At 31.2% G+C, this 288,358-nt stretch overlaps 12 protein-coding genes across 22 annotated transcripts in view; 3 read left to right on the top strand and 9 right to left on the bottom strand.

The window, feature by feature from the left end:
* The window catches only part of LOC131846740 (uncharacterized), a 12,296-nt gene extending 8,274 nt beyond the window's left edge, over positions 1-4,022 (bottom strand). Inside the window, exon 1 of one of the 2 annotated variants that reach the window (XM_059196123.1) lies at positions 3,790-4,022. The gene's annotated coding sequence lies outside the window, so the exon portion shown is untranslated. The remainder of the gene's footprint in view (positions 1-3,789) is intronic. The other variant, XM_059196122.1, reaches the window with a different exon arrangement.
* Positions 4,023-9,544: 5,522 nt separating this feature from the next.
* Positions 9,545-13,057, bottom strand: LOC131846808 (CUE domain-containing protein 1). The gene is made up of 3 exons (XM_059196215.1): positions 12,437-13,057; positions 10,578-10,873; positions 9,545-10,021 (listed from the first exon to the last, which is right to left on the bottom strand). The coding sequence occupies exons 1-3, from the start codon at positions 12,715-12,717 to the stop codon at positions 9,855-9,857; spliced, it is 744 nt and encodes a 247-aa protein (XP_059052198.1). The 5' UTR covers positions 12,718-13,057; the 3' UTR covers positions 9,545-9,854.
* A 4,214-nt stretch (positions 13,058-17,271) lies between these two features.
* LOC131846705 (lysosomal-associated transmembrane protein 4A) lies at positions 17,272-23,720 on the bottom strand. Of its 2 annotated transcripts, none has more exons than XM_059196077.1 (7): positions 23,566-23,720; positions 22,494-22,604; positions 21,566-21,779; positions 20,947-21,085; positions 20,116-20,272; positions 19,069-19,320; positions 17,272-18,220 (listed from the first exon to the last, which is right to left on the bottom strand). In XM_059196077.1, the coding sequence occupies exons 2-7, from the start codon at positions 22,596-22,598 to the stop codon at positions 18,119-18,121; spliced, it is 969 nt and encodes a 322-aa protein (XP_059052060.1). In that variant the 5' UTR covers positions 22,599-22,604; positions 23,566-23,720; the 3' UTR covers positions 17,272-18,118. The 2 variants fall into 2 exon arrangements, with proteins under 2 accessions (XP_059052060.1, XP_059052061.1); XM_059196078.1 differs by having other exon boundaries at positions 20,947-21,055.
* A 797-nt stretch (positions 23,721-24,517) lies between these two features.
* Positions 24,518-30,419, bottom strand: LOC131846892 (vacuolar fusion protein CCZ1 homolog). 2 transcript variants are annotated; one of them, XM_059196323.1, is made up of 11 exons: positions 30,083-30,419; positions 29,909-30,006; positions 29,597-29,687; positions 28,761-28,823; positions 28,122-28,247; positions 27,412-27,584; positions 26,392-26,666; positions 26,129-26,310; positions 25,333-25,418; positions 24,932-25,059; positions 24,518-24,645 (listed from the first exon to the last, which is right to left on the bottom strand). In XM_059196323.1, exons 1-11 carry the CDS (start codon positions 30,152-30,154, stop codon positions 24,587-24,589), a joined length of 1,353 nt encoding a protein of 450 aa, XP_059052306.1. In that variant the 5' UTR covers positions 30,155-30,419; the 3' UTR covers positions 24,518-24,586. The 2 variants fall into 2 exon arrangements, with proteins under 2 accessions (XP_059052306.1, XP_059052307.1); XM_059196324.1 differs by lacking the exon at positions 28,761-28,823.
* A 67-nt stretch (positions 30,420-30,486) lies between these two features.
* Positions 30,487-38,287, top strand: LOC131846891 (EF-hand domain-containing family member C2-like). 2 transcript variants are annotated; one of them, XM_059196321.1, is made up of 16 exons: positions 30,487-30,686; positions 31,918-32,073; positions 32,202-32,352; positions 32,428-32,540; positions 32,779-32,868; positions 33,205-33,281; positions 33,364-33,529; positions 33,622-33,784; positions 33,930-34,113; positions 34,705-34,855; positions 35,026-35,208; positions 35,524-35,669; positions 35,824-35,940; positions 36,222-36,401; positions 36,773-36,914; positions 37,267-38,287. In XM_059196321.1, exons 2-16 carry the CDS (start codon positions 31,975-31,977, stop codon positions 37,372-37,374), a joined length of 2,070 nt encoding a protein of 689 aa, XP_059052304.1. In that variant the 5' UTR covers positions 30,487-30,686; positions 31,918-31,974; the 3' UTR covers positions 37,375-38,287. The 2 variants fall into 2 exon arrangements, with proteins under 2 accessions (XP_059052304.1, XP_059052303.1); XM_059196320.1 differs by lacking the exon at positions 30,487-30,686 and adding an exon at positions 31,380-31,547.
* A 20-nt stretch (positions 38,288-38,307) lies between these two features.
* Positions 38,308-98,301, bottom strand: LOC131846889 (dual oxidase maturation factor 2). Of its 2 annotated transcripts, XM_059196318.1 has the most exons (11): positions 98,128-98,301; positions 88,570-88,765; positions 46,436-46,612; positions 45,062-45,119; positions 43,147-43,284; positions 42,392-42,617; positions 41,417-41,628; positions 40,985-41,165; positions 40,246-40,395; positions 39,418-39,531; positions 38,308-38,929 (listed from the first exon to the last, which is right to left on the bottom strand). In XM_059196318.1, exons 3-11 carry the CDS (start codon positions 46,598-46,600, stop codon positions 38,881-38,883), a joined length of 1,293 nt encoding a protein of 430 aa, XP_059052301.1. In that variant the 5' UTR covers positions 46,601-46,612; positions 88,570-88,765; positions 98,128-98,301; the 3' UTR covers positions 38,308-38,880. The 2 variants fall into 2 exon arrangements, with proteins under 2 accessions (XP_059052301.1, XP_059052302.1); XM_059196319.1 differs by lacking the exons at positions 88,570-88,765; positions 98,128-98,301 and adding an exon at positions 70,621-70,868.
* Positions 98,302-103,860: 5,559 nt separating this feature from the next.
* On the bottom strand, positions 103,861-148,965 carry LOC131846828 (dual oxidase). 3 transcript variants are annotated; one of them, XM_059196244.1, is made up of 29 exons: positions 148,524-148,965; positions 140,145-140,241; positions 127,066-127,137; positions 122,926-123,087; positions 122,013-122,200; positions 119,681-119,764; positions 118,445-118,559; positions 117,869-118,035; positions 117,290-117,526; positions 116,819-117,015; positions 116,525-116,658; positions 116,329-116,443; positions 115,424-115,625; positions 114,512-114,665; positions 113,823-113,992; positions 113,138-113,293; positions 112,211-112,357; positions 111,931-112,062; positions 111,258-111,461; positions 110,634-110,821; positions 109,805-110,072; positions 109,068-109,296; positions 108,430-108,647; positions 107,807-107,921; positions 107,194-107,377; positions 106,637-106,796; positions 106,028-106,183; positions 105,635-105,763; positions 103,861-104,860 (listed from the first exon to the last, which is right to left on the bottom strand). In XM_059196244.1, the coding sequence occupies exons 2-29, from the start codon at positions 140,221-140,223 to the stop codon at positions 104,732-104,734; spliced, it is 4,491 nt and encodes a 1,496-aa protein (XP_059052227.1). In that variant the 5' UTR covers positions 140,224-140,241; positions 148,524-148,965; the 3' UTR covers positions 103,861-104,731. The 3 variants fall into 3 exon arrangements, with proteins under 3 accessions (XP_059052227.1, XP_059052228.1, XP_059052229.1); XM_059196245.1 differs by lacking the exons at positions 122,013-122,200; positions 122,926-123,087; positions 127,066-127,137; positions 140,145-140,241; positions 148,524-148,965 and having other exon boundaries at positions 119,691-119,748; XM_059196246.1 differs by lacking the exons at positions 119,681-119,764; positions 122,013-122,200; positions 122,926-123,087; ... (1 more) ...; positions 140,145-140,241; positions 148,524-148,965 and having other exon boundaries at positions 118,441-118,528.
* A 2,161-nt stretch (positions 148,966-151,126) lies between these two features.
* Positions 151,127-154,588, top strand: LOC131846830 (transcription factor 15-like). Of its 2 annotated transcripts, none has more exons than XM_059196248.1 (4): positions 151,127-151,357; positions 152,273-152,403; positions 153,246-153,337; positions 154,396-154,588. In XM_059196248.1, the coding sequence occupies exons 1-4, from the start codon at positions 151,212-151,214 to the stop codon at positions 154,435-154,437; spliced, it is 411 nt and encodes a 136-aa protein (XP_059052231.1). In that variant the 5' UTR covers positions 151,127-151,211; the 3' UTR covers positions 154,438-154,588. The 2 variants fall into 2 exon arrangements, with proteins under 2 accessions (XP_059052231.1, XP_059052230.1); XM_059196247.1 differs by having other exon boundaries at positions 152,270-152,403.
* Positions 154,589-157,800: 3,212 nt separating this feature from the next.
* Positions 157,801-237,719, bottom strand: LOC131846827 (integrin alpha-PS1). 3 transcript variants are annotated; one of them, XM_059196241.1, is made up of 17 exons: positions 237,386-237,719; positions 171,621-171,748; positions 170,708-170,731; positions 168,855-168,972; positions 168,558-168,671; positions 167,977-168,188; positions 167,307-167,535; positions 166,566-166,962; positions 165,789-166,166; positions 164,434-164,623; positions 163,871-164,019; positions 162,829-163,079; positions 162,138-162,240; positions 160,704-160,839; positions 159,946-160,226; positions 159,377-159,601; positions 157,801-158,813 (listed from the first exon to the last, which is right to left on the bottom strand). In XM_059196241.1, exons 1-17 carry the CDS (start codon positions 237,562-237,564, stop codon positions 158,589-158,591), a joined length of 3,339 nt encoding a protein of 1,112 aa, XP_059052224.1. In that variant the 5' UTR covers positions 237,565-237,719; the 3' UTR covers positions 157,801-158,588. The 3 variants fall into 3 exon arrangements, with proteins under 3 accessions (XP_059052224.1, XP_059052225.1, XP_059052226.1); XM_059196242.1 differs by lacking the exon at positions 170,708-170,731; XM_059196243.1 differs by lacking the exon at positions 237,386-237,719 and having other exon boundaries at positions 170,708-170,747; positions 171,621-171,732.
* Positions 237,720-239,848: 2,129 nt separating this feature from the next.
* Positions 239,849-251,444, bottom strand: LOC131846772 (uncharacterized). Its single transcript, XM_059196166.1, has 8 exons — positions 251,266-251,444; positions 247,624-247,797; positions 245,701-245,787; positions 244,275-244,475; positions 242,110-242,379; positions 241,487-241,829; positions 240,886-241,142; positions 239,849-240,629 (listed from the first exon to the last, which is right to left on the bottom strand). Exons 2-8 carry the CDS (start codon positions 247,780-247,782, stop codon positions 240,297-240,299), a joined length of 1,650 nt encoding a protein of 549 aa, XP_059052149.1. The 5' UTR covers positions 247,783-247,797; positions 251,266-251,444; the 3' UTR covers positions 239,849-240,296.
* Positions 251,445-261,052: 9,608 nt separating this feature from the next.
* Positions 261,053-273,939, bottom strand: LOC131846695 (HEAT repeat-containing protein 6). The gene is made up of 16 exons (XM_059196063.1): positions 273,723-273,939; positions 273,175-273,423; positions 272,487-272,750; positions 271,720-271,923; positions 271,180-271,464; positions 270,205-270,416; positions 269,535-269,764; positions 268,886-269,214; positions 268,131-268,338; positions 267,566-267,729; positions 266,751-266,873; positions 266,355-266,479; positions 264,549-264,636; positions 263,150-263,374; positions 261,770-261,985; positions 261,053-261,374 (listed from the first exon to the last, which is right to left on the bottom strand). Exons 1-16 carry the CDS (start codon positions 273,873-273,875, stop codon positions 261,117-261,119), a joined length of 3,333 nt encoding a protein of 1,110 aa, XP_059052046.1. The 5' UTR covers positions 273,876-273,939; the 3' UTR covers positions 261,053-261,116.
* Positions 273,940-274,638: 699 nt separating this feature from the next.
* On the top strand, positions 274,639-276,672 carry LOC131846834 (probable inactive peptidyl-prolyl cis-trans isomerase-like 6; the record flags this gene model as incomplete). Its single annotated transcript, XM_059196253.1, has 4 exons — positions 274,639-274,956; positions 275,398-275,624; positions 276,278-276,340; positions 276,458-276,672. Coding segments are annotated over exons 1-4 (788 nt in total), but the record flags the coding sequence as incomplete, so codon positions are not given.
* Positions 276,673-288,358: the final 11,686 nt, after the last annotated feature.

Here is a 288,358-nt window from a genome sequence, read left to right as displayed (position 1 = left end):
ATGTTTATTAAAATATTATGAAATTTGATAGAAAGAAATATGCTACTAAATCGCTGGGGATAACTTTATACCTTTATTGTTTATTAGTTGAAAATATACACAGGCATGTGTATAACAGTTAAATGACTCTATTTTAGATTTTGTTTAAGTATTGCCATATGCGGTTACTTGCAATAAATCTATAAACTATTTCCTGTATTATGTATCTAAATAAAAAATGTTATATTATAACAATTGTTTAAAAGAGCAACACGCAAGGTTCTTGCTCGTTCTTCATATGATAAACAACCAAATGAGCTATAGATTAAAAAAATAAGTATGACTATTCAAAAGTGCATAAATTTAAGTCTACTTGAATAAAGAATTTTATATTCTATAAATATATAACATATGTACTGATTTTAATAAGAGGCTACTTTAGCTAAATTAAATAGCATTCTTTCTAAATTGTTCATGTCATTACATAGATACATCCTCTTACTACATATATATGTACATACATGTTACCTTATATTATTATTTATGTTAATTTAAATAAAAATAAGAAAATCATGCTGATCTAAACTCCCATTTTCTCGGATGCATTTTAAGTTTATGTTAATTTGACGACTACATAACAAAGTTACGCAACCGCTCGTTTTACAGTAGGCTGTGGCTCTACAAAGCATAAACCATAGATTATAGATGCTGTATGTAACATGGTCCTCGGTCCATTTTGCTGTATATTATAGATAGTGCAAGAGCGTGATTTAAATTAGAATGATTTACTATAGGAAGGCCATTATTATGCTTTATTATGGAGTAGTATGGGGCGGTCGGTTCAAGCGAGCGCCATGTTGGGTTGTAAAGTCGAGTTAGTCGTAAAGATTTTGATATATTGAAGTGAAGCCATTTTGTGACTGCACCGCCATTTGACGTTTTATTGTCGGATTCAACGGCATTCAACGAACTATGGAACTTAAACGAATTGACCGTAAGTTAGCCAGTTTCGTGACTCTACCAAGTATTAGTAGGTGTACTAGGACTATTTGTAAATATAATAATAATATTAATAAATAATATAAACTATCTACTGATTCCACAGTCTCGACACTGATTGGTCGGTATTCGACCATAGTAATTAAAATTTAAAGTTTCAACAATATTAAGATTCTATTGTAAAATATTAAATATTTTTGTCTCAAACGCATAGTAGTGTGTGTATTTTTACTATTAATGTAATATATTTTTCATGTATCAATATTTACATGATATAATAATTATATTAGGTAATATTAATCGCACGTAATTATAAGCCAAAATAATAAGTGTAGTATAAGAATTTTAATTATCTAATATTAAGAGAAGCCAAGCCATATAGGTTGTTTCTAAAATGTAGTTCTGTGGTTAAAAGTGCATCCAGATTAAAATAGTACAACAATATGTATTTTAGAAAAGGACTTGGAGCAAACAAATCGTGAATATTTATATTTTTTAAAAATTATCAATAGGTGAAAAGAAATTATGGTGAAATTACATTAACAAGTCCAAATCTTTTCCCATCAGTTTATTGTGTCACTCTGTTTTTGGTAGTGTATTTGTTTAGAACATTAAATGATTATTTTAAGTTTAGTTATAAAAATATAACTACTAATAGTCTCATCTAATCCAACCAATCTAAGTTGGATTAGACTTAGATGAGATTATTAGTAGTTATATTTTTATATAATTACCAGCTGTTCCCGCGACTTCATCCGCGTGGAATTTCACTTTATTTTTCTAAAATAAAAGTAACTTAGGTAACTTAGACTCTTTATTACATCAGCTACCTGCGAATAAAAGTCCCGTCAAAATCGGTCATTTGAGAGATTAGCCGGAACAAACAGACAGACAAAAATTGTAAAAAATGTTATTTTGATGTAAGTACCGTATTTATATTCATATGCATGTAGTAAAAAACTGTTATTTCAATATTACAAACAGACACTCCAATTTTATTTATATGTACCTAGGTTACCTAGTACCTAGATTTGTTGCTTTGATGAATTTAATTTCTCATTATATTTATTAATAGATTCTTATACTAGTTTGAGTTGTCAATACTGTCAAGACAAAGTGCTACAATGTTTGCATATTTGTGCACGCGACTGCACTAGGCCTATATACCTACCCATGCGCGGATTACACAAAACTTGACCTCAATAACAATATTTCTTATGGAGTAGCTGCATATTGTTATATATGACCAGGGCACGCTAGTACCTACAAACATGAGTATATTAGATTGTAAACAAATTTTGTTTTTCGTTGGAATTTTTGGAACTTTCAATAAAAAAATATTTGTAGTTATATTAGAGTCACTGGTCAAAAGTTAATAGAACCTTCATAATTTATGGGAACAATATTTTATATTTCTTGCCAGGTCGGAATATGATCTCATAATGGAGTTGTTTTATAATTAATATTACTTATTAGTACAATAGCGTTAAGAGATAAATTTATATATTTTTTGCGACAGTTCAGCTGTGGATTATTTCGTTATTATACCGTTATCTAATAGAGTGTGTTCTCTCTTCATCACAAGTCCATTGTTAAATTAAAGGATACAGTCGAATAAAAACTCGTCTATTTAAAAATGGAAATAAAGTAAAAGTCTAAATTACAGTGCAGATCGTCAAGAAAACATTGTCTCATCGGTAAATTATTTATTTTTATTATTATAATAATATGTAGCGTATCGAGGAGCTGCTTTATGGATCGTGACTAACGTGCGTTGACGTAAAAGAGTAACGAGTCTCATTAAACGCTATTTACATATAGTCATTATTTATTATATTGATATCAAGTGTTTTAAATAATATTGCATGGTAAATATAAAAATTAATATTAACCGAAAGGAGTTTTCGGCGTTCTTATCCCTACGGCCTTATTCCAAAACGTTGGCAGAGACAGCTTGACACTTGTTTCTATCAATATTTTTTTATTTTATGCAATACAGTAATTTATCTTACGTTACATTGTTTTCGCATATACATAAGTATATATAGTATGGTGGTAGGTAAGAGTACATATTTTATTAATCTCTATTCTTTTATCTTACTAATATTGCAAGTGCAAACTATACAAGAGATTTGTATGCTTTTTTAATCCTTGTTGGCTCTATCACGCTTAAACGGCTGTAAGATGATGAATAAAAATTTTTAGACACAGAGATATTCTAATTTATTGGAACATGCATATATAACTGTGAAATCTTATATACAGCATATGCAATCATTATAGTTAGGTACGAATGATTAATATTTAATAAAATCTATTGTTTCATAAAATATTAAATTTATTTAACGAAAAATTTGACTGCCACTGGCTCCAATGCTATAAAACTGATTAAAATATGAGTTCTATTTAAGAATTTCAATTCAGTAGCGCTCGTTCATGCTATCTCGTAAGGGAACTGGCGTGAAATTAGATAGACACATTTCAGGTCTTACTCTGATTGTTATATTTTTATGTAAAAATGTATATGCATCAAGTAAAATCATTGAACAGTTAATAGTTTTTCTTATTGGTTTAATCTAAGTAGAGAATCTTGTCTAATTATAGCATAACTGAATTGAAAAAGTTCACAATATTGACTTAGTGTTCGTTTTACCAAGAGCCACAAGAAAAACCTGCAGATCATCCTAACAAAAGTTCGTCGATCTTAACAAACAAGGTGAACAACAGGTTCGCTTCAGATAGGCTCGGGTTATTCTTATTTAGCCTGAAGCTGGATCCGATGCGACTCGGTCAAAGCCCTAACATATATACTTACGAATTAATTACTCCAGTGGCGCTTATATATTTGCTGATGTCGTTCACACAGTCGAATGTCCCGATGCATGTATACCACCAATATAATTTTTCATAGTCACGAATCCGCGGGAAATATAGAATACGTCTGAGCGTGCGTATCACACGGGGTCCACATTGAAACTAAGCGACTATCCAGTTTTAGTGTCCGTGATGCGTGACGGGTGCACGTGCGTGATGTGCAGACGCATCTTGACTAGACAACTTTGGGTGGTGTTCAACGCTTGATCGAGAATCACGGATTACGACTGATGCCGCGACTTGGACTTGTTTTGATGATAAGCTTCTCAGTTATGTCACGAGTCGTGAGGCAATAGATCACTGTAATATTATTTTTATTCAATGATATTTAAATAGGTAGGTATCTCGAGAAGATAATTTATAGCAATAATTTGTTAATGTCGTTAACATGCATATACACTTAGACTCAGATTTTAGTAAGTAATATTTTATACTAATAACCCGTGGCTGTACGCGTGTATATTTGTAGATAGCTATTTATTAATGGTAATCAAACGACAATTATTATTAAACCTACAATGATGCCATTCATTATTTGATTAATAAAATTCTAAGTGACTTATTGCTAATTTTCACAACATTAATTATTACCTCACTTAGGAGAGTATTTTTTACTTAACTCTTAGCCTACATCTTAAACCATATTTAACAACATAAAGCAAATTTAATATTAACCGTAAATTTTAAGTAATTATTACGTGAATCTCTAAAAAAATAGACACACAGACAGTTATTGCCTCGACAGTATTTTATAATTTTGTTATTTGTAAAGAACTTATGTTCTATACACATAACAAAAATATAAAGAAGTTCAGTATTCTTTGATATAATTTATTTGTGTATTGAATATATATATTTGCTGACTACAATAACTAAAAAGGTTTTACAATATTGTACATACTTATATCTACTTTTTATTAATTTGTCTTCGTAAAATGATCCCAAATAGTATGTACTACTGTTTGATAAAAGCGATGCATTTCCATTGTTTGTTTTTAATTTTTAATTAAAAATAACTTTTGCTTATAGATAGGTAAATGTTGTTATTCGAATCAATCACTGATATAATAAAGTGCATGATACTGAACATATTCAGTTATATTAGCAAGTAGTATAAGTGTGGCTACTTTCCGTTCCATGCCGATGAGTCCATTGACGAGTATTTTCTTTGATGCGATAGTGTGGACGCGCCCGATTACTCTCATATGTAACCTCATTTACTCAAGCGTGCTATCGATTTACGCTGGAAAATATACATTTTCTATTTGTGATCAGTTTCATTTGATAGACATCGATTACTTGATTGGATTATAAAATTTATCTATTGAAGTACATAATGATAATTGTAAGTGTTTAACTACTCCATTAAGATACAGCATTATACTAGAGTTGCCAACCTTCCTGTTTTCCCAGGACATGTCCTAGTTTTTGTAGTTCCTGGTAGTAGACTGGTTATAAGTCAGAAAAATAATCAAGCAGCGTCTTAGATTTTAAAATTCGGGCGCCTTTAATTTCTGGTTTTCAACTCGTATAATTTTATTCACATAGTTTTTATTAAAAATAAGATTATTGGAAACTATTTTATATACCTTTTTATTGTCTATATTTTTTATAATATTATATTGTTTTTATATGACATAAGACAATTCAATACAAAAATATTCTTCAACTACAACGGTGCCGTTTTATTTTTGCTCGTCATCTTGGTCTCCTGAAGGAACATTTTGGTCTTCAAGCCGACCTTCATATTTTGGTCTTCGAGCCGACCTTTATATTTTGGTTCTCTATCGCCGTAGTATTTACGAGGACAACCATGCAAATGAGATTGAAGACACAGAAATATACGCAAGCAAGGGATACTAGCGAGGTATGTTCGGAGTCTGATATGCTCGTCGCGGGTGGGTTCGGTCGGTCACTAGAAATTGACCACGTTTTAGCCGAACCCACGTTGATGCCCGCGGCAGGCCACCCTGAACTTATTACGCCTATTCAGAGTCCCACGTTAAGCACTGAACGTAAGAAAATTGGCTCCAGTTCTAAATTGCGTTTGTCGGGGTCGCTACAGTCATCGTCCACAGTTAGGGCACGTAGGTTGGCTGCAGAGGCACAGTTAGCTCGATAATGCATGGAACGGGAACGTGAGCAGTTCGAACGTGAGCAAGATTTCGCCATGCAGCTCGCTCACCGAAGATTTGAGTACCAACGTAAGCTCATTCATCAAACAAGACCGGTAGAAGAGCTTGACATGAAAGCAAGCTTAGAGACACTGAAACCAGAACGGCGATTTAGTCGCTTGGTTAGTCCACCCCAATCTCGGACTGCGTCCTGTATAAATGACGCACTAAATAAATGTAGTTATCCGACTGTTGACAATAGTGAGCCTTTAACACCGAACCTCACACAAAAATATAGTGGTCATGATTTACCAATAGGTTCAATTGCGAAACCGGTGTATGTAGAATCCAACTACGAAGCTAATCCACGAACATGTCATCGTACAATGGAACATATTGACCGTGATTTTCACACTATAAAACCATCTGAAAGAGCATCGCATCATAGCCATATTGTGTTACATGCTAAAAATCAACGTTTTGATAACAAACCGTTTTTGACAAATCAAATTCCATCAAAACCGATTTATAACAGTTTACTTCGTTCAACGTCAAACAATGTTCCATTGTCTAGGCAACCAGCATTGAATGAAAATAAAGAGTTGTCAAATGTATTGCCTAAGAAGTCGGAAATTAAAATTAACGTTTCAAAGACAGTGTCACACAGAAAGTCACATAAATATATAAAGTCACATATTGGTTTATCCACGTACATGAAGACCCACGCAGCTTCTCTGAACATCGTAAATTCTTCAGCTGATTTAACAATTAACAGTTTACGATGCTTTGTAGTCCGCAGAAGCACACCAAAATTGAGACAGTTTATCAGTGAACACCGCAAGTTAGCCGTGTTCCACTACCAGGTCGTCCGAGACTTTGCTGATGATATGTACTACGACTGGAAATTTATACCACCCGATTTATCGCTAGAAATCGAGTAGCTGATGTGGCCTCCAAAGGGGGCACGCTGAGGAAACCCGTGCTGGACAAAAAGGCCCTACTCCATGAGAACATAATTGTGTAGCAAAATGCTACACGGGTGGTGGTACTATGTTGGAAACTATTTTATATACCTTTTTATTGTCTATATTTTTTATAATATTATATTGTTTTTATATGACATAAGTCAATTCAATACAAAAATATTCTTCAACTACAACGGTGCCGTTTTACTTTTGCTCGTCATCTTGGTCTCCATCCTTCACAATTATTTTAATTACTTGAATTTCACTTTGCCTATACTGCGTCATGTGTTTAAATTGAATCGTCTTGAATTTTTGACTTTCAATTCTGGTTTTTTAAATTTGGGCTTGGTTACCTTATATTATGTGGTACCTACATAAATACCAATTAAGTACTAAAAGTAATAATAACTCTAGACATTTTATACAGCGCTATCTAGTGCCTAGCTTGGCACTAGAGAGCTTGTGTTGTGGTTACTAGACAATTGTTGATAGATATACTTTGAAGCATTTTTTTATTAATCTATATATCTATACATATAAATAAATTGGAGTGTCTGTTTGTGATATTGAAATAACTCGTTTTTACTATATGCATGAATGTAAATACGGCAGATACACCAAAATAACATTTTTTACTATTTTTGCCTGTATGTTCCGGCTAATCTCTGAAATGGCTGGACTTCTATTGGCAGGTAGCTGATGTAATAAGGAGTAACTTAGGCTACTTTTATTTTAGAAAAAATCTTCTATTTTAGAAAAATAAACTCAAGTTCCACGCGGACGAAGTCGCGGGAACAGCTAGTACATAATATAGAAACCATTCTGACCAATATAATCGTACTTATAAATACAAATGTCTGTATCATGCGAGGAATTGACCGGCGACCGTCGCAAGTAAGACGGTGCGCTAATCCGCTAGATCACCGATGCCGTTAAGTGGAATCAGAATTAAGTATATTTTTATTTAAGCACAATTCACAAGTAGGAGAAGAAAATTCATGATTCGTGATCAGGCTAAGAGTAAAACAAAACGCACCTAAATGAATTTTTATTAACCACATCTTTACTTAATTGTGAGAACCAAAAAATAAAATAAATAGTACCTACATATATATTATTTAGGCATATTTAATTTAACACAACCTATGTAAAATAAAAAATATAATTTTTGTAGCGGACATTTTAAAGAATTTTTCGATAATATTTAATGTTCTTAGATACAATTACAAAACGACTAGAGTAGACAATAACAAGGTGTCTGAGATATTCATAAGATGAAAGTGATATAACTAAAATGTCCTAAAACATAAGAACACAGCGTCTATTTGCAAATGGAAATGTGTCGGATCTAAAAACAATATTTTTTTAGTTTGAGACAATGATACATTTAGTATTAGTTACAAAATTGAAACATCTTTGTTACGACGACCAGAGATTACAAGAATTGCAAATAAAATGAAATTTGTAATAAGCGAATCGCATAACAAATTCAACTATTATTGGTTATTTACATTATTTATAAATATAGTATAGAAAAATGTATTGTACAAATCTTTTCAGCCTTACTTTCCGATTCCCCGCTAACATTTAGTCGTAACGAAAGCATCGTTACGAAATCAGATACTTGGGTATTTATATCAATCGATTGATAATTAAAATACCTGTCCAATAATCGGACCCATTTCTAAATACAAACCCAGTCTTATCCCAAATCTTGTGACAGACATTTTCTCTAATCATAAGGCTCTTTGGCTTCTAGGGCTCTACATCTGGCCTAAGAGGGTAATTTCAATACCTATGTTTGCCTAATTATATCCAAGTATAGCAAAAACCTCTGGTCAAAAGTAGAATAATACGATATCCTTACCTCTAGATACCACTAGATGGCATCCAGTATCAACTTCTTTGATAAACTGACTAAATTATAATCTGATAGTAATGAAATGCCTACTTAAAGCATTTGATGGCATTGGTCGAAGAGTCATCCTAGAGAAGTTTTTGCGTTGTGTAACTAAAGTTTAATTTTAAAAGTATAGCAGTACTAGTTATGTCTAAGAAATATATCCAACCATTCCAAGAAAAATAATTAGCTAGGTCCCCCTATATTCATGATTGAAATTGGTCGCACAAATGGACACTAACACAGTGGATAAAAACCATTCGCCGAATTGGACTAAAAGAATCTGTATCTACTATAAAAATACCGTAGTGAATCAAACGCGAAAGTTGAAACTAAAATTGTTATTTGATGTTATTGTTGAAAATAAATTTTAGATGTAAAGCAGCCATATTTAAGGGAAGAAGTTTGGATAACTAAAAACAACATAAATAACATAATAAATAAGTTATGAGGTAAGGTATATCTGATGATAAAAAATTACATTTTCAATTTTCGAATTTGACAATTTCAAATGAGTGTCCAATAGATGTCGAAATATAAATATAAATATGTATTATCACTTTTAATGTATATGATAGAATGGGATTGACTTTATTTTTATTTCATTTCGAATTATTTTACAAAAAATCACAACATGATTCAATATATCTAGAAAATTTCTAACTAAAACCATTCCTTTAATTTTTGTGTATTTGTAGGTACATATCACTACCGTTCTATTATATCAGATTTTTTATCAATATTATTATTAATATTATTAGTTTCTAGTAAGTACCTACGGTGAAGAAGTGAGAATCCGTACTTTTACTTTAAAAATCCTCTTATTTTATTATTTTGTAACACGGTTCCAAATATTCAACGAACTCGCTTCATAAATTATCCATAGGCATTAATATGAATAGCAGCGTAATTTATGCCTACTTATAACAGGCTGGTAAGATAACATCGCATAGAATTAACAGCTTCATTATCTATTAGACTTTGTCTAATTTCGATAAGACCAAATGCGTATAAGAATGTTGGTTATATTTTGTTACTTCGATGTTGGGGTCGATCGTCATCATCACTGTGCTCTTCCTGTAACAGTAAGCTGTCTGGCGGACCTCGTGGTGGTGCTCGTACATTGCTGGACTTCCGTAAACCCCCTCGTGAAAACATACGTGACAACTGTGCGAATTTCTTGCGTGACACTGAAATGTTTGATGTTGTAGGTCATAATCTAGTACATAATGCAAACAATTCGAGTTTCATTATATTTAGTTATGCCTATGTCATTCATTACATTATTCCGTGTTTATGATAGATATAGTATTATTATGTAACTCGACTCATGCGAGATATTTTCTCTCGTAAACAGTTATATAGCTACTTAGAGTCAGTCACATATACATTTTTCACAAACTCGTGATTCATACAAAACTCTACCACTATTGATAATACCTAAGGACGGGTAAAAATATTTTTATGTCACTGGAATAGCTCATCTGATGGATACCCGGCGCCAATACATAAATACCACTGACATTGTGACAAAAAAACACACTGTGTCGCACGTATGCATTCCCATTCCTGAAATGCCTTGACTCCGTACCCTGAAATTTTAATGCCATCTATTTGCTATTCTATTCTATTCATTTTATAATCTGGATCAAAAATAGGTAAGACTGAAGTGTGTACTCGCGCAAATTATTGAGGAAATTTCTACAAAATCTATCTTTAGTAAATATATCTGCTAATATTTCTTACTTTTTCCCATATTTTTTAGTCTTTCCTTGAAAATAGCTTCATCATCGTGGCCCTTTGTCTTTTGTCCCTGTTCACTGTCTAACGCTGCCATAAACTCTTGATTCCACCTAAGTTCGGCCATAAATTCTTCGTTTTGTAAGAATGTGGCTATACGGTCGTCATCCATCTCCAGACTGAGATCTATTCTTGCGTCCGTGCATGGAGGAATTCGGAGAAACATGGGAGGTAGTGGGCCTAGCATATACGGCACCCATTTTTTTCGTATCGCAAGAGGAATCGAGTCATCCTCAACGTCTCTGTAAACAAATCATCTTATTTCATTAATATTTATTACAAATGTTAAATAGTATTTTTTCGTTCTAGTTACACAATGAATTGCAATGACTTTGCCTAGTAAGTAAGTAGAGCATTAGATTATTTAATTACAACTTAAGTGGAGTAAATTTGTTAAACTTTATTACCTACTCACTGAGATACATTCATATGTAAACAGTTAGATTCCTAGCTTCTGTGTAGAAATTAATTAGTGTATGATTATCTACAATACAAATGATCAATGAATACGTGTACCTACGATAAATATGTTGATTTCTCAAATTCCGCAGTTTAACGTTTTGATATTAATTACCACTGTCTTTGCTTTTATCCGTCATAAAAGTTTTATTTATCAAAAAAAAAAACAATTGGACTAGTACCTATATATTTTGTTTTGGGTGGAAAAGGGCACTTTACTATATTGTCTATATCATGATGTACTATGTTACCGTTAATTAGATGGTTTTATAAGTATCCTATATTCGTTTATTGTATGTTGATCATAGTGCGATGAGTGCGAATGCGGCACCTAGTCAGCATTTCATTGAACATAGGAACATAGGGGTAACACTCCTGTTACTGTATCTCTATGCATTTGATCCCCCCTGGCCTGTTACCACTGAAGCTTTGTATTATATTTGTAAGTGTGCTCAAAGATTATCAAAGTACGTTATTTTTTCATTGTAAAAGTACATAATTAGAAAACTGTTAGTTCCGTCCCGGCTACATCTAAGGTCTTTGATGATTCCAGATATTTTTTTTATGGAAGATAATGGAATGGCGCACACGCCAGGGCTTAAGGTTTACGCTGGCGGAGCACCAGTGGAAGATGATAAGATGAGCATGAGGTCAGGTCAATTAGCCCATTGTGACAAATTCACTAAGAATTTTATCACGATGGTTTCCAGGAGGAACCGCGTGGAGTTCAACCTGATATGGTATATTGATATTGAGGAGCAATAAGATGATCAATCCACATTGCTAACAATCCCCTTACTCTCGGTTCCAGGTATTAGACCTTATAAGAGAGCTTACGAATTTCTGTATGTTAGGTACTTTCATTAATTATAATTGGGGAGTTCGGGTTCGAGGGGGTGGGGAAAAGAATTGCTGGCCCCAACCTGATTAAATCTTGCATTTAATCAGGTTGGGGCCAGCAATTCTTTTTTTCACTACCCATCGCTGAAATTGAATCGAAATTGGAACAATAAAGAAAAAAAATATATGAAAATGTATATTTTTTAACTATTTACAAATTACGCTAATGCAATATGAAACCTCAGTGTCATTCAGCAAGTATCGAGACCTAATCAAGTAACTACATATTATAAGTAAATACATGAACCTAAACCTATTTAAAAGTTAAAGATTTGCTAATATGTATTGTGTTTGTTGTTATCTATTACTTATTTGCTCAGTTAACCTGTTGCTTCTTTCAATCTGGCCTTTTTTGTTTTTAGTTAAAAGAACGCCGGTATGCGTAGGTGACTGTTGTCATATCTACTAAATTACTTATGTCATTTGTAGGTTATGTACAAACTTACACAAGCGCCGTAGTATCACTGTCTTCGCCACTTTCGGCCTTAGAGTTCGTCCGTCGGTCTTTGCGACGTGTAGGTGTACAACTCTCTATTTTCTCCATTTCAAGACGTAAACGCTCATTTTGATTGTCTGTGCTCATAGCGAGCAGCTGATCGATGGTAGCGTCCACCGCGCCTTGATTTGCGCGAAGTACCGCCTCGATCACATCGTCATCCATATCCGGGAACATTGTTTTGAAGTCGGTCATCGCCTGTGTGAACTCGAGCTGCATTGTAGACGCCATCGTACCACCAGAACTGTAATCTGCGGCGTCACGATCGCGCTACTGAAGCCGGCGACACAGATGATATGTGACGCAAAATTACTGCAATGTCGAATAGCGTCGATATGCAGACATCGGCCATTCTGCGACGCACTAAACGCCGCCGGCCACAAAGTGTCCTAGCCACTAATTAGCGTAGTACTTCCTCTAATAGTACTAACTGAAACGTTGTAGACAGCGAAACCATGATGTACACTTTTCACTGTTGGTATTGTCAGATGTGCATAGCGCATGTGCGGGGCTGCGGGCAAGGGGAATGTCGTCGATATAAATAGAGAATGCAGGAACCAGTGCGCGTGTCGACCCCCGAACTTCGTCGACATTGTGAGACACATTGCGTAGGTACTGCAGAATTCAGAATCGCAATGCGCATGTTCTAGAATTTATTTCTAAACTGCTTCATAACTATGACCTTTCTTTTCTGCGTAGAAATATCTACGCAGAATTGGGTACCTACAAAATATATATAACATACCGAATGCAATAATTACTAAACCAATATCTATAGGTAGGTAAACAATACACTGAAATATTTAATAAGTAGTATCGTAACGTATCGTTTTAACGGCTTGATCAATCTCTATGAAATTGAGAAAGTAACAACACCTTCATCGCATGAGGTATCACGGAGGTCATAATGTGTATTTTGTGATGTCCATGTTGCTGTTCATTTTTGTAGGAGACAAATCTTTTCTTACGTGGTAGGGAAGTATCGTTTCCTTTCCAGTTACATAAAAAAAAATACTGAAAAGCGAAAATATGTTCTGGTGCACCTGAAGAAAATTGCACCATCACCGTTAAATATGCCGCGCTATACGTATATATAACAGTGTTTTAAATTGTTGCTAGAGTAAATATGGCTTGACCCAAAATATAAAAAAAAAATGAAACGGGAATGCACCTATCGTATTTTTTGTTAATACTTAAATAATATTAAAATATAAGTTATCGTTTTATTAACAAAAGCAATTTTTGTAAGAACTGATTAACAAATGAAACAGCCTCCCGCCAAATAAATAAAATATTGGTTGGTTTATATTATATATCACTCGAATACATGAACGCTATTTTTGTATATTACTGTCATATTTGCACATGATAAACTTTTTTTTTCACATGTACCTAGTGAAAAAAAAAGTGAATTTATAATAATAATATCAGAACAATTCAACATAATATTAAAATATACAAATACATTTTTCTTTCGTAAATACATAGAAAACACACAGACCGATACAAAACAAATACTCATGAATACAAATGTTTGTGCCGTGCGATGAATCGAACCCGCGACCATCGGAAGTAAGGCGGTGTGCTAAACCGTTAGACCACCGAGGCAAATGTGGCGCTATACACAACGAGGAACCTCTTACAGTATTTTAAATGAAAAAATAAGTCACCTAAAATATGTATATATTGTAATTTTAGTTTCATTAAGTAATACTTTTTCTACAATTTTTTTTTTATTATTTATTTTTAATACTAAATTTTTTGAACGGCAAAACAAGACATTCCATATACTTATTTTCGTTTGTGTCATTATGAAGCGTGTAGCACCGTTTTAATTATGTTATATAATAAATAAAAGTATGAGATAATATGTAGTATGATTTATTTTGGACATCATAACTAATTAATAATTTAAACATATATTTACTTATACACACCGATTTATCAATTTCATGATAGTATTACGTAAGCTACGATTTTAATTACTAGGTATAATAGCTATCATAAGTTATTCGGGAAATCCACGTGTTTTATATAATTTCAATAGTATTAGTTATTCGTCATTTAGTAGTTTGCTCTTTTACAATATATTTAATTTTAACACAACAATAGATGTAAATATAGATAGAATGTTTTTTTCAAACTTTACATTAAGAAGCGCAATCAGCACAAATCAGTAAAACCATAAAGTTCGTTAAAGACAAGAAGTCTTTAACGAACTTTATGGTTGTACACACAAATAGATATATATAAAAAACGTCCAAGGAACAGACAATTTCTATTAAAACTTTCTTTTTTATCTAATGAAAGCAAGAAAATTTTAATCACCTTAATCATTTCATAAACTTATGTCGAGCGCACAATAATTTACATATAGACATGTAAAATTACAATTTGTCAAGTTCCAAGAGTTGACTTTGCAACTTTACCAAATGATGTTCTCTTTGACCCAAAGGTATTTATTAATATAATTTTGTTTTTATTGTAATAATCATTTGTCATGCAAATGTGACTGTGCTTTGGTTCTTATGCAACGATGGGGGAAGGGGATTGTTAGTAATGTGGACAAATAACACCATTATTAGTAATTTGGTATGTCTGATTGATTTCGACGCGGTTCCCCCTGGAAACCATTGTGGTAAATTGCCATTTGCCAAGATGCGCTAACTGGCCTAAATTCATGGTCATTTTATGATCTTCCACTGGTGATCCGCTAGCGTAAACAGCACAGGCAGATGCATTATTCAATTATCATCCATTAAAAAATAATTTTATTCTAATTCTCAACTGTAACTGATTAAAATTTATGTGTTTTGGGATTTCCTATAAATAACCTGAGTGCAACACTCGAGCGAGATGAGCTAGATGCGAACTAAGTTTTACGGTTACTAATTGCAACTGTTAAATAAATTGTATACAAAGTTTCAAATCAAATAATTTATTCATGTGGGGACATTTTAGCCGCTTATGAACGTCAAAATTCAGATTGTAGATTTAATGCCCTTTCAAATGAGAACTGTAGTGCTTATAGACATATGAGCACTACAGTTCTCATTTGAAAGGTTCACTCTTACTCACTCTTAATTAGTAATGAGGAGTGACAACTCCTTATTACTAATTAAGACTCTGATAACAGATAGAATCTTGTTGTTTGGATAAATGACGACTGACAGCCGAGTAGTAATCAATTTAATTTGCATTTACATTAACAATAAATTTTATTTTAATTTCATGTGAGTTTCATATAGATTAGATTATTTTAAATAATCATATGGCTGCTACTGCTTTTCTGTTTCTTTATTTTTATGTGCTAAACACGCTTCAAATTATAAATATTGTACTTTTTTTTCTTTATTCCATACCTCATATTATTATGACATGACAGACATACGTACTGATATTTAGAGTTAACAGTTATAATTATTTATATTACTATTAAATCGTTAGGCCAATTTGAAACTACTTACGGGGTCTTACCGTGTTATATATGCCAACATTATCAAAGCGATGACTATAATATATATACTCTATACACTCAACTATATCTATACATATTTTACAAATTCTCAAGTAATGTATTACTATTTTAATGTAAATATATTTATCCACGTAAATAAGGTTACCAAGTAATACGCCACATGTAAGGCACCAAAACTTTGGCATTTTATTTGATATTCATAATTAAACAAATTCACTAATAAAAAAAATATTTCAGAACTTTTACTGATAATGTCTGATAGGTTTGTTAATAAAGCAGATTTTTAGGTAATTTGTAAAAAAAAACATTATTGAAAAAAGTAGTAAAATTATACTGTAACATAAATAAAAACTAACAAATCACACATATATAATATAATGACCGCAAATTTCACATATCATTAAATAATTTCATAAAGAGTAATCAGAATTTATAGATATTGTATAATTTAAAACAAAATAAAATGGACGGTGCGTATACTTACGAATTGGCATTCAAAATAATGCATCTAACATTAATTTCGAATTATATGGTAAGTATAATTACTTAAAAACCAATGGTCAGGTCAGCAAAGAGATGATTACTCTTAATGTCACTAGGATAAATAGAATTTTTATTGAAATACCACTAAATTTTGCAAGTAAAAATCACATTGTATTGTTGATTGGAATGAATAGCGTTTAATATCTTTTTTTATTCTTATTTATTTTATACTTATGTCATATTAAGAGCAAAGAAGCAAGATTTTTCTGAAGTGAATATACAGTTAATGATATAAAAATAAAATATAAAAACATAACATAATGGCACTACGAATATAAATATTATGTGTCGTATTTAGAAGTAATATAGACAAAAATGTTACAACACAGCAATTGCCACTCTATTTTAATTATTATAAAACTTAAATTAGAGCCTGGACCTATGTCAAGAAACTTCGGATATTTTTAGGCAAAATTAGTATTCAGTTTAGAATATTACAGATGTCATAGTAATAGTGAGATTACTAAGGATACTTTAGAAATATTGAAAGATTAAGTAACAATAACATTGAATGAGTAGTAAATTGACGCCATATCATTAAACTACCTATATGTAAAATATCATTATTTCGTAATTAGAATAATCTATATTTATAATGAAGTTTTCAATAGCCATTAATTCCCATTGGCGAATATATCAATTTTCAAATATAACAAGTTTTTTAATATAACAAAAATTAATAATATTCTTTCACTAGCATCATATTTTGATACAAACAGAGCACTAACAAATACCCAAAATGAGAAAGAAATAAAGACAAAATATATTATGACGAAGTTACAAGACTTTATTTATTCAGTTAATTTCAAAGTAACTATTAATAACTGAAAATTACTTATAAAAATTATTATGCCTATAAAACCAATCAGCCGCCGATAAAAATATAACACGAATCAGATAGAAATTGTTACACATATTAAACATTATGAAACTATGTGGTACTATAGTGTCTGGAATGTGGTATTAGACAAACTAAAATATAAACACGAAAAATTTGGTGTTTGTGTTTTTGTTATTTTTTTGTAAAGTTAGTGCTTCCGTAAACGCTTGACTATAATCACCGTATTCTGACTATAATGTTACTGTTCTTATTCACTAACTGCACTGCTGTAAAAGAGAGAGAGAGAGAGATATTACTAACATGTTCTTTTCTAATATTGAACTCACTCAGGCAACGCAGAAGCAAGATTTACAGCGTCTTGTGAATATACTATTGTATATAGCTATGCCACCAATTTTACAATTTGGTGACAGGACACTGATGACAAAAATGCATTTAAGATATTTTGTGTAAGTTTTAAAATATTGATTGTCTGGATTGTTATATATTTATCGGCGATAATATTACAATGTAATTAAACAGATAAAATAATTCATATGGTTTTACTGGAAATATCGATCATTTTTAATAATATCAATAATATTCAATAATTATATTATTAGACACAGTTGCAGAATAATACTTGCCTTGAATGAATTTATGTTCGAAAGCAAGTTGATACATCATTTCATATTATAACACAATAATTTGGCATAAAAAAGATAACTTAAATGAATATAATAACTGTGGTCTAACATTGCTACTAAAAGTATCCCTGATCCAGCTGTAATTCAGACGCGAGCTTGGGTCCCTTGTTGGGGTAGCATCACCACTGTGTTGCTGGTTGTCAGTGCAGGCTGTGATGATTGTTGATCTGCTGGTGGGGTCTCTGGCTACAAATAATAGAATATATTTTTTTCATTACTTTTCTATCAGCAAATAGCTCTTACAGCTATAACCAGATTTTCTGGAGTTATGTGCATTAGGAGATAAGGCAGATACAGTAAGGTGTTATTAATTTAATTGTTGCAGATGCAGGCTAGGCACCTAGTCTAGATGAACAATTATTTAAATGCAGTGGCTTCAGAGCTAGCTGGTTCTTATCACCGGCCAATCTATGTTTATACCTATTCTTTGAACTAACAGGATTTGATTATTAAGCTTTTTTTTGTTAAATTTATTAAGAAATTTCATACTCGCCCATCCGCGCAATTTACGTAAAAAGGGGTACAAAGTTTTTGCTTCATGTATTATTATAATGATTCTATCATTACTTATTAATATGTCATGAATTACATGTATATGGCTACAGAATGTTATAGAAGTTTATGTGATTTAATAAGTAATAATTTATTTAAAAGTTTAACCTGGAACTTTGGAGTCCAGTAACGTTTTCGTTATTGGTGAATTGAAAATTGAATTATTGTAAAGGAGTATATAGAAACTTCAATGATTATATTATTGATTGATCAAATTAAAAACTTAGAGTGCAGGAGCGTAGTCGTGATCGCGCTCCTGCGGGAAAATTGCGGGAGTACTTAAGCGCTCCCAAAATCAGTTGTGTCTATCGTTCCGCAGAGAAGACATGATAACAATCGGACAATTTTTTAAAGAGATCTCTTCATCAAATCGTTGACATCAAAATCATCAATCGTTCTTGGCATTCTTAGCCATGCATGAATAAAAACCCCACGGCACTCCAGCGGTTAAGTAAATGATTAGTGTTGAAGGATCGGCTTACAGCGGTGAGAGCGGGGTCTGCGGAGGCCATGAGTGTGGCGGCGCGGTAGGAGGGCGGCGGGGTCTGCTTGACGGCCTCCTCGTAGTCGGGCAGCAGGCTGGAGTAGGGCGCGGGCGCGGGCGGAGCCGCGCAGTACGGCGCCGCAGACAGCGCTCCCTCGCCCGAGATCACGAACGGCGTCAGGCTCTGCAGTGCATGCGCGCGCATCGTCAGGTACTTGTAGCACCGCCACACCACGTTGATGCAGTAGCCCTGATTGCGATCACAATTTAAATTAAATGTATTTTTTATTGTATCCATAATAAAAATTTACAGAGTAATACAAAAGGCGGCTTTATCGCTTATGCAATCTCTTTCAGGTAATGTTCGGGTAGAGGAAAGGGAAAAAAGGTTTAAATGGCGATAGAATGAAATAGTAAAGAGTTTATAATAATAGACTATATTCATACATACAAATTATATATACTAGCAACATTCAATATATAAATACACAACATAAAACAATGTGAGCATCACTTAACTGTGTCACAGGCATACAAATAATACAAGTAACGCAACAGTGATGACGACAGAAAGGAGACATTACAAGGAAAGATAAGGTGATTAAATCATGATAATGTTGTTCTATGAAGAAATTTCTAAGTTACATTATTGCGATAAACGAGTTACAGATGATATCATCCAAGACAAAAGATAAGTTGACTAGAGCAATAAAAGTATATTAAATCCATCTTAAAAATTTGGAGTATGTAAAGTAATAGAAATAAATTCATCAATCGGTTAAGTCCTTAAGGCGCCAAGAGTATAAGTAACATACATTTTATGAATTACCAATGCAGTTCTACATTATATTATATTTGGGAGAGGCCTTTGTTCCGTAGTGGACGTTTTTCGGGTTGAAACGATGAATATTATACTATTACTATTATAAATAAAAACTAAATAATTGATTGATTTGCCAGTTTGCGTGGACACGCAAGCGTAAAAGAAAGACAAAATATTTAATTGAGCAAGATCATGAATGCGACAGTAAATTAAAGTGCTCACCTTTAGCAGAACGGCAAAGAGGAAGGCGGAGAGTACAACGAGCGCGAGAGCAGGCGCGGGCAGCCGCAGCAGTTGGTCGCGCCACGGAACACGCCTCGTCTCCGCGACCAGCCGGTGGATGGAGCGCAGGTAGCATAGGTAGCCAGTTGCCGTTAAACTGTAATTCAAGATTTTAAGATCATAGGGATTTAGATTTAAGGAACAATTTATTTGCCTCTAAGGAGTAAATAACAAATTACTATATATATAAACATTCCTCTAGAATCACTCTACCTATTTAAAAAAACGCTTAATGCATTGCGTAGTTTTAAAGATTTAAGCATACATAGGGACAGACAGCGACAGTGACTTTATTTTAAACTATGTAATAGAGTAAATTGATGTCACACGAATTATATGATTCGTAAATCCTTTTTGCGTCCTTGTAACAGTTAGTCTCATATGAGACCTTGTGTGACAATACATATTTTGCAATTGCTATTTTCTGTATAATGTATTAGATTTTGATTTAACTTATATGTTATATAATGGTGTCATTATTTTATAAATAGAAAAATTACAATGAACATGATATGACGCAATTATAAATACACCAATTCTGCCTGTTTAGGCATTTATATTTATAAAGTCTCACTCTGATATGTCATAATATATGGGTTTATAATGTTATTCTTAATATTAATAAGCTCGTCACCACTATATTATGGGATAGAAAAAAATTACTACATTGTTTTATAACAAACATTATTAAAATAACAATCTATATAAATGTTTGTTACTAGATTTAGTACAAAATTTAATTTTCTTGTAATAAATAAATTCACTACTTACACTGTTATAGCGAAGTCGAAAATTTGTAAACAGAAGAACGGCAGAAGGTGCGCGGGCTTCCCGCGCGCAGCCCCATATATCAGCATAAGAGTGATGGTCAGGGTGCACACTGTAACCAGTGCACCCACATCCACATCGTCTATTGTACACACAGTCATTAATTAAAATATATGGTAGACATTGTCTTCAATATTGTTGTAAAATATTAATGTAACATTGTTGTAAAATATTACTGACTGTGTGACTATAGTTATTATATTTCTATGCATAATTCTTTGCAAGGAATACAAAGGGAAACATTACTAATTATAGATACACAGTTAATAAGATTCATTAACATTAAATTATGAGTAATGTGCAGGGCCAGAATAACAAATAGGCATAATACCCTGAGCCTAGTGGGCCCCGCGCGTACACAGTAGAAATTTTTCATAGAGAGAAAATTTATTAAAAAATTAGTTCCTCAATGACCATAGTATGTCATTGCTTTTATGGACAAAAATTTATAAATATAAAAAAAATTATACAGGGAGGGGCCTATGCAATGCATTGCTTAATGGTAACTCCAACCCTGGTCATACTACACATATACATGATAACTATATTGTATTATACTCACGATATATTAAGCTATGGTCTCGTGGTTGGTAGGTATGTTGAGGGAATGAACTCGGTGGTGGTTCCACATTAGATAATGGGGTGGGCAGGGCATTGTTTGGTTTACCAACATCACTCCAATCGGCAACAGGGGACGCATCACGTTCCAGTTCATCCAATAGTCTTGGATCCCGTACTATCGCTGCCAGGAATCCCAATGCCACCAAATGCAACATCTTCAAAAATAAATAAAAAATACACTATATAAACAAATATGGAAAACAATATGGACAAATTCCAATCAACCTCCAATTAACAAAGCATTGCTTTCAATCAATTTTCATGCAATCTTTGAAAGATGACATTCCGAATTTTGTATAAAAGAAGTTAGCTCTCACTGAAAAGTGTCTGTCAAAATCTGGGATACATACTGTATCCCAGGTACACTTTGATTGGACTTTGATTTGGACAAAGCCACAGTCATTCATAATAATCAGAGTATTTGCAAATTTTATTAATAATGTATACAAGTCATTCTATTTGTATTACAATCATACTCATGAATAATAATGATAATAATAATAATCTCAGGATAATTCACACAGCGCCATCAAGATCCAAGTTAAGCTAGCTAAAGCTTGTGTTATGAGTACTAGATAACTGATACAAATACATAGATATTTTTTTTCTAAATACATACATATTATACAGAGAAAACACCCAGACTGACACAAACAATCATACTCATGAATATAAATGTTTGTGCCGTGCGAGGAATCGAACCCGCGTCCATCGGAAGTAAGGCAGTGTATTAAATCACTAGACTACCGAGGCCATAAATAATGTTTGTATAGTATAATATACCATAGTTGAAATGATATTGTAACTTTTTAGAAAATTAGAAACAAAAATGTTTGGTTACATTTAATTTATTTTTTAAATAAACTTACCAAATGCCATGAGCCCAGTAGGATGGTGCCAGTGCGAACATGGAGACAGAAGCAGCATCGCCATTCGCTATTGCGGTCAGCTCCCAGTTTAGGAAACCTCAACATTGTAAACTGATGGCAAAAGTATAATCTGTTTAATTGCATTATGGAAAATATTGATGTGGTTCACCTGACGATAAGTTATTACTGCCAACAGTGATCACTTGCCAACAGTGATCACTTGCATATACCATACCAAGGATATTACAAATGTAATGCAAACCTTTAGGAAGGAAAATGTTTCCACTAATATTTTTGAATGTAATACTAGAATCTTGACTAATAGTTGTAATCTTTCTATAGTTAAAACACATACATACTTACATAAACCTAAGCAATTTATTTAAATATATATATCATAGAAGTTTAGTAAAATGGATATTAATACTGTATAGAAAGAATTCAAAATTGTTATTTATTTAATTATAAGTAGTCCTACATTAGTGAATTACTGTTCATCCCTGGTTGACTAGTAGACAATGCACAAGAACCACCTTTTGTAGCATTTATATTATTTGGTGACTAAATATTTAAGAAACAAATACATTTAGATACATAGTTTTCTGAATAAAAAAATTTCAATAAAAGGAACACCCATTGGAAAGGAAGACCTATGAATTGTTTTAGTATTTAGTTTAGTTATAGATACATGTTATAGAAATAAACTATGATGCAATAAAATTGATCAGTAATAGGTGTCATATTATTTTTATTCCTTAATTTGTGTCTAATATGTATATAAATTATGTGTAAACTACTTGTAATTAAAAATATACACTAGGGGCTTAGCTATTCCATCAAATTAATCCAAATAAGGTTTGTTTTTGTCAATAAAAATCAATATAAAATGGTAAGTAGATTGCTAAGAATTTAAGAAATCGTAAATGCTTTGTTGACTTCTTTTTACTTAGGATTATTTGTAACATTGTAAGCAAAACAAGTTGTACGGACGATGACGATAGCTGGTAAAAGATAGCTGAACCATGTATAAATATTGCGACTTATACTACTTTTAGACACATATTTTACTTACTGCTTTAGTTGTAATAATTTAAGGTCTTGTTGACGTAACTAAATACAAGGAATCAAGTCCTATTTAAGATTTTATTCCATTGTACGATCACAGTACAAATAAACGAATGAACGCAAAAAATGCAAATGCAATGGATGTACATATATTGTCATATATATATTTTTTTACAATTGTTTCACAACTCTGGATACAAGTTGTTCTGCCTGATGAATCGACCAGTGTTGCTAGAGCACTAGATTCATTAAACCCCATGCGTAGGTTATCTACATAGTTTGTGTCATACCCCCATAAATTTTGCCACAGGACCATAAATCTGGATCTCTTAGGATGATGCCCTGAGCCTAATTTCATCAATCACTCCCTGTTGATTGACGTCGAAAATATTTTTGATAAAAATTGGCATTGTAAATTTAAAGTTCGTTTCAGTTCTTATTTAGTAATTTTGTTTAAAAACGGGATGTTTACTGCTATTAGATGGCGTTATACAAAATAATACCATACATTTTTTAGAAGAAATATACTTTACGTATACATATTTTAGAAATATTTACAAGCATTTGTGAGGGTCCTGCTCCTTAACCCACAATAGGAACCGTAACTGACGTGCCTACGAAGCCTAGTGAGGCTTCATAATCATATCTCAGAAATTTTAGACCGTGGGAAATTGATCATTCCATCCTATTGCTGGTTCACGGATCGTTTCTGTAAAGCTAAAAATTGTTATGGTAATTATAATGTCATCTGTGAATATGGAACTGATATCGGAGACTTGAATTGTATTTTTTTTCTCCTGGCCTTTGTATGACCATTCTTTAGCAGCTTCAAAAGTTCCACTCTCGACTAATATTACATCAGACGACGAATCCCTAACCTGCACTCTCCTTGGTGCGGAATATTCTGTTTACAAGGGAAATAATATACACTTGTTAAGATAAATAATTTACAATTCTTTTATTTTGTTTCTTTATAATTTTACAATACAGTTTATTTATTATTATGTGTACACGAATATGTGACATTTTTAAATCGGATAAAAGAATACGCCTTTCATTTGTACTTCACAAATCCTTTTCACTTCATCTGTAATGGAATAGAAAGAATCTTCAGTAAGTACATTTATAATAATTAATAAATTACGTACAAAATAATTACATAAAGGAATCGGAAAGCATGTACAGTACAGATCAAATTTTTGGTGCAAGATGTCTCAAACTTTGAAACAAAGATAAAGATATGTTACAAGTTACGACATATGTAAGTGAAGTGTGATCTTATTCCGTCTTATACCGCTAGGAGGTACTATAAGGATGATCAGCGTTTTCATTATTTCATTTATTTTAATTTTAAAACTAAATCTATAGGTTACCTGATATTTCTTTCAATGTTGCATTTTTTTCTTGAATTATAACATAGAATTCTCTTTCATTAGATGTCTTGCCTGTAATCCAATACTCGTCGGGTATTTTTATAATTACCTCTCCATAATTACCTAAACTGTAATGTTTAATATTATAGAAGGAATATGTATTTATGACTAACTCTCATGTCATGGAAACACCAATAACAAATCAAATTAATTCGAGAGACCGTAGGCTCGTTGGATTGAAATAAATATACGCATCGAATTTGGCGATGACTAATAACACAAATCAAATTCCAATATAGTAAATAATGAATTTAAAAGTATAAGCAATGAAAAAAAGTGGGCATATTGTATATTTTAACAGCCGACTATTATTAGAATATATTATTTCGCTTTACACTTACCTTTTTTTATCTGAGTGCATGTTAGCAATAACACTTAGTACCTCAGGTTTTAAAGTTGTTGATGGGATTAATTTACTGATGGAATTCTGAAAATAAAGGAAATAAATGGTATTTGTCACTTTTTGGGCATATATTTCAGAACTTCTAAGCATAGAAGAAAAAATATTATTAATTTATATATTTATTCGATGGTATATATTGTTATATTATATTAAAAAGTTTATTTAGGTTTATTTTATTTTGTAAATTGAGCTATATTTATGTAAAGTAATAAAGTGTGCCACTTGTAACAGGTAAAGATAAATAATTTAACCTGCCCCTTGATATATATCTTATTATGTGGGTGACCACATTCAGTTAGATAATAGTGATATTATCTGACTGAATGTGGTCCCAGAACTACCTACTCTATTCCGAACAATTTGATACAGATATTGAGTATGACATGCAAATGCAATGCAGCAGGTGTTTCAGCATCCTTTATAGGTCTACTCTGGAATCTATTCTAAATATACATATTTATTTTAATTCAATTCATTTTTTTTTTTGCATTTTTGCAATGACGGTTTGAAATGTAATCAGCGGTAAACTGAATAAATCTAAAACAATATCAGTCAATTCTTTAATTGAGTATGAAACATGGAATTAATACTTTGCTCGTATACAGTTTAACAGTACAAAAAGGGCGCGTGATTACGTATTCCACTATCATGGAATTGTAATTAAATTCCAGAGTAGACCCGCAGGTCTCAACACAGCTAATTTTAAAGTTAATGCTATGTTAGCTTATACTTACTGAACTTTTGAATTCTAAATTAAGTCTGTTGAAGTAAACAAATTTGTTGTCACTTGCTATTTGAGGGTTTTGCAATGCGTATGTTGTACACTGCTCACTAATAGCAGAAGCTATAGTTGATAGTTGCGGGCCGATAAATGCATCTAATGATCTGAATGTTTCTATTTTTAGGTTCACATTTACTGAAAAAATAAAATGTTCCATTTTAAAAAAATAGAATGTCATTATGGATAAGTACTTAAGTACCTTAGTTACATACTAACCATCAATAGTAAAACATACAGTTGCACTTAAAGTTCTATACACAATCAGGTAATACTGTTTTGTTTCATTGTCATCCTCGTGCATAAGGTATACTTTTACCAATTTCTGTAGATCTTCTTTACTCCGTATACCGTCAGGCGGACTTATGAATCGACCATGTCTTTGAGCAGCGACCACTGGATCACCTTGTATCTCTTTTGCTACTTGTGTGGGTAGTAATTTTTGTACTAAGTATTGGTATAGGGTGAGCATATCATTTTTTGCCAATCCATTCCTGTGACAATAATATTTTTCAGAATAGAATATTACTTAGGCTTATAGGTTACTGATATTTAAGTAATTAAAAAAATGTACATAGTATAAGCCATATGGCGGATATTAGTCGACCCAAACAAAAGTGGTTATATACTGATGGATGTACATACCGTAAAATTATAACTTGTAAATTGAAAAAATATATAGCTAAAAATTTGTACAGACAGTAAAGTTACAGACTAACAATAGATACAGAGAGATAATTAAAATTTGGGCCCTATTCACGCAACACGCACCTGGAGTGTGTTTCTTCCAGTAATATTTTATATTTATTATATATATAACTAGCTGCTACATACAACCAGGGTTTCATCTAACCTTTTTTCTGTTAGGATCCTAAATGTTGCAGCCATATATTAAATAGCTTGTAACTTTCTTCACACATACATAGAACTATAATATATAAAATGTTTTTTTAATCCAACTGGTACTGTCAGAGATTAGCACATAATCTCTGACTTACAATGCTGAGGCATTGTAAGTAATGTATAAAAAAAAGGACAGAAGTCTATACCACTTGGTTATCTCTGTGTATACTGCGTAAAGTATTTGATATAAAGATAGATTTATTTGTTTTTGTAATATACAAATACTACAGTTGATTATATATTGGACTCTGCACTAGGCAAACCTATATTGCGGGAGTCTACAAAAGATATGTAGATAGAATATGTATAAACTTATATTATATTTAGATGACTTACCAAATTAGTTGATCATTGTAGACAAAAGAAATACACTTGAATTCGGGATATTTAATTTCCAGCAGGTCTATGAAAGAAATTACCTTGAAAAATGAATTCTTGTCCAGTGGCAAGTAATGTATACCTTGTATTATATCTGATATATCGTTTGTAATGTTTTTTGATAATATGTACTGCAAAGTAAAACATTTATTAAAAAATATACATAATGAAAAGTACACGGTATTTAATGAGTTTTTGAAAAATAGCTTTTCTGAGCAGATGACAAATAAGATAAAATATTTTCATTTTTTTATAATTAATAAAGCCAAGAGTCTGATTTAGATTTTTTTGAGAGATTTACTAATGATGAACTAAAAAAAATATCATTAATAGAATAGCCCAAAGCTTGAAATAAAGAATTCATTAAGGTTTTCTATAATTTGGTTGTAATATGACGATGAAGTCACAACGCCAGGTTGGCTGGAAGAGATCTCTTTCAGAGGTAAGCCCACCATAGAATTTAAATAAATATCATAGGAGCGAGAAAATACGAGCTGTTTCGCGTCAACATGATAATGTAGGCTGGATGGATCATTCGCTATCACATAATGTTCTACTACCCATGCTATTGGGTTGCTAATATCAATATCAATAACATTTCAATAAAAAATCGCCATTCTGTATACAATGTGTTAGACAAAGAATAATTCATTATGATGAGTACTTACAGGAGTAAAGAATTCTTCACATGTAGTATATATTTTGTCAATTGGTATATCCTGGAATTGACCCATAAACATTCTGAACATTTTATAAGCTGACACAAGCAAATCACACATTACAGTTGGCTCTATCTGAAAAATAGTGGAATAGGTATATTAGAAGACATATATTACCTGAAATAAATATGTTTATGATTAATTTGGAATATAGTTTGTTATTAAGTCTTTTTAAAATTTAAGCAATGGTATTATTTATTTTTTATTGTAATAGTTTATGAATAAAGAACGATTGATTAATAGCTCCACTGAGTCATTAACCATATTTGGATATTTATTATTACATTTTACTAGTTAATTGTACATTTATTTATTCTTGTTGAGAGGTGGTGTCTTAAAACATAGTATTAGATTTATTTTATAAACAGTAATAATATATACATATAATATAATAAGTATAAACTTCAAAGTAAGAAACTTATTTACGAATTCCTATGGCAACAAAATGCACTTAAATATCAACTCAATAAAATATATCTTCTAGTGTGTAAACCTTTAATAGATCATATTTTTACAACATACCATTTGTATTTATGTATTAATTTGCTGTTCATATTAAAAATAACTATAAAAAAAAATCAAACTCACCACTTCTCCTCTACTTTCGCCTATAGCTGCTAATGCCTTTGTTGTATATGGTATTCTGACAACCTGAACAACGAGTAATTAGTTAGGTATTTTATAGAAGTATTAAATACTTCTATAAAATAACTAGCTACACATTTATGGACACAGGTGAAATGCCACATAATCTAATATGAAGGGATATCCAGAGGAACAAATTAAACAATTAAAATTTTTGCTGTACCAAAGCACAGATGAAGTAGTAAAATCTATTAATATAATCATATACAATGAGAAATTAAACACAACAGTGAAGAGAGAAATAAATATAATCTATATATATATATTTATGAAGGGATATACAACAACAACATTTGTGAGGGTCTAGGAGTGCCAAAAGATAATAGAAGTAGCCCCTACTGATTTTGACATTCAGAAGGTCTAATAATTGACGATTTTTACATCAGAAATGGTGATTAATTCCAGTTCCAGACTGTATTCAGAATGACAGAAGATTGAATACTAACTGGAGAGATATGACTAAAACAACCTAATTTTGTATAATTCAGTAAGACTTAAACTAGACATAACACAGTGTATTTAGTTTTTTTTGCATGTTGCATTTCCATTTGAAGTAACAAATTATATCTACATAGTTGAACAATTTGCTTTATCAAACTGGTTAGTCTGTTAAAAAATAAAATTTTATATTTTATTTTAGTACAATATGACAAACATAAATAATAAATAGGAATAAGGAAGAGTTTTCCGGTACTGCAATTCACATTTCATTAAATAATATTTTACGATTATTCAATAAACATGCCACATACTTATATAGGAAACAGAATTTATATTACCAACACCATCCAGAAATTCTTCTCAGGCTGATAGAATATGTACCTCTTTGTTTGAGTCTGGAGAGCTTCACAGGGTTCTGATGAGAATGTACTGGAAAAAGGAACAATAAAGGAATGTTTACTTACTTGGCATTATACATATATAAGGTACTTGTGTCACATATAGTTTTCATAAGTACCTAAATATGGAATTTCTTTTGCAGTACTTTTGAGATGATTTTGTAAGTAGTTGCATATTAAGATATATTGTAAAATTAACATATAAGTGAGTAAAATTATATTTTTTTCTTAAGTGGTTATTTTATTTATTACCTCATAAACTTAACAACAGCTTCACATAATCCAACTTGCATTTTACGGGCATCAGCAGTGATTTGGCTTGGATGGTAAAACAAAATTCTTTTCAATTCCTGCAAAATATTATTTAGCTAATTTGATTTTCTTCTGTATTATTTAGAATAAAGGATAATCGTTGTTGTAACTTACCTCGCCTTCTTTTGGACCTAAATTAGAGTTAAATATAAAGAAAGAGCTAATTTTTGTTTTAATGTCAATCATATTGTATTAATATTGTACAGTTTTAGTTGTATTGAATCCAAATAAATGGGCTGAAAAATAAAAAGCTGTGTTGTCAAAGTAAGCAGCAAAATTGTATTTTAATTGTTTATAATTTGGTATGTGTTAGTAATAAATATTTTTTTATTAAATTTGTTGAAAATTATTCAGTTTCAGTCAAGCAAACAATAGAAATATTGGAATATCAACAACAACAACTTCAATATTTTCAATATTACACATTTTTGATTATTTGACTGATTCGACACTGATGACTGACCGTTGCAACTGTCAATCTTTTTTTTTTTTACCTATTGTTCCTTTTTTTTTCCTACTTCTGGCTTCCGACGATTTGTTCTTTTATTTTTCGTTCTACTAATTGGACTATTTCCTCTTCATTCGTTCATTTTAAAGTGCTGCGTTGCCAAGCCAATAAAAAGAAAAAAAATGCTCTTTTTCTTCTTAATCTTTCATTCGCTTTTTGCCTTTAGGACATTTCCTGCTCCGGTCTTGGCGCTTCAATTTTTATAACGAAGTAAGTGGACTCTGTCTCTGTACTATAAGAGAAACTGTTGAGTTTTTAGACGGTAGTACCTGGAACCGCTGAGGCGAGCGGGTCTCTTTAATGAATGTTCCTAATGTAAAAAAAGAATATAGGGACATAATATCATAATCCTCCGGAAAGGTAAAGGTACAAGCGTTACATGACATGATGTCCGTGGTGCTGTTCTTTTATATAGGACGGTAACTATTATTTCTCATCAGGTATTCTGTCCGATTGTTTGGCATTCTAACTACATAAAAAAATCATATCACTTACTAGCATCGTGTGGAGCATGCTAGTAATATGATAAATCTAGGTAAGCTCCAACTACACAAAAATCTGTAGTTGGAGCTTACTTGGATTTATTGTTAAACTGGATCCTATAATTACATTTCTTAAGTCAGAAAATAACGGTTAAATAGCTTCTTCAGAGGGGCGGGTAGGTTAAGGAATTCGTACCACTGTCCCCATTTAGGTCGTCCCCATTAACTTGTTAAATATACTTTCTAGTTATACAAGTCTTATTAGGCAATCAAAGGATATTATGCTTATTTAATTATTACAGTGTATATCGTATTGTGTATAACTAGTCTACTATTGGTATGTTTAAAAAATAATAACTAAGTGTAGACTACTTTTTAGGCTTTCCGTTGTTATGACAACATACATTTCGTTTATATCGAGCGCTGATTATATAGGAACTTTAAATGCATTGATTTATAAAATATTTATTACGAATCTATACTGTTGAATTATTTTGTAAACTGTAGGTATATATATGCATTGTTGATAATTATGTCGATTCGAAACCCACGATTACCTCTATTACCCGGATATGGGTCTAATCCATTGGTGAGTAGCTTCACATTAAGGTTTGAAATTATGTATTAATGTAAAGAAGTATAGATAAGAAATATTTAATAACTGGAAGAGAAGGGCTAAGGATCGTACCCAGTGGCGTGTCTTAGGACAGGCCTATGTCTAGGGGATTGCAGTGGGCTGATAATAATGATGACGATTTATGGTAGGTAAGCCATAGGTTCAATGACTTGAATCATAAGAATAAAGTAGATGGCTTTTGTTCTTTATGTACCATTTACCATAACATTTGAGAGGAGGACAATGCTTTTAAAATAATAATTACTTTATACTTGTTTGGAGTACTTAGAAGCATGTCAGATTTAATAATGGTAAAAATATATTTCTGTGCTATATTTGACAGATAGGGAAGAAAAATTTTGGGGTGCGTCCCCTATTTACATGTATCGACAAAGTGAACATGTTGGTAGATAAACAAGATAATTTGAACAGAGTACCATCTTTATATTGCCGCAAGCAAGCACCAGATCTCCCGACGTGGATAATGTATGATAAACACGTGAGTAACTTTTTAAAATATTCAATATTTTATCAAAGTGGTAGTCAGTTACCATCATATAGACCGTCAGCTACTTCTCCATCCTAGTTACATTAAAAATAAATTTATCTGTTTATTTTATTTTATAGATATTACGCTTTAAAGCATTTTTTCAACAAAGTCTTCATGAAATGCGATCTGCCGCTCACATATTACGCAAGGTGGATATTTATTTCTTTCTTGAAGATGGTACAATAAAAGTAATGGAACCAAGAACTGAAAATAGTGGCTTATCTCAAGGTGAGTGCTATGTTAAATCTTGTAAATAGTTATTGTGAGTGATCTATTAAAATTATATTATTCCAATGTTGTTAGGGATACTCATAAGTCGCCAAAGAATACGTCTACCATTCAGTTACGACTTGTATTACGATGTGCTCGATATAAATATTGGACGTGAAGTTACGTTTTTTGGTAAAGTATTCAAGGTGAGTTTCAATATTTAAAAAAGTGCCAATGATTGCAAAACTCTATATGCGTTTCTAAAAAAATTCTCTATAGTAGAATTTTTTTACTAACTCTAAACCATTTCGGCTTGACGTTGAGTTCTGGGACACTCTGTATAATGCACCTATAATGTAGAGAAGATTAATTATAACTGTTTCTATTTACGTTGTTTGATAAAATTAATCGCTTTATACATGGTTTTGAATATTTAATGAATAGATCGTGAACTGTGACAACTTCACCAGGGTATTCTTAAATCGCCTTGGGATTAACGTGCCTGATCCGATTCCCTGGCCGGATGCTATAGAGGTGAGCATTATTCATGATCAGATAATATATCTAGTAAGATAAGTGCCTGGGCAAGCGAGCTTTGATCGATGGATAATTTTATTTTATTTTGTCATCTTATATGTACATATTTCGAATCAAAATGTTATCAAAGCACAAATATTTGTTTAATTTTTTAGGTATTATATAATAATGGGCAACTGATTGTAAATATAACACCACATTTTATAAAATAATTGTAGGAGGTGTGGTAGATTTGCTACTTAGTTGCTTACCTACATGTACAATATTTAATACTTATGTCACTTACTTTTTTTTAAAGATGTACTAATAGTATCTACTTAATTTTACTTTTAGAGGATACATGACTCTGGTCGTCCGCCAAAGCATAGACCCTTTAGACAGTTTTTGGATTTTGACAGACAAGTCCTGAGGTATTTACAGATGAATATAATGATAATTTATCCTAATTATCAAAGATACTTTAATAAATTATTTGAGTCGATTCTTTTTTAGATTTTATGGATATTGGGACGATAGAGAATCGGAGTTTGGGGTAATGCACAATCTTGAGATTCACTACTTTTTAGCAGATGACACAATAGAAATAAAAGAAGTGTTTCCACCAAATTCTGGTACAGAAGCTGGTCCAATGTTTCTCAAAAGAATGCGACTACCCAGAGTGAGAATTTTCGTATTTTTCATACCTCTTAGTTATCGTTCTATTACTTATCTATATTATATTTTCATAAAAAGCATTTTTACGCATTGTAGAAAATTCCCGCACATGTTCAAATGACGGGTGGTCCAAAATCACCTTCGTATACACCTGGAGATTTAAGTATTGGAGCAGTGCTGAATGTCTTTGGCCGCAACGTCGTTCTAACGGACTGTGATCCTTATACTAAGGAATATTATCGGATTACGTATGGTTTTGGTATGTAGTAATTATTTATTAAATTAAAAGATTAAAATTGTTATGAACTGTGTAATAATGACTTTGAATGTGTCCAAAAGGCTGTCGTATAAAATAAAAGCTCGACATGTTCTGTTTTACGAAAATATTTTATTTTTCTTTATAGATGCATTTACACCTTTGCCTGCACCAAGTAATGTGGGTACTGAATGTATTGGTGCTAATATGGCCGAGCGCCAATTACCACCATGGAATGGGTATGGGTCATATGATGATTCGGCAGAAAATTGTCGCACTGTAGAGCCGAAGGCTCCTCATAAGGATTTTATGAAGTTTCTTCACAAAGACAGGTAAGAGTACAGAAGTGTTCAGTAGTTATAAGTTAGAAATCAATATTAGTAGTCTCAGTATCACTATAAGTTAGAAATAATTATGCCACGGCGGCGCGGCGTTATCATTATGTAAAGAGTTCACAGTTAAGTACGTCTTGTATGTAAATAAATTCTACAAATATTATTATTTGATGATTTCAATGATGTACAATATAGGTATCTATTGTAATATTAGGAACTATCAACAAACAAATTACAACTGTCTTTTACAAAATTGATTTATAGTTTGATATTTGTATTGCATTGAATATCTAGTAACACAACTATATGTAGATAATGTATTTTAACTTGACTCAGACATGACAGAGAGAATCGTTGTATATTTTAGATATATGCTTTAACTGACTGCGATAGATATTTTTCCAGGATTTCTTGGTTATTATTTTACTCTCCTACTAGCCCTTAATGCCATTAGGTAAAATATGCCTTTTGTGATATATGACTTCGTGCAAGTTATGCTTAGAAAGAAATCTAACGTAATATTGCAATAATTATTCGTTTTTTTTTTAAAAAAAAAAAAATAATAATTATTCGTTTACACTTTTTCAGGGTGGGATTTGATTCTCATACGCTAAGATTTGCGGCTCGCCTTATCAATGATAACCCTGAAGATGCACGAAGATATTTTATTATTAAATATTTTCTTTGTGACGACACTATTGGAGTTTTTGAACTTTGTGAACGTAATTCTGGGTTTAAGGTATGAAATGTTGCCTCTATTTTCTTATTAGTATTATTAAATAAAAAATACATATTTATTACATGTTTTATCTCTATGTGATACTAGATGATAAAAGAAACATAGAAACTTTATACCTGCTTAGTCGTTATGTTAAGTTTTAACTTATAGTAGTCAAATAAATATAACAGGGAGGCAAATTTTTCCGTCGTGATAAAATGTATTTGCCCGACGTGGAATTTTTCGTACCTAAAGAGCCGCCTGCTTACACCGATCATGATATGTGGGTTGGCAATGAGTTGGTCATCAATAAACATCGATTTCGTCTGATTGCTGCGGATGAGTATGCACTTCGATACATGGAGGTCAATGAGGTAAGTTTATATTTTATATATATAATTCTTCTCATAGATTATCAATAGAATTTCATTGACTCTCGAAAATATGCATATAACAATTATTAAATAGAAAAAAAAAATCGTGTATTTGTCACCTAACTCCTAAACGATTGGATCGATTTTGATGAAATTTTGTGTGTATGTTTCAATTGTATCTGGTCCGAAAATACAATTGGTCCCGGTGTTACTGTTTCCGTCAGAACGAAGTCTGCCGGGTACGTTAGTAGGTATGTATATATTTTAATTAATTAAATATAACGCAATAATGTAATATATTTATTATTAATGTAGTATCCAATGGCAAATGTACCGCTGATTATGGATAAGATTCGTAGGACGTTGGCATCACAAGAGAATGGTTACAAAAATTTTGTTGCGAAGTATATGGAAGCAGTGCTAGCAGGTCAAAAGGAACTTATGCCTGTGAGATGTTTCAAGTAAGTTTGTAAAAATACTTATAACAATGATATACTAAATTAAAAGAAATATGTGTGTTCACGAAAAATTCAAATTATGATAAATTAAATAATTTATTTTTTTCTTTAATGATATTTTATTGTTTCCTAATTGTGTGTATATTCCATTTACCAGGCAAGCTCTGAACGAAATTATGTGTGAAAAGATGACGGAACATGAATTCCTAACGATAATGCGGTATTTTCGCGGTGATCTTGGAAAAGAGCAGAGTCATCGACGGGAAATGGTCAGGTAGATCCAGTTGATGTGACGTGATTTTGTGTACTCATAGCAATATTTAAACTATTATCGATCTGTTAATTGGGCTTAAGGTGTTGTATGTTATATAAAAATACATTTATGTACTTTTATCAGTCATTTAGTATTCACCTATTAAAAGTCCTGCATAGCTTGGGCCTGAATGGCGCTGTGTCAATTGTCCTGGATATCCTTTAAGTTAAAAACCATGAAACATATGAACTTCTGTTAATTATGTGATTGTTTTTCTGTAGTATGTTCTGATGATTCTATAGATCTTTGGTGTTTACGGATATAACACGTGGATTGTGGGACGATCGCGAGCGCCTGCGTGAGGGTCTGAAGCACGCCGATGAAGCAGGCACTGGTGTGTTGCCAGTGCACCGCTTGAGGCAACTGTTACGTGCTCATCGCCTCCCGTTGCATCTCGATCTAATGAACTGCATGCTTCAAGTGTTAGTAATTATTGTAATAATAGCTTTTAGGCAAAATTTATATGTCGCCTATTGGTGTAGATATACCAATATATACTATTATACACCAATAGGGTACCTTTAGTAGGACACTATTGTCCAAAATGATTACAATCAGGAGCATATTATTTTTTTGAACTGACTTTGTAAGGGAGAAAGCTTAAATCTATTTCCTGTACGTTATATTTACTTTTTAGTTCAACCTTTCTCCCTTACAATGTCAGTTAAAAAAAGAATATATATATATATATATATATATATATATATTAATTTCTCCAGTTTGCTTTTTCGTAGATCAAAATTTCATTTCATAAAAAAAAAAATATTATATCGCTGACATTCTGTTGTTGCAGTCTACAAAAGGATGAGAATTGCAATATCTTATGCGATGATTTGATGTCATTTCTCGATTTTCAAACTCGCCCTATATTTAACTTGACTGAAGATGATTATCAGAAAGTAGTTAGACATGCTCCACCGGTTAAGGATACGGAGGTTTGTTAAAGTACCTAATGTACGTTCATCATCACTCACTCTATTTTTAAGGTCACGAATATAGTCTGATCTATAGATAATTTATAAAAATACAAAAGGATTCCACACATATTCTCCTTTTCAATAGTTCAAATATTAAAATGCAGTCGCGACATCGGCTACCAGTTCAAACTATGATTTTAATCCATCCTGGGTGGATTAAACATAAAATCTTAAACATAAAAAAAATATTAAATTCAGCTCAGCTCTTTATGAGGACGAACTAATAACGACATAAACACTAATAGGTAATTTTATATATCTAAACAAACATTTGTCTGAACTCCAATTACAAGCCACGTTTTTATTGCAGTGCAAGTTGTGGGCGGAAGCGGAGACCTTTATTCATGAGGGTTACGTCAACTGGAACGCATTCCTTTGTCAATTGAACCTTGAGCATCTTGTAAAGGATCAATCCTAGCTGATCTAGAATCTCATTCACTTAATTGTGTGATACAGAAATGTCTTAATTAATAATGCCAAAAATATAATCAATGTGTTCACTTTTGATGATATTAATATTTGATAATGATTCTGAAACTTTTACATGTGGAATAATATACAAAGAATTCAATTTATACTCGTATATTTTATAGCAATCACAATAAATACAATTGGAAATATCCGTCAATAGTCTCACTTTTATAATAAGCTAAATAAAATGTCAGAGGTACAATACACGTTCACTGTTGCAAACACATCTTCGCAACATTGAAAATGACCTGTGTTGTTATATTTTATTTACTTTCACTTAGGGGTACACAACGTATTGCGTGGTTGCAATTTGTGTAGTATGAATAATATTATTATCTGACAATAGGTTCGTTGTTATAAGTATATATGTTATTCTATTTTGTCACACGCGTTATCTGTTATTGCATACTCTAAGCAGGCGTACCCGCATTTTGTGTACTCCAGTTTTAAAGTGACATAGATCACAATACTACAGTTACGACATTTCAATAATATCACATTTCACTCGTACATGCAACAAGAGCATCGAAATATTACAAAATAAATAACTTAAAACTATTCCATACATTCTAAATGACTTCGTTCTAGTAGTTAATCTGTAGGTATTCGACAGTATCATAACTAAACAATATTTATACATTATTCTGTCACAACTTTTAAATTTGGAACTAGGCATTGAGCATTTTACGGTGTTCACATATATAACTAACCATAACAGCATAACCAGCAGGCAAATATACTGTTGGCGTTTCGTCAATCCATCGTTCCATGTAATCAATGGCGGAGCTGATATTAAAAAAAACTAAATTAAACACAAATGTCTTCTGAAAAAATTAACAAATCCATTAAGAAGGAGCGTATAAGATGCTTGATGATGCTTGATGTACTAATGGAAAAAAACTTTATTTTAGTCATAAAATAATATTTTCTTCATTAGTTACTAGTGTGTAGAAATGGCTAGCGTGTACTCATATGCGTTGCGATTCCTTAACAATACACATATAGTTTTTTTGTTCTGAATATATGTATATCACATGGCACAAAGTATTCACTTATGTGTCGATGTACGCTAGTGTCACCAATGATTTTATATATATATATTGGTTGCAATTTAATATTATTACAGACGAGGTACATAAAGTGATTCATATTATTTTCTAGAAATTATGATTTATGACACTGGATGCATTCGTATGAATATAACTTAGAAATTAACTACAAATTTACATATTTACAATTTGTTTAATTACATAGGTATTAAGTTATGAGAAACCAAAATAGTTGCTGCACTCTTTTTACTTGCATTTGGTTCTCGAGTCAATTCAATATCGAAACATTATGAAGAAATTTAGATAGTTCATCATGGAGATCAGTAATTTTATTGTTCTTTAACACCTGTCACTACTTCTGTCAATTGATTAAGTATAGACTAATATTAAATATCACTATCTCGTCACCACATATCTTTTACTCTCTCTGTAGCTGGTATTTGAGGACGGAATCTGCAATAGAAATTTTAAATGTCAGTAATTATAATGAAGCTTGTTAGTATAAGAAAATGCATTTACCCAAATACTACGCATATGAAATATTTTAATTGGTTGAGTTATTAAAGAGGTAAGAAACTAATGAGAAATTTAACATAAATTTTTCATCGTCACTACCTATTATGTTGTAGTAAATACAGAAAAACAAGATAAAATATACAGTAAAGTTAGTAACAGTTGCTTTATGTAGCTGGTAAAATTATTTTAAAACAACAACATGCAATTTAACAAATTTAAAATAGATATTTATCCAATTGGTTTTGGTTGTTTAAACCAAAACCAATTGGATAAAGAGAATGGCGAAACGACATTATAAGTGAAAGATTTTTTTAACACGATTCCATATTTTTGAGAGTCCAAGAGTATAGAATATTCTTTTATAACTTTAGGAATATAATATACTTCTATAATGCAGCGTGTAAAATAAAATTACTACAACTAACCTGTGGGGCGGAATATTGGCTGTTGACCCTGTAGGGCTGACTCCTAGTGGCGACATTTTAATGCCAGAGTTGTTTCCATTTATGCTCGAACCCAAGCTTGATGCAGAATCCACTCTGTAAATTAAGATAGTTGTCGTAAATTAGTATATGTTTACTTATCCTTCCAATTTTGTTAAACATTAAGATTTAACAGCAATTAAGTTTTTGTTGAATATATAGCAAATAGATTGTCATATTCTTTCAAGCTGTATTTTGGCTTTTAAGTAATTCCTTCCATTGGCATTTTGTGACACGTTTGCATACATTATCTTTGTATGTACCTACATACATAATTGTGGTGTATTGGTTCCATATTATGTAGTGCAATATGAAAATAAAAATATTGAAAATTTCTCAAATCAAACCATTATTAGTTTCAATTTGTAGATTCCGCGTAGTTAAAATGAGTAATCTTGATTAATTTATTGGCATTGTGTAAACTAAAAACTAGAATTTATATTTACTATTTTGTAGAATTATATATCATGCTATATAGGTTCACAATATTGTGAAGGATATGGTTACAATGCAAATCCTAACATAGTGGCAACGTGACACCTAAATGCTCAGAACGGTCAAAGTCGAGCTGACCACAATCTAATTATTGATTATTCAATATTTTAACTGACTGAATTGAAATACATTTTTTCGTATAAATAATTATGAAAAATTTATTATTTACTACCTGTTTCTACTAAATTTTCACACTATATATTTATAAAATTTAAAGAAGTAAGTAAAAGTTATTATTTATATATGTATATTGTATATATTCATATAGTTGCTTACCTATCTATTTGTCGCCTAAAAAGTGGATACCTCCAAGGTGAGTTTGGTTTCCGCTGTTCATGCTGAAAGGCGGGGTTATCTCGGCCACGTGGTTCGCTCGTTGCCGATGGAGATGCTGCCTCTGGATCTCGAGTTTTTGAAGACAACCTCCTGTAGATTATAGCGAAAGCAAAATATATTCTATCTAAAACAATCTACAAAAAAATATTACAATTACAATTATTTAGACAGAAATATTTGTAACGGTGTCGTGGATTAGTGGTTTACTACCGCAACTTACACCTACAGGTAGTTAGTTGGTGGTGGTTATATTTCCCTCTTGTCTGTAACATCACCGCAATTCGTATTGTTTTAAACATTGAAATCTCAAGAAATTTCCCTTATGCTTAAAAGGCAAAATGTGACATGCCATACACGCCATACAAGTAGATTGTAAAAAGTCTTTTGCGTGGGTACCGCACTCTTATCTACTGTATATCCGTCGACATGCAGCTTGCTTTGTAACTGTTTTTCGGTTGCAGAGTCAGTTTAGGCAGTCCAATTGTTCACGGATTTAATAATATCATAATTCACGAATGTCACAAGATAACGTTTTTTCATATATATAGGCAGCGGTTACCACATACCATAAGGTGAGGCCTGTTTGCCATTTCAAAAACATAAAAGAAATATACATACCTGTTACATGTACCTACATCTACATTGTAGAGAAAATGATTTTAATAAATATATATCTCACCTTAGTATTCTAGACGGAAGTGAATTTTGTGTTTGTGGTCGCGCCCTTTGTCGGCTGTCGACGATTAGAACATGTCTGTCATACGGGGTGTCATAATCCACCTCGAGGACCGTCGAAAATCGATGCGGCCACATTAAATCGAGCGCAGCGATTAACAGGCCTACTACTACGCAAATGCATCCTGAAAATATTTAAGTAGATAAAAATACTACATGTAATTTTACCATATAAAATATTTGGAGGAATACCATCTTTCACGATATAGTCTCTAATTTAGTTAAATACAGTGAACTTAGTAGTAAAAGTCCGGTTTCGGCATATGAGTTCAGGATGTGATCTTGAGTAGGGGATGTATTAGTAACTTTTATAACATCGAATCAAGCGTAAGAATGGGGAAAAGTATACATCAGTATATTATATAAATATTAGTACCTGCTATAAGTACTAGCCAGAAGCACCAGCCGAGGGAGAAGAATAGCATTGCCCCATCGAGTCTGACTATCAATGGAGCATTCGGAAGGGAGGCCCAATAACCGCCCGCGGCGGCACACAGCATGACACCGAGTGTCGCCATGGCATAGGCACCATAACGAGGCACCACCACCAGGAGAAGATTCATTAGAAGCCATAGCGCCAATGCTGCCCTGTAAGGTTAACATTTTTAGTAAAGTCTTATAATATACGATTTTATATATGGTTATATTCTGTATAGAACCCTTCATATTTTTTGTATATTTGATCGATTTGGATTTCTCCTTCCACTCTTTAACTAGTAATTCGAAATTGTTTTCGAATTACTAGTTAATAGTTAATAATCCCCATCTCGCACTTGTTATCTACATCAACGTAATTCCACTTAGATCTCGACGCGCATATTTCCTCTTTATTAAATTAACAATTCGCGACCACTTCATACTTCGACGATAAGCCTGAATAGGTACTTATGTATTATTTAAAAAGATAAAAAATATAGTGGAGATTTTGAAGCTGGTTATCATAATATATAGGTAAATATAACCCTACCTATATTCTATAGGATATTATGATTATCGTCATGGATAAATCGTTATGATACTACAACATGCATATCTACAATTATTTACAATAATAATTACTAAGACCTCTTTTGAGTTTTAGAAATAAGTATGTGCCCGTTACTAACCACACCCAAATAGGTTAAATGTTGCTAATATAAGCGTGCACAAACGCATAAATAAAACTCTAACAATCATTGTTCTAGGTTCTAGGTTGAAAAAGTCCCCCAATAATAATTTTTCTAATATTTACGCCATTTGAGTTGATAAGATGACAGTAATTTTAAAAATGTCTCAGTACACACATATAACACATTTCATATTACTTAAAGATGTTAAAACTATAATAGTTTAAAAAATAATCGGTACCTACCATAATAACGTGGATGTGGTGTAACCCGCGGCACGGTATTTTGCCCCCCACTCGAATCCCTCGTGCTGTACCGCAAAGTGTTCGGCAACAGACAGCACCGGATAAGGTAATCCTCGCACTAGGCCTGCTCTGTACCATTCTTGTATTGCTCCAGCCTCCTCCCAACGAAACTGTTCGTTGTAGTCCACGCCTGGGTCACCAACAGTTGTATTGCCCCACGACAGCGCTGGAAGGTAAATAATGCCCATATATATATCCTAATTTGTTATGACATTCATCTTAAAACATTATACTGGTGACAATAATAAATGAACGCTAACCAAATAATTACACGATTATATTTATGCAATTGTCTAGATAAAATTTCGTATTCGCTGAAAAATTAACAACCGCAAAAAGATTTAATATTTATTGTAACTAAGAATTAAACAAAGAATGAAAATACTTTTATGTTATAAATATACATTCAGTTGAGTTAGAAAAAAATATCAGAACTTATAAAGGTTTAATTAATTTATTGTGAATTAAGATTTATTGCAAATTAAATCCTCAGATACAAATTAATATCATACCCACTATTTCCTTTCATGTAACCGTTTTATATTAGTTCGGCACATCAACATTCACTATACTTTTGGACAAAATTATAAACAAAACTTTCGGAAGCGTGTTCTATACAAGGAATTGCCGGATTCATGATGAACACAAACTTATTGACGATAAAAAATACATTAGAATAAAAATAAGTTACTAACCAGTAAGGGTTACGTTGACATGCCCCAATCCCACATGTACGGCGAGCCAGCAATCGAGCCTTTCAGCTGAAAAGGCACGGTAAGCGGCCCGAGATACTCGCGAGCCAGTCACGTGCCACGACGACCCGTGCTTGCACACTGCACCATAAAAATAAAAACAACTACAAAATATATCACCGTTCTTCTAAGAAATCGTGAAAGCTTTACCATATCTTGATCTTTGACTGTTATACAGTAAGAGTGAGTAGAGATTCTTGGAAATATTACTATGTCAGCATGTAGGTTCAAATCTTGAAAGTTTAAAATAAATTAATGAGAAGAAACACAAAAGGTAATGTGATTTTTTTTAAATCGCGCAAATTACTATAAGTAATAAGGAAAAAATGTATTGTTTCGCAGTAATAATGTGACATTAAGAAGTCATTGAGCTGCAGACAATTGACAAAATTGTATGCTGTTTTTTGTAGTAAAACGAATACCTAAATCCGACAGACATCCATTAAACAGGGGTATTGACATTAAGAATTCATATGATAAATTCTTCTTATAAAATAGATTGTGATAGAATCTCCTTTGGTTTTCATATTAATATTGACGATATGCAGAACTAGATTGTATTTGAGACCATTTGACACACGAAATATCGCGGTCAATGGCAAAACGCAAGCTATTGGTTTCTCCGCTTGGGCGGTCACCCGAAGACAATGGCTAATTCTCATTACGAAAAAGTTTTTACAAATTCTTAATGGTCGTCTAATTATTACCTATTTTTTCATTGTGAACAAAAAATATAGTCTAACATTTATAATATATTTTGTTAATTAAGTGTATTTGCTACTTAATTCATTTTCGTTAGTTGGGCAGTTCAAGGAAATGTGATTACCATTATCATGTACTAGTATAAAAACATGTTCTTAGGAAAAAACTATATACAGATACGTATTCGTACAAGTTTTTCTAGTAATACATATTCTATAGGGCAGATATTATTTAATATGTAATGAAATAATTAAAATAAATAATAAAATGTTACAAATATCACTTACTGTAAATAATTACTTGTAGACGGTGGCCACAAAATATTCATTTGATGATTCATGATAAATACAATTAATATAATCGTAGTACAAGTATACAGCTATATATTATTAATAAATGATGTTAGCAATAAAATCCCACGAAACAAAATAAAAAAATATAAGATTGATTTGCTAGACGCATGTAAGACGTAATTATTTAAGAAGCTTCGAAATGTAGTACATGTTAACTTAATACAAAAAACATTAGACTTATCTAATTAACGAATTAATGAATTATTAAATTTTTTTAACCTTAATTCAACGTGAGACCATAATTAATGTATGTTAATATATTATATGAATAATAGATTATATAATTATGTATCTATTATGTAATAGTAATAATGTTGTTAATATAATATGTTACCTACGCTGTCAAAAAACTATTGTATCGATTAAAAAAAGGTAGATAATATCTTTATAACAATCGCACAAAAATTATGTAAATTAAAGTTTTAATGGTAATTAGTTCTGATGTGTGTTGAATGACGGAGTAGTGGTTGGAAGTCATGTTTTTGTGCTGTTGCCCCATTATAGTGTTTATACAAATGTGCAAATTAGTCAGGATAGGTTAAACTAGTTGTCAGCCAAATCGTGTTGCCGTGTAGGCGCGTTAAAATGATTCGTTTTTAATAAGATATAATTTATTAATATCCTTCCTCTTCCTTACAACATACCTATATAGTTTTTTTTTACTCAAGATTTTGTCAACTAAACTACTGTTTATAACTAAAGACTGTCAACTTATTGGCGATGAAAAAATATATCAGTATATCTACTATGGGATACAAAGAAATAAAGGTATAGGTGTATGAATGAAATAAATTAATACTTACCCAATATAACTGTGCCCACGAAGAGACTAAGTGTGACTATTGTGAATGTTGTAAACCTCTGTAACAAAATTATCTATATAATGACCTGAGCGGAAGTTTAACTTTATTTTTTAATATTTTGGGTATACAGTTACTCATTAATGAAATGTACTGTATAAGTATTTTATTATCAACGTATTTTAAACAGTATCTACTAAGATACGAAAGGCAATTTCAGCGTACAAGCAATTTCTTCAAAAAGTATTACTATTAAATGATATAAGTAGTAGGGGGCTACACAAAATTAAATAGCAATAGATACAATACTTTTAGGAAACCTGACTTAGAACGATGTATTTTTTTTAATCCTGAGGAGTGTGCCCAGTTGCCAAGTATTATAGGAATCAATCGGTACAATCTTGCTTCACTCGTTTTAAAATTTTGTCTCATACATACTTCCATAAACTACTGTTTTCTTACATTTCAGAGTAATTAGGTGTATGGTTTATTTGATATTTGACAATTAATTCTATTTTATAATTTTGCTAAATTCGTAAGCGCATTCTGAAATATTAACCCTGACATACATAATAAAAATTTCATACATTAAGTACCCACGTTTATGAGTTTTTTCATAATCTTCTTCGTATGTGTGTAGGTGGTATTAGAGCAAAGTTATGCAAATTGTCTGCTCAATAGAGACTCATGGGTCACTGGAGCGATTTACGCTTACGATAACATTCAATATGCTGGCTATAATACATTCCATAGAATTCTATTGTTGTGTGTCACATATAAACTAATAGACAAATTTGAGAATAGATAAGATCATATTAAAAAATTAATTAATTATTTATTCTTTTGGACATTAAATATCAGGTTGTCTGTAATAGATTGCTTTGAGCGATAAGGCCTCCTTTTGTTACCATTTTTTTATATTAAGTTCTTTGTTGTAATTTGTTTCATGCATAATAAAGAGTATTATTATTATATTATGGCGTAGTTATTGCCTGTAGCTTTTACAACGTTAAGATAAAGAGAAAAAAGAACCTCTGACATAAACTTAAATTCACTAAATACATAATCAAATGGTTATTTACGAATAGAATGTTGATTTATACCGATTTTGTAAATATAATCCCACCTTAAAAGAGCTATAATATTAACAATATTCAATAATTAATATTCCCAGTAATTCAAATTAAATCGTTTTTCACCAGGACCCATATGCAAAACTACACAATTATATACATATACTGTATACTGCACCAAGTATAAAATTATACAATATGAACGATAGATATATCCCGCAACACGAGATATATAAGCAGGCGTAGTCGGCCTTTTGCAAACATTGTTTTTCAAGTAGTAATTTATTTTAAATACGCTTCATACCTCTTTCCTGATGCCGGGGAAGATGGCAAGGAAGGCGAGGTATAGCGTGAGTGCTGCGAGCAGTAGTGCGAGTGCGGGCACGTCCGCCGCGACAGCTGTTCGGTTGTGGTAAGCGTATAGGGTCGGCCCGCCTTCCTCGCGGAACGCGTCGAACCACCCCTTCATCGCTCACCCAGCCTGAAATAAATTTAATATTTTAATAAAGTGGTTACATAATTTTGCCACAAACAATAACTAGCTATATAAATAACATCATTTGCTTCTTCCTTATCTTAAGTCAGTTAAAAATAAAAAATAAAATGTTTTTAATTTAATATTGACTTGCATAAATCAAGTTTGTATATTTACATATTAATTATTTATTTATTGGTACCCATACATATTTTTTGAAGAAAATAGACGATGAATATAAATTACTATATGTAAGAGTAATGTATGACGTATGTAATAAAATCTATAAATAATCAAAAATAAAATAAAATTTATAATGCATTGACTGATTGAACATTGATGTCATTTGCCTTGATTCAATCTAGTTGTAATGACAAAATTTATGAAACTTAGTACATCTGTTTAGCATATACAAGATTCTTAGCAATGAGGCTACGTAATTAACGGAAATGACCATGACCATGGAGCAGTTTGTTCACTGACGCATTGTTTTGAAAAAGTGCATTTGGTAAATATTCTCTATATACATACATACATATTATTATGTCATACGCTGTCTTTATTGTGAATACTATAATGGAACACAGTGAGTAAATTTGTTTTGCTATAGTTACTATATTTGCTTCTGAAAAATAAGTATTGACATATAATCGCCATGAATTAGACATAAGTGTAGACCATATGAAAAATACGCTAATTACTGATTTATTTAAATGTACACACCAACAAGTCGTGCGTTAGATTAAGTTGGTAGATAGTGCAGATTCTCAGCGGTGGGAAAACGAGAAATCATAATTTTATTTAAATTTGCATATTAATTCATAATTTGAAACATAAAGAAAGTTATAATCAATAAAGTTTTAAGATATTCTCAGTATAAACTCACATGTTACCGAATAATTGTTACCTCTATATTATAATTATGTTGTTTTTTCTTTTTATATTTGATGTATATATTAATTTCTGTAATTATTCTTTCTGTGAGAGGAACAATAAAGTGTTTTTAATTTCATTTTCATTTCAATAATTCTCATTTTACATGATTTCATACCTACGAACACATACTCGTAGTAAAACAATATTTAAATAAAAACTTTAGGTTAATTATAATTATGAGTATTTAATATGAATATTGTATTTATATTATTGAAATAAATAGATCAAGTTCATTTAATTTTAAATTCTACATAAAGTTCAAGGAATTGTATAATCGAAAATATCTGGAAACTTTATAACACGAATAAATACGACGCGCTCTTATTTAATTAACTAAATTTTATTAAACATTTTATAAATTCTCAAATTTGGTGACAAGTGAATTCATAATTAGGCATTTATGAAGAATTGTAATTCTTTGGATTAATAAATGATTAATATTTTAATGAACGGGCAAAGGTAAAGGGTAAGGATTACTTTTTTATTTTTATTTTTTAAACGTGTGAACATTGGCTTACTTCAGACAGAAGTAAGATAGGGATATCCTCAGTTTGTCGCTATGGCTATAATATACACTTAATTTTATAATTTTTCGTAAAATCACTTGTATTGAAGTCAACCAGCCAGTTTTTAGTGAAAACAGACAAAACGTTCAAACGGACAAAAAAATATTAACAGAATTGTGACAGAAATTTGTCAACAACATAAATTGACAATTTCAATCGTCTTAAAAGAACAATTGCTTTTGCTATTGTTCTTAGATAATCTAAACTTATTTAATTGGTTTCTTTAGACTAATCAATGAGTAGAGAGTTGAAATGATTGAATGCGGTGGATGGAAGTGATAGACCGATACCTATATGTATACGAGTACCATTAATTATTTTGCAATTTACATCTATTTTAAAATTAAACCTCGTCTATTCAGATGTCAATGTGAATAGAGACATCAGTTACCTAATGTTATTATTACAACCGACGTTAATGTCATTTTCTAAATTCGCCTGTATTTTTGTACCTAATATTACACGCAAATATAAAATAAAGTATTACTATTGTGATCAGTTCCATCTTTGAATTATTTAGGAACCACTTAGGTACTATCAACCAGATCATACCCTTGATTTCATTGTTATTTAATAAACATAATGATTGTAGAAATTTTTATTAGTGTTTGTATTCAATTATCCTGAAAAAACAATATCGGTCACATGAATAGGAATTATCTATGGCCTTATATCCATTTGCAAAATGTATTAAAAGTTTTAGTAAATGCCATAATAGTAGTAGGAATAAGAATCTATGGCAACCCTGCCCCGATGGCAAGCAAGTCGTGCTACGAAGTATGTATATGTGCAAATTACACAGAATGCATCGTTAACTGTTCTAAAATGCTAATTATACCATCTTGTACTTGACACGAATTGCGATACTTGCTGTAATGGATTTATGATGCTGTAATAATACTAAGTAATGATATTCCTCTAAGGACTTCCAGTTTTGCTTTAATAGTCTAAATTTAGAAGAATAATGTTTACTTAACATTTACAATAAAATTAATTAATTTATATCTACTTGTAATTCTAGTATCAACCATTATCACAATAATAAAGCTTTTTAAATTAATGGAATAGTAAGTATTCAATACATGTAGCAGACATAAAAATATAATCTGATCTACAGTAATGGTTGGTAAAATAATTTTCTTGTAAAGGGACACTTGCACACTAAGTGTGTAGTAGGATTGAGTGTACTCGTTGATTAATAGTAAGTAATACATAAGAACTCCATAACATCATAATAGAGGTATATAAAAATATGTAAATCTAATGTTTAACTGTAGTTATACATTATATGTAGTACATAAGTAGTTAATTATTTATTGAGATTTAGATCTACATTAGGTACTGTGTGGAAACCAAAAACATGTTTTGTTGGTATTGCAAAAAGATCACTGGTTATCTTTGGTTGATTCTGAAGCATTATTTAAATATATCTTTAAATGTTATATTTTTATTTAATATTATATTATTACAGAATATTTTAACAATCATCATTAATTAAATTTATAGTAGTTTTTTATAATATTTTTATTCGAATATTCTTTTATGTCCGAGCTTGGGAACGGATGACCAGACACCTAAATATTGGGAAATAAATAGATAGATAGTATTTAGGTGAAATTAAAATGTAATATTATATTTTGGGATCTAACTTAAATCGATTAGGAATTTGGTTCTTGCTACGCAATAGAACAAGATATTTGAAATTTTAGATTTAGAACGTGCTGTTTTAGATCGACTCCAGTGTGTCATGATTTGGTGACGTGGCCGGAATGCAGCGCAGTCGTGTTGCGACACCATGCAGCTGCGCGCGTCGCCACCTTCGGGAAACGGATGTAGAATTGCGCTCAACAGTGCACTCCAACCGGCCGGTAATTAAATTATAAATGCTTGTGATGCTGAAGAGATTGTAATGTTGCTCAACGATGTTCATTCGTTGGAAAGTTAAATATAGTTACATTGTTCATGAGGCATCACATTTAGTACATAAGTATTTATTTCCTTCGATTAAATTAAATGTAGGGGCCAGCCGGCGATAGGGTGTTTTAAATTTATTTATACATGAAGATTTTATATTATTAGATGCTACTTAATTATTTGTTTTTAGACAATTATGAAGCTTTACATAGGATGCAAATTTGTCTATCTTAAAAGAAAACAGAAGCATTTATTTATTTTAGCAAACTTGTTTATTTTCACTAAATCCCAAAACTTCCTTTTCAACTAACTACTTCAGTTTAGAAGAACTGGCAAAAAACTCAACTGTTATTTTTTTTAAAGCTATTTATATTAGTCTATTTCAATCTTTAAATACTTATCAATATTTATTTATTTTTACTTTATTATAATGTAGAAAGTTTTAAGAAAAATCTCAGTAAAATGAATGTATATACATTCATTCAAAGTCTAATACTTTAATTATTTATTTAAAAAATCTAAGCATTGAACATACATATTCGGCATAGCCTAGGAACAAAAACCCGTTTGGAGTTTATCTTACCCAGTTTCGAATATTATTAGGATATAGTCGTTGATTTAGTAAATGTGTGTATTTTACACGATAATCCCATTTAGTAAATTATTTATATATATTTTTATTTTTATTTTTTTATGTATTCCTGTAGTTGTTACTAAAGTTGTTTGTCTCAGCAGTTGAGTTTCTGAATCGTTTTGTCGAAAATTCCAATCATTTGGCAGGTCTGTAGTATTACGGGCCATACAGACAGAGGGATATTTATCACATAGTACCTGCCTGTACACATAATTAGATGACCGCGTCCAATTTTATATATAAGCTTTTTATACTGGTAATATACTATATTTTACTGTTCAGAAATATTTACAAAGAAAACAATTAGGGCTACGTATGATTTATAATCACTTATAATTTTATTTCTAAGTTAATTCTATGGTTCAGTATATGTAACTATAATAGTTAAGTACAGTACTAGCGTTTTATATGGAAATTGTCGTTTTGTAACTGATATGCTTATTTTCAAACCTGTATCCGTAGAAATGAGCACAGAAATTTTCTTACAAATCGATCCAGCTATTTAAGAGTACTTCGGTGGCAAACACACATTCAGAACAACTATATATATTAAAATATACGCAAAACTCAAATTGAATACTATAACCTTTTTCACTTTGCACTATAACTTAAAGTCACTTCAATAATATAAAATAATTTATAAGTTAGTATTTACAAACATTAAATACAGTTTTAGTGCTTCAATTAAACACGACTCAATGTTTTATCGGATAAATAGCAACTGAATGTCCGGTGTCTGTAATTTATTAAATGAAATACATGATTATTGACCTTTGGTTGTAGTACAAGTAAATGGTCTTGACATAAAAACGCGGTTCGATATGTCGGAAGTATTGGCAGTGCAGTTATGCTCATTGTGGGGGTATGATGAATGGGTGGGTAGCCGGAAGAACAATTCGTTACCAGCGAGGCTGTATCTTTAATCTTGTACCTGTGTACATAGAAAGCTAACCTTTTCAGAGGTGAACTAGTCAGCTTTATGTATGTCCATATTTATTTCAATCGCATAATATTTGCTGTAGAACAATGACTATACAAGTACATAGAAACAAAATTATCTGTTCTGAAGAACAATTAACGCTCAGCAAAACCTATTCATTTTAGAAGGATATAATTTCAAACGAGTCTTTATTTATTTTATAATATGCATCCACCAGGAAAAGATTCTTGAACTTCTCATGGGAATAAGGAATGTATGGAGTAGTGGAGAAGAGCTGTTGAAAAGAGTCGGTTAAAATATAAGCCTACAAGAAATAGAAATAAACATCATTGATATTATATAAACATACTATACAAGTAATAACATTAATTGAGTAAATTATACATTCAGTGGAGCTAGACTGCATGTTGTATATGGAGTTAATTACTAGCTTTAGAGTCACTAATTTTAAGGTTAACATAAAGTGAATTTTATATTTTATGTCTTAGCCGATTAAATGTCTATAATTTAGTGTCGACATACTTTATGTGCTATAAAAATGTATAAGTGATAGATATGCTATAGGTGTATAAGAAAAATTTATTTTAGTTTTTTTATGTAATTAGAAGACGAACAAGCTGAGGGCCCGAATGATAGGGAGTGGTGACCATCGCCTATATACATGAATAGCACGAATATCACCGTATCACCGTGAGACTCCGGTGATACCACACATGCGTTTTCTTTCCAGAGGAGTAAGATGTCATGCTTCTTATCTTGTAATTTTCCTGCGTAAACTCAACCAATTACAGACGACTTTGTAGAAACTATGATAAGGATAATATACGGTATATATATATATATATATATGTTTAATGAAGTATTCTTGATTAAGAACAATTTAAATATCTGAAATATTATTATATATGAATTAAAATTTCAGATATTTAAATTGTACTCAATCAAGAATGCTTTCTTATAAAACATCAAACTTTGAAGTAGTAATCAGCAAGGTATTTAAACTAGGGTTCCGTGATATCTGTTTATTTAATATGTAAACTAGTATGATTCTAACTTAGCATTTTGCATAGTAAATAAAATCAATAACTGATTTATTGAATCACAACAACTACTTTTGTTTCACGGTTCAGCAATTTAGATAGGGATCCAATAAATTAAAATAAACTTTCATATTCATAATCAAATTTAGATGTTACTACTATTTATATTAATACATAATAAAGTATGCACGCTGAATAAGCATCTTTAAAGATATTTTAGACACAAAATGTATAAACTTATAAAAGGTGTAGTCTTTGGTGTGTTTTTTACCAAAATAAAAACCGGAATTCAACCACATACCAGCAATTGAATTCAATTAGTATGGCATAAAACGAAATAATTTCTATTATCTAAATAAAAAAAACGGTAAAGTAATGCACCTAATATAAAATTATTAGAAATTAACTGTTTTCTTATTATATTTATTATGTTACAATTTCAGCGAGTACAAAAAATATATCTCATTGCTTTTATTATAAACAAACAAATTGTTTAAAGTCGGTTAACAATATTGTGCGGAATTGTTGGCGAACGTGATTGCTATGTTCTTGGCTGCTATGAGTTATTAGACTTTTATACGACACTGTTGTTAGTTGTATTATGTCAGACGCTAAGTGGCCGTCTATTAGCATAGTAGTCGCGGAAACAGAATGTGTGGTTAATTTTATTAAGCGATTCGTCTATGTTTTCGAACACAAGGACATCTATTGAATTGTGTTTGTGTCTATGTTGTGCAGCCAGTTTTAAATGTCTATCCGTATTTTAATGTTAATCACTTGTTAACATTTAAAGGTATTTGTGACATGTTTTTCCCAATATATGTTCCTAATACGATGTGAAATGGAATAATGCAGAAAACATTAAAATTCATGCAGTTGTTCGTATACGAGTGCTACATATATAATTTATGCTTAATAAATCTAAGGTTTATTATTTAAAATGATTCACTAATTAAATCATATTATGAATTCGATAGCGTTTGTCTTATTAGTCATCATTATTTATTTTGACAGCAGAGTCCTATATAATTATTGACTCCATTATAAGATAGAACACAATCTATGCGATCATGATAAGTAAATCTCAGTAATTTTATCTCCTATGACACCAATTTTATTCATGTCTAGGTGTTCCATTAACATAGCACAAAATACTTGAAGATGAAGAAGAAATAATGAAAATTATATCGGAATTGCAGAAAATATTTAAATGTATATGTCTGACTGGCCATATAGTTTTAAATCTCGTATTTAAATTGTATTTTTTGCTTTAAATAATTGTATTATATATTTTTGTATACAGAACCTTAGTGTGGAATAAATATTGTGAGACAACAACAATATTCAGGCGTAAAAAAACAGGACAATTTGGAGCATAATCTTTATGAGCATTACAATGGTTGAAATTGTACGATATAAAATTCTACGAGAGTGCAGGAAATTGGTGAGTTGGGAACAGGAAGCGCGCTGCGGTCGTTGAGCTCACGAGGCCGAGCGGTCACTATCACCAATGGTCCGACCTTGATCATCCGGTGGTGATAGCAAGGGCAACCATAGTCACGGCGGACAAGTGGCGGCTTTAATTGCTTATTACATATATAATTATATTCTAGCGAACCTTAAATCAATAGTAAATGTACGTTATAACAATACATCATGATATATTTCTCTATTTTATTGTAATATATACTGGGTTTATACATTTTAAAAGTCATTTGAACAGCATTGTATTATGCAGAGATCGAACCCGTGACCGCCATTGGTATGTTAGTTGGTTGTGCTACAAATATTCACATTGTTCTGCGAATGATACAATACAATAGTGATTATATAATATTGTATTATCCAAATCATGGTTCTCCAATATTTAAATAGGACCTTAATAAAATTTCATCTTCAAAAAAACTTTTAAATTACCTTGAAATACTTGATCTAGAACATGCTCTGCATATGAATAAAGGGGATAAGGAAAAGATAATAAGAAGATCTAATCTTTATTGGTCAGGTTGTGCGTCCAGGAAAATATTTATTACGAGCATTAAACAAAGTTTAATTACAATGATCTCCACCGATCATGGACCAGTCAAGGGCGTTCGAAGTCGAGGCCGAGGGCACCATTTAAGTAGTTAAGTAGGGACGAGTCTACTTTACCCTATGCAAACGGTAGGTAAGTATACAATGTGAATAAACGGCTACTTCAAAACATATCGGCTCTTTGTGATTTCAATGTGTAATCAATATAAAAAATAAAAGTTGCGAGATAATAGTGTACCTACATATTAGTACACTATGTATACTGTACACATCATCGAATATGTGCAAATAGCGGGCGGGGATTGTTAGTAATGGGGACAATGGCTTACGTTTACGAATTAATTACAATACCACAGCGCGCGATTGTGCTTCAAGAGACATTCTTTATGAAGGCGGTTATTTGATGAGCAAATAGTGCCAAATAGTTTTGTTTGTTACACAAAGCGCTTAGGGACGATGTCAAAACGATTTTTTTGTGAGGTATATTATTTAGCATAAAGTATGACAATTTGTTTTGTTATGGTTTCTTAAGAGGTATTATGAAACAAATAATATAATCTCATAACTTTAGAAGCTAGTACCACTTATTCACAGTGGCTGATGGCCGAGATAAACGAAAGAAATTGCAATAAAGTTCACAAAGTTTACTCGAGATAGACTGTGAAAACTCATCTACCTGTTACCTATTTTTGATTTGTGTATTATTATGCAGCTGTGGTTCGCAGCTGTTAAAAGGCATGACATCTTACTTTTTCCAAATGTTATCGCGGGCGTCACTCACTTAACAACTTGGCGACGGCTACCACCTAACATCAAGTATGCCATCAGTTTGCCATTTTAATTAGATGAAAAAGAAATTCAGGTGTGGCATCAACGTTTGTATTTGCACTTTTTTTATACATGAAATGTGTATTTCATGAATCTTAGCAAATGAGTAGCACGCCCATTTGCTAGGTTTCATGAACTAGTGGCTTCATTCGCGTGAAAAAGAGATTTGTTCACACTATTAAATATAAAATACAATCTTTAATTTTGATGGTGACTATAATGTCTATATATTATTGTCGAGGGAGCGTTGAATTAAGATATAACGATCTCTTTACAGTACCACAGGTAAATAAAGGTTACTTACATTGTAATAACTTAAAAGGGTTTTTTGGTTAATATTGCCTGAATTTTTCAATGCCTCCTTGGTTTTACTTGGAGGCTATTGACTTATGAGGACACAAATGTCAGTTGAATTATTTATATTTACATTTACCTAAATATTTATAAAAAAAATGTAACTATCACTCAATTTTACACTTTAATTCATTGTTTAACTTTTGTTTACAATGAAAATGTCATTTTAATTGTAAACAAAAGTTAATTAACTCGGGCTTTATACTAAATATAAAACATTTTTTTCGATATAGTTGCGACAATTTACAATTTTCCAGGAAATATCCCTGTATTGTGTAAGTTTCTTTGTACATCATATCTAACCGAAGTCAGTTTATTACGTTGCATTCAGTGAAGTCCGCGGTTTTTATGTCAAACCGTACAGATTGAAGTGCTGTTTATCCTGAGTTTTAAACAAAACGGCGATATGACGGTATCCAGGTGTTATCCATATAATTATGTGAATATTGAGTTATAGCATTAAAAGAGGTTCTTAAATAGTCTGTCAAAACCGACTTTACAATTTTTTTTTATAATCGATATAATAATTGTTTAAAAAATAGGGCAATGATGAAAGTGTTTATTTTTTATTCTTTCACTAGCATCAAAACAGGTGCACTGCCGCTTTTTAGACAAATGTGCATATATTTTGAGTTAGGGTTCTTTTTCCTCAACCAAATATACATACTTATGTAATTTTAGAACAACTCGTTTAGCTTTCAAGACCGGAAGGGAAAATCTTAGTATGCAACAAGCTATTTCTAAATATTACCACGTTGGAACACACTGCCAATTAACTTTCTCCAATTTTGCAGATACCTGTCATTTGTTGGTCTGCAGTTTGTATTCAAAAAGCTGATGACATAATGAAAAATAAAACATTATATTGTTTATTACATTATTTTTAGTTAAATGGCTTGTTATACTGCTTTGGAACCATATATTTTATTTATTGAAAATTTCATAAGACAAATATACAAAAAAAAATCAGTGTGTACTTCATTTGCAATTCTACACATCATTATTATTTTAATCTGAACTTTTACGTTGCAGTTTAAAGCAAAATAATATAAATGTTATGAGTATGTAGACAATATAGTATGTGCTTATACAGGTGACTGATGCGTGTATGGGCCTGCCCGAGTGTGGTTAAGCAGGCCGGTTACATAATCACATAACGTGGTGTTCAAGTTCCGATACTAATGTAATCAGAACTTGACCTTGCTGCTAGTTCTCCTTTATGTATATATATGTTATAACAAAAAAGGCAATTTCATACTTATTTTCATTCTCTTAAGAACGCTTATTTTAACTAGGAAATACGAAATAATAAATTTGATGAGTTAAGATCCAGATGGAGAGAACATATAAAAATCCAAGTTGATTTAGAAAAGTTTTTATGCCTAAATTGTTTCAGTATATGTATAATGAAAATAAAAAGATGAAGGATCTCTTTCTTCATAGCTAGACATTAAGCTACACAAAATAGAAAATTTATATTAAAAACAATTGACTTCAAACTTACAAAATTTAGTATAAATACAACACGGAAGGAAGTTCTTGTTTACAAAATCAATCATTCAAAAAATCGTTTTAGAACTAGTATAACTATCGTATTAGGTATGCTGTGATGTAATTGCGCATACACGTAAGAGAAAACTCAGAAACTCCTCCTTTTTGGAGTCATATCCATGTAATAGAAAGCTGGAACCGACCTAGATGAATTCGTGAAGATAATACACGGTGAAAGATAGCTAATTTTTATATTCATGTAAAAGTACGAATGTACTTGACGTCTTATTTGGTTATTGTGACTCTGATACTTGTAGATAACCAAATAATACTATTCGAAACCATTATATTGATTACATTTGTAATCCCATGATCATCTACCTATATTAGTCAAGAGTCAAGGAAACAACAAGATTGAAACTTACGATTTAGTATCCTTTACGAGTAATGCAGCGTAAAGGCATCACAAATTGAGGCTAATGACTGACGGTTGTAGGTTATTACAGTTTTAATAGAATATTTGCGTTTATTTATGTTCCGATTTGACGAGGATTTCGAAATGCCCTTGCTGCGTAGTCGCAACGCCTTTTTCTTATAATCGTCAAACGTGTCACATACAAATACGCACATCGACTTAATATTCATATTCTAGAGATAATCGTGCATATCCGATCACCAGATGCGAGTTAGCAAAGGTCATTCTGCTTATCCATAAATATACAGTAACTTTAACAATATTAATTTATATTTTTAAAGCAGCCGTTATGTTATTTATAGATTATACTCATGTTGACCTTCGCGGCGAAGTGGTTGACATGTTTCATAGCTCCCGACTACTCCTAGTGATTCTTGATAATGTACCAGGCATATTCGTCTCTATATTGATTGTGTTTTATGAATTATACACATCTTATATATAACACGATAAGAGATTGTAAAATTGTTTTACTAAACTATACATATGTATTATCCCGATTATATATATATATATATTATATATTATACCCCTCTCTCTTTTTCAGATTCAAAACTAGATTAGTATTCTATGTTTTTTAACAGAGTTGGATCTCTCTAAAACTCTATTAGAATACTGTAAATGTCAAGTTAGTTTGAGGTTGGAAATAAAAAAAATGTCGATAAAAGAAAACTTCTTTTAGATGTCTGTTGTCATCGAAACTTTGAGTCATCATGATTACAAAGTAGTTTTAATTTAGGCATAACCAGACTTGAATTGGTGTATTAATTAGCGGCTATGATATATTGTATGCGCAAGCCATAAATTACTGGGATCATAATTCTTTTTAATGGATACGGACAAAAATGGATCATCGTTCATGCACGTGAGTAATTTTACAAGTGACCAGTGCACTGCCGCCAGCCTGCCATTAGTTAGTTGAACAACTTCACTTCACTGTAACAGGTTTACATTGAGTAGTGTTTGGGCTCAACCTTCTCAAATGACAGCACGGCATAAAAAACAACGGACAGTTGGTATTCGAGCCAAGGTCCTGTAATGAGATATGTAAGGTAGATAGTTACGTTAAGAGAATTAAGAGAATACCGACTGTTCGAACAGTTAATGTCTTGAGATGTTTTAATTAATATTGCGTTAATCAAGTTGTGTATCAAACGCCTCAGCGTGGGTAATTCTTTTGTGAGTCGAAAGACATGGTATTTTATTGAGTAGATGAGATCGAGTGGCGATAAACGCCAAAGATTGCGCCTTAAAATTATGGACGTTAAAAAATAATACATTATAATTTTTTCTACAATAAAAAAAAACATTTTAATATTCGATTTTTTAATATATTTTTTTATTATTATCTTCTATAAAAATATAAATATCAACTCAAAATAAAAATACGAGTGTACTAAACGGAAATGGTTGCTGGTGTGAAAATAGTTACTTCCTTATTTTAATTTTATGTATACATAACTATAAGAAAAAGCCAAAATATGTAAATACAGGGGTCTAGGCTTCGAATATGAATTTGTCCCATTCGGTGTCGAGACCATTAGTCCGTGGGGTCCCAGCGCTATAAGACTTTTCAAAGAAATAACGAAAAGGTTAGTCGACATCACAGAAGACCGAAGAGCTGGCAGCTACCTTGGACAAAGAATTAGTCTAGCTATTCAAAGAGGGAACGCTGCCAGTATCTTCGGAATGTTGCCTAAAGGGACCCCTTTTAATAATATATTTTAGTCATCATATTATATTTTTTTTAAGCTTTTTATTTTAGGTTCTTAGTTGTACAATTAGGTTATGTAAATACTAGTTATATAATAATATGTATATAAATATTAATGAACTACACAATAGGTACATACATTATATTTACTTACCTACTTATTAAATATTCACAATTAGAATATAATCGAAACTATACAATATATCCATAGTTTCTTTCTTATTGCGGCAGCCAGCCTAGGTATAAATGGTAAATGAAATCAAAGTATGAAATCTCATACCAGATTAAGTTTTTTAAGTTTCTTGCCCACAGTGAATCGAAACAATAACTATTACGAAATACATACGCGGTTACAGTCAAATTAACGTGGGAATGCTTTATCGTGACCGTCAATCAAAGGTAGGCGAGTACTATGAAAATTTATATACTAGTGTTGTGCGATTTATTCTTTTGTTCATTTGATTGCATGGTGGTGGTTCATCACATATTTGTACAGACAAGTTCCATATTTAGGTGTGTCCTAGTCACACTTACTACCCTTTAGTAATGTTAACGTAATTGAACTGTCCAAAATGAGCTAGTATTTAAAATCGATTTAATATTAAAAATATATAATGACTGTCTGAAACCGGTAGGTTTCTATTTCATCTAATTAAAAAATCACACGATATGATTTTTTGATTATTTGAAATAGAAATATTTTTTATTCAAATAATTTTATTGTGCGCACTTTTGAATACACACATTTTTTTTATTCTACCACTTATTCGGAACTTAGACTCATTACAAAAAGAACGAGCAAGAATCGTGGTAATCTTTAAAATAAATGTTGTTCTAAGTAAATACAAATTAACAAGGATTAGGCATGCAATAATCATAATAGAAACAGCTACGCACTCAATATCGATGAAAATAGCTTAGTTCTGTTTGTATCAGATTCTATTTTATAGACACGTCAAAATTCATAAAGCTCCGTACAGCCGTTTAGTTATGAAAAAAATAAGGAAGAGACAGACAAATACTTTTTCGCATATGTAATATTTATGTGTGATATATCACTTGAGTTCCTTGCTAATTTTTCTTCACTGAAGGAACCACCTAAAGTGGACAGCATGGAATGGTTAAAACATTATTCATGAATTAATTGAACCAGAAATCGAATACCAACGGTATCAATAGTACTTAATAGAGTTTAAAAAAATTAAGTCTCAGTTAATTTATAAATTCATCATACTGAGTATGGAATCCGGAACCTAATTTATGCGAAGGAACGCGTGTGTCACTAAACTATATATAGCGTCATTTTAATCACTGGGTAATTATTTTATCTACTGTTATGTTTAATATCGACTTTAATTGAAAGCTAAGGAATCCCTCCATCTAAAATTTCAACTTTGTACGATTTATACTTGCAGAGATTTGGTGAGTAGTAACTAGTTTGTGTTTTATTACTATAGGCAACATTTTTTATATTATATTAGTTATTTTTTCATAGGAATGTAACTGCATAAAATGTATCTTTAGTTGTTTAATAATAATAATTTATTTATGACAGCATAGTGTTTCATATAATTGTAGTAACAATACGTTTAATAAATTATTAAAATAATATCAATTTCATTCCTTTTCCATATACTCTTTAACTCTTCCGTCATTGTAATTTATGTAAAATGTGATATAAAGTTATTGCTTCCATAATAAAATATAGGCAATATCTACCACAACTCTATACAGATTGTCTACATTTTATTTATTATTAGTTTCTTGTGACGTCGTCGGAGGTAATCTCTGAATCTACTGAATCGAAAAATTCTTTTACCAATAGAAAACCACTTTATTTGTGAGTGTCATAAGCTATGTAACATTACGCTACGACCAAGATTAGCGCAGCTGTATTTAAAAATGTTGCAAGAACGGGGTAAGTGTGAAGTTGTGAGGGTCAAGCTGTTGAATTATGAGGATTTTAAATTAATTAAAAATACTTCAAATTTAAGTCTAGTTTACAAATGGGAACAAAATTTAAATATTGTATTTAATTTCTGTTCCCATTTGTAAACTAGACTTAAATTGACTTGTTTTTAGTAGGTAGTAGTAGTTTTTAAATGTTTTGAAAGACGGTTTTACATTTACTCGTTTAGAAAAAGGATACCATATAAAGTTACACAAGTTCTGTTAGTAGAATTAACACGAATTCTAGTTTCTCGGGATACCTAGATTAATTATTATAATTAAATATAATTAGTCTTTACACACGTAATTTATGCTTACCTACTTGTTAAATTGTTACTTTTGGCATTTGAATAATGTTGTAGTTAACAGTTATTAAATATAATATTGCATTCCTACAAAAATATTAGGAAATAAAGTCTACTAACATTTACGCCAACAATGATTCATATTTACAATTATCCTAACATTATTTGCTCTATATATCACCGAAATATTACCAGCAAGTGATTAAAATTAACATACTTATTATGAATCAACAACCAATGTAGTTAATCCAAAACCGAGAGGTCTGTCATAGCCATTAATGGTGAGGTAATTAGGTACAGTGCGTGATATGATATAAACGGATAACTACATACCTATGCGCACGCGCAGTTTGTTGTGTAATCTCGGTCGGTTCATCCTAAAATAGGTAGGTACTAACCGACTCGATTATGATCTTTTATTTACTGTTCTTTATTATCTATTCACTATATACATGTATATAGTATCTATTATTATATATTGAAGCACTGATATATTTTTGTTACGTAAGCATTTTAGTATTGACACATTTACCTAAGTTAGGTAAATACCAAATGTGTGCCTATTCCCACCACTGTCCTTCAACCGCTTTCTGTTTTTACTCAATGGTTATCTGGTAGAGAATGCCATTAAGTTCGGTAATTCTAGATATATTTGAAAAAGTGCAAATAATAAATACATGAAATAAAAAATATTATATTTATATGGCAAACAAATTGACGGTTCGCTTCATGGAAAGTCGTAACAATTATTTATATACAAGATCATATGCTGTCCGTGGTACCATGGATATACGTTATGCTCCTGTGGGTAGAGAGCTAATTGCTTTATCTTCAATATTTTAAATAATTGATAGTCTCAGCGATGTAGTGGTTTAGCACTCTTACTTCCGATGGTCGCGAGTTCAATTCTTTGCATGATGCAGACATTTGTAGCCATAAGTATGATTATTTGTATTGGTCAGAATTAAGTATATAATATATATAATATATATTTAAGTATTTCTCTCATAAGTTATCTAGTTAGTATCCATAACTCAAAAACTCAAAGCTAATCTAATCCTAAGCTAAGCTCTCCTTAGCTTGGGATTAGATTTCGCTGTGTGAATTGTGCAGAGATATTTCTATTATTGTAGGTGTCGGTTATTTGCTGTATATTTTTAATAACGTTTAAACGAAGTCAGCGATTTTAATTTTCATATACTCTTATGCGCCTAATAAGTTTAGTGACTGCATATTTTTTACAGGTACCCGTTCATTTAATAAATTATTTACTTATTTATTTTACTTTAATGCGCATAAAATGTGCACCGTTATCTACCAGTAAATGCCTGGTATAAAGAAAACTTGTTGGCGGTGCACTAATATAAAAGGGATAACATGATACAATATATTTATCATCATTACATAGTATAAAACAAAGTGACTGTAGCTGTCTGTCCCTATGTATACTTAAATCTCTAAAACTACGCAATGGATTTTGAAGCGTTTTTTAACAGGTAGAGTGATTCAAGAGGAAGTTTACAGATATAATATAGATATATATATATATATATAATACATGTACACCCGTGCGAAGCCGGGGCGAGTAGCTAGTAAATTATATAATAAAATATAATGATAATGATAATTTATATTTCTTATATTTAATATTTCCCTCTTCCTCTATCCGCATATTTTTATGTTTGAGCGACGACGCATGGTTGCGGTGTAGCGAGGTCGCTTTAAGGCCACCTGCTTGTCTCAAAAATCCGAACTTCTTATTGAATCACATATGTCGTACTTAAACAACTTCTAAACATAAAACGTCACGGTATTGTAACTAATATTCACTACATTTAAAAATATCGAACTTGGACTTTGAAGTGACTAATATTTAGTGAATGAATTAGTTAGCAAATACAAACAAATAAATATACAAGTACAATGTAAGAACATTCAACTGTGCATGAGCATATACGATGACTCTTATTTTAAGTATCGTAATAATATACATTAACAAGGTCTAATGATAAATGAAGTCTAAGAAGTATTAATAACTTTGAAACCTACTATTATTTTTTTATAATACGAAATCCATGTAACTTTTTAATACTTTATAAAGTACTACCGACAACGAGATGTACTGGAAATTAAGCTCTTAGATTATTCTGTCCTCTTATATTTAAGTAAAAAAACTAAAGTATTTAAGAGATGCTATTACACATTGTGTTAATATACAATTTTTACTGTATTATGTATGTGAATAGCTATTTATTTATTTTCCAAAAAACAGCAATATTCATAATATTAATACTAGATTTAAATACAAACTTGCTGTCGCCAAGTATCGTTTAGAAAAAGTCAATAGGTTTTTTATGGGAATAGGTATAAAAATTTACAATAATCAAAGGACACCAAAGGATATATTGGAATTACCCTTAAATAAATTCAAAACATCTGTTAAATCATATTTACTGAGCAAGACCTATTACTCACTAAACGATTACTTGAATGACGAGCGTGCATGGCAATAGTTTTCATGTTCGGGATTTTCATTTAATGTTAGACATAGACACCTATATAAATACCTATGCATTGTAAATAAACTGGCTTTTAAAAAAAGTAATTCAATTGAGTTTCTTGCCAGTTCTTCTCAATTGGATCTATATACCGAACTGGACGGTAGGGAAAAAATTATAATGTAAAAACTTGATGTTCATAAGCGGCTAAAATGTCCTACATGATTAAATGATTTTTGAATTTGTATTTTTATTTATGTTTATAAAGATAGGTGTTATTTTTAATTAATCAAAATGAACAAGGATACGAATCAGACAAAAACGAGCTAATGAAGTTTAATTAGAGGTGTATGACATTTGTACATTTAAGGGTATACAAGTTCACATACCTTCACATTGCTTGATTTGAAAACCTTTGTTAGTTTTTGTGAGTTTATTTGTTAGTACCTAACATGAAGGTCTTTGGTCTTTATATTATAACATGTAATGTACTATGATTAAGTTATTCCATTTGTCACCTCTACATCCGGCTGTCAAATAACAAAATTGCCTGCTTGAGTCAGTTCACTGACTTTTATTTAATAATAGCTATCATCAATTAACAGTATAGAGAGAGATGATACAGAATAATAAAAAATCTCTTGTTCAATAGTTCGAAAGCATTGAGTAATTAAAAAGTGATTAATGTATAAATTTTAAAGTATTTTTATTGTCGTTATGGGCTCATTATTAAGCAACAAAACCCTTTAATTCCGGATGGTTCTATTCAGTTGAGTCTTATGAATCTATGTCATCTCCACATATGTCTGTATGTTGTAAAGTCACTAGATCAAAAAATGTGATGCAATGAGTTTTGAGTTTATTTATATGATTACGAAAATACAAATATCCTATTATTGTATGCGAAGGAGTGAGGACGATGTTTTGAAGGTTTTTAAATATATTATGTAAACGGTACGATGTAAACAGAGAGGACTATATGAATGATGTATAGGTTATATGAAACATGAGATATAAAAAAAGGTAAGTAAGCTCAGATGTGACGGTTGATAGGGACCAGTCAAAGAAGATGCTTAGACATACTGCGCTGACTCCAAAGAATGGGATAAAGGAAACATAATGATTGTATGATGTGTAAAAAATAAAGAGCTTAAAGTAATTAATAAAAGATTAACTGTAAACAAAAAAGATCTGATTCCTGATAAAATACTGAGCCATCATTGTAGTGAACCCTACAGATTGAAAAACAGTAATCAAAATATTGACGCAGATTTGATGAAGAAAACGCATAACATATAGGCACTTAAAAATGATATACCTATAAATGAAGGGAGAATATTTTTCTGTTGAATTAGCTCAAAGTTTAAAAGAAAAGTTCATGTTTTAACGGTTCTTTAAACTTGGAGAACTAAAAACAAGGAGAATTAAAACTAAAATTAAATCGAATCATGCTTCCCATGATAAATCTTATGGTTAATATTTAATATTATACAGAAAAATAAAATAACTGAGTATCCACTTGAACAACCCTCTGCTAAAGATGCTAGGTCTCATTAGATTTCAGTCTCAGCAGATCTTGTTTCTCTTGTAGCATTTTTGTTTGTCTTGTTTAATAATGTATAAAAATATGTAGTAGTATAAAAATAAGTGGAAGGAATTTCTAGAGTCAGATATTTCTACGAGTAGGTATAAAAAAAATCAAAACGAAATGCTACTCACTGACTAACTATGAAATCTTCAGAAGCATAAAAACCTACTACCTTAATTTTATACACAAAAATTCCTTGTGTGATACAGTCAACCGGTAAGAAAGACTTCTTGGGAATCCCATGTAATGAGAAATAACGGGAAACGAGTGGGCGAAGCCGAGATTTTTATCTCAGGTGAATTATAAAGAATACGACACATATAGCAATTTCTTCGGTGCATTATAACAGTTATGAGATAAACCATTTACACTTAAGTATATTAAAGGTATTGTACCCGTACCCACTCGTTTTATAAATGTAAAATAAAATGGATATATAATATATACCTGTTTATGTCATAAAAAAATTAAAGTAAATTAAGATATTCATACTTCATGGACGTACAAGTTGTCCGAATTTTAAGTGTTATGTATATGCGAAGTGAATAATATGCAGTGATTTAGTTTCGTAACTTGCAAAACTCATAAACACGAGAACTAATAGAACTGGTTCGTTTGTATTTTAAGTGATAAATATAGGTAAAGACCTTAAAGGTTTTAAATAATTTATTCAGTTAGGACTGCGTAGAGAAATCATTATTTATATTTTTAGGCTATTCACATTCTATTATAAAAGATTAATTAAACATTTTTGGTTATGTTTAAGGTGATTGTACACCTAAACCATATTAACAGAAGACATTTTTAATAATGACTGCTGCCCAACGATGTTTCGAGTTACATATTGTCTTCAACAGTCGCCAAATGGATTCCCCATTTGGGAATTTAGTTGTGCATAATTAATATACATATTTAATTATTCCATGTCAGATCAAACTATTACAGAAAAAGTATACAGTATCTGATATAAAAGGAATCAATGAACCAGGATGTCTAGCAAATATTGTAGAGAAAAAAAATACATCACAGTACACTTCAATCAATGTGGAGTGAAAAATAATCACAATATTAATAATGAAATTTGACTGGCTTAATTTATTTATTATGAACTATTTTTTATTCTCGAACTATTCATATCAATTTTGTAACGTTTTGGCCTTCAAACTTTTATTGTAAGTTAATGGTTAAATTACTACTGTATGTAATATAGTATAAGATTATCCAACTAATAATGTATATGTACAATATTGCAAAGATGTTTGCATGCATGTTAATCAATCACGATTAAATGGATAGACGGATAGTAATTTTGTATACATATAAACCATATTCTAGAACAGCATATAGAAATCTTAAATCATGTGATCACAGCTGCGTGAGATAGCATAAAAACAAGATATCATTGAATTTAGAAACTTGTCCTTTTGCTACTCCGTTGAAGATATTTAATAAATGCTCACTAAATAAAAATTCTACGGCTTTGCTCATGCAAAACATATCTCCTGTTATAGTGGAAATTTCCATTTTTTTCTTTGTATATATCTATATAACTACATAACGGTGCTTATTGCTACTCATTGGTAAGAATCCAGCTTCTAGATTTAGTAGTTTTGGATATATAATTTATTAGTTGTTGGGTTGATATGTGTAACTGTCAGATTCTCGTTTTATATAGATTTCTAATTTATTAATAATGAATCTCTTAAATTATCGCAATTAAAGCGATAATACGAAAAAAAAATTCCTGCCATTTTTATAATGACAATTAATCGTTGTTATTAGTATATTTTATGTAGTATACAATAAATTTGTAGGGAATAAAAATCCTGTCAAATTATTTTTATAGATAGGTATACATTTAAAAAAAACTATTTTTTAAAATCGGGATAGAAGTACGAATTTCGTCATTCTGCCATATAGTTTTTTTGGAAGGTAAACTATATATACTTGTTTCCCATTCACCAATTGTATTCTTCGAATCTTTCTACAACAAGACTAAGCCAGGTTACAAACTGTAAGAGGAGCCGTTAAAATAACTGCTTCACGTCATATGAAACGTGTTAGTAGTGCATGTAGATAACAACCAACAACGGTTGAAAAGTAAAAAAATATGTGTTGTTTCTCGAAAATTGTTATGGAGAATTTAATCTTACAATGTTTATGATTCATTTTAGCCAACAACTAAAATAATGAAGTCTTCGTTTTAAGGATGCTTTTTTGGTACTATGCGACATTATATTTATATTTTTCTGGGTGGTCTTAGTAAAATATATATTAGTTAAATAATTGTATCAACGATGTTCTAAAATTCAAGTACCAAAACATTTAAAAATATCAATACATTAAAAGTCGCCAGTATGTCAGTGCCATTGAAAATCTGTTAATTTATGTTTTACATATCAATTAAATTATAAAGAAACTGGTGTATTTGGTTTCAGTACCCTGAGACTATACCCTGTGGCTGTGGTTTCTTCTACAATGATGATATAATAAAACTGAGTGAAGATTTAATTTATATACATTTCGAAATTTTGCGAGTTTCTTCTTCAAAATCTATAGTTTGTGTAAAATAAATACGTAGCAAACATCATGTAATTATTACACAATATTAAGTTTACTATGACATGTTCGGTATAATGGTTTTGGCCGTATTCTGTATTTGGAGTTCCGGATCCGCTAACTGCCAACGTTCTCAACCAACTTCAAAACTAAGAAGGCGTCTAATACTACATTTTTTGCATGTCTCGCAACTTTGTTTATAATTTTGTAAGCAATATCGTTAAATCTCGAAAATTTCAGGTGTTTTAATTACACGTGTTTTAATTGTCTTTATTCATAACATAATTATTATTATTGTACATTACTTTTTTTTAAATACGTATTATATCATTTATGGTTTCATGTAATATTCTTAGTTTCATGTTACAAATATTAATTATGGGGGCAAGGCGAATTATTAGTAATGTCTAGAGTCCGCATTGCTAGCAATGCACCATTTTAGGTCGACCTCCACGCGGTTACCATCGTGGTTAATTTCTGGTTATTTAATCACGTTGGGCAAATTGCCCTGATCTCATTCTCATCTTATCATCCTCCAGTGGTGCCCCGCCAGCGTAAACCGTTAGCACACGCGGGTGTACCAGTTCATTATCATCCATCAAAAAAAGATTTTCTTATAATAGACAGAATAACTGTAGGTAAAATCGATGCTGACGATTATGATGAGTTGTAAAGAACAGAATTAAAGTGTTATTAATAGAATACAATTGAAGTAATGGTGCAACCAAAGTTGTATGTAGTGATACAGCATCTTTGATTGGAAATTTAACAATACTTGCTGATTGTTAGCTGGGAGTAAGACACGATTATTGTTTGCAAAGGTCACCCGTCTGCGACACATCCTGTAGGCGACTATTCATCTTGCGTTGATTGATTGCACTGTGTTTTCCCTTAACAAATCATGCCTTAGTTACACAAATGATTTTCTTAAGAGTATATTTTTTCTACTTCACGTAAATAAATGAAATGTATTACTTCAATATTGTTATTCCAATTGGAGTAATCACTCATGGTAAACTCAATATATGCTTATTTTTCGTATATTTAAATCAAACGTGCCGTAGGGTGAGCCTTCGTTTTTATTGGTATTTTTACTGCCTAAGAGTTAATTTCCATTGATAGAAACTCCTGAAACATGACAATTGATACATAAGATTTTAAAAAAGTAGATAAAATTATCAGTCGGCATAGTTGACGACCTAGTCGTCAGGAGGCAGCTATTGAGATGGTATTGGTTGACTGAACTATGTTTTCCCTAACTGTTAATTCGTTAAAAAGGTAATGATTTCCGTCTTTTTTTCATATGAGGAAATGTTCATGCAGGGTATAAAAAATAAACACATTAAATTCAATGTCAGTGTAATTTGACCTATACGAGTCATCGCTTTGTTGGTCATTAAAGGGCAACAGGTTTGATTCATCGCCCAGGTAGATATAATTGATATAAGTATGCGTGCAACGTCATCGTTTTATTGACAGAAAGTTTTTCATTTATTGATTTGACTGATCATGGAAATATTGGCATAAAAACCAAATTAATCCGAAAGATGTTAGTAAACTCCTGTAGGTACATGTCGATAATGTCTCTATAGGATCTGATATTTCAATTAAGATGGTGCATAATTCAGTTATTAGTGTAAAACATAATTTTCAAATAGCTTCTATTCGTAGTTAAAACAGTTACGTGAATTGTTCTACTATGTGAATTAGGGTGTATAGTGTTGTGTATATAATGCATAGTATTGCAGTATTGCATAGTAGTGCATAGTAATGTATATACTGTAAATATCTACACCAAATTCCTTAGATATCTATCCAGCTGTCTATATTTAGACCATTTTGTTTTTCTAGTTACAGCACATATAATTCGGAAAATAATATTGTACAGTCAAGTAAACTATGGGTTTCTTATCATAGACTTAAACATAATCACGAGCGTAGACAGTAGCAGTCAATAAAATAATAATAATGACATAAAATAAAACAAATTTGGCAATGAGCGTAACTGGTGAGGGTAGCGAATCAAGTCTGACTGTAGGCGGCTGCATACTGATGCTGATAATGTATGACATAATGGAAAATATATTAATCCATTTTTATTATTAAAGATATACATTTAAATATATAAATAAATTAAATCGTCAGATTTTGCAAATAAATAATAAAATGCATATTTTCTAATACAAACCTTTTGTTACACTGGACAATGATATATCACTTATGGCACTGGGAGGGTTGGCACAAAACATCACAATATACACTCTGTATACAAGTTGTGTTTCACTGCATCGGGTGCACTGGTGTGGCCGCCGTTCGCGCGGGGTAGTTCGCGGTGCACATAGTTTCGTTCTCGATTCGATTGTTCTAACTAGCGAATTGTGCTATATAATCGGTCGTGTTGAATCGGTAAAGGCTCGGGCCGGACTGTGCGACTGAGCGGTTTGTTATTAATCGCGGGAAGGAGCGCTGTAGTCAAGGTCCCACGGCGGCGGCCGCCGGCTCACGTAGCACGTACCGAGGCTTATCTGCGGTTGCCTTTGTCGTTCACGATTCGGTCCGCTCCTTTGCTTCTTCTTATTACGCATATCGCAGGGAAATCGTCACGAATGCAGTTTTTGGAAATGTGTGGATGCTAGAACCGTTGTAGATGGCATTTAAGATTGTAAAGCACTGTTAGGTAACTCAACTAAGCACTTACTTTAAAGAATTGCTACAACTTTTGAAGTTAAAAGGCATAAAAGGAAGGCAATGTTATTTTATGCAAAACTACTCCCGATCAGACGGAATAATATAACTGTCATCTACATATATGTGTTAGAGCCTGATAATGGTTTGTTGAATCCACCTGTGCTAACGGATTAAGCTGGCGGGGCACCATTGAAGGATGATAATATGAGCATGAGGTCGTAGCCCATCGTTGCGAATCCATTAGGAGTTAACAACGATGGTTTTCAGAGAAAACCACGTATAGACCGTGTATGGTTTATTATTAGTAATGGGAATATTAGACTACATGTCGAACAACCCCCTTCCCCCTTCATATATTATTAAAAGAATATCATTTTTATTATTAAAAGATATCGCAGAATATACACCCTTAATGTAGAAACTTAGTTTGCTTGCAAACTGTGTTGCAGTTTTAGCGATGGTATTATACAGTATACTCCCTTCATACTGTTTGCATAGGCATTGTTTTGATATTATTATGATAGGCATCAATATATCAGCTGATTCGGTCATGCAGTCCGTCTGTAGAAACAAACCGCCTTAGTTGATTCCTATTAAATATTATAGAGACGTACTGATTTAACACCCTTGAACTGTTTCTAAACAAGTGCATATAGATGTTACTGTCGGCGTACGCACAGTGTACCACGCAAGTAATCCAACGTGACGTACGTAACGTACACTGGTGTGTAATTTATTGTGCCGACAATTAGCTAAATTTTACAATTTCATACATCATTAAAATTTTATTAACATATACAAACGATTGTGTTTGTTACATAAGTATTTTTTAAACGGATTTACATGAAATTTGGTGATTATAGATATAGATGTTATGGGTACATTACATTATCTAAAGAAGCGCCTTGATGTACAGTTGGTCTATGAATATCGAGTCTTCAGAATCATGAATAATCAGGGGATTGGTTTAATCTTTACAAGAAACACTGCATTCAAATAACAGTATAAAAAGTTGAATCCTTATTTTTTTTTATTATTATTATATATATATTTTTTTTTTATTATTATATTTGGGACCAAAGGATATAGATAATTTTCATTAAATTTAATCAATGTACCTATTGCCATATCATATGATAGAATCTGTCATGCATGTAGCCATTTATTCCAGTTAAATTATAACAATATCCAACAGATATAGTTGAAGACAGAAACTGCAAGTAGGTACTGCCTACGTACGTAATGCAGGTGGAGTAAAAATTGCAAATATCTGTAAATTACAGTTATTTTGAAATAAATCCGTTTCCAGGCAATTTAGTTCATTTGAGAGCCCTTATTACAATTTCATAAAGATATACATCAACATAGCGCTGCAATAATAATTTGATTACATAATATATCTACATCTTTTTGTTTGACTAGTACGCAAACTACCTACTTACAAATTTTCTGAAAATAGGTAATTTCAATACTCTGAGAGAATTATTTAGTTGCAGACGATACTTAGTATAGAAACATACAATTTTAACAGGGCTTTATTATGTACAATAAGAACCAGAAATTGTTTTGGCAATATTTTAAGGGAATGAGAACTTCGAGAGCGAGGGTCTTCGCGAGATGGCTAGTCTATTTATAATAATTTCTAGTGTACTTTGCACTTTGGGACACAGTTATAATTATAAGAATTTAAGAAATAAAAAGGCATGAATTAATAAAAATTAAATTTAGCATTTCTTCACGCCAACAGAAAGACTTAAAGTAATATTCCCTAAAGCTTAATACTGCTACAATTTATACATAATAATAATAAGAATTAACTGCGAAATTGCGTATGTCTGTTTGCTGTCGTTACAACTGAACGTCTGACCGAATTTTAATAAAATTTGGTAAGAAGATAGAACAGACATAACGAAAACAGGTCTACTTTATCACAATAAACCAGACGAAGTTGCGGTAAAATCTAATATCTACCTAATCTAACAATATATTTCTGACCATGACAGTAGTGGTTTGTTTGTGATGATGATGATTAATTACCATTACATACATTACCATCTGTATTGATTAAATTAATAGTTTTACATGATGCATAAACGAAAACATTTTTAGTTAAATAAATATTGTGAAATTGTTGTTTTGGCCTCTGGTATTATCAAGTATATCAATGAGTATCTGTGCAGCAATTACTCTCTAAAATATAAAGCACACAAGCGACCCGGTCGGAACGACCTTTACCTATATAATTTTATTATATTCAATCTAATAATGATATATGAATGTCTCTTCCTACGAGTACGATCATTAACATTTATCAGATATTTATTATTTAATTGAACACTGGCATTGGATTATTATGGTATATAAATAATATCTATTACTAATTCAAATTAATTCGTAATGGAAATATTATGACCTCTAGTAGTAGGAAACAGATAATAGATTTCTATACACATTCCACATTTTTTGTATTGAATGCAATATCGGATAAAAGGTCAATCAATCAATATCATACTTCAATACTTCCGTTATGACTCCTGAGGTAAATAAATATATACTATAATTCTATATAAGGCAATATAATATGTATAATATATACATAATTTTATGTAATAACAAATTTTATTGTAAAACTTTTATATATCTTGTCATTATGTTCTGACTCTATGTTTACTCTATATTTTGCTCTGATTCATATCTGTTAGTATGTACATAGAGTATATATTTAAAATAAAAACACGGAAAATGATTGTGTGTTGAGCAGGAAATTTATTGCTACTTCCTACAGGCTGTCATGATGTACACCACCTTCATTCACTGTCGCAAATCATTACGCCACTGACAAATTATTTATTACAGCTTAATCGATTAGGAAGAAACATAAAAAATATATTTGGGATTATGCTTAACACGCTTGTAAAATATATATTTTCATAGAAATCATATTATAGTATATATCAATATCATAGTTAAGTACTTAACTGTCTGTAAACTTTTTGAAACTTTATAGTAACCTAATTGCGAGATAGTAGAAAATTATACGAAGGTAGTTTTTCGCGACAACAAAATTACCCTAGGATAAAATGCAATATTATCTTAGATTTCAATGTGATTTTCATACCTCCTCTATGAAAATCGTTGAATATTTTAATATCACTCTTTTACATTTAGTCTATATGTTTGTCATTTATGTTTATGTTTGTCACTATAAGCTTTAATTTCCTCTATGATTAAATTTGCTTTACAATACTGTTCGTGTCGTGAAACAATAACAATTTATTTCACAGTTATCTATTCTTTTATCAATAAGATAATTTTATTGTACGGTAATTACAGTACTGAAAAATAAATAATGATAACAGATTTTTGTCAAGAATGCCATTTATTTGGAATTTCCATTTTAACGCCCACGTTGTAAACTGACGTAACAATTATATCCGCAACCGGGTAGTCACTTGTGGTGTATGATATAATAAATTACTACCAGATGCTGTGTAGACGGATGTAGGGGTGACATCAGACATTAATCAAAGCAATAGGTTTGATATTTCTAACGATGATTGATACCCAGAAATAAAATAACTAGTATCCTAATTATAGTAATTGTTACTTCTGATAACACCTAAGTTGTTTTGGGCGGGTTTTGTCAGATTTGTGGCCAGTTTTTTCTCAAATTATATTATTTTATTTTATTTCATAATTAATGATGAAACCTGTCCCGTCAGAAAAGTAAAGGAAAGTAAATATAATGCCGAAACAAAGCAGATACTAATACAGACAAATGCAAAAGACCCTCGTATTGTCTCACAGTACTAGTTGGTGTAATTTTTGTAAAGTTATCGTATCGTATATTATTCGCTTCTTATATGGTTGACAAGTCATACCCACTGCTAATATCGTAATTCAATATCATCTAAACACATCCTATTTAAATTCAAAGAACACTTCTAAAGGCTCTTCTTATTTGAATTTGCTACAAGCGTTGTCGTTAAATCTTTATAGATTAGTAAGTTACAACATCTTAAGTATCGTCTGATGCATGTTGTGAATGAAAAAAAAATGCAGGAAGGTCAAATCTATACTTTATATATTTGTAAGGAAATTTTTCAATGTTTAAAGTAACTGGTTTATTTTGGTAACGTACAAAGTGATTTTGGTGTACTTAAACGAATTCAATTTTTATATAGCTCACAAGGTCTCCAGTCAGGGCGAAGTTGTAATTGACATATAAATATGAATAAACATAATGTACAAGACGGAGGAAATGTAGTAATGAACTAGTATTATTTTTGTGTGATTTTGTTGTGTGGAATTTTAATTTTAGACATTCGAGTTTCAAACCCACGTTATAATCTTTAATTATATAATGTTATGTAATTTAATATGCGTAAAATAATAATGAAATTTAGAGAAATACAGTTTACCCTCTCTGTACTTGTAAGGGGCATTAATTACAAACAACTTTTTTATCCCTCCTACGGTATAGATATCTATATCTCTACAGGATCAAAGATAATTTAACACTGAGGATCGCCTCGTAGAATTTGAGCACAATACATAATCCAAAGCATTTGTAGCTTGAGATACAAATAATATTTAATTCAATTTCAGATGAAGGAGTTGGCGATGCTGTTGGCTGTACGGGGGCCTACTGCTGTTGTTATTGTTATTATCATATTAATATATAGAGTAATATTGTGACTAATACCTGAAATAAAATATATTATTGTGGCAATTACAACTTTTTAACTAATAATTTTGGTTTTGGTGCGGGTCGTCATCAAGACAGTGTTTTTTTGCTAAGAAGTTTTTTTGTTGTACGGCAGATTGAATTCAGAACCTTAAGGGTCTAAGTCGGGCTAGTGAACCACTCTTCTACTACGCTGTGAATTATTGTTATTAGGCAAAATATTTATTAATGCGTTATGATATACCTATTATGTATTATGAAGGCCGTGATATTGCAACATATTCCCATAGCATGGAATATGCGAAGCTTACATCAAATGTACATATATAAAGTTGCTGCCCAAAATGGGGTTCTTATGTGAATCTAGAAAGTCAAGGTAAGCATTCGACTTCGACCAGTTGTTTATATATTTACATAATTATGGAATAACTACGATATATTGGCACTAATAAAGTTTATATGGGGTCGCAGTCGGTACTTGTTCGTTCACTTTATCGTTGCTGAGTCATGCTGCGCTCCAGCATCCGAGGTTGTTCTTGTGAAATATCCTCCATACGTCAAACTTTTAGCCTTCAATACAGATTTACATTAAATTGGACGACTACAAGACCGTATACTAATAATGTTTATTTTTAACCTACTTAAAAATAAAGAGGTTGTACTTATAATAGGTCTTTATATGAATATTTACGTTACATAGGTAGTACGCCATATAATTATTTTTGCTTTGATTTCGATAATATATACATATAAATACTTCACTCTCTTTTATTTTGTTATGACAGTAGTACTTTTCATTGTTTACTTTTTATTATCTTCTAATAGTACCATTAAAGTATTTTCTTAAATTTATATAACTATAAAAAAATTGCGGAGTACAGAATGAACTCATGCACTATGATTTCTGTAGATAAAATGTCATGTAAAAAATATAATACTACGTAAGGAAATACCTGTTTCAATATTTTATTTCCTAATTTTCTATAACTATTTCATGATGTTGAGGTGGAAGAATTGTATACGGGTTCGCCTTATAGTAAGCGGGTGCCATGCCTATGGGTCAGCAAAACTAAAGGCGTATTTCGTGCACGTTGTCGACCCTGAAGAAATCTTTTATGGAGAACCTCATGCTCATGGCGTGACCTCTTAGAAAACCTCGACTCAGAAGCTTATTCCATAACTAGAGTGTTCAAGAAATAAATAATAACAGTGAAATAAATTAAATTACATAAAAAAACTCAAATTTGTTAATTCTAACTAATGATATAAATACAACAGTATGTTTGTTTGTTAGTGTAACACGCTTAAGCTGCTAAATCGACTGTGCTGACTTTTGTTATAGAAATAGAGGATACGATGTTACTATTTTTCGCGAAAATAAATTTATAAAAATAGTGGATGAAAGTTTATATATACCTATATAAAATTAATTAGTCCTCATATAATAAAAATTGTAAATACGCAGACGATGTCGCGGGCATCAGTCAATTGTTAATAATTGGAAGACTAAACCAAACCATTGAGAGGGAATTCGTTCCCACACGCTACAACCTCAGTGGTCTCGGACAGTGCGGTTTCAGAGGAGCTTCCTCCTGCGTACACTTAGATTGTGGAATGAACTACCTACGACTTACCATGTCAGGTTGACCTCCACGCGGTTTCCCCTGGAAGCCATCATGAAAAATTCCTAGTAAATTTGTCGCGATGGGGTAACTGACCTGACTTTATGCTCATCTTATCATCCTCCACTAGTGACCCGCCAGCGAAAACCGTTAGCGCAGGCGAGTGCATCATTACATTATCATCCATATAATAAAACTACCTACGACTGAACTACGAGGTTTTATCATGAGACGACAGCATGGGGTTTTTATATATATATAGGGTATATTAAGGTTCGTAAGGGTCGGTAATGCGCACGTGTGTCTAGTGTTTCAGGCGTCCGTTCTACCGTAACCGTTTACCATTAGATGGGGCGTATGCATGTTTGCCACCATTGTAGTATAAATAAATAGGCAGGCAATTTTAAGGAACAAACAGATTAAGGATACAATATAAACAATATCCTAGAGCTTGCCTTGAGTATTATATGGTGCATATACAACGTTAGAGACGCGACCTTTAAGGCTGACCTTATATATTCATCACAATAGACAGGAAACCCGGATATTTCCGACCACTTGTTAAGCAAAATATGAACGTTGTGTAGGTTAAGTTACTATAATTTGACGTGCAGATAGATTGTATCACGAGGACGGATATAGTTATTTATTTCATAAAATGGAGACGAAGTCGCGACTAACAGCTGATAAAATATAGACAAGCTGTAAAAATACTAATTATATAGCTCATGATAGTGATCGCCCAATTAAAATTCGACCATAATTAATTTAAAATATAAGTTTGATCATTATTAAGGTTCTATAACTTCTGTGCGTATGTGTGTTATTAGCGTGTTTAATTTTTTTATATTGTTTTTATGCAAAATTAAAAAAAACTATTATTCCGTGCTCTTAGTATATAGAAAGAACTCTTTCTATATATTAGTACTCTTTCTATAGAGCAATTTAAGTTTAAAGGAGTATAAAGCTTTTGCTTCACGTATTAACGTAATGATTAGTAGTTAAAGTACTTTTTTATTTTGATACCTAAAAAATCTATTATAAATAGTAAGTTCCGTTTCCTAGCTTCTTGTGGTTTATTATGTTGAATTATGCGTTCGGTTGCAACAGTCTTCTAGTGAACGGCAGCAGTGCCTTTATGTATTTCGTTGAAGCTATTTCGAGCGCTTGAGTAGGTAGTTATATGATTTACATTGTTAATATATTATCGTCGTGATGGTCGTGATTGTTAACTTAAAGTAAACGTCATTGAATACAATTGAAGTTTCATAAATTATTATCCTATAAGCAATAAAATACAAGCAATTTTTTTACACCAGACATCAGTTATTAGTTATTCCTTTAAATATAAAAAAAATATCTTTTTAGATATTATATAAATAATGTGACACTTTATACAAATTGTATTATGCTTAAGATAATGTAGTGTAATATTTTTCTTTTAAAATAATCACAAAAATAGAAATATAGTATTACTTCCCTCAAATGTTTAAAATATATGGCAGTACCATAGGTCTAGCATACCATACTTTAGAAATAAAAAAACATCTAAATATTACCGAAGATATCGCGCAACATGCAGTAACAAAAGTACAGGTCAATCATTCTCAGTTTTATATTCTATTGAATAAGGATTATTATCGCTCATGCACATATATACAAAAGGCGAATACGTTATTCTACATGCAAATAGGTATATAATATACATATAAAAGTAAGTAGTCATGATATAACAGTAGTGGTTTTTGTAATATTTATCTATACCGGTTCGATATTATACTGACGATCTTGATTAACAGCCACCTTGTGCGAGTCATATTATTAAAATTAATTATTTAATTATAAGGGATAAACATTTCGATTTTCACATTTTTTTCTGTAAAACGCGCGATCTACATTATCTTCCAGGTAGGGTCATTGTTATCGCACTTGTTTTATAGTTAGTTAGATAGTTGCCAAATAAGTGTATACATATATATTATACTATATATAAATCTATATTAACAGCGTCATGAAATTTATTTCATTATAAGACACCCGTCGTACCACTCACGTATTGCCACTTAGATGCATTCATGCTCTATAATTTCACAGCTTATCTCACCCCTTGACTGATACAGAGTTATTAAAGAAACCTTGTTGCCTGAAATAAGTGAGACAGAAAACGTTGTACGTTTTCTGTCTCACTTATTTCATTTGTACAAAGTCTATCTCCAAGAATTTACTGACTATAACGCGTTTCTCGTTCTTCGTTTGGCTGTTTGTCTTATAGTTCAACTCAGGCATTACTCGGCAGACTATTACGATATTTTCCTCCCGATAGCAATCGACCGGCACGGTACGGTGACAGGGTTGCCAACCTTAAAAGCCTAAAACCTAAGCCTCGTGCGAAGAAATAAAAAATCTGACTAAATGTCGTATATTTGGCTTAAATTGGCTATAATATAACTTCATACAAATTATGTAATGCATTTTTATTGATTTTCACAGGTCGAAATTTTGTACATTTGTCCTTGTACCGAAGAACAACAATCTTATATTTGTATGAGTATTCTCGTAAAAACACAAGATTTTAAAGAGTTGGCATCCCTACGCAGCGATCACGTGCGATCACGTCACGCTTACACGGGTCACCACTCAGCTGTGTTTAGTTAGTTTTCCATACAATTATTGATTGATCACAGGCCAATATATGTTAATTAATGCATATATTTCATGCAGTTGTGTAGTTTTTAATTAATTTATAATAACTATAATATATGTTTATATTAAATTGTTTTTCACCGACATCTAAAAACAAGAAGGTTCTCAAAAGTACTGTAGTTTTTTTGCGTGTTTCCACAGAACATTGTCTACATAAACCGATTTTGATGTTTTAATTCTATGCTGGCATTTCCCGCACTCTTACATAATAAATTTTATTATGATTTGACCAGTAGTTTTTGAGTTTTGCTTAATAATACTGTTAAAGTAGGTACACGTATAATTATTATGCCTAATACAATTATTATATTATATATCCCATTGGACTTACAGGAATTTTTTATTATTATTATGGTGGTTTTATAGATTATCATATCACACAATTTTGTTTATTATGGAATTGGAGTAAAGATGAGCTTTTATGTAATTATGTAAATTTTTCATGTTCGATTTCAAATTTACTATTAATGTATTCATGTACACATACAATTTTTAGGTGACTCAGTATGATTATAGAGAGTACGTAATCTGTGTAGTTTTTTTTCGCAGACTATTCAGAGATATGTATAGTTATATCTATGATATATCTACACAGAGGCGTGAATTATTGGGATTAAGTACGCGAAAAATAGTACATTTATATAAATTTTAAATCTAAATGTTATGATCAAGCAATACGCGTTACATACTATAATGGAGTATTATTACATATATTATGTACGTATATTACATACTATAAAGATGCATTCTAAGCTGGTAAATAAAATACACGACTTGGATTCCATTCATGGGTTTTATCGAACATGACCTCACATGTACTTGACCAGCTTACAAATACAAATAGATCAATGCAATTTGCCAATCTGAGCACATAAGCAATAGTTTGCGTAGTCATGCGTCTGTACAAAGAAAGTGCAAACAATCGCATGTGTGAAGCGTGCGGAATTCATTGCGCAAGTGTGCACGCTAGTTTCTCCCACGAATACGACATGTGAACATGCTAAGGAGACGAGTGGATTTGTTTTAGGCGGTTTAATCACCTATTTATGTAATTTATTATAATCTGATTTAGTATAATACAAAATATTTTAATAATGAAATAAATAAATATAGCCATATAAGAAGTTGCTATCCTTGATTATATATCTGAGTTCGCTAAAATAAATAATTCAATAGCCCTCACATGGCGCCATCTAGTACGGAATTTGGCGAAGATTGTATTTTTTCTAATTGTTACTATGACTGTAATGTTAACTACATTTTTATGTACTTACATATAATAATGATTATTATAAACATTCAGACAAATATTAAACACATATCCTGTGCTAATAAAATTCATACATAAATAGAATATTATATTTGTAGACATCTTCAGAATTATATGTAGAATAGAATGGTTAGATAAATAATAGTTGATTTCTTTTTCACTATATTAGTAATAGGTACTTTCTGCGGCAATACGTGTAAATAACTATGTAACAATGGTGCAAAATTGGGTGTTTGAATACTGGTTGTTTTTCGTAAGAATTTAAGCGATACATCAATAGGCTATTGTTGTAACGCGGATGTTTGAGATTTTCGCCGTGTGGGCGATGGTATTCGATTTGTAGTGGTTATAAGCGATGTCAATTTAAACAACGCTTTTTATTCAGAAACGTATACTTTATAGCACGATAGCACAGAAGTAGTGAAATGAAAGTTTATTCCCAAATTAAAAATAAATAAATATCATAATCATATAATATGAATGTAGCACTCCGTATACAGATGACTAATATTATAAATTAGTAAGTACAATATATTTCTTCTAATTTTATTATCTATAATATGAGTATCTAAATATTTATTATAGAAACAATAGTTTTTTTTATATTTAATTATATATCATATGCATATGTAGGTACAAAGTTGAAACGATTAAAGTTGGTTTCACTTGACTTCATTTCAGCTTAAAATATATTTCTTGATGATTCTGTACGACGAACGTGGATACAATAGAATATGCAATAATTAGACAAGAAAAGTTGACGGCGTCTTTTGAACTCGCAAGTAAATTATTATGTCATGGGCGTATCTACTGAAGTTTTATTATCGCCACTAGTCACGACATTTGAAAAGGTAATTAACAACAATACCAACATTACTTAATGTATGCGATATGTGTAAATGTGATTATGTAAAAATAAATAGTATTTTCCAAAGTTAACAAATATGTAAGAAGTAACCAATGGGCAATTGATGTCACTTCCGTGCTCGACCTCTGCGTAGGACAGGTACAGGGGTGCCAACCGTACGCGCATCCTCGTACAAATATTACATTTTTGGCCTTCGCTTTGAGGACATTTTTTATTCAAATATTTTAATTTAAGAAAATTGATATAAATACTATTATTCACAAGGTTAGATTGCCAAATTGAGATGTTGTAGGTAGTTTTAACAGATTTTTTTGTGTCTTAATATGAGACTAATCGTATTAAGGTTGGCAACCCTGGACAGGTCTAACCACAATGTATAATGCGTAGGAATGTCATGTGTGTAAGGTGTGCTCGCCTGTTCGCCTCGGACATTTTGTCAAGCTCATAGAAAATATTGCGCAGTGTAGTTTAGAATTTACCAATGTATTTACAAAGATGCCGGTCGTATGAATATGTATAATATAAGTAAAATCAGACTTATACCATCATGAGTCGTATGGAAACGAAAGTAGAGTCGTTCATCTAAAAAAACTCTTACGTTTAAAAATTTGACAAATATAATATCGCGATAATCGGGTAGTTAGATCCCTGTAAGAAATCGTATTAAAAAATAACTCGGATTTTCGAAGTATCCATTTTTCACGTCTAAGCTGTATATAAAAACTACTGAAAGACGAAAATTAAAAGTTGCACATTTTTAATAGACGAATCTCATATGTATCCTGTGAAAAAAGTTTCACTCGAAAATATCACATCATTAAACAATGGGTTGGTACTTGATAAATAAAAATATTTAATTTGTAAAATATTATGTTGTTATAAATTTAAACATTTATAATAACATAATAGTTTATAAATTAAATATTTTTATTTATCTCGAGAGTGTCTCGAGAACGCTTTCTTCTCGAAATATGCCATAGTTACACAATAATATAATTATGTTCGTATCGTAGTATTGGAAATACCATATGACTTGGTATTATAACGTTTATATTTTCATGTAGATAAATCTTAATTTATCAAACATGAAACGACCTCGAGATTTTAATTATGGACGATAACAGAATGGTACTTCTGCCTGCACTGACAGTTTATGCTGGCGGGGCACTAGTCAAGGATGATATGGTGAGCATAAGGTCTTTGTCATTTATTTCAACGATTTCCAGGGGCAATTGAATGGAGGTCAATCTGACATGGTACATTGCTTGCAATGGGGCCACTAGTCCACATTATAACAATCCCCCGACCTCGAGTGTTCCCACCATTGTTCGCCTTTTATTTTAGGGACATGTGTACATGTAGTCTCTACATGGGCTTCATACGACACTAATTATAGGGCCAAGAAGGGAGTAAAACTGGCATGGCGAAAACACTATAAATTAAAAAATCATTTATTCAGGTAGGACATTTTAGCTGCTTATGAACGTTTTATTATATTTTTTTCCCTACGGTCCAGTTCAGTATATATGTAGATCCAAATGAGAAGAACTAGCAAGAAATTCAATTGAATATTTTATTTATTTGTTAAAGTTTGCAAGCAAGTTTGTCTTTAAATCTAGTATTAATATTGTGAATGTTGCTGTTTTATGAAATCTGTCCAGATTTCTCTATACATATACAATATATAAGAGAATCCTGTACCTACTAGGCGACCTGGAAAGCAATCCAGGGCGCTCCCGACCACTTCCTCCGATATTGTCTCTGATTTTAAGGTCATGTGTAGACCGTTTGAAATTGGTCAGATTTAATGTATAAGAAGATGGCATATCAAATTGTTATTATATACATGTGCGTGACTCTATTACTAAGTGGTAATATTGAGATGCTTAATGATAATTGCTTCCTGCGCCTCAGTGTCTGGCAGACTATTAGGGATGTGAAAAATAATCTATAATAACAATTAGATTATTATTGTGTATAAAAACAAATTTTTGGTTCTATTTTAACATTCTAAATAAATATAAAATCGATTATAAATTCTATTAATTTACATAATAATAGTTTTTATTTAAATATTTTATTTATTTAAATAGCGATGTATTATTTATTTGTATCAAAGTCCTTATAACAAAGTGGTGGCCTAAATGATGACTGACTGATGAATGACTTGAAAATCACAGGCTAATGCTCCAAAAACTAGGGAAAAATCCTCATCATTAACTAAATTTTTATTTTTATTTACCTAATCGATTATTAGAATGTCACATCCCTGTTGGCTATAGTGTCCGCGTGTGCCGAGGTGAAGTCCTCCTATGCGGCCGTGGCACGCTAGGTTCAGCACGGTGGCACACGATTACTATTACCTACTGCATAACATGATTTCCGGCCTCAAGTTACGTGTTCACTATTGGATTATGTATTTGTTTTTATTTCTATCCATTGTTATTATGCCTATATAGTTTTATCAGAATTAAAAATAAGGAGGTATACACACAAAATACAAACTCCTTGTACAAGGAGTTTGTATTTTGTGTGTATACAACTATACAAATGTACGTATAATTAGTAAAAATCACGGGATCTTACCACGTTTTATATTTATTTGCTGAGTTCCCGATATTTCGGTAGTGTTTCAACCACCATGATCACGGGTAAACTGAAGAGCAGCGGGTATAATAATGACCGCGTCAAGTTTAAAACACTATATATACAAATGTATTAGTAAATATTTTATTAATTTGCAATAATTTGTGTAACACATAAATACTAAAATCCATATACATAAATATGTATGCCTATATATCATAGTTGTCCAAGGTATTAATATTTCCGTTTAATGGAGTGTATAATGTCCGACCCCTTAAGAAAAGAAATTATTTTCTTTTCTCCATTTGTTTCAAATTAACAATGCAATAATTTCAATACCAAACAAAAAATTGTAAGTCAGTAATCGCTAACAATACACTACTTCAAGAAAACCCTCACACAGTGTGTGTTGGTCGGTAGAGGGTTTTCTTGGAAGCCATAGTGTTTCCAATACTGATTATATTTCAAAGTGTATTTCTTCCTAATCACGTAGTATGTATATTTAGGTACAAATATTTATTATAGATACATTCTAAAATGGCATCAAGGCCAACGAAAATATTTGCATTTACTTGTATCGCAATCTGAAATGTAATAGCCATTTCAGTATGAAATGAGTTTTTATTTAAATTATATTCATGTGTAACATAATTATCTATTTGGTGTGCATTTGATGGCATTGGCAGTGCGTTCCGCTGCGCGGCTAAAACGGTCATGACTGATGCGATGCGAATTTAGTGCGAATCACATCTAAGTTTTTGCACATTTGATAATTTTAGTTTTAATTACCGTGCCGAAAATATTGTAGGCAATAAGCTATTCGATAATATAGTTTTATTTATGACGATTATTTTTTAATTAGTTAACTAGTTTATTTATTACAAAGAAATCAACACACAAAATTCAAGTCTAATTTTACTTTTTTACGCAAAAACTACTGAAGGGATTTTTATGAAACTTTACGGTAATATAGCTTATACATCAGAACTTATATTTATAATACATGGGCTATAATTAAAAAAAAAAACATATGTACTGTGTAAATTGAACGACACACAATGATAAATGTTTAAATAAGTGTGATGCAGACGAAGTTGCGCGGGACAGCTAGTGTCTTTATAATATATTTGAAATTAATTTTTAAAAGCATCCAAAGAGTCTAATTAAAAAAATATATATTTTATAATTATATGGTATATTTTTAATAATAGCTATATCTCACGACTTTTTCCCCTTAAATGTTGGTTAAAAGTGACTTTATGACAAATTTCATTCAAATCTTTCCAATGGATTAAACATATTAATCAATCAGAAAGGTAGTTTTAATATAAAATACGCAATATAATCACCGAATTATGAAATATACAAATAAAATGTTTTCTGAACGCCGGCAAACTTGAATAAAACGCAGAACATCCGTCATATTTCCTCACACACCTTGATTTGACGATTGCCATTAACATTTACGGTCATGACCACAAAGCTCTTAGTTCTCCACTCAATAAAACAAAGAGGCGTCAACAATAACGACCTTGCCGCACTAGCGACAACGATTGAGTAACATCTTCGGTAGAAAGCAAACTTTCTTCATACCACCAACCTAAACCTCACATTTACGAATTGCGTAAAATAATCGACAAGATAAAAAAACGATTACATTTCATAGTAAGGTTTACGTGACATTCAATTTCCGGTTTTTAATGTTGTTGAATGTCAGTAGTTACTTATTCGCGTCATATTGCTACTCGATAGTGTGTATATTTACAAACACTTTGGTTTAAACTAATTTAGAATATATATTTTAATCTGCCAGCCCATGTGTGTATAAAATAATCGCGTAACGTTGTTATTATCAAATAAAAGACAAGGAACGACAGATATTCCTAAAGCCGTATCCTCTACTACTAGAACTTCATATACCTAAATCTATTTAGAATATATCACGTATTTTCTAATTAAAAAATGTTTTGAAAATTAACTAGATACGTAAAAGATCAATGTGTAAAATAAGTATATTAGTTTCCATAATTGTCGGAATAAAAGGCACAAGTGTAGATATAACTTGTATGAATGTATTGATTGAAATAAATAGAATAGATAAAAAAAAGAGCAACGTGGTCGACGAATTCTTTAATTCATGGATACAACGATTAAACGCACGTTTGTTTGTATTTAGATATGTGCATACTGAGGCGGTCCGACCGCGGCATGATGTCAGGGTCCATTGACACTTTCACCGGAGCCATACCATACCAGGTTTTACGTCACTAGCCGGCGCGACTTGCAGCTAGGGTTATCAATTCAAACAACGATATTTCTTCAAATGTCTGTGATTTTTTGTCATTTTGTTAGAATATTATATGAGGTATGGCAGACAGTATATTTGCTAATATTGTTAGTAAGAAAAAATAAGAACTAATTGATCAATTAGCAGTTATTATATGACTAAATATCACCCATTTCTTAAGCATGAATTACTGATTTTAGTACCAGTGCCATAATAAATTGGTTTGTTAGTTATATCTTGTGCTTAAAATTTCCTGACGATCTAGGTAAATTCTTATTACCTGGCAACCCTATTGGCGGCCCGCGACCAACCGCAATTATATCATCACGAAATCAGCTGCCAGTGCCAGATAAGTAGCACACTGGCACACTGGATTTTGGTCGAAACTTTATTCTTTATCTGATTCATCCACACGCCGTTTTAGTAATTAAGCCTTGCTGGGTTACGTATTATGTATTACTATATAAGTGTCATCTACATTTTATGATGTCATGTCCAACAATGTAGCTTTGTTCTCTGTTAATAGATAAGGCATGATTGCTAAACTATAAAATACATAATAATATGTAGTATGTAGTTATAACAGAAATTCAAATATGTATATTTATAACAAGTTTCAACTACCCGAAAGTTTAAGAAATTACGTAAATTATCAAAATGATTGTGATTTGTATTATCATTGTAGAGTCCAGCACAAGATCTGTATAAATAAAAATATTAGGTTATATTTGTTGCTGTAAAACAACTAAAAGACTAGGTAAATATTGTTTCTCAATTATCATTTGATGTACCGTTTAATTTGAAGAAGAACGAATTAGACTGCTCAATTGAAAGTTGTCTTATAGTTTTAACTATTTGCTTTAAATTCAAGTATTTGCTTTATTTTCTTATTATATTTATATTACATTAGAATTTATGTAATATATAAGTATGTTTTTAATAGAGATATTTAGATAGATTCTAATATTATTATTGTATAATATAATACGACACTATAATTAATAAGTATTTTATGTAATGATATGTTATTTCAGTGTTGCTATTACTAATGACATCACTTCACATCAGTCGTAAGCAGTGTACTGCATTGTAACTGAACATGCAAACAATTTTACATCATCCGACTTATTGTAATAAGTACTTGCAACTATTGTCTTTGTGGTTTCTATTTACTCGTGCGTTGCTTGCCATTCGTCATGGGGTGTAAGCCTTTGTATCTACTTCACTGTTGTGTAACCCAAGAAGTTCAAACGAGAGTCTTAAAATGCTACGGGCAATATTTCGTAACCTTTACATCTAGAATATGCAAACAGTATAAGAGGTATAATGCTGATTAAGATCGTTTGGTTGGAGTTAATTATTTCTATACGAGTTGTTTGGCCGTTCCGTTGACTGATAACGTAAATAAATATAGGTAGATGCTCACCTAAGTTCGGAGAAGGAAATCTTGTACTTTTCTCTTTTCATTTCCACGCCTTTATGTAAAGTCACTGCTGCGTTTCACTCTTCATTTCACAGTGACGCACGGATAGCGTGTACACAGCAGTTGTACATATACACAAGTCACACTTAAAGATCCCACGGAATACCAGTCACATAACGATTTCACGCCTCAGCAGTGCCTGTAATAGAAAAAGAAAGAATTAATGATGATTTCGACTAAATCTCATCCACGGTCCGTGAAAGGAGTGAGACAGTTGGTAGAAAAATATTTAATTATTCTTACAACAAAGTCGTATGGTGATGTAATTCCGATGAAACTAGAATGATGACACGGTCATTATTCACACGGCGTTGGATGGCTACATCTACGAAATTAAAAGTGGCTTTTAACTTATTGAATAAGAAAAATTACAAGTACATATGCTATGTTTAGTTTCAATAGAGATTTCTCTGTATAGTTTCAACATAGAATAAACAAAGATATCTAAAATATTATACATTATGTTTAACAAAGTAAAATAGAGTAAGATATTAATATATGTGTAATTAAAGATGGAATAAAGCTATTTTATTTATTCTTACCTACTAATTACTCCTGACTATAATAATAACAATGATCTGATTTCATATGTACTTACTACCCGTAATATTATGTAGAAGTAATGTTTGTGAGTACGGACGTTTTGTGTAATATCCGGTATGAATGACCAGATTTTGAAAATTCTCTTTGTGTTGGAGAGTCCATTTATCGAGAAAACTTATTATAGATTATATAACATCACTCTACGATCAATAAGAGCTGAGCTGCAAAGAAAAATGTTGCAAAAACGTAAAAAACTGTCGCAACGAAATTGCGCAGGTCAGTTAGTGTTTAATAAAGACAAGATTCCTTGCACTACATAGATTAACTATAGTATTTTTAAGCGATGATAATGCAATGGTGCACACGTCAATGGTATACGCTGGCGGGTCACCAATGGAGGATGATAAGATGAGCATGAAATCAGGCCACGATGTAGCAGGAATTTGCTACATCATGGCAAATTCACTAGGAATTTAACATGATGGTTTCCAGGGGAACTTCGTGGAGTACATTATACAACCTGATACCTACATTGCAATGGTAGCCCCATTGCCGGTGACCCTTAATCCATATTAGCAAAAATCTCCTTCCCCACATATCAACTACATGTAGTTATAATGACATTTATTTATTGTATGTCTCTCAGTTTATAATAATATGATTAGTTGTATGACTATGTTAATTATATCGTTACGGTTAGATTGGCCTTAATTCCGAAAATCTCAATAAAAAAACAGAATATTAAATACATATTTATGGTAAATGGTTCTAAAATGTCAGCTATCATTCACACTATGCTACTGCACGCGACGTATATATATAATTTAAATATATTATTTATGACCTATGGCACAAGGGGGTCATGATGTCTACATTTGTATTGATAGTGAGTCATATATTAAAGTTAATTATATATTTAAATATATAAATAAATACTGTTTCTAACCTGCATTACAGTTATGTAACTTGACTTATATTATTATATTTAATTAAATTAAAGACAAATTACTTTAACATAATGTGGTTAAATTATTATAATTTATTATCTTATACGTACATCTAAAATTCTCGTCACAGTTAGTAGTTTTTAGTTACCATACTCCTTCTACCGGCTTGACCGATTTTTATGAAATTTAAATGCATATTCAGTAGATCTGCGATCAGCTATTATATCACTTTCATACCTCGAAGTGATAAGGGTGGTTCATCCCTAACATTTTATTTATTTTTTGGAAGATTTTTTTATTTGTTATCATATTCTTCTTTGGCATTAAAAATACATACAACCCTAAATTTTTACCCTTCTAGCATCAACCCCTATTTTTAACAACGATTTTAATTTTTATGGCAAAACAACGTTTGCGGGGTCGGCTAGTGATAGTATATATTTCATTTGCTAATAAGGAAAATATTATAGCAGTAGGTATTGAGACGTTTCGTGAGAAAATTAATTCATTCGATACACTGTAACCATGTAAGTAAAATATTATTATTCTGTAAAAGTTGTCTTAATGGAGGTATATAGCGCAAATTTGATGAAGGCACAGTGAATGTTTTAAATGAGTTAGTTGCGTGTAAATATATTCATTTATTATTACCTCTTCAAAGTATAATTCGAAAGAGAATTGATATAAATATTAGTACCTGTAGTACCCGTAAATATCTCAAATACTGATTTATTATTATAAACTACTAAAATAAACATTTTTGGTAACTAAAAAACGCATAAGATGATTTTAACTTTAAAATATTCAGCACACATTAACTCTTTGATAGTAATATGTTCATCTCTCTATTCTATTTTGAGTTTCTTTTCTTATTTATCCTTTTCCTAAAAAGTACGTATCCCTAAAAAGAAAGCAACAATATTCACTTAGGTTTTATTGAGATCTTCATGTATCATAAACTGACTTTTAGGGTTTCAATCGGAATTGGGTTGCCATACATAATATTTATTTATTGCTCGATTTTATATAAAAATATTAAGATATATGAATATAAAAAATAGTGAAACAAAAGGATAAAAAAGAAAAAAATCATTTTAATATTTTAGATATTCAAGAACATTGTACTAAAATAATGTATAAACTGGTATGGTTTATATATTATCTTAGTACGATGTTCTTCAGTACTGAGGTTCTATAAAAATATGCACCTAAGGCAGCGTGATTCCTAAGAACAAAAGTGTCATGTCTGCTGAACCTATAATTACACTACTCCTTTAACGTGAATCGAAAGTTAAAGTTTCAGAGTAAGTTAGATATATTATCTGCGGAACTCTATTGATAATCCGATGCGGTCTTGGTTTGTTTTTATACAATTAATTTTATATTGCTGTGCAATATGTTGGGCAAGTAGCAATTAGATTCTCATAGAACTCCGTAAGTATAATTAGGGCCAGTAATAAAACAAATATGTGAAACAGAGAACAACTAATTAGTTTCATTGTATAAAATAAAACAAACCTTTACTGTAATAAAAAATCTGAGATTAAATTTTGTATGATTAAACAAAAGCCGAAATCTAAAGAACTAATGGTGAATTTGATATCTAATGTAATAACGACTTCCATTTAATATCGAAATGTATACACTAGCCCACTCAGAAAAGTTTTTCCGGTTGCATGATGAATCGTCTCCAGTCTGAATGAATTTTTAGGCGTAATGTTATTATAGTAATTTAGCTACAATCGTTTCACTCCCAATTCACTCACACCTAATATTTGTCTAATTAGTGTACTGCATTTATCACATACCGATAGACAGACAAATATCTGTGCAGTGTGATTATTATCTAACAAGTATAACAGGTACTTTATAGAAAAAAGGTAATGAAAAATATTCATTAACACTCATTTGTAGATGCAGATATTTGCGTGGTTGCAAAAGACGGCCTTCGCTTGGAGCCAAGCAGGCAGGACCCGAGGCGATTGGCCGATGTTTCTACAATCGATTCAAACCACCTATAATTACTCATTACCATTACGCTAATGGAGCCCCGATCGGGGCCGTGCCTTACGTGCTTTGTCACGACTTAATAATAACATTTAAGGCGCCTGCGCTGATATTGACGTCCTCTCTAATACACACTAATAACACTCATACAGTAATATAACATGTCATTATTTAATGAGTTGTACATTTTTTTATTGCTAATTGGATAAGTGGTATTTAAGAAATATTATAAGTAATACGATTAAATAAAGCTAAAATATTACTACTACTACCTACTACTGCTCGAACTTCCAATAGGACGATACACATCACTAAGTAGTAGTAGTTCTTATTGCGGAAATGTAGGTAATAAATTTCTAAGGTTTAATATCATTTTTAAAATGCTGACGGTTCCGACAGACGTCGTCCTGCTTCAAAAAGCAGCGCCACTGCGTTTTCACCCATCCAAGCTATTGACAATATTTCATTCTAATTAGTCTAGGTGTATAGGAGCTGGGTTACAATCACACATACAGAAGAATCTGTAAATTAAGGTACATTGAATTGCACAATTTAAAAAAAGTTGTAATTCATTCTGTTAATTTTAAGGGTTTAGAAATAATTACGCACCTATTTGCTATCCCAATACTAACCAACACTGTCCACTGGTGGCCACTCAATTTGGCTGTTTGTAGCATACGCGTACGTGGCTTAAACTAAATTGAAATATAGAAAATGGTTAGCCATGGGACGTATTGAGTATATTTATAGAGCTACATACGCTGTTATTGACACGCATGAAAGTAAACATAAGGAAAACTAAAATGCAAACATGATGACGTCGAAGTCTCGTGGCGCGGTGCGGCAGCGGGCGGCGGGTTGCTTGCGCAAGAGTGGTCACACAAACATCGATCACAGGCGGCCTTGCCCGAAATTCTTCTTTGACCACCACCACGCTACAACCCTCCCCACTTTTATTGTTAAAAAGCTTTGTTAAACTAGTTAAATAACTAAACTACGTAGGCGGAGTGTGTGCAGAATAGTAACTTATTTATTATGTAACTGGAATGGTAAACAAATTGATATGTCACCTGGTGAAAAGTGATAATCGGCTATACATGAACAGCACCATAGACAGCATAACAGTATAACACCTGTTGTGATTTTGAAGGACGTCACAACAGGTGTTATACCTACTGTCTATAAAAGATATTTCTAACACATTGTTGTTCCTGTGGACTAAGTAATAACAACGCCTTCCAAACTCTGTCAATTTTTGATGTCATTTTTAACCTGCAAACCTATAAACGTATATTCTGATGAAAAAATTTGACCTACCAATGACACAACATTTTGTTACTGTACTGTATGTTAGGCAAAGATGTAATAACTTGTAATCACTATAAGTGTATTGCTACTAAATGTAATATAGAAAAATAAGAGCTTTACTAACATTAGATTAAAAAATATAAACTAACAAATGAGCCATTGATGCTATAACACTAAAACTGAGTTATAACGATCATAAACTTTTCTAAAAAATAATATTTGCTTGGTGTACGCATATATTTCTAGACAGCGTCGCTAATGGACGCTTTGCCAATCAAATGCACACACGTCAAAAATTACTTAAAACATTACCAGACCATTAGGTACGTAATATAAAAATTACAGGTAATGAGATGTGAGTATATGCTATCGTGTATATATAGTAATAATTATTAGGTTTACTAATACATTTAGATATATGAACTGCCAATATAAAATTAATTCTCGTAACTGCTTCAGCTTGCACTAATACACTAATTCAATAACACACTAAAATCCAGCTGGTCGGCAGGAGTTTTATTATTGAGTTTATTTCAAAATAATATTATTCTTTAATTCGATTTCGTGTATGGAACCGAAAACTAAATTATTTGCGGCTGCAGTAAATGGATTTCATGCCGTTTCCTAATTTTTATTCAAATAGTTTCATTTAAGTAAGATTAGCTAACACCAATAAAAATAAAAAAAAAATTAATCTCATTAAATTAATACAAGATTATGTTAAAAATTGTCTACTCTAATATTGTTGAAATTTGTATGGGACTGTCACTTGAGTAAATTCTATCGACTGCAACAAAATCGGAATAGAATACCCAAAATTGGCGAACATTTCAAAATTCATATATAGGTAATTGTGTTTCATGTTTATAATTATATGTCATAGACTACTTTTGAATGCTGTTTTTACCTTTCCGTATTATGTTAATTTCGGTAGCCCATTCTAGTTCTTGTCATAACTCACTAACCTTAAAAAAAATGCAGATATTCTCATACAGTATGGTATTCACGACTGTGATACGACTCAATATATACAGGTCCGAAATAGAACGCCGCAGTATGGGATGATTTACCCGTATTGTATAGCGAAAATAATATTTTTACATTTACATTTAATATAGGTAATATTAAATAATATTAAAAATACTTTCTCAAACACATAGTATTTTATAACAAATACAAATACTGTTTGTTTGACATAGTAGAGATTTTTGAGTTTTTCGGATAAGGGCAATAGCAACCCTTCTCGGATCGCACGGATGTAGGTACTATATGTGACTAGGATCATATGATTCAAATTATCGAAATGATTAGTGAAAATAATATCAAAATCGGTTGAATGGTTTAGAAGTAAGCGAATAAACAGACCAATGCAATAGCAACTTTGCTTTACATTACAACTTTGTAGACTGTTAAATGATCAAGATAATAAATACACTTGTTTGGATATAAACGAATGCGTTTATATGGCAATATTTAATGTTCAAATTCTGTATTTTATAAGAGCCGACTTTTATATGGCGTATTCAAAGTATACGTGGGAAACTGTAACACATTGTTAATGAAAATACGAAATGCGACATCTGTGGCTGTAGTTCTGTGGGAATTTAAGAGGCAACTCTGCACAATGGTTAAGTTTACACGGGCTAGTATTAGCTAGTAAACAATTGAAACAAAGATAATCAACGTCATTGCTGATTCGCAAACTATCAGCAAATTATGTTTAATTGTTACGAGTCTACTTATATTACTTATAGCTTGGTTTCTCTACCACAAAATGTAAAGATTTTTATTTAAGACAGTACGGACACATTATGTTAATACCTAGGTTAGTCAAATTCAAATTAAATAAAATGAAATCACAAATTGTTCTACCCGTCCATCACTTCGTACAGTGATTTTTTTATAAATGATTCCTATATAATATCTTTCATATTGTGAAATTTACATTTACGTTTATGGCTAACGCTTCTCTCAGAGAAGCGAACAAGATTTCATATAGATGGAAGATCGAACAAATGTCAAGACCGTCGATGTAACGCAGCCAATTGGTGTTGCAACCAGGACCAGAAATATGCCTGCCTCGCTGTCGAGTCAAGTGGAACAATAATCTTGGATAATGTTGGTACATACTTACCTTAGAAAGAGTTAATTTAAATAGGAAATAGATTAAGCAAGCTGAACTAATTTTGTTACAGCATTTGTTCAATGAAATACAATGCCTGCTCTCTCAAATAAAAGTTACTTCATTTTCATTTCATTGCCAATCATTTAAGAATTATCATGACTGATTTTTACTGCACAAGCAGCTTCATTTTATTACGAACTTTGAAAAATATAGTATAAAATTGAACATCTCACGAATAGCGTTTATTTAAATTATTATTTAGCTGTGTAACAAAATTTATAATTGCTAAGAAATAATTATTTTGAACAATTAAAATACAAGGTCTAATGGGCAGTATCTTAACGGATACATTGAACGTAAAACGCTTACTGCGCTTGAAGTGTACATTAGAACATTTTAATTGTTTTAAGAATAAACCGAAGTTCCACTATTTACTCAGCGATAAAATGACGAGATGCTATTAGGATCTCTATCTAGCGGCAGTGGAGATCTACGATATAAGTGTATAGTCATGCATTGCTGTACAAGGAGGACAAGCTGTTATTAGACTTTTTTTCTTAGTAAATACTAATAAAGTAATATATTAAATAATAATGCCTAAATCCCTTGAGGATGGCAGTAGATCCCCTATCTACTGCCATCCTTTATTGCGCGAAATTAAATTTATTTTGTCGTATTCGATTGATATTGATTAGGCGTTCATTCTTATAACGCCAATATTTGTGTATTAGAAATATGGAGATATACCGACTGTATTGGCAAACTCAGTGTAGAACTGTTAGATGATGCATGTTATAGTCAATCAAATAAACGCGGTAGGCACTGGACCCATCTTTATATGAGTAGATATATGATAAAGTATATAAGCTCTATGCGGCAGTTGAATGTGAATGACTCGCATGATGATAGTGAAATTTACTTTACACAATATATAAAATTGTATTTTTTAAATTATTGATGGTCGCTTAAGAAACTTGTGAGTATCTATTGTTATTAGTATATTTAATAAAGTTGTTTGACATTACTTATGTAGTCATGTCACTAGCGTGGAGGACAATGAAATTTGTATAATACCCACAGCCCACAGATTGTATTGTTTTATGTGATGATGAACACTTTCTAACGTAAAAGAAAGTAAATGTAATCGGGTATGCGAAATTTGTCAAACCGACATTCATAGTTGACTGTAATGACAAGTCATCATGTAGATTTAGCTGTTGTGAGAGCAATGTTATATTTAACTTTAAATTTCTTTTGTTTTATTGTTATAACGTATGCAGTGCCTGTGACACAATCCATATACCAATAAGTTTTTTATAATATGATTAAAAAACTAAACATCCTGAACTACGGTATGAAATAGTTAATTTCAACATCTGGTGAACAGTCGTAGGTACCGAGTTCGGTTACTAATTGGTCAATATATCGTAAGAAACCAGGAACTTAATTTTGAAAATTTAGTGTCTTTGGAGTTTATTGCAAAAAGAAAAAAGTGTGCAATTATATGTGCTACTTTATGGTTAAGTATTTTTGAGATTATTACAAACAAAAGTGCAAAACTTCTAAAATAATATTAGTTTACACAGTGATTGCAGAGCTATTTTATGACGGAATACATGTCACTTTATAATCAGTAGGGCTTGAACTAAAATAAAGGCACATTATAATAGTTACGACAGTTGACTTTGTGTCGAAAGTGACAAAGACACGGAGCACGTGGTTACACCAAGATAAAATATAAATTGTCCAATCGATTCATTGGACACAGTGTTGTAACGAAGAATTTATTCAATAATGCTAAGGAGGGAGGATGGTATGTTACTAAATTTTTCTACACATGACTGTTGAATGTTAATTTAACTTTTGGAAATTACGTACTTATGTATACGTGTACACATAGGTATATTACGTGTGTAATCGCATTCTTGGATACGACGGGCATTTTAAAGAAAATAAAGGTTTGTCTTTTAATCTATATGATTAAAAGATTTAAATTAGGATTTAAATAGGCATATCAAATATTTTTAGAAATAATTGTATGGCTAGGAAAGCTTAATAGTTGTTAATTATTATACAGGAGTCACAAAGATGGAAAAGAGTGGATTATCCCAATTATTTTTTAATGTTGGAAATATATTTATGCACTTGGAAATAGATCAATAGGAGTCCAACTTAGAAATATTTTGATTAGGTATCAATATAAAATCGCAATATAGATTCGCAGCAAAGAATCATTACTCATCACAAGAATAAGACATTTTGCAAAATATCGCGTAACTATGTCAAAAACTCCGTAGAGCCTTGTACAATGTGCAATATTTTCAATACACACTGATATGTAATCTGAGCATTTCTGCGTATTAAAGCTAAACCAGTACAACAACGATGTCACCACTTGTGGCAGTATGTATTCTGAAAACAACGCATGCAGGATTAAAAAAAAGAAGTGCAGTAAACTGTTTTAATTGGGTACAAGGATGTCAACTGGTGCCGCGGCGTGTGTACTTCGTTCGGTGGTTCGGACCCCGCTACTAACTATAGTTCTTGTATTACAAAGTATCCTACAAGTACCTGTCATTGGACCGGACCAGATGTATCCTTATTTAGTCAGCTTAGAGCACACAACACGAATAGCGGACTTCCGCCGGAACGTTTCACACCACTAGCACAAGGAAATGAGTTGCGGTTACGAAAGTCGGAGGTCGCCGACAGAGAGCGCCGTCGACGCGTGATCACTGAAAACTAACCCGCGCTCACCTGCGCTGACGCAGCGCCGCCGTACCGCTGAACCACAGTGGAATGAAAGCGTGATGGAAAGGGACAAACGGTTATTTCTTTCTTTCACTCGTATAGCTAAAATAGCGCCTTTCTTGTCGACCTATTGGTTGATAGTTCAATAAGCCAGACTTTGCAGTTCTATCACAAGGTGTCATAGGATAGACTTTGGCACCTACTTAGTGCACCAATTTGGATTTGTGCACCAATGTATTATATGGTGCTAATCTTAGCTTATATCGACGTACGCGTAAATGCGTATCTTTTCATTTTAGGTGCTTTTTTATATATCCTAAATATGAACTTACTTAGAAGGATTTAAAAATATAAAATACGACATACTGTAGATAGGTACTTTTTTAATGTTTAACTGGATGTATTAAACCTTTGGACCACTGATAATATTTATAAAACCGAACAATTTTCAACAAGAAGTAGAGTGGAAATCTGAAATTATATTTTATACTATGTATCACGTGACCGCGCAGTTCGTGTGGAAAGATAGAATAATTTTCAAATTTTCACTTTTGTCGTTTTTTTCTCTTTATTTATTTAAGAGCTTAGGATCATAATAGTGCATATGTTAGCCCCGTCTCATCCTCTAAATTAATTAAATACTTACATATTTTATATTTACATTGCATCAAAAAATATGCTTGTCGTTTATGTTATTTAATTTTATATGTATACCTTTAACTAGAGAGTTGAATTGGTATCCCATTATGAGTTACCTACCTACCTAATTCCATATATAGAATTTATACATGCTATTTCTAGTACCTACGTAATACACAAAAGATAGGTATATCTTTTGTGTATTAAACATTTTTTATCAAATAAAATTGAGCAAATATAATCATATTTACGGTGTAGTTAAAGTAATTAAAATTAACTTGGTTAAGAGTAATGTAACTACTTACTTAGCTACTCGTATATTGTTGCAGAGTTACAGATGTGAAATAAAATATAAACATACCTAGATATTTGTCTTGTTCACAGCTCGTTACGTGTGCAGTGGCCTTATACTGTGATAATTTACTGGCACTAACATTTGAGCGGTAGTGTGACATTTATTTTGTGGTAACTGTAAAGCAAATTTTATCTACGTTCACCATTAGTAAAAATCAGAATGATTAGTTAAACTAATTTTAATATTTTGTTACTGCGAATTTAAATCGACAACGGAAACTAAATGTTTGGATATGTTTCTGTAAATACAGAACCATCTATAGGCACCATCTTCTGGTGGTGATATAAAAAAATATTAGGTACTTATTTATTTCTTTTACTTTTTCATTTTATACAACCAACAACAGATAATAAATAATATTTATCCATGCACATGATGTTATTACAGTTTTTTTCTCGATAATTACGATAAGATAGTGACACTATTGCAAAAATATACCTACACTGAAGTCTTGCAATGCTTATTCAGACAATTTTATTGTAGATGGGTATTCATTATGCCAACTTTGTAATAATTACTATAATACTATATATATATATATATATATATTTATGACTGATAACTTATTCAATGATTTTAAAATAGTATTGTGGACAAGTTGCTATTATTATTTTATTGTAATTGGACTGGCAAACTAGCTGACGGTAAGCGGTCATCGTTACCTATATGCATGAACAGCACTATGGAGGACATGAATGACAATATCGTGTGATACCATGGATTGCTATTGCAAGAATTACAGAATAAGAAACATGGCCTGCTTAATCGCACTCTATAACCGAGACATAGATTACAAGCAAGCTGTAGAGCGGATGAAATAAGTGAGACTAAAGGTACCTACGCAGGGACTTTTTATAGTCTACCAATGGTGAAAAATTACTTCCGTTTCGAAATCGCTTATAACTCGCAATGATTTAATCTTTATACATATGTATTTAATTGGTTTTTTAATAGAAATCAAGATGTGTTGAAGACGCTTCAACATTGATATTCCAGTAATTATCTCTCTTGATTAATGATTCATTCGTAATTGTAAGGGTTATATTTAATTACTATTACACTTCTATAGATAGATGTATAATAAAAAAATATAATGTATTTAATTTTTGTTTACATTTTCAATATGGCTACTGAACTTATCCATGATATGGAGCGACTTTACAAGATAAGTTATATACAATACGTAGCAGTGAAAAACGTATTTAATTACTTAATTACCTTTAATTTTATAAGTAATTATAGTACACTTACTATTTTTAGACCGGGCCATTATTTCTTATTGTTATTATTATGATAATACTTACCATTTAAATGAAGTAACTATTTGTATCTTATAATTTACGATTATTTCTGGGTAGGTATGAGGGTAATACGAAAACGTAAACAAATAGAAATAAATACACAGAGAACATCCATGTAGGATGTTGCAAGATTACTAGCTATCCTATTGCTATGTACTTTTATTTCATGAATCGAATTTGGTCATATTAATTTTATAATAAGTACATAAGATCCACTTAAATGACGAAAAAATAGTTTAACCTACATTAATGCCATTCAAAAATCAATAGATTTTCTTGAATGCACTTTGAGCAACTTCTCTTGCATTGCCTTTCCTCATTTCTCAATTCAATTGTTAGAAATGACCGTATTGTATTCAATATTCTTTGAGTTTAGTATTACATTAGGTAAATTTGCATAATTTTTAAAAATACAAATTGTTAATGGTTATATAGATATTGTGCTTTTTATTGCTATGGTTATTCTTATTTGAAAATAAACAGTTGATTTGTTCAAAATAATTAATCTATCAAAATAATTAGAATTATGTTTATATAGTGACATGGCTACTCTGATGTGATATATACTCGTAGATGGCATTATTGGGAGGAGCTTGACTAGTTTAGTACTACCACAGATAATATAATATTATAGTACTACTTTAGTAGTCTCGGCTCTACACGTACAACGGCCCAATGAGAGGCTGACTACGGAAAACTCCAATTTACATTTACATTAAAACCTAAATGACAAGATTAAACAAAATATCAGTATCGACTCAAAATAAATAAAAATGTAACTTAATAACTTGTCTTTTTGACCGATACGCAGGCAACCTGAATCCGAATTCGCACATTGTAATTACATTTAGAATTGTGTTGCAATGTGCATCAATCTGAACCGAAGTGTTTGGTGTAATTGGTGCAATATATATAGTGCACTAGTCAAGGCGCTATGGCCTTAATTACAGGGCCTTAGTAATTTGTGGGTGCGCTTATACACACGGACTGAACGGATGGAAAATATTGTTAAAAAATAAATTGTAAAAAAAAAAATAAGTTTAAATTGTAACATACTCACCTTGGGTTATCCAGAATGTAGTCTGCTAAATATTAATATGTACCTACTAGGAGCCTATTTACTCTTAAACGTCTCAGTTTTACAATACATTCATATGTTTTTATTACTCGAAAAGAAAGTTGGAGAGCAATATTAGTTACTTTATGATTTTATATAGCTAACTCTGCACTGAATTTAATAGGTACGTCAAACATCAATTCTACGGTAACAAATTGTGATGAATTGATTGTAAATTACGAAGACACAAAATCTTTGCTCAGCAACATAATAACGTTCCTTCTAAGAAATTCGTGCACTGCCTACATGTTTCTTTATTGTAGAATTGAATTAGGTATGTTCTAGTTTTTAATATTTTCATTTTTATATTATATATTAGAAATGTTCAGTTGAAATTCAATAATTCAAATAAATAATCATTAAATTATGATTCTGGATATGTACGCTTGAATTAAAATCCTAGTGTCATTAATCTGCAGCAGTTTTCTAGTTGGTAATACAATTTCCTATTTGTTATATAAATATCCTTGCGTTGGCTTTGTACATCGTGACTGTCTGTCTCGAATCGGCAAGGCTATTGTCTTACCTTTTACTTTAGATTAAGAGCGAGCCTCAAATTACCGTCCATAAATAATCCAAGTACGAATCTTTAAGGTCTGGGAACTATCATCACAACGGCGCCCACTTCACGCGGCCTCTGTTATTAAATGCTTGCAGATGAATTATTACGCATGAAGGTACGGGAGCTTTGTTTATATTTTTTTCCTGGTTAATTCACACAACGCTATTTAGTCCCAAGGTAAGCAGAGCTTGTTATAGGTACTAATGAACTGATACAGTTTTTAAATACATGATATACGTAGAATACACCCGGAATAATACAAACAGTCATACAAATGAATACAAATGTTTATATTGAGTGAAAAATCAATATTAGAAATAGGGCGATATACCAAACCGTTAGACAACCGAAGCCATCTATTAGGTATTTGTAATAGTTAGTGGTCTTTTTCCTCCAGGGATAGCTGAAAATTCGCCGCCCCTCTATTTTCATAATAGTTATACTACTATAGTATAGTATTTTATTATATAATAAAAAAATAAATATTCAAATAAAGTAGATTAATTATTGTTATGAATGGTTGCGGCTGGGTTGAGAACCCCTACGTACTGATTACTATGTAATATTATATTATCTGTGTGATTACTAAACCCAATATACCAGTGCGCTATAAATCAGATGTTTTAATTGACGCATCACTACAGCTTTTTTTCATTGCTATACTTAACAATTAAATACATACTTTTTTGTTAATTAATACAAAAAAATATTATACTCATCGTGATTTTTATATGACATAGATATTTTAGTTTAAAAAAAATGCAATGCATTCTGCCTTTTCGGGATAGCCCATGGGGGCTATCCCGAAAAGGCAGTATAGCTATGGAGCTATACTCCCTCTGCACTCCCTTACTAGCCAGTAGTAATAGTGAACAAGGTTTTATTAAATGTCTATGTACGCTAGCTATTAAATAAAACAGAGATTCAATTATACTAGCCAATCTTTATTTATATTTTTTACAATTATTTACAAGATACAAACGATTAAGTACTTTAAAAATAAAATTACAACAAATCAGATCGCAATGAGTATTATTACATTTGTTATTTTAATAACTCCATTACACATTTGGTAATTTGTGCTTTGTACATATATTGAAATGCGTATTTTTATATTTTGTACTAAATCATTGCTATGAAGATTGATCTATACAATAAAAAAAACTTATTAAATATAACACTAGAAATAAATACATTTTATAACTAGTTTGTAATTCGGGATGTTTGTTGTTCTGAGTTCTTGATAAAATAGTGTCCATTCGAGTTTATATATTTTATTATATTCCTTATATTTAATAAATAGTACACTGTAACATCATTTCATAAAAATATAAATTAAATCCTTAATTAAACAAATCTCTTATGACAGCGATCATGATATTTGAAAAATGGTATAATTTCATATTATTTTATTTTCAATAATTGCAAGTGCATTATTTTTCCATTTTATTATCTCGAGAATTAAGATAATATATGTAAAAGTATATTAAAATAAAGTTACAAAATAAACGTATAGATATTTATTAATGAAAACACAAGAGTTTGAAGAAATGTCCAATGTACCATGTGTATACATGGAAAATCCTTCTTTTCCATGTATATAGTAATTTAATTTTGGTTTATAGCTGTAAAAAGATAAAGATCATTTTACTTCGCCATAATTAATGTGTAAATATAATGAAATCTTTTTTCACCTTGCCTATAGCATATTATTATAGGAATATTATAGGGGTAGCATATATTATTTCAGTACATAGCTAAAGGAATAAGTTCTAGGACATTGATGTCAAGTAATTAGCTGTAGTTATTTATACAGTACTGTTAGAAAAATAATATTATTAAACATAATTAAGTAGTATCTGTACATAATATTTATATTAATTTATTTTCCATTCATTCGTCCATTTTGTTTAATCAACCCAATAGAAACACACTAATATAATACATAAAACACAATAACGATTATTAGAATTTTTTCAGCTTGTGCTCTTGTCGATTGTCGAAATCGATTTGGGTGTTATTATCACTAATATACCAACGTTAGGTACGCTTCACTTAAAATTTTGTGTTTGTTTGATTCTAAAAGTTTACGGAACAAAATATTATAACGGTAAAGTTCACGGTTATTTAGTTTTATATATACAAAGTAATGTTTCAGAATTATCATGGTAATGTTTATAGAATTAGGAAATATTTGCGAATTATTTATTATCTCATACATATATGCTTCACTTTGCATATATTTTAACGACTTTGATAGCTATCTACAAGAATAATTAAATTAACTATCTCACTAAATACATTATACAAACTCTATCTAACACATTAATAAAATAAATAAGCAAATACATTGGTAACTCGGGAAGTGGTATTATTCTAACTTACAAATGATTCTGCTAATTTTTAGCCTAAATTTATCTCTAAAGTCCAGTACATGTGGCCGTCGTAGGTTACCCGAAGTTCTCGAAGTGATGTATGAAGTACGGGAGCCGACGAGTGCGGTTGACTTGTTCACATGCAGACATTATTGACTTTGTCAGTGGACGAGGTCCGCATGAAAATACACCGATCTTTGATACCTGCAAGCATATAATATTATTCGTATAGTGTAAATAGCGGTAGAAATTCGAGTTGAATTATTTTAAGTTATAAGCTTGTATATTATAAAGGTTCTATTGTCAGAGACACTTCTATAATCACAGGCATTAGCAGTGTCCACTGGCAAAAAATAAAAGACGTGTGTATGTGAAATATATGTTGCAGTGTATAATATTTTTTTATTAATTTAATGTATGATTGATTATATGCTTAAAAATAGCATTTTGCACTATTTCTCTATATAAAGTATAAGTGAGAGAAATTTCATACTCCTCAGTCCATAGTCTAATTTCGAACACTAAGCGACCACTACGCCTTTTTTAAATAAACATACAAGTTTTATACTTATTGTTACGTATGTGTTTAGCTTTGCTGCTTTAAGATACTATGTATTTGTTTGTTGCTTGAATGTTCATTATTATAAAAACTAAAATATATTAATAAAACATCAAACTATACCTACAATAACTCTCATATATGGCCATTGCTAAGAATTACTAAGGATTAAATTGTCATGCATCCATATCCTGTATATTCACTGTTATATGAAATGAAATGAAATCAAAAATAATTTATTCATGTAGGACATTTTAACCACTTATGAACCTCAAATTTTTTGTCTTAATATTTTTTCCCTACCAATATATATCTCAAACCATCCCTCTTTCCTGTTCATTGTGTATATATGTATTATTACGTGAGCTTTTAATATAAGCAAGATATATGTATATACAAGTATACATAGGTATACTCACATAACTGTGTTTCTTCTGCACGAACTTGAGGAACGAGGACATGTCTGGGCGACCGAAATGGTTCACCGCCTTCAAGCCGGTGAACATGGACGTACGTGACAACCGCTGGAAGTGGTTCTCACAGATGTACTGCACAAAACAATACACACACATGTCATAATTTTATTATTTGACGGTCTCGGTGAACTAGCGGTTTTCATAGCGCCCTACTTTCGACGGTCGCAGGGACGGATTCCTGCACTGTACAAATATTCGTATTCATGATATGATTGTTTATATCGGTCTGGAATCGAACCCGCGACCATCGGAAGTTAACCGCTAGACCACCGAGGCCGTCAAATAGTTGTTATATATTGGTATCGTAAGTATATAGGTACAATGTGGTATACATACAAGCATGGTGGTGCGAAGATCGAACTTGTGGAAGAACTGCGTGATGAATATATGTATCTCGAGCACGTTTGTCACGTCCTTCCGCTCCACGTCACGGAGCACGTCGATGAACCACTCGAAGTGTTTGTGTGACGGACAGATCCACAGGAAATATACCTTTTATTATGAACATTATTAGTTATTAACTGACCGAGATTTCATATCCAAATAACAATGGTTAAGGAGCTCGAGACTTCATATTCATGATAATCTTAGTAATAATGGATTAAATCTTTTTATTTGTAAACCGGTTCAAATAAATAAACAATAAATTTTAAGTGAAGTCGTTTTTCATATTAGCTTACCACCAGAATCACAAGTTAATTTAATTAGTAATTCAATTAGTCAGCCTTTCTTTACTAATTATCAATACATATGTAACAAATATAAAATATATAAAAAAATACAAAAATTTATATAACTGTATTTGAACGATAATACACACAGAGATGCAAACAGTAATTAAAAGGATTTAAAAGGTGACTACATTCATATATGTTAAGTGGCTACCTAAGTACATATGTTCCTTGTTAAATTTTTATTTGTCTATAAATTACATTGTTCACAGACCTTTTTGCAGGCAACACCGGAGTATCTGTTAGTAGAAGTGCCAAATACGAGGTCGTTGAGTATAGAGGCATACGGCGTGACTCCTATACCGCCGCCAACCATTACTGCCACTTCAAATTTGTACCAGTCTTGATTACCGCCTCCGAATGGACCCTGGATTCTAATGATAAATAACAATTGAATTATAACTATATTTAAATAACTAAACAATGAATTTATAATTATCGACGTCTTCCTTTTTGCAACTGTTATGGTTAATTTCTGGTGAATTCCCTATGATAGAATAACAAGCCTGATTTAATCATCTTTCACCGTGTCTCGCCAATGTATATTGTTAGCACAGGCGGGTGTACCGACATAAATAATGTATAAAAAATATGATTTAGGTAGAAAATAAGCGTGGTCATACATCACACATACAGCGGGATTTACACCCGAACAAAATAGAACGTGTATAATAGGGGGAATAGATAGAAACACCACTTTATTTTTATGAGTACCTGTACTGTACGTAACCGGGTCGGATAGCTCGTATTATTATATATTTATATGCTTACCTTATTTTTGGTTGATCTTCCGGGTTGAAGTTGCATGGGTCGAAATAATTCCTTAGCTTCCAGGTCCATGGTCCCTGTGCTTTGATGTGGCAGGAGAGGAAGTTCTCATGCGGCGCTGATGTCAGCGTGAACGAGTGGAACTCCTCCTTCCTGAACGACGTACACGCTAGTCTCACCCATTGGCCTGATATGAAATATTTACATTATTTTCTGCTTTTTCATCTCATGATTAACTGAGATAAAACTTCAGGGGAAAGGGGATTAAGGGGGTAATTATAAATACTAGTTGTCGACCAATGGTTGAACCATAACTAATTTAAATTATAAGGTTGGACATTATTAAGGTTCTATTGTCAAAGTCTATACTTCTATACATGTGATATTTAATCTCTAATAACTCAACTTCCATCAAACAGCATATTTTTGAGGCAAATGGCAATCATGGATGTCGTTGTTGCAGTAAACAGAGCCAATATTCTCATAATTCGGTGTGTATACTATACTTAAATCCAACGCAACAGACAGCGAATCCATCTAGAGGTATTAATTAGAGTCATCTGTTTGATGAAGTTGAGTTATTAGAGATTAGATATTTAACAAGTTGGAGTTTTACCTGATAAGTATTTTAAATTCGGAGGCCTGTAGAACTTAATTTTAATCACATCTGATGGTAACATTTCGGTTTCTAACACATCCAACGCGAGGTATTCCGTTCGTAGAGATACAACCTGTAAAAGATAACATGGTATTAGGTTTTTTAGAGTACTGTATAAATATTCATACCCTAGGTGCAGTAAAATTCGTATATTTTTCACAATTAGCAGTTTCAAAGCTTATTAAATTATTTTTTTATATATGTATATACCTAATTTGTTTCACAAAACATAATCAATTCTTTCAAAATAGCTGTTGAACTGTTCGTTCAAAATTATTTAAATTTATTTTTTTCCAAAACAAGCCTCCTCATGGTACCTAAGCGGTAACCTTTACTAATATATATATGAACAGAACCACGGCGACGACTATCGAATTGGTCATGCCGCTAACTCAGGAATTTTATTGCCTAATTTACATACTACAATCGAAACTCACTTGGTCACTTATTTGCTGCTTGGTGCCTGAAATAGGTGAGGCTGATGTCTGTTTACAGTTTAACTCTGGTATTTCGTGATTTTCTGTTCTAAAATTAACATGATATCATGGTAGCAATAAGTGGATATATTAACGAGGATATACCTTATCGAGGATGTACACGATGGCTGGTCCGAGGAAGAAGATCCAGAATCGCGGCGCTCCGGTGAGACGGGCGAGCCCGTGCACGAGGCAGAGTGCGTACAGCGCCACGTGCAGGGAGTGCGCGCGCCAGAACCACGGGTACGCTCGCTTGCGGACGCGCGGGTGTGCGAACACGAACATCACGCACATTATCACGAACAACGCCACGCCGCTTATACCTGCATCAAACATCCCACTATACCGACTGGAGTGGAGAGACTCTATCAAAGTTATTCTAAACATTTGTTATTTTAGATACAGTAGTGTATGAAGCAGAGTCCGTGCGCCACGATCAACGAGTGCGCGCGCGTTTCCTGCGTTAAAGCAGATTGACGGAGGCGGGGAACGGCGCTAATATTATTGAAACTGTGGGAAAAGGGCTATTTGTTTCACAGTAGTGACATTCATATTATTTTAAAACTATTATTCTAAGAACATAACACAATAATTCTAATACTAATACAGTTTCACGTTTTTTTGTAATTAAATGACAAATAAGCTGACGGCCGATCTGAGTAAGTGATAACTGTCCTCTAAAACTACTTGAGTAAATAAGGTTGATAATTTGAAAATTAATAAAATAACTAATAATTTCTTACCAGTAACGGTTTGGAACACCCAATATGTGATCCCTGGCCGGAAGTCAGACGTGAAGTGAACTTCCTTGGTCAGGCATCGCAGATTCTCAACAGGTTGTGTGGACACGTGATAGAAGTTCACCATGTGCCCAGCGGTATGCAGAAGTGAGAAGAACAAAGCAGTACACGCTACTATCTTGTGGAACTGAATACTGGAGTCCAATGGAATATACTGCTGGATACTGAACTCCTGGTGAAAGTATAATCAGTTAAGACTATTTTGCTTTGTCTATCAAATTATGTTATATTATCCTAGTACGTTAAATATATTATATTTGAAATGCATAAGGTATCCAATCCATGAAAACCATACCTATCCACATACACTACTTCAAAATCTTTTAATTTCAATTGAATAATTCCATAGTCACTAAAAATCTTTTTACCTGACTTGAAATAAAAAAAATGTAATACCGAGTACTACACAGGCAAGATATTCTTGACTGTGATAAACCGGGAAAGCCCACGTATAGTCCTAAATAGAGACAAAATGATGATTATCCATAGACATTCACCATCCACGCTTAAATTTTACTATAAATTAAGTTTGGATGCTGAGTAGTGTCTGTTATTATAATAGAGAACCGACTACCATAATATTTAGTGAACATTTCTCTAATCTAAATTTATGAAACACTGCAATAAAATGAGCACCATAACATCATCTTAATTGGAGCAGTATCTAAATAACACAATACCTTGAGTTTAGTTAGTAGATTCCTGGACATTGTTAATAATAGAAGACTGTAGCAGAAGGATAGTGACGCGGCGGATCCTCGAGTGATAGCGATTCCAACTCCCATTATATGTCTCAAGTCCAAATGTTCCGACATGAAGGAATAGTGAGCGAATCTCTCTACGAATAGTCCGATAGTAACTACGTAGAATATGAACAAATAGAAAATGTTTTGCCTATTCTCTTCTAAGAAGGTCGTTAGGTAATCCCATTTGAGCAGGCACCAATGTCTGAAAGTGTTAAAAAAACATAATGATACCTACTAATACCACACTAATAAGGACATTTTGGTATTTCTATTATTTTATTTAAACTTGTCCTCCCGCCAGGGCTGGCATCGTGTTTTCTTTTCTAGTAAATTTGCCTCACTGGGCTTCCTTATCCCATCATTTTCTACTGCTTTCATGTTAGTAGATAAGTAGGATATAAAGAATGTTTATTTTATACAGAATGTTTATAGATTATTAAAGATTAATAGTCTACTAAGGGTTGAACAAACAGGTTAGTAACCAACTCTAGGACTCAGTCGATTATAATGTCTGGTAAGTCTGGTATAATTTTTTCTATTATTGATTTCCATGTATTGTACCTTTATCGGTCACAATATAAAGTATACAAACAGACTAAAATATAAACGCTTACAATAATATTATGAATAAAAGGTACATTCGAAATTTAAACATTCATTTTCCAATAATTTCAGCTGTATGTCAAAAATAATACAAATATAACACGTAAATAATAATAAATAGTAATGTAGGACTTAGAATTGTAATATTTTTAAATTATACCTAGATTGTTCCATAGAAGGTTCAATATGAAAACTGGTCATCCTGGCTACATTAGTTGACGTATCCAAGAAGTTCTGTTTAGCGCCCTTGCAATCGAGACCAATGGCTACAAACTCGCCTTTATATTCTTTCATCATAACTTTAAAGTCTGAATACGTGAGATGATCTTTATGCTGTAGGCCGGCATCCTGTAATAATGTTATGTTAAAAATGAAAACTTGGATAAGTACTGTATTCTGTAAACTACATGCTTAATCTACATAGAGAAACATTTGCTCTCCTACTCAGAATAAGATATATCTAATTTCTTATTAAGCATTGTTCAAATTTTCATGAAAGTGCTCAAGGAAACCTTGCAATTAAATAATTATGTTGACAGTCTTGGTAGTCTAGCGGTTTAGCACACCGCTGTACTTCCGATGGTCGCGGGTTCGATTCCTCGCACGTAACAAATATTTGTGTTCATGAGTATGATTATTTGCATCTGTTCGAGTGTTTTCTTAGTATTTATTTCCTTATATCAGTAATATACTACCTATAATAAAACCTCTAGTCACTTTAGGTCTAGAAGGCGCTATGTAAATTTTGTCGAGACGTTATTATTATAATTATGTGTTAACAGACCAAAAACATTCCATCGATGAGCTCGGTGACATGTTCGTCCCGGAGTGATGTAGTCCGCGCGATCTCGACCAGCGAGCGCAGCATCTCACTCAGCTCACCCTTGTCTATGACGCCGTTGCGATCATTGTCGCACATGTCGAAGATTATACGCAACTTGTCCTCTGTCGCACCACGTGAGAATAATACTACAGTGTCGAGAAATTCCTGAAAATTGAAAAGTATTCACTTTTGTTCAACATACATTTAACATACTGTGAATGGGATAGGATTGCCAGGAACTAAACGCTCCCAATGTACCATTCACATTAGGTTGATTTCTGCACGGACCCCTGGAGACCATCGATTAGTTTCTAGCGAATTCGAATATCCTCCACGGGTATTCCGTATATCTTTTACGTATTACAGTAGTACATATTCATTCATTAAATAATATATATAAATATGTACATACTTTAAACGCTACTGATGATATGAATATTTCCATTAGATGTTGGTTCTGCTATAACTCAGCGCAAAAACAAAGGCGTATGTACAGTATGTTTATACTTGCGGAATTATTTCGACAAATACGACTAAATAATCGAAACCATTGAAATTCAATATTCACTCAGATCATAATTATATTAATGAAAATATTTTTAAGTATATTTATACAATAGTAACAATTATATACCTGGAATGAGATTCTACCATCTCCGTCCTTGTCTACAATATTGAACATTTTCTTGACGAATACTGCATCTGCTTTCATACCGAGAGCGCTGGCGAATTCACTTTTCGACAATGATGTTCTCATTACTATTGACTGCAAAAAATATTTTATTTAGAGGAGACTATAAAATATATCAAAATAAGGAAGCTTTAACTTAACGATAAATGAATACTTACAAATATTTAAAAAAAGTATTTGGAAAACAAATGCAGAGCACAATAAAAGTGGGTAGGTAGTGTACCTCAGGATCAGCATCTTCTGATCTTCTTCGTTTTTCACCAGGTGCCAAACCAAAAGTGATGGCGTACGCTTCTCTAAAGAAGTGCTCGAGTCTGCGTTGCCTTCGTTCTCTGGTTTCAGCTGTAGCCAATATTTGCTCCCGGTGACCCTATCGATGAATTTAATACACATAAGTATCATCATAATTATAGAATTCAGTACCTACAGTGCAAATGCAATTTCACGGAGCATGATAACATGATGTTGCATTCACAAATTTCATAAAATTTTTAACATAATCTATACATATAAATAAAATTGGAGTGTCTGTAATATTGAAATAACCGTTTTTTACTACATGGATATGAATACAAATAATGTACAGACACGAAAATAACATTTTTTACAATTTTTGTCTGTCTATCTGTTTGTTCCGGCTAATCTCTGAAATGGCTGGACCGATTTTGACGGGACTTTTATTGTCAGGTAGCTGAAGTAATAAGGAGTAACTTAGGCCATTTTTATTTTAGAAAAATAAACTTAAGTTCCACGCGGACGAAGTCGCGGGTACAGCTAGTATACAACAAAGTTCAATTACAATTTGAGCAATCATCATAAAATCATAATATAACCTGTTCATATTTTTTTCTGAATTTAATGTTTAAGTGTTTTGTAGTTTGCGATCCTGATGATGATGTGATTTTGAAAGCGTTTCATGTATTCAGATAATATCCAAAAAATTGTTAAGAAGTCAAATTTCATATTATACCTTGAAATAAAAATGAACTATTACCAAAAATCTTATAGCGTATTTTCAAACCGTCATTGTCAAAGTCATGAGGCTACGTTAGCATGCTATCACGACTCCGGTGGATATAAACCTTATCTGGCTCAAGTTTAGCCTAGCCTTCTTGTACTGTGCTAGGACTTTGGTGGAAATAAACCTTACCTGGCTTAAGTTTAGCGCCTTCTTATGTTGTGCTAGGAAGGTATCTAGTTTGACGAGGAACTTCCGCCGCGATGCCACCGAGTCCATTTCGAGCACCAGATCATGTTCTCGTGCCGCGCGGATCAATACCAACGGGCGCTTGTTGTTGCGACCCTCCTGTAACGAAACATAGTGTGTTATACGTTATTATTTACTAGTAGTCGCCGAGTGTTCGAAATTCGACCATAATTAATTTAACATTCAGTCATACTATAAATAATATGAAAAACTCTCATTTATTTCTCATTTTGACCACACTTCATTACATAGTATAAAACAAAGTCGCGGTCGCTGTCTGGACGCATCGGATTTTGAAGCGGTTTTTTTAAATAGATAGAGTGATTCAAGAGGAAGGTTTATATATAATACATGTACACTCGTGCAAAGCCGGGGCGAGTAGCTAGTTAACAATAAACAAAAGAGTGTATTGCGTGTGTGTGACATATGCGTACACACAAATACATGGTAGTATGGTTAATGTTTTTTAATGTATATAATTTAAAAAAAGTATAAGCATTCTGCACTCCTTCTCGATATAAACTATACGTGTGGGAAATTTCATACTCTTGTGTTCGCGCAATTTTCGGAGAAAGGGGTACAAAGATTTTTGCTTCACGTAATTCAGTATTTAAAATAATCATTTTACCTGACTTTCTAGTACTGTGAGTTGATCGGTATGGTCCAAAGGTACGGTGCGCAGTTTATCGCCTTTTCTGTCTGTTACGTGAAGTGCCGGTTCTGGTCCTAGGCGTAGCTTCACCAGTCGTTTATGGGAAGCATGTACCCACTCTCGACACACCATTTTATCTACTGAACCTGAAATATACATATTAATGAGAACTTTCTAATTTACATAATCAGTAAAAAAAGTATCTACCTGTAGGATGTTACATTGTCGATAAAAAACAGGTGTTTTATTTCATTTTAAACTAGCCGAGGTTTCACAAACGTGAAATTTATAGCCTATGTCTAATGTATAAGTTATAATATAGAAAATTAAAATACATACAGTAGTTTCTGCGTGAAAAATTCCACATCCATCCATCCATCCACACTCACAAACTTTCGTGTTTATAATATTAGTAAGAAATACGACAAACAGAGATCCCAACTACATATATACTATACTAAGCCGGACGGATCTGTTAGGCAAATTGTAACATCTCGGCTGGAGGCTCCTCTGGAGTTGTACAAAAGTGGAAATTAAAGAAATACAATAATATTAAAGTAAATTAAAAAAAGGCACGGACGAATATGTCTGTGGAAAATAGAAATTTAATTTAAAAAAAAAAAAGAAACTCCGGACGGATCACTACATTGCAAATAAAACGATACCTTTGTACTGTGCGTTTTTCAGATGCTCCTGTTGTATCTTGAGTCGCCGTCGGCGACTGTTTTGCAGTTTGACCACGCCGTACGCTGCACCGGCGCATAATATCGGTACGAACACGAGCACGAGACACGTGTATATGTAGGCGAATTCGTTGCCCTGTCATGTGAAATGCGTTACATTAAATATTTTGTACTGTTTAGTATTCGACTGAAATATAAAATTGATGTTTAAACTACTTTTTTTATGTAATTAAGTGAATAAATAAATGAATAATGATAAATAACACCTCCTGGTCAATTGACACAATGTCATCTAGTCCTAAGGTAAGTAGAGCTTGTGCTATGGGTACTAGGCAACTGATAAATACTTCGATTGTTTTTGTAAATTTGTACATAATATACACAGAAAACGCCCAGACAAACAATCATGTTCATTAATTGTTTGTAACCGTCTGGGTGTTTTGTAAAGTTTATTACTCATAGCATAGCTGTTTAACTGTTCATATCGATCTAATAAGAATGTACCCGTTTAGAGGTTCTTAAATTAGAATGTAAATATTACTGGACAGTTCACATAACGTCATCTAGACCCAAAGTAAGCAGAGCTTGTATTGTGGGTACTAGCCAACTGATTAAATACATAGATATTTTTTTTCTAAATACATACATAATATACATAGAAATCACACAGACCGATACAAACAATCATACTCATCATTAAAAATGTTTGTACCGTGCGTAGAATCGAATCGGCGACCATCGAGAGTAAAGCGGTGTGTTAAACCAGGCCGGTCAGACCACCGAGGCTGTCAAAGCTTAGGAAAATTATAGTCATCTTATATGTACAAAACTTGTTTGCCATTCGAATTACATATAAAAGTAACGATCATTAAACACTGAAAATGGTTTAATTACCTCAAAATAATCATATCCTTTAAGGTATTTACAGGGTGGTAGTTTAGATGCGTTTAGCTGGTAGGGCTGTGGGCAGGGGTCACCGGCTCGCCAGTGGAACACGTCCCTTTGTATGTCAGCCGGCGCGATCGCAGTGCTGTTCACTATTATATCCCACATTGTAATGCGACGAAGCTCGTCTATTTCTTGTCTTGTAAATATTCTGAAGGAATAAATAATAATCTGGTCTACAGCTACATTATATAACTTAATGCAGACATACAAAATAATTAAAGTCTGTTAAAGCCACTGTCTTTCATTGTAAGTTACAATTTGTGACGATCAGGGGCTATAGTGCTCCTATTATATTATTTTTTATTTATTACATTAACCTCTATTGTAACACTATGGAATGCAAATAAATAAATAAACAATAGACTTTTTACAACGGCAACCATGATTTAACCTAATGAAAAAACATATGTAAGCTATGATAGCTTATAGTGTACATAGTAGATTTTCATATCACAGTAATCTCTAGTTATAGCTTTAATATTACAAATACTGTATTCCGTTGGGACCACTTCTAATAAATTGGACAGAATAAGAAGAATACAAAGAAATAGAAATAATCTTTATTCTTAAATAAACTTAATAAAAGCACTTTTGAATAGAGTTTTCTACCGCTCATTCGGAAAGCAGACTCATCACAAGAAGAATGAGCAAGAAACTTGTGTGTTGCTCTTCTAAATAAATATTGATTTAATTATATTTATATAACAAGGATTACGCATGTGACAATCAACATAGAAACCGCCGCGCACTTAATCAGATAACATTGTCATATGTAATTGTAATATATAATTATAATAAGCATTAATCTAAATCTAAATTCTGAAATAAAATATATATTTTAATTATCTTACCCATTTTTCTCGTTTTCGAACCAAAATCTATCGGCATCTCTTATTCTTGCAAACTGATCCATAATGATGGCTCTGAAAAGTTCACCAGGGTGACCTGTAGACTCTAACATTCCACCTGTGATAAATGAATCATTGTAATGTATTTGATTATTTTGATTGTATTATTTCGATAAATATAATATAAATTTATGCTTACCAATATAAACATCAATATTGTCCAGTCTTGCATCGTATGCTTGAATCAATTTTTGTAATAGTTCTGGATTATTTTCGAATAGTTCCGGATTAATTTCATTAAAAGTTTTCACTTTAGATAATCCAAAATATTCTCTGAAAATTCAAGTATTAAGAAATTTATATTATGTTATACAATTTTCTATATTAATTAATGTACAAAACCGAATATATACATAAACAAATGATTGTATACATTATGATGAGCGATCGATGCTTCAGGTTATATAAATGTAAATATCTTCTTAATTCCTACCTGGCAGTATTATAATCTGGTAATCCATTATCTCTTCCTCTCATTATGTTAAGGGCTCCAAGATCTCGCCTTGAGAATTCCATAGGTCCAAATAAGTTATCTCGTACATCCGAGCACAGTAAAGCATCCTCACGTTCAGACAGTTGAGATGCCATCCCCATAAGTATTTCTTCTATAGGCACTTGTGACATAACATCCTAAAATTACAACAAAGATCTTCATAAATAATAAATATATATACATAAGGTTAGATATACTTTAATTTATATTAACAAAACTATAGACACGTTTACTATATATTTTTTATGTTGGTATACAATTATAAGGTTTTTGTTTCTTTTTATATTCACAAATGTATGATTTTGCATATAATTATTGTTAAATATCGATTATTTAATAATTAATTTTCTCTGTCTAAAATAATATAGTTTCCTATAAAATGGTCATTACAATACAGTATTATATACTTGCATTTCCATCCCACCAAGTCTGACATAGTCTCACAGCGTCGTGTCCACCGGGAGCTCTGCTATATCTGCAGCTTCTGTCTCTTAGCAATATAGCTGGTGGGACCAGAGTATGACCGAAACGAAATGCAGCCACTGCGAACGCGTGCGTGATACCTGGTGCCACTTCTGCTTTGTAGCCATTGTATTTTGGAAGCGGCAACCCGAGGAAAGCCGGCACATACTCGTAAAGAATAATATTCTGAAATGTTAATTTATTTAAATAAACACAATTAAATTAAATAATAAATTTAAGGAACTCTCAATATAATAAATTCGTATATAGATTATATAAAGAACAAGTCATAAATATATTGCAAAAAATCTCAAGTTAAAAGTAAAGGGAAAATACATGTAATTATCATATAATTAATGTTTGTTTTTATTACCAAAGTTTAAAGTAAAGTACCAAAGTAGATTTTTAAAGTATTTAAAGTTGTTGCTGTAGTAATGGTCACATATTTTTATAGTTTATATTATTATTGATTGAACTTTTTATAGTTTTTTTGTAAATGATAGACAACACAAACATTTAAAAAAATACCTGTAAGCTAGCTATAACAATGCGTCTCGCTCGTTGGAAGAGCTGTTCATCGCTCCAGTCTGGATGTTGGCGGTGGACCCGAGCTGCCACCACGTTGTGCCACCGCAGCAACAGGATACCAAATGTGACCATCGCCGGGTTCTGGTTAGTACGCGGATCACCGAGTACTACGTAAAAAGTATAAAGATCTTTATTTTGTACATGTCAAGGTAGACAATTGCGAGAGATCAATAATTATAGAAGTACCAAAAATAAGGGTTGAGTAAAGTATATATTCGTATACACTATACTTTACTCGACACTATACACTATACAATATACCAAACTTTTATGATGCCAAGATACTCATAGTACAGAGACACCTAGTTTGCACTTTTGTTTCTCTTATACAAATGTCCAGTCTCATTTGTAATTTATAAAAAAGTTGTTTCATTGCATATAAAGAAAATAAAGTTATTATTATTGATATCTATTAATAATTTACAATGTTAAATATCTACCTAGAAAATTTATTATAATATAAAATATACATAAAAATAGAAAATGTAGATAATAATAGAATGATAACTGACTTACAATACAGTCTCTCCGGGCTCAGCATGCGCATGTAGTGTGGCACTGGATTATTGAAAAGCGGCACCCGTTTCGTGTTTCTTAGAGGCATCCCTCCCTCACTCGCTAGGCTTCCATTCTGTATTTATAGATTTTGGTTTATATAAAATTATTTTAATTAATTAGTTATATTTACATAATACATACTAGCTATTACCCGGGACTTCATCTACTTTTTTAAGATAAATAATAAAAAATAATAACCATGTCCATGATCCTGATTTTATTAATATTCAATCGGCTTTCAGTCGTAAAAACGTAACAAACAGATAAACAGATACTTTCTTAATAGTAATATTAGCATGGATGCAGTTATAAAATAAAATATTAATGATCTTAATTACAATATCAATTTGAGTCAATTCGGTGTCGGATAAACTTTCTAATCCATTGAATTGATACAAGCTGTACTTGTACAAGTACAGGTTTGGAGATTAACTGAAGTAACGATAAAACAGTATAGATAAAAATTATGTTATTTAATTATAAACTTTAAAGTACTTTTTACAAAAAGACTTTTACAATTTTGTTGTCTCTGTTTTAAAATGTCAATGTACAAATATTTATTTATAATACTGGTAACGAGAATATCCGCACGTATTATGTAGTGTATGTACATGACAAAGGAAGATTAACTTTTTAAAATTTTAATTACCGATCTCATATAAGTCTAAAATATACCTCCATCTCCTATTTCATAGGACGGAGAATATTAAAAATATTGCATAGGCTAGACTTTTCTATAGACAGTGTTATATCAGTATGACAGGATCATATGAAGCTAATTACTTTCAGCAGTGGATCACGAATAGATAGAAGAGATGATGCTGACAACATTTGTTTATGATATACAATTAAAAATAGTTTCTTCATTAAGTAACTTACATAACAGCTATGATTGTAGCAATGATTAAACATTGAGTATTTCGATGCTCTATAAAGATTGTGCTCGTTAATGAGTACGAATGATCCATGTAATTAAGACAACGAACCTATATAATTTGAGGTAATACATCTGAGTCCTCCGGAATAAGAACGCAAGTGTACCTTGGAAGTCACATGATAACGTTATGTCCTTAGTGCTGTTCATGTACATGTAGGTAACGGTTACCGTATATCGTAGGCTTGTTTACCATTCCAATTACATAAAAAAAGTATATAAATGTACGTAAAGAGGCAGGCGTGGCTGCTGGGTGGCACCTGAAATGACCTCATTGCATTCACCCACGCCTCACTGGTGCTGTACACGAAACTGCCATCGATCCACGACGTTATCTGATTTATCTGAAACAATCACATATTTGAATAGCTAAGGCATGGTGCAATAAAAATAAAATGCTAAAGATAATAAATGATGCAGTAACTTCATTAAGTTCTTTCTTTCTTTAACGTTGTTGGATGTAGGTGATTATAGAAAAAGGTTACTTGATCTTGTTTCTTGGAATAGTGTTGAGAAGGATGTAGCGAGACAGCTTTTGAAACCTATATTCAATTATTTGATTTATTATAGGTACCTACTTCTATCGAGTAGTTATGGTAATAGATTTTATGTTTATTAAAATTAAATCTAATTAATATAATTTATTTATTAGTTTAATAATGATTTGCCTATAAAGATGTAATAATAAAAAACAAATTAATAAATTAATATCGATGGACATATTTTACACTGCAAATAATTGGAATTAATGGTTAATAGACACAGCTGATAAATATTTCTTGTCATATAAACTTAAATAAAATCTCATCCAGTACTAAGAGGCATACATGTGACTGCAAATGATTATATTGGGTTTCTAACCTGCGATTATCGGAAGGCCGTAATCTGTCACAAAATACATGTAAATATGCAGTTTCTGTATTAAACTGCGGGAGAAGGAAAATTTGAAATACAATCTTGTACTAAGCTGTCAGCCAGAAATAGTTCGGTTAGTACTTACTATACTACATATGTATATTAAGCCTACGATTATATTTTAATCTTGGAATAAGAGATATACCCAAGCGGTACGATGAGTATTGTTACTGCTTCGATCCGTCAATGGAAGTAGAGATGATGATATTATCGTTTATAATAATAATTTTAATAGTACGACTTTTAAACATTTACAATGTAACACATTTACCTTATAAATAATTCAATAAACAATAACATTCCTTTATTTAATTAAAGAAGGAATACGTAAATAGCTACATACCGTTATTTATTAGAATTTAATTGCTGCAAACCTATGTGATCAAATCTGGGTTAAACAGAGCTATTAAATTTTATTACGTAGTTGGATATATTAGCTGGAATTTGGCCTTCAGTAGACATGTCACGTCAGCTACTAATATATGTGTGTTTTATATTGGACTGCATGATACGTAATAAGAAGCAAATAAATATTTAAAAATTGGCAGCAGATATTTGATTAGTTCAGCATTATTAAAAATAAGCCAACCCGGTCGAAATGCGAATATAGTTCAGTCATCACAATATTTTTAATTATATTGATATAATTTACACATTGATAATAAATAATAAGCTTAAATGTGGTTGAAATATAACACTGTTTTCAGCAAGACCCTTATATATTTGTTTGCAAATCGAATTATTTTTTAAATAAATAACGAAAGATATAAAAAATTTTATGTATTTAGATTATTTGAATTTGATGACGCACATTTTATCTAGGTCAAAATCATTAAAGACAAAGTTGCATTGCTGATAAGATATCTACAAAACTAATTTGCAGCAGGATATGTTATGTTTTAAACACATTTCTTATACTAATATCCAGCGGTTAAAACCGCAGCATATCGCGTGAAATAAAATGAAACCTACATATGCTATTCAAATCTTAGATACAGTAAATTTGATACTCGTACATAGTGTACTAAATTTTATTTAAACAGAATATTCGAACGATTTTACAAAATTGCATATTACTAAGACAAGGATGTCAAAACTCTTAACCGGTCGAAATTATTAGGCATATAATAATTGACTTGTTAATAATTTTAGATATAGAAATGACAATTGTATTTTAGTTATATCAGAATATGAAATAATAATTATTGTACATTGATTTTGGCAATTGTTGGAATTTTTAATCGACAACATCTAAATAATCTGTGGACGGTAAGTGTTTTATTTTTGTTGTTTCGTAGTAATCTATCATAATTCTTTAAGTAAACACAATTTATTTAGATTCCAATACAGATAATATAGGTAAATAAAATAAGGTTAAGTATATAAGGTAAGGTATATACACCTAACAGTATATGATTCAGACAATGTAACTAGTGATGCTAGTATCAGCATTAGAACAAAAACCAGACATATAACGATGCATTATGTTTGTTATGCACATATCTATTTATAACACATCTGTGTTATAAATAGATTACTTGATAATTTTTTTTGGATAAATTATATAATTTAATATTGTATGCATATACGATTTTTTTCGGACTACTCCAATGCTTTTGGCCGCAGCTGGCCTTTACAGTTAATACGTAAAAAATTTTAGCTTATATTTGTACTTACTTGTTCCCTAGGGCTGTTTGGACTCTGACCAGTAGAACGATCATAGGCGGCTCTCAAGAATGGCATATACTTGGCCCCTTGGCACTCAGGATCATACATGTGATCGCATTTATCTACTGGTATCCGATGGTGTTCGATGGGGCAGCCAGATTCTGATGCCATAACGATTTCCCCCGTCACTACTTGTCCTGCATGTAAAAAGTATTATTCTATATGTATTCTGTATCGTATTATCATAACAAAGTAGACATAATTATAAGATATGGGAGGCCATTTATTTTGACGAATGTATTTTTGGAATTGTATGATTGTTTGTATTGGTCTGGGTATTTCTGTGCATATTCTGTATATATTCACAAAAATGTATCTATGTTTTTATATCACTTGTCTAGGATCTATAACACAAAACTCTGCTTAGCTTGGGACTAAATGGCGCTGTGTAAATTGTCCTTATATATTATTATTATATATAAGTATGTAAATTTTAGCTTACTCCCAACAAATGAATACCCATCAGCTTCCATTGGTCATGGATGATGAAAATTAATAGATTGTAGTCGAAGTATTAGTAATTATGATTTTTGTATGCATTATTACGATTGAGAAGAACGTTTTATTAACAATTATTCATGTCCTAGTATATAGTAGTAGAAATAAAGACTTAAATACAATTAATAATTAAATACCAATAAAGACTAAATTATAAATAATGTTACAATTTTTTCCCGGTTATTTAATAACGAAAAGGAAAAGTATTTTGGACACTGTTTTCCGCGTATAGTTTCTCATTTGGGCCATTGTTTGTGTTGAGCTGTGACTACTAAAGTACGCATCCCAGCTCCTCCTAGAAGCGCAGAAGCCTGGTGTCTTCATAGGCTTCTTTCTTAATACGTAAAGTGAACATGAATTATACCAAAGAAGGCAAGTAAAGCAGTCCGGTTCGCAAGTGATGGTAGTCCATCTTGCCCCCGCATGAACAGTTTGGATAAAGTCCTGGCTCCTGGTCGATCTGCACCGGCTATCATGTACACGCCATCTGCGTATGACGCCGGAGTTTTGCGCGTTAACCGACTGCCTGTGGAATAAATATAATGTTTCAATGATATACATACATATTCGTAAAAGAGAATATGAATATGCGAAGAAGAGATGTCTTCTCAAAAGTCGATGTATTTGGCATGGTAAAGATTTTATCGGTATTTTGTATTTGTTGTCTAATTTGAACAGTAGTAAAAGGTATTGAACCACATAACATAACATAGGTAGGTAATCTATTTTATTTTACGTTTCAATACTTGATATTTATATAAAATATCGGATTAAAATCTAAGGAAATATAACAAATATTTTGATTTTATTGATGATGAATTCATGAGTATATTAATTCATTTTAGAAGTCAATTTAATTTCAGGTATCTTATATGTAATGTAAACTTTGGAATATGGTTTATTTGTGCGCTAAGTTTCATTTATTTGCAGAAAAAGTTTGTTCTACAGGCATGGCAGTGCTTAATTCTTTTTCATCACTCATTCGTATGTCATAACACCCGTACCTAACTGATATGGAGAGTATAATTTCACACAAGTTTTTATGTCTTGCATGAATAATTTACAGTATTTACAGTATATTACTTTTGTAGATTGTTGAAGAAACTAATTATCATCCGAGGATATTACGACAAACCCGATCAAAATACGAGACATGTCGTTGCGGACAATTTTGCTGTAACTGGAGCACTCAAAAGTGACAGCAAAAGAGAATGCATAGACATATATGGTAAACTGATAATACCTGTAAGGTGTTTTTGCTTTCCGTTCTCATGTAATTAATCGATTCTTCGAACGATTTGTTTGGTCAACATATCTTTACAACAAATTGCAGTTGCGTGTAAAGACTGAAAGGATTTTAATTATGGTGCTGTAATTGAAAAATTTAATTGGTTATATAGATATCACGTATACTTAATACCTTAAAATGACTATATTGAGTTATTTAAATTATACATAACAGTTTGAGATAATTAAGCATGTCGTGACTATAGGTCTACTACCACTATTTAAAATCTATCTATAAAAAATAACTGTGTGTGCCAACTTATATATCTAACTCAATCTCCGATAAAGAAAGAATTGATTCAAACCAAAAATTAATCTGAGAAATCCTAACCCTCCCACTACCACGTTCAATTAGAATCAGTCGCTTCATATTCATCTTAATTGGATTAAAATATAAATATATCTTGAATAAAGTTGGGCATGTGAAATGTTGCGTTGGATATTGAAAGTTGCCAATGTCTTTACTTATCTAAGAATACAGTCGTAACGGTACATCCAAATATATAGGTAGGTATATATGGTAACAACTCATGTCCCCTTAAATAAATTGTTTTGAATTTCACATAATAACTAATGCATGTTATCAATTCGTGTAGTGATTGATTCATATATATAGTTTGGCGCTAATTTAAGATACTCGTGATGCTGCGATGGTGCAATCTTTAGTTCATATACAACATGAATAACAAATTAGGAACAAGGAGAAACGACCACAGCCATCGGCAATTTCGTTGCATGCCTAATAATAATCATTATTGTAATACTCGACCATTTATCGATACCAATAATATAAATTATTCACTTCAACAGTTAACAACGTGTTCAAACTAAGTCATTGTTATTCTTTAACAAATTATAGCGTAATTATTTTAATGAAAAACGCTGTTGTTTATTAATCTCAATGGCAATACTTTATAATGCAACTCTTAAGTGCCCTCAGCAATGTTCAATAAAAATCGAGTATTGGATAATTTAATAGGGCAGTATTTGTAATTACATCGTAATATGTATAGATACAATTAAGTATCAATAAATACAATGTTATTCCATTTCTGAGGATATATGAGGGTAAAAATATATAGAAGTATAAATATTTAAAAGAGATGGTGCTCGTACATTATATTGATAATAGTAGGAGGAAAGATTATGAAATATGTGAGTTTCGAGAAGGTCATAAAAAAATATTTATTATTCAGTTGTAACTTTAAGCCTTTCCTAGTTTCTAATTCATCACTTGTTTCCATTTCATCAAATTGTTGGTCGTAAATATTAAGAATATGTTGTGAATAATACCAAAAATAGTCATCAGATCTTAATCAAATTTATAGAAAACCATACAAGATGCACTAGCTAGCATATAAGAAAAGAATGATTAGAATCTTTTGAAGTACAACATATAAAACAATAGTTATATATAATTGAAAACTTTTTTCTACCGACTTTAAATTCCTTTTTTAAAAGTCTGCTAAAAATCGGGCCAATTCTGCGTTTGTAATTGATGTAGCTGTGAAAGGTGATATACCAGTTGTCATTACAGAGCAGTGATGAAAGAAACATATCGCTGCTCATGGATACGACGGAAACCTGAGCAGATACACTTCTTAGATTACAAGCGTACAGCTTATCTCACAACTACGTTTGCTCAACAGGTTACGACAAATTAATAACGTCAATATCTAGCCTAGTCATCTTGTGCTTGATTCTTGGTCAGCTGTTTGATGCAAGAAATTAAGCACTATCTACCTACTTTGAAGTTCCATTAACAACTTAGGTCCAACTCTAAGAAAAGACATTATGTTTTTATTATTTCATTATATTTCATTTTTATAATATATATAATAAAAAAGAATATGTTTTATTTAAAAATACAAATCTAGTAGTTATGTCCATTGCTATGTATTAATTGCAAAGCGACATTAAAATCTTTTCGAAATATAATTTCTTGTAATGTACAACAGTAACCCATATTAACAATGCCGTACTTTTAAGAGTTAGTTCAACAACAGATAATAAAATATGTCAACCCAAGCAATCAATAGTAGGTTATCTATACATTGATATTGTCATTAAATTACTTTCTTAATACTTGAATATAATTTAAATTATACATAACTACGCGTTGAAGTCTTTTACTACAGGACTTTCGTTTCACATTTTGTTGTATAATATTAAACTTACAGTAATTTAATATCTATTGTTAAAAAATACATAAACATTCTAAAAATAAAAATGCGTATAACATTATTTGTATTTGTCTATGTGCGTATCAACTCGCAAAACGCTCTCATTTAAACAAGTCCTTATAAAAAATAAACTAAAAACATTAAAGCAAGGTTAAGTCGATAAATCATATTATATCTAAATCAAATATGACTTGATTAACGTCAGTTCAGATAATGACAGCTGACAAATAGATTTAAACACAGTTGAGTATCTCATGAATAGCCGATTGTGTACTAAAATAACAAATGCGATTGATAATTTCTCTTATGTAAAAGTTACTGTATTATTGTTGTCTGTAGGTATTACTAATAATTAATATTAATCTGATTGACCATTTGTACAAAATGTGATTTCTAAAATGTTGCAATAAATCGTTACATTGTGTTATTACTTTTATTTGAATCGATTTCTAGTGTGAAATTAAGCTATCTGTCTTAGAATATAATATAACAATAATATTACTCCTAATATTTCAGAGTTCTGTGACTAGTCCCAGTTACAATAAATTGTTGAAAATTTATAGATAATTTATTTATAACTAGAAACTAGAAACCAGATATTGAATATTTTCTTATAGCAAATGAATTAGCCAATGATTTATTACTGTTTTTGTAAAAACATATATAAGTACTAACCATAATTCTGAATGACATGAAGTGGAGAGGTTTTTATATTTTTACACAATATTATATACCTACGTAGGCCCTGCCTGTGCGTACGTCTATACGTATTTATAAATCTGTTCACGAAAATCAAATAATTATGATTAAGAGCATTTTAATCATTGATGCGAGAGGCGACACAACATTTGAAGTAGTTGTTGATGTTTATGCGCGACTAATACAGTTCACACGTAGGAGGGCCGCTTGCATGTTTGCAATTTTAATAGCTTAAGTAAATACTATATCAATACCCAAGTTTTACTTTATTTCCCATACAAAACGTTTAAAATATAAATAATATACTTAAAAAAATTGATGTTAAATTTACTTACCGACTGACCCCCAATCTGGATAGGCTCTGTTATTGAACCAGCCATCGTATCGCTGTTTCTCGTAGTATATTTCTGAAACAATAAAATATATTACAATGTAATTAATATGTAAAATTTTCTAGTTCATACGAACGAAGTAAAATTTATATGGCTGTTGTCTAGTTATAAATTGTAGTGCCAATGTTTACTTATAAAAATCCACTTATAATTACCGCATATACTAGCACCTATAGTAAGATTACACATATTTATTAAAATATTGTAATTGAAATTCTTTATTAGTGATGTACAGATAACAAAGGTTTTAGAATAAATAATGAGTTACACTATCTTATGCAATTACCTATGTGAACAAATATGATTGAAGAAAAAAGAATATAGGTATTATTGATTATATAAATAGAAGAATATAAAAATGGATTATATATATAATAAATCTTCGTCATCCAGAAATTCATTTCTGCTATAATAATCTTTTACAATAAATATTTTTTCAAAATCAATTTGAAATGTTTTCAAATTGTGTAAAACACTAAGTCTATATGATCTAACGTCAATTAATCAACTATAATATATTATTTATACAAACTAATTACTAACGATCCTTTTTACACATTCTTAACAAAAATATTATATTTAATAATATATCTATATTCACGGAATTATATAAAAATTCCGTGATTCTAATTCCGTAATATTTCCGTGATTCCACATCAAATTAGATTACAGAATCAAAATAATAGGTACCATCAAACCCTGAAAATACAGAAAACAAGGGAAAACAGAATAGTAGAGGATTTTCTATTTTAGAACATTTTAATATTCACGACAATGACTTCGTGAATATAAAAATGTCATAATACTTAAGCATTTGGGCATATCAATGATCAATACAATAGACTACAGGATCATTAATTGCTTATTTAAGGCACGTCATTGTAATTATCCCTTGCTTACGTGCTTGACACTAGACACAAAGTGGTCGCTCGTTTTTGTGAGTGCGTTCCAGATACTCGTTGCTCGTACGTTCCGATCGAGACCTTGCGCGGTCCACTCTAACCGAGATGCATCGCTAATGAGACCCTCATTACATATACTGAACTGAACCAAGAATTGTATCAGAAATAATACACGTAAAAGTCTATATCGTTCAGGGTTATACATTCTTGTAGTAGTTCCCAACCAGTTGATATGAGACAATATAGCAAGTATACATATTGTATTTGTAACGACCGATCACGTAATATAAATCTACTGTGCTCGTATCTATGTGTAAAATATAATTTATTGTATTTTAAAAAGAAACTTACTTTTGTATGGTTGAAATAATATTCTTTATGATTTAATATAGTAGGTATGTTTAACGAAATAGTACAACAATAGTATTGAAGTATATAGTTCTTTGTAATTTATCTAGACAGCCATAAAATAGCAATTTCTTTAAGTATATGGTGCAATTGTTGAAATAATAAATGTACATGTCCCAAAAGGTGTCTATAGGGGCTTTACAAGCTATCATGAATTGTTAGGTTGCCAAATACCCTAGGCCACACATTGTTCTTTAATTTCTTTTCAGACAGAATTTCTTTAGTGCCATTATCGAATCAATTTTAGAGAGTACGAACTCTCCAAAACTGGATATAAATAATAAAAAATACTATTTATTGTATAAAAATAAATGATAGTATTCTACATATACGTGGAATAAAACGGACTCTAGTCAGCTTCATGTCAGAAATAGATAAGGCGATGGTACCGTCATGTGTACTGATAGGTATATAAATGTAAATTCGAAACATTTTAAAATTTAGCTTTATTACTGTTATTCTCACAAAGTACTACTTATTAGTATATTTCAATGAAAATGGTAGTAAATTATTTGTATATTATCACAATATATAAAAAGTTATGAAATTAATAATAATATGCCTGTGACAACTATTGGAAACGAAGTCAACTATCCTTATTGGTAATTTTTATTACAGAATGTTTAGAGGTATTTCAATCAGGTTTTATCACACCTGGGTATTCGCATTCATGCAGCATGGTTATTTTATTTGAAACTAAATTTGTTGCAATTCCTTAAACATACCTATAGAATACCTCTTTTATTTATGGTATGATTGTACTTTAACGAGCAAATGTTAAATTTATTGGATTGATTGTAACAATAATAAAATAATAATTGTGAGAAAGAAAACCACTTTTGAAAATAATGTAGTTTTAATACAAAGAACGAAAATAGAACACGTTGCTAATAGAAATTTAATCAATTTTCCATTTGTTACTATTTTGTATTGTTTTTAAGTAGATGCTCGAAGTTTTTTTTTTCTAAATTTGAGCGCGTTTGACCGCAATAACTCAAGAAGAAGGTGCTAGTAACAATAAATATATTACGTTAAAAAGTATAAAAATATTTATACAATTAAATATCTTTTATAATGTACATACGCTGTTCACTGAGCAAAGAACAAATAGCTACGTCGGCACAGTCAGCAAACGATTGTAAAGATACAAAATTATTAAATAAATCAATACAATAATTAGGTAATTCAATGTATAGGTAATGACCGTAATGATTAATTGTTACTATTAAATTCACGATTAATGTTTAAACGATGTGAGTACAGACAGCCCATCTTTATTGCATTACTTCGGACAATATCAGAAACTCATTTAAAATAATAATATGAACATATAAATCAGTTTGCTACTTTATGAAAGGCCAGTGATTGGTCTTGTATTGGAACATTATTGAAAGGTTAACTTCAATGTAAAATTGTAAATAATATAGGTATCCTGCATGTGTAAATCTACTAGAGATAAATAGAACGTGTTGCACACCTGCCAACTTAGTAGTTTGATATTTTTAAATTTATTTCTATAAATACCAGACACAGATAAATAAACAAATTTAAAGGTCAAGATCGTAAATACTATGTATTTACGCCTCACTAGGTATAATAAAAAGGAACTGCTTTCTTTTTTCTAGAAATTGTCTGCTATCACGATTAATTAATTTTATTGTCATGAAGAAGTCACTACTTTATTTCTTTTTATTAATGAAAATTTTCCGAGGTTAGAGAAGAGAAGCCGTATCAATGTTATAAAAATTAGTATATTCGTATGAAAAAGTCAATTGACACTAAAGCGGCAATAGATAGATAGTCAGTAAATTTCAATACATTCCATGTTTGTATGCAATACATTTATTAAATTAAAAAGGAATACAATTCTTCGTATTCTTTTTTATACGGAAGACTTCATAAAACACGATTTCAAGAATAAAGATTATTAGAATAGTGAAAAAAGATAAATTTTAGAAATTAAGTAAATAAAGCTACTTGGAAACCAGGGTCAAAATTACGATATGATGAGGAAAGAATAGGGCAGAAATCTGTCTAATTTTCATGAGAAAATATTGTTTTTTATGGTAATTAAACAACTATTAATCGTTACCTAATTTGCACAAATATTTTATAGGAGCAACAGTACGAATATTAAATTAGCAATGTTGATAAGTAATGGTATATATGTAGTCGTAATATTAGGAAAATTAACTTCCTATTATTCGTAAATAAAAACCGAAATCTACATATTATCATATATTCAATGTGTTTACAGGTAGTAACAATAATGAGTTGTGTAATGTAATGTATAGAAATATTAGTATATTTATGTAGTTCAATATTTAATATATTCATTATCATTAAATAAGTAATACGTAAGAGTATATTCATTAACACATATCAATAGGGCAAGTAGTAATATAAAAGGTGTAACGAAACATATTATTATGAGATTTGACCCTTATTGTAATGTATTAGAGTTCTTGAAGGTTTATAGATTTATGTATAGACTGTTCAATGTTAATTTAAACAAAGCTGTTACTGATCTACTGTTTGTCAATTTGTGGGTGCGACAGTTGACAGGAGCAGTAGAAGTACATACGTGAATATATGCATACATAACTGTTCTAGTTTCATAAATTGAATTGAGTAAGAACTATTATTGTGAAAGCGTTTAATTGTTTTCTAATAATTTAATTATTTATTTACAATGGAATTAAGTACTAAGAACAGTTCATATACGGAATAAGTATATAACATAGTTATTTCGTATTCTGATTTTGCTAGCTATCTTTTGATCTCCTTTGCTATAGAGCGTTTACTAAAAATTCTTTCTTTTCCAAAGAGTAGAGTAATCAAAATATGCGATTGGGTAAAATTTGGATATTTATATTTTATTATATTTATTTTATAATAGAGGTGCTGGTCTAATTTCAATATCGACACATTATTTTGTAGTCTTCATTTAAAGTAATCAAGACTAAACCAAATAAATCTTTAACAATATCGGTTCCTTCGTTTATTGATTCGTTTGTTGGTATTGTATAATTCATGAGTAAGAAAAGAAGCTTAAGTGCGCAATCTAAATCCATTGGATTAGAATTAGTTTAATAAATATAATAAGACATCGAGTTTTTTGTACCTATTGCATTAATAATTAATGGATAAGACGTGAACGTAAGTTAGTATCTGATTAAAATCGTGGTTTCATATTACACAAACTTAGATTATGACGATATGAGTTACCGATTATAATAATGATAGACTGATCTATAGTGAACACAAAGTAGTATAATAAAAGTATAATAAGTCAAGGTAATTAGATAGAGTCATATTGACATCGTCTAATTATTTATTACCTTCGCACCTCTTACTTACATTTTAATTTAAACAAAAGATATGTTACCATATTTCTAAAATTATACACATTACTTTTTTCCTTCGTTTATAATAAACTAATCATTTTTTGAAAGAAAAATATATCAACAATATTTTTGATTAGTGGGAATAATTAGAATTACCGAGATTAATATATATACATATATAATACAAATAAACACTGACTACTATAAAATTATAAAACACACAAGTGTATAAAGCTGGGAACCACGGGCAAAAAATAATATATGTAAGTATATAATATATAAAATATTTAAAAAATAATATAAATATTGAATGGCCTGTATTTGATACGATTATGCCTGGATTCTAATTTTCGGTTACTATATTTATTCTGTTAAAATTTTATTATAACACCGCGTTTAATAATACATACACAACATATATCTTGAGTATTCGCTAAGTTAGAAGACAATAAATTACGATTGCGATTTGAACGCAGTCTAGATCGTTGACGGCTGATAAGTGGGTTAACGTGACATAGGACGTGCATGAAAATCTATAATTTATTAACTTTAGCAAATAAGGATTCGTGACGTGCCATTGGAATATACTAGAAGAATAATAATAATACACAACAAACTAGAAGTAGTTTACAATATATGACCTTTTTGTGTATCAAATTACTATATTGTTTTGGAAAACTGTAACAAATCTAGAAAATTATGAATACGATAGATGAAATCATGATGAAATCATCACATATTAACTTAATAACGTAACTTTATTTTTTTAAATAATTTATTTTTTTAATAATTTCAATAATTTTTTTAAATATTTTTTTAAATTTTAACTTGGCTGTAAACTAGTAATTTATTATTTTCTAAAAGGAGTAACCCCTAAGGTTAATGCTATTGTACTCAATTATCTATCTTTAAAACTCGTTCAATTATCTCTATAAAAACTATCGAATTAATATTTTTCATAATTACTGTAATCAATTTTATATAAAAGAACTTATCCTGATTGAATGACTGACGGATCAATTAATGCAAGACAAAAAGTCTCCATTTAAAACTTCAAATTTTAGATAATATTCCTTTAATATTCTTTACATCCATTAATAAATCTGTAATGGAATCGGCACATTCAAAGCAGCTGAAAATATAGATAGTGTAAGTATAAAAATGTTTTTATAAGATACGTTCACTAATTAAGTGCGTTAAATTTGTAACCGTATGATGAATTGCGACAGTTGCTGTGGGCAGTGGCTTGTTTTCCATATGGTTGAATATTGGTTATGACGTTACTTGATAAATGAGTATGTACCTACTGTTTGTTACAAATAAAGGTCTTAAACAAGTTATGTTCTAATTGTAACTCCTGACACATGGTTTCACGGCTGCTATGTAATATTATATTACCTGTGCGTAGGGTTACCAAGCCAAAATTTAAAATAACAGGAATTAATGTTCAAAAATCCATCACTATCCAGTTTAAAAACAGAACGCAATGATGCAATAGTCATATACAGGTTTGTAATAAAAAGTATTTGATAAAATTATACTATTGAATATCAGTAATGAAGAGGCGTGCATATTTTAAAAACCTATGACGCTGTCCAATATCTATTCAGGACTTCCCAAGACATTTCAAAAATTAGGACGGTTGGCAACTAAATCTGTGCGGCTACAGTGGTACAGTAATTAACACAATTATTTGCCTAAAGACAGCCTACAATACTTGTAGGAAAAATTCAGGAAATGTGCTTTTCTAAATTGGTTCGAATGTATGCGTGAGCGAAGGGATTGTATTTATATTTAGCTGATAAATGTAATTACGGAAACAAATCAGCTTTTTAGGTGGAAATAGTACAAATATCTATCTAAATTATATATTCCTACATATTTCATATATACATATATATATATATATATATGTATATATATGAAATTAGACAATAAAGAATACATAAAAAGTTTAGATTTTAGTTAGTTTGTAATTTCTGTAAATGTGTAACTAAACATTGAGTTTAATTTTAATTGTCATCCGTATCATATTTGACAGTCTCTTGTTCTACCAACACTCCCAAAATTATTTAATGTATTGTAATTTTACATTACATGTATAATTAAAAAAACATTAATGAATAAAAATAAATACATAGTATAAAAATCTCAAAACTCTAATTATGAAAATCAAGAATATATTAATTTTCATAATTAGAGCTTTTAACTCATAAGTGTAATAAATTAACAAGTTCCGGCACAAGAAGTTCCGTTTATATATAAAAAAGAGGTCCGGTATCGTCAAAGCAATTATAAATAATACATGGTATGTTTTTGCACTATTAAAACTTTTTAGCATAAAATGAGCTCATAGCACATAACATGAGCTCGCTCTGTATAACATAATTGGATTGGAAGCAATTATTTTTTTGTGTTTGTTGTGACTAATGACTGTCTTAGGATATGTATGACAGATGCTTATTTGGAGATATACCTATATTACCAACTTTGGTAATATTTTAATAGGTAATAAAATATAAACTTATGGTGTTTTAAATTTAAGTGAATATGCTATTGCTTTTCATTCTATAACAAACTAGCTGCATACATTAATTTTGTACCGTTGTTTGTGTGAATTAGGATAAAAGTATTCTGTGTTAATTTAGATTATAATCTTTTTTTTAATATTATGTATATCGAAACCGTACAGTAGGTCTGGAGTGAAAGTGTCACAAACACACATCATTCTCACAAAACTTCCCATCTTTAATATCGGTATGATGAAAAAAATTATAGAATACAAAGGAAATGGTTACTTGGCGGATTGATGTTGAGAGGAAAATTATATATAATTTATTCGATATTTAGCCACTGTAATAATGACGTTATTATATAAAATATTTCGTCGTAATGTTTATTTAATTTCAGTTACAAGTCTTCAAATATATAGTAATAGTACATAATAATCGTTAGTTACAAATTATACGTAGAAGAGTTATTAAATTTATGAATTAATTTAAATTTTAATAGATAAATGGAGTCAATAGTAATAAACAACAAGGAAGCGTTTACTGTTCCTAACACGTGATTAATGTAAGCATGCATGTAAACACATCTTACAAGTAACATTTATACAATGCATACATTTACACGTGTATTTCATTAAAGTTCTTAGCCATGAGTACATCTCAGTAGCTTTCTTGCTATTAATAAAATATCCCACGTATCGACTCCATCCCTAATGTGTATACTTACTTATAATAATGATAGATGATAGTGTGTTTCTATATATCTATATAGGGTGAAACTAATATTATTATCTATGTATATATCTATTATACTGTATTTGTCTTCGGTGCCATAGACAATGTTTTAAATATTATTACCAGTTCATCACATTACTCGAGAACTAAAATACGTATGTATAAATATGTATGTTGCCCTACTTTATTATTATACAGTAAGTAGATTGGCAAAGTTCACAAATTCATTGTTATAAAAATAAACAAATTTATATTAGCTTATAATTATATGCCAGCGTAAATCTCCAAATTTAGGTTACATTTGACCTAATCTAGCCTAGTTTATAAGTTACAGCAATATTGCTATATTCCTAACAATATTTTATAATCCAATTGGAACTTAATTAACATACTCTATACAAGGTTATGTACGGACCCGTTATGATACGGTACGAATAATTGTGATCTAGAACAAGGATGTACAAAATATTGAAGACGTCCTTACTCAGCATCCTAGTACGCCCACAGTTATGGTAATAAATGCATAGTATGATGCTGGTGTCTGTCTAACATGGATACATTGCTCCTATCTTTGTTAAACAATATATTTACTGTGTATGCACATAACGTATAAAGTTATTAGTAAATATTTAAATAAATATCGACATGTGCCACTAAACAATTAACGTTATATTTAAAAATAATCTTCTTTAAATATGACGTTAATTTTAATATAATGTCAATATACTACACGGTACATTTATTATTAAAACCAAAGATATTTAAATATAGTAAATAGAAATAAACCAAAATGTAAATTAATATTCATCTGCTATATATGTATTCTTCATAAAGGGTCTATATATGTTTATAAAGGTTTAGTTATAAAGTTTATAACTTCTATATACTTTATTTAATAATAAAGCTATTACATTCCACTTTATAAATATTACATTAGAATAAAAATATGTTCATAATATATTTCATAATATGCACATTGCACATATTATAATGGTGCATTATAATATCCACAAATATTTCCTTGCTGAACACATAATATACATATATCTTTACTGCTGTAATATATGTAGGTACATACACGGCTGTAATGTGTTGTGACGGCAGATTGTTACATTCTTTGATAGGTATCTTTTAATAAAAATCTAAGGCGTATCATATAAATCAAATTGGATAGTAGCTATATCACAATTTTTTTTAAATGTCTTACCAGTGACATTGGTCTTTTGTCATGATTTTTAATTAAAAATTCTTATCCTTTGACAAGTCAAGATTTTTTAGTTTAAACGAAAAGTATAATAAATTCGACATGAAGATGAATCTGTTTATTGGCTAATTAGACACTGTCCTCATGGTCGAATTCTTAAATCTATGTCATGGTTACAATTATACGGAAATACCGAGTCGTGATTTCAAATAAATTGTTGTTATTATAAATAATATTGCTGCAGTTTAACAATAACTGTAGATATGAGTATATCCATGTACATATTCATATGTATGTGGTTCATATATGTGTGATAATTAATATTACTATATACTACATTTCTTAGTAATATGTTCATAATATGACATCTATAATATGGATGGATAAAGGTATATCCTCTTTAGTTTCTAAGAAACTGAATCTTAAGATACAATCAGTACAACAAAAAGTACAATACCTACATCAAATTCTCAATATCGAATATTTTCTCAGCTTAATCATAGGTGATTATAAGAATCCAACTGTAACACACAAAGCCAAACCCAACAATATGATTGACAACAAAATGCTGCTGATAGTATCGTGACATAGATGTATGTGCTTGCAGCCTGCTTTCACTATCTCAACTTGACATGTACGACGAGTTCGATAAGGCGCGCGTGCGTTGTGACACGAAGAAAACGGTAACCAGTAACGCTAATTGGATTGGATCTAGTTTTATTATAATAAGATCCTAATATTCGGCATAACTTACTTGTCTTTAGGTAAAGAATTTAGAGATAGTTTTATCAATAACATGAAAATTTAATTTTGAACCACCATAAAATGTTAATCGTCTATTCAAATTAACAAAATTTTATTTGTTAATTTGAATATCCAATTCACATTTTATGGCAAGTTTATGAATTATCACTTTATGAATACGTGACTTTGTACTCCTTTTTACGAAAGTTGCGCGGATGGACGAGTATGAAATTTCGCACAAACTATAATTTATATATGGACAAGGAGTGCAGACAGCTATTATGTTTTTAAAGCTATGTTCTTTAAATATGTTAATAAATAAAAGAATATATTACATACACTACCATGTATTTGACACACACACACATAGAATTTAGAAAATAGAACCTTAATAATGTTGAAACATAGAATTAAAATAATTATAGCCGAATTTTGACCATTGGGCGACCACTAGTATTTGTAATTTTATAAATAATTTGATAATTCATTAGTTGGATAACATAATAATAATGAAGAACATTTTTTCCAAAGTAGTAGTTATATTATAATTGTCATTGACAACTTGTTTGAGAGCTAATTTCAAAGGCAAATGTGAATGTATGTATAAAATACAAATATTTAACATATAGCTTTTGGTCTGCCCACGTGCGATCAAACAATTGAGGTACTCTTATGTATTCATAATGAGGATATTTCTTGGTTAGGAATATATTTTATACATTATAGATATACTTTATACATGTAGTCTTAAACAAAATAAATAATATTATGTTTGATATTGAACCGACTCAATTTTTTTTACTTATTCACATTTATGGATTAGGATGACTTATCCATGTTTCAGTCAAGTTATTTATCAACATTTAATTCATATTCATTTAGTCGGTTTAGTAACAAATATATCCTAAACTTTCATATTTATAACATTACCAATAGTAATGGGTAATGTATCTTATAAAACCATTGCAGGAAGTATGAGTACCTGCTTACCTCCGGCTCCATCCTTGGTATATATATATAGTACTGACATTTAAATCATTAAAAATGTCCAGGGTATGACCAATGCAGCAACAAAATAATATAAATGAAATAGACTTTCAAAAAAGATAATCTCAATTTAAATTTACTTTTAGTGTCTGTATTATGTACTTGATATCCTATTCAATTTTACAACATGTGAAGGATACGTCCTCATATCATTATAATTGACTATAGCAATAATTCGTTTCAAGTAGGTACCTATATATTAAAAATTCGCTTAAAAAGTAATGTAAACTAAGTTATTTATATGTATAATATATATAGCTAACTCCGATTCATATTTTAAATGATTATCTAAAATTTAATTAGGTACGTAAATTAATAAATAATGAGTAACCATTGCATGCATATGAAAATGGTGTAAAAATGTACATGAATGAAATGAAATGAATGAATCTATATGAAAAATGTACATTTAAATGACTTAAAAATATATATAAAGTATTGACACAATTTGTAACTAAGTTTAGGAAAAAAAGTCATGACTCACAGATATCAATAACCTGATCTCGTCCGTTAGTGATTGATGCTATATTTGTAACATCTAATAATACCTACCAAATAGATAATCATTTCATTCAGAAACCAGAAGTTTATTTTAATAGGCGGTAATAACATTTGGTTATTGGATTATGATATATTAGTATAAGTTTAATTCCATATAGAATTTAGTGCAATTAGCCATAATGAGCTATGTCTTCCTCATGTTTCAAGGTTCTATTTTCCAGCATGTTAGGAGCTTTGGCGCGGTTTAGTTGGAGTCAAGGGCTTTACCTGCAATTATACTCATAACCTCATGTTTGACCATGATCCCAGGATCGATAACATATACTTGTAATGTATACTTACTTGAGTACCAAATACAAACTTCACATACTCAATTGTATGTGCAAGTATTGTATCATCAGAAATATATTGGTGCCAAATTTAAACTCATAGTGGCTTTGTAGTTGAATCAGTTCCCATTTCATTTCATAAGTAGTAGTTTTTTTTTATTATGACGATTGAAAATTTGTTTACTTAGTTACCATAAAATGAAAAAATGTTTATCTTAAATTAAAGAATGTTAACGAATTTGTTCAAATATTCCCGCAGCAATAGGGATGTAACCATATCACACAGTATAGAAAGGACAAATAAGAATGCCTCTGACTACTAGTTTTCGAACGTAGGTCATGAAATTTCTTTTAATTTTGTTCATTATTAATGAATTCAAAATATAGTTCAAATAATAGCAGCAATAAACATAACAGAAATTCGTCCAAATGTATTAATATTAAAAGTAAAAATAAATCATAGTTTTAAGTTACACTTCCGAATAGAACCTTGACCCATCGGAAGCGGAAGCAACCTCAAGGCCGCGGGGAAATGTTCTCGTGACTGCTCTACTGGTTGTAATGTAATCGCATAAACTTAATGTCAAGTTGTTGTTGTCATAAAAATAAGATTAAGTCACTGCGAAGCCTGATCCTCTGATCTGTAACTAGCTACCATTCATCCTTACAACCATATTAACCACACCATACCATAACCATACTAAAATTTAATAAATTACGGTATACTTATAAAAACCGCCGGGTTTAATTACTTTCGAATATATGTATATGTATACATACGAATCGAATTTTGTCCCGCGATTAATTAAATTATTTCCGCCTGCGAATGATTCTTTTTTTAGAAACTGCATGGACTATTTAACATATAAATAAAATGTTATGGTTTCTCAAGGATTGGTTTCAGGCATCTGTGGCTTTATATTAGTTTTCCACTATTACATACAAATACATACATAAATACATAAATAAATATATGTACATACAAAAATATCTGAATTGTCTGTTTTTCTTGAGTGTAGTTTAACAGCAACATTAACGACAGTATGTGGCACGATCGAACCGTGATTCGTGACCGATCAGCACGAGATGAGTGGTTGACAATAAAACGCTCAACCAGTTCATATCCTGGTTGATATGTTCGAATACATGCAATACAGCTTCTCAGGAGCTGTTCAGTTAATGCAATATAACCTTAAAACAACACTTTATGCCTGTAAAGTTCATATTAATGAATAGAAAGTGACTATGCGTAAAGAATTGCATTAATTTTGTTGTAATATTGTATAAAATATTACCTGGATCACAAAAGGACTGTGTAACCACTGCTACGATTGCTAAGAGTCCTAACAAGTATCGTGCACTCCCTTCAGCCATGTTTCTTGATCATAGAACCTGCAACAATTACACAAGGTATGAATGAATTGCTCAAATCCTAAGTTAGTTTTCTTATGCTCATGTTTTTTTTATGTAGCATAGGGAATAAGGAGCCTGCGGCTCACTTGATGGTAAGTGATTAACGCCGCTCATGAGCACCCGCAACACCAGGGAATTGAATGTGCGTTTTCGGCGTTTTAAGAAGGAATAAGCTGTATTCTTGAAGGTTTCAATATCGTATCGGTGTTGTTAAGGTGATGTTTAAGTAATTATCATCATCAGCCCACTGGAGTCCACTGTTGGACATAGGCCTCAAACGATCTTAAAATTATATTTAAGTTATTAGTACCTATACTAAATTATATTTCTACTTATTTGTATAAATTCAGTGGTGAAAATATAATAATATTATTTAGTTATAAGAAAATAAATTAACCTGGACATTGAATACCAAATCAAACAAAACCAATACTAGATATAAATACCTAACAAGTAAATATGTAACATACGTAGGAATACAATTGAAACTATTTAAACCAAGTTTAAGTAGAGATAAAACTTCAGATTCCGCCATCCGAGGCCACTGTCACAGTTGTATCCCAAATAACAAAAGTTTACTTTAACACACTCCCTCAATTAGCTCAAATAATCAAAATAACTAGCACTCTCAATGTGCATTGAAGTTATCAATATGAAATAAAATGGTAGGGGGTACAAATATTTTTTTAACAGTGTCAAACTATCACCAATTTCATTATACTATATATTTTGATTGTTAAAATACATTACTCAAATATCGTTTTAAGTTTGACAAATAATTTACGATTAAACGCCCGAACTCGCGAATTTAGCGCGAAATATAAATCATCATCTTTTTCAAGAGGTATTTTCAAATTTCGAATATGGAATTCGAACTTTTTTATTTAATGCAGTATCGTTCTGGGCGTTGTGGCATAAGGTCGAAGGTCGAAGCAGTGTTCCTTTTCTTCACTAAAATCAGAATTAGATTTGAATACCAGTATTTTTAAGCATTATAACATTTATATTCGATATAAGATTTAGAAAGAAAACTGCAGATACATTTTTCTTAACACAGTGTCTTACGTCTAACCCAAAAGTTGTAACATATAGGATAGGTACTGGCGGTGTTGTCCATCATATGCTTGGGTTATCTAAATCTTTCCATTACCTCCACTAGAAAAATTGATGCTGACTGAATACATGCAACTACTGCGTTTTAGTTTACACAGAACGACGTTAACGTATTTTTGTTAGGGTTCTCAATAACTTTACTGTAATAAATTTCACCAATTACGGTGATTAGTTGAAGTCAACGTACTTGTATGACTCGACCGCTATTTAGTATAACCACAGATAATATAATATTACATAGTATAATTATAAGGTGGATGGACGGTCATTTAACGTCCTACGTTCCGAGAAGGATACAGAAATGGAATCCAATTGTTTCACTATTTTAATTTTGAATGTATGCAATTATACATTTGAGAAAGAAATGCATCTGATTAAAATAACAGTACATAGTTACCTTCCATTTATGTTACAAATATGTAAAAGAAAAAAAAATCGTATGGTCTGAGTGTGTGGCCAGCATATTGCACGAGCTAGTAGGTATTTCTTACTCTTGCTACTAGACTAATTTGGCACTACATATGTCACCTACAAGACCTTCATCAAAATACGTCAGTATACATATATACCTACTTATATTTTAAGAATGTACCAAAATAAACAAGAAATCGTCAACTTGAAATGTCGTTGAACTTTTGTAATTATAGTATATGTAGGTTTCCGAGGAAGTTCACGAACGATACTAACCTTGCCCTTTAATTTGTATATAAGAGCATGTTAATTTTAATGCCCCAACCGACAATATACTTCATACTTACATTCCACGTTTTTATCACTAAGCAAGTAATCACTACGTTTTGTTTTATGGAGAGGTTTGTTAGAATTTTAAATTTGGAAAGCATAAACTAGAGTGCTGTATTCTAAACTATTTGTTTTTATTATTAAACGTGAGTAGATACTACAATATAATACAAAATATGTATTGTTTGTAAAGAGGTTTGGTTATTTGATTTGATAATTAGTCGATCACGGAAAACGAATAGATTAGATTCACAGATGAACGTAGTCTTTGGAACAATGAGCATTCCGTGCTACCTCTATAGTTCGGAATAATAAATGAAAGTTACGATGGATATGCTTATAGAAAACGGTAGCTTACAACGATAAAATATATTTTTATTATTGCTAACATTTTTTAAGAATATTATACACTGTAGGTAGGTACTTATTTTCTAGGTAAGTACTAATACTATATACTTATTATTTGCTCGGTTTCTGATCGAGGAATTATAACCTTCGTTTTATGTAATTATTTATATTATATGCATACTCCTTCTTCAATGTTAAACAAGTTTTATTTTATAATAGGTATATTCTCTGTTATTTTGGATTATTTTTAAGTATTTCATTAGCTTATCTATACATAGATCTTTTAATTTTTATCCTATGTAGGTAGATATTTTTAAATAGGTACTGTATCTATGTTACTTATTATTCATATGTCTTAACACAAATTTATTCATTACAAAAAATGGAATTTAGTTAAAATTTAAAAAAAAATGTAAATTTCTAAAGCAATTGTTGCATTGGTAGACAAAATAATACCTAAAGTACCTAAACCTTAATTTTTAAGTAATTTTGTCCAGACAAATATGTATATAATCATATACATAATATACATACATACAGACTGAAATTAAATAGATGGTGAGTCAAATTGTTCGAAATCAGTATATTATTATATTCAAGGACATCTGCATAGGAAAGATGCGACTCGAGACGGCTGGCCCACATTATGCTGAGTTGCGCAATACAAGAATTACTCGTGTAGTCATGCACCCAGCGTAGAAACTTGGTTGCGTCTGTCCGTGCACATTATCCTTATATTACTTATCTTCTATATATGCACATATACTTATATTCAGATATTATGTCAAACTTAAATCTTTTTTTTAATAAAATATACCATTATTTATATCACAATTAAAAAAAAAACATATTATTAAAGTACCCACATAAAAATATTGTGATTAGTATAATTTATCATTATATATATAAACCGTCCTCTTGAATCACTCTATAAACTAAAAAAACCGCCCCAAAATCGTTGTGTAGTTTTAAAGATTTAAGGATACATAAGGATAGAAAGACAGCGACAGCGACTTTGTTTTATACTATGTAATAATGATGTACCTATACATAACTTTATAAAGTATAATAATATATAGATCCTCAAAATTATATGTGAGTATATATATATTAGGTATCGTATACCTCACTCAGTATTTATTTTCTATGTTGCATAAAGGAAACAGCAATATTGTGGGAGATAATTATAAACGGCAGTAATCAAGAAAAAAAAGACAATGAATTTGGTATGAGGACAGTAATTTCTAGACCCACTGCACGGAAAGAATTTAATCCTTTCTCTGTTTAAAAAGGTAGATTGTATCACGAGGAACATCATAGGCTATCTTTTATCTTTAACAGAAGCAGACGATGTTGCTTGCAATAGCTACTTGGTTAATATATTCGTGGTTAAAGTTATGAGCAGCCGTGTAAGTAGGGGGTACTGAGTTACAAGTCTCGTGCCTAGTTCATTTCCCAGGTTCAGAAAATCACAAATTGCTTATTACATATAACTTAAAAAAAAATAATTATGAACTATTTTATCGAAAGACGAAAAAAGGTATTATTAATTTGGTCACAGAAGTTCCTATAGTCACAGTTTACTGTTTACTGTTATCATTAATATTCCATACAAATAGTTTATGCAATTTATTTTATTACCCTAACATACAAAATTCAGTTTTTTTTGTGTGTATTTAATTTGCCTTTTTGTCTTTATTTAGTTGTAATAATACCATACAGTTTTTTGTGGCTACCACTAATTAGATTATAAATCATATTTTTTTATTAATAAATATACGAGATAATATGTCAAAACGTGTTTGGTTTCGACTAATTAATAATTCTGAGTTACTTCCCATGAACTGATAAAAAATTTAATGTTCAAATAAAATAATGGACGGTCATGTATAATTATAATTGGGTAACCGGCGCGCGTGAATTTGACCCATTTGCATACAAGGTCATCTTAACAAACTTCGGCCATTGTGCACATAAGTCACTATCTTCTGCACCATCAACTCAAATAAAGCCTTATTCGCCTCTGTATAAACTATTTACCACGAGATTATTGTCTATTTGTAATAATTATGTTGTTCTTATGCTGTATAATACTTTGGTATACATCAAGAATTTAAAAAAATAAGTGTTTTCAAATTTGACTTTATTTTTTGTATGCCTATATTACGCTATATCTTTGGCAATTCAGCACCGATTTTAACTGTACTTGGTGTAATCAATAGCATTTACTTCCGTGTTAACCCACAAACAATTTGAATAAGTAAAAAATATCAAAGTATAACAAAAAGTAAGATGAGACAGGACATATTCTTAGCACATTAACTAATGAAAGAAAATGTTTTATATACGAGGATACCTATACCTAGTTACACAAAGAACTTCGAAACTACATATAACCACATATAACTAATATTCATCAACCAAGAATATGAAGTGGAAGGCGGATAAAATTTATTGCCCAGGGTCCATAATGGGTCGGTTGTTTGCGCACCGCTTGAATTCTGTTCATAATCCCTACCTACTAGTATTACTCAATTTAGTCGTTTATGTAAGTACGTTTACTTATAAGGTCACTTAGTTTCGGATGCAAAGATATAGATTGCAAATAGATCGACGTACTTAGTAATTTATCTCTTAATATTAATTTTGCTCCATTATATTATATATTAAGTACTGCTTTCTTTTATTTGACTATCATATTTTTTGACCTAAAATCATTGTAGTTACTTGTTCTATCAAATCGAAATATATTTATTCTTGTAGGTCTAAATAATTTTGAATTTTTGCAGTTTTTGTTATTAACAAATAAAACAAAACAAAATAAACTTAATGGACACAATTACAAGACTCCTATTGAAATTAAAGTAGCTATTACAATATGCTAATAATGCAGACGTATTATATATATATAATCTTAAATATAGTGTGTATAGAATGCTACAACATATTTAAGAACTGACACTTTTGATTATTATGTACTCATATAATTAAGATTCTCGTTAATATTTACCAAAAAATTTTTATTACAAGTGAAAGGCTGAGATCGTGATTAATTATTTTTGACAACGTTATCTTGAATCTTTTGTGCTCCATTTCTCTGAGGACGAATAAGTGGGCGCAGTAGTTGTTGTGAAAGCTTCGCTATATACACAGACAGATAGAGATTCCTATCACACATAATAATTATATAAGTAATAATTACACAAATACCATGGTCAGACGTAAAAGAAATATTAGCTATTGAACTGTTATATGCCCTTATGGCCATAAGGAAATGTCAAATCACGAAATATTATATTTAACGGATAGGTAAGTCAGATTTTGTTATTATTAGTTCCGTTTTATTATTTTTAATTTTTCTTTTCATCATTTTGATGTTTCTAACATCAATAAGATGAAATAGAAATTGAAAAAAAAGTAGATTTTACAATTCAATAACATCTACATAGTTTTTGCGTGTTACGCGACAATTGTATTTGCCTACACTGATAAGATTTTAACCTTAATGCTACCTGTCATTCCGATGATTATTCTCTTGGCTGTATTAAGTCTTGATTAAAATATAAAAAAAATTATAACGTATTATTTTTTATGAATTTGACATTTGGCACTCAGATAAATTATTACAATTTTCAGGCTGCAATATGATTATTGGATAAATCTATAAAATATATATTTTATAGCTTTATCTCAACCATGATGAGCAATCGTATATTTGGAATGCTAACTACATCTGACTATATAATAAAAACAAGTATATTTAGATTTTAAAAAAATATCGATAATTTTCTGAAGAAATCGCATAAGAAACCTAAAATTATTAGACGCAATAAACAAAAAAAAAATACCATCGTTTCGAGAACTTCCTCTTTTGGGTAGTTGGTTGAAAACGAGCCGGCCTTCACCGGACAATCTCGTATAAACCAAGAGTACATACACAAGCGGATCCTACGCATGTTAGTGACAAATGGCACTAATATTGATTGGAAAACCTTGAAAAGTTACAAAAATAATTAAACTGTAGGTTTTGCGCTTCCGATGTCATTATTACATAAACAAACAAGTTTAATATATTTATCATTGCATCAATACTTGAAGCAAAAAATTACGCAGCTGAGGAGTATAAAATTTTGCAAACTTATAGTTGATATAGAGAAGGACTGCTAATATTACTATGTTTTTTTAATTATGCATAAAAATGCATTACACACACTACCATGTATTTGTCACACACACGCATAGAAGTGTATTCGTTGACAATTGAATAAGGTTTTATTATCAACGACTATAATGTTCAAAATGAAATGTTTATAGTTATGTTTTAAATTGTTTATAGTCGAATTTGGACCATTGGCGGATCACTAGTATGAATTAATATTAAAGAGTTGTATGCAAGGAAACGCGGAAACAGGCCGTTACGCTTTATATACTTATAAAAAAAACTTTAGGTGATGCCTATTTCTTATTTTTTTATCACAGAAAAGATAAGGTAGGTTAAAAGGTAACACATGTAAGTACTCAAATAGTTATATATGTATTGTTATGTTATGTTATTATATATGTGATAAAATAAACTAAGTATATAAAGCTTACCATAATATATCGATAATAACTACTTAAAGTATCTGTTTTATTATGGACATTATGTTTAGGTAGGTAACAGTAGGTATGTAACGTTATGAATGCGTAATGCACAGCAGTGTATTGTCATAGGTCATTGGCAGGATATCAATGTAGATCCTGAATGAATCATCGGTTTTCTTTTACATTATATCTACACCTAATCTTGGTTTTATATTGGTATTTGAATATTAAGTATAGGTATATGCGAAAGTTATAATAGTAACTTGATAGTATAATTTTTAACTTAGATATATTTTTTTTATTTGTAAGTACATCAGTGAATGTGACTGAATGTCAATATTTAAGGATGTTAAATAAAAATTGGTCTTTACATTCATTGGCATTACACGGTAATACTGGATTATTACTGCATTTTTTTTATTATACACAAACTGCAGTTGAATAGTGATAACAATTTGAGATCAAATTGCCCTTACAAAAATAATAAAGACTTGCAACCTATTAATAATAATGCTTAACAAATTACAAAAATTGCTTAAACAATTTATGCAATGATGATTTTATAGAAAAGTAAAGCCACTTTCTGGGTCCAACCAGAAACCCTTTGAAATATACACACAATCTATATCGGTTGAGCCATTTGTGAGAAATTAAGTGACAAACACATAAGTACCTACTGATGAAATATGCATACATATATATTAAAATATGCTGCTTGCAAGATGGGTTTGTGAGGACTCATTCTGATGGAGTTTCTGCTCAAAGTTAGGTCTAAACATTGTATTTCTACCAGTAGAAAAACAGTCAGTGCATCACATTTTAAATCATACCTGTTGTCAACATTTTTTTATTTTATTTGTTGTATATAATATTTAATTTGAAATTGTGTTGTTTTAAATATCGAATCTCCTCGTAATACATGCTTTCCAATTGTTATTTACTTTTTTACTTTAGATTACCTACACCTCAAAAATGCCAGGGCCAATTTGAAATCATATGCAAATACCGAAATACGACATAGTTCGTGATTTAAAACATTGACAGTACCTACATATGTAGGTATGTAGATAGATATATCAAAAACATCAAATCAGCTGATTTATATGACGGACCACACTGAACCGGTCGTGTATAACTGTTCATCTAAATGTAGATACCTAACTGTTATGCAAAAAAAACCCATTGTGTGAATGTACACACGGATACCGCGGCATATAAACTTGCATGTCCAAGATTTTTACGTCATTTTACTATAATCACGAATTATGAATGTAGGCACGATAATTATTTATCTCCAGTAATGACAGAAATATTCATTGAATCAGCGGTTGATATTTTAAACATGCATTGTCTAGTACCTACACCTGGTGGTCAACATGTGATTGCGTCCTTGCATTCACTGCGAGACACTGCTTATCAGGGAATGTCATCATCATAGATCGAAACACGAGTAGTAGAAAGGCAACCGAACTCACCATTAATTACGATTAGGCATCACACCAGCATTTTGCGAATGTAACTACGGAAGCCGCTGCGACCAACAGTCCGGATTGTAATGGTGCTTGATGGTGTTGTTTGAAAACACGGTACGTTCACACGAGAACTGTTTACGGAGCGAAAGCGGCAATTCGTACGCGGAAGTGCTGTTTTAGAGGTGTTATTGCGGCAGCATCGAAGGCGGTCGATGCGCGCGCAGTTGCGTGTACGACTCACCTCCGCGCCTGTTTCTCCAGCTGAGGTGTCGCGAGGAGAAAGTCTCGGCCGTGGTGCGCCCGCGTCGGTTGGCCGCCGTACTGACTGCTGTGGAGGGGGACGTGACGTCGCTCGCAAAACTAAGACCCACCTCGGAATCATCTTAGGATTGCCTCACCGGTCATCGTAAGCTTCAATGAAGTCGCAGTTTGGACATGAGTTTGCTTAGAGGCAAGTACCATCGTAATTGGTTTTACTATTGTGAATACAAACAGAGCAACGGTCTGCGTGATGGAAAGTGGTAACCGTGAAACTGTCGAGTTGTATACATTTATGCATTAAGTTATCCTTATTTTAGATCATAGGTATTTTTTTAATTTGTAAGATTAAATTTAGACTATTAATAATACTAATAATCATATTATTTTGTCCCATTTCGATTAAATATCGTAGAAAAGGAGGAAAGATTGCCAGAATGCGGTTCCATTCCAGAGAAATAAGAAATTTATTTCGTTGCGATTTCTGACTCTTAAAACCAAAACTCAATTCAGATTTTTTTTAAATATCGTCTTCAGCTGGCGTTAAGGCAAAGGACACTCTAAACTCGCGTAAGGACTTAAGGAGCGGGCAAAGACCTATTCTTACCTACAGGATACGTAGACGAAACATGCCGATGATTTTATACAAAATGTCACAGTAGGTAAATATTTATTATTGTAAAAAAATTCTATGTACCGATGAACCAGCGAATAAAGTAGTGCTATGGTTTTATGTATTATAATTTACGGTTTTAATATAAAAACAAGTAAAAATAACTGTAAATTGTCTATGAATGAATATTCCTACACTAAACTTTAATGATCGTGATGCCCAACAACTAGACTGCAATAACTAACATTACAAATGAATATGAATGAGTGTTACTTGGTGGCGGCGCGTATTCATTAACCAATTACGACTCGTTCCCACGTTTTACATCCCCCGAGAGTGTTGAGACGCAAAATTAAATGGAAGACGTGTTGAATATTTTAGTCATCTGTTTTTATTCTCTACTAAGCAATGAATAGATCAAATATTTATCTTCAGGACAAAGATTACGGAGTAAGCAAAAATATGAAATAATATATATAAAATATGAATGAAATGAATTGTAACTGTAACTTGTACAAAACAAAAATATGATTGATTTTCAGATATTGGTCATAGCTATTTATTTTGACATGTAGTTCTCAGAATATATCAGCTCTTTCTTATATCATGTTCATCAATTTATATTCAATGCAAATATTTATTAGTTATAGTTATAACACGTTATTTTTTTGCAAAATTACTTCAAATTATATTTACATTCCTATATATGTTCTAGGGAAATAAATTAAATACCGTCAATTCTTCAAAAAAGTATGTCATTTTTTCCTCCTCAATTCAAACTTTTACCCACGCACAGATTTAGTCCCAAGGTATATCCCCAACATTAGTACTTTTATGTCCCTAAAGGAAAAAAATACAGAAAACCATTGTAATCAGGTTTGAGAACTGATGCAATTCTCTTTTTGTCTTTATAATTTCTTTCGATTAGTTAAAAAACATCATCATAGTCATTAAATATATTTATTGCGGTAGTTAGCTTAAACTAACAAAGACAAAGCACAGGCAGCAAACAGAGTTTTACATTCTTGATGACAACTAAACCATTCGCCACAACAGGCACGGATTTGAAATGGCTCTCTTGATATGTAAGCTTTACTACGAGTTTGTTTGTTTTTTGTTATTTCTAAAGCTTTACTTTCACACAAACATGCCGTTGTCATAACAAGGAGTATATAGTTTGCTCTATAAAACATGGACGAAATGTAACAGTTTCTCTAATTTTGGTAAGAATACAACTGAAGACAAATGAAGCACCGCTGACTTAACGGAAGCATAAAAATCTGAACTAAATTCATGCTTCTGTTATGTTTACTGTGTATTTCTCATTTAAACGCAATAATTATGTCAGAATATTAACTTTACTAGAATTGTTACTGTTAAATATTGTTTTTGAATATTAAAAAAAGCATGTGATGGTACTGAATTAATATTAAATGTTAAATGTAACTTAATTTAATTGACTAATTTTAAATCTGCGCCTAGTTAATATTATATATTTTTTATTAGTACATTGTATATTAACTATATTTTTAAAGTGTTTTACTAATTAATACACACGTACTTATAGACTGAGTTATAACCAAGTGCGTCCCTGTGCATTAGGGAGCCATCTGTTTATACAATTATCGGCTAAGAGCCGAGTCAGTGGCGCGCGCTGTTCTTCCTAAATGACTCCTTCATGAGCGATATTCATCGGGATACTTATTAGTGGCCCCTCATGCTCCCCTGGATTAGTACACGATTAGCTTTCATATGTTGCACTCATGTTTCTAAGCTAAAGTAAATTCAGTAATATAACTATTTAAAAAAATATATATTAAATGGATTTCTTGCACTATCAGTGTAATGAAGAGAGATGGGAGCAGCAAGTATTTACATTGACAGCATTGCAGAATAATGTAGAAGTAGTGCCCGTAGCCAAGCAGAGGTGTCAAGCTAACGCACGTGAAAGAGATAGGACTCAAAAGTTAGTATTGACGTTATCTATTTAAAATTAAAATAATTTATTCTATATGTATATAAATTATTAGTCACTTATGCTCGACAAAAAATTCACTGTCACTGCCATTCAGTTCAGCGAGCTTCTTTTTTTTTAAACAGACTCTTTGCTGACGACCTTTATCCCTATATGTATGTCCTATTCCGTCCTCCACGTACCTACGTATAATTAAATAAATCCATCCAAACTTTAATTTTTGGAATGAATATATGTACTCGTATATATACTTACGTGTCATCATGTTAGATTTCTTACTGGATAAGCAGGGAGACTCTAGTACGCACCAAAGATGTTATAACGACGTACGTTGTCTAGGTACAGTGTACATTTAAATATGTAACTCTATCTTAAATGTCGTTTAATTACACTTTACTAATATATTATTCTCTTACGACATTGACATCGCAACGCGTTATTCGTTAAATTATGACCCGGATTCAATGCTCGCGTAGTTTAATTTACCAATATATTTTAAATTAGGAAATAACTGTTTGTGTATTTTTCTAATTATATCCGTATTTGTTCAGACGTAGCACAGAATAGAATAATCACAAATATTACCACATATATTGTCGTAATAGTTTTAAATTATTTGCAAGATAGAATACGATTATCCTGTGAAAAATATTGTTGTAATAATTTTATAATATTTTGGAATTATTGTTAAAGTAATTTTTATTGAAATACTATAATAATAGAAGGCGGTTGCAAACTCTATAACAGTGATAAAAAAATGTTTTTAGTTAACACTGTTAAATATTAATATTGTAATACAAAATATTAACACAAACTATAGTAACATTGTAATTACTATTATTACAAAACTAAATAATTGTAATAATAGGATTGTTATCAAAATACTTTTTTTATAACTCCAAGCAGCGTGAACATGGCGTTCAACACGTTACGGCTTCTGATCCCGACCGAGCCGCCCGACAGGAAACTCAGTAAGATTGAGATATTGCGGCTGGCTGGCAGCTATATTACGCATCTCGACAACCAACTTTATACAGGTGACAATAGGATACAATTTACAGAAAATATTGATTTAATTTGTAATCTAACTATAATGGCAATAAGCTGATGACCTACCTGATGGTAGGTAGTTACTGTCATGTATATTCATGAACAGCACCATAGACATTTTTTATAGCACAGGGGACATATATAGCTTGCGGTTCACTTGATGGTAAGTGAATACCGCCGCCCGTGAGCACCTGCAACACTAGGGGAATTGCAAGTGCGTTGCCGGCCTTTTAAGAAGGAATAAGCTCTTTTCTTGAAGGTTTCAATATCGTATCGTTTTAAAAAATATCATTGTTGGAAGGTAATTCCACAATGTGGTTATGCATGGCAAAAAGTTGTCACGTTATCAGGCATTGGCATTCTGAAAGACTAAAAAGTCATGCCTCGTCATCCTGTAAGGTGACAATGACGTCGTCCTGTAATGACATTACAGGATGGTTTCTCTCACTCTTCAACTGAGATACCTAGTATAAACTATTCTACCTTGGCACATATAAAATGTAATATGGAGAATGAAAGTTTAATGAGCAAATGAAGAATAATAATTAGCCTGACCTTGACGGGGATGTTCGCATTTACGTCATTCTTCTGATTCCAATGTAGATATTAAAATAATGCGTGTACTTCATGTTTGAAATAATCTTTAAGCATTCTTTAGCACTATATCTTAATAATTAAACTTTTTACAACAAGCAACTCAGCATCGTCAAGTCGTCCGTTGAAGCTGTAAATCCCAGGTGCGCCCAACAGCGCTAGTTAGAAAAAAAACAGGTCATATTACATTATATCCTCAAGTTCCTCTCAAAATAAATAGACAAATGTATTACAGGTGAAATGGACCAACCGTGCCTTCAGAAAAACGATGTTCATAACAAGAATAGATCACTTTGTACATTCTGCTGGTCGTCCGTGAAGAAAGACGTGAGTTTAAGCACGTATTCTTATCTATATTTTACGTATTGTCTGTTAGGTACAATGGACAATAGTGCAGCATACTTGTATTATGAATAAAGTTACGGTTTAAATTCTACATTTACTATATTCTATTATAAAACTAGCTAACCTGCGCAACTTCGTCTGCGTCCTATAAGAGACCCAGTTTTTAAAACCAAAGCGGCTCCTATTGATCGTAGCGTTATTATAAGCTTACCTAGATAAATCCGTAGCGTTTAGCGTGTTCAACAAAAGAAACAATCTCTGTAGTTTTGTAGTTTAAAATATAATGCCTGATATTAACAATGCGAACAACTACAACAATTCAGACGTTTATCCAAATGCATCACATTTTTATATAGAATCATAGATATTTCATGACAAAATATAATAAATAATAGGACTAATTTCGATGATTCGTTCTTTCTCATGAATGTTAAAACCATCGATAGTTGAAAAAATAGAAATTTCTATATATAAACAATTTTTTTTATGTAATTGGTATGGCAATCATGCTCATGACCTACCTAATAACAAGTAGTAACCGTCTCTTATATACAAAAACAGCACTATGAAGATCTTCTTATCATGTCACTCCCATCGCTCATGCGTCGCACTCAGGAGGACTAAAATGTCCATCTATCTTGTGATTTCACTGTCTAATCTCACAGCTTACAGAGCAAGTTGCTTTTCACAAACTAGGTGAGACTGATGTAGGTACCCAAGCAGAGAACTTTTTATAAAGTCTACTACTGTAAAATATGCCAATGATTTGTAAACTTATTGTTAGATATATTGTAATTTAATATTAAAATTCACTTAGAATTTACTTTATATACTTTAAGACTTTGAAATTCTTTAGGATGTCAGGATATATAAAGAATAAATATATTTATTTAAACTTATGTCGATTCTTAGTTACTTGAATAAAAAAAAGAACATTTTATTTCATAAACTTATCTACTATCTGTGTATGCTTAACACCGTGAAAATGTTTTTGTTTCGAAATTAGTTTTTGATACTTACATGTTTTTTTTTTATTTCAGAAACCTACAACAATAGCTAATTATTACAAATCACCATACTGATGAGAACTTCTTAATCAGAATCACTAACCGGCACTAGTCTGTGTATTAATATCTAATAAAATAAAATGTAAGGGTTCATTGTAACAAAAAATTATAACATAGCAATGGTATTGTGTTATGTAAAAATGTAAGCAATGATTAAATAATATATATTTAATAATATAATAGGTTGTTTAATTTTATTGGATTTTCAGCTTTAATGAGCAAAATTCAATCAATAAGCAATTTGCAGTGTTTCCATTTCCATATAAGCTTTCATACCCTAAATGAAAAATTATTACGAACTTTGAATGCCATATTTATTTATATTTAATCAACAGTCTAAAAAATAAGTTACAAGCTTCTAGCTTTAAAAATGACAATACTTCCATACAATCTTTAATCTCCTCTTACAACCCTTTTTCGTATTAAAAACTTGTCCTTTCTCAGGGTAGACCTATCCTAAAGTATATGAACCGGTCAGTACTTAGTTATGGCGTAAAAGCGCGACAGACAGAGTTACTTTCGTATTTATAATATTAAAAGGATTATCCTTACTAACTGAACTGGAACTGTCAATATATATAAATAGTCTGGTCATAAATACTGTTACATAAAAGCTTTTGTTGTTTTTATTCACTTTTTATTTATTTTGAATTTGGAACACGTATATTCTTTTAAGAAATTTTCATAATATATATTACATTTCTTCATTAAAAAAATGCAATTTAATTTGTAACAGAACTTATGGCTGGACTATAAGTTAACCGCTTACTTTATGGAAGGTGGCAACCGAAGGCCATAGACTTGAATGCCCGCAGTGTTCTTCATGCAGTACCATACCTCATTTCTAAATTATGACATTTTCGCCGTCGTACCCTGTAATTTCTATTATATCACACCTATCAAACAAACCACGCAAGCTACTCAGTTGGAAAAATAGACAAGAGAAATAGCAAACTACTTTGTACGCAGTTTACGACATTAAATATTTAATTAATAACTAGTAATTCCAATTATTTGCGTAGGTACACAATATAAATAAAAGAAAGTTTTGAAATGGCACAATTTTATTCATCTTAACAAGAATTAAATATTATGTAATTCATATATTGTTTACCGGAATTCTATCATTGAAACCTATCACAACCAATATAAAGGTTTATTAACAATATTTCATCGCGGCATTCTAATTCAGACTTTAAGACTTTATCAGTAAAGGTTGTTTTTAAGTGACAAAATTTGCCGTGTATATAAGCTTGGTCACCTATATAGGTGAAAAAGATATTCTTCTGCTACAGATATTTGTACCTATACTATTTCCGAATAATCGTGTGTTAATAATCATCTGCTGTGATGGAAACAACAATAATAAATCAAATTATTCACCAAGAGTTCGCCTTATGCTACGATGCATTCAAATACCTGATAATGCCTCTGACTACCTCATCGCTAATAGCGGTGAAGGTATTTTATTATAATAGATTTTTTTTCACATAAACCAATGGCAGTGTTCTGTTGTTAAATTTAAAATTAACAATTTTGATTTCAAGGATAACAAATAACTAGAAAAGATTTAATATACAGACATATAGGAATATTTACAATATTTATTTAAACTATACCTTATTACTAGGTAATTCAAAATAAAAAAAGAAGTCTTTCTACAAAAATACGCTACTCAAATATAATAAATAAAAGTCAGATTTATAATGCCGTGACCAGTTGTATGTAATACGAATAAAAAATACATCGTAAATTAAATATTCTTAAGGGATGTACGAATTTAAAACAAAAACAGTAACTTTATTATGTAGTTTCCGCCTAGCTATAAGATTTTTAGTGTGCTCCCCTTATTTATAAAATATTAAACATCTAATAAACTTATTTTAGCCATTGAATTGTTCATTTTATTCTTGTTAAAATAATAAATGAGTAAAAAACAAATAATAGTTAAAATAATAAACATATTTTAACTATTAGAGAGTTTTGTCACTTTGTGGAGGTATTTTTCACTATAAAATATAATGGTGTATACGCTGGCAGGGCTCCATGGAGGATGACTGGATGATACTGAAGTCAGGTCAGTTAGTCAGGAACCACATGGAGGTCGACCTGATAGGGTGCACTGCACATACAATCAACTCCCCCCCATAAGATGTATATATAAATATATACGTGGGGTACGTCTGTATCCTAAGTTATGTGTTACCGTATATAGGTATCATAATAAGGATTCATAGGATTCTCATACAGTCAACACGAAAGCTAAAAATAAATAAAAGTAATAATTATACCTATTAAATTAATAAAAAAAAATTACAATATTAAGTAGTCTCTTTAAGTAGATATCAAAAAAGTTTAAGTACTCCAATATTGATCACTGGAATATTAATAAAAATGTTACACAGTAACAAGTAAATTATAAAAACAACAAAATAACTATAAATTACAGGTCGATTTATATTCAGGAGAACTTGGCCGTGATTTATAATAAGATAAATGGTGTTCAAAATGTGACGTATACTAATCATAACATGCGATACACATAAGTTATTTTATAATTACTATAAAGAGGTAATAAATTCATAATGCCGAATAGAATTTCATACTGAGACAACATCCCCGTCACATTTTCATATAACAAATTTCTAAATGACTTTCGATATGATTTTTAAATTTTACTTGCTTCGTACAAAACTTTTTTTATTATTGTAATACCTTATAGTAGTTTCTTTGTATCTTGCAACATAGTTTGATAATGTGATTTACTATCAAATTTTATGTTGTCTAAAATCTACTTATTTAACCTTCGTAAAGTGAAGTAAACATTTCAAATCAGGTAAAATATAATCTATAGTTGTGACAAAGTTGTATATTTAATCCCTTATTCATAAATACTAAAATCGTCTACAAACCTATTATATTACATACTAATGTATATTAACTTTTTAGGCTCCAAAAATAGGGCTGGGCTGTTATTTTTTCAAATAGAAGCACCCGTACAAATGAAACATATACAATGTTAATGTTTATAGAAGAATTATTGTACATTCTCTAGTAATTAAAATACCAAAAATTCTTGACTAGTAAGGTGCCTAGTCCAATAAAATCAATATAAGCTCTACTTACGTATTACAGTAACACTATTCATAAATTAGGCAAGTATTTACAGAACATGGAGTCATTTGCAAAAACAAACATTAAACATTATTTAAAATTTATTTACGTTTATGCTTAATGGAGTCAAGTATATAACTATTTAAGAGTTTATTTTTACATTATACTATATAAAAATATTATGTATGACAATGTTACTAAGAAACGACATGAGCCTAAATTGTTACGATTACAAAAAAGATTATTTCACATAAGCTCAGAATCGTCGCATAATATCTACATAAAAATCACTCAAAAAAATTTTTTTTATGAAGTCGATTGAATATTTAAATCTCAATAAATTTTAAATAATGTCATAATAACTTTCATATCAGTTATTAAATCGTCACAAAAATGCAATTATAAAACAATACAATTCATCGTATCAAGAACTCAACAAAACAAGCTATACCGTTTATAACATCACATACCTACTCGTTCTATTTCCTCTATGAAGACATCACAGTCAAATATGTATTAATATAATTTAATTTCTACTTACTCTTACTTACATATCGATTTCATTAGGGGCTGTTTTCTCGTGGGTGAATTTACCCAAAAATATATGTATTATTTTACATAATGGAATCTAGGTACTACATATAAATATTTAATGGAACATAGGATACAATTCAAAGAATTCCTATTTTTCATCCAATACACATATTAGTGTAGTCAACTTTAGTGTAAACAGTCTTTATCATACATACATGTATTTATTTAGGTATAAGTACATGTTAAAATACGTCCCCTAACAAAAATGCCTAATAATTTTATAATCTTATGTACAATATTCCGTTATGTACTCAGTAGTTATCTATACACTAGTCTTAATTTTTATGCACCATTAAATTTTAATAACAAATACATAATCTGGCAAATTACATATGTAGGTACAAATTGCTAAAAAGCATATTCATACGTATATCTCGTCCAAATAAAAACAATGGTACATATTAGTTCGAGATAACGGAATAAGTACATAACGTTCTCAGCATAATCATGAATAAATTCTAACTATTTCGAATAAATAATGGACTCGCTTCATGATTATTCTTCTCCAAGTTGCCCGAGAGTGTGGGATCCGGCCGACTGCGCTTGAAGAAGCCACACTTCCATAATAATAAAATAACTAGGATAAGAACTATTAATCCGATGAGTACGGATATTATAATTACCCACAATGGGACGTCATTTGACTTAATTTTTTCCAGTGCTGGATATGATACCGTTTCCACCTGAAAAAATGTTATATATTTAATCTATAATGGTTTATGAGCTTGGTTTCTTAACTGAGAAATGCAACCATATTTTTTTAAACTTCATTCTCACTGTTGGTAATCGTGGTTGGTGAAAATAGGTATAGGTGTAAATACATGGGTAAGAATTTATATGACTATTATATATGCTCATATATATAATATTCATCGTTCATTAAAATCAGCCAGTACAATGTGTTGCATCAATCAATACAAGTGAATTTTATTATCGGCTGAAACTACTAAGAAATAGCATGTGTAGTTCGAATACGTTAAGCATTATGCCTAAATGACCTAATGACTAATCGACTGTACATTAGAAGCCTTTGTATCTCTACAATCTGCAGGATGTTTTGTGTTTTTCATAGTATTACATGTACTGAGGACCAAGTGTATTTTTTAAATATTTTATATACAAAGTAAAATTTCTTTGTACTTTCTCGTTTCGATGAAGAATTAATGGAATTTAGTTCATTATTCAATTGGGGAGACGATATTGCATTGTTCGATTTATTATGCATTAATTGCAACTTTATACTCACAGTAGCCTTGTTGTCACTTCTGACTTGATGAATATTATAATGATCAGGTATATCTATCGAAGCTGTAGAGAAGATAGAAACATGACTGTATTGTGAATATTCTGCCACTAGAGTTGAATTCCACAGTCTCGCCTTTATAGTTATAGAAACCTCTTGCTTTCTCTCCAGAGGATATATAATGCATTGGAATATCAAACATTTTGCTGTCTTCTTATCATTACAGCTCTGGAAGAAGAAATGCATTCAGGTTTATTTAAAATATTTCTATTTAAATTTATAAAATTACATACACACAGTAGACTTTCAAGGAAATTGCTTGTTAGATGTATGCAATATCTGTCTCACCTATTTCTAGCGTTAGGTAACTTACTCTGTTAGCAGTTCTGGTATAAAAGAGATAGGATAGCGAAATTATAGGGCACGGATCCCAGTTCTGAAAGTAACGCGACGACATGATACTGGAATGTTAAACAAACAGAGGCGACGGTTGTCACTTTCCAGCAGGTCGATCAATTTGTTTTTCATCCCAGTTAGATAGAAATGAAACCATTCAAAGTCAATAAACTTACTATTGTCTTAATGTTTTTTCGTTGTACATCATTTCCGTTGTACGCTTCAGCTGTAGCCACAATATCAGCATCTCTTCTTCTCCTTACTCTATTGTCCACAGCGCTAGAATATGAATATGCTTTTTTCGTTTGATTATATTTTTTCTCACTGTTCTCTTCTAATTTTTTGAACTTTAACATCGGGTCCATCTCTAGATTTTCTAAAGGACTCTCCGCTCTCATTGTCAGATTTAAGGGATTCAATTCAGATTCCTGTGCAAAACATCTACCATGCACGTGTCCTGTAAACACAGAGAAATATAAATTATCAGATATACTTAGACTTCATATAAACTAGATTAATTCCCAAGTAGGAAGATATCTTGTGTGAAATAAAAAAACTATACTCTTACTTGTTACTTTGTAACTTCAGTAATTGCTATTATTATATGATAATGGAATTATACGGCACGGAGGTATGTCATATTAGCCCTAAAGAATAGCAACTCATGAAAGGTAAGAAGCTATGATGATGTCATATCCGTAATGCTAATCATGCATATAGCCGACGATTTCCACATACTACGTACATATACGTTGGGAGCAACTAGTTTGCCATTTCATTTCTTGAAAAAAAAACTGTTAATTGCTAAAATAGCTAGTAATAGACAATATGATATATATCAGATTAAATGTCATTATACATTTAATCTGATATACTCAATGAACTGTTTTTTTAAGATATATACCTATACTAAAAAAAATATTACAAAACTTACCAGAATCATCGTCGATAGCAGCGATTTCCTCCGGATAGAGCAGCCACTTGCCTTGTTTTTCATTGGACTGCATTTGGTGAGGCCACTCTATGTGCACTTGAACCGATGACACTCGCCATCGACCTTCATTAGTCACCTATTAAAATATCAAATATTACAAATTTGTTGCGTAATATTATTAAAGGTACCGTATCTGTGTATAGGTGACTTCCTAACTCTTTTGCCATTTCAATTACCTACATAAAAATTGTTTAGCTGCTGAACTGGGACAAACAGGTATTTATTTTTAGGTAACCTCGTACGAGTAATACGAGATGATTATCTGGGTTGCTGGCAAGATTGACGCAGTTGATGCTAACAAGGGATTAGTCTGCTTTCGAACCTTGTCATAAAAATATTCAAACAGTTAAATTTAAAAAATACGGAGCTCTGGGACATGTCAGTTAAAGTAGTTAGTACATTCAAACAGGTATTATATTCGAATCATGGGAAAACTCACAGGATGCTCTCGGCGTTTTTTGTGACTTGTCGAAGGCGTTTGATTGCGTAGATCATATTTTTAGGTAACCTCGTTTATATAAATGTAATACGAGATGATTATCTGGGGTGCTGGCAAGATTGACGCAGTGACTAGATGCTACTCAGGGACATATTGGTTACGATTAATTTCGAAAGCTATTGGCCACAGCTGACTTTTACAGCATTATTGAACAATAGGACGGAACGGAAGGACTTGTAACGGCCGAAGGACAACTCCTATCTGACGGATTCGACATTAGTCTGAGGGCACTGCTAGGGGTTCGAACCTTGGCTCTACCATCTTACAGAGAGGTCTTATATTAAACAAATGTTAATATCGATCCCTTGATATATGATAGCGTAGTTTTAATTGGACGGGCATCAAAAAATGGCTACATTAGTTCCAGTTTCGAGCACTACGACTGATTTAATCTTATTGCATATTTATATTTGACCCAAAAATTAGTGCAGTCAAGTTATTTAAAAGAGCATTTCTTGCTAAAAATACAGACGTCACGGCAAAACTTGTTATTTTAGTTATTTCCATAGCATTATGTCATATGGCATATCAAATATCCAAAAGAGAGCCATCATTTATGGTATGGGTTTCCATTACGTCAATGCTTTAAACAATCAAATATCAGCTGAATTGCGTAAGATTCTATAATAAACTGCCAGAGTCTACGCTAAATCTTACAGAGGCGATGAATTTATAGATGATAGCAATATATAGCAGTGGTAGATAAAAAACAAATTGTATTTGTTTATTTGAAAATTAAGTTTATTTGAATAAATGATTTTCTATTCTTGGCTCTACCATCGTAATATCGATCCCCGTTTTAATTGGACGGGCATCAAAAAATGGATACATTAGTTCCAGTTTCGAGCACTCAGTCAAGTTTACATATAAAATACCTGATATTTGTGAACAACGGCAGGCCCTATGTCGTCAAAATATTTCATGGCCGACTCTCCCTTAATCGCTCCACCGTAGAATACATGTTCAGGAACGGCAACACTGCAAATAATTGTAATCCTTAATTATCATTAATTAAATTTACATGGTTAAAATGCTTACGTTTTCCTGACAACTATAACTAGATTTCTGTTGATTATACGAATACTTGTCATTCGTGTCTCAGCAACTTGTACTTTGGACATTTAATGTAAATAGAAAACCTTAATTGGCTACTTCAGATTTTACAGATGAATATACCTTTACTACCGGTATTTCAAATGGATTATTCAGATAGATATGCCAGCTAAACACTTGTACACATGTAGGTACATTAAGCGTGGTATATAGAACCAACGACATAGGGACACACCTACTATCTATCGGATTAATTTGGTTTTATTGTTAAAGTTTTTATCACCGAAGACTTAGAAACGTAAATAGAGACAAAAGTGTTTTTGTGTCGCCTGATATGCATTCACGATCTCGTCGATGTCATTGAAAACAGGTGGTAACACATTAGTGCGACGCTGTCAACAACAAACAACCAACAAACAACAACAAATATTATATATATACTATTATTATGATGTCATATAAAGAAAATAATTTATGTGAAATATGTATCTTTATTATAAAAATGTTACATACCCACGGATCGTCAATTCGGCATTCTTTTTAACTACAGCTTTTACTTCTACTGGGATTTTGTGTGGGTGTAATTCTTTGGAAGTGGAGTTTGCCCAGACAGTGAAAGAAACTGAAGGGTCGTTGTCCTCCAACATACGAGTGTCGAACCGCAAAACAATAGGTGGCGTGCCAATCGGTTGTTGCTTGAACGGATTCTCCAGCATACACGATACAATGGTTTTATTTACACTACCGCAGATTAAACGTTTGTCCTGAAAATATAATTGCATAGGATTTTTGTAGGCACAGTAAAGACGGAAGACGGAGGAGGTTTTTTTTGGAGGGTGATAATGAAATGGAGCACCTGCCTGCGCTAACGATTTCCGCCGACGAGGCTCCAGTGGAGTATGATAAGAGGAATATGAGTTCAGGTCAGTTAGCCATCGTGGCAAATGCACTAGGAATTTATCACGATTGTTTCCAGGAGGAACCGCGTGGAGGTCGACCTAACATGTTACATCGCTAGCAATGACGAATACTAGTTCCTACTAATAACAATCCCCTTTCACCCTGGAAGAGATAGTTAGTAGTGGGGCCTTGCTAGCGGATATACCGATTCCTCGCATGATGCAAACATTGTATTTTAAATCATGAGCATGATTGTTTGTATTTATTGGTCGCGATGTTTTCCATATTCCATACACTACGTATATTTGAACATTAAAAAATATGCTGTAAGTTGTTTAGTACCAATAACACAAGCTCTGCTTGAGACTAGCTTGTACATGTATGAGAATAGTCTAGGATTATTGTTATTACTAGTTGTGCCCGCTGTTTCACCCGCGTTAAATTGCAATAAAAAATATAGCTTATGTATACACAAACTATATTACTGAAAAGATTAATCAGAATCCATTTAGTAGTTTTTGCGTGAAAGAGTACAAATACAGTCACAAATTTTCGCATTTATAATATTATTATTAAGATTATGATTAGGCAGGAAATATTTTTTAAGGAAAGTTTCTTTAATTTTATAAGGAATAAGGAGATTCAATTAACTTACAGTAATATTGGCAGCTATGTAATGCAAGTTGGGACTATGTTGTACAAACAGTTGTGCTTCGTATGCTGAGTCTCCGTAATTGTTCACGTCGATCGCTAGTTTTATTTCCTCTTCTTCACCCAGTATTAATGTAGATGACTTATCATCAGCTGTAATTAAAAAAAAGCATTTTGTATATTAGAGCTCTGTGAATATTTCATACTAATTGTGACAAAATTATTATTGGACAAATTTATGTAAAAATTACTTCAAGAACAAACTGCGACGCGATAAACGACTAAATAAGACTCAACATTAAAAACGACAAAAAAGTGCATAGTTTATTTAAAATTAAATATTTATTTTAATATTTTTAGTTTTCCTTTATCTTTACGTTTTTTTATTATAGTGTGAATAAAAGTCCCGCTGAGAGGTCAAAAATCCTCTTTACATGAATTTACGAGTATGATGATGTCTGTGCAAGAGACCTATTAAACTAATCGGGTTTTACAAAATTAATCTTATTATGATTGGTGTACGTGATAGTTTAAGAAATGTAAATTAAGCGTTTTGCAAAGACTAACCGTTAAGTAGAACAGGTATTACAACGAGGTCGCTGATGCATACGCCGTCCTCACCACAATCGTTAAGGAAACTAGCACTAAATGTAGTGGTAGCAGTAGCGTTCAGTACGGGATACTCGTCAATGTTCGGCAACGAACCAAACGTGGAATATTGCGGCTGCACATGCTCTAGCATGTACGTGAGACGAATCTAAAAACAAGAGAGACATTGAAGAGAAAATCTAATTATCTTGAAATTATTAACAGAAATATACACAAGACATTTTAATTCCAAAGTAAAACTATTGTGTATGAGTACTGTTTTATACTGACAAAAATATTTCCCTATTTAAATACAAATGGGTTAACAATAAATTTATAAATATACTCGATTAAGATTTGCAAGATTTTTAGTAAATTAAAATTGTTATATTTTTTATAGGTTAGTGGCACAGCGTTTGTTTCTTTATTATTAATATTCGAAAATCTTAAATTCAACGTTGGAAAATATACGTGATTCGCAATACTATTTATTAATAATATTTTGGACAACTGATATAGGATATATGTCTATCTATATAATTACAGATAGCCACTATCAGTTGTCCAAAATATTATCGTTTATATTAACGATAATATTTTGGTATACCAAAACAGTGTTCTATCAAATTTGTTTATGGAGGTTAGATATTATTTTTATATCGAACAGACTTTAATTGAAAAGTAAAAAGAATTTTCTATATAGTATATCTTTATATAGACGATTTTTCGTTATTTATATTTTTTATTATTATTAATTAATATTAGTTTAATATCTGCTTAGAAGAAAAGTAGATATGAATTGTGTAAATGAAGTCATGAATTAGCATGTAATATGCTTCACCGAAATAAAAAGAAATTGTACAATATTGATCAGGTACAAGTTTATTGATACATAATACCTAATAAGACAAAAACCTCGATCCATCTGGTACGTAAACTAGTCTATAATTATATTTTTCATATCACAAGATATCCTCGACTGAGTATCAGATAAATGTGATTAGGTGGTATTTATTTACATTTTTAATCTACACCTATGTTCGAGTTATGGTTGTCGTATACTGTAGTAATAAAGTTATGTTTAAAATTTCCTTCCAGATTACTTATATAAGAATACACTTCAGATTAGATACATAAGAAGAAACTCATTCATTTTGTATCTAAATTATCATACTGTCATATCGTGTTCATTATTACCCGCTAATTATATTAATCTACGCTAACAATAACAAATAAAAGACTACATGCATATATTATCGTCATTGTCTGTTTTTTATCTCAGTATTCAGTACAATAATATTATCTTGACCTTCAAAATGTATTAGTTTACTTACCCTAATTGGTGTCTGTATATCTCTAGTATTGTTTTTCAGATATGCAACATGTTCAGTACAATGTTCTACGTTTTTGCCCAATGTTATAGTATTGTTTACTATATTTTTATTATTAGAATCAAAGAACACTCTAGAGAATTTCCTTTCATTCGCGAATGTTTCCGCTTCTATCACATAATTTAATCTATGTGTGTTACTTTCAATAGATTCCACTAAAGATTTGATAACGCAGCATGCTTGGAAGTAAAAACAAGTATTATTTGAATCGGGATCTATTTCACAGCTTTGCAATGCTGGATCAATATTCACAATCTTCGATGGAACAACCCAAGTCTTAATGTCGATGATTGGTCTTGTTCGAATTAGTGCGACGCTGCTCTGTAAAAAATATTGAAACAAAAACATACATGACTTTGTAACGTATTTTTTAATGAACAAACATGTTTAATTTTTGTTTTAGTATATTTATAAGCCGCTCCAAAATCTTAAGGTTTTTTAAATAATATACTATTATTATTGTGATTCTAATAAGAGGCATTCATGTCGAAGCACTAAATAAATAATGTTCCTCCTCCATTATTGTAATAATGTACGTCCGACTAAATATGTTATGGACATATATAATATTTAATGTTGCATCTTCCTAATTTTATCTTAATTTCTATGTAAACAAATAACTCATTGATTTATTGGAATAATAAATTTTTCAGTAAAATGGTAGGTAAATATATTGAATACTTCGATTACTACAATTTATTAAAAAAATCTTTGTATTACATTTTCGTATGCGCCAATCAGCAAATCTGGATATCCATTACCATCCAAATCTGTTCCACCTGAGAGAGAGTATCCAAAAGTTTTCATATGTCTTGGTAAATCTTCTGCTTTTATTATTTGATCAGGCTTTGTATTCAGACCATTCTTTCTATCTCCCAAGTAAATATACACTTCTCCATTGCCCGCATAAGGACTACCAATAGCAATATCTTCACATCCATCTTTGTTTAAGTCTCCAGCGTTTGCTATAGAGATACCAAACTGCGACTCCGGTGCGCCGGTTAGTTTAACATCATACGTAGAATTGAAAGTGTATTGTCTATTAAGGTACAGATAGACAGCTCCACCAGTATCACGAGAAAAATAGAATGGAGCTCCTACTAACAGGTCTGGTAATCTGAAAATAAAAGATAACGCAGATTAATAATAACTTAACAATAATATTCAAACAAAATCAGTAAACAAAATATTTCAAATCCTATAATATGTATACAGGAGAACTCTTTCTAATATACAATAATTATAATTTCCATTTCGGGTGAACTTCATAGTATATATAAATAAGAAAATATATTATCATCAATTAATTACGTTATTTGATCCAATTATCAAACACTACGTGAGATAATTTGGTCTTAGTATATAAGAGTATTATTTTGCTTATATTTTAATATATTGTCAAAAATTTAAGAACAACATGTGAATGACAATTGTATAATATAAAATCATGATAAATCGTACCCGTCTCCATTGACATCTGCAGCAGAGACTTCGTAGCCAAAACTAGAACCAAATTGTTCTCCATCGATAATTCCTTTCTGTCCGAGGAAATCGACGTTAGTTAATGTCCAATTCTGTATTTCACGTTTACTGAAGAAAACAACTTGACCAGTACCACGAGATCGTGGAGCGCCTGCTGCGTATGATGATTTGGATTTGTCAAAAAATTTGGCACCTACCACTGACATACCTGAAACGGCGAAAAGAAATATTTTCATATTGTGCTTACAAATTTTTAATAATGGTAAAGCAGATAGAGATCCTGTACAGAATCGTCTGTGTCGGTACCTTTGTCTTACCGCTACCAAGCTAGATATAGCTGTGAAATTACATGGTACGGAGATATAACATCTGCGGAATATATTATATTTCCATACCATATCGTACGTCACCATGCAATAGGGGTACCACGGGCGTCACATGATGAGGTAGGTGCCCGAGGTGCTATTTATGTAATTAACTATTATAATTACAATCAAATGGGCCATTAGGCTATCCTTGTTTGTCATTTGAATTATATAAAAGAGTTCTTTAGAGCTGACATCCATAGCAAACACGAACGTATTATAATTTAATCAGTCAGTGCTTACATAGTGTCTAATGTTTACATTAAATTTTTAAATAATCTTACCTAAATAACTGTATTTCTCCACAGGACTTTGACCGTCTTCCACAGGTGCCAAGTAGACTGTATTGTCTCTTTCAAGGAGGTCATCCTTGGCATCAGACACGAATAAGGTGCCTCTCCAAGTATAAGGACCAGGACTGCCCATAACCAAAGTATCGTCTTCCAACAAAGAACTGCTTGTACCAGCTTGACAATACCCATATTCTTCGTGTTCTCTGAAAATAGATATTATTACAATATTACTAAAATTCTTTATTATAACCATCGCCGACACTATCATAACTTCCAATCTCTTTAAATCAAGAGCGCAACAAGAACATTTTCTCTAAATATTTCTTTTCATGGTCTACAGAGTATTAATTATAATAAGTTGTTGTACATTAAAGGTATATGAGACTACTATTGGGGGAAAACTATTGTCAGTATATCGACAATAGTATAGTATATAGAACCTAAATGATATGATTATTGATTGTTATAATTTGTCTGTGCGTTAGATCTTCCTAATAGGAGAAACGGCTAAATGCACTTTCTTCATAGATTCACTTGTGGTACAAAAATATTTATTTATACTAAATATTTACCTTACTACTGGTCTGCCTCGGCATGGCTCCCACGCGTCGATTAGTTTGAGTTCATTTGTCAACGTATAGCATAGACCTTGCCCATATTGCGCTTCGAGAACTTTTCGAATGTACCTGAAATTTATTTAAGTACCTATTCGTTTAAAAAAGAACATTAAAGGTAAAAAAAAATCACTAAATATGTCTCTTAAATAAATAATTATTTTGATATCTGCAATATTTTACATATAGTTGAAGTAGTAACAAGTAAATAAATATATTGATATATATATAAGAAAGAAAGAAATAAAATATAACCTATGGGCGCAAACAACAGCTTTTTTTCCTGGGCCCTGACTGCGTACTGAGACCCCAAGCCATTGTCCTTTCTTCTGTTCATCAGAATGTGGTTCCGTAAGGTTGTATCCATCTGGATCTACATAAATGAACTTTGCATCAATATACAGTAAATAGTTAATTTGTTTTAAAAATAGCCCAATTTCTATAGCAATATTAAATAAAAGTTATATCACATAATTACATTTCAATTATATTATCACATAATTTGCAAATAATAAATGAAGGCTCAGAAGCATGTATTAGATACAAGTTAAACTCTCATCAATCGAATATAATTGACGTAACATCAAACATATCCATCAGGTTATTTGATCCACCCAAACACAAAACATAATGAACTATAATCTACGAACGATTAATACAAATAGATCAATTATACAAAACATAATAATAATAAAAGGCAAATTAATCAAAGGTAACATGTATTAGAGATTTTTCTAAATAATGTATTGCTTATGCTTCAAAAGTCTTTGTAATTCCCACATACTAACCATATTGTTGGTAAATTCGACAAATGCAAAGCTCAAGGCGTGAATGCAAGAATAAGTCTTATAAATAATTATCAGCAAAAATAGGTAATATTGCAGATAATACAAAATCGTAATTTATCAAAGTCGTGCGAATGATTGAAGCATGTCTCAAAAGTCATATAAATTAAAGAACATGCAAATGACGGTGTCTTATCGAACTAAAATACATCATCAAACTAATATCTCTAAAGTGACAATAGGTGAGGATACTAAAGTGTCGATACTCCTGCAAACCTGAAATGAAGATACGGCGAAAACATGTGGTCTCAGGTTAATACACGTTACACCGAAGACTACGAATGTTAAAATAGAGCTGATATTGGTTCCATTCATTGGCGACTGATTTATTAGTACACCAAGTAACACCAATTATTTTTTTATTTTATGTGATTATTTTCTAAGTTAAATCTATAATGTTAATCGACCCTGTATTTTATTTTTTGTTAGCTTTAAATACTTACAATGTCCAATTAAAACCAGATATACATTGGTTTTAAACTTCACATGTTGGTTACGGATTAATTTATCAATTTGTGAGTTAATAATATTAACTAGTTTTTTTACTGTTAAAGTTTAATCAAAACTATATAATACGACCAGTCACCTCTAATTTTCTGTAATACTATTGGTAAATACGTGTTCAGCTTCTTTTATCTCTATATCTAAAGTTTTATCATTTAACTAATTTATCTAGTGTCTATGTAATTTAAAAACAGATTTCACTATTCTAGCTGATGACAACTTTATACAAATACACTTACTAAGAGTACTAAATGAGTGTTTTAGTTTAAGCAGTGAATATGTGTGCTCCGACAAGCAGTTAGAACATTCTTAAGAAATTAAAGATATTCAGGACTTACTTATTCTTATTAAAATGAAGCAACAGAAATGCAGCAATTTGTAAATAAAAATAAATAAACTATTAACATAGTTAAACGGGATTTAACTCTCATTATTTTCTGGTAAATAAAGGTCTAAAACCTCTCTCCACGTTTCACTATATTAATAATTTGTACCAAACGAAAACGAAAGATAAAAATAAGAAAATAAATAAATCCCAAATATTGTAACATTGTGCATTTTAATAAAATGTATAACGCAAAGTAAAGTTGTCAAACCACTTGCATTAGTAACGTGCATGCCGTGAGTAACGAGGAATATCTGAAACTTGTAACAGGCAAATGATTGTTATGTTCAAATTTAAAGTAAAAGTACAGCGATTAGTTGGTATTAGACAGCAAAATTATTAAGAAAAGGAGGATGAGACCACAGCTCACTTACTCGGGACTATTTTGCCGTACTTCGCTGTTTGGGGCACCACCGACAAAAGAATACAGTTTAGTTAAAACTTATATTATATACACATTTGGTTTGGCGTATTCTGCATTATGAACCTAAATCATAAAATAGTTTGGTACAACTATATCTGCATAAAAGTAACGATTTTCTTATAAAAACTTAATAAATAATTTTGTTATTTATAAACTTTTTTTGTATTTATTAACATTTGAATTACATAATCTATTACATTTCTAGCAGTGCTGTTCTAGCTCTATTAAACAGTTTGACGTAAACTGCATTTTTTATAATACAAAAATAATATTTTTCTACCAGTGATCTAATATATACACTACATATCTAATATAAGATTTAGAAATGTGTATTTATCTTCATTTAAAACGAATATGCAGTTTGTGTTGCGGCGTGATATTTCTATATTATAATTATATATATTTTATTCACATTGTTATAATTAAATAACATAAACTTACTATTGTGTATTTACTTACTGTAAAGTTACTGTTAGGTGTAAATAAATTAGTGGATAAATTCTATAATACTTATAGTACATATTTAATATTAAGTATATATTATATAAGAATTCTTAAGTTAGATATAAACGAAGAACTGAAAGTGAAGTTAGATTTTAATAAATATATGCAGTGTAATGAGCCTAAATGAACAAATTTGAATATTTTGATCTTTTTCAAATTTCGAATGTAAATATAAATGCAATACAGTGCACTAAATGCAATATAGTTACATAATACTTTATTTAAGATAAATTACCTATTAAAAAAGTGTCGAAACCAATTACACATGTCAATTATAGAATGATTCACTGATAATATAATCGTGTGTAGTTTCGACAATGCGCCGATGTTAAAATAATATTCTGTTTGGATGTACTCACTGCTCTTTCCATCTGTGATGACCTGTTCACAATCCCAGTCCGCCGATGTTAGGCCGCATTTAAACAGTGCTCCGGATTTAGTAATGTTAGGTTGTAAGTTTTTTCCCAATGGCGCACCCACCAGCAACCTGAAAATATACACAATGTATACATTAATTATTATTATATTGTATTATTATAGGTATTTTTCATTTTAACAAAAATATTATGAAGGCATTTTTCTAAATCAGAAAAAAATATAACTAATTTCAATATGTTCACCCAGTCAGAACGTCATAAAAGATTTGTAAATATGTGAAAAACCTTTTGTACACATTCGCCTGCCCATTTTTGTGTAAATTTCAATGTTCACTTTTTATTTGGAAAACGTACCTAGGTATATATATATAAGACTAGTAAAAGTGCATTGTAAATTCTTATGGTATGGGTTCATTAAAATTAACTTTATGAAATTTATAGCAGAAAAAGACCTATAAATTCTAGTAATGCCATAATAAATTAGTTGTAATAGAAAAAAATATAGGTCGATGATTATAATAAAAAAAACTTCTATAATAAAAGTTCTTGTGGCGATTAACAATGGTTAATAAAAGAAATAGATTATCATGTCGAATGTAATAAAGGAAATGCCTCGACATTAAACAAATAATTTCTATAGAATAAATAAACTCACAATTGTAATAGACAGTTAATTTAATAAAACCTGTTTTCAAGTAAAAAAGATACATTAAATGAGCGCTAACGAGAGGTTTATTATACGCTGCCGTTGAGTATTTCATTACGTACATTATAACGATGGTAACGACGATACATGGGCGCCTGCGCATGACCGCAGTACCGTTGTGCACGTAATGATTCGGGATCTTTGATTATAGAGATCGATGATGATTACACGTCAACGGGCTGCTGCCCACCGCACGACTCTTAGATAGCTATTTATGTGGTTTCCGATCTATCCTTCAGTCTCAATTCGAACTCAACCGAATCTTCTTTCGATTGAGATTTAAAAAATAAATTGCGCAAAACTATGATTTCGACTATTCAATTAATACGTAAAACAAAATGTTTGTATCCCTTTTTACGACAATTACGCGAGAGGGATGAGTTTGTAAGTAATTAATCTATACATATAAATAAAATTTTAGTGTCTGTTTGTAATATTGAAATAACCGTTTTTTACTACGTGCATATGAATATAAATACTAAAAATGAGATCATAATAAAATTTTTTTTACAATTTTTGTCTGTCTGCCTGTCTGTTTGTTCCTTCTTCTGAAATGGCTAAACCGGGGCTTTTTTTGGCAGGTTTATTTTACAAAAATAAAGTTATATTCTACGCGGACGAAGTCGCGGGTGCAGCTAGTAAATAATAAAATTTAATGTACTATAAACACATGGTGAATCATATATTTGGTTTAGACAAATTTTATACAGTATCTCATTGTTATATACGTTTTAAATTAGATTTTGCGTGATCGGCCACCAGTACTTAGTTGAATATGCAGTGCTATATTTAACATAATTGACTACGAGATCAGACTATACCTTCAGCCGATCATAGCTTAATTAGAGGCTGTACATTTGCATTTAAATGTCTACTGTACAGTCATTGTTTACCCAATAAGGCTTCTTAAATAGGTTTTCTCTAAGGCATTAACTGTTTGTAATAGTTGTTCAGTAAATATTAAGTGTGATTATGCGCAATGCAATAGTATGTAATTTTTATTTATATTATTCATCAAAAGTATACTATAAAAGTCCGGGTGGGTACCCCAGTCACCTATTTCAGCCGCCAAGCATGTTGCTTTGTAAGATACGTTTCGGTTGTAGGGTGTCATTAGGCAGGACATTACAGGTTAAGAGACCTAACATTTTAGGCTTCTGGAACGGTAACGCGTGGATGGATGGTATCACGTGTGTCGTATGAGAATAATGATTAATGTATATAGGCGACGGTTACTGTTTACCATCAGATGGGCCGTTAGCTTATTTGCCATTCTAATTACAGAAAAAACACTATTAAGGTCGTTTAATATACCTCCGAAAATAGACCCTTATTTTGTTATTGTACGATTTATTTAAACAATTGATCGATCATTTTACGACGAATCGATTCACTACGCGTTCTATCAAAATAACTGAATCCGTGGCCGTGCTCGTTCCGTATGTACGTAAGTACTTAATTTAACATTGGTCACGGATAGCGGGCCTTGTGATTGTACGACTGTACTACATGCCCTCATGCATTTAAATTATCATAAATCATTGCTAATGCCGCCGTTATAATGCAGACATTTTCATTGTAAACATAATCACATTCCTTTAAATAAGTTTTGTTTCTATAGTAATCTATTAATAAACTGTATCTAACTTACCCTACAATTTGCATAGTAAGTATCTATGTTATTATATTCACTATTTGTGTATAGGTTTTGTATTTAGTCATACACAACATTCTCTTATATTTAGTATTCTGGGAGGAGAGTTCATTAGCATCGTCTCGTCGTATTACTGACTTCTCTATGTTTTACACATACAAAATTCCTTCTTCCTTCACTATTCGCAATTTATAATTTTATAAACTCATTAAATTAGGTATAATTTTAATTATTGTGCACTTCACATTCAGAAATCATATAATAGTAACTATCACACCCACGTTCTAGAAAGTCGTTGTACTTTTACAATGAGCTTTGAGTTCTTACAATTAAATCTTCATTGTTTCACTGGGTGTTGCAACATTTTCTTATCTAAACGTTTTACAAGAGAGATCCAAGAAATCTGTACTTTCGGAACGTTAGATAAAAGCTATGGATATTCTATAACGCGTGGGAATACGAAGGCGTTCAATTTTTATAACTGCAAAAGGCAATCGCCCAAACCCTCATAGCCAATTTACAACACAAAGGGTTCATTTTGTGAAACGGTGTTCGGTGCCCACATTGTAGCAATCGATCGTGCCCTCATCGTATCTACCATTATGCGCCCACGCACTATAATAGATACCGCATAGAAAACACCTTCAATAAAATTATTATTGTAATAAATTGACATATAAAAAAACTCAAAACGCTGTAACAATCAGAGACTAATCAAACTGTTGGATAACGACTGCATATAAACAAACATTTTTGTTTGCTTTTATGCCATCAGTAACATTAACTACATATTTTGAATGTACTAAACATATTATAATATTTAATAAATATCCTTACTGGTATTAGAAATGTCTGTTGATTTAAATACTCAATTAGTAGTCAATTTGGTATGTTTTGTAAAACAGACTTATTTCTTATCATTTCAATTCATATATTGGAGTAATATGATTATAGATCATGAGTATGGATATAGGAAGTGTTAAAAAATTAGTACATAAAATAGAAGAATTGCGCGTAAAATCTACTTTCAAAGTATCTATTAATAAGTGCAGTAATCAGACAGTACTTGTCAATAGTAGTAAACATAGTGCAATTACGGTTTTTAGAATGATTTTGTTTAAAAATGAAGTTATGATTAGACTTTTTATTATCATCTTGGACTTGTAATGTAATATACTTTGATAAACAAGGCCCGATCCTTCCATTAACTATCACACAATGTAAATACCATCTATCGTATATTCTATGAAAACCGCTCCTAGTTCGCGACTAGAGTGTCGTATCCTTGAGCCTCGCCTTGGAAAGGGCGATAAATTCCCATCAAAACACTATCTATGCTTGACAATGTCTGATAATGTCACTATATTGCTCCACCATTTAGATTTCCTTTACAATAAAAGTACATTACGTGGGTGTCCATCAATCTTAAATGCACAATGTTAGGACTCCCTGAGAATCAATTAAAGATTCATGTTGTTGATTTATTTGTGCCACAATGAAAAAAATATATTCAATAATGGATTACTAAAATTTAGTAATAAAAACAGAAAATATTGATTAGTATTTACTGACAAATAGTGGCTGAAAACTTGTTCTACTAGTAAGTAAAATATAATAGTTTGGCCCTTTATTTATTTATGGTGAATATAAAAAGAATTTGGTTATTTAAAGTCTAACTGAACTACATAATTTAGTTGATATTTTTTGTAATGTTTTAAACAGTCAATTACAATATTGAATTAAAATGTATTTTATATAAATTATATTTATAAATATTTTGTTATTATTAAGTCTTCATTAAAAATGCTCCTTACTTTAAACTATAGATTTTAGTATTTATGTCATTTTTCTAAATTTATAAGTATTTATACGAAGGCTATAACATCGTTTATTTTTATTATATTGCTATCCATTACTTGTACAGTGAATTAAATATCTATGATACATTAAATTGGGATAAAGTATTATTATCTAATATTCTCTTATCTGTGGTTATTATTATGATAAAATGGTAATATAATTCAATCAAAGCATTTAATATATTAAAATGGTATTCACAACATTATACTTAAGTCGGATTATTGAAATTATTAAGTTTTAATAGTAGGCTATTGGAAAGATCAAAGAACATTCACTTGGATACCGCGGGCACACGCGGCATCTTATATCATTTTGATTACGAGCGAAGTGAATGGAATAGTTACACGTAGTATTCATGTAGGCATAGATAATATACTATACTTATTCTTGTAAGTCTATATGTGGGCTAATAATTTTGTATAGACGCTTATATAGGCATTTGTTATATTCCTTATCTTATCTGTTGCTTTTGAAATTTAAATATAAGAACAGAGCTTACAACAGTCTTATGATAAGTGGCGAGCACATGTATTATTTAAGTTTAGCATAAAAAATACTTAACTTTTTATTTACTACATACCTACTCTGTTATTATATTTTCATATTTAATTGATAAGGATCTCGATTTAATGTGTAGAATATTATTATTGCTGTTTAGTTTCGACATAAACAATTTATTTCATATAATTAGCGAAAATAAACATACAAATGGTTTTTTTACTGAGATGTAGCGAACAAATACATCTTTAAGAACGGACGACCATTAAAATTTCTGTGCACTGAAAGTGAACATAAAAGATGCGAACCATTCTTACTAATGACTACGAAAAACAAGAATGTAAGTTCTTTCGTTCCATACCAGAAATATTGGGCACGCGTTTCGTCGTGTGTGGCTCAGATTGTATGTAAATACAAGCAACAAGTTCATGCAAATTTGTCGTGTGTCCGACAACGTGAATATATACACGCTACAGATCGTTTCAATCCTTTGATTATTTAAGTTTCAGCATGTGAACTTGCAAGCGCGTAGATACAAATATAGATCTTAATTGTTACTTACTAAACTGTTGTATTTTTGTAGAGATTATGTCCTATATGTCAGTCAAAACTATACGAATTTGGGGATTCATGAGAGAAATCATCATTTGCAATGGAGATTTAATCCCATCTTCGTTTCATTTAAAATATGACCGGAGCAATCCGGTAACATTTTAAATTAAATTAATTAAATTGAAATTAACTAATAATTATATTCAGTTACTACTAGTAGTAGATCCGCTATAACTACTCTACACATACTGGTTTCAATGTCCAAATAGCTCCGGTAAAAACATTAATTTAATTGAACAGTCCTTTAATTATGCCTCAGATCGGTAAGATATGAAGATAATGAATGACAACTTTCCCCCAATTGGTGGTAATGCGTGAATGCGGTGACCCTCGTCAAAGCGTGTACCTACAACCTCTTAATTAACAGTACACATAATTACTTCGAGTACATAGGCACGAATTATCGTGACCGAAACGAATACTCCTGTCACCGAAGGTTTTGTCTTACAAATGGATTTAGTAATGTTACAAATCAATGACACGTTGCTATTCAATACTATACTTTAAAAGAAGTGTACAAAGTACGTTGCCATTTGCTGCGAGTGGAGGTGACACCTCGAGGCAATAAAACCATTATGCATCATCTTCTTTGACATTTAGAATTTATCACCGGTGTCTAAATGATGAAGTAGATGTAGCAACAAGAAAGCACGGCTATGATGAAACAACGAAAGAACGAAAGTATGATACGAGTTACTACTTCAGAGAAAATTCAATAACGGGTCTATAATTTTTAGTTCATACATAAATATGTTTTTGGTATTGAAAATTATGCACGTTATTTTTTTTATTTATATTACCAGGATATCTTTGAAATTAATCTGTGTATTTGTTAGATATAATACATTTAGCAAAATTCGAGAAAAATTTTGTGAATACAAAATTTTTCTTCAAACTTTAAGAAACTAAACAACTGGTACCGTGTGTTGGTAAATCATGTAGATTTATAATAACAGACAAACAATCCATCATTTATATTTCTATGACATACAATCAAAGAATAAGAGGACGTCTAGCAAATCATAAGATATATAAGTAATTGAAAACTCTATATTTTTGTCTTGTAAACTTATACCGTGCTTGCCAATGTTATTTATAGATACCAAATTCGTGCCATACGACTCATCTCGACATTTGCTTAACATGTGTTATGTTTGTAACACATTCCAAGTAAGTCTTATTTAAAGATAAAATACATAAAAACTGAATTTTTTTGTGAAATAGCGTACCTACTTTAAAAAGTGCTTCATTTATAAAGAAATGGATTTTTGCAATAAGAAAATATAATCTGTTGCACGAATGAGTTCACGTATGTGCTTTGTTTCCTTCGATGAGTTTAAACCTCCCATATCAGATGCATGGTATAGGTTTGTCAATAACAGTATATTACAAACATATTGAATCTGAAATATTTATGATTACGTACGGCATTTCTGAGATTTGGGCTAATCAATGGTTAGGTTCATATATCAGCAGCGACAGACAATTCACGAGTTTTCACTAGCAGTATGTAATATTATATTATTTATGCAAGATGCGTTATCTTATGTGGTTCTGGGTATTTCAATATTTTTTTCTTAGTCTTTCCCATATCAGCTATTTTGTTTCGAAGCTCAGTTTCAACTGAACCTTGATCAGTTGCTCAGATTCTCCTTATATAGAAGATATAAACATATACACACAAACAAGTTCACATCTTTCACCATACGTACATTAATACCACTTGAATCTTATCTTTCGACTCTAATATAGACGTGAACTAGACATAGAAAATCTAAATAAACAAAGTTGAGAATCTGTTTAGAAAAGCGAAGATAACCGCTAATACGTAGGTTAACCTAGCGAGATTGAAGCGGAACAGCATACTTTTCACAAAGAAGTATCTAATAAATAATAACAGTATAGTGAGAAAACAAACAAATTGAATATTCCCAGTAGTAAGTATGGAAATACAAAGCAGATAAATTCAACAAGAAAATACAACAAGCGGCGCAATGGCCGACTGGTCGAGATAGAAGCAATAGCAAGATAATTCCGGCTTTCACACGCGAATGACTAACTAACACCTATTTGCTATTTTCTGTTTAAACATTTAGTTTTTTTATACTATTTATAGTGGGAAACAAGTTGACGTGCCACCTATCCGAAAGTACTATGCACAGATTTTACTATTTCTGAAAAATACGGTCCTTCGATTCCACAGGAAATATTTCCAACATATCTTATTTATTAAGATAGGTAAGAAAGGAAGAGAAAGGGTAAGCTAATTTGGGAAAGATGTAGCTAAGATAGACGTATTCATGGATCCATCTTTATATAATACCCCAATAGTTAAGTTAACCTAGATATATTTATTTTACATGGTTCTTATTTGACAATATCCAGTTTTACGTTCTGTTGGTCATGAATGAATATGTAGGCATCTACTCAGTAAAAAATAAGTAGATAATAAATAAATTGCTCTACTATATATACTACGACCACCTACTATTATGATAATGAATGTAATTGTCCAAATAAATTTCGATAACCTTAGGGTCAATGATACGTCGCACATAAAGAATCAACAAAAAAAACAACAAAAATGAACAATTTAAGGGCGCCTTTATATTTATAAATTTTACTGACGTAATTATTAAAATTTCCAAATATACCTAAACACTCCTGTATGTAATTTTTCACATGGAAATTTATTGCAAGCAATTATATTATCAAACTCAAACATCCGAAAAAGTTAAAAATATTTTGTAAGCGATATTCATGCGTTAAACTCATTAATCTCGCTTTGTTAATGACCATGTTACATATTAAATGTATGAGCGAATCTAATAAATATGAAATAAAATATAGGTATTGTATTTCATGTTTATTGGATTTGATTCCAGGTGAATGTATTTTAGCAGAAGCAAAAAGGTCAGTGTCCGAATCCCTGATCGTGCACGAGTTGCGAATTGTATTAAGTCTCACATTCTTTTCTAAATAAATATACGATTTATAAGGATTAGAACACTGGTTTGATGTTTCAAATTATTCTTAGAGGGGATTATTAATAATAGTTAGTCCCCTCAGCTAATAATCCATCAATCATGGTCTCTATGATTGTATTGTATTTGTCGGGTCAACCACCCTCCACCACCATAGTAACCATAGTGATCAATTCCCAGTAAATTCGCTAAGAGGCCACAAGTGCCTAATTCGACCTCGTCCTTTTATCCTCTCATCCTTCAGATGCACAGTCAGTATATTGTTAGCGCAGGCGAATACAGGAATTTAAAATTTGGAACATAGATTTATTTTATTAAGTGGCAATGCACTCTGAAAAGATTTTTTAAAACTTCATCTTGACAATATTACTAATCCACATCTAAAAACATCTAAGAACCTACATGTAAGAGTACATAACTGAGCTACATATTTATTGTAGGACTAATGGTTGTAAACCAGAACAAGGTAGTAAAAAACAACAAAGAGTTAAGGGAGCATCGTGCAGATTATCGCAGACCTGTTTTGTCGAGTGTGCGTAAATAATAGCTGGCAAGGTACATTAGTCAGATATAGATCCCTGTAGTGTGGGCGGCCAGTAAATAAGCCAGCTTGCTAATAGAACCGGATTCAAACTAGTATAAAAGAGGGCACCATCCTTATAAATGTATTTGCCATACGTATCACGTATTACCAATGATACAGATGATTTGATGCAAATTGTGGACGTAAATAGATCGAAAAAGAAATTAACTTGTCAGTCAGTGTTATTATTTACTTAATTATTATTAATAAGAAAAATGTCGGAAATCTAGGAAAATAAGTTCAATCAAATAAATCACTTTAGGAAAACATGTAATAGAAAACATACTAACCCATTTTCTAAACACATTATCTTGAATAACAATTTTGGTTACTTTGTAAATCGTAATATTCAACAATAACATAAATTAATGTGCAACAAACAACATTAGAAAACGTTGTAGGTGTGGTCGTGGTCGGCGCAGCGCAGCGACTCGTTGTGTGGGATTACTTCAGTAAACATCAACACGAAACAACGTAGACTAATATTTTAAATATGATTTAGAACATTTTATACGACAAACTTTTTTGTTTTAATAGTAAGTTTGATAAATAGTATTTACGATCATTTTGCATTCAAACAAATCGTCGTAGCTTACACTGAAGCTCAATTAACGTAGGTACTAAATATTTTGCTTCATGTTGTAAAATATGTTGCTCAACATACAGCCCAACATGCTGAAAGAGTCCTTTTAATTAAGGAAGATGCATAAAATATTTGTTTACTAACTTTAAATGTTAAGTATTATGCCTCAATTATGGTCTAATAAATATGGTTTTTACATTTTGTAAGCCTATATACCTATACAAACGGTTATATATTGTACAGTGGATAATATTCGTGACTCGTGATCAATAGCTCTACATGTTTATTAGACTTACACAAACTTTGCCAAATTACGCAAACACATACATGGCAACTATGTTTCTGTGTGGACTGACGTTTAGATAATTACGAGAACTGTCAACGATGTATTTCAATGTCTAGAACCATTCCCAGAACTAATCATTAAGTATTAGACTGAGAAAATATTTAAATGAAAGATTCATGTTAATCTCTCAACATGTTGCAGACTGAGCTGTACATACTGAGCTACGAGTAGCTCCATTACATGTATAAAACATTGAATTTACAGCATATTTAAGATAAATATTTCAATGAAAACATTTTCAAGCATAAATCATAATATAATGATCAAACAAGAAAGAACCATATATTTTTTCTATATTGTAATTACATTAGTCATATACCATAACGGCCTAGCGCAACAATATAATGACAATAATCATGTTTACCGGTACACTGTGGCTTGTAGCTTGGCAGGTATGTACTACTGTGTATGGTCAATATTTACGTAGGCCTGATGGAGAGTCTTTCTCACGAACGTCCGTCTAACTGTGGCGATCTGACGCCTGACGTAATATAATAAAGGTTATCCCTATTAGCTATTTTGACGAATTTAATAATATCGACAGATTCTCCATATCATCTTGATTTTAATTAAGGCAATTTTCCTTACAATTAACTTTACTGAAATAAATATTGTAACGGATACGTTCAGATGGGGAATTGTAATAGATTTTGGCCGATTAATTGATTTATTTGTATTAGAGAACTAGACTAACTGTTACTTGTAGGGTTTGAGTTATCACAACTGAATATCAGTTAGTAAATATTTCTTAGAGCTACTTCTACAATATGATCCTATCCAGAATTACAAGAGTAGAGAAACGGAGCTTATTCAGATATTTGTGAACGATTTTGATTAAACTCATCCAAAACTGACAAATATTTGTCAGTTTTATACTATGTATACTTCGTATGTACATTATAACTAGCTTTTGCCCGCGGCTTCGCTCGCGTTAAAAATCTTTTCTTAGCGGATGCCTACGTCATAATCTCTACCTGCATGCCAAATTTCAGCCCTATCCGTCCGGTGGTTTGGGCTGTGCGTTGATAGATCACTATGTCAGTTACCTTTAAGTTATATATATTTGAATGTATGATATAAAATTATGTATATTATATTAAATTTATGAAATGTGTATTAAATTCAATGTCTATACAATTAAATAACATTACCAAAACTTTATTAGGAAATTAACAATAACCTTCAAAGTATAAGGAAATGAATGAAGTTAAAATTGATAGAAATATTTCCCAAGTTATACTCAGTAGGCATCGGTCAACATAAAGAGTCAACACGCCGAGATCCATGTTTAATGTAGCAATTCCACTTAACTACGTGATGAGTGATGTTAGTACTTCGGCATTCTCACGAGGCTCACCCCAAAGTGTTAAACGTGGGACTAAAATACTTTATGGTTAAGTCGGTAACGTCATCCCGCTGCGAGCTATAATTTTAGAACAGCAAATGGCTCTCGGGCTGAACTCGCGATTCGGGTCAACGAATCAGACTTGCAACATGTATTGGAATGAATACTAAAATTAACTTTGATATCTTCAAGTCAAAAACTGTTGTTAAACAACAGTATTTCTTACCTCATCATACCTTTATACGTAAATAAAGGCTGCCAGGTATATATCTAGGATTATCTTTTGTAGTAATGCCAATTTTATATTCCTCATATATGGGCACACCTAGATAATATCAATAAAGAATTAATTAGTTTAATCTAAATCTAATTACGATTAAATGTGAAGCAAAAAAACGTTTGGTATAATTTTGCTTGTATGCAGGAATAGTTGGCCTTGAGCTAGCAACATTGTCACAAGCAGGAAGAAGCAATTGAGTGAATGAGTCGGCGACCGCTGATCTAAATCGTTCAATGGACCAACGATCACATGTGAACTAGGTCAGTATGCTATGTCAATAACCTTAGTGACAGATAGGGAAGGACAAGAGTAGATTAAGTGTGATATATTGCAAAAAGTTATTTTACTTACTTTTAGCCTGTAAAACTAGGAAAACATTATAACCAGAAACAAGTCAGGGCGTTAGCAAACGATTTACATTTTGATACTATTACTATAATTAATAAACAAGAGAAGAATTTTCTTAATTATTTAATCTGGTAAAAGATCTGTCACCTCTACGCACAAATAACGAACGCTATGGACCTCACAGATTTTACTGTAAGGAAACTTCTCATGCATAGCCAATCCCAAGGATTACATATTAAAGATTTAAAAGACTAAATGGAGTTCTCTGTTTACTTTGGAATATTATATTAAATATCTTACTTTTTATACAAAACTCTATCTTCACTTTCGATTCATGTTAATAAATAACTTAAAACAAATTTGACAAGAAACTTCCTACAGTGAACTTTGATATTATCGTATTGCATTTGCCTTTTTGTCCTTGCCGACAATGGATTTGCAACAAAGAATCTTTATTAGGAACTATCATCAATCATCTCCACTTTAATATGACTTTTCAGCCAATTAGCGGTTGTTTTGTGGACGATGCCGGACTCAGAATAACCGAAGCCTTTTAAGGAAGGACCTTCCATATCGGGAGAAATTTAAACTGATTGGACACAAACGCGTCTGAACAATACAGAGATCTGGGCGCAGGCGGCTAGGAATTGACCCTTAGAGGTTTTCTGACACTAATTGGAAAAGAAAACAACTCATTCCAATCTCTAATATTTTTTTAGTATTTCCTAAACTTCGTATTTTTTAATGTAAATTATAACTCTTCCTTTAGTAATTAAAATAATTGTTGAATAAGTACTACTTGTATGTATATAAATGATAATTAATAGAAATAATAACAATAAATATTTATAAATTTTAACCTATGAATTTTGTTTAGGAATTGTAGTTTCTCCTGTAAAGTATTTGAAATCGCAAATACTGGGAGTAACAAAAATATTGTATTTTAATATTACAATACCTTAGGGACTGTTATACTGGTAAGGTAATTTCTTACCGGTTACGAAATCTCTTGCATGGCGTGACCGTCACGTCTCCGAATTACCATAACAATGGCAGACTACAATCTATTACTATACCCTCCTCACAATAGATAATCTTTTTTCAATTTTGATCTTTATCACCAATACAATAAGGGCACGATATATATAAGAATGTTTGTACTTTTACAAGGCATTAACATTGCCTGTACCATCCTCTATAATTTATGGAAATGACCGCTAACAAAAACATATGACAAAGGTGTCTACTCAAAATGAAGTAGACGGGTTGTATCATGTTCCCATTGTCTAACCATTATTCTCCTGTCATTTAGTAACAAATAATAAAATATCTTTGACCTGCTCGTATTGCATTCCACTTTTTTTATAATTAATTTTTAATATTTCTTTTTATTTGTTTATACTGAATGTGTAGGATTATTATCTAATTAACTTATTTCTATTCCTTAGTAACTTATATAATGTGGGTTATTCATGTTATTCACCAAGTAATCTTATCCTACAGGTCGAGGAGAGAAAACATACTCTTTGATTGTTTATTATATTACATCAACAAAAGAGAATGGTAATCCCTACATATTTTGTATTATTTAACTTTAATGTGTAGTAAATAAAAATAATATTAAACATAGTATGTTGGTTTAGTAGCTGTATGAAACAATCCACACCACACCTTCATTTATATTGTATTTAAAAGAAATAGCGTATACAGCAAGCAAAACACAGTAGCTAAAAATATTATTTAAAGTAAAATAGCATTGTTGGACACAATACAATAATTAATATAATATAAAATAAATAAATTGTGAATTGAATTATTTCAATGGTATAATACCTACAATCTAATATATGAAATAATCGAACTGTAGTTTCTAACACTTCTGTAATAAAAATTGTAGATGCTTTTGTCGTTCCAAAAGAATATCGAATGTACAATAATGCACATACATATATAAAATCTTTTACTATTCAACATACGTTTCCATATTCAGTGAGGTAGCGGCCGAGTTAGCAAGCTATGTTAAGTGGTCCAGCGTTGCTTTGTCGCGAAGATAACGTTGTGCGGCTCGCTAATTGGACACGATTTATTGCGCACACGCATCAGGCGCCCTTAGCTTACACGGCTGCCGCTGTTTTGTTTATATACACATTAGCTTTTACCCGCCACTTCGCGTGACTGGGATAATTTGATTCATCGGGATAAAAATAAGACTTTTCCATTACATATAGTATTAGTGTACCAATTATCGTGACGATTAGTTGTGCTGAGAAGGCGACAACATAATCCACAAATTTATATATTTTTTAATATTAAGAAGGAATTAATTATAGTTATTTTTGTAATGCTTGTAAATTGCGATGTAATGTACGTACATTTAGATTCTAAAGTCTATATTTTATGTTATGCTATAACTTCATATGCAACCGATAGCCAAGAAGTAAAGTTTCTAAATTGATGAAATTCTCAATTAGTATTAATTTGTTTATTGTAGTTTCACAAAATTATAAAGCACATAGAGTTTGGTTAAGTTGTTAATAAACTTTTTTAAATAAAATAAATTACTTTTTTAAATTACTTTTTTTTTATATTCATTACTATATTCAGCTACCACCTACCTATACATAAAAGGATTTCGGTTATTCTTCTTGAAATGGATTAGGTCTATTCTGTTTTGATCTATTTTTAATTTTGAAACGGTTCATTGTCAAGTGTATTGGAGTTTTGAACGCAGGTAAGTGGTAATGTTATATAGATACTTATATTATTATATTCATAAAAACTTCAAAAATGCTGATAGCACTTCTTTATACAATGGGTTCTATAGAGTACACTTACATTCACACTATAGTGTCAAATCATCACAATGAGGTTTCAATAACCTATTGACTTGAGGTTCAATACTCATACCGTATTACGGGTTCATCCCGACTATCGGCACTTACGAAACGCGTTCGCCCACGTCTGAATTTCGAATCGACTTCGCTATCGAAAAATAGAAAGCCATCAATTATAAGGGCCGCTTTCCCGTTATATCTAGGTTAACGCAACCTGGGTACGTAACTTGAGCTGCCGTTTGATTTTGCATGAAGATTATTTGGAACTGTTTGTTTGCACTTCGCCAGATTATTAGATACTTTTTACTACATTGAAGTATATTAAACACCCCGCCGTGTTTACGGCTGTGTGTGTTTTGCGTGTTAACAACGTTATTATAGAAGGAATGTTTTTAAATGAGTTTTAATTAAGTACTGAATTTAACTTTGCCAATACAATCACTAATATAAAAGTTATACATATGTAACACAAGATTTATAAACGTATTATACCTAATTTCTTAAATTTTCCGTCTTTCATCTAAATTAGGATGATAACGCCCACAAAGCGATATATAATATGTTTATTTTTGAGGTTTTTATACCTACTTAAATAGAAATTAAGACGTCAATGCTGAAACAAACAAACGTAAACGCCTTCCAATATTAATTGGTCAAAAGTGATCACCATTATTGATGAACATCGTTATGAACTTAAGCATCGATTTCTAATACGGTATTCTTCTATTTATTTGCTGCATTGAACAAAAAAATATATAGAATGTAGGTATGTAATAAAGAAATTACGTCACATGACGTAATTTCTGCTAAATATACATACTTAAATTTTATTTAGTAATTGTGTTGTGAATAAATTTTACACTCACGAAATTTCGTTTGATGTATGTTTACAATATCCGCGACTGGCCGCTGTTGAAATGCGTACATAACAGGGTTACCATCCGTATTAGGATACTCGTATAGTCACCAGATTTTTGGGCTTGAGTACCAAGTATGCGTATATTACGAGTATCATCCTATAATCATCAGTCTACCTATAATTTTGTACGAGATTTTAACGTACAGAACTGTATGAATAAATTTTTCAATGCATCAAAAATATTGTAGATTCTATTATTAAATTTGAATTAAAAACACATTTACCTGACATCCGGAAAAATCCGCCGTTTAGACCCCTATAAAGAACGGTTACTTACCGACTTTTACTGACTAAAAAGCTGATGTATACCGCAGCTCACAACTATCGAAGCTGTGACAAAAATGGGCGTCGTGTTTTAACCATTTTGTGTTCAATAATTTTCCAGGGGAGTGTTGACCGTCTCTATCTACAGTCTCTTTTTTTAATAGACACAAATATAAAGTATCTTCTATTAGTAAAGTTAAGCAAAAATACGACGATTTACGAGTTTAGATACTGGAGATTCAATTAAGCAAATTTATGACAATTTTTACTATGTGCTTTCACAATTACAAACCATACAACAATTAAAAAATAGTTAGAATTGGCAACCCTAGTATTTAACTGATTGCTGAATGATCCATTGAGGTATCACGTTTAATGAAAATACACGTTCAAACATATTGTTACAAAATACATAAACAGAGATTTACGTGAGACTATTTAATTCGCCCTGGTTCTATTCAGGTCAACTACAATGTTGAAATATAAATAGTACGTGCCCATCAATTAGGACGGTGTTTAATGTTTTTCCATTTGTTTAGTTAAATATAAATTTATTTATTGTTTATTTTTACATAATAATGTATACAAATCGGTATTCAAGCAAGCACTATTACTTATTAGAAATAACTATTGTGTTTCTGTAACGTATATAAATTACCTATTTTTAAAAATTTGGATGTTATAATAGTATTGCGTTATACCTTATATATTATATTAATCTTTTAAAAGTTTCAATTTTATAGATTCTAAATGTCAATTATGCACTCAACGATACACCTTTCAATCAGCTGCATCTTGCTTACGTATTTTCATTTTAATTATATAATTATGTACAATAGAAATATTTTTTTAATTCATAACATTATTATAATACAAAATTTTGTATGTAAAATAGATATAATTATATATTAATTTTTCATATCAAATTTATTATATTTGCTGTCACTGAAAAGTCTAAAATAGCATAACACACGAGATAAATTAATCCCTAAAACATCAGATCGTATATAAAAATTGTATTTAATCGTATCTGTACTATATACTTATATAAACACTATGAAGTCCTAAACTCAATAGCACTTACTATTATATTACTACATTTACCTTCTAGTTCGTACACGTATGTTCATATTTAGATAATCTACATAGATTTGCACACAATCGCGACATCGTAAGGGGTTGAAAATTATTCATGCGTGTAAGTACACGTCAATATTGACGTTAGGAATGAATGACTCATGTATTTATTAAATTTATATTGCTGAGATTTGCCGGTGACTTAGTGGAAATCTTGAAGTCTGTCTTTGTAAACAATGTTATTTATAAAAATCACTTCCTGAGATAGTGCTTAGTAATTAAATCAGTCATCGTAACGTTTTTTCTTAGTAGACGTTGTCTATCATCTTAGTCATTGTTAAATTAGTATAAATTATAAAGACATCTTCTAAGATATCTTGTTGTTTAGTTAGTTAAGGTGTTGTGTGTTCATCCACCCATACCAATGGTATAATCAGGACGGCCTGAGTTGCGGTTTGCACTCCTAGTGGCCATCCGACTAATTTCCCATCTTTCAGCCTGGAGCCGTTTCATAAACCCTTCTGCAATCTTCTAGTACCCTCTACACTTACCCTTATCTGGTCAAGCTGTGTAAAGTCCAGATGATGAAGCAACCAAGATTGTTTATTTTCGGTTTAAGCCAAATAATAAATATGAACTATTACAACTATGTTTTTACGTAATATGGTAATTACTCAGTCAACCATTACAGTTGTAGATACGTAAGGTAGGTTTTAATGAATTGTTTATTTCATATTGCTTTAATATGTCATTTATCCTAATACATAATTAATCCACAAAATAATATGCGTAAATATTTATTTAGGACTATCTGAATCATGTTTCTACAGTACATAAATGAATCATATGAAAAGTGACGCATAATCTTAACAAATATTTGGTGATGTCAGTAATCCCGGAGTCTGGACTATTAATAAATCTCTTTAGACTCTTGAAAAATAATAGTAAAAATGAACTGGAATACATAGAATAATAAAATTTAACAATACATTCTGTTTTATTAATATTAATTTAATGTTTATTTATAAATGTTAAGTATTAACTGTTCATTGCACCCTAAATATTTACTTATTTCTAATTTAAAAAGACATATTAATACTGTTTTACTAAGGACTTTATAAAGTTATATGAACGTCGAATATACACTACCTTATATATCCCTTCTCAATTCTCTTTCGCCATGTGCAATCGTTAATTCACTACCAGCTGCCTTCTAAATATCGGTCCATCCAGCTAATGGCCACTTGACTCGACTCTCCGCCATCTCGTACATTATATTCAAATAATAATAATAAAATAGTGTGGTATACGCCGCAAAGCGGAAAAACCCAGCAAAAGGTGTGAAAACAGAATATAGCAATAGTAATAATATTAATCTCAGGACAATTCACACAGCGCCTAGACCCAAGTAAAACAGCTAAAGCTTGTATTATGGGTGCTAGATAATTGAAACAAATATATAGATATTAATATAAAACACCCACACCGATGCAAACAATTATATTTATGAATACAAATGTTTGGGCCGTGTGAGGAATCGAACCCGCGACCATTGGACGTAAAGCGGTGTGCTAGACCGCTAGACCACCGAGGTCATCGATTATATCCAAATTATAATTATATTAAATATTGTGTACCCCATTAATAAATTAAGTTTAAAAGATAACTTTCTTAACACTTACCTATACTGTAAGTACAGTAAAATTGTTAAGAAAGTTATTTTTGATGTAAGTCTTGACGTTGAAATTATCTATACTTATATAAATTTGACTGCTAATAAAGTCTTAGTAATTCAGCTCGTAGGTAAATTAAATAGTATTTGAACCCCTTGTAAATTAGGTCGAGCATGACACAATGATCGATGTTATACAACTGAATAACTTGTACTGAATCTAGGTGCTATTAGTTACAAATGATTTAAATGTCCTTATCAACAATATTCATAAGCAATCAACATTGTTTAATTTATTATTTTGTTATTGTATTCATTAGAAATGATCATTAGAAAAGCCAAAAGGAAAGAGAAGTAGGTATTTAGTGAATTCACGTATCAGGATAGATCGGTAGGTCAGCTGTCCTTTAAAATTAAGGATTACTTTGAACATTCGTATAAATATAAAAACAATTACATTGTACTGACAATTATTTTAATACTACTTTGTATATATTTATACCACAGAATATATGTATATTGATAAACTGAGATAAAAATTTGTCTAAAATAAACGATCTTTCCAGATGAAACTACATACATGCCTTTCGTGACTATTGCTTAAGCCACTAAAAAACGAACAAATAAATATTTATTGAAAATATTTATAAGTAAACGTAAGTAGTATAATATTCACGACAGTATATAATTATTTGAATTATAAAATTAAAGGTCGCGGGTCAAACCGACCTGGCAGTGGTGGTGGACCACTGCCAGGTCGGTTTGACCCGCGACCTCTAGTCCTTGTATTTGTAGTACCTATTATAGTATAAGGCAGATTGAGACTTACGCCTAAGTGCTCGCTCATATTATTGCGATTTTGGACTTTATTTCTACACCGATATAAAACTAAATGATATTACCTTTTGCCGTGAGCATGCATCTGTTATACAGATGTTAATCGCGGCCTTCTCTTTATGGTTGTATTAATATAGCCGCCAGTAGGGCTTTGTTTTGATGTCATATAAATAGCTTATTATGACTTCCATTAGCCGTTTATCATGTAGAAGAAAGTTACGAAGAAAATTCATGTCAGTTCCGTGTTTAAAATATGTAAGTATAGGTGCCATTTAATCTTTCCGCTCTAGTTAGTATGTTACAACTGTGATATAAATAATAACTTTAAATTTGTTAAAGTTTAATTGCATACTGTAAATCGTGCAGGTTGTTTTCAAATTTGTATAAAAAATGTTTATTACGAAGAGTAACGTAAGAATAGTCTTAAATATAATGATTACTTTATATTTTACCTAATATTTGAATGGCATAAAATACAATATATACATACGGATATGCAATGAATAAGAATTACATCACAATGTACGGGCTGGTACAATATAAATAAGTAATATCAAATACATTGAAATTCCTATATAAAAATTCCACATGATACGCATACACATCATAAGTGCACAATAAAATATTAATGAACGTATTCTTAAAAATCTCACAACAACACTATAATTAATCAATCGAAGCAGCTCCAGATGGAGAATTCTGATGCTGACTTCATGTTGACTCACAGTTAAATTAATAAGAGTGCAACAAATAAAATTAAGTGTCGTTGGGTCTCGTGTGCGTAGTAACGAATCACAATGTGAGAAAGGAAGCAATTACTGCTTATTATTACCATATGAGTCATCGGTAGGAATTGTATATCAAATGAGGAATGCATCGTATCAAACCAAGCATTTCAAGCTAGATAAGTTCAATCAGCACCTTACACTTGGTTTAATATAAATAACTCACTCACATTACAATTTTATATAGGTATATATATGTATATATATAGCGGATACCGATTTTTTAATTTATTTTATATAATAACTTTGTTTATATTATGTTTTCCTCTGCCTCGGCCTTACCTTAAAAAAATAGAGAATCCGACCCCTAGATAATATTAAAACTATTGTATTCATGTATTGATTGATGTAAGTATATAGTAAACACCTAGTTACTATATACCTACATATTGTTATTTCTTTTTTTTATTTATTTTTATCATAGTACCTAACTAATAATAATAATAATAAACTTTATTCAGAAATGTACGGTACAATTAAATATAGTTAGCCCTGGCTTTCGATATATGTGAACCTCTGCCATGAAAGCCAGTTCCCTCCAACATTCTGTAAACATTTTTGGTACATTTGCAGTTGTGTACATAAAGGAATGAAAAAAAAACTTAAATACTTTTAATAATATTATAAATCAAAAACGTATAACTATCCATTGTTTACTTACCACAGAATATGCTCTGTTGAATTTAGAAGGTATACTTAATTTTTAATCAAGGTAGACTTTGTACAAATTATGTCTGACTTGTTTTTGCTAATAAGTAGTTGCTTTCTATGTTTCGGTTGAAGGGTGAGCGATATCATCATTTGCTTCTTCCTTATCCCATTTATTTGAGGTCATCGTAATATGTTTTTCTCTTCCATTCATCCCTGTTCGTAGACATCTCGTTATTTACTACCTTCCTTACCATATCATCTTTCACACAGTCCAACCATCTTTTTTTCGGCCTTTCTCTGTCCTTATGAAGGGTGAGTGATATGGCAGTAGGTACTATTACAGGATATGAAGACATGACCTTAGTTCCCCGGAATGGCGCAGGTATACCATGAACATCATGTAAAGTCCGTGATATTGTTATATTCGTATATGTATGCGACCAGTTACCATCAAGTGGGCCGTAATGCCGTCATTACAATTACGGTAATACCATTACATTTGGAACTATTTATTACGTTTTATTCCTAGAACTTAATGTGCATCTACCGTAAATTAATCAACAAACAGGATTAAAAGCTACATTTTGTTTAATGTAATTAACATTGCAGCTGCAATATCCCGGATTAGTTTGAAGTATACAATGACGAGCGGATATGAATAGACGAACATACAAATAGACGGCGCTAATAACAACAGCACACAATGGATTTGTTTATTCCATCGAAGGAACATGGAAACTGTATCGTAACCGAAGTGGGTGGTCGTGCCTAGGTGGCATAATCCGAAAATTCATGGCTTTCCAAATTGATAGGGTCAAGTTATCACTTCAGGCATAAAGAGAAAATAAATTCTTTTTATTGTAGGTTATTTCATGCATTATGAAAACAAAATGTAAGTTTAGGTTACATTCAAATATAAATTATACCCAACCATTGTAATACCATAAATTACGAAATGTGTTTTTCTGCCTGTTTGTTATCCTTTCACTACTAAAATGGTCAACGAATCTCAATAATATGTAGCATGAAGGAAGATTGTATGATGAGCGCAGAAATAGGCCCTTTAACTCAATTTAATCAAACTAAATCGCAGAGAACAGTTTAGTGACTAACAAAGTTGCTTGTGTCAGCGCATAATATAGAATTAACATAACTATATGTAGTTATGTTGTATTCGCCTATGATTTTCCGACGATCATTATTAATAAATTATTTGAATTCAAGGAAAATAATAAACCAGGGATTTGCAGGAAATTGTAAAGTAAATAACAATAATATTCAACAAATAAACATGTTTAATACTCAACGGTTTCTAGAATTGCGCATTACAATTGACAGTATTCAGCTCTTGACGTCACATTTATTATAAACTAGCTGTTCCCGCGACTTCTCCGCGTGGAATTTAACTTTATTATTCTAAAATAAAAACAGCCTAAGTTACTCCTTACATCTTTTTTTGTTACATCAGCTACCTGCCATTAAAAGTGCCGTCAATATCGGTCTAGCCATTTCAGAGATTAGCCGGAATAAACAGACAGACAGACAAAAATTTAAAAAAATGTAATTTTGGTGTATGTACCGTATATTTATTCATATGCATGTAGTAAACGGTTATTCCAATGTTACAAATAGACACTCCAACTTTATTTATATGTATAGATAAGTAAGTACAGTATCAAAATAAAATCCGTTTTAATACTCAGTGGAAATATAATACTCTAAAATAAGTAACATTAATTGTAATTATATGTATCCATACTACTTTATACGTAAAATTTAAGACTGCGGCATAGAGAACAGAAATTAACCGTGTTTAATTCGATAGAACTAAATCGCTACCGAATGCTAGTAGGTAAATCCTATTTTAACATAAAAAAACATTAAAATTAAATTTGACAATAGAGACATTTTGATGAAATACATAAGTAGATTATATTGTTTTTTTTTAATATTTACTTTACTGCTGTATATTAAAACAGTGGACTAATAATAGAACTAGTTTTGAAAGCGTGCACTTGACCGGAAGCTCTTGAACTCTAGTATCGAAATCACTCTAACAACCAGAACCACTCGAGATACTGTAACACCTTCAATGGATATAACTAACCTCAGTTGCTTTTAAGTTATTTGATCTTGCCACTTGAAAGTCTAAATTTCTGTTTAAGATCAACTTTTATGTGTAATAAAGGAATTAGGTACTTACTATAAACTTAAACGGAAACAGGAACTTAACGCGCAACTATTTATTGGTATTACTATTGTGAGTAATAAAATTTATGCAGTAGATATTAATGTATCGAATTTCAAGTAGACTCTTGTAAAAAGGCCTTTTATATAAAAAATCAACCTGAATCGGCCTAATATCGGTGTGCACTTTAGTATTTTATCTGATACTGCATTATCACCAATTAAAATTTTCTTTACATTATACTAGAAATAAGGTACAATGAGACTGACATTATCATTTTAATACACTAGTCTCTAAATAAATAAGTTAGATATGGACGTTCGTCATTAGATTCCTATATTTATTTATATTTTTACCTGTTTTATTGATATTCTATATCTGCATAAAGACCAATATGTGTGACAATGATTGGTTAATATGTAATGCAATATATATTCAATTGTAAATTAGCTATAATTATTGAAAGGAAGTGTTCATATGCAGTAGTGGCTGGCGGGGCATACAAGTAACAAGAAGTCGTAAAGTACCCATTCGCTGAGTTTATGGGTTTATTCTCACACCGATCCGATGTCAAGTTGCATTTGCACAGAATCCCATTAATATAAAATTAACCGACAACACAAACTGTGGGCTGATTTACAGTATATTGTTGTTTTAAAAATCGTAATAGAAAAATATCTATTATAAATAAATGATTGTATATTTTAAATAATATTCACTGTGGAGAACACGTGACATTAACATAAGTAACTATTAATTTTTCTACAATTATTAGAATCATGATTATACTTCTAAATACAAATTTCCTTATTATCATTACGCCGATTGTGATTACTCTAATAGTACTATCAGTGTGCTACTAGTGAAATTATTAGGAATAGAAGCTTGTTTGCCATTCTAAAGGATGAAAACCCTAAGTTATTATTATATTAGGTTACTATTATTTTAGGTTATTTAATGCAGATAAACTCAAAATGAAACCTTGTAATAATGAACTTGGCCAGCGGCAGGGAGACAGTCCTCATGTTATTAGGAGAGACCATATGGTTCTCAACGTAACTTAATGAGTTATTACTGAATTAACATAAATAATACAGTATTAGTAGATAATGGTTATAAATGAACAAAAAGAAGTTCAACAAATATAAATGTAATTTAAATTAACACGGATCTGCTTCAAACATTGTTAATGTACGATTTTGCATTAAAAGTCAGACTCATGTTATATTTATGGATGATATAGTCATGGGACGTTGGTATTAGCGCTAAATAATAATATTTTTTAGCATTTTATAAGTAATATTTCTTAGTAAACTGAGTAGGTTTTAGTAGCTTGGTAAGATAACAACTATTTTAATTAAAATGACAACAAACATATTTGTCATTGGGTTTGGCAAAGATATATTAACCACTGCTATAATAGACTAAACTTATAAATAAACACAATAAAATAACGAATATTTAAATTTATTTCGATATTATTGAAAACGAGTATCTATTACAGTAAGTATTACTAATATATTACACATATATTAAGATTATTATGCATTAAATAATATTTAATTTTCCATAAAGTAAACTAGGTATTGGTAAAATCGAACCATTTAATTAAGGAGATTAGTATTAAAATTCGGTTAATAACTACAAAAGATATCATGTAATAGATATTTTTTAATTCAATATACCTATTTCATAAAAAAATCAAAAGTCTGTAACAAAAATTAAAACATATTTCAAATAGATGTAATATAATACAACAAATCGATTGTGCAATGCATTATTCAATTATAGGAATTGATAGCGTTACTAAAAGATAATTTATTATGTCTAATAAATGTCGATATTAGTACACACTACTATATTCGCAAAAAAGAAGCATAATTTACAAATAATACTAGAACAAATATGACGTGACGAATGCAAGTGATATCCCTTGCACATATTAATATATTGCCTATTCAGCGGGCATCTGATAACGTTCATAATATGACATTGTTCTCAGCAGGCGATCTATACGCGTATCTCATTACTTTTGTACGTCCGTCTTAGCCGACTGCATCTGATGCACCAATATTTAATCTATTTCATCTACAGTATTGTTCATGCTTTTGTAAAGCGAAATACAAGTATAAGAATAGATGCCGTATATGAGTTTTATATCACTAACTTTATAAATTATTGATTACTAATTAATTATTGACTAACCTCATCGTACATTTCATCCTTTTCGAAATTTATTTTAACAACACTAAGTTGTCTATGTCTTTCATAATCATTACTTCCTTATTAATATTAATATTATAAATGCGAAAATAACCTGTAAATTTGGTACACATATAGAAATTCACATTTTTAAAGCTAGAACTATGAAATTGTCTTTGGGTTGTTTGATTAGATTATTAAATATTTTATGATATCCAACGTCACCATACCACGCGGATGTAGTTGCGGACACATCTAGTGTTTCATATATCAATATGTATCAAAATTAATTACAATTGGTTCAGTAATTCAGGTATTAAATGGTAACAGCACGCACACAGCAACTTTTGCATTGGTAACGAATATGTGTGCTTACTTGGCGTGATGTCAAACACCTTAATTAACTTTTACTTACATTGATGTAATCCAGTTGTAAGCTAGCGTTTTTACTTGCTTATCTTTTCCTGGTGATCTATCATAACAGGATTAACTTTGTACTCATATAACCTTACGAGTTTTATAGGGTCTCGCGTTGAAAGCTTAGCAATATCTTAATTGAAGGGTCATATAAGACAAATCCTATTATAATTCGTGTTAAAATGATTTTTTAAACCATCAGTTTAACATATTATACTATATTTCTACTTCAGCTCGGAATATTACGAAATACTAATGATTTGACTGTGCCTATTATTATGTTAAATAGACACACACACCTCTTTGTATAGTTTTTATTGTCTTATATATAAATATACCATCACGACGGTTATCCGAGATGGGGTAGTCAGAGGCATTATCAATTAATAATTGAATTATCAATTATTAATTGAATCCGGCGTCGTGGTGAACACAAGACTTGATATTCCCACATTCGCTGGGTATATTTGAATTCAACGTAGTAGGAGGCAAGCCTTTTTCTTTTCATACACTAATATATATGTATATATGCTTTATACATAAATACAAATGTTTATATATTTGTTGATTTCAATTCACGAAACCGACATTCACAACTAAAATAATAGAAGCCGTGATTTCTAAGCACGAAATATCTTCCCACTGTCAGTATAAGTATTGCATTGGCACGCAGGCAACACCTACGCACATCTATGTCGGTTTGTTAGACCCATTAGTCGGGCTCTTACCATTGCAGACATTTTATAGTGATGCAACAACACAGAGGTCAGACATACCTGAAACAGAAAACGAATCATTGTATTTGACGATTCTTAAATACGAATCATATATTGGGATATTGTATGTGGTATAGACTAATAGTTTTGAATAAAAAATATAAGTGTGTGTGTAAAATCCACAGTGAAAGGCCAAATAATTTTTAGGCACAGAGTTAATAATATAATTACACACATCAACGGCTTTAATGGTCTTGTGGTTCAACAAACCGCCTTACTTCCAATGGTCGCGGGTTCGATTCCTTGCACACATTTATATTCATACACATATTTATATTCATACTAATCTTATTTGTATTGATACGGGTGTTTTTTATGTATTTATAACATGAATGTATCTCTTTTTATCAGTGGTCTAGTACCTACATATAACATAAGCTCTGCATAGCTTGGGACTATGAAGGTTCTGTGTGAATTAACCTGGTTTATTCATGTGTATATTTACATAAGATTACTCTAATATTCCTTCTAGTACCTAAATCTACTTAAAAGTAAATCTTTGCATGTGTAAATAAGGTATATGACATGCATACATTTAGTATATATGCTGAACGATGATTCATAAGACAGAATCATTAAATGAACTTAATCATACAGATTCACATTTCATGTAGAATTTTACTATGGAAGAATGACTACGCCCATACTAAATGCAAATTATCGCTAACTAATTGAAGTTCACCCTAATATCATCGATTCATAATAACGCATCTAACGAAGATTTGTTTAGTAGTATATATCTAATTAATTTGACCTCATGGTAAGAACCAAGTCCGTAATTGTATGAGTGAATGCAGTTAGCACAGCATCTAGGTACCTATTCTGTCTTGTCAGTTCATATTCAGAGAAATGTAGCTATAAATTATTATGTGACGGCATACATACAGGCATTTCTTAGGAAATTAAGATGATCATCGCATTCAACAAATTAATTAGAGTTGGTGGTATAATCTACACGATTCGTAGAAATCTGTTATTACTTCTATTAAAATTCATGTACTTTCCTATATACAATAAGTGAATATTACTCATACTACTCATTACTGATAATGCAGAGAATTTCACATTGATGCTGATTTTGATTCCTTATCACCTTTCATCACTTTCAGAGAGTTCCGCTTTATTCTAAAACTATTTCTATTGTATTCAATAGCTATGAAAATAGTGACATACTCTCTTATAAAAATCCTTACATCATCGTCTTCTAAATATATCTTCCGTAAAACTCCACAAACTGCTTGCTATCCTAACTAATGGGCAAGAACTTGGGCACCAACTAAAATGGTAATAGTATTGAGTTCTATCCTTCCACTGCTTAAAATTACTGGTCAATCATAAAATCAAACCTGTTATAAAATATAAAAATTGTACTCGATGTTTACTTGAAAGGATTTAGAATTTTGTACTACTTGATATTGTCCAACAGATTATTTTACAAGATGAATGGATATTGAATCCATTTAGGCATTATATCGAAGGGTTATTGAGATATCGTAGGCATGTTACTTACCTACCTAATATGGAGCATATTAGGTAGGTAATATATCTTGTAAAATAATCTGTTGGACAATATCAAGTTGTACAAAATTCTAAATCCTTTCAAGTAAACATCGAGTACAATTTTTATATGTTATAACAGGTTTGATTTTATGATTGACCAGTAATTTTAATTAAAACAATATTTGCCGCCGCAATAAGACCCTCTATTTTAATCTAAAGTGTTTACCCGCTTATCACGATGCCATTAATTATCTTTGAATGGAGGACGCCCACGAGAGCAGTCGCTCGATAGCTACACAAATATAATTATAGTAATTGATTTAAATGTAATAATAGTAGGCTTGTAGAGATAGTATCGGCTATTTCGTTGCGTGTAAACAGCGTAATTGTACATCTCAGAACAAATTGTATTATAATATATACGGCATAGTGCCCATGCATTATCTGATACGAGGCCGGACCCTTTACTGTCGCTTCGATCCTTATCTTGTTACAGTTTTTGTTTATTCATTTTATGTTTCATTGATATACATTCAAAATTTAAATCTGTACTGGAGTTGGATCGAAACAGACAGTAAAAAATATTATTTAAAGCAACCCACTCCTGACAGGACTAGTTTACATAAATCTCTGTAGTAGTTTTGTAGTTTAGATTGACTTATTCTGATAAACAAGTTATTTTATCATGGAAATTGTTGTTGTTTCCACAATTGTGCTTGTAACTCAAATATCGGTAGCAATGATATCTGATACAGACATTATTTCGTAAACCAATGCTTATTAACAAAAATATCATATTTCTATTTACAATGATGCCTTTGTGGGATACAAAAAACTTCTGGGTTCGATCATTAAAACTGAATCAAAGTCGAGGATCGTATTTCGGTAGCTCATACATAGGAATGGGTGTTGGGTGTTATTCAAACACAGTCTTAGCCACATATCCGTTGTGGTTCGTTGTGGATGAATATTTGTATAATTTATAACGTCGCATAATATTTCACAGGGTATTAAACTAATTCCGTCGCAGCTTCAGCGCATATTAATCTTCATAGACGCTTTGTAGAGTAGATGCAAATATTACAGTAGGACATGATTAAATTCCAACTTGCATGCATATTTTTTTATGATATTATTATACTTTTTTATTCTTTAGTTTATCCACTAATTATTTATATTTAGCTTACGTTCTTAAAAAAACATTCTAAAAGTGTAACGATTGTATTATTTATAATCCAAAAAGTTAAAGTACTCGTAGAGTTTAAGAGTTATTTTAATTAATCTTTTAATGGTACAAGATTATACCAATTGTTTTAAAAGAAAAAAATACATTTTCCACCTCTTACATGGGTAATATAATAAAATGTATCAAGATTGCAAAAGCTTACTCCATCATCGTAACTCCCAACGTATATACAATACAATATATATATCTTCAGTTCTTTTTACATTTTATCATTTAAATTTATTATTAAAATAATTAACTAGTATCTATACGTAAACATTTTGAATGTAGTATTTTTTAAGTAATCATTTACTATAGGTACTTAAAGATATGATTCGCAGGTTAAAATTGTGTGTCTCTACCCTTTGTGAGTACTACAGTATCAAAATGAAAAAATTGCAATACTCATTTTTACGGAAATAACAGAAACATGTACCTACAAAGAAAATTTTCTCAAATTATTTCTCTTCACAGTGGTAGATGTATTGTACTTATATATACATCTTATATAAATTTCATTCATCGACAGTTTACGTATAGTGACGATATTATTATATTACGCGTTAATAAAAGTGTAATATTGATATTTTTATAAAATCACTAAAGTAGGTACCCACGTCTGATATTAGGCAATATGTCCAACATCTTATGCACGACATGCATGTTTGATATCTGGTCTTTGTCCGCAACACCCATAGTATTACGGACATAATAAGCCAGGCGAGATGAAAGACGCGTTTATGAGTTGCCTGGTGTAGAGTTACTAACGGCCGCTCAGACGACGCCTCTCCATTTTTAAGGACTAAAAAACTAGTAGCGTGAGAATGGTTAATGATTAGAATGAGAGATCAATGTCAATGCCATATTATTTTGTTTCATTTACCAACTTCTATGTACTAATATTTATTAGAAAGAGAATAAAATATTTTTTTGGTTTGTAATGGAAAACCCAACAAATAGTTATCTGTTTTTTAAAATTCTGTCACATATATAAAACTGTAGCTTTACTGTAGCAAATCTGTACGTAACACCTACAATGATTTATAAATAACGATGATTATTACGTATTTATTTTATTTCATTCCAAGTAAGAGTTTAAAACCTTCTACATACATAAATGCATAAACATTTACAGCTACCGATACAGATACAGATACAGCTTCAGGTGCTGACGTCAGCATCGAGCGGACAACGACCCCTGTTGCTTGTAAAACTTACGATCGGCGAATTCCCAGTCAAAACAAACTTAGGAAGTAAGAGTCAAAGTATAAACAGCTATATTTCTAAGAAAATATGATTCATTTTCAAATAGGATACGGGAATTCCTAATATAGTCAAGTTACTACTTTACTACCACTTTTTCCTCAATGAACCTATCTTAGAAGTTTCCTATTCCATGTCGTTATTGACTTTACGCTTTAATCACGATAGTGCAAAAAGGGAAGTGTGTCATTTTAAAGGTCTAGGGTTATCATTGAATACGCATTGTATTATGTATTTTCTGTTGTTTGGTCAAAGTGATCTTTGTGACCAAACAACGTATTTTTCTATTTTAAGCACAGATTAGATAATATTACATTTTTGACTATCCTATAATAGTAGATTGCTGTTGTATTATTTACATTATAGTATATTTTTTTAATCATAGTGAACCTAGTGGCATATTATTATAGGATACATAAGGAATAATGCGTTTACAATCATTTAAAATTTTGTTGCAAAATAACACTTCAAACCAAAAAATATTTTATGTCTATCGTAAATAATTCATTAAAGTTATCTTTGGCGGTGATTGACATGATTTTCCTACCTGTATTTATTCATAACTAGGTACAAATTAAATGATTAAGACCATTCGAAGATCTTCAAAAAGAAATTCAGTAATTATTTTAAAAGCAAATCTAATTTACCTATAAAATTTTAGCAAAACCATTTTAATAAATTATACTTATTTTTGTTTTCTTTTAACATCCAATATAATAAACACAATCGTGTATTCTTATTGCATATCTTATTAAAACCAGATATTACGATGCGAGTAATGGATTCATCCATCTCTGAAATTGTATCGCCCACACGCTCATTTACCAACTGTCAGTGGTGGACCCGAGGCAGATACCTTTCGACACGTCCATAATATGACCATATACATATTTATTATTTTCACACTGGCCTTAATATACACAATTCAAACTGTATTAAAAATGATACAAATCTCATATTTGACTTCCACTTTCGATTATAGCAGCGGATGTGCATTTTATTACCGTCCAGTTTTTATATCCGGCAAGCATTTCAGTTTATTGCTGTTTTACGGCAACTTATGGCGTAATAGTATTAAAGTAGAGCGGCATAAATTTTTTTAAATAAATTGTGTTTATTATAATGATAGGGGTATATATTATAAAAACCATCAGTGACAATGGTTTTTAGCCGGTAGGAGTCCAGCGGTCCGCTCATCCATCCTATCAAGCGAGTGAGTCCGTAATAGATTTTCCCCTTATATATAATACATATTGCTATATATAGATTTATGAGTTTTGTATATAAACTATATTGTGTTGTTAAGCTATATTGCGTATAGCTTAACTCTGGGATACCGTAGCGTACCGTCACATACCGTTCAACTGTGAAAAAAATTATCACATTAGTACACTGCCGTATCCGGATTTCATTTATTACAAAATACTCTCTTACACTCTTTTTTTCTACTTATATATGTATATCTACATATAGGTGACTGTGATTTTTTGTATTGTTATTGAAAAACAGACATCTTCCTGAAGTTACTTTATTTTAATTCTCGTTCTACACAATTCGTATATTTTATTTTATCTCGCTCGCAATCTCATCAACCATTAATTTCTGTAGTTCTATACATTTCGATGCCTTAGAGAATGAATATCTAGGAACGATGTACAAGAATACATTCATATTTACTTGTTTCATTGTTGGCTAAGGCCTATATGGTCCTATCTGGAGAAGGTCGTAGACCTTAATTAACCGCGCGATGCCTTTGTAGTGCTATTGTGTATTTTACTATATATATATATATGTTTTGATATTTATGTATGTACGAGTTACTAACATACATTTCAAAATCCTAAAATCTAATCTTCTTTCTAACTAAAATTATATGACGCTAAACCATTATGGTTAGCACTTTGAATTATTATAATTCAAATAATAAATGTGTATGAAATCATATTTACAATTATTATACAGTAACAACCATTGAATAATTATCTGTCAAGAAACAATTATAGATTTTACTTTATCATCTATTATTATATTATTTTTATGTATTCTTTATTTTCAATTTCCTGTTTGACAATTGAAGATTGGTTTCAGCTATAGCCAATTATAGAACTAAACCTAAGTTTTTATGACAATGGAAATTTATTAAACTCTGTTTTTTGTCCTTCGCGACAATTGTTTCGAGAAATTATTGTCCTGGGTTATATTATTTTCGTCTTTAATTCCTGCTAATCTGATAAAGAGCCTCCAAAATCCAATACAAAACGTGTAGCCTATTATTATTCAAAGAATATGAACGTATGAAACGTGAGATCAATATCTTATTTTATAGCGTCTTATTGTGACATTTACTTTCTATGTTTATTGACCATACACAATAATATAAGTGGTACAACCAAAATATAATTAATGCAAATAAAACACTACAATAATTCGTACAAATGAGTCTTTTTAATAGTGGATTAAAAATTTAAAAATAATGGAAACCGTTACTCTATAAAATTAAGAATAAATCAAATACATATTATCGTAAAATATTTGCATTTCTAATTATGCAGAAAGCTTAAAATTACTCTATATATCTCAGATTGCAGTCAGATATGAGTATTTTTTTGTTTATAATTAGTAATTCACTTTAAAGAGCAACATTTTACCACAGAGGAAGCAAGAGAATTCATGCTATATTTCAATCTACCATAAACATTAAATATCCACTTCAATATCTGCTGAACTAAAATTAAAAAACTTTCAAGTATCTATCAAAAATTTTCACATTCATAAATATCTTTATTCCGATGTGTAAATATGTATTAGATACGTGAGTTCAGAGAAGTATGTATAGGACTGACTTATACAAATCTTAAAACTCAGAAAATATTATTATTAAATTAAAGTATTACTATTAAATAATCTGAATACTTTATCTTTTACTTCAAGAATAAAGAAAAGTTTACCTACTCTAAAAAAGAGTGATAAAAAAATATTGATGCAATTTTTGTATATGTATATTTTTAAACGCAACATTTAGATACGCATTTGTGAACATTTGAAAGTGCTTTCATTTGATACTGTTAGCACACGCGTACTATATTCACAAGTTTTTGTTACTAATACTCGTACCATTCATCCGTGCGTAACACCATTGTGCATCGCGTCAACTGCGGCTTGCGCCTGCAAGTACACCATGCAATCCATTTACCGCACCATCGCACACGCTAATTGCTACCTTTATAAATCCGATAAAATATTATTCACTAACCTGTTGATTTGATGTGTTAACAATGAGCCGATATAAAATGGTCTACAATGATTTATAACTTTGAACATTGAACCAATAAACGAGATGCTAGTAGACCGGTATCCTTAATTTATGTACGGTAATATTATATGATTCATGATTATGTGCAGGGCAATCTAACTTTTATGTATGTAGGTATAAAACCGGTCCAATCTGTACTCGTTAATATAAATAATGATGTATATATAAAGAAAATCCAATGCGAGCGAGTGTAAGTATTCTGGGTTCTACTTCACTGTCTAGTAGAGTTTATTAATTTCTCTCATTATAAAAGGCATTCTTATTTTGAGATATTAGGAATTGTGTAGCACTTATGTTATATGTATATAGCATAAATCATTAAAAAATCCACATGAGAACAATTATTGTTGAACAATGATTTATAAAGACTGGATATTTTTTTGAGAAAAATATCATATGATTTTTTTATTTTATATATGTGTTTATTTAGTATACATGTATATTAATCAATATCTAATATACTTACTATACTTATTTATTATGTATACCAAGCCGCTGTGGACAATATCTACACTTACCAAAGGATAACTCGTAAAGACTACCGATAGAATCAAATTTACCATTTACATCATATTGGTCAATAAATTAAGATGTAAATCTTATGAAATAATCTTCAGTACTTTAATAGCCGCATATAGGTAATTTTAACATAGAAAGACCTCCGTGTAACATCAGATATTACTATTAACCAATCCCAATCATGATAGTACTGATTGTAATCGTAGAACTTAAACGAATATAATTTTAATTACACACAACCTTGGTAAGTATTATTATAAACTATTGATTTAATAGACTTGTATCTAATTGAATCTTGTAAAGGAAAGCATAATTGCCGTATATATTTAATGACCTATCAAATATTGGTAGGCGTGTGGGAATGTCCTCTTTTAAGAGTTCAAATTTAATTTAATTACACGCCATTGTTCTGAAAACAATGGTGTAGTAAAATACTTAATGCTGTGCCGTTGTAGATGTCTACTAACAGTCTTGGGCACCTGTGTCCACTTTATTATAATCACTATTAACTTTCCATAAAACAAAACTGTCAATATTAAATCTAACTATACTAACAATATTAAAATAAATAAATACAGGCAAAAGTATTGGTATATGAACTCTAAAATCTACAACAGATAATATAAAAGACATGGCTATATGACGTATGTGCAACACGTCATAGAAACATGTTTAGTCTGTTTCGTTTCCTATTTATATCATTGGAACGATATAAAGGATGACTGCCCACCTTATGATACGGGTCTTATAACCGTCGTCTTTATATATGATGAAGACTAAGGACATCATGTGATCATCATTATGATATGCAGCTCGCAATACCACTCACGTGTTGCCAACATGTTTATTAACCTATTATACTGTTCTTATCTCACCCTTCAACCGAAATGCATCTTAAAAGCAAACTACTTTACTTAGCATTGAACGTACACTGGAAGACAGAGAGTAATGATACTGATTAATTCTCAATATAGAGTAAAAAAAAGAACAGTTAGAAGTGAGAGGATTATTTTGACCATCGAATAACAAACATCATGTCAATATCATATAATGCAAATCCCTTAAAATTGTAGATTACATTTGTTCATACTCTATTAATTTGTATCAACTCACATACTAATCTGTTGACACAATTAGTTAAGTAACAAACTGTATAAAATTCCGTTAAATATTTCCACCTAATATAGTATGTATAAACTTAGGATGGGGATCATTCATAAAAATCTTGGGCCAGCCGTTGGTTTAAATTCAAGACATAGGTACAGTACATATGATTTCTTTCAAAGAGTGATTTAAAAGTGTAATGGATCACTATCGCGCGGCGTCCGATCGTAACTGACAGGTCAGTGAAATGTTTATTTATTAAAGCAGAGACGATATCTAGGACTGTCGACAGCTATATCCTGTGCAAACGTTGGGAACGGCTTTTTTGTGTTTTTAATCAAATCATATCCGCTGTCTTTATAGAAAGACTCAGGTAAAGCATAACAAAAAACTATATACTACAAATTTTGACAGTAAAATAACAAATTACACTAGTTGTTGTTGTTTTTACGCAAAGTTTATTTTAATAATGTATATAAAGTTTTTTAACATGATAAATTATAGTATTTCAATTGACTATAATTTTAGTAGAGGTATATCGTTTACAAGGTACTTCGTTTACAATTTAATATTATTTATTTATTTCTCGCAACTAAATATTATTTATTTAACAATATTAGCCCATATTATATATACCTTAAGGACTAACATATATAGAAAATAATAAAACATATGTAATAAATAGTCTATTGTTAAGTACAATATGAAATTATTCAAAAATGTATAAATTGTATTTGACGTACAATAAGTTCACAGTTTTAACACAATGTTAAAGCTGTACTAATACTGTAGACAATAACTGCCAAAAATAATCCGCGCGAATTTATATCACATTGACCTATAAAGGCTATGTGCCAAAATTCAATTTTTATGTTAACATTATAATGATAAAGGCTAGTTGTACATATAAGTACTTACAAGGCATATCAACATTTTAGCAGACACTACGAATTAAACAGATAAATTTTATTTGATTTGTCTCGTCCTCAAAATGCTAAGCCTGACCTACTTAAACAAAATCTTCTTCCAAACATTTAACGAACGGCATTTGTCCTAGAAACGCTTTGTTAAAAATAACATAGTCTGGTTGACATGGTATTATGTCATATTTAATTATATTATAGAGCATGTCATCTTTAAAAAAATATTGTGTTGGTAAACGGTAACCGTAGACACCTGACTAGTAGAGTCCCTTCTTTTAGAGACTCCATGCTTGTAGTCTCTAGAGAATTATGCACTTATATAGTCAACGTCCAAGCCTAAATAATAAACCTTCTTATAAAAAAAATATTTCTAGTTGTAGATAGTGCGGAATTGAACCCTGTTCCCGTTGACGGTAGCAAGTAACAGTATTTCAAACTAATAATACTATTTTCCGCATGTGATCAAAACTCTTCTAATAAGAATAATGTATAATAAGAAACCGATATTTCAGCTTAAACTTGGTTTCGAAATAATTTAAATTGTAACAGTATGCACAATATACAAATACAAAAAATAACTGTTAAAAATGTGGTTTCTGGCCAAACCTGTTTTACACGATGAGAATTCCGTCTATTATCTTATCACTCCGGAAGTAAAAGCAAGTCACACAGTGTTATTTGCTAAAATAAAGCAATTTAGCTGCAAAAACTGTTATCGTTATTTGACATTGAACTTATGTTTTTATTTCATTTTACAGCAAAGAACATGATTAAGAACAGTATGAAATGACTCAAATATGATATAAATCAGAGAAAACATTACTTTATATTGTTTCGTAATCATACTTTTTAAAATTAGACTCTGTTGGTTGGTTTTAAAATCTACACTTAAAAATTTGCATTGTGGATTCAGTAGTGAGATTGCGTGCGGGAGTTTAGCCAAGCCTTCCAGGTGCGGCCAACTAGTCCATGCAGAGGGTAATTGTCACGTTAGTAGGTATTATGTTGTAAATACTTCAACATTAACATGCAAAATGATTTTTACATAAAAATTAACCCACAAGGGTTAATTTTTAAGTAATACCATGAAGTATAAAATATGTAATCTGGCTGACATAATAAAACTTTACCTGTCAATTTGGATTTCGGACCCATGTTTCCATCAACGGAGTTGTTTTTCAATAATCAATAGTAACAGAGCGAATAAAATGGAGAGATGGTAGTAAACACCCTATGTTAGAATATGCTATGCTATGTTAGAATCAACATTTCAAATGCAGTCAGCGAAATGTTGACAATGCCTCCAACTACCCTATCTGGGGTTACTAATATATCTTAACGAGGGGAAGGGGACTGTTAGTAATGTGGACAAATGATCCCATAGCTAGCAATGTACCATGTCAGGTCGACCTCCACGTGGTTCGCCCAGGAAACCATCGTGATATATTCCCGGTGAATTTGCCACGTCAACTGATCTGACTTCATGTTCATCCTATCCGCCACCACTGGTGCCCCGGCAGCGTAAACCGTTGGCGCAGGCGGGTGAACCATTCCATTATCATCCTCTAAAAAAATATATATCTTTACAGTAATATTGATGAACTATCGATTTGTTATGTAAATGTTGTGAATGTTTCTACCGCACTGAACCTGTCTTGTAATATTTGAATTAACTGAGTAGATACTATCCAGTGACATTACCATGCCCCATAATTACCAACTGACCTGAATACAACTTTGCTTAATTAATAACTCGGACCATTGCAACAAACGTTAACTCGTCCGTATAATCTTAATCGCAATATGTTTTAACAGTTTTTTAGTGATAATGCAACATAAGTCACGATTACTTAGAAGAGTGTAGATATGTCACTTGTGAAAACAAAGTTATATCATATAATTCGCACTATTTTCGGAATTCCCTTCTTATCGGTCTATATGAACAATTGTATTTATTTAATAACTTAGTAAAAACCGATGCACTCTAGATAATAATATTTTGTAATTACATCATCATTAGTCACCTATTCCAAAATTACTTAAGAATATCTTCATTTAGAGTCCATATACATCACTTGCTACTGACTTACTCTAAAGTATACGATAGGAAGTCTGTGAGTAAGAGATTCGTGTCGTCCGGTCACGTATGTTTTAAATATTGGCAACGATTACTGCGAATGTCAATCAGACGTCGCGCGACAATGTCGCATGTTAAATGTTCGCCTAAACAGAATCAGCTTATCATCATTCATCATCCACAACCATTTCTAAAGACATAAGTGATATCATGAGTACGATAATGGTTCTATGTTATGCCAGGTTCAAATTTCCTATAAAGATTCATATTGCAAAATTATAAACTATTGCATATAAGTAGTTATTTTATTGCAAGTCTATAAGTTATAGTAGGTAAATATGTGATATACATTCTTCAAAACCAGTTTTACTTAAAAAAATAAGTTTTTCAACTAAGTGGTAAGTAGTTTTGAAAAATACCGTTCTAATCAGATATGTATAAAAAACGCGTGACATTTAGTTCAAGCACCATTAAAATTAAAACTGTGTATTAACTACACATTAATTTAGATTAAACAATGCCATTGACCTCTAGCTTTGTTTAGATAATATAATATAACGGTAAATTTGGACTATAGACAAAAAGAGTACAGTTGTTTTTTTGGATATCACTAAGTAGACGTAATAAAACAAAAAGGAGAAAATCGACTCCCTAGTCGATAATATTTAAGAAATTTCCATGCAATTGATAGTGATAGAGTGATAATCACCGACAATTAGGTCTAACCGATTGTACTCTCTCAAGTGTCGTATCTAAAGACTAAGATGTCTATTATTTTGATCCAGTAGTACAATTTGTCTATATTTTACCAACATTTTACCCTAAAAATAAACTCCCTTTTCTTATATTCATAGAGGGGAAAACACTTTGTTAATGTCAAATAGAAAGGTCAGTACACTAATTTATCTATACGAGTTTATGTAGTTATGTTCTACCCATTAGAATCTAATAAAGAAAAAATAACTAAGGTCGAAGACAATAAATAACGTGCACCACACAATCCGCGGTGGTCTGCGTGGAGTCCAAAAAACGCATACGATGCATTGTTGTAGATTTTATAGCCACTTCTAAATATCTTTCGAGAAACATACAGGTTATAAATGTGATCGTAAAACTACTCTGGTTAAGGATTTCCATCACCATATAAAATTACTTTGTGCTGACCATGCAACATTATATCAATATCGAATTCACAGGAATAATAACAAAATTGTACATTATTTATCACGACGGCCTCGGTGGGATAGCGGTTTAGCACTCAACTTGCTTCCGATGTTCGCGGGTTGAATTCCTCGCACGTCACAAACATTTGTATTCATAAGTACTCGTATTTATGATAGTTTGCATCTGACTGGGAGTTTTGTATGTAACACATGTATTTACAAAAAAATGTATTTATGTATTAAATTTACACCAGTTGTCTAGGATCCTTAACACTAGCTTGGCTTAGCGTGGGACTACATGATGCTATGTCAATTGTTCTGGGATATTATTATTATTGGCTTATTTTATGAAACGTAGTCTTCTTCCTTGGTAACGTAAATCTACTATTTATTTTCTCTTCTGTTTCCAAATAGGAAATGCAAAGTAAAATTGGCACTAATCGCCTGTATTCTCAAACAACATATAATCATTTGAATCTCCCACTTCAATAATACATATATTATTTTACATACACGTACATACGTATGTACATGTATCTCATGTACGCATGAGATGAAAATCATGACTCAGATTGTTAGTACATTGAGCAACTCATAGAATAAACTACTACGTCGATAATACATATTATTTGTTTTTCTATTTTTAAATAATTTTTATAAAAACTAAAAGTTTTTATAAAAATATTAGAATGGATAATGGAGTTTATTTATTATCGCGGTCTATAAATTAAATATTACATATATTTAAGGCATCATCATTACATAGTATAAAATAAAGTAGCTGTCGCTGTCTGGCCCAATATAGGTATGTTTAAATCTTAAAAACTACGAAGGATTTTGAAATGTTATTTTTTAATAGATAGAGTTTTTAACAGATAGAGATTCTAGAGGAAGGTTTATAATATATAATACATGTACCTACACCCGTACGAAGCCGGGGCGAGTAGCTAGTAATTAATAAAATTGTCAAGTCAACTCCATCCAATCTTACAGCAGAGCCACAAAAGAGTGTAAAACAATGAAGGGACATGCAATCAAAATTCTAAATTGAACGGCCCACAATTAGACTGCATTCACGCCCCGTCGCTTGTATTCAAATTCGAATCACACCGGAACAAACGCACTGTTTTTATTTCTATATCGTCTTTTGTTTTGATTACTTTTGTTTTCAATCGTTCGGGGTTTAGTAGTAAATAAAAGAGTAATTTTCAACACCAACACAATAAAAATAAATTACAACGTTTAGTTTTACTTTTATTTTATATTATTATATTTTTTAGTAATCTGGTATTTATGTAATATATAAGAGTAGTGAAAAATCAGTAACTATTTGTTTTATTAAAAGTTACTAAAAAACTTTTAATAATAGCACGATTGCTGCGAAGTTTTGTACAATACAAATCTAGATGACTTTATATGTATTATAAATATGTGCATATATTACGGAAAAAATATTGCTGTTGTGGGTTATTTTGCGTTCAAAAGATATATGATATATAAATGATAAGACCATGTTATGATAAATAATATCTTCGTTTGCAGAAGAATTGTAATGCCTTAATATATATTTACAATTACGTCAATCTGTATTTGACACTAAACTATTATTAAAACGTAATCGATGAGGAGGTCGTATATATACCTAACAATTGCCGTTCGTATAATCTATTCTTGAGTTGGTTTTGTTTTGCTTTTATATATCTTATTAACTTATTTATTTCTTGATTGCCAGTCGTTGTTAGTTATATCTTAAGACATTAATGTCTTACTACATTGTAAAATATCTTTAGTAGCAATATATTACCGTATAATGTTTACACATAATTACACGTGTTAGTGTCTACTCTTGCGTCTATCGATAAACAATTTATCGGGCTACATTATTCATGTGTTATTTTTAAATAATATTAAAAAATAAAACAATGTAGGTCTATACCAATCAATCGTATCACCGTAAATGATTCACCCGCTCTGTTCTCCATGTACATCACTAATACCAAGCACGTGTGTCGAAGTAACTCACGCGGTGGATTACAATATTGCAATGAGTAAGTATAAACATAGCTGTTCCATGCACATGTCAGTTATCATAGACAGTTCCATAAAGCTAAGCATATATCAGTGATTAATACAACACACGTTTCACAAACATGCCTTATGCTGTCGATAGTAGTGTCCTTTGCTTTACTTCCGATGATCGCGGGTTCGACGCCTCACACGGCGTATATATTTACGAGTATACATTAGTGTCATTTTTTGCGTCAGTCTGGGTGTTTTCTATAATATATATATTATGTATTTAAGTAATTCTAATAACACAAGCTCTGCTTAGCTTGATACTAGACGGCGCAGTCTGAATTGTCCTGGTTTATTATTTATTTCATAGGCATTGAAATAACAGAGTACGGAGGCATAATACCTTGCTCCTCAGGAATATCTATTCATATGTTTACAATATATTTTGTGACATCCGTAGCACTTTTACTAGAATATGCGATGATTTTTTTATATCTGGAATGATGTACACATTATTGCTAACCAGTGGAGGGTGATTAAATGAAGGCAAAAGCAGGTCAGTTTAAATATGTAAGTCATACATGTGTAAATAAATAAAGTTAACAAATCGTCTTAAATCAGACATTCGGCCACTATTTGATATAATTATAGTAGCCTATTCCTCCCCACTATAGGCGCCACTTACCACTATCCTGTGAAAGTACTGACCATTAATTAAATTTATGGGGTAAATATAATTAGGTCAGTACATAAATAATATAGAGGAAAAGGGCAAGCATCAAAATGACAAACTGATTTCATTCATGACAGGAGCGTCTCTTGTGTATTTGGATTGAAAATATACAACCATTGTGTCATAGAAATGTTGATAAATAATGGGCAGGGCCGCTTTCCACGTTTCTAGGTCATAATGAGGCAATGGCGAGGATTGGCGGTGAAATTAAAGGAAATACATATAAACTTGGTGGAAACGCACTTTCCGTTCGTCATAAAGCAAATAAATACACACGACGTTCTTGTATAAGCAAGTAGTAAGTATTGTCTTGGAGAAATATCATCTTGGAATTTCAACTTTTCAAATAATATTTTTGATCTATACGTAGATACGGGTATTATTATTTTTATGGTTAATCGGCACTATAAACAATAGCATCAATCAAATGCGTGTGTTTGAGTATATCCATATATACTCGTAGAACTAAACAATATAATGTCGTTCAAGCTTCAACACGCGTCCTGACAAATAAGGGCACGTGGCTATAGATACTCAGTGAAGCAGAAAGTAGAGCATTACTGAGTATCCAACTACCGACACCGTCTGTAGTCCCGCGTGTCTTTGAAGAAAATTGTACAAATAAATATCGAAATTATAAATTATATTATCTATTATTAATTTACATTACTTATATATTACTTAATGAGAATCAATACCTCTATTCATAATATATACGATCATATACGAACGAACAGCTTTGTCTAAAAATAACATACTTCACAATTTCCATAAAAATTTATAGGTATTACGAAGGAACAACAAAGGAGTCTTGACGAAGTAGACTTAATTACACATACATAACCTCAAAAACGGCCCCTTCATGGTCGAAAGGAATTTTACGGCCGATGATTTAGTACGAAATATCTGTTTTGTTGTCTCAATGATATTCAAGAGCCTATTGTAGAAAGACCATAAATAGAATTGGCGATCCTTTTGTGTGGTGGACAATACATTTATTTGTAAACTTGAAGTGTTGGATAGTTGGAAGCTTCTGTTATATTTCTATTGTCTTCATAAAATTGATAATTTATATTTCATCTTTTGAACATTTTGTCTCTCTCACTGTTTAGTAGTCAAATATCAATTAATAATATATTATTTTAAGACTAAAAATTTTCAGAGTAATATTTATCATTTTATTATAGTTTTGCTTCTGTAAAACGACGTATAAAGACATTTAATTAAATAAAAAGATAATAATGGAATATAGTGTGTATTACATTATTATTATTATTATTTGTATTTATCAGCAATGCACTTTTTCTGTGCAATGACCGTTTAGTGACCTTTCAAAAGCCAGGTGTTCCCTTACTTATAAATAGGAACAAAGCCAACAGTCAGTGGAAATCAAACAAAACTGAACATAAACCGTGCACAGTGGTACGGCTCTTAAACGACACGATATATACAGAGTTCACCATCTTACTGGAAATAATACTAATAAAAATGTACATGGAACCTACTTGTGAGTACGAGTATATTTACTCAAGTGTTCATTTACTTTTAAGCTAGACATAATTATGACTGAACTGGTTTTAATATTTGGTGTATAGATGTAACATATATGTATTAATAACCTAATTCACGTGATCAAGAAGGCGAGTTAAAGTTAAAGTTATTTTATTAAAAACACTTATAATGTTTAAGACTGGCGACAGGAAACTAAGTGACAATGATTTAATGAAACTGAAATATATATTAAGTATTGATATAACTTTCTCATATTCAACTTTTCTTTAATACAAGTGTTTAGTTACACTACTACTTATTTATAACCGTAACTTAAATGACAGATAGTTAAATCACGTTCTCATCAATATCTAAGAAAAGTTTTCTTTATTATTATTATATACTCAAGCATTTCCTAGTATTTATTTATCAAATTTTAAATATAATAATAGTATACGTACTAAGCTTAATAATGCTACGTAATTTACTAAAAAATATCCCACTTATGTATTCCTAACACGATGATACAATAGGTACCCACACTAAAATTGTTGTTATATTAAGTAGACAGCGCATACCTAACCAGCCTGTATTGGAATAATTTATTCACAATGAATATTAATAAACTTACCACGTGGGTAACTCAAGGATAAGCAAGCAAGTCATTCGAGTTCCTGATACATACCTGAAAACAATAAAAGAAAAGTTAGGCAGGTACAAAACTGAAACTGGTACTGTAAGGCTTTCCTTATAACATATTTATATATGTATTAGAACCGTGCAACTTCGTCTGTTTCACATTTTCCCTGTTTCGTCACTGATATTCAGATTCCACTGATCGTAGAATGATATTATAGTATATAACTAGCTATAGCTTTTCTTTATGAATGGGCTATCCGACACTACAGGAATTTTTAATTCGAACCTTAGTTCCTGAGATTAGCGCCTTCAAACGAACAAATAATTTTCAGCTGTATAACATTAGTATAGATCAATCGATTTGCTTATATTTACAATTTCACAAAATGGGGTGAAAAGAAAGTGATTAAGAGGTATTCTTATAGTGACAGCACTACGGGTAATTTATTTGATGTAGTCACCCCAAAAAGCTATTGTGTTCCACTTCATGCCAGTCACTTCGGACATGACTAGGGGATCCAATGTGAGGATGCATTGTCCGTTCTGATTTAATAAGTCCTTTGTTCTGCTCTTTGAAAGCCATTTGTGTAAATGCCACAAAATTTAACCTTTACGACGCTTTCAATAAAGCAACAATTGAAATCGATAGTGTTTAAGAGAAAAGAGACTACTTTTAAATAAATTTTATCTAAACGACTCTCATATGGGGCTACCAATTGATAGCTTTTAAATTACTTTATTAAGAAGCTTTCAGAGTAATTAACTATCTTCGAGCCGTATATATTTTCGTTAGAGATAGCTCGATCATTGAGGACCAGAATAGTCCGGAGCCCTTGGCCGCAGCCGCAGCCATAAATTAGAGAAGCATTCACGTGGGCACGTGGTCACAATGTAGCCAAGTTAACACCCGACCACCGCACCAGAAACATCGTAAACTGACAACAACGAAAACAGTAACATTACAAATATGTGTAATATGTGGATGTAATGTCGTACTTCAAAAACAGTGTCATTTTTAATTTGAATAGTAGTAATTTATGCATAAACATATGTGAAACAATTTCCCTTTTTTATTTTTAACACTACAAATTCAACTTCTTTATATATAATTAATAGAAAGTACATATAAAACTAATTACATATATTATAATAGATAAGTGAACTGTACACATTTAGGATGTAATTTAAATAATAACGATTATAATATAATTATGTAGGTATATATCGATTTCAAACAAGTTTTATTCCTTAACAAACCTGATATGCATAGCACTCCAGGTTTGTCAAGGTATAATACTAAACACTATCGGAAACATGTATCGGAGCCAGGGTTGTCAACAATGCGAGGTTTCGTACGAGATTTTTGAACTTCGGTATGAATTAAGACTACATCAGCAACTACGTACAATTTTGAGCTACAGAAACTGTAAGAGTAAATTTTTCACTGCGAGTTCTTTTGTGTTATCTATATCCAATATTAAAAATGCCTATGTACCTTTTCACGACACATCCGCTGAACTGATCTTAATAAAATTTGGCGTACCACAAGGACAGACATAGACTATAATCTCAATAAATGGAGACAAAGTCACGGGTAAAATTTAGTTTTTTACAATATGTTTAACCGTCTTTACATTGCAGAAAATTTACGGTTGGTAACCCTGATCGGGGCTATACTCTAAAATAAGAACAATAAAACTACTCGCAAATGCAAACACGTATTGTGGTAATGAAAAAGAAAAACAAAATGGTACAACAACATTTCACGGCGGTTATTTTTGTACACGATCAATTATTTCCTTTTACATCTCCAGACGCTTAGCCAAGCATCTCCGAGTTAATTAAAGCTTTATGTTTAACTTGCCGCCAAAGTGTCCAGTTACTGGAACAACAGTAAAACAATAGTTTAAAACCATTTACGTGTTGATCTAACGGTCGCATTTTACCTTGTAAGGAGTTACTGACAGTAATTGATGTTCAATGTATTGTATAGCAAAATTGACATGTTACACATCTATATTAGGTATATAGTTCGTACCTCTTGTGACATTATAATGGAATATAATATGGGAATTGTAAATATACAACGTTTTTAAAAACGAATAAAATTTATATTTAGATAAGGATTTTTAGACATTAATTATATATGTATACATGTATATTTTAAGACTTCGTTATTTCAAATAATAACCCTACAACTTTGATTTGTTTGAGAATTGTGACATCTTGTTATGTTAATGTCCTTGACGATGTAAGTACCTGGTATTACCTCGTTTGCTTTAAATTAATATTAATGAATTTTGCTATTACAGCGGTCTATCAATAATTATTAATCTTTTTGTAGAACCACACTGAAATTATATCCAAGGTTTGTAATTAAGTAACTATACTCAGTATGCGGAAGTCAGTTTGTATCCAATAACTACAATGACCTCATATCAAAAATTCTTTTGTATAGAGATTACATATATTTTTATTATAATAATATGAAAGGATTTATGAATTGAGTATAAGCAAAAAAGCAAGATAAATATAATTGTAATTAAATAGAATGTGTTGCATTACAATAGTCTACGTAAAATGTATCTCTCAAAATAACATTGAGTTCAAAAACGCATCAACAAACTGCTGCATCCCGTCACCCACACGAATTCCACACAAGTCAATCTCAAAATGAGATGAGCGAGATGCAACGGGCAGATACTCGTACATTGCAATTGCCCTACCGGTCCACACTCCACACACCTGCCCTAATAGCTCAGTCGTAATAGCCTTAACTGGTCTCCGCAACAGTTAAATTCATCCGCTATGAACAACTTGACATTTAGTTTATCGTAATTGAATGCTTTAATCTGTTCTGAAATAGGTCTTTCCATTGAACTTCCTTTGTATTTTGAGTTCATGACGCACGTGTGTTTTCTCCATGGTGAGCATGTTACGAGTACGTTGCGTAAAATCGCAGAATTTCTGGATTCGATTCTCGGGGGGACCATTTTAAAAAATAAACAAATCACATTATTCCACGATTGCATATTTTAATTTAATTAGTACGGGAAAATATCTATTTTACAATATTTGTATGACTAGTATATTACTACGGGTTTTCCCAAACTTTCTAATGGTATGTCAAAAATGAACAAATGTGAGCTGTAAAAGAATGAAATACAACACAAACGATGAAATTCTACTCAAAAATGTATGGATAGCAAGAGCATTGATATTTTATGTAAGAATCGTGAGGTCAATATTTAAATAATGTTTATGCTAACTTGGAGCACGAGTTAATTATAATATACGATTGTAATATATATACATTTATGTACAAATGAACAAGTGATGAATTAATACATTATAAACATTTAAATTTGTAATAATAATAAATTATGAAATATTTCCTGTAATTTACGGGAATATAATATATTTATATAAGTTGGTTAAATAAGGTTTTTGTTAATTGTATGTGGTTGTATTATCATTAAACATTACATACTATTAACAAATACTCTGATGTACAGGTTTAAAGAGTTTGACTTACGATAAAAATTAATTTACTTTATCCAGCTATTGGAGTAACTTTGCAACCTAACAATTACTGAATTTCACTGTAATTGCATGTTGGTATTGAACATTTTTTAATCTTTATATAGTAATATAAAATTCATCTCCAAGAGCCTTGTTTCTTAGAAAGTTAAATTATAAAACACGTTATGATATTCAGTATGCATCAGCTGCTAAAGATATTATGCCAGAGTATAATCTTGTATTCAGATAAAAGTACAACAACTCAGGTATTATTGATCTACGCCAGAAAATGTAGGAACTTATTTACCGAGTAGTGGAATAAAACCTTTTATATATACTTACGCATTTATACTTACTACGCCTTTCTTTTCTTTCGTCTCGTCTCTTCTTTTGTAAACTCTACCGCCTTCTTAGATACCCCTTCTATTTAACAAATATGCTATAGTATACCGTCCACCAATTGTTAAATTTCAATATAGAATCTTAATTTAACTCTATTATGTATATACATATATTTGAGTTTTACTATTAATATCTTATTAGGATTCAATTCAAAGCCTTACCATAAAGATGCCATAAAGAATAACGAGATCATAATATCATCTAGAGAAGATATAATATTTTTGGGGTGCAATGTAATATCCCAAGTGTTGATAAAATATTCATATAATCATGACCATTTCATTATACACACAAAATAGAGTAAACATTATCTCAGCATTTGAAAACCTAATACGAAATCGATGTATTGAAATCAAAACACTACGGTATAATCGTTGAAGTAGGTCTTCCAATCAATTATATATAGATGCGACTGTATACTAGGAAAAACATAGAGCCATTAGAAGAACAGTTAGGTAAAAGGCATGCTGGACATGAGTTAAAAAGTAAGCTGTATTGCGGTATAACGTGTAACGGATTTGTGCAATGCAGTCAATGGTTCTGAAAAAGTTTACCAAGAGTGCGTTGATTGGGTGCTTTCGACTTGATGATACTAAAGTTTTGCAATAAAAGCAATTTCTAAAATAATTTTGTTTTAAATGTACCTAAATAGAAATACAAATCTATCCTCATTCTATGATACGATAAATGACTGGCCTATTGGGATACATTAAGACGCATGTCATCAGTCCTACAGGCTCTACATATATGACATGTCAGAGCCCGGCCCATAGTATTCTTTGAGTTGAGGTAAGTCACTACTCGTAACTGATGGTGGTCTGGTTACTGAGCTGGTTCGAAGTTCAAAACTATGTCAAAGATGTCATTTAACTTTATGACATAAAATGCATACATAATAATACCAAAAATAGATACACATTTTATTAGTACAATACTGTATACTATTTGAAACCATTTATTATTAGATCTGCTAATAGCTTTTAGAATTGTCATTTTAGCCGCTTATGAACGTCAAATTTTTACATTATAATTTTATTTTTTTCCCTACCGTCCAGTTCGCAAAGATCTCAATTGAATTACTTTTTTTTTTAAAGCCAGTTTATTTACAATGTATATTTATATAGGTGTCTATGTCTAACATTAAATGAACAACTATTGCCATGCACACTCGTCATTCAAGTAATCGTTTAGTGAGTAATAGTTTGCTCAGTAAATATGATTTAACAGATATTTTGAATTTATTTAGTCCAACATATCCTTTGTTTCATATATTTTGGTAATTGTCGTCAACTCAGAAATTACTCAGTTCCATGTTTCATACCAACAAATTAATTTTAACCTATTGCTATTCCGAATGCTATGCGTCGGTTGAAAATATACGTCTACTTGTGTCAGACGAATCTAAATTTGATAATGGGCGATTAGTTCAAGAGTTACATATCCTCTTTCATTAGAAATTTTATTTTTAGTACTTATTTATAATTGAGGTCAAAAAAATTATGATAACGTCATTCTCTAGATATTCGAGTACGAAACTTAGTCCTTGTAATTGTGATAAGGGTGCCTTGTGAGAAGTATACAGGCGTAAAGTCTATAAAATACGTGCCTAGTTAGGTGTAGAGAACATAGTTAATCGGCCAAGCCAAGATGATTGCCGGGTCGTGGATTCGCGATCAACACCGTTATCACATAACTGTACATAATGTGGCCAAGTTACAATGCCAGTAGTTAATATGACCACTCTTTCACTTCGCTTACTATATAAATCTGAACAGATTTATATAGTAAGCGGAGTAACTTACTATATAAATCTGTTCATATTTCATCTTAAAGTACATAATACTTCTTAAATAAAATTTTACCAAGTAAAATTCAAATGAATAACTCATTTGAATTTTACTTGGTAAAATTTTATTATCCGCATTTGCAAACTTATGAATGACTATTATAGATTAAATACACGCATTTTTTCCGCAATGGCTATTATTTTATAATAATAAAAATATACCTAGACGACGTTTATCCCAAAAGTAGTAGTCGTCAACTGACGGGATGTCGTGAACGCAATACTTAATATGTCCGCGTTTTAAAGGGCTCATAGAATACAATATGGCAGGTGAGTCTACTGCAGTTTCTCTGATTAATTTGGTTTCCAATCGATATTTACAGTTACAAATATGAATTGACTCACTCAATATATTTGTCAGCCATTCTTCTAAAACCTACATTCTACTTTAATTGGTAAACATACTACATTTGCCTTTTACTTTTCCAATCAATGTCAATTAGGAGTAAAGTTGTATTAAAGAACTTGCAATAGAGATACTGTGTAATTTATATCAGTTTGTTTAAACTATTTACTTCATAAATCTAAGTGAACAGACAGGATAGGCGAGGTCCGGCGACGCGCGACGGCGACTGGGGCGTCCTATAATATAGTCCAAAGCACAGGTCCACATAAATCCACTGAATGGACATAGATGAACAACATATCTAGAAATAGACATAAATTGATACATTTAAAAACATATCTATTATAATTTTCCGACGTTGATAAATTAAGAACATTGATGAATAACATTAGAAATAAGTAATATCGAGTGGATGACTTACCTACACAATCAGTCTAGTAGGTGTTTGGATGAAATACTTATTACATTTAAAGCTAGAACGGAAACTAAGATACTAGGACTCTCTGTGTCGTCTCTGTTTGACGACACAGAGAGTATTTTCACAAGTAATTATTTTTATTTTATTTATTTTATAATAAAAATATTAGATATACAATACCACCAGCTACTACGACTTTATAGCATTGCTTAATTTAGACATACAATGGAGTCTAAACTCTGCCCATGTAAATGAATTATATTGATATATTATACATATATTTAATGTATGTATCGTAGTATACATACGGTAAATATACATCCAAATATTATCCTTTAAGAATACACAGTAAAAATATTTTTGTAAACACATTCTCACGAGTCATCATCATCTCTACCTGTGTCTACTCAATGGACCAATATTTATTATTCAAATTCTTAGAAAGTCAAGCAAAATATTTCACTTTTACAGGTACAAATACATTTTATCCCTACACAAAGCCATCACAGCTAAACCATTTTCTATTTAATGTGTCGAGTCGTGCCATTCCTAAAAGGAATTTACCCTATCAAAAGTTTATTGCACGACACACCCACTTAGAATGGGACTTGAAAACGAATACGAGTAGTTTTTCTACTTTCTTTGCTTAATACATTAAAGACGGTACTAATGGAAAGTACTAAATGTGAATAAAACTTTTACCACACCTTTCCCATCACCCGTTAGATTGCGATAGTGAAACATACAATTTTTACTGCACTTTAGATAATATATAGCTTGAGTATGATAGGAGACAACAATTTTTTATGTAATGACAAACCAGCGGCAGTAATCTTTGCCAGTAAGCAGTAACTGTCGCCTATATACATATGTCCATATATTAACAGTAATACGGACATCATGTTATTATGTAACAACCGTCATGCCACTCATGTGTTGTCATTCCAGAGGACTGAGATGTCATGCCTCTTATCTTGTAATTTAGTATTGCTCTACTTAAGAAATAATATCAAGTGGAAATTCGGAAAAATAATACTCGAATGAATGCTTTCAAAACTTACAGCTAAAGATAAAGTCATTTCAAACAACAATAACACTGAATTGAAATACGCATGTACTAACAAGAGTTCCTAACGAACCGCAGTAATCCTATTGAAGACACTAACAACGCATTCACCATTTGCAAACCGTAATATAAGTAGGTACGCCCCAAGCTTTTGCCATAATGAGGAAGGGGCATAATAGTCAACTATTGGGTAACATATAGGTATCTAAGGGTATATATAAAAATAAATGTGTGTTGGTAATATGGTACTAAAATTAATTATCAATAACAGTCATGTTATTGTTTCTTATTCAATAACTCGACGTTAGTCTGTTAAGAATTTTCATAAACATTGTGTTTATAAAAGAACATAAAACGGTTGTTTTAACCGTTTGTTTATTCGTACAACGCACATAAAACATGTTGAACATATTGTATCTAACGGTAACTATCTAATAAAATTGGTTAATCAGTCAAGGTTGGCTATTGTAATGTCTTGTGGCCTAAACATAAATAAACTTCAAAATCAAACTAGTTACAATAGGTAAAATAAATATTAAAGTACAATCAGTTGTATAATACCCACAACACAAGCTCCTCAATATCAACTAGTCCCAAGGTAAGCCCTTGGGACTGGGTGATATTGACGTTGTGTGAATTATCCATAGGTATTATTATTATGTTTGTCTTACTAAGAGCGGAAATTTAAATACTGACCTTGATTACTTACTACTTTTTTGCATTTACGTACTTGTAAATGTAAAAAATTTAGAAGTTGAGTAAAGCGAGGACGACTTTACAAATACTTAACATCAAAAAAGAGGTGTGCTAGAAGTCGTACTGTTGCATTTGCCATCCATTTTGGAGATATGGGATCTATATCCATACTAATCAACCTACCGTACTTTGATTAGCTATCTCGATAGATAATCAAAACATTACTTTTAGCAATTACTTAATTCTCTATATTTATACCATAATAAATGGTGTCACATAAAATAGTTTTAATTAAAAATATACGACTAGTAAAATTTTTAATTAATATCGTCTATCTATCGGCGTATAAATTTTATGGTATAGTTGAATTACTATTAAAATAAAAGTAATGAATAGTCGCGTTCGAATTATAAGATGGAAAAATTTTATGGCATTCTTATGACAAGTTTTACCACCACATAGAACATCGATAAATAATGTCTATAGAAAATATACTAACTGAAATTATGTTAGCTTCAAATATTAACTGGGATTACTTTTGTGTTCTAAAATATTATTACAACTAGCACATTTTTTATAACTCAACCTAAATTTGTACTAATCCGCTAATATAACGCTCTCAGTACAAAGTGCCTACATTCTAGATTACATTCGGCGAGTCATAAAAAAAAATATGATGCGTATAAAACAGGTTTTCAGACCTCCGTGCCGCACCCTGGGGAATTCTTTATGAATTTTCAATACCGAATGCAACACGTACGCACTTGCCATGAAGATTTAAAACTGACCATCATTTGGCATTTATTTCTCCAAAAAATGGTAATACTTCATAGGCATTAGTAACTGTTTATCGTATTTCAAACATGAGATAAAGAACATTCACTATACTTAAAACCAGAATATTACAAATTTCACGAAAGAAAAAAAAATAGCGAAAGTGGACATTGTTGGCTTACGTTCCAATACCATAGAGAGCAGTATACAGACGTCCAATTAGTGGGAATGCGATTCTCTGATCGTCCATTCTTGACGGGAACTTGAAAGTTTCAAAGAATATAAACCTGCTTTATTATAAAACAAACTAGGATAAACTGGCTCAACTAGTAGTTGCCAATAAAGTTAACAATTGTTAGATTCTAACATATCGCAATGCAAACAATACTCAGAAAAAATGAATATATTTTATATACCTACAGGAATTGATTATAGGAGGATAGGGTTATCCTCTCTTTATAATAAAATTTTCATTGAGCAAGAAATACAACATATTTTGTTAAATTATTGCACTATTGACTGGGTTCTTTTCGTTCGGTTCAAACTAACTTTCAATCGTAAAGAATCTGTCATATGTAATATAGAATAAATAAGAAGAATTCAAAATTAGACCAGTATATTGTGTCATTCACCAAACAAGTATAGTTAAATAACATTACGCATGATATGAATATCATTATTTACAGATGTTTAACATTATGAATTATAATCTCAATTCATAAACTACATTCCACGAAATGCTTTAATTACGAATATATACGGGCATAAAGTCATAATCATAACACATAATAACTCGCAAGATTGTCAAAATGTCTTAAAAATACTTGAATTCAACAGATTATACTAAAGAATCTGGTTTGTGATCCGGCTACACTCGAGGGTCGCCTTAAAAGGCGGCTTGTCGACAATAGCCTGGGAACTCAGCTCATTTGAGGAGAAAATATTATGTTGTATCAAGCTGTAACATTGCAAATCACTTTTTAAATGGAAGTCCATAATTAAACTAAAACGTAAATGAACTTTGTTTCCATATTAAAGATATGCAAATAACTATTATAAGTAGTTATAAGTATCAAGTAGTTATATTTCATTGAGCACATAATTGTTGTTGATTTACGTATTGAAAAAGTCAATTACCACGTGTTATAATAAAATATCTTGATTTGAGGACTTGGCATAATTACCATAACTGTTCAACTAAATGAAGCTTTGCCCTATTATATAACTCAGTTCCAGAGTACTAAATTAAAACAGTAAAGTAGTTGGTTAAATAAACTTCGGACTCGTATCTAAGAAAAAAGCTCTCTCTCTCTCTAAGATATTCTACATTTAAAATACCTTAAGCACTTGGAATATTGTCAAATATTTGTACATGTAATGTAAGTTCAAACATCAAATTGTCAACAGCATTATCCGTCGTTCTTATAATATTTAGGCGCCGCAGAGTCCCTAAGTACCCATTTCTTTTTAATAATAAGATACGTAACCAAGGTAACTTTGGATGTATACTTTAACGCGATTTTATCTGTTTTGTTTAAGTTTGAAACTTTTTTATTTCCTCAGTTGTTATCACTGAGCTACACTAAGAATAAATATGCAGCTATGACGTAGATATATTTAACAATATTATTTTTATAGTTTTAAAATTTGTATTCTTGTTGCATAATTACGATAACAACTGGCTCAGCCTTGAATGATGTTTTAACAAATACTAATCATAATTCATTTAGACTCGTAATTACTATCTAATAAATACTTTTCAACAATCTTTATGTTTATGTACTTTTACCAGATGTCACTCATACGTTTCCATTATATTACATCAGATTCTCGAAGAGGAGGCAGTTTAAAAACAATATTCTCAATTAACCTATGTTCAAAAATGATGGAGTCCCCAAGTCAATTTTTTACGAAAAACAAAATCTCTTTTTTCACGTATGTTTATTACAGACTTTTGACAGTACTTTCTCTACATGGAAACTCTGCTGTTATCCTTTTCAAATTAGTTTATAAATGATTACAAAAATACAGATTCATGTTTAAATTAAGTAGGAAGAATGTAGTGCATATCCTACATATTAAAATAGTTTTTTACACAATGTTTCTGATGATTGTTATTAGAGTGCATAAGGTTTAGGCCAGCATAGATCGCATTATAACTTCGTTATCATTATGGGCATATTTTTTTTTATTAGAATATAATAATAACCTAATATCTGTCAACCCTACTTTCTTTGAGAATCGTGGTTTCACCGTTTGCGTAGGCGAACGTCATAAGAGATCTCACCTTGAGTCGTGAACAAACAGTGGTCGGAGAGAAGACACGGCATACTCATCGGGCGACGCTATTACTACTAGATATATATAGTATATCGAGCAAACAGGATTATCACAATTTATCTGTACGATAACAGGACAAATTAACGCGGACCCTATCGCATTTTATCGTGTGGTCGTCACACCGACATCAAATATAATTTCATAAAATTTATTATATGAGGCATTGATGTATTGACATAACGATCTATGATGAAAGTTTACTAGTATTGCGTAAAACTTAAAGGTTTTTATTAATAATATAAATTACATTTCACGGCTTTGTTCGCATGGAAACACTTCATTTCTGTACCCATGAAAATGTTTGATAACTTTTTCTTAGTCTCTAAATTGGAATTTTTACCAAACTGACATTCGATTGGCTTAAACGGATTGAAAGTAGTAATTGGAAATAATAATTATTAAAATAAACTTATAATAATATTATAGATTATGAATAGTCATTATTATTCTACCGCTCACTCTAAATGAATGCTGTGTCGGAAGACAGAAACTGGCCTGTTTAAACAAATATTGTTCGACATAATATTTTTAAGATTTTATGTGAAAGTACCAAATAATATTAATAATTATCAAATATTACAAAAAATGAAATAATAAATATGTAGTAATCATATCAAACCAGTCCCTGCAAGATATACTATTACATAATATAGTATTTCTAGATCCAGAAAGATACAGTCGATAGGTATGAACTTATTAACAATATATTAGCCGACTTCGAGCAATATAGAAATGAAACCATATGTCGTTAATTGACCCATTTATTCTAACACAGCACGAAATCTTTTAAGTTGGTTTATTGCCAGATGTATTATAAAATTTTGTTTAAAGTTTCCATTAGTTCAATACTTTTATCCTACGAATTAAATTAGTATATATTATTTTGTGTATAATAAAATAGAAAAAAAAAAAATTTATTCAAGTGAAAATACATTGAAGTGCTTTTGAATAGTCATCACATTTTTTGTAATCTACCGCTCATTCGGAAAACTGTCTCATCATAAGAAGAATGAGGAAGAAACTTGGTGTAGCTCTTTTAAATAATTTTATTGTTACTTTACATTTTTAATTTGAAGTGTGTGAATACAAACTACCAATGAGCACTAATTCAATTAGTATTTAATTTTCAAATAGAGAAAATATTATATAACTTAGGTTGAGAAACTAAATAAGAGTAAATCAGTCGTAGTGATTAGAGCAGACAGGCCCTCCGAGCAGCACTGGTTCATGAATATGACGGATGTTATTTAATTAATTCGTTTATCCTTTTAATTATTAATTAATAATGTTAATTTAAGGAAATACGCAAAACTGGCCACACACATAATTAAATTATTGTTGTTAAAATTACCATGTTTATAATAAGATAACAACATACCTATAATAAAGAACGAATATGTAAATAATAGAAAAAAATACACTAGTGCAAATTTAATAAAGGTTTCATATGTGTAAAAATCTAAATATAAAAAATATACACGTCAAACAAACGCAAGTCGAAAAATTACATTACATGTATTTATTTTTTAATATATATGTATATAGCTAACATTGTATAGGAAACCAATGGATGAATTGCTTAATACCTACTCGATTTTTTCGATACAAAATAACGTTTCTATAGGTTTATTGCATTAATGTATTAACAAACATTACTTTGCCCTACTAAATATTGTTCACTGAAATAAAACCAAATTCATATATCAGTTCAGAATGGATCTCATAAACGACCGGTGGAGTGCTTAAATAAGAGCATACAGCGGAGCCAGTGACCTTGCTAACGAAGGCTGCAAGCCGTACAAACTGAGACTCAGCCAACAAAAAGAAATAAAAGGCTCACCGCGTAAAGACCTGCCACAAAAAATAAATAATAAAGAAGCGAGGTTCGGATCACGAGACCGCGCTCGACGAAATTTTTTAAGTTTTTACACGTCCAACGACGTGTTCAGTTTTTAATCGTAAGTATTCGTAACTTAAATTGGGCTTTGGAACTATAATTCATTAATTAAACCTTTATCGATATTAAATGCTCATTCGGTTACTAAATCTATTGATAAGTCATAATTTCTCATTCGACGAAGTTGTTAACCTCGTTCGGAATTATCTCTAGTTTAATAGGAAGGAAAAATTGAATTCTTAAACGATATTTTTTTAACTTATTAGTCATTGAATTTTTAAAATGTATAAAACTAAAATAAATGTATCTTCTAGCGATTTAGAGCATTATGATGTAGTACAGCCTACAGTCTACAGCTACTAATAATGAGATAAATTAATAACAGAACCGTTTCACAATAGTAGCTATCTATGAACAGATGTAGTACGAATTAGGTTACGAAGATAACATTATCGGTTGTCCCACGAATTCAGTGACAACACGATTCGGCCCTTGTCTGGGAACTGATTTTACTTTTTACTGTAGCTATTTGGAGAAATATTTAGAAGCGGTCATACAATGTTTGCCACTGATCGCAAACAATCAAAAGTGGCAATTCCTAAAGCGAACCAGCCATTGATAAAACGCCTACTAAATCTGGACAGGCATAACCCAAAAATAATCTCCACAATATATTTTTTCTAAAGATAGTAAAGGTAAGCCAATATATTACATATTGGGATATGTTTCCAAATTCGCATACTATTTTGATAAAATTAATGCTACATTTTTTTATCCTAATTCACACGGGAACACGGCGAATTACTACTGGTGTAGTAATTCAATATTTATTCACTATTTATCCACTGAGTATAGTGTGTACACTAAATATGTACATTTTATGTATATGAAATATTTATTTGCTTTTCAAATACATAAAAAGATTACTGATGAGAAGATGAATTAAAAAGAAACTCATGACATAAAATTTAAGTAGATATGGCCGAAATATAAAGATAATCTATATAAGACAGTACTTATCAACTTTGTGATTCTTGGCCAACGATGACCTCTTAACTGGATTGCTAGTATATATTTTTAGCCATAAATACGAGTCACTAATCCTTGCCAATATAAAGTCCTAATAATAGCATACATATCATAGTTTAAACGAGTATACTTACGAAAGATTAATGTTGGTTTTTAACTGTTAACATTTATTTTCACTACGAAAATAAAGAAATCAATGTTTATTTAAGCTAATAATGTATTGGTATTTAATATTCTTTGTAGTTGTAGCTAAAAAGGCTTAACGTTATTTAATAAACTGTGGTTTCACTAGCAATAGTCAATAGTTATTATATGATCAAAACTACCATATAATAAAACTTAGCAACTTAACGAGATGGAAAATATCAGTTAAATAGTCAAATAGTGATTTTTTGCAGAAAAAACACGAAGAAAATCGGTATAAAGACGCATGTGATACGTAGATATCCATTTGCTCAACAATAGCACAAGGCATATATGACTTTCTCTTGTTTTATAGTAACTTAATGTAATTGATCGGCAAGACAAACAACAATATTATGACAGTGATTGATGTTATGTTATAAGGTTACGGTCCCATTATTATGGTCACAGAGTAGTATAAAGTATTGTAGTGCACTCCGTCACAGAACGAATATGTAACCAATATGAATATGTTACTTTGCATTACAATTAGTCGTAAAGAACACCATCATAAATAAATGGCACTTTGATTGGCAGTAAATGATACGTTGTGAATATTTTTTATGCTTATTCCAAAATAGGTACGTCGTTTCAGTCGTTACATTCCATAACTGCAGATATATTATGTCAACAAATTATTATACAATTTTGACGACCGTAGACTTCACTTCTCGTTGGAAGTAAATATATCCTGCGAATTGTGGTAATTTCAAATGTTGCGTGCACCACAACATATAAATTAAATTAATTTACTAAACAAATAAATAAAATTCATTCATTCATTCTGAGGATATTCTTAGCGGATATTTTTTTATATTAAGTATTTTATTTACTTAGTAGTGTTTGAGTATTTAATTAGTATTGATTGTTTTAAATATGTCACTCTAAAATTTTCCTGACTATGGGTTTCCGTTACGGGTTAATGTTACAAAGAATGTGCAAACATTTTGAAACACCACGTGTAATTGGATCTCAATTAGCACTCGATATCTAATTATGCTCATTATGTATACATATATTTATTATAAGTCGTAATTTTCCACAGACATCACCAAAAAGTAGGTTCTAAATGAGTGCATAACTATTTTTTATATCTACCGATGTGTTATGTTGAAGCAATACAAAATCTTCTTAAATAAAAAAAAATTAAGTTACTTAAATACGACGCGAATACACATACCATTAGATGGTCACACTTAATTAGATAAATATTTTAAATATGTGACCAAAATATAATGATTAGTGATAATATTTTCCTCTAATCTTCATTAAAAAATTAAGGAAAACCTCAATAAGTATTAAAATATTACTGTACTGGGCCTACATTAGACCTAGATAAATAAAGATTTTTTATCAATACTTCAACTTCCGCATGTTTTCGCATAACTCGAAAACGTCAGTCCATGGATTTTTTATGTAAGATTGTTAAATTCTTGAAATATTTTTACCACAACGTTTCCGCGAGTTCTTTTTTAAAGCTACTGTATATAGAAAAATACCAATTTATTAATTGTGTATCTTTTTTTTAATATTAATTAAAATTTAATAATACTATGACAAATATTGAGAGAAGTATTAAATCATCTATATATATATAAGATAATTTAAAAAAATGCTTACTCGTCACAACTTCAAAGTCTATTGATAAGAATAATAATAGATAAATTAAATCCCTGTCTAAGTTGATTACATATATATAAATAATAATGAAAACTCTTTAAACGAATTATTCTTACCACGTATTCCGGTCGTATTATTATTAAAAGTTCATATTTTATTTAAAACAGAGAAAAAAATACCTTTACTTCTCTACAAACAGGTTTATGAACTCGTAAAGCATCAAGTGACCACAAATATAATTAACTCGTTCCAACAATGGGTATGTTGATCATAGTAGAGTGTGTCCCGCAGCAGTCCTGACTCTCTGGACCTAATAACCAAAGTTTAGATTTTTATAGGATATTCTTTAATTTCATATACTCTGATATTATTTTTACATCATCATTACATAGTACGAGTATAAAACAAAGTTTAATAGATAGAGTGATTCAAGAAGAAGGTTATATATAATACATGAACACCCGTGCAAAGCCGGAGCGAGTAGCTAGTTGCCGATAAAATAAACCATTAAAATCGATTTCAGGTAATAAAAATACTGAGAGCGGTGATAAATGTGGTACTGAAGTTGCTAAGATTTCCAATTCGCAGTTGTTTTGAATTTGACTAAATAATATTTGGCATACTTTCTGGAGTTGCTTCAAAGAAAAGTCATAATCTGCCTCTTCCGTATTCCATTTATTTAGGGTCGGCGTCATTTGTTATTCTCATCCATTCGTCCCTGTTCGCAGTCATCTCATTATTTCATTTTACATACGTAATACTTACTTAATTAAAATAATAAATAGCGACAACGTCACAGTATTGTATATAATAGTAAGAGGCTATACCATTTTCTGCAATTTATTTAAAAGGTAAAACTATAGAATCAATACAGTACGTTACCTATTTTAAAAGGCACACATGTCATATCCAAATCATAATACTTATTACAATCGGAAATAAGATTTTTGAATTTATACAGAAGTTATAGTCACTCTAGTTACACATAAAAAAAGGACTAGTTGCTACGGTGTAGACTCCTACACACTCCCGTGGGTGAGAGTTCCGTCAGTGAATTCGGTGTTCATGACCTTAGTCGTCTAGCGGTTTAGCATGCCGCTTTCCTTCCGATAGTCGCGGGATCAATTTCTCGAATAATGCAAACATTTGTGTACGATTGATAACGAGTATGATTGTTTGTATCGGTCTGGGTATTTGCTACATACGCTATGTAAGTATGTATTTAAGTATATTTAATAGTCTAGTACACAAGCGCTGCTTACATGGCATTGTGTGAAGTCCAGGGTTTCATTTTATCTTCTTTTCGCTCCGGAAATCTAGGGTTATTATTATTATTTTAAAACATTGTTTGAATTTGTCTGGAAAATCGTACCAATATCATAAAGTTGAATGGTCGTTAATTACTCTTTTAAGCGAAAACTATTGATCACAATTAATTGATCTATTTAAATACCAATTTTTATCCTATATTAAAACATGCGAGCTATCTAAGTATATCCTTATTTGTTGCAGGCTGTTAGCTATTGTCTGACGCCCCCCTGATAGTAAGTGGTAACTATAGCATATAGCATGAACAGTACTACCCACATCGAGTAATACTAAGACGACAGTGATACCGCTGCCGATGTGTTGCCTTTCCAGAGAACTAAAATATCATGTTTCTAATCCTGTAATTTTATTTTATTTCGTTGTCCATCAATCGAAAACACAGCTTATAAGACAAGCTACTTGGCAGCTGAAATAGACGATACTGAAGTACAAACTGACTTTTAACAAAGTCTACGTTATATAAGGGGCAATCAAAGTTTACTAAGGTAAATACTACAGAATACGTTATCTTATTACTATGGTATATGAGAAACATGAACATTTTATCAGAAAATCAATAGAATAGACTGAGGGACAACTTTCAAAATTTTATTAAGATTATTTTCACTGTAGGTAATACATTTATTGTATGGAAAAAGATTAAATTTACATATAACGCGCATAAGTATTGTACATACGAGTACATGCGCGACATTTTGTTGTTTTTATAAATAACGGCGATAAATAATCGAGTTACCATCTTAGGGCTACCGTGATGTTTATTAATTGGAAAACACTCGCATGTGTCAGGGGAGAATTACGGGAACCATTACACACGTCAGATCACGATTACTTCGTCAACGGAAACAAAAAAAATGCGCATACACAGTAAGTTGGACGTTTTGATACAAATTGTTATATATTTGCGTACCTGTTATATGTTTATACCTTTTTAGCTCTTGGACTATTATTTAATTATCTACACGTATTTTTGACAAGACATAGATAAGGCTACGTTTTATCTCGATCAATCAATATATGTACATACTGTATATCCCGGTTATGTGGACAATATTTGTTTGAAGTAAACACTATTACTGATAATTTCTTATATCCTCAGTATAGCTTCTGTCGCCGTCATAATTTTATTACAGCTTCATTACGCGACCTAGTAATAAGTTTAATTTTATTTCCTATCAAGAAATATCCATTACTATGTTATCATTAATTTATTGTACCACTATATGAACAAATATATTAACCCAATACGTAGGTGTACCATCAAAGTAAATATAGATTTTTGTGTCACAAATAAATAGTTACTAGTTCGTAGAAACGCCCCGCTGTGAGCGACGTGTGAAAGTATTAATTGGTGTGAATCGTGTATGGGGGACGACCCCATTTGACCAGATATGGGATTATGGTATAGAGCGACTTCTTTCGACAACTATTTATATTTGGACTAGTTTACAAAATGCCATAAAACTTTACAACGGTGTGTCAAAACATTAACCGTAGTTATGGGTTCATAAATTCCGTATATGTGAACGTTATGTTTCTACTAAATAAAACAAAAGTACTAAAGGAATATCACTATCGACATTGTTTTTAAAACGGTAAAAAACAATTCACATGAAGACATGTAACAAAATCATATGGAACTGTGAGAAGACATCTGTGTTTGAGTCTACGCATGGATCTTTAGTTTTACTATATGGTGTGTTTATTATAAATTAAATCCATAGAAACTAACATAGTTAGTAATTAGTAAATATATTAAACAAAGTAATAATTATTTTTATAGACTTATGCTTATACGGCGAAGTGGTGTCCCCATCAGCATCAAAAATTTTGCTACGATATAATTATCTCTTGTCCGTCTATCTAGACATGTGTTTGTAGGTCATTACACTCGCAGTATCATAGACGATCTTAGCATACCCTCATTCATGGTCCTATACCAGCTCAAACACAGATTTATTTATCTTTTATAATCTTAATAATATTATATCGGTGGTTAAAATCTCGTACATAGTACTTAAAATTATTTTATGGTTATAAAATTACTTTGTATTCGTACTTTTTATAATGTACCTCTAATCCAATACGGATTAATATATAACAAGTACACGTCTTGAAAGCATCACGGTCAAGTCCTAGTGAATTAGTCACGATAGATTAACTGATCTGATTGTGCATGGGCTAAACCCATTGCTTGTAATGTACCATGGTAGGTCGACCTCCATGCAGTCACCTCTAGGGCCCATCATCGTTAATCGCTGGTGAATTTACCACGATGGGCTAACTGATTTCACGCTGATACTCCACTGGTGCCTTGCCAGCGTATACCATAAACGTAAAGCACCATTAAATACTCATGCATTAAACAACATAGCTACCCAAAGAATACAATTGATCTTCTTTTTTTAATAGGATTAAAAAATAAAGATGACACACAGACAAGATAATTTTATTAGAGCAACGTACTTGTCGAGGAACGTTGGAAATATTCCAGTTTGTTGTAGCAGCTCGTAACATTTATCTAGACACTGTAAACTAATCTAGGAAGTAGTACAGGTCCTGAATCAAGTCTGAGAGCTGACGCTATGAATCTATCAAGAGTTTATCTGATCTATATTCAGTAATCTCTGATAGAGTTGCATGTTCTGTGATATTTTTATTTGTATTTATTGCGAATTAATGACATTTTAATAATAAATTATTATTATTATTCTTTCTCCTTACCTCGTACAAAAGTAGATTATGCGCGCTGAAAAGCACAAATATATATACATATATATACGAGCAGACCCGGCCACCCGTTGCCTGTGGCTAAGATTCTTGAATAAAATAATATTGCGACTATAAATTGAGAGGTATCCTATCTTTCATGTTGGATCAAATTTATCGCGGACAGACAACGTGACACGTAATTTTTATATATAAAGAGATATATATTTATATATATATACATATATACCAAACACATAATATCTTCTATGTATGATATATGTCTAAAAGATTAGATAAATATGAATTTATCTAATCTTTTGTGATAAAGTTATTTGATTTGTTATAAGTATAGGGAATATTTATTTTTATTGTAGTCGTGAATCGTGTTCTAAGAACAAGTCACACGACGTGTCCTTAGAATTGAGATACAACATAAGATATTAAAAAATATTTTTACCTAATAGTATATAATAATAGTAACAAAAATATGGTTAAAAACATGGTATCAAGTTTATCTAACATTTCAATTGTACATAGGTAGTAAAAATAAAGCTTTACTTTCTTTGAGACTTTTTTCTTTTTTAGTTCGTCAAGATTTTGCTGGTTTTAGTTGTTCATTTGGATTTTATGAGTGTATCCTCACTGCAAACACCGTAGCAAGGTTATCCTAGTTACGAATGAACAGGTAGAAAAGCTCGACGGTCGCAACTTTTTATATACCTACCTGCGTGCTTTATCTTAAAGTCTACGGTGTAGGCCATTGTCTATTTACAAAATACACATTGTTAAGGGAAAGTGGGCACTGGTTGTTGTTTAGTGGACGATAAGTGTTGTCGACGTTCTTTTGGTTCTAAAAAATGGAATGATTTATGGCCACTTAGAAAGTGCAGAAGATGTATGTTATACTTAAGTAGGCATTGCGAAATATGATAAGAATAAAATGTCCATAAGAGTCAACAGTATCAATTTAATAAATCTGTTATACCTTCGTAATCATAATAATATTTCTGATAACATACTTATCGTAGTTTTAAAACCAAATGGATAACTACCTATCTACCTATATGTTATTGTAATATATTTCCACACAAAAATATTTTTATAGTAAACCATATGGAGGTCGACCTTCACACATGACATCATACCGCTTTGAGATAACTTAAGTAAGTTACATACTTACCAACTGGTTTTACTTCCATCGCTGTTAAAAGTAAGATGTTCAGCAACAGAAAATCCAAAATAAGATCCCGCCTCCCCGTACTTTATCACTGGAATCCTTGGTTCTAGATTAAAACTATACACAATATTAAAAATATAGTAAAATAAACAAACACAGCGTCGAAATTTTGTAGCCATCATATACACTGTTCGTTATATCGTGATATTTTATCGTTTCATCTCATCTGTATACTATGTCCGAGTCAGATATTGGCACATCGCGACTTTCGTAGAATAGTGGCGCCGCGGGTGGCAATGTACACACAAGCGACACTACGGCCGGTCGACGGACGAGTCTGTCACGGCCGGTCTACAATCTCCATACACAAACTATATAGACTCATAAGTTTACCTACTCTGAACTTGAAAACTAGTATTACCGCCATCTTGTGACATACATTGGAAACTACAAGAATACACTGCCACCCACCCATTCATTCCATGCAATGGACGATCCACTTTCATTGGATCCACGATACAATACTACATGTTTTATCGTTTAAATGCTAGATTGCGCTTTCATCAAACAGCTAAAACATAAGTGCTGAAATTAACATTGTGTAATTTTTTACTGAATAATATCTCAAAAACATTAATTTTAAATTTATAACATTATCCTTCCGATCTAATTTGGAAAGTAAATCCGAACGATTGACATTGGATTCTGTTATTTCGCAGCTTTTTATGCACTTTATATAAATATTTAACGTGATTCGTGCTCAAACCTCGTAGGTAGTACTTTTTTATTGCTGCGGAGAGCTTCCATAACTCCATAGATAATACATTATTATACTTGTTACATAACTTCAACGGTCAAAGCATGCAAAGTAATTCACGTGGAATTTTTTGTCTAATTATGGCGGTAGCTCAACTTTTCATTTGTTGCAATTTGAATTAATTAATGCCGTAATGGAATCTTAAAAAACAATGCTTAAATCAAAGAATGGTGGATAAACTCAACAACGTGACTTAGAATCCTCGGAAACACATTGTATTTTCGTTTTATAATTATTACTATTTCCATAAGAAAACTGGGTCTATAACCTGATAAATTTATTTATAGAAATACTATACCTACCTACCTAATTGAGAAAATAGACACAGGAATGCACTAAGAAGGAGTTAACAGCCATCATATTGTGATAATAATATTCAATCTACCTGTTTCAGCCGCCAAGTAAGTACTTTGCTTTTGTAATATATGCTTCGGTTATAGGGTGAGATAAGGCAACGAAAGTACACGATAACAGGTATAAGTATCAAGGGTGCCACATGATAACTTAATATTCATAGTGCTATTCATGTATACAGGCAAGAAATATATAATCCTTTATCCATTTTTAAATTATTCTGAGTAGGTATATAGCAAAGTTATAAGCGGGGTTACCTAATAATTTCCTCCAGATTGGCCGTCAGCTTGGCAACCCACCTTGTCAGACTATTTATTTTTTATTTTTAATGCTATATAGGTTCTTATTATATTTTAAATTAAGGAAAAGGAGTAAATGTTGTTACTAATAAATTTTCGTGAATTTACATAATATTTATAACAACCCTGAATTCATACAAGGCCATCTGGCCCAAACCTAAGCAGAGCTTGTGTTATGGATACAAGGCGATTGATATAAGTACTTAAATACTTTTATTTTTGTAAATACATACATAATATACCTACACAAAAACACCCAGGCCATAAAAAACATATATAAAAAATCATACTCATGAATGCATCGTGCAAGGAATCGAACCCGCGACCTTTGGAATTCTTATAGAATTCCAAATTCTTATGGAAATATTAGAATATAAGGTATATTCTAATATTTCCATAAGAATTTGGAGGCCCTTCAGGCTAAATTGGACTGTTATAGGAATCAAATAAAAAATAATTTATTCATGTAGGACGTTTTAGACTGGCCAAAGAAAATTCTGTTGTTTATTTTTACTAAATGTAGAATACTAGAACACTAGCTGTGCCCGCGGTTACACTCGTGTGAAATTTATAGCCTATATGTTATTCTGATGTATAAGCTATATTACTATAAAGTTTCATCCAAATCCGTTCAGTAGTTTTTGCGCGAAAGAGTAACAAATATTCATCCATACTCACAAACTATCGCGTTCATAATATTAAGGATTAGATTGAAAGATTTCAGCAGGATTATAAAAATGTAACTAACGAAATAGAAATATATATTTTACTTTGCGATTGCTTACTTATGGTCTTATAGCCAAAAACGTGAAATGAAACATGACATATTATTGTAAAATATTTTTATTATATAAAAAACGTATGTTATATTGGAGAACAAACTTAAATTAAATTGACAACAAAACTATATTTAGAGAACCTGACAAATATATGATTAAGTTAATGTCTCAAAACAGAACCATTGCTTTTGGTGGCGAATGCCCTTGCTTAGGCTGCTCTCTTCAATGATATCTGATTTATTAATTGTTATATTATGGTTTTAATTGTTAAATAAAATACTGACAGTCAACATAATTAACAATGATTTTTCAGTTTCATTTAATAGAATAATAATACCTTGGAAATATTTTATTAGTCCTACTTCTTATGTTGTAATATTCGAATAGGTAGTAGGTACCTAATAACCGATGGATAGGATTTAGACCTTTCAGATGTTTCATTGATGACATATTGAAACCACTCTACAACCGAGTCATACAAGCAAACCATTATGCCACAGTACAATAGACAAAGTCTTCCTTCGGTTGCAAAAACTCTTGACCAAATCGATTGACGTTCGACGGAGCCTCTGGCGCGCCAGGTGAGTCTTTTTGGGATTACAACACTGTGATACCGGCATTATTGCCACAAGTGTTGCAATACCATTCAGGTCTTGTGTAGCAACTTAGGGAAGAGGATGGAAGGTGAGCTCTGTTTGTGAGTGTGCGAACAACAAGTTCAATTGAGAATCTAATCCTACATTGAAAACTTTTACAAGTTTTGCTACAGAACTTCCAGACTCTTTACGCAGGAGTGCTACCCCTGACACCTTCATCAGATGTACTTCAGAGTCCACAGACCCTCCGCCTGTTGTCGCCAGTTTCACGTGACAGGTGACATCCACGTGCACGTACTTCTCCACAGTCTTTCCGCGTTTGTTGGGTACATCTACAAATACTGTCTTCTCTTCAACTTGTGGTAAATCAGCTCGGAACACGCTTGCTTCTCCCAAAAGACCCTGTAACAACAACAATATTTCTATACTGACCTTGTAGTGTAAATTACGTTATAAACACTTGACATATGACAGGAACTGCCAAGGTTTTTGGCAAAAGACCAACGTGAAATGCAATTAGAAATTAACCTCTGCCAAAATTGTATTGAATCATCACGTGCGAGTAAACAAAACGACATCTGTCTGACTATTCATTATAGTCATTGCGTCTTACTATTGTAATTTATATACTAATGGATGTAATTTGTATGCTGCTTACCCCGTTTCCGGTAATAGTGAATTTCATGCCAGGATGTATGGCTCGAGTCTCTATGCCCATACCCTCTGGGTGTGAGTCTGACCAAAAGTAGTTGTCAGGAGAGTTTAGGCTGTCAGACTTGAAGGTAATGCGTTTGCCGTAACCCATGCCGACAGATTGCAGTAACAGGCTGCGGCCTTCGAAAAGATGGCGCCGACTGCCAGCAGGCCTCACGCGGTAATGGAAGCCAGGGATGATACGTGGATCAACATATGTTCCTACAAATAAAAATTTCATATTCAATAATCGAATCTATTCGATCTGTCAATAGTTTCATTTAATATGGACAAATTAAAATTTATTACTTTTATTAGATTTTTTTGTTAGGAAAGTTAGAGGTATAATAAATTAATTGTACTCGCAGGTTTTATAATTTTAATAATTACAAGTCCTAATAAAATAATAGACTATACCTGTTCTAAAGGTATATGTTTCTTTAATTTATTGTTTATTACATTAACAGAAATTTCGTTATTAGCACTTTCTCTTGATACAATTAAAATTTATTTCCTTATGTGACATAATTTACAGATACATTCAAAACATATGCGAGTTAAATTACCTATAACGGGAAGCTCATATTTCTCGAGACCAACAACACAGTATTGGCATGGAATGTCTTTGATGTCGCCTCCGTTGACTGTGATCCTTCTGGACGAAGATTCAATGCCTGACCTAAGTTCGTATCCTTTCCTCAATTGTTTGATACCAATAGCAACGTTTACCACCCTCTCTATTACCGCGTTGCCTCGTCCTTTCTTGAGAATAGCAATACCAGTGACTGGGACTAGTTTTGTAGCACCATCATTCTCATACCACTCAACTTTGCATAGTGTATTGATCTTCACTTTTTTAACAATTGCTCCATCATCGTAAATTTTTTGATCCAGTTCAATTTGGTTTTTCTGTTAAGAAAATTATAGATACTCTTTAATCGTCTAAGATTAAAAACAAATTATTAAGAATATGGTTTTAAATTAAGAGTGACTATATATTCTATTCGCAAGGATATATAAGATTTGACTATATAGCAAATTTTGAGATAATATATGTATTTGGTAGATTTAAATTTAAAGTAAGATTTTTCCTAACACATTAATTTCAAATATAAATATGCAAATAGACACACTTTCCTAAATATGTCAATCTATTCGTCAAGAACCTGGAACCTATGAATAATCTTACCTGCTGTTGTACGACTTCCAAAATTCCTTGTGGTTCATGATTAGCATCATAGATAGTAAACTTGTCTCCGATGGAAATAGCCTCTATTTCAAACACAAATCCTTCCGGCCTGGAGTCAGTCCAGAAATAATTGTTATTCTCATTGAGTGTGCAATCATGGGGCTCGAAGGTGATTCGTCGTGCATATCCTCGACCAATTGATTGTAGAGTAAGGGCCTTTCCATCAAATAAATACCTCGGCTTCACTGATAATGGAGCAGCATCTAGAGCCTGAAATATAATATTACAATATAACACACAGTTCGGTATAAAACGCTTCACTATAAATTTATTTATCACTTTACAATCAATCAATCAATTTTAACAGATCGAATACTGTGAATTTTTTAATTATTTTCAATATAATGAATCAGAAATAAATAAAAAAATCAGTTCTTAAATTTAATTTTGAAAACACAAATGTTTTGAATTGTGATCAATGCTATGACTATTTTATTGGCGAATTTTATGTTCAATGATATTTAATAAACAATGAGCATAACAACACGAAATGAACTGATGCGGTGGATAATAATCATAACAACATCACATTTTCTCTTTTATATGAATATTATGGCATGACGCCCTTATGAATGATACTTATGGTTTACCTATTTTGAACATTACATGCTCCCAGCCAGTATGTCACTTTCGACCTGTCGGGTCACGGCAAGCAATCTTGAGGTTTGTATTCAATGCCGATCTGGGCGAGGTTCTGAAAAACTGGACGATCCACATACCATCGCCTATACGACAAGTGCACACAAATAGTGGCCATATATACGTGTTAACAGTGTTGGTCGTTGATGATAATTTCACTCTGGAAATGTCAGCAACGGACACCGCTATTCACTCGACTAACCCACTACTCAAATCTAAACAATTTGCATCTGTACCTGAACTGCTAGCGATCGTTTTTAGGTTGTAAGAAATGACTTTGGACCCATTTTAAGACCGTTAACTTTAAACAATCAGAGTTTCGTCAATATCATCTTGAAATATTACCACTACCATAGTTGTATGGACATTTTAAACAGTAATCCTACTCGTATGTATAACAACATACGAATAGGATACAATGTCCTAGAAACATAGTAGATTTTTTTTATTAACAATAATTAACGTTGTTACTAGGTATAAGAAGCCCTTCTGATTTACATGTACTAACTCTATGTCAAATAGGAGTATTCCATAACCAAGATATATATTGATTATGTAACCAAGAGATGGAATAGATCATATGATCTCACTATTAAGTATATACTTAAGTATATACTAGTATTACTGCATTAAATACATTTTTCTTGTTTTGACGTAAGTTAATATTTTTTTATATAAATCGCTTGTAATTATATTGCTTTGATACTTTGCGAATAACCTTTTGTCACTACTATAGCTATATTAAATTGCAATACAAATAAAATTGTTGTACATTCTGTTATAATTAAATTTAAAATATGTTATATTTTTAAGAGTATTCGCATAGTCCATGAATGTTTTTGTAAGATAATGAAAAACTCACCATCCTCTAGATCCTGAAAAGGATAAAATCTTACAAAAATATTCTGTTAATTAACCACAAACGACTTCGTTTTAAATATCTATAAAAATACAGTTTCATTTAAGATATAACATCAAAGTTCAATTACAAAATTTGCCTTTCAATACAAGTAAAGTAAAAAGTACAAGAGTAATTGTTGATAGCAAGTCCAAACTCAGTTCACACCTAGGTATATCGTTATTTTGTGCGTAGCTGTCTCTTTCACAGTTCAGGTCAGTTTAATAATTTTGCCCGAAATCTTATATGGATCTTCGTAGTTTTTCTTTTCGTATCCCATGTATGTAAATACCACGTTGATGAACAAAAGCGTAGTTTGTTATATACAAATTCGTCGATGACTTAAGCCAACACTGAACATCTGATAAGGTATAGTCGTATTTTTTATAATATTTTGTGTAAAGGTAAAAATTATACCTATATGAAATGTGGAAGATTGCATATTAAGTTATCTGAATGCAATCTTCAACACTTCTGTTTAAAACCAACACGACTATACCCCATAGCCCTGCGATATGATACGAGAGTTGCGACATCGTTAAGTTTTAAATTAAATTACTCGTCTCACCTGCATCGGTCTAACTTTATATCTGAAGCCGGTTCTGACACGGGGGTCGATGTACACCCCGATAACCGGCATCTGGTGCGGACCCAGTGGCGGTACTCGGTAGACCGCGGGCACATCTCCTAAAGTGCTGGCATCGAGTAACACCTCCTTATCCCTCGAATTATTACTCCAGTAACGTTGGCAGGGCGCTTCGTACACATCCTATAAAAATATGATGATCCAAATATGCGGTCAGTGATTCACGTTTGAGCGTAAATTACGCCTACCCACATTTCTTTTACTCACTTCTTTAAAATCTACAAAAAAATTTTCATATTCCTCGTAAACAACTTTATCTAACATTGCCATTGAAAATATATGTATATAGTATAATAAAATAGAATAAACAGTGACCGGTCTAGTGAGCGCTGAAGCACAGAATAAAGAAAGCTCGTCTAAACAACTCATCAAGGAAGAACTATACATATTGTATATATGTATCCTACGCGTCATCTTATTGCCTATCGATCTTGCCAAGAGAAAATGTAGAGATAAATGTAGCATTAAGTGTGTAACTTATGTGCATTTCATTTAAAATATATTATTGAATAACAAATATTGGATTAATATGGGATGGGGTTTCTTTAAAAACTACAAAATATAAATGAAGTCGTGTTTTTAAATGTATGTATGTATGTATAACAATAAACATTGCGTCTTTGAAATTGGCGTTCACATTTCAATTGAAGCAATTGATATTAAGTACTTTGTAAGCATCACGTAGACTAGTGTATAATATAATACGCTACAGATGCAATAAATGCTCTGACTGAGCATCAATTTCCAATTGCCTTCATGATTTGATGATTGCGGCAAATAGCTGGAGCAAAGTTCGTTTTTATATTGACATGTTTACATTGATAGTTCTATTTCAAAGCGTTTGTATATATTTCTCTAGAAAATTTTGCTGGCATTGGAAAAATGTTCCATTACTTATTTGAATTGTGTTCTATAAATACTAAATTCAAATTAGGTACATCATAGAAATTCTTCATAAAGACAATTTTAATTTTTGTAACCTTTTAAAAATATAATTAATGAATGTTATTGACCTTAACTCTTTTAATAGAATAGTGAATCTGTGAATCACAACAACGGTAATATTACAGAAGACAATCAAGTGTACTGATTGGCTCCCGATTCTACTAGAACATTCACATAATTCAGTATAACCGTTATCACATATCGTATTGTTTTTATGTCGTCTAGACACGAGAATATGACTCGCGATATAGATAACATAACAGTCGGTGGGGGTGTGACGCTACATGATTCTGTGATTAATAAACATATCAAGAAACAATCATAACTTCCTTGTACTTCCAAAACACGTGAGATAAATATTTATTCAGTGAAATGACTTTTCGGACAATAATATTGTACTTACAGCCACTTCCAATCCATGAACCTCTTCACTGTCACTCTCATAGTCGTTGGCTGTGGGTGCCAATGCTTTTGAAGATCCCTCCGTCTTCTAATAACAAATAACATTACATTTTACACAACAAACTTTAATATAGGTACTAGATAAGCTTTAACATTTATTCCGTGTTGAAGCAATAAATTATTGCTATCCGTTATTTACTATATTATGACGTAGTACTATGTCAAACCTACTCGTCTGGAATATTCTAGAATCAACAAAGTATATATCTTATCTTTAATCATGTTGACTCCAATAGCGAATAAAGAGTAAGTATAATAAAGATACTGAAATGAGGCTACATCTTCCAATAATCCTTGACTTACTCAACTCATTTCTATTATTAAAAGAATTGCGATTATTTTATTTTCGTTGAAACTCGCTGTTAGGTATTAATCATTTCATACTTACTTCTTGTCTGCGATAAAAGTAATTTACATATAATAATCAATTTTATGTCGTTGTGGCAATAAATGCATTTGAACTGAAAAATAACAACGCACGCGTTGTTGTATCATGACGGAACCATAAAATAGCTATTTGTACGGCTATTTCTACTATACTACACCCACACGGAAGCTGTCTAACTAAACTCCCGTGCAGTTCCATAGAAAATAATATTAAATCTTAGCAGTTCATTTCTGACATCCATCCGTTATTTTGTTTCATTCATGTCATATCTCCTTCAAATGTCCCGACAGCTATTACACCAATTATTTATCATTTCCCAAAATAAAATATAGATATTTGCTTTAATATATCCTATCTATCTGTATGGGAAATTTACAGAATTAGAAGTATGCCATTCAGACCTCAGCAATGGTAATTCATGTGTATCACGGGTGTCACATGATAACGTGATGTCATGGTGCTGTTCATGTACGGGTATATTGTTTCTTACCATAAATTTGCTTGTTTGCCATTCTAGTTATATAACAATAATATAAAAATAACAACCCAACGGTGTCTTACATGTGCACATACAATTTGTATTTGGTCTGATATATTGCTGATAAAACATTTTATATTAGTCCAATTTTAAATACTAGCGATATTGTAATATATTTAAACACAGCTGTCACGTAACAAGAAACCGATTGTATTGCTTACATAATTATAAATAAAATATCATATTCGTTTCCTGCTATCGAGCATGAACGATGGCTATTTGAGGAAGGACATTTTTTCAGCGAGGTCAATATACTGACCTCGTCGTATCGAGATTATAACTTAAAATTGACAAAAATACATCGAAACATTCTGTTAACGCTATTTTTAAAATATATCGACCTATATTTGTAATAAGAGTTGTTTATTACTGTAATCATTTAAAGATAATTTTTCTCATAAGGGCGCTACCAACTGTTGTAAATGATTGTGTTAATTGCTCTATGCATTTTGAATTTCGATGAAATATTTTATTCCAATTAAAAATATTTTTTTCTAAATTTCGAAGGAAATCTTTTACGTGGTTTTTATTTTCCTTATATAATTTATGCCGGAAACGTGATGATATAACGCATCAAATTATATCTTAGGTATTTATAAGAAATGTCAAAGCAGGATTTAAATCCTATTCAACTGCTAAACTAAATGTAAATCTTATTAATACCATTCAGACATCTATGTCTGTGTAATATAATAAATATTGTACCTAATATAAATAGCAAAACCATACAACAAAAATATGCAAATAATTCCTAATTACTCCAGCAGAGATATTTTTAAGTCCTTTTCTACTTTTTTTTATAGATTCCATTAATAGGCAATTATATTGTTTAAAAAAACTTTAAAAGCAGACAAATTAACTCGATCAATCCCCATTTATAATAAATATAAACCTAATATTATATATATATATTAGTGTATAAGGCTGTATTAATTCACCTGCACGTAAGATAATGTTTCTTCTACAAGCGCTGGTTCCTCATTCAATGCGGAAGCTGTAGAAGTTCCCGCGAGACGAGCGCGGGTCAAACTCCAGAGACGCTGGAGAGCCAATGGGGTTTCCTCGGCTTGCATCTCCATAGTTTGGCTGGCGAGCATTGTTTGTTTTCAGTACTGTGAAATATTATTAAGTTATAGACATAAAACAAAAATCATCCACTTCAAATTTATGGCATCGTACTTTATTTAGTTTTTAAACTACTTTGAACACTTCATTTGCCAAATTATTTAGTTCTTAATATAGCTAAACAACGAGAATATTCTATAGAAATATTGGTTTCCTAGAACGGCAGAAAATTAGCACGACGTCGAATCAGAAGTAACCGTATCGACTGCTTCGTCGAATTGTGGAAATCTTTTACATTTAGCAAATATACGATATACCTAATACTATAAAACGTATTGAGAATATACTCAATCAGTCAATTTGATGTTATATTGTTGTTACTGTTTTCAAAGAAGAAGACTGTTACTATGATTAACATAAAGAGAATGAATAAAAACTCACTACGATAAATAAATTAGAACAGATATAGAAATCCATACAGTAAGTATCGATTTATCGTAGCGTGTATAGTCGACATAAATCATTGTGTTTAAATTAAACGGCATGCGTGCGTAAAGCAACCAATAGTACCTAAATACAAATATTGTGACATTTATAACTTTTCTTTACAATTTTCACGAAAAGAATATACATATACATTCAGTTAATATATCGACTATATCCGAATTAGAAATTTTCTTTAACCGTTTTGAATAATGGAATATAATTCACATTTTTAATAAAAAATCGGGAAAAACCATACAATCGCCTATTCATAATGTTATATCGAAAATATCACATTGTTTTCTCTGTAATGAACTGCAAATGCAGTAAATTTTAAAAATATATGACGTATTGTAGAGTAATATTTTTAATACACATTTATATGATATTATGAGATTTTGTATGTTTTAAGGAAAGTAAACACCAAAACCATTATACCGAAATCTTTTGGCTATTTGCGTATATAATATAGGTACTTACTATATTTTTTGTATTTATTTACCAAATTACATACAATACAATATAGTTATCCAGATACGTATATCAATTTATATTTCATCAAATATCGATTTTTCGATCAAATCGATCGTCGAAATCGAATCGATTTGATTCGTGTGTGGCATTACAAAGTCCATTCGAAGATTAATAAGAATTCAAAAAAATAAAATGTAGAAAACTTACACAGAAAATATAATTTAAATTTTTATAGTTATTAACAGTTATACTATGTAGGTATTGTAAGCTATTCCAGAGTGGCAACTCTTGTATATTATCATTTTGTCTGTGGTTTTCACATACGAGTACTACCTATATGTTAATTACACAGCTCAATAAATAGATATACATATTACTTACAGTTGTACAGTAACACTAAAATAACTGGTACAGTGATTGCCAACTTTAAGGAAATTGTACAATTTATGAATTGTTATGTTAGTCAGCTATTGTTTTTATTTCTACCCATTTCTGTATTTATCGTATGTATCCAAATACAATGTCTTATGTTTTGGTGCCCATTCTAAACCGATGACGTATTATTGAAACAGTTGATTTAAACCACTTTTATATAAATTGTTCTTTGCCAATGGAATATTCCACTTATGTCATATTGCGAATGTACATATCTATGCACTTTTCCTCAAATGTTTTATAATGATGATATCTTTTTACAATTACAGTTATTCTATTTTTTATTTGTACTACCTGCTATGGAAGATGTGAGTCACAGTAAAATTAGGTATATTCAGGTAGACATTTTTTTTCCAAAATCCGCCCATTACTTGTCAAATACCTTCGGGAACAACCGAAATCATGAACATGGAGTGTGCATCTTAATGTATATTTATTTTCTAGACTTGCCATAGTGGTATTTGAAGATATTTTGTAATATATACATATCATATCATAGAGTTTTAACAAAACTCCTCCGAAACGGCTGGACTGATTCTTACTAAATTTTGTGCCTATATTCATTAGGTCTGAGATTAGGATCTAAACGTATTCGTTCATACCCCTAAGTGATATTTCACCAACATTTGATACCCAAATTTAGTTTTTTTTATTATTTATATTATTTACATTTTTTATTATACCTACGACATTATGACAAAATAACGATTGCCAAATCAGATTGTATACCCATAAATAAAATACAATAAACAAAAACGCAAACATTTTATATCAACAAGAGACATTTTTCTTTTATTCCTATGTTATTTTACCTATATGAATAGAAAATAGTCACATTCACCCAAAAAAACTAAGTTGAGATGTAAATAAAATAACAAAAATTTACAAACCCAACAACTAACTTTTTGTAATCTGTTGAATGCAATCAACGTGGGAGAGGGCAACCCAATAACATTAATTATGTAATATTGTATGATCAAATAGGAATATTGTCAAAAGTGACAAAGAAATTAAATAAATTTTAAAATATCGTTATAAAATATTAATTCATTTTTAATATCTTTATATATTTTGTATAGTACAGGCATAATAACTTGAACATAGTTTATGACTCTATATTATTAATGAAGTGACACTCTTACGCCATCTCTTGAATTTATAAGTTCCCAACCAACAGAACGCAGTCTTTTTGATTAGGGACTATCCCTATCCACCATTTTGAAATTCCTTGGATCAACGAGTCAACGTCATACGACTACTTGTATGCTATTTTATAACTAGTTATTTATAAAGAATTAAATAAATCTTATTCGAATTATATTTTTCTAAATCATTATAATATTATAAGTTACATGAATAGTGCTTTCAATGTAGGTAGTAATATTGGACCTCAATAATTTATATGTAGGTAATTGTTTTTACGGTGAAAGAAGCGTTTTAAACTTTTTAGCAGAAATTTAATCATAGATGTAAGTAGTAGTAAGTAGTTAAGTTAGTAAATTAGATTATTCAATTCAATAGACAGGAATCCGAGTGAATATAAAATTGCCTAATATTATGAAAATTATTTAAAAACAAGTACCTAGTTATATAGTTTAACTAGCTGTAACTAGAACTGGTAAATTGTAACTCACAGATTTTATATATGCTAGGTCCTTTATTTCTATATTACTAAATTATCTAATATAAGTATACATAGCTAAAATAACTAAAATAGCTAAATTATTAATTATACTAAAAAGTTTATGTGATTATTTATAATGCTGCGAATCAAAATATAACTAATTGATTAAGTGGAAAGTGAAATGACGTAGATTCGATTGACCTAGAGATGAGAGAGAAAGCGTAGAAACCACTGCACTTAAAATTGTCGGCCATTTTGCCGAGATAGCTCCGATCGCAATTTTTAGAACATACCATAATGAAGTCGATACCTCATCGATATTATAAATAAAAAATTTTTGGTAGCAGTATTTACGTTTAAAAATAAACTTATTTACTGAAACACAATATTTATCCATAGATCACACATACTAACGGATAATAATCAGCCGTATATTCCTGAAACTTTTACTTAAAGATGAGTATAAAAATTGGATTCTGTAATTTTTAGGGACACTTACCTATATTAAAGTTAATAATATTATAAAGCTACTTGCTTTAGCAGCTCTCGATTTTTCTCAAAAAGAGATTTTCACAAACAGATAATTCAGAAAGTGTGGTCACAACTATTGCAGCGAACTAAGCTACGATACTTGAAGATTGGGTAACCGTTGCAGTGGGCCGCACGAACTAAACTGAGGGTTAATTCAATGTGGATGTATTTTAAATCAACGGCACTCCTCAGCTAAACAGCGAAGTCTCGTTGAGGAACAGGATGGCGTTATGTGACAGAAGGGTGTGGAAATGAGACAGATATAAAACACGCACCGGCCGCGTGCACCGCTAGACATTTACACACACAACAAAATACGTTACGCACGCGTAGAGGCTATCGATACGTCGGGATACGTCGTTTCAACGTCACTGCCCCCTTTTCAGAGCAAAGTTCAGACAATATGTTAAGTAACAAATTGATAAAGTTTGCTGAAACTTTTTGACCAAATCATGACATCGACGGGACTTACACATACCCGTTCCTGCTACCATACTTATCTTACTAATATTATAAACGCGGAAGTTTGTAAATGGATGGATGCAGAGTTATATCAGTATAATGCAGAGTTATAAATTTCACGCGGGTGAAACTGCGACCACAGCTAGTAGTATATATGTTTGTAACCAATATGTAAGTATTTATGATATATCAAAATTATCACTACAATTTAAGTAAGTGTATTGTAATACAAAATACAATTACCCACATTTCTATTATCTATGAAGTACTTACCTACCTTAGTAATCCGAATTAAGCTATGATGAGCTAGTTACTATTTTACGCGATAAAGATATATGATTAACTTATTTGTATCATCTGTTCAGAAATTTCAGTGGTAAGTAACTAAAATTAAAAATAGTTTTCCAAAATTTTGTAATATAAATTAACTAAAGATAAAAAACAATAGCATGGCATAAAATATAAGTAGCTACAAATACCTTGTTAATGGTTGTAAAGACGGGAAACTATAAATAATCACCCATATTCAAGATTCACAAATTTCGTTTATTCATATAACGAAAATACCACGCTGCGTCAACGAAAATATATTCTGCCGTGGTGATTCAGAAAATAGAAGTTACAAAAGTCGATGCACCGAGTTAAATAAAGACGGCTGACATATAGGTAGGCTAGATCATTGTTATATTATTTTATATGTATGTATGTAATGATTGTATTTACGTTTCATTGTAAATGTTACATTTTAGCTAATACAAAGTAGTTAACCCAAGGATATCAATGTACCATGTTAGCTCAACTTTCACGTGATCTTCCTAGGAAACCATCATGGTTAATGCGATGAATTTGTCACGGTAGTTTAACTATCCTGAACGCCCCGCCAGCGTATACCGTTACAGCGGGCGGATGCACCATTCTATTATCATCCATTATAGACATGAAGAGCCTAAGTTTACTTATACAGATTACAATTAAATACCAAAATATTAGTCACATCACATATCAATTAGGCCATAGTAATTTCTCCTAATTAATGATATTTTCTTATTGTATAAAAACACACGATAAATCATATCGCATACAATGTTGAAGTGACTAATCCAATATTTTATTTCCTTGTTCCATTATCCACACGTAAAATACGACGAAACTGATGCCTTACTCATTGAAAATAATAATAAGTGATTAAACTACTTAAATATATGTCCGATAATACAGGCCTACCTACCACGTAACATAATTTCAGATAAAATATTCCAGTATTTCCGTGTCTTCCAAATAAAATCCGTAAACTGATTAAGTAATGTTTATTTTCCATCTTATTTGATAACAATGCGTCAAGCAGATATATCCTAGAATGTTATCACATTCTGTATCTAAAGTAATAATACAATTAAAATATTTAATCATTGTTAATTAAAAGATTATACATGACAAGCGAAATGTTATTAAATCATTCGTTTCTACATAGTTGTGATGAGATAAAGTTTAGTGTTTGTCGAAGACTAAGATCCTAATTGTTTTTGTGATAACAGTGGAATCAAATATTAGATTAGAAATATTGCGTTTTACAGACACGAGCCAAATCTGGGGAATTAACTCTAAATTTACTATATTTAGGTTAAGTATTCATTTGCATTAAGTAGATTTGAAACTATATTAAACAATTTTAATTTATTTATATTGTCTTGTAGCCCAACAGATTTAAATGCTGAAATAGTAATGGACCAGCCAAAGAACTAACAAAACGATAAGGATGAACATGGAGTGCCGATCCCGTACAGGAATAGCTATACCTACATCGCAATTCCGAGCTAGAAAGAGCGACGATCTTAATCTTTCTCAGTTAGTAGTACCTCAGTGTCTAGATGACACTGAGGTACTACTAACTGAGAAAGAAACTTCAGTCGCCAAGCACAAGCAGCTTTCTTTGTAAGCTGTGTGTGGGAAATTGCAGGATAAAAGCCATAATATCTTATTTCTCTGGATGTAACGTGATGTCCGTAGTACAATTCGCTCAACAAACTGTTTACAATTCCAATTACAAAATAAATATATGGAATGACGGCTTTTCTCATTGGCCAGTAACCATTGGTAGGTGATAGAAAGAGGACACAATCAGATCATGGCAAAGAAAATCAGGCAACGTGGAGGTTACTAGCAATGGAACTAGTTCACATTTCTAACAATCCCTTCCTATACCAAATTAGAACTCTACGATTTAGAAGATTGGTAGAAGAGGGGAATTGTAGAATCAAAAAACTATAAACACTCTTAATATTTTAGCAAAAACAGATGGAAAAACTTCCATAATAACAGAAATACTCATTAATACAAATGTTTATATTGTGCTGGAATCAAACTCACGACCATCGGAAGGTGTCTGTGCTAATCCGCCAGAATACCGAGATAGCATAGTGTACATTTAATAAAAATAAAACAATTTGTACGTACATGAAAGATATATGAGAAACTATTATTGAGGACACTTTATTAACGCAAGGATTGTAAAAATGTTTATTTGTTTCTCTGGACTCATTTAAAACGTCTTAACGTGTTGTTTTCACTAATCTCTAATGGTAAAATTCAGTATATTTATTATTCCAATCAGTTTTGTTTGTACAAATATATGGATAGAGATTCTAAGCTAGTATATAAACAATGTTGATAATGCATTCCTTAGGTACAAATAATTACAATAAATTAAAATTGTAGAGTCCCTGAATTATAAACTAAGATACGAATGTTTTCCTTGAAAAGAATAGTCGACAGATCCGGAAGTCGATCAGATTACCCGCAACTATATTGGTCTCACTGCTGTCCATACACAAAATGACACCCACTCAGTTCGTGGTAGTCAATGTTTATCAAACACAACTCTGAAATAATAAAGTCTCTGAAAGTTGTGATTAATATTATAATTAGTAATACCTATTTTTGTATGTATAATGTTTATTTCTTAATTAGACAATTTTAATATCTAATAATCAGATTGTTTTTTTATTTGAAACTGTTTGAAAATGGTAAACAAATTGACGCCCACTTTAAGAAAAATAGGAACTGCTCTAAAAAATTATCAACTAAATTAGTTGCTCTAGAAATTATAAAAACTTTAATAATAATAACATTTTATTGGTTATATCACAGATAACATAATATTACAGTTATATTCACAAAGTTCTGTTCACATTTACTTGTATTTACTGTCAGTTATGTTAAAACTCAGATTAATTTTCCAAAAATAAAATATTAATAATGTTTTTAATGCATAAAACTTACTCTATGATTATTGTTTACTTAAGAGCTACCAAAAAAATATATTTCGTATTTAATTGCTACAATGTCAAATAGGCAATTTCTGACAATACTATTCAAAGAAAAAATAATAAGAATGTATGAAATTACTTATCAATTTTATTATTTCTTTAAACTTCCTTAATCATCTTTAATCTGGTTTTAAAATGTGATTTCAACCATTCAATGTAGTTTATTTGTGTTGTTATCATACCTTTGATAACACATTATATAACACAAATTCACTTCTATAACATCAAAAATACATCGTCATTTCGTAATTTTTACGTCTGCGAACATTAGATGAATAAATATTTATACATCCATCTACCGATACATATTGATCTTATTCAACTGGATAAAAATACAAAACCAGTAAAAACCAGTTCAATTTACGATTTCGAGAGTTGAACGGGTGTATGTATATTAAATTCTTATCATTATTTGCTAGTGACTTGACCGGTGACCCAAACTCTGCGCAATTATGAATTATCAATGTTCTTTTGCATAATAACAAATTCTGCATGGTACCTATACTTGTAATTAAATATTTTTTTATTTATATTTTGGAGACGGAAAAATATTCACTGCTTGTTATTTTAAAGTGTTTCTAAATTCAAAATTAACAAAACATGGATTAAATTAAAGAGAATTACCTAGATGGAAATGAAGTAGATGATGACGCGTAGTTATTTACTAAAACAATTTAGTCTTCAGAAACAACTTTAATCCATATACTGTGTTGACTTTAATCCAGAATCACCAAAATTAATTCCATTCTGCCAAAATGTCTCTACATTTTTAGGTGGGCTGCCAGTACGTATTACATTGCAATTAGGTAAATAAAAAAAACCTAATAAGAGTTACATTAGATCATTTTACATTGCTGGCTAATTAATATTACAATCCAATACGTATATTGTAAATGCACAATCGACCTGACTGTCGGTTACAATTGTACAGATAAACTAATGAACCTACCGAGATAGTTTGAAATATTTAGATGTCGTAGGGTATCTGTTGTTTTTTAATATTTCACGCAGCTGTGGTAGCTGGCGGATGTATAATTTTAATTAGGTCTTGACCTTTTCTACCTATAAAACTGATTAGTCGGTGTAGGTACCTACATGATTAATGACATGATATGAAGTAAAATTAATACAAAAATTACACAATATTTAGCAAACCGATGGAGTTGTCACTAAATAGGTAATGAGATCAATAAATTATAGCCAAACATACCTATATATATAATAGGTGTATGTAATTATTGATTAATAGGAAACGAATGTAATACCTACATCTTTCTTTTTCGTCGGTTAAAACAATAATTTTCCATTATGTTGTGTTTAGCTACGAACAAACATGAGAATCCTTATAAAATTTATTAAGATATCAAGCCAATATAGACAAATTAAAAAATATAGGTATCTACAAGACTTATTTAAATAGCCTGACAAAAAATTGTATAAAATTTACGAAGGTCTTGTGTAATGTAGAAGACACATACACAAGAAAATACAGTCAAATATAAACTTCCTTCATTTATAAGAAACAAATTAAGTTGCTCGCGGAAAACGTTTTATTTTCATTATGCACTCCACAATGACCTATGAATGTACAAACTGAGATGATTGATCTAGACTTTACAGCACAAGATGTGCTGTAAAGTCCCTATATTTTATATGTGTAATTATTGTTTATATTCAAATATATAAATTCGTATTTGAATACGTATTACCTATAACTATATATATTTCCGATATAGAAACATTTTCTTATATGATATTTTACCTACTCAAAAGTTTAAATTTGGGTAGGTAACTCCACCGCAAAACTTGAAATAAATACCTACTTTTTATGTTAATTATTATTTTGTAAGTGTTATTTTATATATTTACCTTGCAAGCATTTTTACTGTTAAGTCTGAAGAACGAAGTATGTCAATGAATCTACAATAATTCAGTAGCTGAACACCTTAGTCCTCAAGAATAACAACAACGAGTGTCGTAGCTGTTTCTGTAATACTATTCGATGTTATTCAACTCTAGCTCTTACCAACTACGCCTGTTTTTTTAAAATAAAGTAGTCTATGTCCTCGTATTTCTCTAATTTATTTATTTTACTTCGAAGTATACATATTCTACACTACTTTGTAAAAAGTCGCCTTCGTGAATACCTCAGTTAGGAGAGAAAGATATTGTTAGCAATGTAAAGTAACTACTCCATCGCTAACAATGTACTAAGTCAGATAGACCTCCACGCGGTTCCCCCTGGAAACCATCGTGACCAGTTCCTTGTGAATTTGAAACGATGGGCAAACTGACCTGACCTCATGCTCATATCATCCTCCACTGGTCCCCTGCCAGCGTAAACCGTTAGCGCAGGCGGATGCACTATCACATTATCATAGCTAAAAAAAATACCTCAGCCTCGTCTATTTCAACCACCAAGCTGGGTTTGTAATATTTTTCGATTAAAGTTTGTGAAATTACAAGATATGAAATGTTAGTACTCCAGAATGGCATTTCATGAACAGTATCTCGGACGGCAATTGATGTCCATAATACTGTTCTTATATATAAGACTCGCAGTTTCCTTGAAATTCTAATGACAAACAGACGCGCATTTATACTATATTTTACTTTTATTAGTATGGAAGCTGTTGATTATATCTACGTACGAAAACCATTATTATTTCTATATCATGTCACAGTATTTTGATTTGAGCATTCATGTAAATTTCAATAAGTACGTAGGTACCTACATACGTAGTTTGCCATATAAAAAGTGATAACCCCAACAACACGCCAAGAATCGAAAATATTCCATTCATTAGTGTATTTGTTTAATCATGACAGGCGAGATAATGTACTTATTACAGCTTTTCGCGACAAACACTACCTACTGAAATAGTGACAAATTTATTAGACACTATTTGTCAGTTTGTTAGACCTTTCATCAGGAGCTTATGTCGTGACATACGATCTAAAAACCTGAGATCATATATTAAAAGTAACTCACTGAAAATATAAATCATTAAATTTAATTGTGTAGGTTTTCAATATCTCGTTTATGATATTACTTCACAAGTGGTAAAAATTATAAATAACAAATGACATATAGGATTAAGTGCCCTCTGGGCAGAGAGTGTGCAAAATCATGTTGGATACCGTAGTCACAGAGGTAAACAGGTTTATATTAATTAATCACTTAAAATTTTCAGTACAGGGTTTATTCTGACGTCACAAATGCAAAACGTTTTCAATTGTATGAAGAGATTATTACATTTTAGGACTGTAATCGTCCTGTTGTGTAATTACAGTTCCGAGTAATAAAAGCGATCACGCGCTCCTACGTTCTATTATTTTATTAAGTATTCATTCAATAATCTTAATATTTTCGTAACACCACTTTTACCTAACTACCTATGTCTAGTTATTAAAGCCTCCTATTAAGCATAAAAATGCGTCAAGAGACTCGAATCCTTCATAGCTTACAGAAGTCGTTTAACTACGTATTATCATATTTTAACTATAAATATTTTGTTATATATATATATATATATATATATATATATATATATATATTATATATATAAGTATTACGGAATATATCTGTAATTACAAGAAATAAAATTACCAGTAAAGAAAATTCCGTTACTAATTGTTGTTGAAAAATGTAAATACCTAATATCGTTTAGTACGTATACCTGGTATATTTATAAACCGATGGCTATAAATAGGTAATGTCCATAATAATATTGATTACCAACTAATAAATTATTCTTTCCTACTTATTAAGGCGTGTTCGGTTTCTGTTACCAAAAGCACTTTAGATACAAATGATTATAGTAGTTAGGTACCTACTAGAACGGGATGGACTTATCATATTAAGTAGTTTACATTGCAATTTATGTATAAGAAGCTGTTAACTACGGGTTAACCTGCGTTAATCTGTATGTCCCGATACCGTTGGAATTTTTAAAATATTTCTCGGATACATATTCTATAATTTTTTTTAGAGCACATGGAACAAAGGAGCTTACGGTGCACCTGATGATAAGTCATTACCGCCGCCCATGAGCACCCGCTAAACCAGGGAAATTGCAAGTGCGTTGCCGACCTTTTAAGAAGGAATTAGCTCTTTTCTTGAAGTTCTCAATATCATATCGGTTCGGAAATACCATTGCTGGAAGGTGATTCCACAATGTGGTCGTGCATTTCTTGAAAATCGACCTGTGGAGCCGCCCTTCATACAGATGATCAGGATGGTATTTTAGTTTCCGGCGGGTGGTACGATGGTGAAACGCAGCAGCTGTAATTCAATTAATTCAACTGCTGCAACGGTAATTCGACATTGATTCTAAGCAAGTACTTTTTGTACAGAATCGTCTACGAGAGTTTGGGCAGAAAGGTTTTAAAAGAGGTAGGTACCTCTTTTAAAACCAATTCAGCCGTCAAGCATCAAGGAGCTTGCTTCGTAAGCTATATTCTGGCATAAGCATAAGGGGCTGTTCAAGTATTACGTAAGCAGATTTATCACAATTATTTACCCCCCATCCCCCGTTGTCAGCAAAAGTAAGCAAAGCTCTTACCCCCTCCACCCATGCTTACGTAAACATCTCTCAATTAATGTATTGTTTTTTTAGCAAAGACAATGTGAGGGTTGCCATTCGTGTAAAAAAGTAAATTACGACCAATGACGTAATCATCATACAGACTCCCCCACCCCCATGTCATCCAAAATAAGCAAAGAAAAGACCCCCCGCCCCCCTATAGTGCTTACGTAATACTTGAACGGCCCCTAAGGACTAAAAATTACAATATTTTGCGTTGGTGATTAGTCCAATTTTTCTATTAATTACAATACCTATAGTTTGAACTATTTACTTTCCCACATCTATAAGCATGTAATTTACGTTATCTATTTATTCATAATCTTTTTAAGTTTGAGCATTAGTAGCAAGCGTGATTTCGTGCGTAATATATACGCTATATCAATTTTGTTATTTCTGCATTGTAAAGGACAGGGCAAAAGTTATATCATTGTACATAATTATAAGCAAAAATGTACGTACATAACAATATTGGTAACTAAATAACGCAAACAAAAATTATATCTAATAATAAAGTAACATATCTGGACAATTCACACAGCGCATTCTAATCTCAAGCTAATACAAGCTTGTGTTATGTATGAGTTAGTACTAAAAAACTGATACAAATATTTGAATACATTTTTAGAAAACACCAAGACCAATACTACCACTATTATACTCATGAACACAAATGTTTTGCGAGGTATCGAACACGCGACCATCATCATCGTAGAAGTAGAGTGGTATATTAAACAGCTAGACCACCGAGGTCGTCATCACATACATATAAAAAATGGCAAATTAGCAAGATTAGATTATGTATAGTAGTATACACATGACACGTATATCAGATTTTTTCTATGTAAAATATGTATATATAATATACAAAAAAATGTATGTAACTATTTGTGTCTGTTGTTTAGTACCCACAACATAAGTAACTTGGGTTTAGATGGCGCTGTGTTAATTCTGGAGGGTTGTTTGTTACTATTCATATTATCAAGGACAGTATTTCAAAAGACGTGGTGGAAGTAAAATCCGTTGAGCAGACACATTATGAGAAATCGGCTCTGATTTCACTACACATCTGATATCAACTGAGATGGTACATATTAAACAAAAAGCCAACCAAAGTATGTTAATAGTATATATAATTATTGCATTTTAATAAATTAACAAAAATTAAGTTAACAGTTTGTAATGTAAATTTATTTACTAATATGCTTATTACAACAGTTAGACGGAGAAAAATGTACAAAATATTAGACCTTCACTGGCTTTAACCGATATAATTTATATCACATCAGTCATATAACGGTTTTTCTCACAATGTATGTACAATATATTTTTAAATGCCATAAATAATAACAATGTATCAATCACTGTCATTATTTCAAACAAAAAATAGCAATCTATTATTAACTCTTATAAATTAAAGTACATGTTTAAAATATTTATGAACGCTACATGTCCCATATAAAAATGTCTTGAAGCATTCCCAATGATTGCTGCTGTGTATTCCCACTTGCTGTCAAATCGACTGTCACATATTTAGCAGCTTGCAATATCTTCAAACAGGATGCATTTTCTGGCGGCAGCTTATGACACAGCTGTGTGTACAAACTCTTCGCACATTCATGATGGAATACCAGAGGATCCAGGATATCTGTCAGATCAGACTTCGTGAGGATACAGCACATGTGCGCGAGGGTGATACATAACTACAAAATGAGAAAAATCGCAATAAATAAAAGTCGATATTAAACACGGAAAACATAATTAAAACCAATTTTATACCACGTGACCTGCCTAACAATATCACATATAAAGTTTTCTAGTGCGCAAACGTTCTAAGGTTCAGTTTAATATGTATGATCCAAGTTAACTGAACTTACTTAAATTGTCTTGCCTGATTGCTGTCAGAAGTGTTAATTATATTGACGCGGTAGACTTTTTAAAGTCCTCTCCGTCTCCGTCCTGTCCGAGAGGCTGTGTTTCGTTTTGAAGAGTTATCTTGACGTCTAAAGTGGTATCAAATATATAGGGGAAAGTTGGAATTTTCTGTCAGATCAGTTTGTTTGTCATTCCAGTTACATACAAATTGACAAATGATTACCTGTTCGATGAGATTATCCTTATGCTGATATTCAGTAAAATCATCAACATTAGCAGCATTATCCATGGCAGCCATGACCGCACTCCATACTGAGGCGAATTGCGGCCCGTACTGCGCTCGAGTATTAGGCGCCCGCAGTGCCACCGCAGCATTGATGCGCACTTTTAGATTCTTGCAGTCTTGAGCTAGTCCACATAAACTCGAAAATACCTGACGCTGAAAATATTATGAGTACTTAAATATAATATCAAATACTTTAATAATACCTTTTGACAAAATTATAATAGCAGATGCTGGTGGTCATTCATCCCCTAATTGAATTTAAAAATGAATCTATATTTTTGTAAACATGTACAAGATCATTTGAAAACACTAAGAGATTCGTTTCTTGCCAGTTCTGCTTAGCTTGAAAGCTCGCCAACGCCAACTAATGGCAGATTTAACATACTCGTAACATACATTTTGGAAGGAATATTGTTGTAATTTTCATATTTCACTATGTATTTTATTTAATATTTTAGAAAGGAAGATGTATAGCATTTTTGGAAATGATACACATCATATCTCTTGCTAATGGAATATGTCAAGAACGAGAGTCTACGACATCATTTAACGTCAGAGCCTAAAATACATTCGAAGTTAGTGCCATACAAAGTGTTTTAGCCAATCAAAAATAGTGCAGCTAAGGCAATTTACGTAATATAGGCATTAGTTTTAGGGTACAATGGGACTGACATGTACTTTTAGTTTGTACAAAAGACCCTAAATTACATTAAAAAGAAAAAACATTTATATAGTCGTATCAATTACAACACTCTGATGACGTGTCTTATAACCTAGTGAGATTACCACTAACAAATATTTTTTTAATCCTTAACACACGACAAAATAGACAGAACGTAAGATATATAAAGTGACATTAATCTTTCCTTTGTATTTGGCAAATACTATAAAGTTTATTTGAGATTATATTTCTTTAATTCCTGTAATTAATACACGAAGCATATTCTAATCCCGCTCGTAAATAAAATGTGTGCACGAGTAGTATCAAATATTTATATTAAGCGAGATTTACTATACTATCACTTCAATTAGTGCACTAAAATATATTAAATATTTGTTTTAAACACGTCAATGAAATATTGACACATTAACAAACATTGCATATAATATAATAATATTTTATTATGAAGTATATGAATGTTCATAATACAAAAACTTCGAGTACCAGTATAATATTTAAAATCAATTTGACCTGCGACGAGTTTATTGCGCCCCTCAAGTTGAGGCTACCATTACATTGGCAGGATATACAAAGTTAACGATTTATTCATAATTATTCGTATAAAGTAGGTTAACAAAAAACATCTGTATAAGTACCTGCCAACCAGTGAAGCATGTGAACAAATAATCATTCTTCATGGCGTTGCCCAATGCGTAACAGGCGTTCCAACGCACTTTCATATTGTTCACTTTGCATGCGCAATCTAAAAGCTTCTCTAAAGCCGTCTCACATAAAATCTTAATTTGAGGGCTACGGACCAAATGTTCAGTTTTTATTAATCGCAAAAAGTTACCAAGCCCACGCGTAGCACTCATTTTAATCTGAAAAAAAAATAGAAATTTGAATGTTGAAATCGATATGTAAAATACAATCTACTGCTACCAATGCTGTTTTTTTATTTATATTTTTCGTTTTTTATTAACTAAGAATTTAGACGAAATTAATTAATTTCATAATTATAGTATAGAATGTTATATTATTATAACACATTTTGTAAAACATAATAATACTATATGCATGTATATAATACGTTGTACATACTACATTATCTATTTACACTACAGAAGGAACAAATAGATACACAACCCAGAAAAAATCTATGTAGGTATATAGTACACATTGTCCTTCTTTTTTAGTATTCTTTCTAAAGGTATGATTTTGATTACGCGTTTCGAATGTTGTACACCCATTATTACAAACAGGAAAACAGTATAAGAGTAAACAAGTGTATTTATAAATATCCAGTTGATTCCCTGATATAGGTAAAAAGTCCAAATTGATCAAGATCATAAATTGTCCTGTACTTTGACCATATAAAGTAATGAAACATTACGTTAATAAGCAAACACGTGCACGCCTTATTGTATCAATAACGAGAGTAGGTAATACAATGAAGTGCCACCAACGCCCCAGACAGATATAACTACAAATTGAATATTGTATCAAAAGTTGACACGAACTAACTGCCCACTTTATATTAAGCGGTAACCACCCCCTACACGTGAGACCTGTTGTCATGTGAGACCTGAGACAACACTACTGCGTTGCCATTCACGAGGACTAAGAAATCATGCCTCAATCCTGTATTTTCACTGCCTAACCTATTACCCTAAATGAAATTTGTTTAGAAACCAAGCTGCTTGCCAGCTGAAACAGATGAAACTGAGACCACGCAGATGACTTTTACCCTTATTCTTTCTAACAATATTAAGCTGTTAGAGCTCTTTCTAAGTTTTCAATCAGAATTTCAGAAATATAAATGTTACGGAATAATAATTCAAATATATTTTGGGTAAACCCGAAGATGAAAATATACGTACGATTCGTTTAAAAATAATTCTTATAAAATGTGAAGAAGTGAGTTCTAATTTCTTCTATTTCACCTTAATCATATTTACATACAATATATACCTACTTGACCTACACAAAGTGTTTACACTCAAAAACATTATTATTAATTAGGAATTTAATAATCCCATTATGTGTAATAGGTACCTTATCGTTATCGGCGGCACATTGAATGCTGACCTCTAGAAGCCGACGCAACAAATGATCATCTATATCGTCTATATCTGGCTCCTCCCTGTTTAACAAGTTAAGTTTAGTTAAAATAGTTATGACTATAGTATTCTAAACTTAGTAAGTACACACAATCAATAATATAATTCAGAGCTTTTTAGGGGAAATAACGGGTCTATTAGCAGTAGGCAATGCTTTTTGTCAGTTTAACATCTTTATTATTAGCGTTAAGAAATGTTACCTATATTAGCAACCAGAAACGAAATAACTAATTAGTAGTGAACTTAACATTTTCCAATTAATGCATACCTCAAATGTAACGAAATCTTTAATTTTACAACTTATTTGCTCTACTGTAATATATAATATTTCGGACAAATATTTTTTATTTTTCAAGCAAACACAAGAATTTAAACAAAACTATTCCTTAGAAACACAAGTTCCTTTACTTTAATATTGCTATATTTATTTCGTAGGCGTTTTATAAATTCAAGTACCTATATTTTGTTTATAAAATAATTAATTCAATCCTAATAAAAACGAAATTGTAGTAAACTAAAATGAGTGTATTATTATATAAATATAGTCGGATTGAGAGCAACGTCCACTAAACAGTCCGTTACAAAAAGATGCAATAAGAACTACAATGTCATAATTTACTTTTTTTCGGACTACTCAAATGCTGTTGGCCACTGCTGGCCTTTACAGGTTCACCGGACGATAGGGGGCGAGTGCAGATGGCGCGTGAAGGCCAACTCCTACCCGACGGATATGTTTTTAGTCTAAGGGCACCGCTAGGGGTTCGAACCAAGACTCAGGCCGTCGTAATTTCGATCCCCGTTTGAATTGGACGAAGTATCGATCGGAGGATGTATACTTTACTATATTTGAAACATAAAAATGTCAGAAATAGCTACTTGTGTAGACTCGATGCAGACTATCTATGATATACATATATACATACATACAAAGCATTCTTATACCATATAGAAATAGACAGAAATGACTATAACACATATTTAGACTAGTATAAATGTAGTCCAAATCGCTCTTACAGAATTGTAAGGTTACCTATTTATTTGCTATTCAAAATAATTCATTTTTGGCGCCACATAAGCGGCATCTCAATGAGGTGACCTCATCGTTTAATGTGGACATGTTTACTTACGTATATTTTATCGCATTCTAGGTCAAGGAAAACGCTCACAGTTTAGCGCATTATATGTCTGGAGTATTAATATGAAAATAAATAAGAAGAGTACGAATTTTGTGAGCTTGTGTGTATGTGAAGTGTAAGCTTTGGAATCAAGGAAACAAATTATAACTGGCCGTGGCATTCTCGGTACTAAACAACTGATAGAAGTATAAATATTATTTTAGAAATACATAGGTACATATCTCTATTAAAATTTATAACATAGCTATTTTATATATACATATAAAATAGGCATATTTTTCACCAGTCTCAGTCAGTCTATGTAGCAAACAACAAGTCGTTATATGATTGTGCATTAACCAGTCGTTCCAGTCATCTGAAGTATCTGTTTATTTATTGGAGTGTCACACTGAGTGTTGTGGTACAGTCGATTACTACTCCGACGTATAGATACGTTGTCGCGATTTCGTATCTGACCAGCACTAAAAATATTTTATATAATTTTCCATAAATAAATACAAACATCGACAATACGCCGAATAAATCCGAAAGACTGCGGTTTTCTTTAAGGCACTAATCTTGATCACTTATTAATTGGATTACTGTTATTATATAAAATAACTTACATATTCAAAACGAGGGCGTCGCTGAGATTTCCAAGGGCCCAAGCAGCCTTAGTACGCACCACCAGTGTTGGTTCCGCCAGCGCGCGTACAATATTCTCACCACAATCACTCACAAAGCAAATGTCCTTAAATAAACAAACCAATGGTCATAAAGAGACGGCCTCGTTAGTCTAACGTGAAATAAATGAATTTTAAAAGTGTAGAATACATGTTTGCACTCTGCGAGGAAGCTAACCCGCAACCATCGGAAATAAAGTGGTGTGCTAAACCACCAAAGCCGTCGATGTCACAAAACCATAGGAATCATGTCACAAAACTATAGGAATGACGTCACAAACAGTTCCTTTGTTATGAGTTTGTACTTTCGAGGTCAATTGAATGTGTAAAACTACGTACCTCCCTAAGTGTACGATAGACGACCGTCATAGCAAGGGCACGGACGGCGGCAGCACGTACAGCAGCCTCTTCGTCACCACAGGATCCTACCAGCAGCGTACAGCATACCATTTGCGTGCGACTCTGTACACAGATACACCATACTCAATAATACTTAAAACTCAATAATATATTACTAACGATCCATCCCGGTGTCGCAGCACGGATGCATTAGAAATCTTTGATTTTATGGTCGTGCTATACCGGTAGGGAGCAACCTTTTTTATCAACGGCCAATTTTAATTTTAAAGGTAAAGATTTCATATACAAATTTTAATGCATAATACAAACTCGCGCGGACGCGGCGCGTTCTTATTGCTTGTGTGATCAAGTCGCCGACAAGTGAGTAACTCGTCAGAGAAAAATATTTCCGTTTAGTATGTACTTTATTATAATAAATTTTACAATAATATATTTGCTGAAAAAAACAATTTATTATATATTAAAGTCCTCTCTAAATAACCACCGAAATGTGTACATGTCAAGCGTTGCGTTCACTATGATGTCGGTAATTGACAATGCCTCTGACTATCCTATGAAATAACAGTCAATATGTTATTTTGTATTAATCGTTGATTACGAGTCATTTGTGCACTAAGTTGGAATGTATATCTACCCACGCTATTGTAACTATTAAATTTTAATTTTTACTTTAAAATGTTGCAATAGCAAAATAAGTAGAATAAATAAGCCACAACATGAAAATGAAACATGAACTTGAAAAAAACACTGTACACTATAAATAATCCAAAAGAATATATTATTTCATGTCTTACCGGCAATTCCTTGAATGACCTCTCTCCTATATTAGCAATGCAGTCACACACTACAGTCTTTGCGGGTGGGTTCTCATGATTCTGCAGCACCAACGACAGCGGCGTGAGGAGTTTCTCCCAAAAGCTCACGCATTGATTCAGAGGCGGCGACTGATCTAACTGTTCTGTGTTGTTGAAATAATGGCTTTCATTAATTTTAAAAACTATTTTAAGTTCTAATTACGGACCTATCCATCCAATAGTAATGTTTAATTTGTTAACAAAGCAGATTGTATAAATACGTCAAAAATAAAGCACGTATGTGTAATACATTCTAGAAATATATCTATAACAAAGCTTGGTGGCATATTTTTGTCCTCATTTCATTTTCCAATTTCCCGCGACTAAGTATGCTTTATTAAGACAAATACTAAACTATGTTCACCCTCGTGATTCAACTCGGATTATGTTTAATCGTGAAAAGGTATCAAAAAGAGACACAACCAATCTTTCGCATTTAAAATAAAGGATTAACATGAAAGTACAGAAGTCGGTATGTTTGCTCTAGCAGTATAATTTGACCTACCTAACTTCTGAATAGCATCTCCGATTATGCTTGTGGTTCTGGCCGCTTGCAGCACCACATCTTGATGTTCATGTTGCAACATCTCGCACAAAATGTCCGCCAACAGAGACAGATGGGGTACAAGTAGCTCAGAGAAATGGTGGAACGAAATCGCCGAAAGTACTTGTAGAGATTCCAGTACTATCGGTATAGCGGGCGTTTTACATCTCTGTAATATAATTGAAAAACTATGTTTAAAAAAGGAATAACAACATAAAGAAGTAGAATAAGATTTCAATAATTAGTCTCGCCTATTTCTGCTGTTAAGAATCTGTGACTGCACAGCTATGTTCATCTTTAAAATACTTATCATCGTTTTGAAATATTATTGAAAAACGTTTAGTCGTAAAAAAAGTAAGAAACAGACAGAGAGACTCACTTAGGCATTTATAATACTAGTATGGATGGTATCTTAGTAATTACGTCAAACTTTAGATGTTACACGATTTTTTTTAATTGGGAGGTTTAAGCTATTGTGCTTGCCTATTATAGATCTACATAGATCTATGTGCTCGCCTTTTATCAGAGTTCGCTACCTAGACCCGTCAGGGACAAGAATTGAAGCATATTCGTAGGAGTGATGAATTTTAATTTCTTAGTGTTTGGCAAAAGCAGATTTTTGTTGTGCACAGACCTAGGTTTATTACACCATATATTATTATTGAAATGATATAATGTGCCATTATTGTAGTGTTAACCAATTGCAAATAACTTACCATTACTTGGTTTCCTCTAAATATCCAACCCATATTCTTGAAACATATATCTAATATCCAACTAGTACAACAATACAGATTCTCTAACTCTCTTCCTTTATCACATTTTGGAGTAATTGGATGACTAGTGGGAATAATCTCATCATCAGAGTAACCTTCTTCGAAATCATCACATACTTCACTATCTATATTATTATCTTTTTCTACTACATCTACGTTTTTTGAAGGCACTATGTCTTTTTGTACTGACTTTTGAATTTCATCAACTTTTGGATCCACTGATAATACACATCCCATGGTTATTAATGCTCCAACTTGTAATGTTACATCTAAAAAATAGACATAAATATCATTATATATTGATTACAATCCCAATTCGCTTTCAAATTCAATGAAAGTTTAAAACACGCAAAGAATAGATAAGACACATCCTTCTGGTTGGCGGTTGAAAATTAGATGCATATTTTACTTACTATGGGTAAATACTTTTATACTACAATTGCAAAAAAAGTGAATGTCTTTTATTATATTAGTGTTTCAATGCATGGAAACATTTACATATTAAAATTTTACTTCGTTGTTTATGCACTTTAACAGGTATCAAAATAGTGCAAGTCTTATGGGAAGATTTCTCTTTATTCTAACTTACCTCTATGTACCAGAAATTTTCTGGTAGATCTAACTAAATCACTGATAAGTCCTTCTCTCATTTTATGATAGGCCGTCGCCTGTACTAGTGCGGCGCAACACTTTAAGGCCACAATGATGACCGCATGACTCCTCTCACTGTCCAATATACTGACTAGAACTTGATGCATACAGGTAATTACGTATCCGAGAGATACAGAAAATGGGATAAACGAAGTATTCTCTTTTTTGCTGTAATATAAAAATAAAAGTATTATCGTATGTTTCATAATTTAACAAAATTTTTAGGAGCTAATGACAGTACGGTAATGACAGTTATTATTTCTAATTGACAGTATAAAAATTTGATACCCATTTATAACCATCCCTTCATAGTAAAAAAGATCATACACATCTCATATGTAAAGGGGTATTTAAACGTGTTTATAATTGATTTTATTTGAATAAATTTTTCTATTCTATTACAATACATTAAAATATAATTAGAATACCAATCACACACTATTCAAAATATTCAATAGATTTTCGTCTAACAGAAAATATAGAACACAGTCTAATCTGTATAACATAGAATAAAATAAGATCAACTAGTCAATAAGGTTCTTTTAAATAATGTATCATTAAACATACTAAATATTATTTACATCATAATATTATTCCTAGTCACAAACCTTGTCTCTGCTTGTGATAGAAACATCCTAGAACCAGATAATAGTGCTAATATAACACTTAGTACACTTGCTCGACTATTGGCGATGGGATCTGTGACAGCACAGTAAGCTAGGCTCTTCTTAGCTGACTCGTCAGTAGACCAATTGAGAGAGTCAGGTGAATCTGGCAGAAGTGCCCACCAATAGCCAAATACATCTTTCTTTTCTGTTATCTGAATATTATAAATAACATATGTTGGTCATAGAGAAAATTAATACATAATCACATACTATGGCCCGCAAGCTAGGTACAGGTCAAGATGACCAATTTCTTAGTAAAACTTCTAAAGTGGTGGGAGCCAGCCAGCCGACAATTTATTTATAAAAATAGCATATAAAAATAAATTTTTGAGTATAGAGTACAGTGACACACCACGCTAAGACTATTTTTTATCTTCAAAATCCAAATTAACTTTGATTTTGACAGTAATTTGGAGCAGGACGAAATGACTGCACTTTTTATTACATGTTTGCGAGGATGCTACTCCTCATACGAAACTGCAGTTAACTTTCACTAACAATAAGCTTCATTACAGAATATTCATCTTAGAAGTTTTCTACTGGGTGTAAATATCATAATAGGCGAAAAAAGCCTCAGGCTCGCAGACTATAATTTGTATACTGTTTGCTTCAGAGCTTGATGAATAAAAGTCAATCAGAAACTTTTAGCAAGAAATTCAACACCTGATTAAGATGGTTCAAAGTCAATTAAGATTTGATTCTTAGCACAAAGTATCTAGTAGCTAGTATATTTTTAGTATTTAATTTAACTAATATTATTTAGGGAGAAAAAATGTCCCTAAATAAATAAAGAAAAAAATGTTATTTAGGGTGAATATGAAAAACAAATCTGGAAATTTGGGCTATTCATTGTCTATCTGTGAGAGATTATTGAATTACAGCAATAGTGTATTATCATATCTTAGGACAACTTACCTTAATTAAAACTAATAGTAAATTTGAGGCACTCTGTCTCACTCTAGATTTCAAAGCAATTAGCTTAGCTTCCCTTGTGTTTTCCATATCTGACATATCAGAGTCGCTTGTCAAAATCCAGCAATGCTTAGATTTTTGAGGTTCTAAATAGTTCATGCTTGCAGGTTTATAAGCAGAATTATTTTCAAAATTATCAACATCTTTCATTAAACTTCTATCAGATACTGGTATCTCCTTCTTTAAGCTTTCAATGGCATTATTTCTTTGTTTCCTTATTTTTTGTTTCTGAAATATAAAATAAATAAAGTTTCATATAAAACTAGCTTTTTCCGCAGCATTACATATTATGTGGTGTTAAGTGTCTATTTACTTTTGAATGACTATATTATACAAATAACTTATGTTCTATATTTCAGAATAATTCATAGATTTGGCTGCTAGTTGACAATCCATCAATTAGGACAAATTATTTTTTATGTATAAATTTCTTCTCTCATTTTGTTAATGATTATTATTATTAAATTAATTAAAGTAATATACCTTTCCTCCTTTTGGGTTTACTTTCACTGGTACTGTTGCTATAGTCTGCTGTGCTGGCATTAACCTCTGTGGTGTTCGGTTTTGAGTAACAAGTCCATGTAAAACAAAATGATGGCATATTCCCATTACTTCTGGTAATGGAATTGTTAACTGGTGCTCATTGAAATAAAGTTGAGATAGTATCCTTAAAGCTGATATTACTACCTAGAAAATAAACGTAATTATTTAATAAATGTTTGGTATAGTAATAATATAATAATTTCAGGACAATACACACAACGCCATCTAGTCCCAAGTTAAGCTAGCTAAAGCTTGTGTTACGGGTACTAGATAACTGATACAAATACGTAGATAATTTTGTTTTCGTAAATACATATTATACATAGAAAATACGCAAACCGATACAAACAATCATAGTCATGAATACAAATGTTTGTGCCGTGCGAGGAATCGAACCCGTGATCATCGGACGTAAAGCTGTGTGCTAGACCGCTAGACAATATAATATAGAGATAAAACGAGGTAATAAAAAGATAAATCTTTTATTGTTTGTTGTCATTTGACTCAATGATAATGTTAACTTAAAAGATCTTTAGAAAATCATTCATAATCAGTTCAACCCTTCAAACTTAATTACAAATCATAAATTGTCAACATGCCTATCACATATAAATATGTCAATTTGATAATTAGATGGAATAAATCAATAATATTATACAATATTATTAATCTAGTTTCTAAAGTAAAAACAATAATATTTTACTTACTTTGCAATATAAAAATTCATCCCGTGACTTCATTGAGTATTCCATTAAAAACTTAATTACAAGTTGTGAGATCCTTTCCTTCACTATTAATGGTATTGACTTAGTTTGATCTATTTTATTATCATCTGTTGTAACTAAACATGATATACATTTGAATGTAATAAGATAGATCTGTAGTGGATTTTGGGTGGTCACAGTGGAACTTCTACCAATGTCTATTAAATTACTCAAGACCCCATCAAGACCTAGTAAATCTTCTATGAACTGTAATAGAACATAATAGTGACAGTTAAATAATATTTTTTCGCTTAGTTTGTTAAGGAAATTTTATAACAGAAAAGTATAACCTTATACTTTAATTATAATTCATTTTGTAAATTAATAACTTACCCTACAAACAAAATGTTCTATTATGAATTAATTAATTTTCTAAATTAATAAAACATTGAGGTAAACTTTGTTTAAAACTTGTCTACCTATTTCACTGACCAAAGAGCTGACTCTCTAATTTGAAGAGTGAAAAAACCCTAATAGATTAGTATTCTCTGGAATAATAATGTATGAATAGTATCATCGTATCATAATCTGATATCCATAGTGCTGTACATTTATTTAGGCAATGGTTGCCACATACCATCTGTGGACAATCAGCTTGTTTGTCATTCCAATTACATAAAAAAACATTTACCTTTTGACCGGCTTGAGGATTAATTTGTAAAATACATTGCATGTTATGAAGAATGTCCGGTAATATAATATCGGAACATTTTTTAATACAACTTATGTGCCAAGATATCACTTTCCACAAGTAGTCACTGTCAAACTGCAAACTTTGTTTAGTGAGTATACTGTTGATTAAATGTGATGTTTTTGTTGCTAAATACTCATCTACAGGTTTTATGTTAACACATAATGCTGTTACTAGTGCGGTGGCATCCTGAAATCATAAAGAAAAATTATATAAATAAACATAATTAAAACAAGTTTTCATTTCTTCATATGAGGAGATAAGTGTTTGTTTAGCAACCCTAATTTAAACTAAATTACCTATAACAAAAACTTATTAGTTCACACCTGTTTCTTTCTTTCTAAATGGAATATTAATTTAAATTAATTAAAAACGGTATCAACGCCGTGCTAAGCTATTTTAATTTAAAATACAGAACTTAGTTTTGTTTATTTTTATAATACATTACCTACAAGAAATTGACTCAGTATAAAAAAAATTGTACTTACATGCTTACGGACAAACAACTGCGCTTTATATGGCTTGGAATTAAGTTCATCAATAAGAGAATTCACTGTAGATTTATCATATTCTTTCACATACAAAATATTGCACAAATCACCACAAATAATAGAAAAGTTTTGAGGTAAATTTGAATCCATTTTGAGAATATTTAAAATAACAATAAATATAAAATATAGTGATATATATTATTGTATAGTGATTCTGATACTATTGTGTGTCTATTAATCTACAAAAAATATATTTATTTTATTAAATAACTAAACAAACTAAACAGATTTCGAATAATCAAGAAATCACTGCACTGGAAAGCACTTTCCGAAGTGACTTTGTCACAAATGTGACAGTTTTTGACAGTCTGACATGACAATGACAGTATCACTACAGAAGTATTGTCATTTATAAGTAAGTAATCACTATGTAAGTGTATATCATTCACTTTACATTCAAATAAAGCAAGTGGAGTGATAATTTTTATTATACAATTATGGTGGCAATTATGCATACGGCCCATCTGATGGTAAAGGGTTGCCGTAGGCCCTGGATGCCTAAAACAAAAGGGGTGTCACTTGCACATTGCTGACCCTTAAGAAACCTTAAGGTACACCCTTCTTGAAAAACCGCATGCTATAGTCTCTTGAGAAAAGCTGAGTAAGTTTCCTTATTTGAAGTCGACGCGGGAGGACAATTTTCTGAAACCGCACTGTAAGAGTTTAATATTCTTAGGTAGAGATTTTCATTTCAATATTCTATTTAACACAATATGACAACCGAAAAAGCTTTCCGTTTCATCGGTCATCCAAATTTTGTGTCATTCTTGTAAGTATCAAATTAAAATGAAAATGATCAAAGACTCCTTATCTTAGCCTACTTACACAGTTTTACTACTCTTTGGTAAAAATGTTTAAAAATTTGGTGCTGTAAAGATTTTACAAAATATGTCATTCTTTAATACGGAGGTGCATCCCCAAGAAAAACCTTATTCCCAACATCCGTGGGAAAGAACTGTGAAAGATATTTATTCAAATAAAATCAAATATGCCCACAACTCAACAAACAATCCACTATATCCGAAACCGAAAACCAAAATAATAAAAACGGATCGTGTTAAATTTACCATTATTGGCAATAGAGTTACAAAAGAATTTAACTATTGCGTTCACTTATTAAAAGGACTACATAAATATCAATGGAAACATTTTGATTCTCCAATAGTCAGAGGTAACGAAAATATCTAGTAGTAGGTACCTTTAGTTCGTTCATGCGAAGTAGGTACAGCTGTTTATAAAAAATTCAATACAAGATTATTTATATTTGGTAGACCGCAAATCCCCTGCTGATTTTGATATCGATAGGAAGTAACTCCCGTGTTTGTCTTTATATGTATACAGTGTTACCGGTTTAAAATTACCTATATATGTATGTATATATAGAAGTAATTTTAAACCTTATGTATACCTTTATATTTACCTTAAACTTTTATACGTTCAACTAACTGATAGACACAACTTCGTCTGCTTTTTTTCAGATAAAAGTATATATACCTAGTTAATTCATTAAGCCGTTTAGTTGTGAAAAAATAACGGATGAACATACTTACGCATACATATAGTATAGAGTCCGTAATGTACATGTAAAATGAAATTATTTTGTTCTTCTTAGGTGTAACTAGTCTCGAATGGCCTACTGTATGGAAGGACTTAAAAGTTACGCATGGCGGATTAGCATATTGTCTGAAATCCCAGGTCGCTGTGCTAATCAATGACAAGTTTCTCGGTGGAGAAAAAGAATTAAAAGAACTTATTGATAAAAAATATGTTTATCACTTTAACTTGGACTATTACAATGAAGGCGTGACACAATTCGCCAGATTTATAAGATCGTCTAGTGTAAGTAAATATAAACGTAATTGTATATAATCTGATTTTGTTTTAGAAATTATTTGGTTATCCGTTTGTTAACTAATGTTACTCTCATGCCTCTATTTTACGATAAACAATTTTGGCAATCGTAAGAGTTTACCATAGCGAGCTCCTCTTTGCGTTTTGTTACCGATAGATCAGAGTCACCCGCCAAGATCCATTAGTATGTGTACCAACTAGGTATGTAGGTACAATTCCTGTTAGATCATCCACATACAAATGTCATTTTTTTTCGGAGTACTCTAAGGCTGTTGGCCGCAGCTGGCTTTTACAGCTTCACCGGACGATAGGGGGCGAGTGGAGATGGCACTCCAAACCCGCGGAAGGGACTTAAGGAGCGGGACCAACTCCCGCCTGACCGATATGATTTTAGTCTTAGAGGGCATCGCTAGGGGTTCAAACTCGGCTCAGACCGTCATAATATCGATCCTCCTTTGAATTGGACGGGGGACGGATCGGAGGGGTCACAAATTGTTATGTCAAGAAATAAATTGCTTACGTCTATTTGGCGCTAATGTGAAAAATTTGCTTTATATCACTGTGGAGACATTTTATTAGTCTAGGCGGTCAACTTCTACTGTGTATCCCTCTACGTATTGTAATCTGTCGTTAATTTTCAGAGACCATGTGCCTACATGCATATTTCGATAAATGATGAACCTATTGGTACAATGATATTTATGGTATGTACGTGTAGAATACTTTATTTTATGAGAAATATTTTAGTAGCTATAATATAAAAAAAATTCTTAGTCTCCTGTTTGATGTCTATTACAATTACAAAATAATCTAAATTTTAGCTGTATGCGGATATAGTGCCTTATACTTGTGAGAATTTCTTACGCCTTTGCAAACAAAAGAGAGGTGGATACGGCGGTACCCCCGTACATCGTATTGTGAAGGACTGTTGGATACAATGTGGAGGATTTGGTCTGAAGAACGCCGATCTAGATTGTGAGAACTTTATAGTACCTCACGACAGGCGCGGTGTCATTTGCATGGCTAATGATGGCAGGTGAAGTAATAAACGATTTATTAAAAATGCAGCAGGAATGTAGTGCTACTTTAATTTGTACAAGTTGCATTGTTTTAGTTACGGTTAAGCACACTCTTACTTCCTGGGGTTACTTGCGGGGTTGATTCCACGCACGATATAAACACTTGTGTTCATGAGTATAATTGTTTGTATCGGTCTTCTACGTGTATTAAAATGTCTGAAATGTCCTGAAATGTTATTATTATACCATTATTAACATTATCTGTATGATTACACCGCGTTAGGAGTGATACTGTGTAAGGAAACGCGCCGAGTGTTTAATGAAAGAACTGGCGATTATATACAATACACAAACAGACGGTTTTCATATGTTATATGTATATTTATTTTTTGTTTATTTATTTAACTTTAATGCACACAATATAATATATAGTAGGTATAGTACATTTGGCGGACTTAACACCATGCGGCATTTTCTACCAGTCAACCATAGGTGGTGCAGAGAATAATTGTTGGCGGTGCAAAATTATAAACATAAACAAAATGCAACAAAATATAAACAGAACAAAAATATATATACAATATATATATATATAAATATCCCCTTGGGCACTTTGTGGCTCAGACGTGCCGTATAGGTAGTTTTTTGTTGATCCATTTTCACTTGTTGATCCGGAGGCCTTTTGTTGATCTAATGCCAGCTGACCATATATAAATGTTGATCCGTTTTGAGCCACAACTGTCACGACGAGTAATAATAATAATTAAGCGATTTATACACGATTTTATACAAATCCACCTTTTTGGCATACGAGCAGTTCTTGATCCAATTCAAACGGGCCAATCAGGGTGCAGCATTTGCCAAGGGCTTCCTCATTGGCACGTTTGGGCTACTACATTATGGCTACAGTAACTTAATAATGTCTAGCTAGTATTTCAAGAATAATAGTCTATCTAATCTAAATATTTATTGAAATCAGTCTGGAGTAACGTGACTCCAGATCAAACCTCAATACTTATTATTTTTTGGACGGGAATCTTTTCTTTTGTAACAACGTGGCTGAGCGAATAAAGAGAAGACGCAACGGCGGATCCAGGGGGGAGCGTCATGGAGGTCATGGGAGTCATGGGGGCGTCATGACTCTCCCCCCCTTAGCCCAGGACTTAGGTAGACCACTAATTGAACTAAAAAATAATGAAACAGCAAATTTTTTTGCACGATCGGAGTGTTGGTGCAGTAGTATTAATTATAATTAAACATTGTTACTTAAAACATAACAGTTAAAGTACTATAACACTAAAAGCAATATAGGTATTTTCAAAATACTTTTTCAAAATAAATTACCCTTTGAGTTTTTGTCCAAACCTCAGATATTTTATTTATTTTAGGTATATCAATCATTACATAGTATAGTATAAAACAAAGTCGCTGTCGCATCTAACAAGTACATAAATAAAGAAACAAGACTTTTTGGCTCTGAATATATTTCAAAAATCAATTACTTGTGTTAATCAATTTATATACTCGTTCTTATTTCATAGTACTTGTTTTGATCCGAATATATACAGATACCGTAACGGTCTATTAATTATGAATTTATTATACCTAACCTAGATATTTTATTTTGACGAAACTCCGTGTAGTAGTAGTATCCGATAAGGGTATGCGAACCCTAAGTATTATTTCAAAATGACCAGTAATTTCGAAGAAATAAGCCTTTGAATTTCAAATCAACTTACCAAACGGACGCTCAAGGTTCGATTCCCGCCACCGATTTTTTTTTGTTATTTTTTTTTTGTCTTTATTCTAATTTTAAATTAACTATTTTAATAATTAAATGAATTTAATCGAACAAAACGTTGTTAAGTATTCAATTAATTTTAATTTACATTACCTATTGTACTTTCTAAATTGTAAAGCAGCTAACAATTATAGTAAGATCTTATAAATAACTAACACAACAAGTAAAACATTTTAAATGTATTTTCTTTATTATTACAAATATTTTTTATGCATAATATAATAGTTAATATCTAATAAATACATAATGATCTGATAATCAAATTATAAGTACAGTCTCAAATTGAAAGTAAGAAAAACAGAAAATATAGAGAGAACTATAGGGATATAACAGAAAGATGTGAAAAATGGAGAAGGACAGTAAAAAAGTTACAAATTTAAATAATGTTGCCGCAATTTCTGTTTAAATGAATTTATTACATTATTATATATATTAGGCATACGACTAGCCTTATGACTGTTACTTTTTTTTTAATCTATACATCTATACATGTAAATAAAATTGGAGTGTCTGTTTGTAATATTGAAATAACCGTTTTTACTACTTGCATATGAATATAAATCCGGTACATACACCAAAATAACATATTTTACAAGTTTTGTCTGTCTGTCTGTCTGTTTGTTCCGGCTAATCTCTGAAATAGCTGGACCGATTTTGACGGGACTTTTTTTGGCAAGTAGCTGATGTAATAAGGAGTAACTTACGCTACTGTTATTTTAGAAAAATAAAATAAAATTTCACGCGGACGAAGTCGCTGGGGCCAGCTAGTCTATAGATATACCGAGATTTAATATTTAAGTTGCTATTATGTTGTTGACAAAATTTTACTGTAATGTTACTATTACGTTATCCTACACAATTTGTATTATTTTGGATGAATAAATAAATAAATAAATAATAATCTATACATCTATACATATAAATAAAATTGGAGTGTCTGTTTGTAATATTGAAATAACCGTTTTTTACTACATGCATATGAATATATATAAGGTACATATACCAAAATAACAATTTTTATAATTTTAGTCTGTCTGTCTGTCGGTCTGTTTGTTCCGGCTAATCTCTGAAATGGCTGGACCGATTTTGACGGTACTTCTTTTTGGCAGGTAGCTGATTTATAAGGAGTAACTTAGGTTACTTTTATTTTAGAAAAATAAAGTTTAATTCCACGCGGACGAAGTCGCGGGAACAGCTTGTTTTTAATAAAAACATCTTTTTTGTGGTACTTGAGAATGTTGAAGCCTGTTGTTTGTAATATTGAAATAACCGTTTTTTACTACTTGCATATGAATATAAATACGGTACATACACCAAAATAACATATTTTACAATTTTTGTCCGTCTGTCTGTTTGTTCCGGCTAATCTCTGAAATGGCTGGACCGATTTTGACGGGACTTTTTTTGGCAGGTAGCTGATGTAATAAGGCTACTACCTAGTAACTTAGGCTACTTTTATTTTAGAAAAATAAAGTTAAAAACCACGTGGACGAAGTCGCGGGAACAGCTACTGTATAATATATTAGAGATACCTACGTGTTTTTTTATTGATGACTAGCTGTACACGGGATTTCGTCCGTGTGGAATTTAACTTTATTTTTCTAAAATATAAGAAGTTAAATTCCACGCGGTACAGCTAGTTGTCGGTAGTCTAGCGATTTAGCTAGCACACTGCTTTGATTCCTGCTTGGTGGTCGAGGGTTCGATTCCTCGCACGCTGCAAACATTTGTATTCATGAGTATGATTGTTTGTAACGGTCTGGGTGTTTTCTATGTATAGATAATATATATGTATTTACGAAAAAAAATCTTTGTATTTATATCAGTTGTCTAGTACCCATAACATAATCTTCAGCTAGCTTAACTTGGGTCTAGATGAAGCTGTGTGAATTGTCCTGAGATTACTATTATTACTATAATAAATCTTTTCAAATCAGCCGATGTTTATTTTTGCCATAATACGTGCTGTTACCATGTGATAATATTACGTACGTACTTATTAAACTATTAACTTATTATTAAATTATTAACTATTTATACTGTTTTAAATGTGATGCGTTCATTATTTATATTTCCTTTGAATTAAAGACAAATGTATATATATATATATATATATATACATTTATATAAACTTGCACACTTAGTTGATCCAGCCACGATCCGTAGATATTGCTGATTCCACTGTCTCTCTCTTTCTATCACTATCTTTGTATTCTAATATGCGATGTTGCCGTTCCGGCATGGTCTCGGCCGGAACGGCAACATCGCATATGTTGCGCGTTGTTGCCAAATGTATTCGTCGATAGTAGTAGATACCTATACGCGATATATATTTTTTCAACAATTTCCTGCAATAGTGAATCCGTATCGGCAATTTTTTTAAATGCACAAAGATTTTTTGGCTCTGAATATATTTAAAAATCATTTACTTGTGTGTTGATGAATTTATATACTAGTACATGAAGTACCTAATACTTGTTTTGATTTGAATAGGTAGCGATATTATGAATTTATTATACGTAATCTAAAGATTTTGACGAAATAAAAGTAATTAGTTATCTGTTAACCTTGACTTCATGCTGGCACCAGTATTATCAGATGATGAACATACTCTTCGAAAACTTATGTACAGCAGAAATATCGTGTTTGGACTCATTAGATAGGTCTCGATGAATAGAGTTTAAAAAACTTAAAATAAATGGTAAATTAGAAATAATGTATAAATACCCCTTACGTAAAATTCAACCACTTTAAACTTAATAATAATAATAATTAGGAAAAGAGAAAAGCTATACATGTACTGAAAGTAATTGATGTCTTCCACACAATATTTTCACTATTAAACAACTCTGTTTGTTCAGTAAAAGTGTAAATACACTGGTAACCTTTAATCATATTTTATATGCAAACATTACATATACAAACCCTAAAGTTTTATTTCAGAATAGCCAGTAGTTTTGAAGAAATAAGTCTTTGAAATTGTACGTGTAACTTATATATATACTAGTTTTTTCACCATAACAAACAACACCAATATGGCCTAGTTAGTAGTTTACCTGTGTACCAATTAATAATAATAGTAATCTCAGGACAATTCACACAGCTTCATCTAGACCCAAGTTAAGCTAGCTGAAGATTATGTTATGGGTACTAGACAACTGATATAAATACAAAGATTTTTTTCGTAAATACATATATATTATCTATACATAGAAAACACCCAGACCGTTACAAACAATCCTACTCACGAATACAAATGTTTGCAGCGTGCGAGGAATCGAACCCTCGACCACCAAGCAGGAATCAAAGCAGTGTGCTAGCTAAATCGCTAGACTACCGACAACTAGCTGTACCGCGTGGAATTTAACTTCTTATATTTTAGAAAAATAAAGTTAAATTCCACACGGACGAAATCCCGTGTACAGCTAGTCATCAATAAAAAAACACGTAGGTATCTCTAATATATTATACAGTAGCTGTTCCCGCGACTTCGTCCACGTGGTTTTTAACTTTATTTTTCTAAAATAAAAGTAGCCTAAGTTACTAGGTAGTAGCCTTATTACATCAGCTACCTGCCAAAAAAAGTCCCGTCAAAATCGGTCCAGCCATTTCAGAGATTAGCCGGAACAAACAGACAGACGGACAAAAATTGTAAAATATGTTATTTTGGTGTATTATGTACCGTATTTATATTCATATGCAAGTAGTAAAAAACGGTTATTTCAATATTACAAACAACAGGCTTCAACATTCTCAAGTACCACAAAAAAGATGTTTTTATTAAAAACAAGCTGTTCCCGCGACTTCGTCCGCGTGGAATTAAACTTTATTTTTCTAAAATAAAAGTAACCTAAGTTACTCCTTATAAATCAGCTACCTGCCAAAAAGAAGTACCGTCAAAATCGGTCCAGCCATTTCAGAGATTAGCCGGAACAAACAGACCGACAGACAGACAGACTAAAATTATAAAAATTGTTATTTTGGTATATGTACCTTATATATATTCATATGCATGTAGTAAAAAACGGTTATTTCAATATTACAAACAGACACTCCAATTTTATTTATATGTATAGATGTATAGATTATTATTTATTTATTTATTTATTCATCCAAAATAATACAAATTGTGTAGGATAACGTAATAGTAACATTACAGTAAAATTTTGTCAACAACATAATAGCAACTTAAATATTAAATCTCGGTATATCTATAGACTAGTTGGCCCCAGCGACTTCGTCCGCGTGAAATTTTATTTTATTTTTCTAAAATAACAGTAGCGTAAGTTACTCCTTATTACATCAGCTACTTGCCAAAAAAAGTCCCGTCAAAATCGGTCCAGCTATTTCAGAGATTAGCCGGAACAAACAGACAGACAGACAGACAAAACTTGTAAAATATGTTATTTTGGTGTATGTACCGGATTTATATTCATATGCAAGTAGTAAAAACGGTTATTTCAATATTACAAACAGACACTCCAATTTTATTTACATGTATAGATGTATAGATTAAAAAAAAAAGTAACAGTCATAAGGCTAGTCGTATGCCTAATATATATAATAATGTAATAAATTCATTTAAACAGAAATTGCGGGAATATTATTTAAATTTGTAACTTTTTTACTGTCCTTCTCCTTTTTTAACATCTTTCTGTTATATCCCTATAGTTCTCTCTATATTTTCTGTTTTTCTTACTTTCAATTTGAGACTGTACTTATAATTTGATTATCGGGTCATTATGTATTTATTTATACATTTATGGGTTATATATTTATGTATGTATATTGTTATTTTTTTATAGAAATGTATATTTTGCTTTGTATTTATATATCTTTTTTTGACATTTCTTATTTATATTAGTGCACCGCCAATAATCTTTCGCTGCACCACTCATGGTTGCCTGGTAAATAACGCGGCAAGATATTAAGTCCGCCACATGTACAAATTTTTTTGTGCATTAAAGTTAAATAAATAAAAAAAATACAATACTGTTTAATGAAAATGCGTATTGTCTAGTGCTTTGAGATGTATCAAAATAAGGTCAACAAAAAAGTCCGTGATGGTATATGTCTATCTCTCAAGGATAACCAACAATAACCATTTTTTATCTTTTACATTTTACGGGAATTTTTTTTATCGTATGTTTCCCTTAAAATCATGTAAACTATGCTATTATGTCATAATCTAAAGAAATAATAATATTTTATAGTGAAATATCCACTATAAAATAGTAATGTAAGTAGCAATGTAATTCGTTACGCGCGAATCAGCTGTTATAAGGTCAAAGGTCGGTGCACCCCGCGTATTTGATAAATAGTGCTTCTCTGGATGTCTTTAAGAGAAAATGGCAGTATGTACGTGTATATGTACAAGTCCTTAAGTGTTAAGTTTTTCAAATGTACAATAAAGAATAAATATTTTTAAGTACAGTACTTACGTACATTAATATAATACCTACTTTTTACTTGTATCTATTGTCATCAAAATTAAATTATAAGTTCTTAACTTGACCACGACTATGTGACCCTCTCTTGGCGCCAAAACGAGTGAAAAAATGAACAGCATACGACGACGACGCATACCTATAGAGTGGAGCAACTGCTTATTCAGTTTTATTCAACTATTTAGTCCCTCCACCGTTACAATGAATGGAGGCGGATATTACAATGTATGTAGCATTGCGAATATAAAATATCTAGATTAGGTATAATAAATTCATAATTGATAGACCGTTACGGTATCAGAGCCAAAAAGTCTTCTTTCTTTATTTATGTACTGTTAGATGCGACATCGACTTTGTTTTATACTACACTATGTAATGATTGATATACCTATGTAAAATAAATAAAATATCTGAGGTTTGGACAAAAATTCAAAAGGTACTTTATTTTGAAAAAGTATTTTGAAAATACCTATTTTGCATTTAGTATTTGAAATACAAAACTATTTTTGTTTTTAGAGTGACATTTCTATGAATTCACTGTCGATAGCGAGCGGTGCGATGGAAAAAGATAACCGTTTATAAAAATATAATAAATAGCGCTGGACAATTAACACAGACTGATACTGAACTGATATAAATAGATATTTTTATCTTGTAAATACATATATAATATACATATAAAACACCCAGACCGATGAAATCAATCGATGACCGATGAGTACATATGTTTGCACCGTGCGAGAAATCGAACCCGCGACCATCGGATGTAAAGCGGTGTGACCACCGAGGCAGTCGAAATACATAAATAATCTTATGAATTTAATTTATTCTAATTTGTTTGTGTGCGCGGGGTGCGGTGTACGGTGCTCCCCCCTGCCTCCACCGTTGCTGGAGCTTGCATGTATGGAGCATTGCGAATATAAAATATCTAGATTAGTAAATTAATAAATTCATAATTGATAGACCGTTACGGTATCTATATATATTCGGATTAAAATAAGTATCGCAGTAAGGACCAGTATATAAAGTGATCAACACAATTAATTGATTTTTGAAATATATATACAGAGCCAAAAAGTCTTTGTGTATTCAAAAAATATCTAATTTGTTTGTGTGCGCGGGGTGCGGTGTACGGTGCTCCCCCCTGCAACGGTGGAGTTACTATGTATGGAGCATTGCGAATATAAAATATCTACATTAGTAAATTAATAAATTAATAATTGAAAGACCGTTACGGTATCTATATATATTCGGATGAAAATAAGTATCGCAGTAAGGACGAGTATATAAAGTGATCAACATAATTAATTGATTTTTGAAATATATTCAGAGCCAAAAAGTCTTTGTGTATACCAAAAATTTAGCCGTTCGGAGCCAGTCATGCACGAATTATTAGTAAAAAATGTGTCGAGTATATCGTACTATCGACGAATATATATGGCCACATCGCAAAATAGAATGCGACGTTGCCATACCGCCTGAGATATACGCGATAGGAGTCAAGTTATTCAGTGCAAAAGGTGGAATCGGCAAGTGTTTAGGTTGTGGCGTGATCAACAAAGTGCCCAAAGAGGTGTTTATATATATATATATATATATAACACAAAGACTTTTTGGCTCTGAATATATTTCAAAAATCAATTAATTATGTTGATCACTTTATATACTCGTCCTTACTGCGATACTTATTTACATCCGAATATATATAGATACCGTAACGGTCTATCAATTATGAATTTATTAATTTACTAATGTAGATATTTTATATTCGCAATGCTCCATACATAGTAACTCCACCGTTGCAGGGGGAGCACCGTACACCGCACCCCGCGCACACAAACAAATTAGATATTTTTGAATACACAAAGACTTTTTGGCTCTGTATATATATTTCAAAAATCAATTAATTGTGTTGATCACTTTATATACTGGTCCTTACTGCGATACTTATTTTAATCCGAATATATATAGATACCGTAACGGTCTATCAATTATGAATTTACTAATCTAGATATTTTATATTCGCAATGTTCCATACATGCAAGCTCCAGCAACGGTGGAGGCAGGGGAGGCAGGAGGGACCGTACACCGCACCCCACGCACACAAACAAATTAGAATAAATTAAATTCATAAGATTATTCATATATTTCGACTGCCTCGGTGGTCACACCGCTTTACATCCGATGGTCGCGGGTTCGATTTCTCGCACGGTGCAAACATTTGTACTCATCGGTCATCGATTGTTTTCATCGGTCTGGCTGTTTTATATCTATTTACAAAATAAAAATATCTATTTATATCAGTTCAGTATCAGTCTGTGTTAATTGTCCAGGGCTATTTATTATATTTTTATAAACGGTTATCTTTTTCCATCGCACCGCTCGCTATCGACAGTGCATTCATAGAAATGTCACTCTAAAAACAAAAATAGTTTTGTGTTTTGTATTTCAAATACTAAATGCAAAATAGGTATTTTCAGAATACTTTTTCAAATTAAAGTACCTTTTGAATTTTTGTCTAAACCTCAGATATTTTATTTATTTTAGGTATATCAATCATTACATAGTGTAGTACAAAACAAAGTCGCTGTCGCATCTAACAGTACATAAACAAAGAAAGAAGACTTTTTGGCTCTGATACCGTAACGGCCTATCAATTATGAATTTATTATACCTAATCTAGATATTTTATATTCGCAATGCTACATACATTCTAATATCTGCCTCCATTCATTGTAACGGTGGAGGGACTAAATAGTTGAATAAAACTGAATAAGCACTTGCTCCACTCTATAGGTACTGCGTCGTCGTCGTATGCTGTTCATTTTTTCACTCGTTTTGGCGCCAAGAGAGGGTCACATAGTCGTGGTCAAGTTAAGAACTTATAATTTAATTTTGATGACAATAGATACAAGTAAAAAAAGTAGGTATTATATTAATGTACGTAAGTACTGTACTTAAAAATATTTATTCTTTATTGTACATTTGAAAAACTTAACACTTAAGGACTTGTACATATACACGTACATACTGCCATTTTCTCTTAAAGACATCCAGAGAAGCACTATTTATCAAATACGCGGGGTGCACCGACCTTTGACCTTATAACAGCTGATTCGCGCGTAACGAATTACATTGTTATTACTTTTTGTATTTTATAGTGGATATGTCACTATAAAATATTATTATTTCTTTAGATTATGACATAATAACATAGTTTACATGATTTTATGGGAAACATACGATAAAAAAAATTCCCGTAAAATGTATAGGATAAAAAATGGTTATTGTTGGTTATCCTTAAGAGATATATACCATCATGGACTTTTTTGTTGACCTTATTTTTATACATCTCTAAGCACTAGACAATACGCATTTTCATAAAACAGTATAGTATTTTTTTATTTCTTTAACTTTAATGCACAAAAAAATTTGTACATGTGGCGGACTTAATATTCTTGCCGCGTTATTTACCAGGCAACCATGAGTTGTGCAGCGAAAGATTATTGGCGGTGCACTAATATAAATAAGAAATGTCAAAAAAAATATATAAAATACAAAGCAAAATATACATTTCTATAAAAAAATAACAATATACATACATAATATATATAACCCATAAATGTATAAATAAATACATAATGATCTGATAATCAAATTATAAGTATAGTTTCAAATTGAAAGTAAGAAAAAAATATATAGAGAGAACTATAGGTAAAAAACAGAAAGATGTGAAAAAGGAGAAGGACAGTAAAAAATTTACAAATTTAAATAATGTTGCCGCAATTTCTGTTTAAATGAATTTATTACATTATTATATATATTAGGCATACGACTAGCCTTATGACTGTTTACTTTTTTTTTAATCCTATACATCTATACATGTAAATAAAATTGGAGTGTCTGTTTGTAATATTGAAATAACCGTTTTTACTACATGCGTATAAATATAATATAAATACGGTACATACACCAAAATAACATATTTTACAAGTTTTGTCTGTCTGTCTGTCTGTTTGTTCAGGCTAATCTCTGAAATAGCTGGACCGATTTTGACGGGACTTTTTTTGGCAGGTAGCTGATGTAATAAGGAGTAACTTACGCTACTGTTATTTTAGAAAAATAAAAATAAAATTTCACACGGACGAAGTCGCTAGGGCCAACTGGTCTATAGATATACCGAGATTTAATATTTAAGTTGCTATTATGTTGTTGACAAAATTTTACTGTAATGTTATATTACGTTATCCTACACAATTTGTATTATTTTGGATGAATAAATAGTAATAATACGTAATCTATAAAAATACTACCATTTAATAAAAATTGGGGTATCTATTTGTAATATTGAAATAACCGTTTTTTACTACATGCATATGAATATATATAAGGTACATATAAAAATAACAATTTTTATAATTTTTGTCTGTCTGTTTTTTGTTATTGATTTATATT

This window comes from Achroia grisella, unplaced genomic scaffold (assembly GCF_030625045.1).
Source record: "Achroia grisella isolate CSIRO2021 unplaced genomic scaffold, CSIRO_AGI_Agris_v1 utg512, whole genome shotgun sequence".
NCBI lineage: Eukaryota > Metazoa > Arthropoda > Insecta > Lepidoptera > Pyralidae > Achroia > Achroia grisella.
The sequence above is the reverse complement of the archived record's forward strand: the minus strand, read 5'-3'. Positions and strand labels throughout refer to the sequence as shown.

Bases quoted from the DNA above. Each gene is read 5' to 3' on its own strand.
- LOC131846892 (XM_059196323.1), bottom strand. From the start codon at position 30,154: ATGATTGACATTAAAACAAAAATTAGCTCTTTCTTTATATTTAACTCT. The intron at 30,007-30,082 runs GTAAGTTACAAC...AATATTTTGCAG, and splicing joins TAGGTCCAAAAGAAGGCGAG to GAATTGAAAAGAATTTTGTT. The intron at 26,311-26,391 runs GTTAGTATGTAA...TTATTTTTTCAG, and splicing joins TGTATGTTTTACTATTGATG to TAAATGTGAACCTAAAAATA.
- LOC131846772 (XM_059196166.1), bottom strand. From the start codon at position 247,782: ATGCTCGCCAGCCAAACTATGGAGATGCAAGCCGAGGAAACCCCATTG. The intron at 245,788-247,623 runs GTGAATTAATAC...ATTTGTTATTAG, and splicing joins AAACATTATCTTACGTGCAG to AAGACGGAGGGATCTTCAAA. The intron at 244,476-245,700 runs GTAAGTACAATA...ATATTTTTATAG, and splicing joins TTCATGGATTGGAAGTGGCT to GATGTGTACGAAGCGCCCTG.
- LOC131846891 (XM_059196320.1), top strand. From the start codon at position 31,491: ATGTCGATTCGAAACCCACGATTACCTCTATTACCCGGATATGGGTCT. The intron at 33,785-33,929 runs GTATGTAGTAAT...TTTTCTTTATAG, and splicing joins TCGGATTACGTATGGTTTTG to ATGCATTTACACCTTTGCCT. The intron at 35,941-36,221 runs GTAGATCCAGTT...ATGATTCTATAG, and splicing joins CATCGACGGGAAATGGTCAG to ATCTTTGGTGTTTACGGATA.
- LOC131846705 (XM_059196077.1), bottom strand. From the start codon at position 22,598: ATGTTGAGGTTTCCTAAACTGGGAGCTGACCGCAATAGCGAATGGCGA. The intron at 19,321-20,115 runs GTGAGCACTTTA...GATCGCAATCAG, and splicing joins TCTTTGCCGTTCTGCTAAAG to GGCTACTGCATCAACGTGGT. The intron at 18,221-19,068 runs GTAAGCCGATCC...TATTATTTGTAG, and splicing joins CAGACCCCGCTCTCACCGCT to CCAGAGACCCCACCAGCAGA.
- LOC131846827 (XM_059196241.1), bottom strand. From the start codon at position 237,564: ATGATGGCTACAAAATTTCGACGCTGTGTTTGTTTATTTTACTATATT. The intron at 166,167-166,565 runs GTAATACAAAGA...TATTTTTTACAG, and splicing joins TGATTGGCGCATACGAAAAT to AGCAGCGTCGCACTAATTCG. The intron at 159,602-159,945 runs GTAAGTTTATTG...TTCTTCTTCCAG, and splicing joins GAAAAAACATTAAGACAATA to AGCTGTAATGATAAGAAGAC.
- LOC131846828 (XM_059196244.1), bottom strand. From the start codon at position 140,223: ATGGCTGAAGGGAGTGCACGATACTTGTTAGGACTCTTAGCAATCGTA. The intron at 115,626-116,328 runs GTAAGATAATTA...TTATTCCTTCAG, and splicing joins TTCGAAAACGAGAAAAATGG to AATATTTACAAGACAAGAAA. The intron at 110,822-111,257 runs GTCTGTTAACAC...ACATTATTACAG, and splicing joins TCATCGATGGAATGTTTTTG to GATGCCGGCCTACAGCATAA.
- LOC131846889 (XM_059196318.1), bottom strand. From the start codon at position 46,600: ATGAAGGGGTGGTTCGACGCGTTCCGCGAGGAAGGCGGGCCGACCCTA. The intron at 43,285-45,061 runs GTAAGTATTAAT...TTTATGGTGCAG, and splicing joins CGTGGGCACAGTTATATTGG to TGTGCAAGCACGGGTCGTCG. The intron at 38,930-39,417 runs GTTAGTTGTAGT...TTTCTATTGCAG, and splicing joins GCCAATATTCCGCCCCACAG to ATTCCGTCCTCAAATACCAG.
- LOC131846808 (XM_059196215.1), bottom strand. From the start codon at position 12,717: ATGGCGTCTACAATGCAGCTCGAGTTCACACAGGCGATGACCGACTTC. The intron at 10,874-12,436 runs GTAAGTTTGTAC...ATTTGTTTACAG, and splicing joins AGTGATACTACGGCGCTTGT to AGACGTTGAGGATGACTCGA. The intron at 10,022-10,577 runs GTAAGAAATATT...CAAACATTTCAG, and splicing joins ACTAAAAAATATGGGAAAAA to TGTCACGCAAGAAATTCGCA.
- LOC131846830 (XM_059196247.1), top strand. From the start codon at position 151,212: ATGGATTTCTTGCACTATCAGTGTAATGAAGAGAGATGGGAGCAGCAA. The intron at 151,358-152,269 runs GTTAGTATTGAC...TATAACTCCAAG, and splicing joins GAAAGAGATAGGACTCAAAA to CAGCGTGAACATGGCGTTCA. The intron at 153,338-154,395 runs GTGAGTTTAAGC...TTTTTATTTCAG, and splicing joins GGTCGTCCGTGAAGAAAGAC to AAACCTACAACAATAGCTAA.
- LOC131846695 (XM_059196063.1), bottom strand. From the start codon at position 273,875: ATGGATTCAAATTTACCTCAAAACTTTTCTATTATTTGTGGTGATTTG. The intron at 267,730-268,130 runs GTAGGTCAAATT...TCAACAACACAG, and splicing joins AGATGCTATTCAGAAGTTAG to AACAGTTAGATCAGTCGCCG. The intron at 264,637-266,354 runs GTAAGTTATTTT...CTTGTTAAACAG, and splicing joins GACGCCCTCGTTTTGAATAT to GGAGGAGCCAGATATAGACG.